Raw genomic sequence first — 233,531 nt, forward strand, 5'->3', positions numbered from 1 at the left:
AATACTCCCAGCATGCTCTTTCAAAAAGAGCACAGAGGCAAATGTACAGTAATAGGTGTTAGTGGGGCCAGCAGGGGGCACTCACCCTGCAGTCCATGTGGGTCCTAATGCCCCAGTATAGTGACGGGGACACTGTACTGTAAACAGGCGCCATCCTTCGGATGAGACGTAAAACCGAGGTCCTGACTCTCTGTGGTCATTAAAAATCCCAGGGCACTTCTCGAAAAGAATAGGGGTGTAACCCCGGTGTCCTGGCCAAATTTCCCATTGGCCCTTACCAATCATGGCCTCCTAATAATCTCCTTCTATGAATTGGCTACATTACTCTGCTCTCCTCCCCGCTGATAGCTGATGTGTGGTGAGCTTTCAGGTGGATGCTGCACATTGGTGGTGGTGGAGGGGAGTCCCCATTACCTGTAAAGTGCTTTGAGTGGAGTGTCCAGAAAAGCGCTATATAAGTAAGCAATTATTATTATTATTATTATTATTATTATTATTATTATTATTATTATTATTATTATTATTATTACAGTAATAGTACCCTGACCATAGAGGGCCCACAAAGTACAGTGGGGTCAAAGATGGAAAAAAACATTACATGAAATAAGAATTGTCATTAAAGTCTGTGTCAGTAAAGTACAGGAAGCTCTAGAAATTAATTTCAGCATCTATACATTTGATTACAAGCAAAGAAATGGGGTCCCCAGCCAGCGGGATGTTCCAGAACTCACAATTTTACGCCAGCTTAGGCACAGGCACACAACTTTGACTCTCTCTCTCTCTCTCGACTCCAGGTGTGTGAGTGGGGATGAGGTGGAGGCCTGTGCCTCAGGGTAATCTGGTTTCAACCCATCTGCCCTCCTCCCTCTTAGTCTCTCCCACAGTCACAATCACAGCACCCTGCAACAACAGGTTAGGTGGGTGGAGCGATCGGTACGCTGACCTACAAGTCTTGTCCAGTAGGTAAACATTTCAACTCATTCTGGCCAGCTTGAGTCTGCTCAGTTTTAGGTCCTGTTGTTGGACTGCATGAGTGCTTTAATTAATGAGGCAGAGAAGTTTTGCAAGAAGTCTGTTTCGTGTCAGGGTGATAGATGGACTTGTAGTTAAAAAGAAAGACAGAGAAAAAAAAAGAGCTAAATAGCATCTGGACAGCGTTAGAGGGCTTTATGGGAGAAGGATGATGCTGGTGAAGGTCCAGTGTATGGGAATCGGTGTAAAAGGAATTCCGATCAGAGGCAGGGGAAGCAGGTCTGCAAGACCTTGGCAGTGCCAACACACTGTGAGTGACATTCCTAGAAACAAACGTCATATGCTACAAATGAAATGTGGAAAAGTGAGCAAAGCTCACTTTGTCTGAGGCCTATAACTACGAGTAGTTTTCAAGGTTTGCTGTTGTGTGTGATTTCTACATCTCACTTAACTATTTTAGTCTTTAATACTGACACTAAATGAATATAATATCTAAAACACAATATATTGAATTACAACAAGAAATTTTGCCCATCAATTGGGGGTCCGCTTGTTTCGTGTGATCCTGTAAGTGTTGTTTCTCTCCTGCGTTGCTGATGAATGGAGGAACTCAATGTAAACTTTCTCTGCATTTATGTTGTCTTTCAAGGCACCAAAAGCAACATAGGTGGTCTGTGGATTATTTTGTTGTGGAAATGAAAGAATATCGCGAAGAACTAAATCTAACAGTAAAAATGTGCCTTGTAGACAGAGCTTCTGCACATGACTTAGATTATGAATCGTTATGTCCCAGCATTAAAGTTGAGTTCTTAGCACCACGCTGATCCAACTGAGAGACAAAGGTGTGAGCCGATCACTAATTTAAATGCAAGAAAAATTTTTTGTATATCTAATCTTTAAAGAAAAGGGTCACTTTTCTCATCAGAGAACACTGATAGGCCTCTCTGATGTTGACAACTGCAGTATTCCAGAAGTGTGTCAATGTTCTATATTCCAGACCAAGGGATGTGACACATCCCAGCTGAACAAATCCACATCCTCCTGAACCCTGGAAGTCCCTTCTATCACACAGATACACTATTAAGAGAATAGTTTACTATGTAGTGTAAATACAGACAGTTGAGGGAATAGTAAATTCTGAACTTCATTGCTCCATTCAGAACTTCATTGTCTTGTGCTGTGCTTTTTATGTGACATCTTTGAGCTTTTTCACTGTTAAGATCAATTACTGTTAGACTGGAGTCAAGCTTCATATACTAATTAGTCAAACTAAAACGAGATTGTGTGGGACACAACTCCATGTTCAACTGTCAGTACAAGTACTGAGAGTTTTCACACAGCACGGACTTCCTCCCGCCCCAACATTCCACGGAATGGGCAACTCTTGGAAAGTAATATCAATCAATTTTCCTGCAGCTTTAATTGAACATGGCAGGGACTCTATGCACTTGATGGCAAAACAAAATGATCTGCTTCACCCCCTTCGGCCCAGAACTGCTTCCTCACACATGCACATACTCACACATGCATGCAAACACACAAAAGCACACTCACAGACACGCACTCACATACAGTAGGTGCCTATAAATTGTTGTAGTGAACTTAATAAAAAGAAGTCATGAAGGGCTCCAGATGTCTAATTGGTGAGACAAAAATAGCCCAAAAATGTATAATTGAAACCCGCAGGCCTAGGGAAAATCAGATGAGTCTGCAAATAGCTGTCTGTCTAGATCAGCTAGGCAGCGGCCAGACGGCCAAGTGATCTGGGAGCAGGGAGGCAGGCTGGTGTCTCCTATTGGCTCTGACTTTCACCAAGACAGTGGGCCTGTGTGTCTCAGCCTGGACAGTTCTGCAGTCCATTCTGTCAGATATCTCCTTACCAGCAGGGCAGAGAGTCTCATTTCAGGACAGGCGACTGGGATCTGATACAGCTGACCACCATTTGTACACAGACCTAGAAAAAAGCCCAGTGTGGTGTTTTGATTTGTTGCTGCTTCCCACAGAACAAAAAGAATTGCTGACAGCTCGGAGATCCCCTCCCATGATCACAGACAAGATTTGTCAGTGTAATGCAATCACTTGGCCCGTAGTCTGCATGAAAATGTGCATACTGGCCTTGATCTGGCTGTGCCCTTATTGAACTGAAATTCTATACTGTAATTCATTTTTTAGTGGGTTGCACTCTGTGCTAACTTAAAGAGATTGCAGGCCTGTTTTTCTGAGGCTCTGGAGTCAACAATGAGTTCAAAACATTGTGTTTTATGTACCAGCTGGATCAGAGCCACATTCTGCCAACAGAAACACAAGATCCAGCCCACTTTTCAATGTGGTGAAGACACCTGTATGAACCCTCAGTTAAATGGGAGAACCTGGGCCCCTGGGTTTGATGTATCATGTAGCCCCTTGGTGCACACACAGCCCCTGCCTGCCTTACTCACAGGTGACTCCTGAAAGGGATCGAGTTTCCCACAACGAACCAAACCGCAACCCCCTTCCACTATACACATGCACAGCTGGGATTAACAGTGAAAACAGACACCTGGCTGCAGTCAGTTCAAGAGGGACTTTCACAAGCTTCAGTCTCTGGCTTTGTTTCTCTGATCTTTTCACGGCAGTTAACCGCATTAAGTCGACTTGTAAAAGTCAGTAAAAGTTGGACTACCAAATAGCCTGCACTTTACTGAATTTGAACAAATGACTTGAATTGAACCTGCAAATTTACATGACAAAATAAGAAATGCAAAGCTCTTGTTATTTGTTTTTATTATTATAGAACCTTTCATGTAAATCCAAAAGTACTTCTCAAAAAATATTCACAAATGAGAAGTGATAAATCATAATACCCTATAATCATTTACAAATATTAGACAACTTAGTTGCAAAAGCACAATGAGTGTCACTTGCTGTTGAAAAGTGCTCCCGAAAGGATCACCAAGTTTCTGGAACACAACAGAAGCCACTTTGTAGAAATTGAGGGCTGATTGGAGGTACAAATGGAAAAAGAAGATGGCAAAATACTGTGGTCCTAAACCAGTCAGAGCATTAGATTTAAAATGCTAACTTCAATTCTGTGCTCCAGAATCAGAGCCAATGCAGTGAGGCTAAGACTGGTCCAGGAGTATATCCAGGACATTTTGTGGTAGATATAAAATGTGCTACTAATGTGCTACTAATGTCTGAATGTATTGCAACTCCCTTTCCTTTCCTGTGAATGTGTACCACGCACCATGAACCTTTTGCATGGGCACCGATCAACAGAGAGCAGGGCTCTTCTCTTGTCTCCAGAATCACTGTTCCCAGAGCACTGTAACTGACAGGTCTGCTCCATTGACGCTGTTAATGGAAATGTGGAGACAATCGATCTTCTTTATCCTGTGTCTTCAATTTGAGATCATCTTCTAGCCTGTTCTAGGCATCGATGGCCTAGAAAACATTGCATGATGGAAGGAAACTCTATTTTGGCAGCAGTAATTTCAAAGGAGAAAGCGCACTCTGTTTCAACAGGCATGGGGTAATGTGAGCAGGTCTGCTTGATTATTGATGCTGGTTTGGAATATCCCTTCAAGTCTGCAGCCACTTGAGTCATAGCAGATGTTCATGGACACCTGTCACTTCTGAGACCTGTACAATAGCCAGTAGTACCACTGGGATCAGATAAGAAATAAAAGAAGGTCATGCTTAGTTTTAAAATTTATAAATTAAATTGCGTCACTATTACAACTTTAGTAATATTGCCGTGTCTAACTGTATACATAATGCAAATTGTGTTTTCATTAACTTCATATCCCTAAGGACGATGGTGCCGATGACAGCGTCACTGAGGAGACTCTAGACTGAACAGACAAGAGCTGCATGTCCCTTTTCAGAACTCACAGAAAACACTCTGTATGACAAAAAAAAAACTAAATCCGGTGCCCGCCTGAGTCTGACCTGGCTATGTCTAAAAGTGTGAATAAAGAGTGCTCCCTCTTCCTCTCTGCTTCCTCAGACCTCCCTTCCCTCCAGCAGGCTCTCAGGCTGGGCTCTTCCTGGCCTGCCAACCTCATTGTTAGCACGGCTTGTTCTCACCTCCCAACTGCTCTGCCCTTTCCTCGTCGGGCCTCAGAAGAGACGCCCCAGGGCAGCACCCCTGCTCTGAGGGGAAGGAAGCCCAGCCAGCCACTCTACAGAGGGACAGCCCAGATCTCTCCTCTCTCATTAACCCCTCACAGCCAACAACAGGCATCCCTGTTCAGGTCAATTCAGTCATTTCAATTCAACTCAATGGGCTTTGTTGGCAAGACTGATCCATTACACCGCAGCAGACACAATTCACCACCACTGTTACAGGTCCGTTCAGTTTATTTGTCATAAGCACAAGTGCAGTGCAAGAAGAGAAAAAAACACATCAGTGTGAGTAGTAATGTAGGTGTTGTAATGAATTTACTCAGTGGCAGGGGTAGAGGTCAGTAATCTGACAGCATGTGGGAAGAAACTGTCTCTCAATCTGGAGGTTCGTGCCTTTATGCTCCTGTAACACTTACCAGAGGGAAGAAGAGAGAAAAGTGAGAAACCAGGATGATTGTTGTCCTTAGTGATACTTCCAGCCTTCCTTAGACAGCGAGTTGTAAAAATGTAAAAAACAGAGGGTAACAGTACTCCAATGATGGCCTGGGCTGACCTGTTAACCCCTTGTAAAGACTGCCAAACCAAACTGTAATACCACACATGAACAGACTCTCAATGGTGCACCTGTAAAATGTGGTAAGGACAGTCAAAGAAAGACCAAATTTTTTCAACTGTGCTTTCTTTGTAGCTCCAGTTACATGCTGGGACCATGTTAAATCATTAGTAAGGTACTCAGGAACTTGAGGCTGCGAAGCATCTCTACAGCCACCCCATTGATGTGAATAGGGGTGTGGTCCCCACCCTGCTCTCAAAAATTGAAGACCTGCACGGTGCGGACCACACCCAAACCCCAGTTGTCATTAACAACTTCAGCATAAAATAAAAATATATGTTTTTAGAAATATATTCATCCTTCAATTGTCAAACAGTTTTATCAAAACAGTGTCATAGGGGAGCCGAAGCTTATCCCAGCCAGCAACAGGCACAAGGCAGGGTACACCCAGGACAAGATGCCAGTCCATCGCAGGACACATACAAACTCACAGATACTCACACCAGAGCAAAAAAAACACAGGAACACAGGGTAATCATACAATCTTCACACAGACAGCCCCCAGAAACTGAACCCAGGGCCTCATCACTGCAAAGCCACAATGCTAACCACATTAGCAGCAAAGCTATACATACTGTATTTGATTGGAATCAGCACTGAAAAAAAGAATAACAATGTGATGGTGGACCCTAAAGAAAAAGAAATAAAACAGCCATCAGCAAATATTCACCTTTTAAATTATTTATGTGTGGGTTTTATAAAGTTACCTTTTACTTGTTCAGCTTGTCCTGCCATTACAGGCTCACACTGATGTGTTTCTTTTGGGCTTTTTTTCTGTTTTATTTTCTAAGATATATGTTATTTAACTTCCTGTTGTTGCTGCTGCTGTTCTGTGTTTACGTTTTTGGTGTTTCCTTAACGTCTTTCTATTCTTTGCTTTTCATTGCACTTGTGCATATGACAATAAACTGGACTGAGCTGAAGATTGCAGCACTTGAATTTGATCCTCTGCTTTTTCCCCCGCACTTTCCAAAAAGAGAGAGATGCTACAGACACGGTGCTGCCCACCCTGCTAGACAGGGTTGTTTTCCCAGTGCAGGTTAAAAACATCGGGCAGGAAACAGTAGTGAGGCTGAGCTGTACTGCCCTGAGCATTAACAGCCTTGAAAGCCATTTAGTTTCATCAACCCCCTTTGGGCTATATGGCCTCAGACAGATTTGGCTCTATAAGAACCATTGGGAAATCCAGACATAGCCAACAATAAGACTGTCTGACATATACTTTCCACAAGTGGAGCCTCCTGGCTACTCACAGTGAGCATGCCTGCAGGCTCCAGCTATCTGGACTGAACTTCAACCCCCTCTCCCCCCCCCCCCCCAGAAATGTGATTTTGTAGAGTGGTGTTTTGGATTTTTTTACCATCCAAGAAAGAAATAGTAGCAAATTTTAGGCCAAGAGGACAGATCTCTGGGGGAAAGAGACTTGCAGATTCAGGCTAAAAAAAGCATCTGTCTGTCAGTTTAATTAAAAGCTATGAGCTGAAAAGCCGGGCTGAGGGCATGTGCTTTGTTTTGCTTCGTGTCGAGTGTCCGAGATCTCGCTCGACAGATTTAAGGAGGGGTTCATCTCCGTTTCCGGAAGCGGAGCAGCGCGCCTGCAGGAATGTTTCTCTCCTGGTCCCCCTCAGACTGTGAGAATCGCATCAACTGGCAGGTTATAAATGCTGGGAGAAGCCTCTCCAATAACAGCCTGATTCCTCTAGGCGCAGGGCAGCTTCATTAGTAAAACAAACACGAACGGGGCACCTCAGCTCTTCTCAGCTGTGAACACATCTCTCACAGCTCTCTGAAAATAAATGTCCTTGACCCTCAAAGTTCCCACAGTTCTGCACTTCCAGAGCGCAGTTTACAGGTCAGAGTGGAAGAAATGTGTCAGGACCTGAGCAGGAGACAGGCCATGACCAGAGCCGTCATACTCTAATAAAAAGTAGTACCACTAGACCGTTGTAACATCAAAGATACCAGAAGCCTCCTGGATGTCACCTGCCCTGCCCTTTGGGTCTGTGGCAACTTATTGATTGAAAGATCTCAGACAGGTTTTTACTGAAGGTTTCCAGAGACTCAGTTTCCACAAAAAGGCAAGACACTTTATTTCAGACACCTGCACACCATACTGCCTCCCAGGTACAGTCCTTAATACATCACTTCCCCTTTGAGCTTGAAGTACAGGAGTGATCTGGAGGTGTTGGTGCCTTTGAGGATAGTGAAAACTTGCACCTTCCATCCATAATCAGTGGATCTGATCTGACGACCTGTGTTCCAATGACCTCCTGTCACCCGAAGAGATGACCACTTGTTTCAAAGACAGAGCCTAACTGGACTGCTTTAACATCATCATTCGGTTTTACACATCACCTTTTCATAGTGGGCACTGAGCCATGTTATAATTACACACTTTCAGCACACACTTACAGATGTCACCACCACAAAGAATACAATTGCCTTTTAATGAACAACCAATTAAAACAAAACTATGTATCAAGTAACACAAAATTCATATTGACTAACCAGTTGCTCCAGTTGGTACCGGACAGTCTAGAATTGTAATAAACACACCTGTGACTGTGACTTTGACTTGACTTGGAGGAGATGACTCTGGAAGCCTTTCATTAACACATCATGTGAAGAAGTGAGAAAATGACTTTGTTCAATTGAACTGAGGAGGAACGTTTCTGAGAGAAGACCAGAATGAAATTTAAACAAGATACAAAGCTAAGACCCTTAATCTTGTGCACAGTTTTATTGGATCTTTGTAATGACCAGGAAGTTGGTCTCCCCACTCTAAATAACTGTCTCTCTCTCTCTCTCCTCTGCATTTGCTTTTCACTTCTGTGTCTGTCTCCGACCTCTCCATGTCTGTCTTGTTCCTGCTGGTGTCAATCTCTGCTGACTCTCTAAGTCCATCTCTTGTTCCAATGTGTCTCTTTTTCTTGGCCTGCTGTGTCTGTCTCCACTTCTGGCTGCACCTGGGATTTTTGAAGGAGAGTGAAGCAGCTGAGCTTTTCATAGTTCACAAATGCCCACAAGTCAAAACAGAAGCTTTCAATTAGGAGGAGCTGGAGTACATTAGCAAGCTATTAAAAGGGGTTTAGTCAGTGATGATAACCATAAATAGCCAGCCGGTCAGGGGGCTGCAGAGGGGAGCTCAGCCCCAGAATACACTCATCGTGAGGAGCCACAGGAAATCTTGTGGGGTTGTTTAGGGTCAGCATCAGCATGAGAGTGCATGTTATTAGGTGCTACCATACAGCATTCAGACATACTGTACATATACTGTAGGCACAATGCATCTTAAAATAGCGAAATCACTCTAATACGTAAGCTGACACTATCTGATATGCTTAAAAAATTGAGGAGGTACAGGATAATTGAAAAGCACAATTTAACAAAAAATATCACTCTGAATAAATACATGACAAAACCTGTCTTGGATTCAGGGTGCTGGTAATTATGTCTGAAGTTGTATCTGGACCACAAAAACTGCAGAACCCCAGCACCAACACAGAACAGTATCATCTTTATTTCATTAGATATAAGGACACACAGTGTAAGGTTCCCAAAAGATGCAACATAACCTAATTACACAAAAACATATTTCCCATAAGAATAAAGGGGTGTAATAAATAAGGGAGGGAGTTTTGGTTCCACTCTCATCCAGTGAACTGATCTCCCTATAGATGTCTCTGTAGTTGCAGTAAAAGCCTTTTTGAAGTGACAGTAAATGTTTGTTAATGTTTATCGATTTCATGGTACATACAGTATAGTATGTACTGTGCGTGTCAAACACTGTCAGGTTGCACGTTGCTGGCTACGCCAAAGCGTGTTAAAGTGAGAACTGATTTTTCCTAAATTAAATTAAATTCTTGAGGTGCATTAAACCAAACCTGAGCAATCTAAGAACAAGTAAATTGAGAAATGGAAGTGAAATGGAGTCTACAGTCCTTGTGCCACCGCATGTGACTCTCTATTTAATAAAATGCTGGACATGTGAGTCCAGCATTTTATTAAATAATTTCTAAAAAGATCCCAATGCAACAGGTCTCCCAGCAATGGCTAGCTAATTTTGGCTCATACATTTCAGTCGTGAGAAAGGGCTATCCATCCTGAATCTGTCCACCTTTATTTCCAGGCATGTTCTCTCATCCCAGGAACTACTGACCATGCACGCTGGGATGACACATTATATAAAAACAGAAAAATAAGCACAGTTAAGCAAAACTGAAGATTAATTGGGTGCTCTGTTTGGCATGAAAGCCAGTAGACACTGGGATTTGTTCTGAGGAATCACGTTAAGTTCTTTAGAACTATAAAATCTCATTACAGGGTATTTCCAACACATTACCCAGAATCTCACTTTGTCTCTCACCCGCAGCTTGAGGTCTTAAGCAAGACTGCTGATGTTTTGAGAACAGTCTGGGCAGAAAACTGCTAGGTTTTGGGTTTTTATTCAGCTAATAATTGAACAGTTACAGTGGACGTCAAAGGGTGAGGAGTACGCAGCTGGTGAACAAAACGTAACGCCACCTGAGAAAGTAAACACATGTGAGGCCTGGCAGTTGGCACAGCGGCACACAGCACACAGGGTGGTCAAGACTCTCTGCTTCTCAGCGTTGTTCGACCGTATTACTCTCTATGTGGGGCTGAGTCAGTTGGGATTTAGGCACAGGCCTCCAGCTGTTATCTAAGCAGCACCCCAACTTCTTTACTTTGTTTAGCCCTCTCGTTAACAAAACTCAGGATGAGTTTGATGAGGTTCTGATGTGCAGCAGTCAACCCACACAGCATGGCCCCTGGGTGAAAAGAGAGACACAACCCCGGGGAAACCAAAGCCCTTCAAAACACCAGAAAAAGGATGAGAGCTTCCTGAGACCACTGCCGAGCATGTTTCCTCAGGGTCAGCCGTGGGACGTCTGTCTCTTCCACGTTCTTTCCTCGACTGATGCATTTCTGCAGTGCGGTGACATCCCAGGAGCACTTCCACTTTTCTGGAGCAAGGAAGGTGGGGAGTCGATGCAAGAGATTTCCAGCAAAGCAATGATACTCTCTCCCTTGATGGAATCTCTTCTCGTCACATTCAGCTGTCGTAGGATTTAGGATTTGTTAGCGGGTAGCAGTGAAGACCTCTGCTCAACAGTAGCTTTCAGAGAGCAAAATCTCTGAAATATGTAACTGTGCTGGAGCTCTGAGTGTTTTTCATTGTTGCAGGAATCTGATCCTCTGTCCAGTACTTGTGGTAGACTCTTCACCTTTTACTTTTACTGTCCCTTTTATGACAGAGAATGCCTCACGGTGCACTTACTGTACTTCTGATTGCATTTGCTTTAGAGTAGCAAATTCCCAACCAAATGTTCTTTCTTCAGTGGGAAGAATAAACCTGTAGCATTGAAATTGTTTTTGCTTAAATCTTCTTTTAATTAGTATTAAACAGGCTATGGTTCCTTTCATTCTGAGAGAATACCTACTTACTTTACAGCACAAGACAGTGAGGTCTTTGTTTTGTCTTTTGTCAGACTGTGGGACAAATGGCTACTTCATGCTGTGTGAATCAAATGAGTTATCACTGGCTAGTTCTGCCATAAATTTCTACATCCATATTCTGCATCGAATGGGGTTGAATGGGGGTTATGGGGTTCTTGGGGTACAGAACTTTGCTATTCTAAATCAATGTTATCTGGAACTATAGTGGGGAAGAATCTTCCTTCTTCCAGTGCCTCTATTACTCTATTACTTATTGATGCTCAATTTGTCCATACTGCTGCTTTGAGAATAGTTGCAGCACTGGCCTCCTGTTATGAAGTGTCTTTCAGGACCCTATGCAGACAGCACAACCCAGAAGGGAGTGAACAGACATGGGGAAGAGACGAGGAACTGGGCTGGTCGACGAACAGGGGGGCATGACGAAGGTGCTCTGAGGGGCATGGTCCAGGCAAACAAGTCCGAATGGTGTTCGTAGGGAAATCCGTGGGGAGGCAAATGTCCTGAGCCATGTGATCCATCCATGGCAAAGACAAACTAAGTTAAAAGCCGGAGTGGAATCCGGCGAAGGGTCAGGGTAATAAAAAAGGGTAATGGGGCCAGGCTCTCCAAGCCCCAGACACAGAAGGTCAGGATGCCGAGGAAAAGGCTTGCCTTCGGACAACCCGGAAAATAAGGAAGCCTTGTGGCGTTCATCTTCCAATACTGAGCCCAGAACAGTGGGAGCGTCTGGCTTTTAAAGGGGAGACTGGAACAAGAGGCAGGTGCAATAGATCAGGTAAAATGCGAAAGAGCTGGAGCACCCTTAAGGGGAGGGATTACAATCGTGACACCTGCTTAGGGTCCTTAGACACTAGATCGTTACATCCCCTAGCTGGGAGCTGTGTTATGTGCTGACAACACGTAGAAGGGAGTGCGCCAAGACTGGACTGACAAGACCATAGATGTTAGATCTTCTTGAGAAGAAACACTGCTGTCCAATTGCTGGACAGATTGGATGAAAACAATCTCAAGGTGATTCCACCAGCTTCCTGCAGAGAATAGTGGTCCACGGGAACTGCATTCATTACTGCAGTGATAGACGTGGTGGAATGGCCGATTGGTCTCATGCAGTGCAGTGTATTGACAAAAGAGCGTTGTAGATGAAGAGATTTGCCAGAGTATGGTCAGAGAGCTTTACATAAAACAGATGGAAAAATGATGTGAGTGTGCAGTGATTTAGAGAGTGGCTTTATGTGCATATTTGAATGTAATCTGGTTGATATATTTCTGGGAAAATGAGGTGAAGACCTAATCCCACTTGATCCTACAGCTCTGTTGATATACAAAAGCTGGACCTAGTTTGCCGTTGTAGCTGCATCACAAAATGAAACAAAAAAGGGCAGATTAGAGAGCACCAGTCCTCTAAAATGAGCTGAGGTGATGTTATGTATTTCGCATTAAGAACATTCAACATGAGCGATCTGGCTACTTTGGAATATTTCCATATTATTAATATTTCTGGATATTTTGAAAGAGCAAAACATAATTTAAAGCTGTGGCGCTCAAGGCTTGTAAAGCAATCCCAAGCCTCTCATTAACATTACAGCATTGTACTCTTGTCTCATTGGATTTGGCTACATGACTTTTATTCTTTCCAGACATTCAAGGAAAACTCTTAGCCCTACCATAGATCTTGCAGCCCAGATAGGCATAGCTTCTCCTAGGGACATGAGCCCATTTGCTCCACCAGGATAGGCATCTCTGTGGAGTTTGAAGAACCACAGTTACTCTAGCTTGTATCATAAATTTCAGATGTTTCTGCCTTTTAACAAGAAATGTGGCCTGTGACTTAATTCTCAAGAAAGAGTTCTTATTCTTTACTTCATCTGTGATTGTTTCCTGGTTCCACATATTTAAGTAATGTAACCCTTTCTGGGATTTTTTTCCTGGACGGAATCATGTAAAAAAAGTTGCAACAGGGAAAGGTTGCAGAATTGAGTGAGTGTCCTTGGATGAGGAACTGTGGTTTGAGCAAAGAATTCAAAAGAGATCTAGGGAGTAGGTTGTTTAAAGTATATAACCTCTTTGAATTCCTGATAGGCAGACCAAGTGCAATCGGCTGTGAAAACAGGTGACAGTGCTCTCTCCACAAAGAAGCAATGCAGAACCTTGGTTAGGTCTGTGGATCGCTATCTGAAAGGTTGAGGGTTCAAGTCCCTTTTACAGATCCTATAGATGCACCCTTGAGCAAGATACTTTATCTTGCAATGGTGATGGACCTATTTCTCACTGGAGAGGGTCATGCACTCATAGGCCACTTAAAACTGTAGAGAATAAATTCAACACTGACCTTCAATACGTTTTGGGGCTTAGGTATTGGCCGGTAATGACTACGGATACCATCTTATCCCAGCTCTCACTGGAGTGGAAAGGCATATTTGTTACCGGTATGCTTGATAAAAAGAGCAATCTGTTCTCTTTTAATTTAGATCAACTTATCTCTCTCAGCCACCGAAGGAATCAGAGTTATCCATGCACAAAGTATACTTTAAGTTACGTCAGTGTAATCCATTTTAAATAACCTATGTATCAATTTTACATATTTGTAAAATTGTTATTTTGGTGTAACAATTTGTATTCTGTTTACTATTATCAATATCACCGTAAAAGGTAGCTTGAGGCCTTTTTTTAATTTATATGTCTTCCAGCTAGAAATTATTGTGTATTTCAAACTTAGCACTCAATTGCTGGGCATAATTTCACCATGCATGCTGATCATACCAGCTCAGTGCCCATTGGTGAGGTCACTCTGGTCAACGAGTTGAGGTATAAGAACTGTCTGATCTCCCTGACCTTTCCCCCTGAGTAACTAGGAGAGGGTTGCCATCTGCTAGTAACAGGACTGGGCCAAGTGCAGCCATGTCGCAACACCAGTGGCCAGGAGCCTCTGCACCTTCTGTAGTCTGGACCCCCTGATGTTCACTGTGCAAAAAATCTTATAACACAGATTCATGCTGACCTGCTCCACTGCACTTTACACCTACTTAAATAAACACAGGAGTGATCAGGACTGCTTGCTCGGTTATCAAAAAAATGCACAGCCAATTTGAGAAATTGCCTTCTGTACTCTTTTAGAAGTGACATTTACATAATAAGAAACTGTAACTTCCAAGGTAAAAATCAGATTCTCATGCCAAGTAGGCATGTTTTGCATCACATGGCTAGTAACAATCACTTGTGCACTCGTCAGCTACTGTCACCGCTCCAAGATCACAAGCAGATTAATAACAGGTGCTTTTTCCATTACTGAACAATTGCATATCATCAGCCCATGGTGGGAAAGAGCTTTCTAGTACAGACACATGCCACATGTGTTCAACACTGCTTAACACTGCTGGTACTTACTTTAGTTACTGAGCAACAGGTCCACTCTCAAACTAAATTTAAACCTGGGATTTTAAATTTGGGAAATTCAATCTAGGAATTTAAATCTGGGATAAATCTGGTCTGCTGCTTCATCTGAATATTTTGTGTGCCACAAGTGTTTAACAGGATGTGTTCAGGTATTATCATGCTGAGGAAAGAGACAGCAAATAACCGCATGACTATGGGTGACAGAACTCAATCAGTATACAGCTGGACTGTGAAAACTCTATCATGTCTTTGTCTTTCGCACTGATCACTCTAAAATGAATGAACTACACTACAAAGGCTTTCATGAGAAATGGCTCAACACAATATCACAGAAGGTCCTCCCAAGCAGTCTCTTTTTACTGCACTGCCATAAGTAATAAGTTCACTTTTGCCTCCTCAGTCTCTCACACAGAAATGTGCTTCATCACACTATCTTTGTGTCTGTGTAGAGGAGTGTTACCCCACACATTCAAACAACTTTGAATCTTTGAGTTAAATTTGGGCTAAGATAGGAAAAATGACATCATAATGAAGCCTAATGAAGTCACCATCAGCTTCCATACTATGAACTGGTTGTAAGGCGGTAGTAATGAGAATTTCCTTGCACAATCTTAAAGAAACACCCTTTGATTCTTGATGGGAATGTGCTAATCAATAAACTTTGAAATGCTGAATGTGTGCACACAATACATTTATGCCTTGTTTTATACTCCTTAATGTTCGTTGGCACTGAGCTGAGGCATCATATCATTCTCATAATTTAATGGCAGGGTATACATCATGTATACAGTAGGTACTTACATATCCCTGCCTCTCTATATGCTCACCTTGCTGGTTACTTGTTTGAATCATGCATTTACATCATCCATCCATTTTCTAACCACTTCATCCAATTCAGGCTCGCAGTCGACCCAGAGCCTATCCCAGGAAGCTACAGGTGCATGGAGGGGTACGCCCTGGATGTGATGCCTGTTCATTGCAGAGCAGACACAGAAACAAGGACACACACTCACTCGCACCAGGGCCAATTACACAAGAAGACAACGACAATCTACAAGTCAATGTCCTTGGACTGTGGGAGGAAACCAGAGCACTCAGAGAAACGCCATGTGAACATGGGGAGAACATACAAACTCCACACAGACAGCACCCCAGCTCTGGAACTGAACCCAGGGTCCCAAAACTGTGAGGCAGCAATGTTAACCACCGTGCCACCCATATCCGAATCATCTACCAGCTTAAATATTGGATGTGCTAAGCGACACACACATACACACAACATTAATCAGCGATGACTAAAGGCACACAACATGAGCAAGCATATGGTTTAGGCTCCTACTGATTGTTTCTGTTGACAGATAATTATAACTTGGATTCATACACTGCGGTCAGAGGCCAGTATTTCTTTTGGAATGCGACCGGCACGGTGGTTAGTACAGCATTGCAGCTCTCCTGTTCGCGTCTGGCCTTGGGCTCCTGTCTGTGTGAAGCCAAAAGCAAAGATGTGCTTCTCAGCCAGTCCTCTGTGCTTTAAATGAATGAGGAGGATCCGCCTATCCCTGCCCTGCCCTTGTGGCATCCTGCTTCTAAATCTGCTCCCAAAAGGACAAGCAAATCAGCTCCAGCTGAGATAGTCACTGACTCAGAGCCAATTGGCACAGTAGGCACAGTGCCTAGGTCCTACAAAAACTAAAGGGCCTGTGATAAAGATTGTAAAAAATATCAAAGAGCAAGGATAGGATCAATTGTATACACGATGAGGCAGAGTGATGTTCATATCAATCATATTTTCCTATTCTCCTCCGCACATGTCCGGATTGCGCCCGGGTTGGGCACCATCTGAGTTGGATGCTGCATCACTGCCATGGATCCAAGAGGGACATCGTGGATACTGCTATCGTTTAGGAGGACTTTGCTGGTCTACAGAGATCTGCATGGAGTACTGACATACAGAAGACATGATGGATGGATTAAAACCCTCATTCATTAATTCCTTTTTTTAATTGTATAATATTAGCATGCCCAAAGGGGTTGGGCAGCCAGTTGACCTTGGACCCTTAGAGGTTTTTTTTCTCCTTACTAAGGAGTTTTTGGTTCCTCTCCTCCGTTGTTTTCTGGTCTTGTCTGTTCTGTATTCACAACATGTATGGTCACTTGCTTTGTTAACAACCTTAGGACAACCTTGTTGTGAAAGGCGCTATATAAAAATAAATTAAATTGAAATTAAACCATAAAAATGCAGCCACCAAAAGACCTACAAAACAGAAGTGCCTAAGGCAAACAAGGACCTCCACCCAATACCGAAATGACCCATTTCCTAAACAAATTCTGGATGCTCCGCTGTCTGGGTATGTGAGCAGTAGTCTCAGCCTTGGGACACCAGACCCCCCCCCCAGTATGGCTGCATTCTGCGATCTGACACTCAGAACCCCTGTGCCATAATTGTGAGCACGTCATCTCTATCACGACAACTAACAGTGCATCTCCTGCCCCTGGTCTGGTGTTGAAATCACGATTAACTGCAGACATTTCACTTGAGGCAGGATTGCCCTTTGAAGGAGATACAGGTGGCATTCTTCGCAGCACATTAACAGAGCAGGTCCTTCAACAAGTGTAAGTGGGACTAGAAAACTGCGCTACGAAAGTGGACTCTTGTAAAGCTCTAGATACTGCTCAAGCACAATGATATCAGACGAGTGCAGATCTGTCTGAAGTCATGTCTATTTGAAAACAATCAAGTTCTAGTATGGTGATGAATTTTAATTATTTGCTATAGATTTTGAGACAAGGAGACATTCTTTGCTCAGTACCTCCACAGTTTTTCCAGAATTCTACTGTTTATACATAATTTTACCAAAATTCCTTTGCTTTGTCACTCTGTGGTTTGTAACACATTTTAGTTTATCTCAAACTTACAACAATTTTCCTGTACTTAAGCTGGCTCTTCCAACAGCACACGGTACACTTCTCAAAAAAGAAACCACAACTGCATTTTCCTCAGCTACCTTTTGCATCCACTGTCCTTAGACTTTGCAGCTTCTATCCGTTTTGTTAGGTACATTGTTTGCTGTGGGTTTTCATAGAATGTTATAGAATGTTATAGAACATTTCATAGAATGTTAAGGGCTGAGCCTTTCTAAAAATCCACAGCAGAATGCCGACATTCTTAGCCTAACCAAAATTGGCATCCAGCATGCAAGATCTCAACCCACTGAATGCAAGTACCCTTTAGAAAGGAAGAGTAAGGCACGACACAACGAGACTTATTTTGGGTTTTGTGAAGCTGAGCATCCTCTCTACTAAATGACAGTAGGTGGTTTGGCAAGACGCCTCATCTTATTCAGCAGAGCTCCAGTGCAACATAAACCCTGTAATTTGGTAAAGTGGACACCCTGTTGACCTTGGGGTCCTATGTAATTCACTGTAATGTTATCTGAGCTGCGGGCATTTTCTCAGCTTCCATGCTAACAACATGGGTGCATAATACAAGCCACAGAGCCATTTGCGCCTTGATCTGAGTCACACAACCTCAAAGTATGCTCTGCTGAAACTCTGGGATCGTTTTCAACAGGGTGAAGACCTGACTGTGGTTTATAATCACTCACTCATGGTCTAAAGTAGTGCTGATCAAGTAGTGGCTCTTCTGAAATCTTTTTTCTTTATGCAACATATAGCAGTAGCTAAACCATTAAATAATTAAGAAACTTGGGGTCATGCATTGTAGACAACTATAGGGGCAAGTTCTGAGGCCACTAAAGGAAATTAACTGCATTCCCTCATTTTGACCGTACTTCACAATCCTGTGGTATGCTGCTTGTCACTGTTTTGTATGTTTTAGAAATGCTTTGTCAGTGTCTCTCTTATCCTGCCTTTCAGAGTGCATTGGCTGTCAGTGTTCAATCAAAGTCCTGTGTTCAGGACAAGTGTTCTATTTTCTTAGAATCCATGGGGATGAACCAAATATATTGCTGGGAGGGCTGACAGCACGGTGTCACAGTGGTTTACATTATTTCCTTGCTGGAGGTCCTGGGCGTTCAATTTCTTGGTTTGTATGTTCTCCCCCCTCCCCTATGTTCATGTTGGTTTTCTCTGGGCGCTCCAGTGTCCTCCCACAGTCCTAAGACATGTTGGTAGGTTAATTGAGTTCTGGGAAAATTGGTCCTGGTGTGAGTGTGTGCATATTTGTGTCTGTCAGCACTGACAGACACAGAGTGTCTGTGTGTACACCTAAGATGGGACTTGCTTCCCATCCTAGGTGTACCCTGCCTTACACCCATTGCTTGCTGGGATAAGCTCCAGCTCCCTCATGACCCTGTACTGGATAAAGCAATTAGAAAATCGAGAGGAGCTCTTCAAATCACTCAAAGCCACCCTACAACAAACGTTTGTATCCTGAAAAAAATTGCCAGGGTGAAAGCTAAGTGTGCCGATTCTGTGTTTTATCGGATCTGTAATGAAAAGAGACGGAAATTCCAAGAGATAATTACCAGCCACAGTTCATGGACAAAAGGCGATTGAGGAGCCTTGTGAAGAGGCCAGCGGCAGAATGAAGTTGTATAAGAGTCCACACGCACCACTCCAGAGGGCTTGAATTCCTCTCCCTACACACAATGCATGCAGTGAAGAACGTGAAGAACGGTTCAGTGATGCCAGCTGCTGACTCACCCCTGCCCAGGCAGCTCAGACAAGCTACCCCTTGTTGGACAGCTTTGCCCCCTTTCACCCCAGGTCACCTCATCTGACACCTCCATCAGAAAGCCTGAAGACCACTGCTGCTTGAAGACCAGTGTAGCAGGAGGAGCTGGACAAAATTAAAAGAAACAACAGTTTTCTCAGAGAGAATGCAACTTACGCATGCTTGTAAATAGTGCATGATTCACCACTTCCCAGCTGAGCTTATTCAAGAGGCTTAAGTTAAAAAAAAGCCATCTTCCATATTTATTTTGTTTTGTACTGCGAGTAAAGGTCGCGGTTTGTCAGACAGTGCTGAGACGGCACTGCTGTGCTCCTAACTCGGAAATGAGATCAGTGACTGGGAATTGAACAGGGATCCTGGGATTCAAAGGGGATCGCAGTGTCATCATGGCCTGATGAGAACATACCAGCACAGGAAAGCTTAAGGACGAAAAGAGCCCATTCATCCAGCCCGCTTAATTTAAAGGAGATCATCACTCTGAGGAGCTCACCCACTCATTTCTTGAACGAACCATAGTTCTTGACAATTGGGCTGGGTAGCTCGTTCCAGATCCCCCACAACACTTCGCCTGTCTTGAACGCACTTTCCCTCCGTTTCCACTTATTTCACTGCTGATTCTCGGGAAGTGCAGTGGGTTGACTTTGGCAGCTGCAATGAGCCAGAGTCCTGATAAGCAGTGTCCATCATGATCTGAAGAGACTTTGGCAGCAATTGCATTTCTGTGCGTATTGTGTTACATTATATCTTATCACAGAGGAACCCCCAGCTCCCAGCTGCCTGGTATAGGGGCCTGAGCACCTACGGCCACAGTGCACAGATCTGGAAATCCCAGAGTAGGGAGAGCTCCATGACTGGACTCTAATCCATTGGTTAGACCTCCAGCTCTTTGGCTTTCTGGAGAGCCAGCAAGGCTACTTACCTGTGTGACCCACAGGGGCACAGAACCTCAACACGCTGCTGCTTCCTTCCCAGCTGGACAGCCAAGCACTTGTCTAAGGAGATTAACTGCAAGCATGTTTTGTGCCTGTAGGAAAAATACCACTGGAGATTCTGTCTAGGTAGGTCTCAGGGTGCACATCACAACAACTAGATGCCTTCTCTCTGGAGTGCAGCTGGATCTTCACTGTGGAAGTGGGATTATGCGCTGGACTATGTGCAGAGAGCCTGCTCTCCTTCTCAGAATTAGAGGGCTCTGTCTATTTAACGGAGTGCTTGCTGCAGTTGGCTAGGCACCACTCTTTTTTTTCCAGAGAACAGCATGACTTCCTCAGCCCAACAAAACTGGAAGAATGTTTTTCCGATGTCCCAGGCTGTGATAACGGCCCTGATGCCTTTCCGTTGAATCAACGTGCTTTTCAATAGCTACTAGACTAACAGGCATTGTGTTCCAAAGCAAAGGGTCATTGTCACTGTTACTGAATCAATTTTAAAAGTGTAAAGCTACAAATCTAGTAAGACCATACGCATGGGAGCCAATACTTCAAAGAATATTACAATAAGTAATAAGGAAGATTGCTATTGAGAGGAGGACAGTCTGTCTGATAGACACTAGGTCATCTAAGAGCTGAGAGAAACAAACAGACACTCTCATGCTAGGGTCAGTTTTCCCAGGAGTGAATTCACCTATCAGTATGGAAGGAAACCAGAGCACCCAGAGGAAATCCTTGCAAACACAGGGAGAATGAACTTCACACAGATAGCACCCAGGGAATTTAACTCTTTTTTAGTGCTGCAAGACAGCAATGTTAACTACTGTGCCACTGTGCCTCCCAATACACTGCCTGTCATAAGCAATTTAGACTTTAACAGTCATTGAGCACTGTGGAACCACATCTTTTTTTGAAGAGCTCAGCACCATAACAATGCTGCAACGAAGCTTCATGCAAGAATGTTTTCTTTAGGTTTTCAGATTCTCTCAAGGAAATAGAGTCATTTCTCAAAGGGTTTCTAAGAAAACACAAAAGAGAAATCTTAAATGGAACACACAGCATTTATCAACTAATTTAGGACATCCGTCTCCTATTTCCTTTTTAGTCTGTGTAGTTGGTTTGGCATTTTTCATTGAGCTGTGCAAAAAATAACAATTAAAAGTATCTTACTTTGCTAAAATGTCTTCTTAAATTGTAAACACATGTTGCTTAAAACAATCACATGAGCACACGCACAGCAGTGCTCATACTGACACTGGGTGTACGCGTTCTAATTTCCCAAATTCAAAAGTCAAGAACAAGAAAATGAAAAAGAGTTCTAACTACTTTCTGACTTGTTCTTAATTACGAAACATCCATTCAGAGGCGATAAATATCCCTACTGGTGATTAGGTGGAGATAGTGTGCAATCAGTTTCATTCACACTGAACAGTTCTACAACATTATTCAGCCAGAATATAAGTAACAAAAGTCAGCAGCTTATATTACAAGGACTGGCTCACAGAAAAAGAAAATGAAAGCTTTCAGAGCTGAAATAATTAATACAATCATCAGAGATGTAAACAAGCAGGGTAACATGAACTTCAAGGGAATTTGTAATAACAAATACAAGTTCCTTTCTTCGAACTCCAGCAGCATTCATATAAAGAAATCTGTAGCATTATAAAATATTTTTCTGTCGTGACCCTCTGTTAATTTCTCTCTCCTTCAATTCAATAGATACTTTTATGAAACACTTTATCCTATGATTGTATGTGAAGTAAATCTTTACGAGAAACCCTTCAGTAGGAATGACTTCAGTACAGTGATCCACTTATTGTGTAAGAAATGACAACTGATTCTGATACCAGATGTTACTGATCTGTTGAATATTATGCAAAGGAACAAGTAATAGGTTTATTCCATGCTGAAAAAAAGAAGAAAGAAAACACAACGTTTCGGCCATGGAGCCTTCTTCAGTTGTGAGGTTGAATATTATGTTGGATATTGTTGTATATTATGCTGTCACACCCCTCTAAAGGGTCACAAAAGGATCATTTGCGTGTCTATGCATTTCTCCAGATAATGTATATCCTATCAGGTACTGGCAATTTGTTTGAAATCTGCGTTAGCTTTCTGAAATTTATTGGAGCTCATTTGAATAAAACACACATGCATACTATGATTCTTAATCACACTCAGATGCTTGTGCATTCCACAAATCAACCCGTTAATGTCTGATACAACCAATATTTTTTTCACAGTAGTATGCGACATGCATGTTGCATCACATTGGCATATGTGTTATCCAGTGTTTTCTCCAATCCCTTGGGAAAGGGAAATCTGGATCTTACAGCACCTCAGGGCTATATACCCGGATATTAGTATGGTAGTTAAATTAATCTACATACTGTAAAGAACATCAAAGGGCATGTACAGTAGCACCACGGATTGCTATGAAACCTCTTGAAAACAATTCCTATGAGCTCAAAGAGTGGATGGCAAGCAGATTAAGCTCAATTCAAGAGAGGATTTTTAAGGTGCTGTTGATGCCAGACTTAACGTCACTACCTCTGCCATTATTAAGAATCCCTCTCTCAATCACAAGTTCTCGGGGCAATCGGCTGGTCTGACTTGACACAACTCTTCCTTTTCCTCAAAGACTCCCCCACTCCTCTCTACAAGACCTCTCTGACTGGCAAATGAGGACTCAGCCCTTCCTGTAAACCGTCCTGGTTTTTCTCTATGCACTGGATGGGCACAAATACACAGAATCCATGTGCAGACATTGTTACCAGCCTCAAGAATCCATTGAGGTATTTCCTGTGTATGAATGAACTGCAGTACGAAATGTAAGGAACCAGAGTGCAGGAGGGCCTACTCTTTGGGTGTACAGTAGCTCTAGTGTCAGTGGCTATATCTGGACAGACCTTCTTCAATAGCAGACAGAGTTTAGCATAAGTGTCCTTTACACAAAGTATACTTCATGAAGACCTGCTGAGCTGACCATAGGGTTTTAAGGTCCTGATGAAAGCACAGGAGAGGCAATTGGCTTAGACAAGCACACACAAGAGCCTGGCTCTGTTATCTGGTCAGATTAGGCTTCACTAGACACTCACATGTTTTCAAGATTTCTCTCTCTTTGGTTGTGCACACAAGCTCTGACTATTGTTATTTCCAAATAGAATACAGGCATAGCTCCACCATATTCCTGCATTGCCCTCTTCTAGCCTTGTTTGTTTGAGATATGACCATTCAAGCAGCTGTGTTTTGGTCTTACTACACATTTTACCAGTGAATACACTTAAGGCACATACAGTAGATGTGTAAAATACATGCTATAAAGTCCCCTGTACACAAACAGCTGTACAGTATGTCCAAAAAAAGAAATTAAGCTGGCTGGAGAAAGGCAGGGAGGAAAACAGAAATGATCTGATATAATTTCTACTTTTCCAAGATTAGGCTTCATAGGAGAAGATGGGGTTAGACAAGAAAGAGCTGTTATCAATTTCAAAACCAGGCCCTATTTCCAAGCCAAAGACAAACAGCGGTATGGGTCAGGGATGACCCCAAACTACTCCTGAAAGCAGTGAACCCTGGAGCCACTCTTCCCTGGTGAGTACAACAGACTGACAAAAGCAAGATGGCTGCCAAACGCTGGTGAGAAATTGCTAAAGTGAAGGGAAGGGCACACCCCACATGCATGCCACCTTATAAACATAGAAATAGTTTTTCCTGTCGCATGCAGTATACTTCACTGCATTAACATCTGTACCTGGTTAAAATTAAATAATGGATGGCCGCACCAGGAGTGGAAAACGCTAAATCAAGGTCAATTAGGAATGTTCTACATGAGAAATGTGATAATCCGGGAGAGGAGAGCTCTGTTGGGAAAATTGAAGGATATAAATTCCAACCTTGGATGTGAAACACATCTGTCAGAAGCAGGGGAGGTGTGAATTGTGGGAGTTTGATTCTCAGTACAGAGGAAGTACAGATTTTTGACAGCATACTACCTAAATAGAATCCTCTTTAAGGGGATGCTTCCTACACAGTCCGTACAGGGCCATCTGACTCATTGCTAAGTGAAGTTCAGAGCAGAGCTGAATTTCACAAACTGACAAAATCCATTAGCATTGATTTAATAGGCCTTAATGGAGGTTGTATAGCTATAGTGAACGCAGGAGTGCTGAAGACCAGTGATCACATTGTCATACATTCCTCTTCTAACCTCTAATTGATCTCATTTGCTCTGAACAGGGATCAGGTTGGCAAAAAAGGACTTGCATGTTTGATATGGTGGGGAAAACCAAAAAGTGTTCCCTATACATAGAGACCAGTTCTATGAACATCTGGACAACATCTGTCAAACGTCATTACCTTTATTCAACGGACCATATCAAACTTCAGCCAATTACCAGTGTTAAGCAGTCTGCACTTATGAGATAACCTTTAGTAATAATATGTTCTCCTCTTAGCGCTAATGTGTCTTCATCAGCATGAAACAGACGAATTCAGTCTTAATTCCTCTTCTCTGCAGAGACCAGAGCATGATTTTGGCCAACACAACCACTTCGTTTTTTTTCTCACATAACCGGTAAACATATTAGTTCAAACATCCGTTAAATTAGACAGGAATCAAGTCTTACTGTCAAAGCAATGAATGTGAAGAATTTGGAGAATGACTGAAGGGCATGCAGGCCCACTGAGCCATTCTCACATGAGGTTAAATTCAAGGAATTGAGGGAGTCAACTCCTGCAGAGGGGATGCCGAGATGGCCAATGGAGTTGACACATTCCTGATGGGAACAACCACAGATGTAATTTCAGGACTGCACTCTGATGTGCTTAATCTGTCTCTGGCTCATAAAGGCATCCTAGCGGACAGCAAGGGCAGTCATGTGGTTCTAATGTTCAACAAGAGCAAGGAAGACTGATGACCCAGACAACTACAAACCCATCATGTGTTTTCTGAGGTGCAAGTAGAATAAGGAGAGTCGCCACCTGGTCACACACTTGCCCTTACCATGGAGCAGAATTAGTGTTTGAAAGTAGTGCCTTCTTGGAAATAAATTAGTATTAGTGCAAATTAGAAATAAGTGCAAATCAAATTCAATTAAACTATTATTAAATGGTTGAATTTATACCATAAATTATAATTACTCGCTCGACAGCCTTTGTATTCCTGGGCAGTCACATTGACTCAATTTTACATTTCTGTTTGTGTAAAATTAATTGATTACATATTTATTTAGCTATTCTTCTTCTTATAAATCAAAAGAAGAAAAAGGCAACAGCACATAAATCTGTTTTTATTGGTGGATTTCCCTTAAAAACATGATCAATAGCTAAAGACATGGAAAATTGTAATAACGTGTACTTTATTCTGTTAAATGTAGGAAAAAGCTGTAACAAAAGTCTGAATGCCCTTCACCATTCAAGATTTGAGTTTCTTTCATTTCAAGACATCACATACTTAATTTGATCAACAGCTTAAGAAGTATACATAATAAATCTTTAGAAACAAGTGTTTCAAGCAGATATTAAAGACTATTTGGATTGGGTCTCTTCAGAACCAGAACTGGAGACTGCTGGCATACAATGATGTAACTGTTGTCAGTAATAAAACAAACAAGGTCAATTATAATCAATTGTAAAGGTCCAATGGTCGTTTTACACATTAACTTCTCTCAGCTCTTGGCAACTTTAAGAATGTGCCTTGACTAGGTTAATTAGTGTCTCCAAATCACGTGTATGTGTGCCGGAGATAAACACACATGGCAACCAGGGTGTAATTCCATCTTCTGCTTTGTTTCTGGAATGACATTCCAGTGATCCATCCTAGATGTCTGCTGTTTTCATTTAATGAGAGAGTGAATCGTTTGAGGATGATAGGAAATTATGAGACCAGGTTGGTTTTATGCCTGAGCAGCTGATTAGTAGTTAGACATCAGTCCATGATACTAAAAAGGGGACTTCAGGAAAACTTTGCCTGGATTGAGTCCTGATCCTAAATTGACACAAGGAAGGTGCCTGAGTTGAGACCATTTTGACAAAGGCCCCCTTCATGCACTTGCCTATTTACTGGCTCTTGATGGAAGAAAAGACGGGTTCTCTCACTCTTCTGTACTGTGATGGTCTGCCTCCCTGATCTGCTTTCAATCACGTTGAGTGGAAAAATGTGCCAGATAATAGGCTGCAATTCCTGGACATGTGGCTGTTATCCAGAATGTGTGCATAGCTTTGTTCTCAAGCTTCCTCTTTCCCTTGTCTTTCAATACATTCGCTCACACCATTGTGAGGCCAAGAGAGGCTATGAGCCTGGCTCCCAGTCATGTCTTTCTGAGAGCCATTGTTAACCCCCAGTGAGTCTACAAGGGCCCAAAGAAAGACCAGTCTCACAGACATAGACAGAAATTGCATTGCTCACCCTGAGCTGTGCAGCAAGAAGCCACACAAAGAATGGGAATATGCATTCATTTATTCAGCCTGTTAGAAATTTAAAGACAAGCAGAGAAAAACAACAATGATCTGTATTTTTATAATTACAGACATACAGTAGTTATTATGGGCGTAACACTGCTCATGACAGCACTATACATTTTATGCAGCTGCTTTCATTCCAAAAGATCCTTTATGTCCGCCACTAAAGTGCAGCCCCATCTGGGTGATGCACACATGCTGTTCTGTGCCAGCAGCCCTATTCCAAAGGATGCTCAGGTGGAGAATAAAGACTACACTTCACCAGATCAAGTAAAGGGGTAATTTAGGGAGCCAACATTGTGGAGTGGAGTTTAGTGGAGACACAGGTGTTTGGGCACAGTAACAGGGCTATGACATCTTTAATGACCAAGTAGGTAGGACCTCTTACAGCAGACTGACCCTGGTTACCTTACTGAGAAATGTGCTTGTGAGGTAAGAGGTAGCATCACCTACTGGCCCACAAACATCATTTACAACAGCCATCTGGTTTTCCTTAGAATTCTTTCATTCACCAGGCCCAGTCTAGTGTAGCTAGATTTTTACTGGTGTAGCAAGATGGCGAACCCTTATCAGTTCTAATATGATCAATTCTACCAGCAGGTTAGTAATATGATGCTAGCCTTCCCATAGAAAATTATTCATAAATTCAGATAATTGTTATAGATGGTATAATCCTCCATTAAAATTAACAGGTTCCCACAGTTTTTTAATACAGCCTTTACCATGGCAGCTTACCTTCAGAGATTCTCAGGTCAGCACGTCTTCTGTCTGACCTTCCTATTGATCCTGTAATTCCAGGGGAGGGTCCAGCCTTCAGGCTGTTCAGAAATGTTGTCTGTGCTAGTTAAGATGGTGGGAAACGCTGAATAGACTGGTGTTTATAGTTTAGTATAGCATAGCAAAATATATTACAGTAAAGTACAGCATAGTATAGGATAACATACAGTAGTAGAGTTTAGCATAGTATGTCAATACTTTACCCGAAAGGGAAGAGGTTAGATGAAGAAAATTTCCTCCAAATTTTACCTTACAGTACATCTTTCTAAAGGTGAAGTATAAGCTGACACAGGCAAGGTGTCCTACAAGACAACTAGGAGAAAAAGCCAGAGTGTGCAAGCTGTGCTGGCAGGAGCCCCTATACCACAGATCCAGGATCAACATTCCCTATATGACACGAAGTGAACAATTTCCTCCAAAGAAGCAAAAAAAGAAAGAGCTGGAAGTCACTTGTGGGCTGAACTTCCCCTGGACCTGGAAAACCCATCGGAGCTGGAGGCCGAGTTACAGGAGAGTGGGGAATACCGCTGTCGGCCTCCTGCTCTCCCTGCAGCTGTGTGCTCACAGCATCCCATCCCCCTACCCAGCAGTGTGGCTCCCAGCCTCCTGCAGACATCCAAAAAACCGCCCAGCTCCAGGCAAGCTTGGGGCACAATCTGTACTGCCTAGAGGCCTCAGCAGGAGCCCAGGACAGGAGCCAGACCTAACCGTGTTGTTGTTGAGCTGCACAGCTTGCAAGGAGTTAAGGACTAAGCCTAGAAATCCAAACATAAGCCATAGTGAAACATCTCAGCAGTTTTGACAGCGCCTACGGCCAGCCTCCTGCAGGACAACACAGGGGCTCCACCTCATTTCTGGATTGAATGTATTGCCCCAAGACCCACTCATGCAATTCTTTGAGTATTTGGAATAGAGCAAAAATGACATGTATATGTTGTTTGACCCATTACTCTGCTCTAGGCAAGGGAGTGATGAAGAGGATAATGGTGCATCTTTGGAAATTACAAGAGGCACCACCTGTAAAGATAAGATTATTGGAGCAAATTTCAACAGATCTGTTAAGAATATCTTATTTTCAGGACGTTTTTTTGAAGAGAATGTACGCAAGAACACCTTTTCAATACAGCTACTACATTCCACTAGGTTTCACATCACGGACCGACAGGCTTGGAAGGGGTAGCCTTGCTGAACGGGGCTCAGAGTCCTCTTTTACGGTGGTTTTTCCGTTCCTACATCAAAAGTACAGAGAGTTAGTTTATACCATTTTATTCTCTTTATACCTTGAATAAAGTCCTCACATTGTATTGTCTTTTTCCATGCAGAACTTTTTAATCAATAACAAGCTAAATAAAAGAATATCAGAGGTTCTTGGTGGCTTTTCAGATCTAGAAAGCCACAATTTTATGGACTTATCACTTCCTGGAGGAAGTGTTTTGAAACTTTTAATGAACTATCTGAGGCTTCCCCTGAGTCACAGTTTTGTTCTCAGGCCAGCTTCTGCTGCAGAGACAAATGCAGGAAGGATGAGTGTCAGAATAAGAGCAAAAGTCTTTAACTGTAACTGAAATACTAATCCAACGCTGTGAATGCAACCTGTGTTCATTTGGCATACCCTTATGTAATTCGTGAAAACAACTTATAACTTTCTTCATTGAAACTACTGCTTCAACAACTCATTACAGCGACTCTGGGGTGTGTGAAGTCATGAAAGCCACTCCAGAGGTCAAATTGCATCATGCATATTTCTGTGTTTAGTATATTGAAATCACTGAGCCAATGCATTTTAGTCTGTAATGAAACAAACATTTCTTCTGGCTGAATTGCACGGAAAGATCCAGCACATATCGTCTTTTCAAGGCTGATTTAAAGTCCAAATGCAGGAGCGTCAGGTGCTGTGTCTGCTCAGTTCGAGAAGATAGAATAGAAGAGGGAATCTCAGTTTTTGGTCCAGCTCAGCGCCTCTCTGTCTTTGCAGACACAGGACCTCAGGGGTGTGAAGTAGAGGTCTGCACGAGCATGAAATTGAAGCCCAAACCCGGCCCGTACCCGAGACCTTGAGACCCGACCCGACCAAGCCCAGACGGTACTGCCAAATTTGAAACCCAAACCCGAAACCTGTCCTCTCAGAGCGAGTAGACACACGTGCACACACGAAGACGGATTCTCACAGACGCGGTTTTACAATGCTTTGCTCGGCTGCTATGTGCTTGAGTTGATAGACAGAAAATGCCGTGCGCTGTGAAAAACTGGTGCTTAGGTAATAATGTTCCCATAACTAAGCCGTTATTTGGCATTTGGAGTAGTTCTCTCTTTGTGAGATTTCGTTTTATTTTATCCATTGTGAACGGTTAGCTAGCTAGCCTCTGTTACATACAGATGAAAGGACGAGCGAGTGCGCAAAGTGAGTTACGAATTTCTTTTAATAAATTTAAAACAAAAAATAATAATCATTCATTTTCACTTATTAGGAAACGAACCCCGAAAGCGGTACTTTCGATACTTTGTCAGGCCCCGTTGGGCTCGGCTCTTGTAGCAGACCTCTAATGTGAAGTCATTCCTCCTCTCAGACAGGAGGAAAGCACATTACACCTTCAGTTTAACACGTGATGTGGAACACTTTCTACATGATATAATACTGTACAAGTTATCCAATTGAAATTGAATGAAATCAAATGATTTCATTAAAACATGCAACCAAGGCATGACCTGCTTATGTAAGCAAGTAAGACACCATGGCAATCAGGCAACGCAGAGCCTGACTCTGAATAAGATGCCTGTTGTTCAGAAGTTGTTGATGTAACAGAGTGCATAAGAGAAGAAGTCCCTTCAGACACCAGAGTTTGTCTGTGGGTAGAAACAGACTGATGGCTGTGAGCAGGCTCAAGGACAAGAGGCACAACACTGTGTCTCTGCAACAGTGAGACTGTTGTTTTCACACACTGTGAGGCTTGAGGTTTCACTGCCTCTAGAGACAACAGGTATCTGTTTAAACCTGCCAAAGTACTGCCCAGCCAGTTGCTTGCTTGACGGCAAAGGTAACTGTTTGTTCTAGTCACGTTTTCCAACTGTATTTTTTTGTCTTCATCTTTGCTTCAGCAGAAGACATGTTTTCTTATTTTGTCTGATATTACAGATAGCAATTGTCCATCCCTTCACACTAGATAAGACAATGTCTTCTCTGTTCCCCATGGAACAACAGACAGTCAAATAAAGTTCCTGTGGTCGTTCCTGCGCTTTTTGTTTCAACAGACCATATATTAAGTCTGAAATATGTGCAGTAAATCCATGCTTTACCGCGTTCCACCTGTCTGTGTGCTGTTCCCCAGACATCACTGTAAATTTTCTCTCTGTCTGAGAAACATGGAACAAACAATTTTACTAAGAAACTACATGATCCTCTCACCTTCAACCTCCTCTCTCTCACTGGTGCACACACAAAAAACCTGATCTGAGTTCAACGTGCTTAATTTCTTGATGTTGTCTCAAAGGTCTTCCATAAATTAGACCTTTTTCAGCTTTCTTTGTCAGAAATGTAGGCATTAACCAGTCTAATGCCATTTGGAAGAGAGGGACTCAATGAGAAATATTAGTTGAGACTCTAGTCTCAGTGTACTCAATGGCCATATCTCTGCCAACACCAGAATCATAACATGACGAAAGTTTTTAAAGCACATTTGCTCAAAAATGTAGATAGAAATAAGTCAACAGTCATTTGCAAGCCCCTTGCAATAAAAAATGAAATAGGGAAGTAAAATTATTTATCGAATGATTACCTTAAATATGTGCAGTTAATCCATGTTGTACTGTATCCCCACTCCTTCCCAGCATACTATTTTTCATAAGAAACTAGCGCTAAGCTGAGTAAAGTGAAAAAATAAATTAAAGTACTAAGTGCACACCACACACACTGCTAGTAAACACAAACCCATAGTTGAACCCTAACTCTTTTCCCCATCTCCAATCCTTACCAAAACACTCCTAAATCCTAATTGGACATGGAATTACCTCAGGACGGGGTGGGTCACTTCGGGATGAACTATTTCCGAACTATTCCTGGGATTTCTAGCAATGCTGTTTTTCCAGCATTCTGGAAAGACACGGTGTGCTTCCCTCCAAACTGTGACCTCAGTGGAGCTGTTTTTCTTTTTTGCTCTCGTTGTTCTTGTTTGTTTACATCTGCAAAGTACACATTCCATCCTAACGGCTTGGGGAACTGTCACAGTTCAGGCTCTGTTTTGTGCCTTACATGGATATGGACAAATATAAGTGTTTTGTGCTCTGTTTCTCCTGCCAAACCGTTTTCCATTTTTAATGTCAGCGCACCAGTTGGCTGTCTGTGAAGCAATCTTTTTTTAACAGTAGTGAAATATGTACCAGATCATTTGGTGTCTGGTAAACACTATACACACAGCCTACATACACTTTGCCACTTTCTATAAAAATGGAGCATGCCTGGATAACACTTCTAGGATAATATTTAGCTGAACAGAAATTTGTAGGAGATAAGGGGTTTTAATTTGCTGTAACAATCAGAGTAAATTGCCAGAGGACTTGACAACTTTCAGGAACCAGTGAAACATAATGATCTACATTCTCACACACAGATTCTAAATGTGTAATATACAGTTTATTGATATAACCAAAACACGCATTACAATCCACAAACTTAATAGAATATGTCTGACAAACAATCTGCTGATACAAAAGCTAATTGTTCACTCGAGGATTACAAAGAACAAAGTTAATAACTTCATAGTTAAAAGATGTATAACTATAATACGTTTAGATCATAGGTTCTATCAGTCTCATAACTAAATCACATTTAAGCAGGTACAGTAGCTACGTCAAGGTTTATTCCATGCTGAAAAGAAGTGACACAACATTATGGCTGTGGAGCCTACTTCAGGCTTGAACCACATTTATATTCTCAGAAACATGCATTTACTATCATGAACTCAACACCAAATATGCATGTGCAATAATAGTTAAACTCTCGAGAATTATGTGAATAATGAATAATTCTGAATAATGAAATTTTATACTCAAAATTCCATTGCCCAAATGTCCTGAATGAGATAATCTCATGTTTGTAAACAGAGCCGAGCTGGGTTGTCCAAGGCAGCTTCTCTGTGCTGCAAAGGTCCTGGTGCAGATAGAGGATAGAGAGAGCTTATCCCTTACTTTGGGACTCTGCCAGCTCTGCTAAAGTAGTGTTTTGCTGACTTCTATCTTTAAAAACAGGCTGTGCACAATTTGTCTTCTTGAGGTCCAGCCACAAGGTAGAAAAGGGAGCTTAGTTCATTCCAGTCATTCTAGTTTTTGTTCAGAATATGCTCAAATATTCTGGATGTAGACAAAAAGAAAGAGTCCAACTATCTAATTTCTTTGATAAAGTGAAAAGAACAGTAAGTTCGCAAACAGAAGATTTCTTCTGTTTCAGGAATAATATCTCGGGCAGAGTTTTGCACTTTACTGACTCTCTCTCGACCTAGCGTCTAGGAGAAACGTCCTGGCATTTGTCTGCTTGCAGCCATGTGGTTGAAAAAGACAAATTGCCAGTTAGATGGAGAGGGATTGGAGAGCCAGTGGTTAACCGGAGAGAATGAACTGGGTTCCAGTTAATATGGAGTGACATCACAAATCGGTGAATGGCTGAGATACCAACAGACTTGGTTCAGTACTGACTCTACAGATCCCTAATTGGTGGATCTTCCTTTGAGTGATGGATAGTGACCTTTGACCTGTGGTTTTTGGGAAGAAACCAGCCTGGAGTCTTGCCCGAACCCATCTACACTATACTGTATATCATTAAATGTACCACATTGATAGAGCTTTATGGTGTCTCTTATCACCAATGGGGACTCTGGCACTCTATATCTCTTTAGCCACCAGGTTGCTTGGTCAAGGCACTCAAATTTCTAGATTACTATAAATCTTTAATAACACTTACTTCTAAGTGAAATAACAGGCCTTCTCACTACAAATCTATGTTGTATATACTGTAGATAGCTTCAGGAGTTTCTGCAGCTGATGTGTTTAAAAGTCTGATCAGAACAAAAATATTGTGCAACAGAATGAGTTACAGATCTAAAAATGAGAGACAAAAGAGAAATAAATATGAAGGTGGAATTTTAAAGAGACATGGAGAGAGTGGCTGTGTGTAGCGAAAGTAAGCTATATTTTGTCATCAGGAAAGAATTGTGAAAGACAACTTGCTGAGACTTTCTGATCTTCTGACCCAGTTCAATGGCCTCCATTTGTTCAGAATCTGTTCCCATAGTGCCTTGAGTCAATGGGCCCCTTTGTGTGAGCTGACCTAGTACTGTTTAATTCACCATGTCCGTTGTGTGTGATTGTTCAAAGGCAGGGCAGAGAGTGAGGAAGAGAATTCTCCATGAAGGCAAGGTTATAGACCCAGAAGCCAGGTCTAAAGGGGTTCACTAAGGCTAACCCTCAATCTTTTATTAGCTCAAGAGTTATCTCTGTCTTTTTTTCCTGCTGGTATGTCCCAGTTTATCAAGACTCTGATCGTTGAATTTCAGTATTATATAGGCTGCTATAGAAAATATGCACACATACACGCTTCTAAAACACTCAACAATTTATTTTATTGTGTAAGCTTTTATTTGCTTTGCTAGATCTGCAGAATAGTGAAGTGTTCAACTTGGCTTCCAGTTGTGGGAAAAGAACCAGACTCTCTGACATGCTCTTAGACACTGTATTTATTCCTTTGCTGCTGTCCAGAGTTAAACATTCTAAACATTGTTCATGGTAGGGTGTCTGGATCAAAGCTGACCTGTTTCATGGACAACAAAGTCCTGATGAGGTATGACAAGACCCTGAGTTTGAAATTCACTTCAGGACTGCCAGGATGTATGAATAAATCATTTAGAACCATTTAGAATAAAAATAAAAGTTTTATTAAAGATCTCTAATAATCTTTCTGTTATCTTGACCAGACAGCAGCCCTAGTAACTCAGGCCTCTATGTAAAACAACTGAATACAGCTGAACGGGTCCTCTTTGGTAAGAAGCACACAATGATCGCTCTGTAACACTCTCACCTCCCTTTTGAAGAATTGTTCATCATGAGCATCTCAGGTTGGTACACAACAAGGGAGACAATCTTGACTAACATCTTGGGTCAGAGGTCATGGTCAATCATCCAAAATATGTTGTGCACAGGCTGCTTTTAGACCCCAAATGTCAGCAGAACACTAACTTCCTTGGGGAGCCTACTTCAGCACCAGGCTAAGCAATGCCCATGAGCAAGGAGATTGGACAGCTGTAGCCCATCTACAGTGTGGTGAAAAAGTAAGTAAGATTTTTTACAGTAATTAGTTATATTTGACCTTTACCTAGTCCTCACCCAGTCCTAATAGTGGATAGAACTAACCTCATTTGACAGATAAGGCTTTTTCACTAGCCGGAGAGCTTAAGAAACTAACAGTTTCTGATTTAACATACTGTACAGGTGGAATAATTTCCTGATGACCAACTAATCATTTGCACATGTTTTGGCGCACCTGATTCTACAAACTCTCTACTAAGATGATAGAACTAATGGTGCACTTACTGTACTTTTTCAGAGGTATTGAATGCTGCCTGGTTTTTACATAATAATGACCAAATAGAATTTTTGCATGATATTTGTGAAATTAGATTAATTATATTTACTATTAGGCTCTGTTGAGGACTAGATAAAGGTCAAATGTTTGTAAATATGTTAACTATAAAATCTTAAGAGCATATACTTACTTTTCACCACACTGTATGTCTTCCATTGGAGATTTCAAACTGCTCTGTAAGAAGACCAGGCCAGTTCTTTGAGGAGTAAATCTTTGATATTCACATTATAATCTTGAGAGTTAAACTATTATTACAAACACATGTTTGATGAAGTTCAGTTCAGGACAGTAAATGAATGTTTACTTGTCTTTCTAAATATGAATGTGATTACATATATGAGACTAATGAAACGTATGAGGTAGATGATAAATGTTATGGTTGATGTATTTAAGAGTGATTTTAATTCCTGTCTTTGTAATTCCTGAGTGAACAATCAAACATTTGTATCAATGCGGACCATAATACTAATATACTGTACTATTTCTCTTGGTGGTTTTCTATGTATGTTCTGTTGTTGTATTAAGAAATTGTATATTTCAAATCTACAGTATGTGTAGTGACTGCTTGATATTCTGTTAAGATATTCCAGTGAATCTTGTTAATTTGGTAAAACTGCAAAATAAATTAAATCTTTAAAGTGAAACTTTAAATGAGACACATTTTCCTGTACATCAAAATAAACAACACTGACTCACCTGAAACAAATGACTAACATTGTAATTTTTGGGGTTTACTGGCATCATCTAAGAATCTGTGAAAAAAGAGCAGTTCATCTGAAAATTAAACAAAAATCCCACTGTTTCCAATATTGCTGCACAAAGTATTGTCCACAGACTCTTAACAAAAATCGTTCCATATAGCTTCCCCGAGGTTATGAGAACAGTTAAAAGTAATGGTACACATTACAACCATAATATAATTTCATAGTTTAATTAAAGGAGAATTATTTCCTGTGTGCACGTCTTGTCATGTGACATGGAATCTCCATGAGCCAGATTATTTTGAAATGACTCACACTATATAAAAATAATAATAATATTGCCATACAAAAGTATCTTGTTCTGTGAATTTATATGATTAAAAACAACCTTCTTGTTAAAACTGTTACAGTATTGTCATTTTTTGCACCAACAAAACAGTTGTTTTACAGTAGTTATTTTATCTCCGGTTGTGAATGAAGGTAGGTACTGTTATGAAATTGGGTTATCTCCCCTATGACAATGTATTGTAGCTCTTTTCTAGTACCAGCAAGAGAGGAAGACTGGTAACTCAGTGCGTGGCTCTGCCATGGCCCGAGCCAGATATGCTGTAAGGCAAGATTCTTGTGGTTGGGTTGTGGCTGGATTTGGTTTTTTCAAATCTAAAATTGAGCACACTGTGAAGACCCGTATTGGTGTGCTAGTGCAAAAGGACAGAGATCACTCCATGTGTGATAGAAGGGGTGTAACAACAGATGAACCATGTGTAAGAGGTTGACAACAGGAGGACCAGACCCTGAGAAACCACTTCATGTGTTTGAGATCAATAGCAAGAGGGCCAGACCCTGAGAGATCACTCCACATGTATGAGATCAATAGCAGGATGACCAGACCTTATGAGATCACCAATCTAGGACTCGCCTGAGGACTCCTCCTGCCAGGGGAGATGTGGGTGTGTCCTCACCTGCAGAGCTGGGGCTTTACAAAGTCATGCTGAAACTCCTTCTGAGGGCCTAAAAGAAGCTGTCGACTTTCCAAGGTTTCGATTCTTGCTCCTTTTGGCATCTTCTGGTGCCAGGAATTTAAGCTCCCCTAATTACCACGTCCCTGGAAAGGGATAAATAAATTTGCAGAGAAATGAAAAAGTAAAGTGCATAGCCAGGCCAGTGCTCCATCAACTCCTGTGATTTGGATGCCGCCAGTCAGGAACTGATTGGGGTTTGTTATAAAATGTACTGGCTAGAATTTTCCTGCCTAAAGGGTCTAGAGCCTTTTTTCCACTTTAAACACCTCCTTTTATTGAACATTTACTCTGGCCCAATAAATGAATGTCAGTCATTTCTGCTAGTACTTCCACCTACTTTCTATTACACCTTCCGACCATGTGTTATTAGAGAGCTGTTTATTTCTCTGCAATGGACTGGTGTCCAGTCCAGGGTGTGTCCTGCCTTGCACTCGCTGTTTGCCAGGATAGGCTGTGGTTCCCCCATCACCCTGAATTGGACGAAGCAGTTAGAAAATGGATGGATGTTATCATCAGTAAGGGTCTAGGCAGCCCACAGCCAATCGCAGAAGCACAGAGCACAAGGTCCTAACAGGGAACCCACACAAGTACACAATTAGCCAGCATGTCTTCAGAGAATGAACAAGAGAAATCTCACAAACACAGGGAACATGCAAGCTCCACACCGAAGGCACACTAATCCATAATCAAATCCTGGACCCAACAGCTGTGAGACAGCAGTGATATCTGTTACATCAGCATGCTATGCCCTTCTAACTTGTAATATTTAAAATCTTCTGTATTTACGTTTACAAAGGCCGTACCAATAACTGATATAAAAACTGCATGGGTGTGGCAGGGGTGTGAATGATTTTCAGGAGTCCGCTAGTTTTCAACTGTAGATAGTAAAGGAATAAGGCAAACAGACACAAACACACACACACACACTCACACTATGGCCAATTTTCCCAGAAGCCAATTAACTTCAATTTAATCCCTGAAACAGGCCTCTACTGTCTATACTTACAAAGTTATTTAAACATTTTTAAGGGAACATCACTCCAGGCAGAAATTGCTCTGGGGATCTGTGACGCATGGCAGTACTAACATGGCAGTACTGAGAGTACAGTATGTCTTTGGATTGCGACAGGAGACCAGAGCACGCAGAGGAAACCCACTGTCAGGGAAGGCGTTAGGAGCACCAGGTTGGACCCTGTGTGGCGCTGAGACTGAAGGTTATTGCAACCGATTGGCATCCAAATCCCAAAGGCAAAACGCAAAGTCGTAGTCGGAACAAAAGAACTAGGTTGGGCAGCCAAAAGAGTAAGGTCGAGTGTATCCAAAACAAGAAATGAGGTGAAGTCGAAGCAGGAGGAAACAAGGTTGGGGTAGCCAAAAATCAGGTCGAGGGTTGAAGCACGCACCAGAGAAAGTGCAAGGGTAATTCTCAATAGTGAGCGGGGACTGAGTGGAGTGAGAGGGTATAAACAGGGAAGAGCATGAGGAATGACAATTGATTAATTAGTGAGCAGGTGTTAGTGGTGAGAGGTGCTCGTAGGAATGTGGTTCATGACACCCACATTAACACAAGGGAGAAAATACAAACTACACACAGACAACACCCCAGGTCCAGAACTGAATGCATGGTCCTAGTGTTGCAAAGCAGCAACGCTAACCACAGCACCACCGTGCCACCTGTGAGTTGTACTGATTTATTTCATTAATCTATTTCGGCTGATTAGAAACAATTCAGTCTCTTTAAGACAATATCTATTCTTTTGATCCAGCTGTGCACATCACCTTGCAACAGCATGCTCTGTCTATCAGTACGAACAGTAATAGCTCCTTAACAGTTAATAAAACACACGGCCAATCTCTGCACAGAGGGAATATTATACCCCAGTGCAGCTGTATTGATCTCACCATTTAAAATGAACCATATGTGAGAAATGTTTCGAAAATGTCGAAACTCATCTGGAGCACTGTTGATACTTGATCCAGAGGACTGATTAACTTAAACCTGAAAATCCGAAACCTGTTGAATGTAACAGTTATGAAAGAGCATCTTGACCACGGTTTGACTGTGATTTTAAGAGCAGCTCAAGTGCTGCCTACTTGCCCATGTGCACGAAAGCAATGTGGCTGTATTAGTCCTGCAGTAATTGCTGAACTATACCTCAGGTACAAACCAAGCAGGAATGAGGACAGAGACAGCAACCCCCAGTCTGCCCCTCCGTAGTATTTGGAGCAGGGTGTGTGCATTATGTGTTGCCCCTCCTGGCTTAGGAATGATGACCTCATCCCTCTCCAACCAGAACAGTGGGTCTTCTTTGTCTTTTTTTCTTCATCACTGCTGAGGTCATCATTCAGACGTGCTGAAAAAAGGCAGCTGTCTCTCCCTCAACAGTGCGGGCCACTGGCTGAGATGTGACAAGTGTGCAGGCCCCGCCAGTAGCGTAACATGTTCTCTGCCCCATGAGAGAGAGGGATGCCTTTCTCCCTGCCTCATCACCCCTAGGCTGGAATGGCGTGGGCAGCCAGTGATCTCACCCTCAAGCTGCTGCTGCCCTGAGTGACCCTGGTGCACGTTCTTCAACCTCTCTGACTGGGAGTCCCTGGGGTTCCCTCACAATGCTAATTTTTAAAATCAACCCAGCACGCTTTGCTGCTGCTTCTGGGGTTATTCAGTGATTTATTGCTTACTGCCTTCACATATTGGCTCTTTTTTTTTTACAGATTAAGCACAGCTGTAAATAAAAATCATTTCTATAGTTTTCTGTTGCTGTAAAACATTATTATTGAATTTCTGGGTAACAAATATGGAGGTCTTGTCAGTCTACACTTCAAGGGTTCAAATCCATATTGAGGATCCTTTTGTGTGGAGTCTGCATGTACGGGAGTGGGGGGGGGGTGTACTGGTAGCCTCCCACCTTCCAGGGATTTGGTTGATAGGGTAATTAATGTCTCTAAATTGTTCCGGTGTGTGGGGGTGTGTCCTGTGATGTTCTAGGACTGTCCAGGATGTTATTCTATCATGCACGAGACAGAACACCGGTGCTTCAGTTATAGAGAGTACAGAGCTACACTCAGCCGGACCAAGTTCTGGGGAGGCCTGATCCTGGACACTTAATTCTTCTTCTGATGATGATGATGACAGTGGTGATAATGACAATCATAATAACGCTGATGCTGTAGTCTTGAATTACACCTCCTTCTTCCAGAATGACCGTGACATTCACCAGGAATAAGTAACTTCTGATTATGATTGGAAGGAAATCATGTTGGGATTTTTTTCATTTGAGAAAAAAAGACAGATAAAGAAAAGATTCAGCTCTGTGATATTTAACAAGGATCATGTCTTAATGAAGTTGGGGTTGATGAAGCCTATGAAACCAGACAGTATTCAGAAAACATATTCCTCAGTCTTGCAGAAGTCTTCACAATGCGGTGCTGTGATGGATTTCTAACATTTCCGCTGAAAATGAATTGTGTGTGGGAGAGATCTCCAAATTAAGATCTGTAAAGAGAAAACAATGCTGTCACAATAGAAAACCCCTGTCTTTGAACTCAGAATGACTTAATAAGAGAAATCTAGTGCTATATTAAAGCAAGGCTGAAGGTATTGCTGACAAGAGCAGTATTAAGCACAGAGCTCTCTAAATCCATCAACAGCTGCTCGAAACTTTTGTCTGCCCTCCAGCTTTCTAGTCTTTAATAGGATAATGTGTTAGTGTGCTGAAGCCCATTAAATCACACAGTATGTGATCCGTGTAGCCCAAACTAAGTCAGGGTGTGCGATTGCTCTCACTGTCTATCTCTTTCCTTCATCTCTCCCTTTTTATTAGTATAATGGGCTAATCATGTTTTGGGGGAGATGCATAGTATTACAGTAAATGCATGCAACATTTCCACATTTATTTTTCATACAACATCAGATCAGTGTTAACCTTCTCTATGTCAGCCCCTGGATCTAGTCGTGATATGGAAGTTCTCTTTAACTCTGGGATCCAACCTTGGTCCAGTGAGTCTTGTAGGAAGAGCTTTGCTTTTGCAAGACTTGGCTTCTGTATTTCTGCTATTACACTTGAGGTGTCCCTATTGCTTACCCAGCGAAGTTGTTCAACCAATAATTAAGGAATTAACACAGAAAGGGATTAATTAGAACAAAAGGGGTGTTTACAATGAGTACATAGGGCCATAAGATGATACATTTAAACAAATGCTTAAGACCTAAAAATGAGCATAAAAAAGTATTGCATTAAGAGCATATGCAATACAATCCACCTGGTGTACTGCATGTTAATGGACATAACAGATTTACAATCTGCGATTTGTCTTTGAACCACACTACAAAGGCAGCAAGAGACCTACATTCAACATCCCAAAAACACACAAAGCAAACTCTCAGACTGACAGCAGGAAGACAGAGTCCTCTGGTAAAAGAAAACATATACAATACAGGCATGATGTTATATATGATAACAAAAGTGATATACTGTCAGAGGCCAATGTCTGTAACAGTATCACCTTGGAAAAAAAAATGACTTCAAGCTACAGTATGAGCTTTTCTTGCCAGACTTGAAATAAATGGATGGATTTTCAGAAAAGAAAACTCGACAATGATCAAGACATCCAACAGTTTAGGCCATAGGACTAATCTAGCCACTTTCATGATTTATCCAAGGATCTCAATTCTCTGGTTATTGGATTACTGGACTCCCACTAGTTTTTGTGTAAGGAAGTGCAGTTCTCAGATTTAAATGCATTCCCAAGTAGTTTCCACTTGTACCCCCTGGTTCCTATATCACTGTTCATTCTGAAGATATCTGATAGTATGACTTTGTTAGTGCCTTTGGGGATTTTGGGCAGTTGTGTCAGGTCCCCTCATAAATTTCTCTGTTCTAGACTAAAAATCTTCAGTTTCTGCAACCTCTTCAAGAACCCCTTACAAGAATCTCTGAACTGAAATGTGTGCTCATGGACAATGATGCCTGAAAGAATTTTGAATGAAGTCATTAGAATAATATCCCAATTTGCTGTGACAGTCAGCTAGAGAGAGACAGGCACATGGAGTGATAAATACTTTAGTACATGTTTAGATTTGTTTCTCCTTTGCAGTATTGATTTTAAATCTCTTCCAAAAATTGATCAGGGTCCAGTGCTGAAAAGGAGAAATCACTGAAAGCATTAAAAAACTTTTCTGTTGACACCTTGTAAGCAGGTTCCTTTAAATTGATAATTCGAATCATTTCTTGACATGCTAATGAATCCAACATGCATTATTACTAATATTGGGATTGCTGATCAAGTAAAAGCCTTGTGCACTGCCCTGTTAATCTCCAATTTCCAGCAATTTATAGCAGTAGCATGACTAATTGAGATAACTAAAGTAACGAGATGGTACGATTGCTCCTGATTGCTCAGCTGGAGGCTTTAAGAGCAAGCTGTATCAGCTTCTTGGGGCTGGAGGACGGAAATACAAATTCCACATGCATAGCAATGAATCAGTGAAATGACTCGTTAAATTAGAGGATCGTAAATTGTTGAAACTTCAAATGATCTCCTAACGAATTAATTCAAGAAATCATCGGCTCTCAACATTTAGAAGCGGGTGATTTAATGGTGATTTATAAAGGCTCTCTAGGACCAGCGTTGAGACACCCTGGACCTGACAGAGCTTTGGGGGTCTCAGACGTAGAGAAAAGACTTAGCTAGTTTGGATAATCAGCTCCATAGTGAGGTGGAATCTGATTCTGCTTCTCTAAGACAAGGGAACTGATGGCAACAGGGAATACTGAGATGCGCTCATATCGACACAGAAGCTGCACTAAGCAGAGACTGACCGGTTAATGACTCATGGTAGGAAAAAACATTTCAAAGCAGGAGAGTCAGATTATTCTTTAATCTTACATGACAGAGAGGGCCCCTGTATCGCCACCTCTAATAGCCAAGACCACCCCCCACATGCCCAACCCCCTCAAGAGTCTCTGTCAGAGTCTCGGTTCATACACCCAAATCCCACTCTGCTGCCTTTGGCTTCAGCTTCAAACAAATTCCAGCGGTTCCTCTGAAACTGCCATGAAGTTTTGATGAAAGAGAAACAGGACCACTTCAGTCTCCCCGGGAGTCTGATAGGATCTGGCAATCCAGAGAAACGTGTGTCACGTGACTGCCACCTATCACTGCTCTGGGCAGCCATGTCAGTTGTAGGCAGACTTGACTGTGTTGTGCAGCTCTGCTATCTGCTATCTGACTCAGATACAGGACAGCTACAGCAGCGCACAGCAGTTTGAAAGTTGAAATGGCTGCCTCTATGTGAGAGACAGGCTGCGTGAGCAGGGCAATCCATTTCCAAACAGCAGGAGTCTCAACCTGTCGTGCAGATCTGTTTCTTGACAGGGATACAAGCAGACCAATTAGCGCCCCTGTAAGTGATCGAGGGGCGCAAATTACTGTCACATGTCACTTCCACTCAGAGTTCTTGCTCACATAAGGATCCAATCGGAGTGATCTGAAGGGTGACAAAGCAGGATAAATTTCATTATGTGGCGTCTGGGACTGGCAATGCTTTTGCCCTGTTTGGGGGCTTTTGAAAGAGGAAGAAAATGAGGTGTAGAGGCCTTGCAGGTACTGGCCTGCAATTTGTCATAGACAGGCAGGACAGCGGTGTCAAGACCACCATTGTACACTCTGCTGAAGTGCATCGTGTATTCAACCCCGACAGGGGTGTTAATTCTGTTATCGGAATTCCCACTCTATTGTATTTGCAGTACAGATGTGTCCACCTGAGCCAGCAGCTATATCACCCTGCAGCTCTCAACTGGCTACCCACTGAAGCTAAGAAGGATTGAGTCTGGTCGGTACCTGGATGGGAGACCTCCTTGGAAGCTATTGTTGCTGCTGGAATTGGTGTTAGTGGGACCAGCGGGGGGGGCACTCCCCCCTGCATTCTGTGTGGGTCCTAATGCCCCATTTTAGTGGCAGGGACACTATCCTGTAGTGATGGGACGTTAAACCGAGGTCCTGACTCTCAGTGGTCATTAAAGATCCCTGGGCATTTCTCGATAAGAGTAGGGAGTTATCCCGGTGTCTGGTCCAAATTTCCAATGTATGATTGGCTTGCACTTGCCCCGCGATGGACTGGCACCAGGGTGTACCCTGCCTTGCACTCATTGCTTGCCAAGTAGACTCCGGCTTCCCGTGACACTGTATGGTATAAAGCGGTTTGGCAAATGACATGACACGAAGTGTCCACCTGGTCCAGATACCTCTGAACATTCTACAGCATCATCACAACTCGCTGATTACAGTGCAGTCCTACAGATGGGCTCCATTGTAAGTGTCTTAATTTTGTGCATTTTTGCCATTGCATGGTTTTATCATTCTTACATGTTTGCCTAGCTTCCTCGTGGTTTACAATGGCTACTGTGCTTTAGCTCTCTCTTTGTACCAAACCTTATCTGCTTTATCACACTTTCTCTTCCTTTATCATTATAAACCACAATTTTTATAAGTGAAAATCCTAGAGGGTCACAGCATTTGCTGTTTTCTGTTCAACCTGAGCTCTTATTGACTCCACCCACCACCCCCCACCGCAAGACAAAAAAGTCAATCTTTCTATCTCAAGCTCAGAGCAGTTAAACTTTTCTGTGCCTTTATTGAAGCGTTTCTGTCAAATCATCAAATACTACAAAATATCTTGAATCTTAATTATTTCCAGCTGCAAAATAATTGGGAGAAAGCTATTTGTTCAGTACACACCAGTTATAGCTATGACAGTCCAGGGTGTCCAGGGAAGTAGGGTATTGGCAGGAACCTCTGCACAATGGAGAGGAACTGAGAAAGACACTCAATTGTTAAAGCTTCTGAAAGCACCAAGCCTGGTGTTGACAGGATCACCTTCTTGGGCTTTTCCAGACCCCTTGAGTGTGCAAGGCTTTCCCCCACAGGGGTGAGGAGGACAGCCAGGACAGCCTGGCTCCTGGCTATGGGTCAGTGAGGATGGGTGTTGGCGAGGGACAGGAGCTCCTCTCAACCAGAGGTACAACTTTGTGGAAGCTGTAAAGGGTGCCTGCTACCCCCACACATACATAGGGGACCTTTAAATGAAATATAGGAATGTTGTTAGTGGATGCGGAACCTCAGATGTGAGGTTGCATCTCCCTACCAAGAACTGTTTATGGTCTGAGTTTTGGAAGGAAAAAGGTAATGATTTTAATGAAGGGGTGACCTTCTCCCAGCCCTAAAGATGACTCAGTCTTGTGGGAGACAAGACGTCTTCCGGGGGGGGTGGGGGTAAACACATGATCTTTGCACCCCTCAATAAATAAATGAACTAATTCTATCCCCACAGGACCTTCTATGTGTTACGGTTGACATCCCTCCCCTAGAGGGCGCTCCATTTACTCCTGTCAATAGTCCCCTGTGATTGTTGATATGTGTTCTAGGTGTGCCCTGTTGTGTCTCCCCCTATTTAAGCCTCCAGAGCTCAGGGATCAGTATTTAGGTATGGATGTCACGAGGCCTGTCTAGCACCATTATACCCTACATCCGTCTCCTGAGGTCATAGGCCTCATCCCCAATACCTCCTGTGTTCTGAGCCCGGGGTCTGGAGGACCTCGCCCATGTTTTCCGTGTGTTTTACCCCTTCCCAGGGATTTTAACCTTGATGCGTCCCAGGATGAATCTACTGTTGATGGACTAATGGACTGTGCCCTGACCTGACTTTGGAGCTGCTCAGATTTGGATGCCTCTCTTTGTTTCCCCCTTCACCGCCTCACAAACTATCACTGTTACTTTACTGCACCATTAAACCCCTGTGTGTCTTCCCATACTCCGCTTTCTGTCTCCTTCAGCTCTTATCGCTTCGCATAGGGTTTAACATAACAACCAACACGGACTACAGAGCCTTTCGCAACACTATGTGCATCTTACCCTCACTGCACTGGAGTCCCGCTAGTGAGTTGTCCACCTGGACCAGACAGTGGAGTGAACTTTGGTTATGAAATCGCTGGGATTACATCTGGTCAATGAGATTCTTTGATTTTGAGAACATTATACACCTTGTGTGGTTTGCAGTCACCTTAATCCTGTTTAAAATCTCATGGTTCAATTATTTTTGGCTTTTATGTTGGATAGGAAGTGAGATTTGAGCTACCATGCATTCTGCTGTCCCTAGGTAAACTCGTCTTGCCTTGAATCACCCTCAGTCAAAAATTGTTTTCCTTCCTGACGTCAGATGGACGGTCCTCCCTGCTCCTGCTGCTGTTTGTAAGAAAACATCTGCTAAATCTGTGCCACTCTGCTCTGGCGATTGTGTAATGAGTCTCCTCAGAGGGTGGCCAAGAGCTCTGAAATTTGGTTAAAGAAAACTCCCTGTGATTTATTATCATCATTTGGCAAGCGGCTTGCTGAGGGTGTCGAGTGTAAAAGTGTGCCCGAGCTTGTTCAAGCCTCTGTCCCTGCACATGGAGCCAGGCAGGATAGCATCACTCAGTGATCTTTCGGTCACTACTACTGCACAGCCTTCCCAGATAAGAAAGCTCAGACATCCCAGGCCCAGGCTGAGAACATTTGACACTGAACAGCTGTAACATGTGTCAGCGGTTTCCCTGTTTTACTGTCAAGCCAGCACAGCCTGAGCCCAAAGCTTCAAAAATAAGCCAGGGATGGCAATCGGATTCCCACAGCTTTAGAGCCCTCAAATTTTACCTTTTGAAAGAAAAGATGGCAGCTTTAGAGGATATGTTATTCTTGATTCCTTGCGTAAATTAGCATGATGGCAAAGTTCACTACTAATATTAAAAATATGGCCTTGCTTTTCTGCTTCACCAGGATCAGTTTCACAGAAGCCTGCAGATGGTAATCGCTAAGGCCTGAGTGTCTTATTTCTGTTCCTCATAAACTGGCTAGTGGAATGAGAAGCTGAGGTTTCCCACGGAGGGCAGGGTACTGTTCAGGAGGCCTGGCCCATTTCTCTGTAAGATGGGCCTTTTCCCTTTCATGTAGGGCTTGGTTGAAGGGACATCACTCATTGGCGGTCAAGTGTGAAAGTTCAGAGACAAAGGGTGACTTGACTTAAGGGCGCGGAGCGAGTCGTGGCGACAGTGGATTATTTCGATGTGGTTTTTCAGCACATTCCTGCTTCCTACAATGCGACACACCCGTTTTGTCCGCGTGAACACCAGACGTAAAAATGTCAAACCGCCTGCCTCATGCTTGCTTCAGCTGCACTTGAGAAAAAGGACGGGTTCGAGCGTTTGGCTGGCTCCTGGAAGGGCTGGTGAAAGATCGATCCATCCTGCTGCCTGGTCCTGCTTGACTACTGCCAACAGCACTTATACAATGTTGATTCCCTCTTAACAGTATTTGTTCTGTAGGGAAACAAAGCATACAATATAGGTTCCTCTTACATTGTTATGACCTCCATTATCTCCAGGAGAGTCTGAAAGCACTTTCCTCCTAACTCGCAGCTATTGCACCTTTTTGAACAAGGGACAAAAACAGCTCTATGCCAGAACTGCAAAAACAAAACATTTAAACTGAGCACAAGGACTTTTCCAGTGGCACCCTGCAATACTGCTGTCATGTGCCTCAGCTTAATTGCACTATTTACTTAACAAGAACAGTCTCGTGAGAAGATACTGTGGTAAATTTACACTGTACTTGCAGTTTTTCTATGCCTGATTATGCTTCTACCACAGATTTCTATTTGAATAATCTTTTACCTGGCCTTTAAAATAATTTTACAATTGTGTTGCTGTCATTTTCCATTTTGCGTGACCATGAGCTTTTACAAGGAAAAACAGGAGATCAATGTCTCCTGAACACAGACTTAACTGTCTGGGCTCTGTGTTCTCTCCCACACAGACACACACACATATACACACCCCTCCCCCAGTCCCTGTGCCCGAGCCTCACCCTGTGCTCCATTGCACAGGCAAGGCAGGGCAGTCTGGAGCCAATTTACAGTACTTCATTCTCTGCATTCCAGATCTGATTGAAAACACAGCTCTACGGCAATTGCACTGTCCTGGGTTGCGCTCAGTCTCTAAAACTCGCTCGGACTCTATCTCTTCAAGAGTTTTACACCATGCAAAATAACACAAATACATACCCATGGATTCCCTCCACATGCATTCTCAAAGCGTTGAGCCATGTTCATCGCACACTCTGTGAATTATCTCCATGATTATCGAAATTACATTAGGGTCTGTGTGGATCTCCATCTAGATGTGCAGTGCTGAACCGAAGACAAGGCTCAACTAACGTGCTGTCCTCTGCTCAGAGAAAGGGTGTCATAATTAATGTGCTGCTGATAACTTACTTACTGATTGGGATTCTTTAAACAAAGTAATGCGGTGACTACTGTTCCTAACTGTCTAGAAGCAAATACTTAAATGACCTCTCCTAGGCGATTGTTCTGAAAAAGCTCATTAGATTTTTAGTTTAATCAGCACTTACTTCTTTGTCTTCAAAAGCCTGCAGAGTGGCTAGTGTTAAGATATGAAGAATAATGATATAGCGCTCAGTAGCTATTTTAGGAAGGAAATTTCATTCAGCCAAGCAGATCATTTTGGAATTAATACACCAGCATTTTACTGTTACTATCCAACCTCAGGACTGTCCACTCCCAGCAATTTCTGTGCTGAGGTCATGAATGTACATTAGAAGTATAGATGGCAGCCTTCTTTCCCAACTTATTTTCTCTCAGCCAGAATTTGACACACAGGGTTACCAGACATCACAGTCATGGTTAGATTGCCTCCACTTCTGGGCTGTGTTAAGGTTAGATAGCACTCTGACGGAGCCTTAAGGACACCACATGCACACACAAAAGAAGGTCTCCTTCTGGACTCATTTCTGTAGACCAGCTCTTCCATGTTTGTTTTAAAATCTGAAAACCCTTATTAAACTACTGACACCAGTCTAACCACCTTCTAGCCTGATCATGTCAGATCTCAGATGGCTGAACCTGGTCAGAACTAAGCAGATTGGGTGTGGTGCTTTTTCCTTTGGTCCCAAATTTCCAAAGCAATGCCCCATCATTACAGGGACAATATTCCTTGAAATTTCCTCTTGGATATGCATAATAATCTGGACATTTTACATTTCCCATTTAATTCAATTGGTGATCAACTCACTTCATTACCTTTTCAGCTGTCCATTCGCGTTGTTATGCGTCAGCCAGCTGGGGGCCACAATGCAGTTGTGGAGGAAAAGGGGTCCACTTTCTACAGTATATGTGATGCATTTTGGGATCCTGTGGGATGAAAAGCACTATGCTTATCAGCGGTTTTCTCCACTAGTGTGTTGCTGTGGAAACACTTCTTCTTAGTTCATTCTCTGGCCCAAATGGCAAGATTTACCTTCTTTAGTTTATAATCAAATGTCCCATGGGAGGCACTGTTATGAGCAACGGCACGGTGTTCTGGGAAGTTTATGGTGAGCCCTGATGATTGTCCAGCTGGGACAAGCAATGTGTTGCTCTTAACGTGCAAGGGACTCTTGGATAATATTGACCAGGACACCCCTCTCTTCCCCCTCCCCCACCCCTACCCCCCACCAGTGCTGTCCATACATGTCCACACTGCAAGCTATTGTGTAAACATAGAACAATACTAACACAGCAAGTGACAGGGCACAGAAAGGAGAAAACAAACAGAACCAGCTTCAGCCTGCGCACCAGCCACACTGTCGGAGCTCTGTTTGAACAGCAGCAGGAAAAAACAAGGTACAACTGTGCAAGCCTTCTTTGAAAAAAGCTACTTAAAAGCATTTATAAAAAAGCAGTATTTATACATCACACTGTGGACCTCAAGGCAATACGCACTCCCTGTACAAATGGGCCCAGAGGTCAAGACCATCTTTGCACTGCACAGTCTGGCCCTGGAGTTGGAGGACCCTGAGCTCAGCCTAGGGCACCCTTGCTGGGGGCCCAGAGCCAGGGAGCCTGACAGCAGGGGCTGTCCAGGTCATTGCCCGTGCTTTTGGTTTTTTTCTGTTTTCTGTTGTTTATCATCGGGCCCCGGGCTACCCCTGGTGAGCATGGCTCCTAGCCACTAAGAAACGTAATGGCAGGCCACAGAATGAAGGAAAGAACTGGTTCCAGCATACAGACCAAACCACACTCTCAGAGCTCTGTCTTTTGTCTTAATGATGTTACATAAAAAATAAAGTCTTGTTTAGGATATAACATCATTGAGGCATTTCAGGAGCCAAAAAAGGAAGGAAACATTTTAAACATAGGAAGTGGAAGCCTGTGCTGGTGTTCCCCTAGAAAAGCTCTAGTGTCTGACAGGAGAATGGGAAGGTGTCCTAGTCTGTACTTTACTCACCCCAAATAGAACCCCATTACTCTGCAGCAACTCCGCAGTTTATGACGATAAGCATGTGTGTGAAAGAGAAAACGAGAGGGAAAATTAAATAGAACATGGGAGAAGGGGTAGAGGGGGTGACCCCTTCAGACACACAAGCCAGAGGGTAACAGAGCATCCTGTGTGAAAATGCACCAGTGTGCAGTGATTTAATATCATTAATCCCTGCCTCCCTAGCCATGCATAGACTGAGACATCGTCTCGATCTAAAGCAAATTAAAAAATGCCACAGCTCTGGGCCACAGATAATCAGTCTTTCAGATATCATCTCCAGGACCATGGGCTGTGGGGACAGCTGCCAGCCCGCCCAGCTCCAAGAATGCTTTGTACCACTAACCACAGTGTCTGTCACAGAACCCAGTCAACAATAAACACCTTCAGTTCTCTTTTCACAACTATTCTGAACACTGAAGTGAAAAAGTCACAAAATGTGTGTGATTAGTGCTTCTTGTTGGCTTTTTGTATTCATTCATATTTATCTATAAATATTTTATGTCAAATAATTATTTCCCTGGGCTCCAAAAATGCTGTTCCAGTGAAGATATCTAGTTTTATACTGCATTGTGTTTGCCCTGCCGACATCACCCAGTCTCAATGTGATTGAAAGACAAACCTAAGACAGGTTAGAAATGAAAGGAGGACATTCATCCTCTTTGGTAATTTTTAGTGAACTGATCTCCTCCAGCCAGGGTACTGCCTGCAACAACATGCCTTAGTAACTTGTTTCCAACTCCCACAACCCTTTGAGTAGAAGAGTGCCTCCTGTTCTCAGTGTGAAATGCACTTGGCAAATGGCCTCTGGTTCATGATTCACTATTCTTTCTGAACTAACTTTTCGTGGATTTTGAATATTTTGATCAGTGACCCTCATAGACTCTATTCAAGACTGAGTTTAGAGCTCTAGATCTATAATATAGATTATCAATAAAGATTCTCAAAAACCGATAAGAAGTGCAAGGAGGTTAAAACAGGAAATATATGCTCAAGTATTTTAATTTTAGCTAAGATCCTTGTAACTGAGTCTTATTCCACAAAAGACATCAAAAACTTGGCTCACATCTTCTACCATATCTCAGTGATAAACTAATTTTTGACCTTCTCCATTACTTTCGTCATTTTTTCCCACCTCTCCCCATAGCTCCAGTCTTTCGGACACTCTCCTTGCCTGCTGTAATTATTCTCATATGTTAACTTTTGTTCTGATTTTCTTGATATTCCCGCAACGTCTCTGCCTCCCTCACTCCTGACGCCAGCTCAACAGCTAAAACTGTTTTCTTTTTCCTTCTATTTACTTGTTCCAAAGTAAATGTATGGTCTAAACCTAGAAAACTCCAAGCATGCCATGCAAATGTACCGTGATAAATGTTTCTAAAGGCAACCACTGCCCACTACGAACATCAACTCCCAGAGCGCATGAACATGTCTTCCATGAAAACCTGTGTCACTTCCTCGGTTTCAGCCTGCTCTCCAGCTGATAAATCACTGGAGAGACGTTGTCCTGGACTCCGCAGCCACAATTCAAGAAACATGGAACAAATGAAAGACACTCCTGTGATTTTGTGCATTAAATTCTAGCATGTCCATGACAGAAACATGTGACACATGAGCAAAACACTGATTCCATCAGTATCAAGGTACTAGAATGCATACATGCAGACTAGAATAGCATATTGATTCCATATGTGCAATTACATGATATAAAGAACAGTTAAGGAGCTCCAGCCTGGCAACTAAGCCATGTCCATGTTTCTCTGGGTTATTAAAGAGGGCTGATGTAATGCTTTATTAGCAGATGGGTTTTATTTGGAATCTCCTTAAGGACTCGGTGTAAGGCAGAGACAGCCAGGGCCCTTAGCAATGATATAATAGTTTTTCCTTTTTCCGTTTCTCCTTTTTATGTGGGATGCTTTAAACAAGACCCCGATGTCATATACTCGCGCTGTTCCTGGGACAGAACAGTAGCCTGGCATGTGTGGACAGACTGAGCACCGCAAAGGCAGCTGGAGCATTTGCACGGGTGAAGTGGGGGAGCAGGAGAAGGGGGCTGTGAGCAAGCTGTTCGTAGACCCACAGAGTGTCCTGTCAGGCACCAGGTCAGCCAAGAATCTCCGCCTGGGCTGGAATTTTACCTTTCAGCACAAGGCCAAAGCCAAACTCGAGCGATCTGACAAGAAGAAAGAGGATGTCCCCTTCAGAGACATGATTAGAAAGTGGAAAAGTGTTTTTCAGTCCCAGAACTAAGGCCCCGTGAGCAGTTACATTTTTTCTCTAAGCAGCCAGCATTTACTGGCATTTTTCAGCCATCCATCCACTGGCAAAAAATCCTGGTCTTATTCCTGGTCAGGGTTTGGATACCAATTAACCTAATTGTGAACATGGGGAGAACATGTTAGCTTCATACAGAAGGTGGCTCATTTTGTACTCAAACCCAGGGCCCAGGAGCAATAATAAAATAAAAAGAACAAAGCACAACAAAAGACACTTTTATCTCTGCATAATCCTTAAGGGGCAGTATTGCAGCACAGCATTTACCATTGCTGCCTCACAGGACTGGGGCCTTGGGTACAGTTCTGGGCCTGCACTGCTTTCTGAGTGAAGTTTGTATGTTTTTCCTGTGGGTTCACACAGGTTTCCTCCAGGTGCTCCAGTTTCCTCCCACAAACCACAGACATACTAGTAGGTTCTTCTGGGAAAAGTGGTGTAAGTGTGTCTCTGTTTGTCAATCTGCCCCACAATGGACTGGCGTCCTGTTCAGGGTGTATCCTGCCTTGTGTCTGTTGCTTGCCGGGTTAAGCTCTGGCTCTCCCCCAACTCTGAACTGGATGAAGTGGTTAGAAATTGAATGAAAATGAAAATAAAGATTGATAATCCTTAGGAATTTAGAAAAGGGTGTTTCTGTCCCCAGAACAGGGAAATTGGGTCCTCAGTTATCCAAGCTTGTGGTCACAAGGTTAGTGTCAGTGGTGTGGATCCTGTCTACCCCTCTGGGCCTTCATGTCAGCCCAATGAGTGCAGGCAGTCAGTCAGCACTGGTCAGCTCCTCTAGGGTCAGATCTCTCTCTCACCTCCCCTTGAGCTCCATCCATTCGCCTTCTCTCATTTCAAAGAGCCTCAGCTTTCCCCCGCCTCTATTGTTTTTGATCTGTGAATCTGCAGACGTGCTTTTTTTCTATGATGAACAAGAAACAGAACTTACAGAAGGATCTCAGAAGCACACTTTTTGTTTTCAGACTCTTTGGAATAACACACCCCTGGGCGACCGAACAGCATTCTTCACGTCTCTCACATTCCAGGTTCCCAGGCTCTCCGGTGGGCTGATCCTCCAGGAACAGTGTTGTTTTCATCTCTTTGTTGGACCCGCCTGAGGTCTCCAGACCTGGATTAGAGCTGAACAGATGTAACACAAGGGCTTGAGCACGTCCCAAGCTGCAGTTCTCACTGAGACAATCCTACCCAGCAGCAACCTTGAATAAAGATCATGGTCAGAAACCAACGAAGGGATCAGTTAAAGGGTTACGGACAAAAGGAGACCATTTGTCCCATCTAGAATGTTTGGTAGTTTGAAGCTAATTGATTCAAATATTTCATTCTTTTCTGAAAGAAGACAGAGTATCAACATCCACATCATAGCTGGGCAACATGTTCAATATTCCCACAGGCCTTTGGGTAAAGATAGGCGGTGCAGGGCAGGTGCCTTTCACTTCTCAGACTAAGAGTCTGGTGTTCCTGCCTCCCGGGAGTAGCTTCAGGGGTGAGTCTCTTTCTTTAGCCAGTTAGTGTCAGTAAAGCAAACCAGAATGAACCTCACGTGAAAATCAAACAGGTATAAAGAGCTGAGATGTGGAGTAATCTCTGCTGCCAGGATCTTTAAAGGGATTATATAGTTTGCCATTTGCACTGTAAAATCTCATAAAGAAAGCTCTTTTAGTGTATTTGAGAGCTTTGAATGTCCCAGTTTCTTATTATTTGTTTTAATTATACTTGACCGAATGTAGTACATGTCTATATCTGAGCGCAGAGAGTGATTTTAGAAACCCGGGCATCAGCAGAGCTCCATATCCACACCACTCTACTCCTCGTGTGCTACCTTACAAACTAGAAACCCAGAGTTCTGGAAATCTGTAGTTGGCAACTGAGGAGAGCCTATGTGGGAGGCAGGTTGTTGGGTGTGTTACCCAACTGGGGAGCCCAGGGGAGACAGGTTTGGTGTATTGAGCCCAGGGGAGAGAGGTTATGGGGTGATTAGGGCACAGGAGACAGGTTTGGTGTATTGAGCACAGGGGAGAGAGGTTATGGGGGGATTAGTCCAGGGGAGACAGGTTTGGTGTATTGAGCCCAGGGGAGAGAGGTTATGGGGTGTTAAGTCCAGGGGAGAGATGTTGTGAGGTGATTAGCCTAGGTGAGACAAGCTGGGGTGTATTGCGCCTAAGAAAGAGACGTTATAAGGTGATTACCCAGGAGAAACAGGTTGTGGGGTGAGGAGGCCCATGTTATATCTCCAGCTCTGCACTATCCTGGGGGACCATACAAAGATCCTCAGGTCAGGTATGCAAAGAAGCCAGCCAATCTTTTCTTCAATTAGCCAACCTGTGCTGCTAATGAGGAGGATGGACAAAGATTCTTCACCACACTAGAGTACGTGGCCGGGACAGACACGAACGACAGTCCAATTAATTTGTTGTTGTCCTCCGTAAATGCAGCCAATCAGGTATAAGTTCAGTGTTGGGTTATTGGCAGCACCAACAAAATTAAAATCTCGATGAGGTCAACAACATCTTTTCAGACTTCAGTTTTATTGGTGTAATATACAGCTGCTACAAAAGCAAAGGGCACTCAGTCTCTCATTAGGTCAGCGATCCAGTTTCAGAATGGACATCCTGTATTGAACCGCAGTTCTGGAAGTGACCCATCACTGCCTCTGCATCCAGCTTGGGAGCAGATTTGTCAGGGGTCCAAAAATGAAAAACTGCTCGGCTCCCTTTGCGCCGCTACACTTGGCAAGACAGCTGACACAAGCTGCTGCTGCCGTTCGAAAGTAAGAATTAAACTGCTGGCAGCCATGCACATTACTGGGATGCTCATTTCATCAGGTTTCCCATATCATTGTGCTCCAGTTATGCAGGCACAATGCATGTTGTGCTTTAAGCAGCAATGTGAGACCCTACATTTCTCCTGCTTATTATCAGAGGTACGTTAATGAGCACTCAATATACAGCACTGCAGGATTTGGGCTCAGTGGTGATCCAGTCTGTTCTGAGCCCCCCATTCCTCATGGTAGAAATGACTTTTCTTGGATGATTTTTAATCGGCTTCGACAACATGGCTGGGTTGTTGTTCCACATCCTCACCACACTTGGGGTACAGAAGTGCTGCCTTTTCTTTGTTTTAAATGCACCTCTGTGTGAATTGTTGCTTTTATAACACTGAAATCCCACAATAAAAAGAGATGGCCTGAAAAGTACGTTCTGGCAGACCAGACTGCTGTAACTAATGTGATTTCCATTCCTCTGGACATTTTTTTTTTCTTTAGCATAATAGCTGGAAGTGCAGTACAGTGCAGTACAGTTGTGCAGATGTTAGCATTGCTGCCTGACAACAATGTGGCCCAGGGTTCAATTCCTGCAATTCTGTTTCTCCCAGTCTTTGCATGGGTTTCCCCTGGTTTCCTCCAAATATCCAAAGCCATACTGGTAAGTTAAAAACCTTCAAGGAAAACTGGCCCTTATGTGAGTGTGTGCATGTCTGTGTCTGCGATCCTGTATTGTATCCTGTATAAAGCATTTCTAAAATTAATGGATAATGGTTGGCATAACAGTATTGCATGCAGTTCAATTCATTTTCAGCTGAATCACAGTTCCCAGGTCCTGGATTTGTTCATTAGTCTTACTATACCACCTGTTATTTAAGGATTAGGAACACCAGAATAAGCAACTAATCAAATAAAGATGTTGCATTTTAAAGAACATAGGTCTTTGACCTTATATACTTATATAATAGATCACAATTAAATTGGTACACGTCTTTTAAAAATGCTGATTTAAAGATTGGTGACCTATTAAACCTACTGGACTGGTGCTCTCCAAGAGCAGGCTTTGGAGACCCTCTGATTGATTGATTGATTGATTGATTGATTGATTGATTGATTTTATGTGGTGACTTGCAACTTGATTGCACTTATGTAACATTATTGAACTCTGATGTTACACGCATCTTGTGAATTAGGGTTTTTCACAATTTTTCAGAAACACACTTGGATGACTTGGTGTGACTTGGTGTGTATCTCCACATAACCTGGTAATCGGATGCATCTCAGTGAATAGGGCACCTACAAAATATAGTGATCTATGCTGGAAGAGGTGTTTGTGGGGCCAGTAGGGGGTGCTCACCCTGCGGTCTGTGTGGGTCCTAATGCCCCAGTGTAGTGACGGGGACACTATACTGTAAACAGGTCCTGACTCTCTGTGGTCATTAAAAAAACACAGGGCGTCTCTCGAAAAGAGCAGGAGTCTAACCCCGGCGTCCTGGTTAAATTTCCCATTGGCCTTTATCAATCATGGCCTCCTAATGATCCCCATCTTTGAATTGGCTTCATTTCTCTGCTCTCCTCCCCACTCATAGCTGATGTGTGGTGAGCGTTCTGGCGCACTATGGCTGCCGTCGCATCATCCAGGTGGGGCTGCACATTGGTGGTGGTGGAGGGGATCCCCATTACCTGTGAAGAGCTTTGAGTCGAGTGTCCAGAAAAGCACTATATAAGGGTAAGTAATTATTATTATTATTATTATTATTATTATTATTATTATTATTATTATTATTATTATTATTATTAGATGCTGTCCAAAGTGATCAACTGTCTAGTCAATTTTAATGCATTAAATTAATGTAGATATAACTTAAAATGTTAAAATGAACTTAAAATGTTATCTGAAAGGTCGTTTTATTGACTTGGGGTGTTTCCAGTTAGCAATTAATTAATTCATTTTGTTTCATTCTTCATAAAGGTCATTTGCTCTGCATTTCTCACTTGATTGAATGAAAGGTTTACAGGTGAAATGTGCTGGTTTTGAGTGTTTCAGTGTCTTTTTCCCTTTTAAAATATTAAGTCTACAACTCTCATTAGCGGCTTGAGTGCACCAACTGTGAAAGCTTTTCTGCTGAGAATGAATCCTTAGGTATTAATTATGGGTGCACTGAAATGTATAACAATGTAAGTGTGAAGTTTCATTTGTTTTGAATGAATGTGTAAGAGTTGCATGTTAAAGCATGGGCTCCATATTCCTCCCAGTCCACAAAGGAACCATATACAGTGTCAATAATCTTATAGTAAATGACCTTTACCAGTTAATTCGGTGCTTATAAATTAAAAGCAGATGTGTAATTTCAAAATGCTTTGTTGATGGCTATTTCAGTGTTAACAACATGGTTCTTGTGTGCTTCTGAAGTGTGATTTGCATCCTGTTTTGTTTTGAATGCTACAAGATGCTGGTGCTATTGTGATCGTCGCGGTTCCACGCAGGGTCATGCCCTCCGCCACCCATTCCGTCCCACACACCTGGGGAGCGAACCCGGGTCTCCGGCATAACACAACAGGGCACCAACCGCGTGAGCTGAAGGAGACCTCCCACAGCCCAGGCAGCTGAGGTCCCTGCTATGCACAGTGAGGGCGCTAACGTCACCACACTAGCTCCGCTACACTATACGTGTGTGTACAGGCCCAGTTCATCTGAAAATTCAAACAAGCAGAACAATGCATCACTCTGAAATGCTAGCTTACCCATGAAACTTCATCTGCAGTTTTAGATTAAAGGAGCTGGACTCCTAAGTATTTGCTTACAAATAATAAGTAGACTTTATCAGTCTGAGATCAATGAAGGCATGCTGACCTGACTCTTTTACAGGAGTGGGAATCTGGAACAAAGCTCTGTCTTCAGGATGCTCATATCCTCGGGCCTCTAGGGAAAATCGCGCAGCCTCCTCTGTGGAACATATCCGTGCTTTCAAAAGCAAGCGCAACATCACATGATTTTGACTGCTTTTCCCCTTTGCTTTCTAATACCTGGACATTAAATAGACCCTGGTCCACCAGAAACCTGTGGTTCTTTGGGGGCATGAAATAAAGTACTTTAACGAGCAGGTGATTAATATCTGGCAAGTATGAGATTTTTCTGATATTGATCTCTTTGAACAGAGAGAAAAAAAATCTACATGCTTGGGACACTGGGTTATTGAGATTCCCACAGCACACTCCTTCATGATTCACAGTATGAAAATAATAGGAACAGTTGCTAAATAAATTTAATAATTCCTGTATCTGGATATTCCTGCTGGCTTTGAAGACACAGGCTGTGAGGCTACAGTCATGTGCTCTGGTGAGACTGCGACCCTGAGCCTTAAAGAGACTGCAGCCTTGCGCCCTGGTGAGACAGTAGCTTGTGCCATGGTAGGATTACAGTTATTTGCCCTAGTGGGACAGCAGCCGTGTGCCCTGTTGTGTCTGTGGCCCTGAGTCCTGGTGCAACTGCAGTCCTGAGCTGTGGTGAGACTGCAGTCTTTCTCCTTGATAAGACTTCAGCTGTGTGCCATAGAGCCATAAAGCCCCGAACACAGAGGAGTCTTGCAGGCGGACTGGTAATTGAGGCATGACAGTTCTGCATGTTGAAACACAGCCCACATGTCCTGGTTCACTGAGTGCTGTTGAAAGATCTGCAACCCACTCAATTGTTGTGATTCCTCAGTCTGGCTCTTCAGTGGTTCTTGTCATCATCAGTGTTATCCAGACGCCTGCTCTGCACCTAATGCTGTGACCTCTGAGCTGCATTTTTCTGAATCCTGTTGAACTAGAAACCTCTCTTCCTCCAGTACTGATATTTTTGAATAATATATTGGTATATAATGCCTTTATTATAATATTGGACTGAGATCAGGAAAGACAAAAATCCATAGCTGTGACAGGAACTAGCTGAAAGTGAATGTGGCCTGACGAGATCGGGAAAGGCCTGACTAGACATACTTTTGTACGCCATTATTTCACTTTTTTGTTCTTGTTTTTGGAGCGTGACTACAGATGGGCTAAGAAAAACATGTGAAAAAAATTGTAAACTACAGCAGTTGATCCTGCACCATGAATTTTCTTCATTGATAAAAATTAGATCAAGACCAAGGTACAATTGGTTAATAATGTAATAATTTGGTAATAATGGGTAATACTGTTCTGTTTTTAAAATGACACTGATGTAATCAGAGTTGGACAATTGCTCTCACAATTTGCAGAGTGGATAGCCATCTCTCATCAGAACCCAACACTCCCATGTCCTCAGACCTGTGAAGATCTGATCATTAACCAAGCAAAATGGTTTTGACTCAAATACACTTTTTTCAATTCAGGGTCACAGGGGAGCCACAACCTATCCCAGTAAGCAGAAGGCAGGGTACACCCTGGACAGGACACCAGTCCACTGTAGGGCAGACAGACACTCACACCAGGACCAAATTTCCCAGAAGTCAATTAACCTACTAGTTTGTTTTTGGATTGTGGGAGGAAACCAGAGCACCTGGAGGAAACCTATGTGATTACAGTGAGAACATACAAACCCCACACGGACAGATTCCCAGGTCCTGAAATGAACCCAGGTCCTCAGCCCTGCAAGGCAGCAATGCCACATGCTGCCTCCTAAAATAATAATAATAATTGCTTACACTTATATAGTGCTTTTTCTGGACACTCCACTTAAAGTGCTTTACAGGTAATAGATAGATAATACTTTATTAATCCCGTTGGGAAATTGATGAAATGGGGACTCCCCTCCACCACCACCAATGTGCAGCATCCACCTGGATGATGCGACAGCTGCCATAGTGCGCAAGAACGCTCACCACACATCAGCTATCAGTGGGGAGGAGAGCAGTGTAATGAAGCCAATTCATAGAGGGGGATTATTAGGAGGCCATGACTGGTAAGGGCTAATGGGAAATTTGGCCAGGACGTGGGGGTTACACCCCTACTCTTTTCAAGAAACACCCTGGGATTTTTATTGACCACAGAGAGTCAGGACCTCGGTTTTACATCTCATCAAAAGGACAGCACCTGTTAACAGTATAGTGTCCACGTCACTATACTGGGGCATTAGGACCCACATGGACTGCAGGGTGAGCACCCCCTGCTGGCCCCACTAACACCTCTTCCAGCAGCAACCTTAGTTTTTCCCAGGAGGTCTTCCATCCAGGTATTGACCAGGCTCACACCTGCTGAGCTTTAGTGGGCTGCCAGTTGTGAGTTGCAGAGTGATATGGCTGCAAAGCCGCTTGGTTTTTGGTAAAATCCTACTGAAAAAAGCTGGTCCAGTGAAACTTTGAATGATAGGAAACAGTTCAAGATTGTTTGCAGAACAGATCACAGATGAAGACGTTTGTCTGCACTTTGGACATCTATGTGTTGCTTCTTGCTTGCATGCCCATTCCTGCAGTTTTTAATTAGATGGGCTGGTGATTTGCCATCCTCATTAAACCCCCTGCCCTGTGCACCACAATGGTGTTAGGCGTTGCAGCCCAGCAGTGGGGCGGGGGGGGAGGCACAGCCTCTGTTATCTTTTCCAGGAAACTCCAACATCAGCAGGAGCCAGACACCTCCATCCCGTCAGCCACACCACTGTGCCCACAGAGAGGGAGAGAGAGGCCATTGTTTTAATTCCCAGGCGGGGGGGTTGGGGCAGCTTTAACAGGCCAGGAAGGCTTGTTAGGAGTGAGTACCAGTTACAATAAATACAATATTAAAATACCTCCCTTAACTGCCCCGAGAGACCGCTTTATGAGGCCTGTGAGAGCATGCTGGGAGCGCTAAATTAATTTTTCCCCAAAGTGACTTTGACAACAGGCTAATAAAGATGGAGGGGGAGACCACAAGAATCCTGTCAGTTTGTTCTGATTGGTTTCTGAACAGGGCTGACCGCCCAGACTGACTGGGGTCAGTAAATGAGGGTGGCAAGCTGGGACATCCCTTTATGGTTTTAGGTTAATGGAGCGCTGGGATACATGCACTCTGATCAGGCAGGATATATCTCAATAATAACTGAGACTGTGCTTACGCCTGCGTTTTTAGAAGCATTGCACGTTACACCAAGGTTATTGCGGACAGCTACTTTCACAGACACAAAATGAAAATGTTGTGACTCAGATCTTTAACACGCGTGTCTCCAATCCACTTATGACCTGCTGATTTACTCGCAGAGATTCCTCGCATTTAATCAAATGCTGGTTTTCCAGAGGTCAGAAGGTGAAACAGAAACAATTCTCCTTGGCACTGTCATTAAAAACAAGCAAAAACAAAAAAAATCTCCTAAAGCTTTGTGAGGTTTTCTGAGTGGTTCAGTAAAAGAAACAAAATGTTGAAAAAAGGAAACTGTTGTGTCTGTGGAAGACCCTTCCCAGGTGTTCTGTCTAAACTCACAGTGCAGTCCTTTGCCCAGGAGCTGCAGAATTATAGCGTCACAGTTTACTGCCAGCACAGGAATAGGCAGCTGGTTGGCCATTATGCTCACTATTGAGTGCCCCTGAGTTCAACGAGGACCTTGAGGGATCATCAGCCTAACTGTCTGGTCATGCCAGACTCGTCTGGTTCCTTGTATGAGGAAGAGGTTCCTCCTGGACCTGGCTTGGGGAGCACTGAGCTCTTTTTAGTCTCCCCATTCGCAGGCAACTCAACTGAATTGCAGATCAGTAGTCTGGGGAAGTGGTAAAAATTCCATACTGTTATCAGGTGTTTTTTTGAAGTAGCTTCAGTAAAAATTATGACTTTCGTTTTGGGTGTGATTGCAAAAGGATGGATTTATTTTCATCTCTATTCAAGTAAAGTATATATTATTATTTTCATCAGACAACAAGAATCCAGCAAATACGGGGCTCTCTTCCAAGCCCCGTATTTCCCAGTGGGCTCAGTGGGTCGGGGAGCATTAACAGGCCTGTTCCCTCAGGCAACGGACGTGGGGCAACCTGGTACTAGGCGGGCCATCAAGCTACCGTACCAAAGCTGAGTCCTGAAAGCAGGAAGGAGTAAACTTAAATAGGGTGACTAAAAGAAGAAGAAGATAAGACTTTATTGATCCCATAGGGAAATCGATGAAACAAGGCACACCAGGAAATAATGCAGGTAATAATTAAAAGAACTAACATGAGGAGGTTGGAGCACCCTCTGGAGGAGAGGATAGTGACCAAAAGCCTTTGAATTAACAAGGTGAGTAGGGTGAGGTGTTGACCAGGGCAGTGGCAGTGTGAAACGGTCAATAGCTGCAGGTGGAGGGGTGGATCTATGAGTCAGGTGAGTTCTGAGGTACATACACACAAGTGCACTGGCAGTGCAGGGAGGTCAGTGAAGTAGCTGGTGTGCAAACAGGCCACTTGTCAGTCATGCTGAGTTCAGAGCTGCAGCTTTCAGACTTGACCATCTGCCAAGAAAGCAGGAGAGGGGAGATGTTCAAGCAGGTCAAGGCAGTGAGCTTTCATGTCCCTTTCTGGCTGGGCCAGTGAGGAAAGGACGATTGTAGACCAGGAGGAGGAAAATGTTTCTACAAGCTGTTCCCTTATGACCGTTTGCTGCTGAGTAAAAAACCCACTGGTGAAACCAGTGGTAAAATGAAGTCAATGGCAGTGTTACAGGACTCAGAGCAGTGAACATTTTGCAGAATTCACATTACCCTTCTTGGTACCTAGACAGCGTGAAATTCTACTGCCACAGAAACTCCAGTGTTTTAGCTGAAAGTAGTTCATCTCTTTCTTGCAGAAAGTTGCTAGGGCATCTCTGATCATGAACGAGGAGACACATATATCTAGGTTTAAGGATGTGCACCACATCCTCTCTGAGTCCCCAGGCAACTATGATCGAATCCCAGCAGGGGGCAGTGCAGAGCTGCATGTGTTAAGCAAATAGGTTACTACCATGGAAAAAGGGTGAAGCTGCATTGCACTTTTGCTACAGTACATTTCAGAAAGTACCAGGCCTTCATTACTACAGGCCGGAGTGCACCAGGTGACAGAATCCACTGGCAGATTCCCTTCCTGCTCTCTGCTTTTTCCTGTACAGCCGGCCAGGTAGGATGAAGTGGGATCAAATCATGTCCCCACTGCTGTTGCCACACTCCAGGTAGCTGAAGAAAACCAGGAAAGAGATCTGACTCCACAGGAGCACCATCTTCCGTTTCGATAAAGGAGTACATTTGATTTCACTTGACGGCTGCATTGGGGGCAAAGAAAAACAAACAGTTCCAAAGCAGGAAGCAGTTTAATGGGCCAGACAGAAGGGCTTATTAGGGTGAAAACGTAACTGCCTGAATGTTTACAGTTTCGTGCAGAAGTGGCTTACAAATTCCACTGTAAATACAATCCAGACACCCAAGCAGCTAGGCTCTCTCTTTCAGTACGACTTTACTGGTCTCAGGAGACCCATTTAAGGACTGTAATATCAGCTGACCTACCACTAGAGGCTGCTCAAGACCTCTGTCTTTTGTAAATAGGCACACCAGGTGATAATTAGTTAATGAATTAGCTCATTGCTTGTGGTTAATTCCACATTCTTACATGGGGTTAATTATTGGAATTTTTGGGTGCTTAACAGCAGTCTGGAGAGGTTGCTTTAGAGATTAGCTGGTGTACGCACTGTACAATTACTAAAAATAAAGTCTCCTGCACTGTCTAGTATCTCTGTTATGAGTTTTAATATGTTTGGTTCCCCGGAGCCACCTTGGTTAATGGTGGGGTCTGTCACAGTAAGTCTGTAAGAAAAACAGGATGCAATACCAGTTGCAGAGCACAGACAGAGAAAAGACTAAATATAGGGAGTGGAGTGCTGGTCTAATTTGAAGAGTCATGATTGATTACTGAGATTACAACACTGAAACAAGGATGGCAAGTCTGATGTCTAGACAGTTCAGTGAGGGATACAGACACTGTTTCAGCTTTTGTTAGAAATTAACACAGACAGGCTCAGGTCCTGTGTTTTCCTGCCAAGGAAAGTCTTTTTGTGCAACATCTCTGTTGCATGCAGAAATGTTGTGCTTGTGAGAGGCAGTAAAGCTAAGGAGTGTTTGAAAACTCACACAAGGATTTATAGGTGGCATGGGGTCATAGTGGTCAGCAATGCTGCCTCATAGCACTGAGGCCCTGGGTTCAAATCTTGACCTGGGGGTGCTATCTGCATGGGGTTTGTTTGTTCTCTTCATGTTCAAGTTGGTTTTCTCTGGTTTCCTCCCACAGTCCAAAGACATGCTGTGGGTGGGTTAATCGGGTTCTGGGAAAACTGGCCCTGGTGTGATTGTGACTGTGTGCCCTGTGAAGAGCTAGCGCCCCAGCTTTGGTGAACACTGCCTTGTGCCCGGTGCTTGTCAGGATAGTCTCCATCTCCCCCGCAGCCCTTTATAGATGAAGCAGTTATAAAAAGGTGGATGCATTCTTTACCCTAAAGATGTGCACTACAATCTTAAGAGCCATTCAGATCTTACTGATATTTTAGCAACTGATTAAGACCTACTTATAATCCCCATAATTGGTTCACATTCACATTGCTTCTGTTTCACAATTCATATCACTGAGTCTTAAAATATGCTGGACTGAGGAGCAACATTACCAGACATACTGAAATCAGTCGTTATTGATGTCCAGAACAACAGCCCATATTTGGGTGGAATGTCAGTAATTCACACACTCACAACAAGAGCATGCTTTGAAAAAAAAGCACAGCAACAGAGCAGAGAATTTACAGCACAGGATGCCTGGTGGGATACTAACTTAAAAAGCAGTTTTCACACCACATTTGACCTGTGTTTGACTTGGCCTTGTTAAACTGTTTTTCAGTTCAATTTATTGTTACATAGTGCTTTTCACAACAAGGTTGCCCCAAGGCACTTAACAAAGCAAGTGACCATACATTTTTGAATACAGAACAGAAGACCAGAAGACAACGGAGGAGAGGAACCAAAAACTCCTTAGTCAGCTGGCTGTCCAACCCCTTTGGGCATGCTAACATTATATAATTTTTAAAAAAGGAAATAAATGAATGGGGGTATTAATCCATCCATCATGTCTTCTGTATGTCAGTACTCCATGCAGATTTCTGTAGACCAGCAAAATCCTCCTAAACGATAGCTATATCCACGATGTCCTCTTGGATCCATGGCGGCAATACAGAACTAGACTCAGATGGTGCCCAGCCCGGAGACCATCCGGACATGTGGGGAGGAGAATAGGATGGTTCCTGTGTTCCTGTGTTTCTGCATATGAAAGTTGCAGGTCTCAAGTTACGTACAAATATGAACAGGTAGATTTACAATCTCTTACAACTGCAGAGGAGAAAACAATTACAAAATATTGTATTCGAAAATCAGTTATTTCTCAGATTCCATTAAATTACCACAAAGGAATTGGAATAAAACCCTGTACACACAGGGGTGGCAATGACCTGGACTTGAAAAAACCCGGTCTAATTCTTTGATAGGAACAATATTTCAACTAATTAATTCTGAAGAGATTCCAATCTCGTTGTATTCAATTATTCACTCATTCTCCAGTGTCATTATCATAGTTTGTGGCCACATTAAACCTAAATGATCAAAATACATGAGTCACCCAGTGACTTCTAACACAGGGTATGTTGTGATACTCTGTCATCCTCAGCCCTTCCAAAAACAGTCAGTGCTTCAGTGTCAAGAAGACCAGAGTGAACTGATCAACAGTAGACTGTGCCAAAACCTCCTGCATTTGATAGAAGATGTGTGAAGATAGTGTGGTAAATGCCAGTAATCAAATTCTGGAAACGTGTGTGCTAAATTCGTGATTTTACTTGGTCTCCAGTCACGCTGAACTGTGTCGCTGCTTGCCATCTGCCAAAAATGGTTCCTGATGGAGTCAGGAGTCTGATGGTATATTCCTGCTTCAAGCTAGTCTATTTTCTTAGCTGACAGGTGGGATAGGGGTTATGAGGGACAGATTCTCCTGTATTAGATGACGGCTCTGAGTGTTTGTCTAACTAAACCAAGAAACAGCAGTATGTCCCACTCAGAAAGTCCATCCTAGTATCCCAGTGTCCTAATGTCCCAGCATCCTGCATTCAGATTCAGGATAAAATAGTTGTGTGTGTGTAAGTGCTGTTTAAAACTTAAAATTTTAAAATTTTAACAATGCTTTATATCAAGTATATAAAGTATATAAAACAATGGCGCTGTAGAATACTGTTTTTACTTCATTCCCTAATCGGTCTGTGCTCTTCAGCCCAGGCAACCATTCAGAGCAGGATTGTCCAAATAAGGTCAATCTTCATTTCAGCTCTTAATATCCCAGTCAAACTAATTATTGTCTTAATTGGGGCATGATAATAGCTCTTTCTGTCTCTTTCAGTGGCAGGTCATTTAACGTGACTAAGAAACTTGCTGGAACCTCAAAGTTGCAGAACATCAAGTTCTGGACTTGTGTAACCCTGATTTAGAGTATAGGGGGCAGAAGAGATTGCCTCTAGTTGTTCCATCTATTCCTCTATTTTCTAATCACTTTGTCCAATTCAGGGTCAAGGGGGAGCCGCAGCCTATCCCAGCAAGAACAGGCGTTGTTACACCCTGTTCAGGACACCAGTGTCATGATTGTAATCTCTCCTCTTAAGGGCGCTCCAACCCTTTCATATTTTGTTGATTTAATTTTGTGCACCTGCCCCCTGTTCAGTCTGACACTACTTAAGCCTGGCGCTCTCACTATTTCTGGCTCAGCATTGGTAGATGGATGCCCGGAAGCCCACCTACCAGCGGGTACAAGAGAGACCCAACGGGACAGGAATCATCACGGTGTCCTAACCATCTATGTCCGGGGCTCGTAGCGGATTTTAACCTTGTTTGTCTCGTCTCGGATGGATCCCCCGGTTCTTGGACTTTGGACTGCGCCCCAGATTTCCCCCTTGGACTGTTTGGGCTTGTTCGCCTGCACCACGCCCCCCCGAGCACCAGATCACGGCCGTCAACCCCCCTGTCTGTCATCCTGTCCTGATCCTCATCGTGTTTTCCCTGTTGTCCTTCTCCACTTACTTACGGATTACACCGTCTGCATAGGGTCCTGAACTACGCTTCACGGGAGCCTGGACCAGCTCTCATTACAGCCAGTCCACCACAGGTCACACACAGACAAACACACACATTCACACCAGGGCCAATTTTCCCAAAAGCCAATTAACCTACTAGAATCTCTTTTGACTCTGGGAGGAAACCGGAACCCCCAGAGTTAACCCATGTTAATACAGAGGCAGAAATGCTAACCATGTGCCACCATGCTATCCTTGTGTGTTGTTATAACGGGAAAATAGGAGTGATTGCTGAATGGAGGAGGGCTGCAGCCACGTGTCCTTATCTCTCTACAGAGTGTCAGTGCACTTCTCAGGCTCTCTCTTGCGGTGTGAGCCAGACCAGGCAAAGAGAAAGGACCCTGTCTTCAGCTGCCCTGAGAGAACCGTGTCACACAGGTCCTGTAAACTGGAGCTCAGCACTTTTGAACAGAATATCTTCAACAAAAAGCTGCTGTGCCATATTTTAATAGCTTCACCTCCAGCGCCCAGGGTAAGAATTCTACTTTTTATAACGTCCTTCTTGCCAGTGTATAATGAGAGATCTGATTTCTGAGTCAGAAAAGACAGAAAAATGACACAGGATTTCATTAATTATTTTCCAAAGAGAAATACAATAGTAGTACTAATGGAAAGCTGCTTGTTAAGGCAGTCTGCTTTGTCCAACAGGTAGAGGATACCGGAATTCTTCCCGGTGCCTCTTCCAGCAGAAGAGATGAAAGAAGATTTCCAAGTTAAACTGTTTTCTCCTCAATTTCAAATCAGCAGACTTCTAAAGGTCCTACCCAGGGTATAGCCCTAATGGTGGGCATGTTGGTCTCCATGGTGGCAGTGTTAGTTTCTGTGATGGACATGTCAATTTCCATGGTGGGAGCGTCAAAGACATGTGACTGAAAACTCCCCTTTACGGCTACGAAATGCTTTCGATTGTTTCAATTCCAATTTTTTTCTAATCAAATGAGAAACACAGCTTCTGCAGCTGAAACAGCCAAAAAAAGCAAGGAGTAAGTGGGACCCTGGCACGGGTGTCTTTGTCCCCTCCGCCAATAAAATCTTCCCTTCCTTAGCATCAAAACCTGTCGACTCCCTCAGTATATACAGTATAACTTACCTTTCATCACTGGTCAAGTGGCTGTTGTTATAAATGTTTTCTGTCATTGGGAATGGTGTCAACCCCTGACACTGCCCTATGACAAATGTACACCTGGTACTTTGATGATGTCAAAGTCTCCATTTTGTTCTATAGAACTTACAGTAGTTATAAGGTGCTTTTCCAGTCCATCTCAGAGACCAAGAGTTCTGTGTGTATAGAACAGGCAGTTGAATCACATTATTGGGGAACTAATTTACTGGGAAGCTTCGGGAAACACTTTAAAAGACTACTTTGACCAATAAACTATAAGCCCCAAAACAAGCAAGGGATAATTCCTCCTGCACCAGAACTGGATTGTATTATGAAGACATGGCAGCCCCTGATGTTATTGGCAAGGGTTGGCGTACTTTCACAGGCCTTGTGTTGACTCTAGTGTACCTTACTATATACGGAATGTCTATTTTCCATGCTGTCACATCTGCAAAGATTTGCTCTGCATATTTGTGAACTTGGGCATGTAGTTTATGAAGGTGAAATATAAAAACTCTCCTTCTCTTTGGCCGACCAGGATGCAGCTGCAGCTGTTTGGCCTGTGGCTTGTCGAAACGCTCCTCGAGTCTGCCAGCAAGCCATCACCCAGGCATCGGCAGCGTATCCACAAAGCAGGCAGCGAGCTCATGTTCTCCCTGCAGGAACTCCAGCACACTTTCAAAACCGAAATAATTCAGTGTTCCCCATAAACACGAGAGACTTCTAACGAATTAAAAATAGCCTTCAAACATGGAAGTGAATTTCTTTCCCTTTGCTCACCTTGGGGGGCAACATTCTTGCCCTCTGAGAGCTTGTATTTTTACTAGCACGCCCAATTACTTCACGTCAGGTGTTTATGCTGTTGGATTTTATTTAGGTGTGATGTGTTTTTCCTCCCTGAAGGAACACTTTGTGTGTTTATCTTGGCTGACATGGGGAGCTCTTCCTCATGACTGGCCCCTCACTGATGTTATCCCCCTGTGGGGCTGAACTCTGTGGCCGTCGTGCTCCCTCTTCATAGCCCAGAGAGCAGGCCTCTCCGAAAATGGAGGAACATTCCATCTGCCGTTGAGTGAGTTATTTTTTTCCAGAGCCTTATGGAACAGAATCCTTGGACAGATGTATCATTCCTTCCAGATGTTCCAGCATTGCGCTGAATATTCCTGGCAGTGCCCTCCTGTGCCAGATTGAACTGGCTGAAACACACATTTCCACGACTACCAGAGGGTCTGGGGGCTTCCTTTGACCTTTATCCCCTTAACTTTGATTGCTATGAGAATCATGGAGACCCATGGCCGGTAAACAGATAAAAACAATGTAGAGATGAGGAGTCTATCTTCATCGTAAAAAAACACATTAGAGCGACTGTGTTTAGTCTATTTCAATTTTAAAACATGGCTGAAATAATGATATTATAAAATGCCAGTAGACCAAATATACTACGATTTGCTTTGCACGTAAAACCACAGTGAAAAAGTTGCCTTTCTTGGTTTTTCCTCCCTGATACTGCTTTATTGCTCAACTTCATGTAAACAGGCTCCTTTCCAAAATCATTATGCTGCATGATTGTGCTGTGGGGTGCACATGCACCTTATTGACACAGTGTATTTGCCTGTAACAACCTGATGGCCATCAAGGGTTTATGGACAGGAGGAAAAACAGACGTTACACAGTGCACACTCAGTTATGGGCGTTTCACTGCAAACAAAAATGAGATACAGATGATAACGATCAAACGCATTTTCAGTATTGTAATTCTCAAGAGATCTTCCACTTCATCACTTTATAATCAACATCCAAATCTGTTTGTCATTCTTAGTTAACACCAATCGCAGTTTCTTCCAAAGTCCCTCCCCTGTTCTGATAAAGCATTCAGAGTGCAATTTTCCAGAATTAACTGAATTTCTTATGCTAAAAAAACATGCAGCGTCACATGAGTTAGCTACCAGAACAAAGCTATTCTTGTATCAACAAAATGCCTATAGTATCAAGACAGAGGAAAACTCTATATCACAAATCTGTGCAATTGCAGCCAAGTTACAGAATCTGAATGCAAGAATATCCCTTAGAAAGAAATCAAAATCCTTAAAGGATATATTCTGAGAGTCATTAAATATACATCAAATGGCCCTAATGCTCATTCACTGTGTTTTAATGCATCTTGGTATATTTGTGGATCCTTAAAATCTAATTCCAAAAAAAATGAATTGCCCTAAAAATGTATTCATATCCTAGATGAAGTTTCTTCGGTATTCAAATCCAGGTGCACTTTCAGTATGTGATGCTGGAAACGCTTTTAAATTTAGAAATGGAAGATTGTTCAAAATCTGGTAAATATATCTAATTGTGTGATATGCAAATTCATTAATACCCTAGCAATTGATATTTTTGATACCTCCTTTGGGTCTGATACCCTTGAGAAGGTGCTACCTGGAGCTCTTTAAAAAGGTTCTTTAACTCTTCATTAGGGGCATATGACCAATTTTAAATAGAGAATCTCTTCAGCTCCTTTAAGTTCCACAGCTCTGAGAGGCTGTGCCGTCCAAGGAAGAACACTGATTTTCTGGTAACCTTTTGGTCTTTGAATTTGATGCCTAGTTTGTGTCATTATTTTAAAGTCCATTTGGAAACCAGCTTGAGCTTCATGGCATAGGACAGCAATTAATTCTGGTCAAATATCCAACTAAACCGCACGGCTGTGGGGCAGTGATAAGCAATGCTATCTTGCAGTGCTTGGACCTTGGGTTCAATTCCAGTGGTGCTATCTGTGTGGAGTTTGTATGGTTTCCCTGTGTTCACATGGGTTTCCTCTGGTTACTCTAGTTTCCTCCCACAATCCAAGGACATACTTTTCTTTTCACAAATAATTACAGATAATCACAATTAAGAAAGGAGGTCTTTCCCAGGAGGTCTCCCATCCAGGTACTGACCAGGCTCACACCTGCTGAGCTTCAGTGGGTTGCCAGTTGTGAGTGGCAGATTGATATGGCTGCTAGTCCTTTTGCTTACTAGCAGGTAATTGATCTGAGGATTTCAGCCTGAAATGCAACGACATGGCTGGGTAACCACAACCTTTTGTGAAAGAAAATGCCTTCTGTTCTCAGTATTAAAGGCCCTTTCATGTGGTTTCCACTTGTAGAATCATTGAGAGTCTGAAGAAGTCCAGTGAGTTGTCTTCGTCAATGCCTTAAAGGACTTTAAAAATATTGAAAGCAATATTTAGAGCAGCAGTATGTTTAGTTTTTTTCTGGTGCAATGCCCAGAATTGTAAACAATTATCTAAGGTTTTATTTGCACATTGTACAAATTTGACATCATGTTTCTTCGTTCAAATGCTATGCTTCTTACTGTCTATCCTAACATTGGTTCCCTTTTTCACTGCTTCCCAGACCTCTAAAAGATACTGTATAAGGATGTGTCAACATTTACAAATTAAATCTGTAACATGTACAGTACTTTCAACATATTCGTAGTGTATGAATGTAAACAATGTACACATTCGTATCTCCATGTATCAATTTTTTAACTGCTCTATCCAGTAAAAGGTCGCAGGGGGAACTGGTGGCAGGGTACACCCTGGACGGGACGCCAGTCCGTCATGGGGCACAGACACAAACACAGACAAAGCCAATTTTAAAGCCAATTAACTAGCCAAGAAACTGGAGCCCTTAGAGGTAACTCACATGAACATGGGGAGAACATACAAAATCCACACAGACAGCAAATTGAACCCAAGGCCTCAGCACTGTGAGGCAGCAATAATAACCACTGCACCTCTGAACTGCCCAATTTAGATATATATGATAAAATTATTACTTTAATTTATTCATATTTTAATGCATTTTGATTCATAAAAGCTGACAAACCTGGATTGTACACTTGTATTTTCTATGTTAAATCACATTTTTATGAGACTACTGTACTTATCAATTAGACAAGCATTAACTCTTCATTGTTTCTCATAGATGTGTCTAAACATAAGAACGATTACAAGCGATAAGAGGCCATTCAGCTCATCTAGTCTGTTTGCTAGTAGTAGTTAATGAAGGAATCTGAGGAATCTCACCCAGCTGTTTCTTGAAAGGTATCAGCTTCAGCTACAATGTCTGAGCAGCTTGTTCCATACTCCCACACTCCTTTTGGTAAAGAAAGCCCCCATATTTAATTTCAAAACATAAGCTTCCACATAGTTTCCTCTTGTGTCATCTGGTCCATGTTTCACTGTTCATTCTGAAGAAAACTGCTGGGTTGACTTTATCAGTGCCTTTGAGGATTTTGGCTACTTGTGTCAGGTGCCCTCAAAGTTCGCTCTGTGAAAAGTTCAGTTCTGTCAGCTTTTCAGTGTAGGACCTTCCCTTAAGTCCAGGTTCCTCTTCACTGGACTGATTCCAGAGTAGCAATATCTTTTCTATAGCGTGGTGATGATAATTGTACTTACTACTGCATTATACAATTTTAACAAAACCTTCCTTGAATTAAATTATACGTTTTTAACTAGATATCCTATCATTACATGACGTGTCAACACAAACACCTAAGGCTTTTTCATAAGTGGTGTAAAGTGTTTGAGTTCTTTCAGGATTGTTTCTGAGATTTCTTAAGAGTTTAAGTCATTATAATTGCACTTTCGTTTGCATTCGTGGAAACTTCCAAAATAACAACAGCTTAGGCACTGCCTTTTAGCCGCAGCCCAGAAGGCCTGATCTGGGCTGCTTCCCATCATGAGCAGGCAAGGGAAGCATTTATCATATCAAAGCTGACTGTAACTGTCCCGTGCCTCTGCCTGGAACCGGGCCAGTCTCGCTAATCCACTATCGTTCGGGCCACTCACTGAGCCGAGTCCCAGCCCAGTCTGTGGTGCTTCCCGCTGGCCCGTTGGAAAAATCAAGGGACGCCTTAACACAGCCTGCAATTAAGCAGTAAGCTGTGGCTAAGAAGTGGAGCCAAAACACAGGGGAAACCAAGTCAGTGGAAAAATACGAACCAACCACTGTTTTATTGTGTGAAACTCATCCAGCGCAAGGAGGAAGAGGAGAAGAAGGGGGAATTACCACAGACACTTCCCAAACCCAAAGATCATGACGCATGAGAGCATGGAAGGCTTGCAGTGAATCGGAACTGTGCCTCGGTTTGGTCGGATCAATCCTGGAATGCTGGGTGCAGTTATGATCACTCTGCCACAAAAGCCTTGAAGAAGACCTTACGGAGAGCGTTTAGACTTAAGCCCAGGACACAGAAGCACATTGCTTTTCTTGTTCAGACACATTTTAATTGTCAATGCATCAATGCATCCGAAGCCAAGAGGGAACTCCATTTCCTGGGGAAAACTCCCATGCAAGATGTTCTTTTCTGCTGGGAACAAAAGGCTGCCCCTACCTAACCTTGCTCTTTAATAAAGGGGAGATTAAACTGTATCTCTGCAAGGAACCTCAACAGAGAAGGAAATAATTATTTTATGATGGGATATTAATGTGAAAAACAAAGTGTAGAGTGGTCTGAAAGTCAGAGGAAAAGAGCAGAGTGAGTTTCTTGCTGTAATACACGTTCGTCTCTAGGAGGGAATGACTGAAGTTTCAAAATGGCTGAAAATCAAGAAGAGGTCCCGCCAGAGTAGGCAAGAGAAAAGCTGACGTTGGACTTCACACTGAACTTCGCTGCCGTGGGTCAAGTGCACAGACGTTTGTAACGTAGACCCTTCGAAATGTCATCTGGACAGGACTCTCCTACGTGAGATGTGAGAAGCCCGTGTGTCACTGTGTCTCATTGAACAATTTAAAAAATGCTATTTCGCAATCAAGAGTGTTCATCTCTGGCTGGAGCACCCAAGGAACAGTGAAGAACTGGAGAGAAACAGGAGAGGAAATGAAAGTCGAAGACATCTGAATGACTCAGCACTGTTATCTAGAGAGCTTTCACAGGACAGCCTCATCCTCTTATTGCACCCTCAATCATGGGATTCAGGGATCAAACTGAAAATAGCGCCACAGCTCATTATTGGTTTATTTACAGTGCAGTGTCTCCTTGACACCATCTGTATCAACTGCAATGCCAGGTGGACTTAAAGCAGCCCACTTGATTCGACAACAGTGCTGCTACCTTGTAGCTTGATTTTGCCCGATGTCAGAAGTTAAGGAAAGTGGAGCCTCATCAGTAATGGGATGGGAGACCTCTAAGGAAAACCAGTTTGCTGCTGCAACTGGTGTTGGTGGACCAGTGGGTGACACTCCTCCTTCTCTCAATGACTTTGGAAGTCAGTGAAGTATGATGACAGGGATCATTTCTTTGTATGAGGTGCTAATTTTTGGATGAGTTATTAAACTGAGGTCCTGTACTTTATTAAAAATATCATGGCACTGTTTGTGAGAGTAGGGCTTTCAAACCCAGTGTCCTGGGTTTATTCCACGCAGGGCTTGCACAATCTGTCCTCCCTAAATCTCCCTTTAATTCAACTAGTGAAGTATAGTCTGACAGCTGCACCTGAATCACTAGGAGGTCTGCATTTCAGTAATGGCTCCTTCCTCTGTTTGATGCTATTTGAGCTATATAAGCTACATAAATGCAAGCAATAAATCCATCCCATCCATTTTCTAACTGCTCTATCCAATACAGGTTCATAGTGGACCAGAGATTATCCCTGCAAGCAGGACGCCAATCCATCACAGGGCACAATTAACCTGGCAGTATATCTTTGGACTTTGGAAGGAAACTCACATGAACACAGGGAGAACATACAAACTCAATACTGATAAAACCCCAGGAACTGAATCTCACCCCAGCACTGCAACAATGCTAATCACTGTAGTGTTTGTAGGGTATCAGTGAGCCGTACAGCAAGGAAGTCCTAGGGCCAACTGCAGTTGTATCTTTCTAATCCACACTTCAGGAAAGCAGAAGTCACTTATTGAGTTATTGGCTAACCTTTTGACTGACAGTTTGGAGAGACTTCCAGTCTGTGCCCCCTCTTGTCTCAGAAAAGAAGGATGAATCAAAACGTTAAAAAACATCAGTTTCTTAAGGAACAGATCTGCAGGAAACAAAAGCATCTATTTACTGATTTGCTCTTTAAGCCTGGAATTTTTTTTCAACTGCTTTGGAAAGCTGTCTCCTTTAAACATTTTGCTGGTTATGCACAGCATGAGCTATTCCTGAGCAATGCTGGTCTACTTGGCACTGTGCTAATTGAGTTCCTTCCAGTTCAAACGAGAGCTCTGCCTCCACATGAGCAAAAACGAGGGGGCTTGTTTGATCCTGATGTGCTGTAAACTTTCCAGCTGGCAGCAGGGCGGAATGTGACAGAGATGGGGTGGGCAGGGCTCACTGCACGCTGTAGACACCGAGGACAGCAGCACTTCAGAGATCCTCCTTTCTCTGATCATGGAGGCAGATATTGCTGAATGCACCCTGAGGTCAGAGACAGCACTCATCTGCTTTAAACGTTTTTCTTTAAACTCCATAAAGGCAAACCCTGGATGATTCCTAGCGATCCATACAGTTCTCAGTGGTCTATATGAACTGAATAGCTATTCTAGTTCTCCTCTTCCCCCACCTGTTCCAAAGATATCCCTCCTTTTTCCACCCTGCCCTCCATATCTGGACATGACACCTTGACTAAGCTCTTCCTGGCAAGTTCCGTCCAGGACCCACACTATTAATACTGCTGTTCCCCTCCAGGTAGCCTATTGAGGCACAGTTGAGCTTGATAGGAGCGGTGGTTTCTTATATCGACAGGAGACTAGAGAAGCAGTCCGGATATGCAGGTCCCAATCTTTGCTGTTAATAAAACATTGCAATGTTATTACCTAATTCAGGCATGAGGGTAATATTTTACCATTCAACCACTTTCAAGTAGGTCTATTGACATTTGCCAGCTAAGTCACCCCCATTAAGCATAATACTGTCATTGTTTACAACTGACTCTATAAACAGTCCTCTTTTGTAACAGTGGTCAGGCACAATGAAATCACAATAAAGATGTCATAAAGCACAGAGACGCGTGGTAAAAGATTGTGCAAACCATGGCTAAACTGGCAAGATTGTGAAATAACCAGGAAACTCCAAAGCTGCTATGCCAATTTATGAACCTTTTAGAAGGGTAATTGCTTGTGGTTTTGTATGAAGAACAAAGTTTAGTGTCACACTTCTTGTTTTTTCAAGAATAAAAATGAATCAGTGATGTCTTAAAGGAGTCAGACATCATAGAGAGGCCCATTCCTGAAAACCCTCACTTTGTCAAGATTTCCAATGGTTAATTCCAGGTTGCAGGTGCATGGCTCCTTAAAAACAGGAAACAAGCTGCAGGTGTTCATGGCCTCACTTCCTCCCATCACTTTAGAAGCAAACAAGCTGAAGCACTCTTGTGCCGGACAGGCAGTGGAGAGCTGTGTCTTTCAGAGTTAGACCTCTCCCTTCTCACTGAGCACTCTCAGCGCCCGGCCAGATGCTGATGTTCTGATGTAACGAGTTTCCACTACTTCATGATCCTTTTTTTAATCATCCTTTAAATTCTTTCATTCACCTCTTGCTTAAGTGAAACGAGCATAAGTGACACTGAGCTTCATGCACTTGAACAGCTTGCATGAGAGATTTGTATCAAAGTCGCCAGCAGCACAAAGTTTCAATTCACTCACTGTCACTTTGGATATGTTTTTGAGACTCAAAGCACAGGCAGGGGGTTAGTGTTCTTTTAGGCCCTGCTAAGCATTGCTGCAGGAGGGTGGTGGATGGTCTTCAAGTGGTTGAAGATGGAGATGTGTGGGTGCAAAGACGTGTGTTGCCTTCCATCACCTCTATAGACCTCTGCAGAGGACAGTCAGAGACAGGGACCCCACCTCCGTGAGCACACCTCACCTGAACTAACAAATTACAGAGTAGCCCCTTAGAAATGCAGTCACAAGTTGGAAGAGCAAGCTGCCATTGTCTGTCCATATTTTTGCTACTGCGCCTTTCACCCTGTTACACGGGCAGTGAAGCTGCTTTTGCTGCAGTGCTCCCAGGTCGTCAGGACTTCAGCACACATGCCAAAGGAACTGAATCACTTGGAAAGGCTTTAGTTATGTGACGTTCAGTAAGTGGCATTCATTACAACATCCACAGTCAGTAATAGTGCCTTCCTCTAATTCAAGCTCACCATCAGGTGTATGGCAAAGGTTACCTCTTGAAAAGCTTTACTGTGGCAGGCCACGGTCCCAAGCAGAGTAGAGTGTAGTAAAGCATTTTGGAAGTATGGTGGAGGTGTGGAGAAGGACAGTGGGACTACACACTCAATGGGACAAAGCACAAGACAAACACATGATGTAATCATAGTAAAACCTAATGCAAAATGTGAAAATACAATGTGGCTTCTTGCACCAGAGAATCATGGGCAACTTGAGGTACGGTTGAATGTTGGGCAAAGGTGTTTTCTCAAAAAGAAGGAAAAGCCAGCTGCCTGGAGCTCAGGCAGTACCTAGGCTTGGACACACATGGCACCACCTACAGTACAATGCACAATTCCCTTACCATGTCTTCTGTTTCCTCCAGCTCTTACCGCATCACATAGGATCTACTACAAGACCCGACACGGACATCTGTCCGTGGTCGTAACACCCATGAAACAGCAATCCTGGATCCTCTGGTACTCCACTACAAAACTCCTGTATATACTCATAAGCTCAGGGCTCACAGGCTGCCGTCTCCACTCTGGCTCTTGTCTTTTGCATTTATCTCTGACACATCAGCTTCCTTTCCAGAGGAAAACTCCCGAGCCGCCATTCCTTTGAGCCCTTCAACTCATTCCTCTCCAATCCACTCCACTGCTGTACTTTGATGTAAGCAGGCTCCTTTATAGTTATAGTGATCCATCTAATCTTCAAATATATAATTAAGAAGCTGGTTTCAGCAAAATTGTGTAATGGTGTGGATTGAGGGGAGGTACAGGCTGAGTAGCCTTGAAGTAGCTTATATTCACAACTGAAGGGATGTTGTTAAAATTATCAAGAAATGAAAGAACGTATAAGATAAGGAGCAGGGATAGTATAATGCCTTGAATCAGGAATAAATGTCTGATGAGAAATTTGTATTTTGAGACAACAAAAAAATAGCATAGAGGTGCTGTTGGAGAGAATTTGACAGTGGGCATCACATGAGGTTTTACTGCTACTAGCTCAGAGTACAGAGCTTCAGATATTTCTCCAGGTGCAGCTCCTGGACTCAAAACCTGGCATTACTCCAGCATATCAAGAGTCTGGGGAACCAAAGACTTGATTGGAGAACCAGAGAAAACTGTCAGTAGGTCAGGGGTGTGCTAGCCTGGTGCTGGAGAGTTAGTGTGTTTGTAGGTTTCCATTCCAGCCCAGCTCTTAACCTTAATCAGCTCATGCGTGGCTTAATGGGAGCAGCTTAAAATTACATCCAGCTCTTCGGGAGCTTTAACTTGAAAGAGACCTTAGAAAACCTGAAGATGCAGCAGCAGCACCTGAGCACCATATTACCATTCCTGTAGCAGGTGAAACAAAACAAACTGTGACACCCTTCATGTCCCAAGTCCTTGCAACCAAAAGCTAGCACCTTTGCGCAGAAGCAGTTCCAGCGGGGTGTGATGTCATCCCTGTTGCACAGTCAGGGAAACCCCTCGGCTACGTGACTCTTCCCTGCAGACTCTGATCCCACTGCTGCCCCCAAGAGACCCCAGCACCACTCGTGCTTCAGCTGTGCTTTTTTACTTTACCCCCTTTGATTTCACTCCTGTTGTTTCTTCTTTTTAAGTGTCAGGCATAATTACGCTCTCAGCCATGAAAGGGTCTTTTAAATGTGAAGTTATTTTTTCGAGTTAACCCTGTTTTCCTCTGCCCCTTAACTGCTTCCATATGGCCAATATCAAATCAAATTAGCTTTGCTAGTTTGCATTGAAAATGCAGGGTGGAAAGAGCCCATGTAGACAATACTCTGGAGGAGTAGTTAAGAGTTGGAAGGTTGTGGGCTCAAATCCTAGGTGAGACACTCAGGTTTACTCAATTGCTTCCATAAAAAGTCTACATAAAAACCTCACCTAAATTTATAACAGAATTATGTTAGTTACAAACTCAGGCAGGACACCTGACCTATCTTGATGTTTTAGTACTTGATATAAAATGTATCCCCTCAAAATACAAAAGCAGATCAAAAACCAAACCAACAGGACTGTTCTGTTCAGGCTCTTGGGTATCGTTATCCCATAACATACAAAAAAGAAGGTGCTGGTCTAGATTTGGGTCATACACCAGCAGGTTACAAGATCCCAGGATCTTAAAATCCAAGATCAAGAGATTACAAGAAAACTTGATACAATTCTGAAAGGAAGTGACTGGGCTAATCCAACAGACATAGTTAACACAAGATATGAGAGACACAGTGGAAATTAAGAGGTGATGTATACAAATACATTAACTTCATAAAACAATCAAACTTCAGCAGAGGATATGGAAGGAAAACAGGGTTAAAGGTGTTGACTTTAATTGCTCCTACCCTTCCACACTTCCTGAGACTTTTCTGAAAGCATCACAGCAGTGGCATGCTCAGACAAATTAGGCAGAAGATAGAGAGGGCCCAGACCTGTCAGTAAGGAGCTTCTTCAGAAATGCAACGAACAATAATAATTTCTTACACTTATATAGCTCTTTACTGGCCATTCCACTCAAAGCACTTTACAGGAATTGGGGACTCCCCTCCACCCCGACCTGGATAATGAGACAGCAGCCAAAGTGTGCCAGAATGCTCACCACACATCAGCTATTAGTGGGGAGGAGAATAGAGTCATGAATGAGGATTATTAGGAGGCCATGACTGGTAAAGGCCAATGGGAAATTTGGCCAGGATTCCAGGGTAACACTCCTACTCTTTTTGAGAATCACCCCGGGATTTTTAAAGTCCACAGAGAGTAAGGACGTCGGTTTTATGTCTCATCTGAAGGACGGTGCCTTTTTACAGTATAGTGTACCCATCACTATACTGGGGTATTAGGACCCACACAAGCTGCAGGGTAAGCACCCTCTACTGGCCCCACCAACACTCTTCCAGCAGCAACCTTAGTTTTTCCCAGGAGGTCTCCCATCCGGGTACTGGCCAGGCTCACAGCTGCTGAGCTGTAGTGAGTTAGCGGTTATGAGTTGCAGGGTGATATAGCTGTTAGCAATAACTGCTGACTTGGTATTCCAGGCTTACCCTACTGTGTGCTTGCAGGGTGCTTATTGTGTGAGTGATAGTGGCCACATCATTTCTCACCCTAAGCCTGGTTCCTCTGGGAGTATACCTCCCCCTGTCCTGACCCTTGTGCTGGAGTCCAGCCAGGGGGAACAGCTACTGCCCCAGGGAGAGAAGAGAGGGACTACCTGAACAACAGAGGCTATTGAGCCAGCAACGACACATTCCTGCTGACTAGAACCAAAAAGATCATAAGAACACAAGAAAGGTTACAAACGAGAGGAGGTCTTTCAGACCGTCTCTCTTGTTTGGTAGTTAGTAGTTAATTGACCTGTGGATCTTATCTAGCCTTTTACTGAAATAAAAAGGCTATTACACACTGAAAATTACACACTGTTGCTAAAGTAATTAAATCCATTCCTCGATTTCTGGACAGCTCCCAATAATCTGCTTGTGGTGTTTTTTCTTCAAAACTGCATGAAGGCACTTTGTCCTAACAAAGTACAATAAGAGCTGACTTTCCCCTCCCAGAGCACTCAGGTTATATGGCCCTAAGATAAGGGCTGATCAGAATCCTATACTGAGCTGTTGATTGTAGGACCCAGAGCCTGGAGGTCTTATTGTTTAGGCTGAGTCTCTTGTCCTGTGGCAAATCACTCAGAATCCTGCTATTTCAGCTCTCTGTTTGTGTTCATTGAAGATTGTTCTTACTGCTTCGGTGCTGAACTGGGGAGAACTTTAAATCTGGCCAGTGACTCGGTTGTTCTGGCCGGTGTGTTGTTTGAGCCACCCAGAGTGAAACATTTATGTAATTACAGGCTTACCTGGACCAATTTCACACCTTCCCTCAGTTTTTTGGATGCTGAAAATAGAAACACACCTATAAAATCTGCTGGACTACAGCCCTAGATTAAAACATCACCATCTCAAGGCATAACTTCCATCCTCTCCTTCCTTTTGAAGGGTTTTACAACAAGGGATAATTTGAGAGAGCAGCACACACTAAATCTGCACTTTACGCTTGATCCAAGACCACAAAACTGCCTTTCTGCGACTAAGCATTTGTACTCTGTGGTGTACTCTGAGTACTGGGAGCTGGAGGAGAGTATGTGTAGAGTGACAGCAGTGTTGGCATACAATGAGAGTAGAGTTGGTGTAAAGTGGGAGTAGTATTGGTGTGCAATTAGAGTAGCATTGGTGTAAAGTCCAAGTAGGGTTGGTGTACAATGAGAGTACAGCAAGAGCAGAGGTGGTGCATAGTAAGAACAGAGAACTAGGCTTGGACCTAGGATGGGAGAGATCTCCATCTCTCCCGTCCTCTCCAGCTCCTTGTCAGAAACTCTCTCTCCTGTTAGGTGCTAAGCAGTACTGGGGCATCACCCTGCCCTGACATGAGTGAGTGCTCCCTCCTGCACCACACTGTGCCTGCCTCACCCCCTCCCTCTTCCTCTTTGAAGGTTTGGCCTCTAGTTGCTTCTCTGTCCTGGAATTTACTGGCTCATCGTTCCCTCTCTTCCTCCACAGAAGGGAGCATTGAGTTCCACAATGCACTTGACACACCAGCGTGCGTGGCACCAGAGCTGCTGAGCATACAGCGACAGGAGAAAAAGAGTGGAGTTGGTGCAGAGTGAGAGTACAGTCTGTGTGGAATGAGAGTGGAGTTGGTGTAGAGTGAGAGTAAAAGTCTGTGTGGAATGAGAGTGGAGTTGGTGTAGAGTGAGAGTAAAAGTCTGTGTGGAATGAGAATGGAGTTGGTGTAGAGTGAGAGTAGAGTCTGTGTGGAATGAGAGTGGAGTTGGTATAGAGTGAGAGTAGAGTCATTGTGGAATAAGAGTGGAGTTGGTGTACAGTGAGAGTAGAGTCTGTGTGGAATGAGAGTGGAGTTGGTGTACAGTGAGAGTAGAGTCTGTGTGTGGAATGAGAGTGGAGTTGGTGTTGAGTGAGAGAAGAGTCTGTGAAATGAGAGTGGAGTTGGTGTGGAGTGAGAGTAGAGTCTGTGTGGAATGAGAGTGGAGTTGGTGTAGAGTGAGAGTAGTGTCTATAGGGAATGAGGCTGGAAATGGTGTAGAGTAAGAGTACAGCTGGTGTAGAATGAGAGTACAGTCGCTGTAGAGTAACAGTAGCATTGGTGTACAATAAGAGTAGGGTTGCTGTAAAGTGAGAGTAAAGAAGGTGTGAATTTAGTATATCAGATTAGATAAAACTAATAGTATTTTTTTAAGTTACAAAAATTATCCTATCAAAAACCTTTAGCTGTAGTTGTAGTTGTGACCACAGTAAATTGTAAGAGGATTTCTCTGTCGTCCCAGACCTCTCTCTGTAGCCACTGTAAGTATCTGGAACCTTGTCCACCAATTTAATGTTTTTTTCTTATTTATTTGTCTCAAATTATATACAAGGATATGTAACATATTCATATTCGCACTATTTTGTTAGAATATGTCAAATTTTCATAGCTCGACTGGCTGATCTATAAAAGAAGAGAACTAAAAAAGGTTATTTTTGCTGAAGCCAAGGTAAAAAGCACTATAGAACTGTAACACTGTGTTGTATCTATGTTTTATCCAGTGATGAACGATCCACATGTGTAATCTTCAGTAGAGAATGAGGGTGTCTGGTGTTTAATAAAATCAGAGAATGACAGAAGGCAGTCATTATCTTCTGGCTATGTGTAGTTTTGGATTTTTCCAGCCTACAGTATGCACATCTCAGTATTCTCTGCCTGCTGTCCAATATCTCCAGCCACTAGCTATCAGCCTGCCTCTGACCTGGAAACAGAAGAAAAACTACAACTTACCTACCCAGACATGTTTTTGTGCCCTCACTGTCCCAACAAAGGCTTCCCAGCATCCCCACAGACCATACCAGCAACTTCCTATCCAAACTTTTGGAGCGCAAAAGGACACATTTCATTCACAAACTTTCTTCTGGATGTCTGGTGCCATCGCTGGCACAGGGGCACCACACACCTTTTATTAGAGGGCTCTTTGCTTGCAGGACAGGAAGGCGAAGTTTCCTCCTGGAACAGAAAGCTCTACTCTGATTGGAGGCTGGAGGACTGAAGACCTATCCATCTGATCGATCATTCCTTTTGGGAAAAAAAATGTCAGAAAAGAGTATTTGTATTAAAACCACGCAATACTTAGTTCCTAAAATAAATAAATATAAGCACAGAGAGAGAGAGCAGCTTTTCGTGATGTCTCTAAAGAGAGGAAAGGAGACTGGCATGATCATCAGACTGCGCGACAGAGCTTCAGCCTAGGGCCCAGGGCCACCAGACAGGATAGAGCACAGACTGCTGTCCCATCAGGAGAATCACAGATTTGGCAGAGAGAATTCAACCTTGTAAGGCCACTGACTTGTGATCAGACTGAAACAGCTGTTAGCAGCAGAATGTTTTGCTAAGCTGTTCTTTATTACTACCAGTACATCCATGTTGTATATGCTCCTGGTGGCCAGGGACATGTGAATTCTATGATGAGTTTTTGTTGAGCGATCCTTAATATGCCTCTACAGTGAAGCCCCTGTGATGGCCAGGCCCAGTGAGAGGGGGCGTTGGTGTTGTTGTTGACTTAGTACATTGCTATTTTGTGATGTCTGCTTCCCTTCCTATGGGCTGCGAGGGGCTGCGGAGCAGGCAGAGGGGTTTGTAAACAACACAAACGCTCTGTGACAAGGGGCGCCGTGCGGCGAGTGAGAGAGAGAGAGAGATGCTGAGTGCATTCAGGCTCCCTGTTATATAAACTCCCCAGCCCCCGTCTCGATTAGCTGTAATTATCACATGGGCAGAGGTCCAGAGGGGGGCTGATCCCCGAATTACATTTCGGTAGTTGGAGCTCGGGAAGAGAGCTCGGGGCAGGGGGGTGGGAGGCAGGTGCCGGCCAGGAAGATTCAAAGAGCGAGTCAGTGTGCCCAGGCTGGTGAGGTGGTAAAAAAGATGGCCAGTACCTGCCCCCTCCACTCCCATCACTCTGCCAGGCCCCTGAGCCCTCTGGATCAAATGCTGGGGATTATATCCCATCTCTCCCTGCCTGAATGTCCCTGTAGCTGCATGAGTGAGTGTTTGTGCCAGCACACGTGCCAGGGCTGAGCATCTCCCTGTGCCAGCCTGCCTGAGCACATGCCCGTGCCCTATCTATAAGGACAGCTTTGAAATCCCATAGCTGAGATCAGGCACTGCCAGCGAGGTCTGATCCTGCAATGTTTTCATTTACTGGCCCGAGAAAACCGTTACTTCAGCGTGTGCACGATTTCCTTCTCTGCGCTGCTTCTGCATTTTGTTTTAGTTTATCTTGCAGGATTGGTATTTTCCCTGTCGTGTGTGCCCTCAGTCCCACCCAGACCAGGCACTGCAGTCTCATCGGAAGCCATCAGCTGCTTTCAGAGGGCTGAGCTCCAAGGCAACTAGTTCCCCACAGCAGCCTCATTAATGAGAGCACCAGCTAATCCTTTGCAGCCTTAAAGCCCACACTTGCGTAGGGTGACACCGAGGGAGTGCCGCTGAGCAGCCAATATGAAGCTGTAGTAGCTAATCCATCACTTTGACCAATCCAGCCTAATTGACTCATTAGCGGTTGCGCCTCTTCATTAAAACCATTTGTCCTACAGCGCTTTTTGTACTGCAACCCACAAATCTGTCAACATCAACACCTACCTTAACACACACCACGGCTACAAATTCGGCAGGAGATCACTACAGTTTGTTTCTGCAGGACGAAGGAGAAAAAAAAAACAGAGAGTGAAGAGCAGAACAAAGTTGAAGACTTTGCACAGGAGAAGAATACGTATAACTTTTATGGAGCCTGCAAAAGGAGATCGCGCTGTTGATCAAAGCCGTTAACATGTGGCTTCACTAAACTGAACACAGTCCCCAGCGCTGACGCTGTCTCGCCGGGGAAAACTCTTTTGTAAACTCTGACAAGGAGCAGTCTCTGCTATGGAACTTTGCCGGCAGGAGCCTGTCTGTACCCAGGAGCATCTGGATCACCGGAACCGTTGGAAAGGGCTGATCTCTTTGTTTGTTTTTCCCTGTCGTCACTCCTGACTCCAGGCCTGCGTCCTGCTGTGTCTGCGTTGCGCTGTGCTGTGTCTGCTTACAAGGCTTAACAACATGCGCACCAGCTAACACTCATGGGACATGTCCCCAAGGGCAGTCTGAGCATAAACATAGTTATTTTGAGGCTTAAGTCTTGGCTTGGAGCTCTTAAATTGACTCATATAGTCAAAGGTATCTAGAAGTGTTGCCAAACGGGACTCCATGAACCTAACTTACTGGCTAAAAAAACTGCTTCTGAAAAAACGTGTTTCAGCTGATTTGGAGGAAGTGCAGGAGGGGTGGGGGTAATTGGGGCTACACAATACTCTGAAGCCCACAGCTGTGTCATAGAGCCTGCCTGCCATACTTCTCCCATGGTCAGCCTTTAGCAAGCTCTTCCACAGTTATTTTTGCTAGAAACACTAAATTGCTTAGCGATGGGCTTTCTAAATAAGAGGCCCTGGACAATGAGCAATCCTGAAATGGACAGTCTTATGGCGTGAAGGTTTTTTCGTCAGTGAAGAGGGGTTTCCCTAAAATATTCTTCAGTCTACTGCAGAGGAAGGTGGGTAGGACAAGGGAGAATACTCTCTGCCATTCAAAACACCAAAACTAGTTAGCCTCTCTGGTATTTTTGAAGCAGGGAGGGGGACCTCAGAGATGCTGTGGGCGATCGACAGATCTTCAGAAGAACATGGCCTGATGGGTTCTGCCCATGCAATGATCTAAGCAGAAGCAGCAGTGATCCAGTGGGAATGATCAAAGGGAGATTTCCCATTTCGATAGCAGTTCTATTAGCCAGTTCCCTTGTTTCTTCCTCCTGTTGTATGTCTTTGTTAAGAATTTATCACATGTTTCAAAAGCTCACAACCCTCCCTCAGACACTATAGGATCCAGGAATAGGTCTCAGCCTAAAGAACTCAGTCCATTGCAGGGCAGACACAAATGTTAGACTCCTTTGGTTAAACATAGTTCCCCTCATTAGACTACCGCTCCCTGTAAGAACATAAAAATAATTACAAGTAACAGAAGGTAATGGGCCCATCTAGCCCATTTGGTAGTTACTGTAGTAGCAAATTGACCTAAGAGTCTCATCCAAACATTGCTTGAGAGAAGACGATATCTCTCTTGTGCAGTTTATTCAGTCTCTTTATTTCTCTTTGAAATGCAACACTGATGCGGCTGTTAGAGTAGAGAGCTCTGCTGGAGTGAGAGCTGGGAATTAGAGGTGTATTGACTGGGCCCTGGGTGGGAGCTGTCTGTGGTTCAGGTCTCTACCACATCTGTCCGCTGACAACATCCTCTGAAGACATCATCCCACTGTGAGAATGCATGTCTCTGTGATGTCATCATTCTGCTGTCAGAATGTGTGTCTCCATGATGTCATCATTCTGCTCTCAGAATGGCCATCCCTCTGATGACATCATTCTGCAGTCAGAATGCACATCTCTCTGATGACATCATCATGCTGTCAAAATTATTTTCTCTCTGAGAACATTCTGCTGTCAGAATCCACATCTCTTTGATTATTTAAATTCTCCTGTCAGAATGCATGTCCCTGTAATGTCTTCATTCCAAGTCTCTCTGATGTCATGATTCTGCTGTCAAAATGCACATTTCTCTGATGACATCATCCTGCTATCAGAATACACATCTGACTGATGAGGATCACCTCAATAAGGATTCTGGCTTGGCTGTGACTATACAGAGTGTCAGACATGATGTGGATGAACATTGCTTTGATGACTTCCCCCATCAGTAACAGACAAGAGATGAGAAAAATCATCTAACATTCTCACCTTCCTGCACTGTGCAAATATCCATGAAGCAGGAAGGTCAAATATCGCAGGCACAAGGATGTTGTCCAGTATGAGGCATTGCGAAACCAAATAGTATCATCTAAGTGAGAAAACTGTGCAAAAACATAATATCACCTCTTTCATTTCATAGGGTCTGGCATCGTGTCAGTATGGGAGTGCTCAAATTTGAAAAACACTGATCTCTGAAGAAGTTGACTATGAAAAGACTAGGCTGTTTATGTTGATAATCTTTTTAATCTTCTGGACAATGTGGGAAAACAGTACACAAAGATGAACAGAGGGTAAGGTTATACAGCATATTGTTAAAATGTAAAAAAATAAATAAAGACAATACTACAATGTTACAATTATGCAATACATTTTTATTTTGATTATTTTGCATAGTTTTTTGTCAACATATTTTAAACAATACGGTATATTTGATTTAGCCTGCAGGCTAACCTTTACTCGCACACCCCAAGTTGTCAGTGTTGAAATAGATATTTATATTAGATATTTTCACGACAGATTAAATTGGTAACCCAATGTGCAATGAAACCTCCAAAGTGGAAAATCAAGATCACCACTACACACAATCATGAATTATTCTGCCAGACTCTATACAGTTATTATTTGAAATCTGCATGCAAGGTAGGAGCTCATATAAACATTAACAGCACAATTAGTCATATATGAATATCCCAACCACAAAGGTTCAAAGATACATATCTGTTGATGTATAAATAGATGTATTTTAGACATTTTTTTAGTTTGATTTGGCAAATACTCTTAAAGGGGAACTGCAGTTCCAATTTCTCAGACCTGTTATTAAATCTTGGCAACAAAATAAATTCACTGACATTATAATTAAGCACAATATTGTGAACTTTGTGAAAGTACTGTAAGTAGCCATATTGTTGCAAACTCGCATTCGAGTTCTCACAAATTGTGATGTGATACGGCCCTTCCTGCTCACTAGTCACTGTAATGTCTAATGTAATGTGATGTACAAGCGAATAAATACAGGCTGTACAGCAGACATTTCACTGCAGAAATGTTCCAACATGATCTGCTTGCAGAGTTAACACATAAATAGTATTTATCAGAGTTTGATAGACAAATACTATTTACAAGAGATAGTTTGATGTGAAAGAGTTTGATAACTGAGCAAATACATGTTTCTGTTTCTTCATTTCCCCTGCCTCTGAGTTTGCCATGGTACACAATGGTAATCTTTCATAAAGTTAGCGAAGAGCCCTCACTGCCTCTCTACCTCTTTCTCAGGCCCTCAGCCCCTACTAATACCTCACAGGCTTCTAACCGGGACCTTACTGGTCACACTACTGTAGCTCTCCAGATTCCATGCATTCTGAAATAAAAAAACCAAATCACGTTCCATCCCAGTCTGTCAGATCTCACCACTAGACAGCCTCGTCTCAGATTTCACTGGCACAAAGGGCACATACACAGGCACTGGTGAGTGTGTCCTTCACAGCAAGCAGGAAAATCGAAGTTGCTATGATATTGCAGAGGGGAGACAGACAGACTGGACATGGGTCAGACATTCTCCAGCGCTGGAATAGGATACTGTTTGTAGCCTTCCAGCTTCAGGGCACCAGCGCTCAGCCCTGTGCCCTGTGCCTTTACCAGAGGAAGAGGCAGCCCAGTGTGGAAATTAGAGGTAGTGTCTGCAGGGCTGAGGTGTTTCGATGGGGTCTGCTGGTGCATGCAATCTGTCGGCACTACAGCTAGAGGCTGAAGCAAACCCTCTCGGAAATCGAACCAGACTGTTTGGTCTTCTGGGGGGAAAGGGGCACTGGCTGCTTGTTTGTGTGTTTGAGTGAAGTGCATGAGCTTTGAAACTTTAACAGCTCATGCGTCTGGAATTAAGACATTCTTTACAATGACACTGAGACACTCCATTCCCAGCTCCTAATAGTGACAATGAAACACTCCATTTTCAGCTCTTAATACTGACATAAATATACTCCCTTCTCAGCTTATTAATGTTAATGTTGTTCTTATGGCGACACAGTGGCACAGTTGTTCAAACTGCTTCATTTCACACTACAAACTCACACCAGTTTTTCCAGAAGCAAATTAACCTACCAGCATCTCTTTGGGCCTGGAGGAAACTCAAAGAACACAGGGAGAACATAAACACTCCACACAGACAGCACCCCAGGTCCAGAATTGAAATCGGTGCCCCAGAACTGCGAGGCAGCAATGCTAATCACAGTGGCACTGTACCACCCACTTTGAATATTAATATTATTTGTTAATTCTGGGTGTAGAATAGTTATTTGGGGGAAGAATCATTCTCTACACCTTTATTATTTTTACAGTACAGCAGAAACTGCCGCTCTGTCACTGTTTCTCCCTGCTGACACTGGGAGCACAGCCTGTCCACTCTAGACAGCCAAGACTGCCTGTGTCACACAGTTTCTATGTTCTGGCAGTGCTCACTGAACCTGTCCAGTGTGGACAGCTAGTTCTGCCTGTGCCACATAGTTTCTATGTCCAGGCTGTGGTCACTGAGCCTGTCCTCTCTGGGTAGCCAGGTCTGCCTGTGTCACACAGTTTCTATGTCCGGGCTGTGGACACTAAGCCTGTCCTCTCTGGGCAGCCAGGTCTGCCTGTGTCACACAGTATCTATGTCCAGGCTGTGGACACTAAGCCTGTCCTCTCTGGGCAGCCAGGTCTGCCTGTGTCACACAGTATCTATGTCCAGGCTGTGGACACTGAGTCTGTCCTCTCCGAAATGCCAGGTCTGCCTGTGAAGAACAGTATATATGTCTAGGCTGTGGTCACTGGACCTGTATATCAACAGGATCTGCTTCTCTTTATTGTTTCTCACGCTGATATTTTGCCAGTTTGTACTGTTTTTTTATGACCCGGAACCATTCCAGTTTATGTTGAGTTTTAGTGAGTATGTCCGAGTGGGTGAGGCAGTGTTGTTTATTGCACAGTGTCATTTTGTTGACTTTGATATGTGATGTTTTTGTTTTATTCCAGAAAACCCAACAGACTATCAGTGCCCATGTCTGATAGTACCACTCCAGCAGTGCCAGGCTCTGCTGTATCCGCTGTTCTGTGGGTGACAACAGAACCAGGTCACCGGCATACAGTGTCTTACAAAGATATCTCTGTCTCTTAATACTAACACAAGAATCAATTTTCACTTTAATGCAGAGACACCTGACTCAACTCTTAATACTGCCACAGAGAAGATGAGTTCTAACTTCTTAATGCTTTTTCTAAAACACTCTATTGTCTTATGCTAGAACTCACTGTTCTCAAGCTAATGCTGAGGCAAAAACCTCTTTCTCAGCTCAACATTCTGAGATGGACAGGTTAGAGTTGCAGAAAAAAAGTATATATATAGTGGGAAAGGAATATCTAAATTTGAAATATAACAATGACAACCAAAATACTTTATATCCTGGACGGTACAAGAATTATTTATAAGGAGAAGCAAATGGGGAATCTCAAACAAACTTGCGCTTGTCCCAACACTGACACCCGGTCACAGCTTCGCGGACGGCAAAATCAACTCGGCGAGTAGCGACGATGACCACGACGAATTGACTGTTTATGCCAGGTCCTTCCTCTTTAAAAGCAAAGAAGGTAAAACTGTTTTGCGTATCTCCAACCAAAACATTCGTGTGTTTTTCTCTCTGACTGAACGAGACGGCAAATTGTAGGAGTGGTTGTCTGTTTGGAATTTCTCCTTCCTCCCTCCCTCTCTCTCTCTCTCTCACTGCCTTGGCCAATTGCTGAAATAGCCGAGACAGGAATGACATTCCGCTATAAAGGCATTGTTCAGCCTTTCCTCATCTCCAGATTACAACTCTCCTCTCTCCGAGCGGCGGCGGGGACGCCGGGAATGGGAGCAGATTCCGGGTGTCGCTGAGCGCGGCGTATTCGGCGCTGAATCCCTCGGAGCCTCAGCGACACTTGACTCCGCACTTTGATTCTTACAGACCAGACCGCAGCGCCCAGAGAGAGAAGAGGGAGGCGGGAGAAAAAGACAGAAACAGCGATGGGCAGGACTTTTCGTTTTCTCCAGCGCTTTTAAGAGGGAACTTTGTGTTTTGTCTTAAAAGTTCAGCGCAGTCCCCGCGAGTTCTCCCTTTCCTCCTGCTTGCCTTTTCTCCCCCTGCCCCAATGCCTTTGCTTACTCGTCTTTTCATGAGTTCTGTGGGTATGTCCGAGTATCAAGGGGCAATGTGCAAAAATCCAACACCTTCAGGTCTTTTCCCAAGTTTTTTGCGCAAACTGTTGTTATGATTTTAATCGAGGTTAGGTGGTAGAGTGCACATAAACACGCCGTTCTGAGATAGGAGATGACAGCTCTCTGTTGCATTTTCTCCGCTCGAGGAAACATGCTGCTCTTTAAGCTCGCGTTGTTGTGCGTTATGGAGCTCCGCGCCAGCGTCACAGCTTCGGGTTCCAGCCCGACTGTGCGCACTGCCGCGCCACCTGTCGCCGCCTCACCTGGAGGGAGACATGGACCGCGGAGGAAGCACGGCATCGTTCACAGCATCGACCAGATCTACCACGGCGACGGCAAGATTGGCTATATAGTATACGCGGACGGCAAGAAATTCCTCTTGGACTTGGAGAGGGACGAGTCCGTCTTGTCCCCGCATTTCAGCACACAGTATGTGGATGCGCTGCAGGGTAGCAAACACGGGCGGCCACCGCACAAGGAGTGCGTTTACCGTGGCACGGTGGACTCCCGCCCGGAGTCACTGGCACTGTTCAACTTGTGTGGCGGGCTGGAGGGCTTCTTTGCGGTGAGGCACGGCCGGTACACCCTCAGACCCCTCTTCAGGGCGAAGGGACACGAGAACGGGGTGTACAGGGAGGAATCGGACCGAGCTCTGCACCTCTACACTCGGGACAGCTTCCGCTTCGAGGCCGTGTCCACGGGGGAGAGCTGTGGGACCCGGGGCGGAACGGGCAAAGCGGAACAACATCACAGGGCTCTGGGGAACGGCGGCCACAGGGGTCGAGGTCGCGACGGACACGACGCGCACGGCGAGGAGGCATGGTGGTTTGCCCAGCCACTAGCTCACACCCCTCCGGGGAGGCCGCGCACGCGTCGCTCGGTGTCCCGCGCCCGGCACGTGGAGCTGCTCCTGGTGGCGGACGGGTCCATGACCCAGAAGTACGGCGATGACCTCGAGCACTACCTGCTCACGCTGGCCTCCATCGCCTCTAAGCTGTACGGCCACGCCAGCATCGAGAATCCCATCCGGCTGTCGGTGGTGAAGGTGGTGGTGGTGACCGATAAAGAGAAGGGGCTGGAGATCAGCAAGAACGCCGCGGCCACGCTGAAGAGCTTCTGCAAGTGGCAGAACCAGCAGAACCCGCTGGACGACGACCACCAGGAGCACCATGACGCGGCCATTCTCTTCACCAGGCAGGTAAGGCGCGCCGAGCTCGGCATCTCACCTGGGTGCATTTAACGCATCTCCGCGCTCTTAGCGGGGTTTATAAATGTTGTTCTTGCTCTGCAGTGTTCTTGATTGTGTTTTTGTTTTCAATTCCCTACACCACATCAACGTTTCTGAAGGTATTTAGGGCATTCCACTGAAGTGGAAGCAGAAGTCGTGTTTCCACCACACTTTTTTTTAACCAGCTTTAAAGGCACAGCTTTTTGCCGAGTAAAATGACATCCCCGAAGCACTGACTGTGGGAGATTCTTGTTTCCGTTGTCTCGTTTTTATTTAGAACCTGCAGGAGTTGGTGGCGGACCAATGTGTGTAGATAAATCTACTATTAACCGAGAAAGCAGGTGGCACGCCTGTTGTTGTTAGGCAAGTATAATCATCCCAATTGCAGCGCGGACAGGTGGTTAAAGCGATACACTAAAATTCGGGCCAAAATAGCGAAGCGCTGATCCTCAAAAGTTTCTAGTCAACAATTTCTCTCGCTCACCCCTCCTCTCTCCTCCGTTACTCCTTTGACAGCCCTGTTACTGCTTCCTACACGTGTTATTCTGGGCAGCGATCCCTGCCTTTGGAGTGCGCAAGGCAATACCTCCTCCCAGTCCCGGGATAGCTCCGTCTCGTTCCTCGGACATGCCTGTGGCCGTTCTTGTCGTCAGCTCAGCTGTTGGGTAGCTGTTCGTGCTTAATCTGAAACCACATCGCTCAGCTCTTTTGTTTTTCTCCGTCTCTCTCCCTAGCGTCCGCACGGTTGCTTGAGGGTAAGCTAGCTCTGAGAATGGAGAGGCGCGGAAAAACTTGGGGCACGCAACGCTATTACAACGGTGTGAGTTAGAAGTGAAGTGTGTAACAGCAGAGGTGGATATGGGCAGTGGGAGACACGGCCATCATGTTGCGTTTGCTTTGCATTTCAGAATCTGGGGGCTTGATTTGAAGTGGATTCCGCTCATTACGATTTGGCAGGTCTCGGCTGCCCGGCTGGGATGGGCTGGCACGGTGTCAGTGCGCCCACCTTGTCGTGTTGACACACCGCGGCTCTGAACACCTGCTCTGCAGTTGAAAGTGGGGAGGGGGTAATTTGGAGATGGTGGGCGGGGGGGAAGACCTGACGTTCGGCGCTGTTCTCAAAGGCAGCCAGCAGAGCCAGCAAGAGTTACGACCCCTGTTTTTTTTTTATTTGTTTGTTTAACATCAGAGGGCCTTTGCTGTGTGTGTGTGTGTGTGTTTTGCGGCCATTCAGAACTCCAGACGCCGTGTCTGCGTTGCTGGCGCAGTTTTTTTCCCAATCGCAGACAGTCTATGGTCTCGAATCGATAAGGTCACGCTGATTCCGCAGCCCGGCGCTCTGTTACCCTTGAAGCGGCGGCGCGCATCCCCGAGGCCACGTGCCTGTGTTTCCCACCGCCTGTTTGCTGTTTGTGATTCCTGAGCCGGACAAGCGGGCTATTGAGCGTCTTGTGATTGCAAGATAGCTGGTATATCCTAGATGATCAGATGCGAGACCGGTTTCCGTTTTGCCTGTCGTTAACGCACACAGAACAGAGCCGTGCCTGTTCAGGAGTGAATGGGGATCAGTAAAATTCACAGCCGAGTGGAGTGGAATGCAGTCTGGTACGCTAGGTATGGAGGGCACGAAACAACAGCTCTGTGCACGTCTCTTTACATATGTATATATTGGGTGTGTGTGGTGTTCAGCTACAAACCTATATTACAGAAAGCCTGAGATATATGATATTTCATACAAAGGCATTCATACACTCCTGGCACTTCTGCATCCACCTGCTGCAGAACATCTACAGAACACCACAGCTGAAAGGCAGTTTTTGCCTCTGGGGCAGTGTGAAAGTGTCCCAGCAGTATTTTGTTGCAGCAACAGAAGCTGTCTGCTCATCAATCTTTGATTTTTGTACGCCAATGTAAAATCACCATGTGAAGCCAGAGTCTGGGCCAGGGAGCAAAATAACCTCACGTTCTTATCTGCACAGCTGTGCTTGAAACTACTGTTTGTGCGTGCGCTTGGGGGAGTGTTAGTTTGCTTTTTGCCTTGTGTTGACTGTGTGCTGGCGGGTGTAACTGAAGTGGGGGTTCCGCGGAGCGTGGTCCTGGAGTCAGCTGTGAGGAGCTCTAGGGTTGGCACGGTGACAGTACCCCACGTCACACCTCTCCCTGCTGCCAGCTGCTTCGGACAGAGGGAGGGCGAGCTCCGATTGGTCCGAATCTCGGAGCCGCGGGCGTGTCCGCATGCCGGAGTTCCCCCTGTCATCGCACAGGCTCCGCTTGACAGTGTGGCTGGCCGAGGAGTCCTGGAGCACGAGCCATAGAGCAGCTCCTGTGCTGCTCTCCACGAAAACCCGCTGGCTCGCTGGGAACCGAGATTAGTACTGAGAGCTACGTAAGTCAGTACCTATGTGGCCTCATAGCTACGTAGGTTTCAATCATGGCTTTAGCCTGCGGCTGTCCCCCTCCTAAGGCGCTCAGCCTGGAGTCACGTGGGCTGCTTCCTGCAGGGGATGCCTGCTCAGCGTCAGCCCCTGCCTGGGTCTCTTGATCTCCACCGCTGTCTGCATCTCCCGGATCACACAAGGTGTCACCCCTCCCCACCAACAGCCAGCCCCCTGTCCGTCCACATTGCAGGGCTGAGCTCCGGCCTAACGTTACCGCTTCTCTGCTCCTCACAAAAATGCATCTGCGTCCCATCCACGCAGTCCTCACTGTGTGCCGAGTCCTACAGCTCATCCCATCGTGGCCCTCAAACACAACCGCAGGCAACCTGATTCGCCGGTTTAATAACAAGACGTCAGTTACTCAAAGACCTCATTCAACCCCTCTAGAGAATGTTTTTTCAGTGGCTAATTGATATCGAAGGATTTCGTCCAGCTGTTTTCCTTGAAAGAAGCCAGAGAGGCAGGTTCAACAACACAGCTGAGCAGCCTGTTCAGGATTCCCACAACTCTCTGTGTTAAGAAGTGCCTCCTTTTCCTCCGTTTAAATGCACTTGCCCAGATAAACTGCAGCCTTTATTCCCGTGGAAAATGAAGCATTTTGCCTTCCGTAGGGGCTGTAAAATCTCCAAAGAGCTGTGCTGCCAATGTAAAAAGTAAGGCGTTAACAGACACGATCGTTTTCCCCATAAATTCAATTTTCAAAAAATCCTTAATAACTGTCTTATGTTTCACGGCCGTTTTGATTACTTCAACAGCTGTGCAAGCAGATGAGAACACAAAATTAAGTTTCACAGGGCTGGGTTAAAACAGAAGGGATAGGCCGTGTCTCCTCCACAATCCTGTATGGGCAGTGAGAAAGCAGTAAGAAAATGGATGGATGGGTTAAAGCAGATTGTATTTGGTTACAATCAATTTGTTTTTCTGTCTAGTCAGTTAAACAAACCAGGTCCCAGTGGCAAAGCAGCTTCTGTACATCCGTTTTGGACTACAATAGCTATAACTGTTTTACTGAAAGGTGATATGCTAAATAAGATTTTAAGCTTCTGATAACACAGTTGTTTTTAATGGCATGCTGAGGAGAGAGTGCATGAGTGACATCTTGCAGTGTTCTCTAGAGCCCAGGATGGCGTCATCATAATACAGAAAGCGCAGCAGAAGTCCATCGTATGGTCTACAAAACTGAAAAAATCCAACGGCAGGCCAACTCCAAGTGTGCCTAACACACACTGACACGTGTGTGTGCACACGGGACGTGCCAGAAGGAGAGGGAGACATGTGCTGTCAGCAGTCCGGATCTGGCTCTGGACCAGTGAAACTGAGCCTGCACAGGAATGGGTGAGAGTGCTTCCCACCACAGCCCAGCAACCACACACCACACCGTCTGGACCAGCCTGTGTGGCCGCCTTCTGGGTCCCGCAGCATTATGGGAAATCTTTGTGAGATTTAGTGCTGCGTGTGGGCTTGTGCGTGGCCTTATTTGACTATAGTGCAAATGTGTCCCTGGATAACCAGGCAGACTTGCGTTTAATTAATTTAAATTGTTAGAACATAAATACATAGTTACAAATGAGAGAAGGTCATTCAAACTATCTAGCCTGTTTAGCAGTAGCTTATTGATCCAAGGATCTTCTCCAGCCATTTCTTGACCGAAGCCAGGCTCTCAGCTTCAACCACATGGCAGGGTTGCTTGTTCCATGCTCCCACAACCCTTTGTCTAAAGAAGAGCTTCCCGTTCTCTGCTTTAACAGCACTTCCACGTACTTCCCACCTGTGTTTGCTGATTTGTGGGTGTATTTCCTCACAGAAATCTTATATGTCAACATTGTCAGTGCTTTTGAGGATTTAAAATACCCCATCTTCTCTGTTAGGAAGATGTTTTCGGGCTATATATCACGTGTGCCCAGAAACAAAAAATGCAAAATGGAAAAACAGTACTTTAATTACTTTGTCTTCTTTGTTAGGAAGATGTTTTCTGGCTATATGCTGTATCACATCTTCCCAGAAAAAATGTAAAATGGAAAAACAGGGAAAAGGAGGCACACACAAACATGTTTTTAAAAGGTATTTTCCCTTTTAAGCAAACCTTACCATCTTTAAGTACTAACCCTTTAGTGGATTGTCACTTCATACAGAGGCAGGATCATGCTGCAAACCCTAATCAGTTCCTCTTTACTGTTTACAGATCCTACAGATCCACATCATGCACAGTATGCAAAAGACATAGAGATCAGCCACATCTGGGGAGAGATTAGGCCATCAGCCAGTGCTGCTATAATTACAGGTCCCACATATGACCTCATACAATATACGAGCATTCCAGCATTTCCTCTTTTGAAGCAGTGAGGGAGAAAGGCGTTAAAAAAAAATACCAAAAATATATATTCTTTGCAAGTCCAAAAGAACTTTGTGATGTACCTCTTGTAATAATTGAAAAGTGTAAAGGGGACGTTTGGGGTTGGTGGCCAGGCTGAGAAGCAGGGCACTCCTATGTCAGTGATACAATGGGGTGCACTGTGCTTCCTGTCTGGGAAGGGGGCTCCACGTCACAAGACCCCTTCAGATCACTTTTCTGGTAAATTTGCACAGTGATCGGGCAATTGTACTGTTTATAGAATGTGTTACCTTTGTGTTGGTTTCAGCTGTGATTTACCACACTTGATCCAGCTTTACCACACTTTGCTGTGCTGTTGTCCTGGAACTGAATGCTGGGCAGGCAGGCGATCTTTTTCACGACTCAGAGTTGCACACGGACAGGGGCACTGACTCTGCCCACAGATGAATATCAGTCTCGCCCACTCCATGCCATCACTGACTGCACATCTAATTGCTCTCAACTACTCTCAGGATTAGAGGCAGCTGCCTGGGCCTCAAATCTATCACACATGGCTTGATAAGCGGGGTTTTTCACACCTGCTTAATCAAAATTGAGTGATTGATGTTGTGAATCCTGACAGGCGTGTGCAGAGCCCTGAGTGTTCATTATCATGTCCAGTTTTCACAAACATGGCTGACCAAATACACATCAGTGCCCAGTTATATTAAATGTCTTAAATTTCTCCTTATTTTTCTGCTTAAGTGTTCCTTGAATGGAAGGATGTTAATGCAAAGCAGCTTAAAGGAGGTACGTCATGACTCCTACTTCAGGGAAAAGGATTTTCATTTTAAGTTAAGTCATTTTATACTTAGGATTATTGTATTTTATATTTCCAAAGTCATCTGGGAAATCAGAGCCCTGACAGGATTTTCTCAGTGTGCCTCCTCTGAAGTTTTCAGTGACTTCCTAATAAAGTGGCCACACCCTGCCGTCTGTGTAATCTGAGTCCGGAGGGGTCTGCGGGGAGTCTGGCGAAAGAGTCGTGGCGAAGCCAGGGCTGGGCCTCACCCCTATGCCAGATTCTCTGAGCCCATCTGAGTGCGATCCCCTCCCCACCAACATCCTGAACTTTAATCCGCTTCCCAAAGGCATGAGCCCACTGTCCTGCGGGGTTAGAGGCATCTCGCATTGCTACACAGAAATATGCCTGGCAGACGCACATATTTTCACAGGGAAATGTTGGTGTTTTCATTTGAAGAATAGTATCCCTGCTGATTGAATTTAGGGGGTGCTGTATAGTGGTTAGAACTGAGGTTAGGGGGGCTCGGTTCCTCAGTGCAGGTACTGCTGTCGAATCCCTGGACAAGGCATTAAGCACGGGATATAAACCAGATCCATCTTTCAGGGATCATACATATTCAAATGTACAGTATTTATAAGAATAATAATGTGCCTATTATCCATATTAGATTGATATTATATTCTATAAGTATTATTTTGTCAAATTCTCACTCACGCAGGGTAGGTTTTGGGCCTCGTGGTGTAAAAGTTCTAATAGCCTTGATCGGTATGTGGTAAATCCCCAATAAAAGGCTTCAATACAAGAAAAAGTAACATTCTCTCCAGACACTTCATATTTCCACATCTTTAACTATCTGAATGAACCATAAGAATAAGAAATAGCTTTAAGTGGTGATGGTGGTTAGAATTGCTGCCTCTCAGCTTCCCATGCTAAATTCATGGGGTGCTGTCTGCTGTCTGTATGTTCTTCCCGTATTCCCAAAAAATGGGTGGATGGATGCATCTATAAGGAAATGGGGACTTTCGAAATTCACACTTCATTCAGCAAGCAACCTCTAAGCTGAATAACAGGAGGTGCAGTTGGATATGTGGATAATCACTCACATTTGATAACAATAACATAGAATCAGAGCACAGTAAAGTAATTGCTTTTAGGAGATTAACATCACCTTGTAATGATCATAAAAAAAGAAGACATCAACAATAAACAAAATACAAAATAGCTTACACCTGAAGAAGACTCCACGGCCGAAACGTTGAGTTTTCTTTCTTCTTGTTTCAGCATGGAATAAACTTATTACTTGTTCCTTTACAAAATAGTAAGACTGGAATTATTTGCATAGTTTGGCAATCAGAAACTTTGGCAACAATGAAATGGGAACAAGAGGCCAGCTGAACTTTACTATGAGACAATAACTGGGGCCTATGAAGCATTTGAACTGTAATTCATGAGGGACAACCACATCCAAGAATTGGATGCATGTGAATGTTTGAATTATTATGTTAGGATGGGTTTGGCTCAGTGGTACAGTGGTTAGCATTGCTGCCTCACCCCCAGTTCTGGGGCCATGGGTTCAATACTGGAGCTGTGGTACTATCTTTGTGGAGTTTGAGTGTTCTCCCTGGTTTTGCATTGGTTTCCTACAGACATTCCAGTTCCCCACCTGCCCAAACACATGCTGGTGGGTTACTTGGCTTCTAGGAAAACTGGCCCTGGTGTGAGTGTGTGTGTATTTGTGTCTGTGTGTGCTCCACGATGGACTGGCGTCCCATCCAGGGTGTACCCTGCCTCACACCCTTTGCTTGCTGGGATAGGCTCCAGCTCCCTCCCAACCCTGAATTGGAAGAAGCAGTTAGAAAATGACTAATGTAAGGTTTTGCTAAGCCCACTTGGTTAATGGGCAGCCTCCTAGCCAGAGGACGAGAGGGCTCGAACCCCATTCAGACTGAGTGGACCAATGGGGAGCTACAAGGTGCAGACGGGGTGGAGGAGGGATGCTTGAGACAAAAGCGCAAGGAAGTGTAGCTCATTTTTGTAATGACTGTGATGAGGACAGCTGGGTGAGATTGTTTTGTCATTGTTATCCCTCCCAATTTTCATTTAATAACTTCCATTCCACAACCTCAGAGTTGAAATGATTGTCTCTTTCTGTATTTTGCTGTGTAAGTGGGTGAAACAGTCACGTGTCTGACGTTCCACTTTTTCTTGTGGTCTCCTGGCCTCCATCTTTGCCCACCTGCTCAGCCTCTGTCTTGGCCTCTCCCTCACTCTCCCAGGTGCCTGTAAGGAGAGAGAAATCTGTGCACAGTCTCTGTCAGATCTTCCCCACCCAGAGTAAGCATGTTTGTCTTTGGCTCCGGAAGTAGGTGTCTGCGGTGCTTCCACCCAGCACCTGCGGTTCATTTAGACCTTGACTTTCTCCTGTCTCGCACCCAGCCCCAGGTTCTTGTAGAAATGAATGGTATACCATGGTAAAAGAGAAAATTAGTTAGCAATGTATCACAATTAAATCATAGTAAAGCAGAATTTGAATCACTGAAACAACAACATAATAAAACCCTATTGTAGGTAAACTGAGGTAATGTCGTACAAATTCACCATGGTGATTTTCACAAGAATTATTTGAAGAAACAAATGAACTGCCTGTCAGAGGCCAAAGAGTCAGCTTGTGTTCTTCCTCGGTTGCTGGCCATGACAAGCTTGTCGATGTGATACTCTGCATTGTCACGATGTGAGCAAAGCAATAGCATTACATTCCCACAACCTGTTCTGGTCAGATCTCAGTGGCTGAGCAACGCTGATCCTGGTCAGTACTGGGATGAAAGAACTCTGCGCAAAATCAGGTTGCTGCTGGAATTGGTGTTCATGGACCAAGTAGGTGGGTCTCTTCCTTCTGGACCAGCATTTCCAAACTAACACCCCCATATGGTGAGAGGATATTGTGCTGTAGAAGAAATGACACAGAATGAGGTTCTGACTCCTTCAAGTTCCGATGACACTTGTTGGTTCTGTGCCTCAGTAGTGGATGAAGTAGGTACCCTCCTATAAGTCAAGAGCTCCTTGATCCTAAGGGTTGAAAAGTGTTTTATATCCATCCATTTCACAACCACTTTATCCAGTTGAGGGTCACAGGGGAGCTGGAACCTATCCCAGCAGGCAAAGGGAGAAAGGCAGGGTACACCCTGGACAGGACACCTATCCATCAAACAGACAGACACACACATACTCTCACCAGGGTCAATTTTTCACAGAATCCTATTAATCTACCAGTAGGTCTTTGGACTGTGGGAGGAAACTAGAGCACCCAGAGGAATCCCACACAAACATGGGGAGAACATACAACCTTACACATAGACATCACCCCCAGGAATTGAACCCAGGGACCCAGTGCTGTAAGGCAGCCATGCTAACCACTGCGCAATCCAAGTATTTTATGTATGAGTTAGGCCAGATTGCTTTGACTCAATACATTAACAAGGCTCGAACCTTGACACACAGGTACTCCTGAACAACAGATATAGAGCTCCTGCCTGCTACCTGCAGAGGGTGCTGGTACAGAAATGCAAACTGAGTTTCATTTCACTTTCCTGGGCAAAGTTTCAAATGCTCCCCTTGGCTAACCAGCCCTTCTTCTTTCGTGGGTAAATAAATGAAATCCCTCAGGTCTGGGTTTGAGCCTTGTTTAATTTTGTGCAGCTGGCCATCTGGAGTGAGGGTGATAGAAAAAGCTGTCCTGCCACTTAAGGCCAATAAAAACCTCTATAGCCTGCATATAGGTTGACATGAGGTTAATGAGTTAATTGGTGGAGGGCTTAAGAGCCATATTCTCACATGAGGCTAATTAGGAATGGTTGGGATTTTTAGGGATTTAGCAGTGCTTGGTTACTTGGTTGTTTTAGAGCAGGTCTTTGTTGGTATGTACTGGAGATTGTGCTGAATTAAAACTCAGTTGCATTATATTTTGCTGTCCATCGTGAGTTTCATGTGCTCAGACCTCACGAGCTACCTATTTAGAGGGTGGTCTGACACAATATGCTTTTATGCTGTGCTTGTTCTGTGCAAAGAACCTAGAGATATAATTCGATTTATATTAATATTTATTGGTACGCAGTCTACAACTGACAATAATGCAGCATACATGCTTTGTTTTTGATTGACGTTTGTGTTAAATGTGAAGAATGGTGGTGCAGTGTTTTGTATCATCACAAAGGTGCGCACAAGTTAGGACAGTGCTAGTTGTATTGTAAGTCGCCAATAGAGTAGGAAAGCATTGTGGTGTTGTATTAAATAGAATATGTGTGCTGCAAAATATGTTCCACACTGTACATAAACACTGGTGGAGCAAAGATATAATGTAAATCTGGACTGGGGTAATACTTTCCACTCTTAAAAGCATCAGCTGCACTCTGGTGTAGTGGCCAGCATTGTTGCCTTGCAGTGCTAGGGCCCTGGGCTCAATTCCTGAGGTGCTGTCTGTGTGGAGTTTGTATGTTCTCCCCATGTTTCCATGGGTTTCGCATGGGTTTTCTCCCACTGTCCAAAGATATGCTGGTAGGTTAGTTGGGAAATTTGCCCTGGCGTGAGTGTGCAAGTCTGTGATGGACTGGTGTCCATGGTATATCCTAACCATATCTTGCCAGGACAGTCACGGGCTCCCCCACAACCTCGAACTGGATAAAGTGGTTAGAAAATGGAAGGATGTTAAAATCATCCAATGGTGTGAAATGGAAGCCAGGGCTCAAGGCTGCATAAGCTGAAGATTGTGGATATGGGGCACCCCGATGCTACACCTAAATGTGTAAGGTACTTTCCTAAACTCCCTAAACTGTATACATGTGTATAAAACATGTGTTTGAGACCGAAACTAGGTGACTGCAACCCCCATTAAGTGGATTTGGATCAAATTAACAGTAGCAATAAAGAGTCCTGTGAGCTGTGCAGTGCGCCGTCAGCAGAAACAGGCAGGCACCTGGCATCCCAGCCACCCTCCTTCACTGCCTGGGTGCCCCCGGGGCTTCTGAGTGGGTGTGGAGACAGCAAGAGGGTTCGTCTCCGGGGGGTTCTGCTCTGTGGGGGCTGCAAGAACGGGACATCCCTGCCTCCTCCCCCCCGAGTGGAGAGGATTATCGATCAGTTGTTTTCCACCCACAGTGCAGAGTGAGAAGACAGCGCAGGCCCTGGGGCCCTCTACTAATTGACTGTGCTTGTGTGGGTGTGGGGGTGGGGGAAGGTTGTGCACCAGTTCCATAGACGTTACTTGTTTTCTGTGTCCTGGTCTATAAGAAAAGGTGACTGTGGGATAGCAAGTCTTGGCCATACCATTGCAGATCAGGCCTGAGAGAAAAACAGGGTTTGTGCCTCACTGAAAAGAGAAACAACAGCATAAGGGCATCCTGATTCTCATTTAAAACATATAATGAGTTAAGATCAGGAAGAATCAATGAAAAAAAAACTACTTTTCTTGCCTTCAAATTTATCTTCCATCTATTCTGCACACAATTCATAACTGACCATTGAAAGCTGCAAAAACACTTTCTGACACATTGACGTAGAAGAAATTCTTGAATGCTGTTGATAGCTGGTCAGTGCCAGAGGAGACATTACATTTCTGGTAAAATGAAATTTGGCCTTTGTGAGCATGCAGTAAACTCTCTTAGTATGTCCGCAGGTCCCTGGGTATAGATATACTGCTGCATGACTAATCTCCATTATTATATAATGAGAACACACAGTTTACTCCCAGTGGCCTTTCATGTTGGGTGAGCTGGCACATGTAAACTGTCGACAGAGGTTAGCCTATTACATTGATGAGGAAGCTCTGTGCTGGTGTTTTCACTAATGCTCAGGGAAAGTCACGTGGCAGATGCTGCAGTGATGGTTGTACAGGGCTTCAGTGCTGCAAAGGAGAGAGTTCCTGCACACGGATTTCAAGATGTGCACATCTCGAGATGTGGGGTTTTAAAAATCCAGGAGCTCAAAGGCATCAAGAGTGTTGCCCATACAGTCTCCCCAGCTCTCCCTAGCAGGGGTTGTAAATGAGGATATCTTCCTGTCACATGATCTCAGGGCACCCCGCTGGCTGTGTATGGGAGGTGAGCTGTGTGGAATGTGAGTGCTGTCTGCCAGCCATTCTCAGCCCTGTTCCTACAGAGCTCCTCCTTCTGGAGATCAAGCCAACTGAGTGCTCAGTAACCCAGGGTAATTGGCTCCTGTAATTGAACTTCTTGCTTGGCTAGACCTCTTTAACTTGCCTCTGAACTCTGTCTCTGGTTCCAAAGAATTTGCAACTGCCTGCGCAGAAATTCAGCCAACAGATCTCCACCCACGCTCTCCCCAGCTTCCTTAAGAAGTACTTGCTCCCTCGTTTCTGTCTCAACAGCTCCAAATAGGTGGCACTTAATTGACATGGAGAGGAAGGTGCTGTATCAAACATTTCCACCAAGTCCAGTTAGCGAGAGACCACACCCATCCAAATTCTTAAGCATATTGAATAGTAATTGATCAACTGGAGATCACTGAGCCTAACTGATTGAGAGCTCAGCTGGAATAAAAAACAGTTGGAGGTAAAGCCTTTAGTTACAGGGCCCCAAGTTTATGGAACAGTCTCCCACCCCATATTCGGGATGCTGAGTCAATCTCTGTATTCAAATCCAGACTGAAGACCTATTACTTCAGCCTAGCTTACTCACACCTTACATTATAGCCTGCTGCAACCATGGCTGCTGGTGCTGCTGTACATGCCATTGTGTGTCTCTGTGTTGGCCCACCAGGTAGATATATCTGTGCTGACCAAACTATCCTATTCTCCTCCCCACATGTCTGGATGGTGCCCGGGCTGGGCACCACCTGAGTTGGATGCTGCATCACTGCCATGGATTCAAGAGGGACATTGTGGATATAGCTATCGTTTAGGAGGATTTTGCTGGTCTACAAAGATCTGCATGGAGTACTGACATACAGAAGACATGATGGATGGCTTAATGCCTTCATTCCTTTATTTCTTTCTAATTGTATAATGTTAGCATGCCTAAAGGGGTTGGGCAGCCAGTTGACCTTGGACCCCTAGACGTTTTTTTTCTCCTTACTAAGTCGTTTTTGGTTCCTGTCCTCTGTTGTCCTCTGGTCTTTTCTGTTCTGTATTCACAGCATGTATGGTCACTTGCATTATTAAGTGCCTTGGGGCAACCTTGTTGTGAAAGGGGCTATATACAAATAAATTGAATTGAATGAACAGAAGACATTGGGAGTCCTGGATGATGAGACATAAGAGCCACTGGTGTACGGTATTGGACTGGAATATGTGCTGACGTTGCTGTATTATGGGCCAGCTTTGCCATAGTGTACGCCATTAGATGTGGGTTGCCTGACCCTGCCCCAGTATTGACCCCAACCCTGTGCTGTGTCTCCCTGCAGGACCTGTGTGGGCACCACTCCTGCGACACGCTGGGCATGGCCGACGTGGGCACCATCTGCACGCCCGAGAGGAGCTGTGCTGTGATTGAGGACGATGGGCTGCATGCCGCCTTCACCGTGGCGCATGAGATCGGTAGGCACACACCCCTCAACGAAACGTCGGATCCAGCAGCATCATAATCACACACCTGGCTCACAATCACCCCCCAGTGGAGATCAGATGATGTGAGCACTGTTGGCGAAAATAAGGAGTTAGGCCATATCTCCACAGCAGATTTTGTAAAACCATGTTCTTAGTAAGTTTTTTTAAAACTTTTAAAACTTTACTGGGGAGCTGGAAACAGTTAAAGTTAATAAAAAACAGGGGAAAGACAGGCAAAGTATTAGAAGGGTGTAGCAGTTTCTGTCACAGCATGATGGTGCTGTATGTATAGGTAAAGAAGCTGTAGGCCACATGATCAGAGCACGAGACACGACCTCTCAGTTCCCTGCAGTGTGCAGAGTGCGCCTGCTGATCCCTCCCTAAAGACAAGACAGGGCTGAGGCTCTGAATCAGAGGGTATATCTGAGAGATGTTCACTGTGAACCCCGTCAGGCCAGCTAACTCATACATCCTGTTTGCTTGGTATCAGATTTGCTTTCCCAGAGTACTGTGGCACAGTTGCGCTTTGCCCATGTGTGATCCCTGCAGTCACGTCGTGAGATAAGGAGATAAGGACATGTACGCTGCTCAGCCAGAACTTCAGAAAATACCCATAACGGTGGGTCAGCCCACCCTCGGCTGCAATTACAGCCGCAACATGGCATTGTTCTGGATTCCCTGGATAGTCGCAGATGTCCATAGAGATATGGGACCACTCAGTGCTCTTCACGCACAATGCAAAATCTGCTGGCTGCCCTTCTGATTCTGTAGTTTTTTGTGTTCTGAGTTGTCCTTTCAAGTTGTTTTTTTTTACAAACCACTGCCAGTCAACCCCGGAGGCCTTCTGAGTTAGCCAGGTCTGATGGGGGTTTTTTTTGTGACGATGCACAAGAGGCACGTGCACCCGCAGACATGCTTCTTGTGAGGTCATTTACCTCAGCCTACATTCCCATGTCACAGCAGAGGAAAATGCCTGACCCGCTACTTCCTTACAGTCCTCCAAATACAACCTTCTGGGATAATTTCTGGTACCAGTCCTTTTAGCAAGACGGACCACACCTAGCTAATGTTATTATTAAATAATTCTCATCTTGAGACACTGCTGTTTCGAAACCCAAGCCTGGGCAGTGCAGGGCTAGACTGTGCTGAAGATCACAGGAGGTGTGGTGAAGAAAAGTGAAAGTCAATGTCAAGCTCAGCTTGCCAGGAGTAAGAAATACAGAAACACACTGTACATATCAGTGAACTAGTGACACTTGTGTAAACAATCACTGAAAGACTTGGCCATCCTGTGAGCCTTTGCAGAGGATATATTGGACTGTTGGGGGTGGGGTGTTGTGTGTGTCTCAGTACGCTTTAAAAGGATTCCTAAAGGCAGCCAAAAACATTACTGCAATCCCTGCGCTGGTGGATAGAGTGAGATTGGAGCTTTCTTCTTCTGTTGCTAGGTGGATACGGATTGCCCTGTGGCGCAGAGAATCTCTGAGAGTTACCTTGATATAAGACTCCGGGCAGCTGGATATGCTGTAGATCACGCAGATCACCCCCAGACTGAACTGCGCTTTGTGATCTCGGGGGCAGGGGAAGCAGCAGGCTCTCTTTCTCTTTCCTCTCCCCCTTCCCCTCTCCACCCCCACAGCAGAAGAGCTGCCCCGAGCGAGCGGAGAATCGGGGTCATACGGGCCTGTTTGAAGTGGGCCTGTGTAGAGAGAGATCAGAGACTGGTGCAGCCCACCTCTGAGTCAGGGCCGGCCAGGCAAGATGGCCACACACACTGGGGAAGAAGAGAGAGAAAGTGTGAGGGGAGGAGAGACATGGAGCAGTATGGGGTGGGCACACAGAGATAGTGTGGGGGGCTGACTAAACGGAGATGGGTGATGGCATGGAATTGTTATTAGTGTTTGAGATTGCCTACTGTTTTCTCAAGTAGGGGCTCTGTTGACCTAGCATTTTTGGTTTTGCGTTCAAAGGTGTTCTATAAATTTAAACTCTTTTACAGAGTCTCTTTCTTTAACACGAAATAGGGAGCATGCAGGGTTAAAATGCTTGTCCTGTGTTTGTTTTGAGCTGTTTGTTATGAGCTCATTGCAATAATCCACCAACAGTTTCTACTGTATATGGCTGCACAGTCATGTACACCAACTATTATTTTGCTGGTAATCTCAGAATAGTCATACTTAGTCCATGGGTTCAGACTATGTGGAGTGGACTATGTTGGGGGCCAGTTATTGAGCACATGATTAGTCTGTGGAATTACACGTCAAGTAGAAATATTGTTTTGTGGGAATAATTGCCTTGGGGTTGAGATTATGATGTGATTATGACAACACAGCTTGAAATATCTTCCAGTCGCCTTTAACAAATAGCATATCAGTCAGTTAACCAAATGCATACCTTTTTCATCCAACTTGAGCATTTGCCTCAGCAGATGTTAACTACAAAGCATAAATGCATTTGGCATGTTATCTCCAAAGGTCATCCAGAAGAGAGCTATCCCATGCTTCTCCTTGACCCGTGTGCCCTTCCTCCACTAAAGCTGGAGAGCGAAGTTGATTGATCTTTGTCTAGTCATGGGTGGTCACCCGTGGGGGACTGACCTGTGGCTGGGCACTTCACTACAGCCTCCCCACACTCTGTATTTGACCAAATGGAAGAAACAGACACCTGCATAGGAAATTCCAGTGATTTCCCTTCCCGCTGGGTACTGTTAGGTGTTGATGTCAGCTTCTGACATTTTGTGAGATAAGAAGAAAAGCAAGGTTTCGAGAAGTGGGAGTTTAATTTTACCTGCTTGGCTGTTAGTAGTTTGTCAGTGATAAGTGAACACAATGAGGTAAGGGCCTCATTAATTTTATTTAATTCTGCTGTGGCCTACCTCAGACTGCTGCAGGGAGACGTCTAGCTATAGCACGTAATGCTCTGGGTTAGTAAAGGGAAGCCTGACGCAGCTCCAGGACACAAGGCTACCAACTGTCAGTCACATTGCAGTGAATCTAAACCTTGTCTTCCTCTCATTGTATAAGTGGACAGAGCTCTCTTCCCAAATGAGAAAGACTTGTACACCTGGGAGCTGTTATACAAAGCATGACAGATGACCTACCCAAGGTGGAGGTCCAGAATCTGGCCTTGATCGATGTTTGTCCTACTATTCCCTAATGCTTCTCAACCAAACTATTTTCAATTCTGTAAAGCATGTATTGTGGGGAGTATCAAGCAGAAGCCATTTTCATTTTTAACCCCCAACTCAGGACATTATTCGACCCCTACTACTCAACACTCAGCCTCCATGGGAGGCTGAGTGTTCTATATCATTGAGCTCAGAATCCTACATGCCCCTCAACCCCCTTCCATGCCTCATTTTGAGTTTCCACTCACAGCTCTCTACGTGTGTCACTACATCACCAGGTACAGCTGGTGCTGGGCTGTCCAACACAGCCCATGCAAACCTGAAGATTTCGGGCTGAAATTATGATGTACGCAGTGCGGTCCATCAAAGTCAGATTTGAAAAGCCAATATGTGCATAGCAGCTTACTAGAGGGAGGGATACCCTCCAGGTGTAAAAAAGCTCAAATGACTAAGTGCATCAGAGGCACCTGTTGAATAATTTAAGGTATGATGTCTTATGTTAATATACCAGAGAGATTAGGTTGTGGCCTTTCATTTGAGGGGTCAAGCACACTTTCATACCATATAAATCAGATGTTCTAATCATGAAAATTAAAATTAAGGAGTTCTCACTTGTGTCATTAGGTTACACACTCTGCTGCACTACCTAATGACAACCATGTTCCCATCTACACAGAGAGGTTGTGTAGGGGTCACTGAGGACTGAGGAGCCCATGGAGAGAAATCTGTGGAATGTTCTCCAATGCATCATGTATGCTGAAGGGCCCCTCCTAATCCATTTTCTCTTTGCTTTTTGTTCTTTTCTCGAATTCACACTTTTCAAAGGCACCAGTTCTTCATTTTAACCCAGTCAAAAAAAGAAAAAAGCACAGATCTCATTAACCGCTGTTTCTTGAACATGTAACAATATTAATTTTGCTACAGAGTAATACAAACTTGTGGGTGCTCTGTGGGGATCAGGGGCTCCCAACTCTTGTTAATGTCAAAGGACTCTTTTGGCACTGAAACCTTTGCAAAAGATGACATCATCCTCCTGGAGCCTGGATAGCACTGACTGCCCCCGTGACAGGAGGCCTGGCCCTTTGGCATAGATGAATTCTGCACTGTGTGGGGAATGGTGCTGTGTGACTCTTAAGACAGAGTGTGCCTGTGAGTGGCCATGATCGAGTCCCAGTGGAGGGGAGAGCTGAAGTCACCACCTTATCACTGTGGTCTGCTTGGTGTTTAGAACAATACTGTCCTGTTCTGTTCAAAAGCACTCTAAAGTGCTGTGCTGATCTATTGGAAACACATGCTGTGTGTGTCTGAGAGCAACCTTCTAGATGTACTTTAAATTATATTTTTAAAATATTTTTGCTTGTCTTAGTAGTTTTGGAAATGTACAGTATTCAGATGACTGAGGTAGGTTTTATGGATTTCAGAGTTTAATAAACAAACTGTATTTAATATTATTAAGCAATTTGAGATGTTCTGTCATGAGGACATTTCTTTCAAATCATACTTAAGTCTATCCTGCAAATGTTTGAATGGCTTCCTTCTTCCTTTTCTTTTTCTCCTGTGTATTGACCTACAGATCATATTTTGCCAACGTTACCTGGTTCTCCCGGGTGAGCTGTATCTGAGTGTTTAATATGTGTTTGTTTTCTGGGCAGGGCACCTCCTGGGACTCTCCCATGACGACTCCAAGTTCTGTGAGGAACGGTTCGGCTCCAGCGAGGAGAAGAGGCTCATGTCCTCCATCCTGACCAGCATTGACGCCTCGAAGCCCTGGAGCCGCTGCACCTCCAGCACCATCACGGATTTCTTTGACGACGGACACGGTGAGCGGGGGGGGGCTTAGAGAGATAGAGAGGAACAAGTGGCCACAGTGTAGTTCATTGGTCATGCCAATAAAGCTCTTTGAATTTGAATTGGAGAGGAGGGGGAGGAAGATGGACAGGGAGAAGATGAGAAAAGATAGGGAGGAGAGAGGAGAGGGATGGAGGAAGATGGAGAAGGGGGAGAGGGTTATGAGAGAGAGGCAGATGGACAGGGAGAAAAGGGAAAAGATTGAGTGGAGACTGAGGAGTGAAAAGTAGGGAAAGATGGAGATGAAAGGTTGAGGGAATGAGAGAAAATGAGATGGAAGAAACAGTTGGCGATGGAGAAGAAAGGGAGGCAGCGAGAGAAAGGAAAGGAGGAAAAGAGAGGGAAGACAGGGAAGAAAGGGAGAAAATGGAGTGAGAGGGATAGTAAAGGAAGTGGAAAATCAAGGAGGTGGGGGACTGGCAGCAGGAGCAAAAGAGAGGACAGACCCAGACAAGTATACAGTAGGAGAGGTTTCAGAGAAGTATTAAGTTTGGCAGGGCCAGGGGATTGTATGGATACACCCAAGGGTCACACACAGAGTGAATATTTGATCAGGCCCGTCTCTGGAGCTATTTCAGTGTAGGGCAGCTGTGCGGTGTGCGATAATGCAGAAATAGTATGACAACTGGCCAGAGCCATAGCAAAGCTAAGGTCACACCCCTCAAAAAGTCATATTCTTCAAATAGCCTGAACAAGGAAGTGTTTATTACAATTTGCAAGATTCTGAGATACTGTTTGAAGGTTCTCTGACAAAGGAGTGCCGGATAATCCGCTAAGGGACCAGTGAACTAGTGTTTAAAATTCCTTGTGATGGTGACGCTGTTATCTTCCTCTTCCTTTCTGCTTCTCAATTTCTCTCTCTCTCGCCCCCTGTCTGATGCTCCCTCTCCCACTTTCCTCTCTCTTGCTTCCTCCATTTCCTTTTATCCCAATCTCGGCTGCTTCCATAGCCGAGTGTCTCCTGGACCCCCCTCGGCAGCCCCTGTTGAGCCCGGAGGAGCTGCCCGGACAGAGTTACGATGCCATCCGGCAGTGCAAGCTGGCCTTCGGGATGGAGTACACCGTGTGTCCAGGCATGGATGTGTGCGCCCGACTCTGGTGCGCGGTGATCCGCGATGGCCAGATGGTCTGCCTCACCAAGAAGCTGCCTGCCGTAGAGGGCACACCCTGCGGGAAGGGTCGCATCTGCCTGCACGGGAAGTGTGTGGACAAGACACGCAAGAGATACTACTCGGTGAGTCCAGAGGAGGAGCAAGGAAGGGATAGGAAGATGTGGGCAATTAAAAAGTTGGGTATTGGGTAGAAGGGCAGAAAAGGTACGCAGAGGAGACGTAAGAGAGGACCGAAGAGGGTGTGAAAGAGTAATAAACATTAGGAGAGGACAGGAGAGGCATATGAGGAGTTATTAAAGATCAGGAGAGGACTAGAATGGGTTTGTAAGGATAATAAAGATCAGGAGTGGACAAGAGAAGGTAATGAAAGGATCATAAAACTCGGGAAAGGATCGAAAAGGGGTATGAGGGGATGATAAAGATCAGGAAAGGAACGGAGAGGATGGGAGATATTTAAGATCAAGAAAAGGACCGGAGAGGGTTTGTAAGGATAATAAAGAGCAGACAGCACTGACTATGGAAAAGAGTGTGGTAGGCTAATAAAGATCAGGAGTGGACTAGAGAGAGTAAGAAAGGATAATAAAGGTCAGGACAGGACTAGTGAGAGTATGAAATGGTAGTAGAAGGCAGGAGATAGTAGAAGGTGGACAAAAAAGGCAAGCTTAGAACGCCTTCACTTTAAGTGTGAGTGTCATGGCAGTATAGTGCAGGAGTCTGGCTGAGTCCATGGCTCAGAGTATTTTTTCCGGAGCAGACATTGGATATTGTGCCCTAGCCAACAATGCAAGTGAGTGTGGCTTTTTGGAAAGTATTGGATTAGCTGAGCTGAAGCAAGACAGAACAGTGATGCCGCTCTGATGATATTGACAACCTGCCAGTACCCTGTCCTCTCTGTGCCTGTTACATAACTGAGCCGCTATTCCTGTGCCACTGAAAGCCTGGGGAGAGAGCCTGTGGTGGATTACAAGGACAGCCCTGTTTCTCATTAGCATCCCCAGAGCTGATATCTGTTGGCACATTGGAGTTTTGGCTACTTATTAGCGAGACGGAGGAGATTGTTTTTGTGGGCAAACTACTGTTCATTGTCCTGATTTGTCTGCTAAAAAGAACTTCCTCGAATTCTGGAGTATACACACACCATTCCATCCTTAATCTCTGCCCCTAGACCTATGCCAAGTCTTACTGCCTGCTTTAACTCTAATCTCTCAACTTTCTGTATGCTAACCTCTAAAACAAGCACAATGCCACTGTTAACAAAACATCAGGATTGTTTCTGAAGACCTGTGGCGTTACCTGTAGCCTTTGCGTTACAAGCCCTTGTGCACTCAGTCATCCTCACAGTGTCCCCTGGTGGACTGTGACTGAATGACAGAGAATGTTCTGTGGTTAATATCATGATTCCACAACTTCAGTCCTAGAGGTCACCAGCATCTACAAGTTTTAATCCACCTCAGCTTTTTAACAGCTGCACTGAGGAGGTTATTAACTCAACTCTACAATTTATCAATGTTTTTGGAAAGCCCTTCAGCTGCTGTCAATGTAAAGTGATTCTGAAATCTTGTTGGATGACAGTGGCTCTTGTGGGCAATCACAACATTATAAAACATCTTATAAAGTTCATGTCTCCCTCCACCCTTTCTTCGGTCCCGCTCTCCCCCAGCTTCTCCATTCAGACTCCGGTTGGCGTTACTGATATCTCCCCCTCTCTCGTACTGCCAGGCCTCTAACCATGGAGGCTGGAGCTCCTGGGGGCCCTGGGGCCAGTGTTCCCAGACGTGTGGGGGCGGCGTTCAGTTCGCTCACCGCCAGTGCAACAACCCCTCGCCGCGCAACAACGGCCGCTACTGCACGGGGAAGAGAGCCGTCTACCGCTCCTGCAACGTCAGCCCTTGCCCCCCGAACAGTGAGTACCACGCACCAGGGCCCACCGACAAGAATCTGGCTCCAAATATTTGAAAGTGGAATCCATCCCACTGCCCTATACGGATTACACTCAATGGGACAAACACCCCATAGAAACATCCTCCACGTGCAGAGAAAACATCCTAACAGCGCATGCAGGACCGAATTAGGCCAATACTCACTATTGATAAACATACAGAAGAGATTAATAAAGTGTTGGCTACATCAGAAAAGCAGCAACCAAAACTACCACCACAAGGCCCTGCTGAGCCAAGAGCTGAGCCCAATAAAGAGCCCTCTGAGCCAGCTGGTCCTGAGGCTCACTGGCCCGAGCCACACATCGACACCAGCCAGCCTCAGGACAGCACTGCTAGAGCACCACAATCAGACTCAACCACATCACAGCACAGATCAAACAGCAATATCTCACACACTGGGACACACACACACAAACACAACATAAACTAGAAATCTACAGAACCCTAAACAGACAATATACACTAGCCAAATATTTAACCAAGATAAGAAACAGCTAAAATAAAAAGACCCTGACAAAGTACAGGCTCAGTGACCACAGCCTGGCCATAGAAACTGGGCGACACAGACAGACCTGGCTGCCCAGAGAGGACAGGCTGTGCTCCCATAGCCAGCAGGGAGAAATAGAGACAGAGATGCACTTCCTACTGCACTGTAACAAATATTCTGGGATTAGACAAACATTCTTCCCCTAATTTACAAATCTAATCCCAGAATTCCCGCACCTGCCAGAATCACAACAACTCCCAATCCTACTGGGAGAGGGAGGAAGGAAGCCAGTTGAACTGGCAGCCCAGTATGTGATCTCCTGTCACAGCCTGAGGAACAGTGCCTGTCTCCCAATAATGCTCCATATTTGTATGTAAATGTCTTATGATGTGTCTATATTGTAAATGTCTGTAGATTTAATGTAAATTTTATTTGTATTGCTTTGGCAACACTGATTTATTCATTGGTAATGCCAATAATGCATTTTGCATTGAATGGAGAGTGAGGTCACAGACACTTCCTGCAGCCAGTCCAGAGCTCTGTGCCTGAGTGACACAGGGCCGCGGAGGGCAGAGGGGGCACTGTCTCTTTCTCACTGTTTCTGTCCTCTCTACGCTCTGCGCCCAGGCAAGAGTTTCCGGCACGAGCAGTGTGAGGCCCGCAACGGCTACCAATCCGACCCCAAAGGCGTGAAGACGTTCGTGGAGTGGGTGCCCAAGTTCGCGGGCGTGCTGCCGGGCGATGTGTGCAAGCTGACCTGCCGCGCCAAGGGAACGGGCTACTATGTGGTGTTCTCCCAGAAGGTGAGCCGCCGTCCACGCCGGCTAGACCCCGGGGGTTCAGAGGTGACAGTGATCAAGAGGGCTAGTACTCCTGATCAACCCCAGCAGACTTTCTAAAGATATCTTAGTGAGGCAAAAACAGTGAGAAGGAGCTGTCTTTTTCTGCTTCTATCCCTGTACAGGCAGTACACAGCCCTGCAGTAACTCTGCCTCTTTGTGTGTAGGTGATTGATGGTAAAGAATGCCAGCCCTACAGTAACTCAGTCTGTCTGTGCGTGTAGGTGATTGATGGTACAGAATGCCGGCCCTACAGTAACTTAGTCTCTGTGCGTGTAGGTGATTGATGGTACAGAATGCTGGCAATACAGTAACTCAGTCTCTGTACGTGTAGGTGATTGATGGTACAGAATGCTGGCCCTACAGTAACTCAGTCTCTGTACGTGTAGGTGATTGATGGTACAGAATGCTGGCCCTACAGTAACTCAGTCTCTGTCTGTGCGTGTAGGTGATTGATGGTACAGAATGCCGGCCCTACAGTAACTCAGTCTCTGTCTGTGCGTGTAGGTGATTGATGGTACAGAATGCCGGCCCTACAGTAACTCAGTCTCTGTCTGTGCGTGTAGGTGATTGATGGTACAGAATGCCGGCCCTACAGTAACTCAGTCTCTGTCTGTGCGTGTAGGTGATTGATGGTACAGAATGCCGGCCCTACAGTAACTCAGTCTCTGTCTGTGCGTGTAGGTGATTGATGGTACAGAATGCCGGCCCTACAGTAACTCAGTCTCTGTCTGTGCGTGTAGGTGATTGATGGTACAGAATGCCGGCCCTACAGTAACTCCGTGTGTGTGAGGGGGAAATGTATCCGGACTGGGTGTGACGGGATCATCGGCTCTAAACTTCAGTTTGACAAGTGCGGAGTGTGTGGGGGAGACAGCTCGGGCTGCATCAAGGTGGTCGGCAACTTCACCAAGAAAAGGTACAGTGGTGGGATACAGCTAGGGGGGCATATACCACCATGTGGGCTGGCGACCCCTTCACCTCTCTTCACCCAATTCAAATGTGCCTACAGCAAGCAAAGTCTCTTGTTTTAGGGCACAATGCTTTTGTTAAAAAACTAAAGTATGCTGTTTCTATAAAGTATTTCTCATTTTCAAAGTGTCTGGATTCTCTATTTTCTGTCATACGCTTAGCTACGTCAGAGTCTGCGCTGATTGAAGGAGTGACATATCTCAATCTGCCCCTAGCTATAAAGTCCTGAGAAATTTGAATGATTACAATCGAGAGGAAGTCACCTAACTCATTTGTCTGGTACCTAGTAGATCCAAGAAACCCAGGCAATCAGGTTCAAAAACATTGCCAAATAGCGTATTCCCACAACGCTATAGATCTGTTCTTTCTTTCACTGTTGATTCCGAACAACTCCATGGGATTGACTTTGCCAATGCTTTGGACTCTGACCAAGCAATGCCCACTTTTGTCTGGGCTTCTCCTGGCTACAGTGGGATGTAACCCTAGAAAGGAACCCTCCACATCACAATCAGATATCACAATGCATAGGTACGGGGCTTCGACCAGTTCTTCTAATCAAGACTGGGACTTTTAATCAAGAGTGAGTCTCAGCCAGATCTTCTCATTAAGACTGGGACTCAACCAGTTCTTTGAATCAAGAGTGGGACTCAACCATCACTTTTACTCAAGAGTGAGTCTCAGACAGATCTTCTCATTAAGACTGGGACTCAACCAGATCTTTCATTAAGAGTGGGACTCAACCAGTTCTTTCTAATCAAGATTGGGACTTGACCATCACTTTTAATCAAGATTATTTAATTAAGAGTGGGACTCAAACTTTGTGAGCAACTGTGGGGCTCAGTCTTTACTTTGACTGTGGGTTTCATCAATCATTGGGTCTACCTGTGCTTTGAGCAAGAGTGGGTCTCATCCTATGGTTTGAGCTCACATTAAGCTCAACCTGTTGTTTTGAGCAAACTCAGGGTTCAGTCCATGTTTTTAAACTAGTATGTAGAACAACCTGAAAATTTCAGCAACTGCCTTTTCTGGAAGGCCTGTATAGGAGTCCTGTTTTTATATAGATTTTTAAATACAACATACGTTTTAAGAGGGGAAGTGCTTGTTAAGTCCAGCATTAGAGCTTTAGTGTGCAGAATTTAACACTCTGGTGTAAGTTTGCTCTGTACACTGCAAAGCTCCATTCATTGCACACATAGACCAGGGTAAATGTTTTGCAGGGATTCCTTTATTGGAAGAAGGGAGAATTCCCAGAGGAGACCTGCAGTATGCTCATGTGAATCTGTTAAGACTCTTCTTCACTGCAGGATTGTGTATGTTTGACATGGCACTGTCTCAGTACCCTTGATGTCGGTAGGAGCTTCAGCAGGGACAGTACTTAGAAAAGGCAGCTGACTGCAGTGTGTGATGGAAGAAGTTAATTGCAGTACTTTTAGAAAAAAAAACTCTTGCAGCCTATAGGGTAGCCAGGGGCTGTCGGGGGCTTCGACAATCTCTGTCTCTCCACAGATTCCAGCTCCAGAGACAGATAAAACAGATTTAATATTCCCGCTGTGCAGCTCAGTTTTTGTGCTCTGAACTCTCACATGCTCTCGGTGCACACTGGGCCAGGGAATGTTTTCTCACAGTTCACAGCCCAGCCTGGCTGGCACGCGCCCAACTCCTGGCACCAACACTCTGACTCTGTCCATCCCTCCCTCTCTGCCTCTGTCTCCACACCCTGTTGATCTGAACTAGCTCGGGTCCCAGTGCACACCGTCTCTCACCCCGTCTTCTCGCTGTCTCCCCCTCAGCAAGGGCTACACGGACGTGGTGAAGATCCCAGAGGGCGCAACGCACATCAAGATCCGGCAGCATAAGCTGAAAGACCAGCCCCGCTACACCGCCTACCTGGCCCTACGCCGGCTGGGGGGCGAGTACCTGCTCAACGGCAAGTTCATGATCTCCACCTCCGAGACCATCATCCCTCTCAACGGCACGGTGCTCAACTACAGCGGCTGGAGCCAGCGCGACGACTACCTGCACAGCATGGGCCCCGGGGCATTGAGAGAGAGCCTCTCCGTGCAGATCCTGGCCACCGACATGCGCCACCCCCTGGACGTGCGCTATAGCTTCTTTGTGCCGAAGAAGTCCCCGCCCCCGTCCTCCCCCGCCCCTGCCCCAAACCCCGCCCCCGCTCATATCCCTGCCCACAAGCCCCCACAGTGGGTGACTGGGCCTTGGCTGGCCTGCTCTCGGACCTGTGACGCGGGCTGGCAGACGCGCACCGTGCACTGCAAGGACTCTCACGGCAAGCTGGCCAAGGGCTGCTCCATGCAGACCAGACCCTCTGCATTCAAACACTGCCTGCTGAAGAAGTGCTGAGGACTGCACACATGCACAAGCACGCACACACGCGTGATCACCTCCTGGACAGATTGGTTTCCTGCCACCATTATTGTTTTTACTATCGTTAGAATTATGTTTTTTGCTATTATGATCGGCGTTATTAGAACTGTCATTTGTGTTTCGACTTGCTCTGTCATGTTTGTCGCCATCTTGTCTGTGTGTTGTTTTAACTCCACGACAAGGGCTGTGAACAGGGTGGGGGGGTTCGGGGGGTCACCCTGCACCCCACATCCCCTTCACTGGGCCCACGGTTTCACTCCCCCTCCGTCACTCCCCCCCCACACACAGGGAGCAGTCGCTCTGCAGCTCACCAGGATGGGTGGACATTTTCGCTCCAGAGTCAGCAACTCTGTCAGAGTCAGAGTCGGAGTCGGCGGTCAGCTTTGGAGAACCAGCAGGTGATGTCCCAGCAGGAGGCAGTGCCCTGCGTGGCGGACATGGCCTGGAGCGCGGACACTGACAGAGTGCCCTCAACAGACAGGAGGACAGAGACCGAGAGGCGCAGCAACACGGAGGTCCCGCGTTCCGAGCCCTAAGGCAACATCCTGGAAAAGCAGGTTCTTGGCTTGTCAGGATACTACACTCAAGTCTGGTCACAGTGAAGTCCTGGAACAGTAACCAGTGATGCCAACTGATGAGCCTCCCTGATTCCCAACGCCCCCAGCTACAAGAAGGGGCCCGGAACATTTCTTTTGCGACGGCGATTCATTGGGTTTCTCGTGTCTGTGTGTTCTGTGTGTTTAGGAAATATCCACATGTTCAAGTACGACAATGTGTTTCTCCTGGATGCCTGCAGAGAGAGGTATCTGGGAGGATCAGTTCAGCGATGAATTAACGCACTTACCCCCCCCCCCTTCCCCCATTCAGTCCCGCCCTCGTCTCAGCCACGCTGTCCTGTCCTCACGGACCCCTGAGCAGTACTGTCCAGCAGACCCCTCTGAGGGCAGGGGGCCAGAGTAGGGAACGACGGAAACACAGCACTGAAATAATAATTTATTGTTTGTACAACTGGTATGTGAAAAACGATGTGACAAATTTATTTATTACTATGACTATTTTTATTATAATTATTTAACAAAGGAATACCAATTGTGCAGAATCGTTCTTTCTCTTTATCCTCCCAACTCCTCCCCTCCCCCACCACCATGAAAATATATTTCTTCTGTGAACTATGCATATAAAATGAAATGAAATATAAAATGAGCAGTAAAGAAATAAACAAAAAACACATTTGTGTGTGTAACAAATTGTGGATTTTTGTTTATATCTGCACCTGGCCAGCGTTGCAGTGTAAGGTATCTGCTCTTTGCGTACGAGGAATACTCAATATGTCCACATTGGCCAGTGACTTCTCTCAGCCTCTCTTTTCCAAGCTCTCCCTTCCATTACTCTTTCATATCGTTCATCCTCTTACACCTCCTGTGCATCTCTCTCCCCTTCTCTTGTGCCTGCTACTCCTTTTTTTTTCCATGTACCTCTCTATCTGAGTCACCTCCTCATCCTCTATCTCCCTTTGTCTACCTTTGATGTCACACCCTGGCTGCCTCTGCAGTTTCAGCCTTTTTCAAGGCTCCAGATTCAAGTACAGACAATGAAAGATCTTTTGCCTTGACCCTCGACCCTTGACCCTTGACCTCTGGGAGGTCCTGTGCCAAACACGGTCTGTTTCACCACTACCTTGCACCTCTCACCTTTCTGAACTGTCACTGTGCCACTCAGTAGCTCCCATTCAAAGCTATGGTAAAGTAAATTTTATGACGTTTAAGACAATCTTTCATCTTTCAAGGGAGAGACACTCCCTTGCTAGGCTTAATTGCTAGTCCAGTGAAGACGTGTCCTTGACAAAACAGCCTTGTTTATCGAACAAAGCTTATTTAACTTTTTGAAAGAATCTCCAATTTTTTATATAGGGGGCAATTCATGACTCCACATCTAAATAAGTGGCACTCTTAAGGGCAGTGGCCCTTGAGCAGTACAACATAGGGACTTTTGATTTGTGAAGCACAGGGGCAGATTACTGTACTGGACTCCCAGACAGCAGCAGCAATGGCTACGAACAAAGAGGAGCTATTCTACCTACAGGGAAGAACAGGTGTCAACTCACTGGTAGTGCCAGCATCTGGACACCAGTGGCCGATACTGAGCACACCCAGAGCTCACCTGATTGACCAGCAAGACTCACCAGATCTAACTTCTGCCTCGCCTGCAAGTGGCACAGGAAGAGATCTTCATTCTGAATGTATTCTGAATTCTGAATAATGCGATTCTGTATAATGTGAATTTAGAGTGTTTGGGAACCATTTTCAATCAAAGGGGAACAGCTGATAGTGTTGGGACAGGTGAGCTACAGTAGAACTCGCAACTAACCCTATGAGCACGGTAAGTTTTGCAGTAAGGAGACGCTGATGTGTGGCTTGAAGATATTGAAAATTAGATTGCAGGATTTGGTGCTGTAAACAAAATCAATAATAAAAATACCTTACACTTACATAGCGCTTTTCTTGACACTCCACTCAAAGCGCTTTACAGATAACGAGGACTCCCCTCCACCACCACCAGTATACAGCCCCACCTGGATGATGTGACAGCAGCCATAGTGCAGAGGTACACTCACACCACACCAGCTATTAGTGGGGAGGAGAACAGAGTGATAAAGTCAATTCATAGATTGGGATTATTAGGAGGTTTTAAATGCCAATGGGAGATTTGGCCAGGACACCAGGGTAACACCCCTATACTTTATGGGAAATGCCCTGGGATTTGTAATAACCACAGAGACTCAGGACCTCGGTTTCACATCTCATCTAAAGGATGGTGCCTGTTTACAGTATAGTGTCCCCGTCACTATACTGGGGCATTAAGATCCATATGGACTGCAGGGGGAGCACCCCCTGCTAGCCACACTAATACCTCTTCCAGCAGCAACCTTAGTTTTTCCCAGGAGGTCTCCCATCCAAGTACTGACCAGACTCACACCAGCTGAGCTTCACTAGGTTACTAGTTGTGAGTTGTGAGTTGCCAGGTGATATAGCTGCTGGGAAATGTGTGGGCAAGACCTAGTTCCCCTTCTCTTTTGTTTGAATTCAAAAGATTGCGGTTCTCCTTCTGGAAAAAAAAACAATCTGAAGAAAACAATAACTTATTTTCCTCACTTTTAACTCTAACCACTATTCCATTCAACAAGCTTATAGGCATGACCAATTAATTACATTTCTGCCAAATCAGACACAATCACTCTAACATTTGCTGACATTTACAATACAATACAAACAGATTTTTGGACATTTACATACATAAAACAGAACATTATTGAGAGATAAGCTCACCGTATGGTCCTCAGACTTTGACAGGAGATCACATTATTATTATTATTATTATTATTATTATTATTATTATTATTATTATTATTATTATGCCTCCTGCTTCAATCTCCTACCTGCGGAAGCTGTCCTACTTACAGTAATTTCCAAAACACACATCTCGCGCACTCAAAGACTGCCAGGAACAGAAGATAAAATCTTGGTATATATACAATACATACAATATTGTTCCTTATAGTATGTTTAAGTTGGACTGAGTTACTATCCTTTTTATTAACCTCAAACTCCAGAGATTAGGATCAGACGTTTGAAAACATCTGGTCTGATCTGCATCTCTGCTGAGGCCCCACCTGCTCGTCAGTGTAGCCATGATGTGGAAGTGTGATGCTGTAGCCCCACCTCCTGGAGGTCATGAGAACAGTCCTGTCTGACACAGTTCCCCAGCATTTCTTCAAGTCCTAACTGAAAGCACTTCTTGGTGCTGCCTATCACCTCATCAACTCTTTGGGCTGAGCTGTTCTGCTTTCTCTCTGCTTCTGCAAAGCCCTGTATCAGTAATCACAGAAATAATCCCTTGCTTTATTATAGTATTATTCATCCCCTATTATTCCTAAACTATACATGGGAGGGGACCAATTTTATCCTTTTCGAAGTACAGCACCTTCCATACTGTAGATCTCAGCGCACACTGCCTCCCTCCCTCAGCCTTAGATCTCAGCTCACACTGCCTCCTGCCCTCTTCCTCAGCTCTAAATCCTGATCACACTGCCTCCCTCCCTCAGCCTTAGATCTCAGCTCACACTGCCTCCTGCCCTCATCCTCAGCTCTAAATCCTGATCACACTGCCTCCCTCCCTCAGCCTTAGATCTCAGCTCACACTGCCTCCTGCCCTCATCCTCAGCTCTAAATCCTGATCACACTGCCTCCCTCCCTCAGCCTTAGATCTCAGCTCACACTGCCTCCTGCCCTCATCCTCAGCTCTAAATCCTGATCACACTGCCTCCCTCCCTCAGCCTTAGATCTCAGCGCACACTGCCTCCCTCAGCCTTAGATCTCAGCACACACTGATTGCCTCTATATCGCTCAGCCCCTGACTCTATATCCCTGTAACACCATGCCTGTATGCTCAATCAGGTGAACATGTCAACTCCAGAGCTCTTTCCTTAAAATCATGAGTTCACTGTTTTGGCTCGTAGGTCAGTTGTCAGCAGTTGGAGACTGTGGCTGTTCTGTGTCTCTGACGTCGTGGGCTGTGACTAGAAGGAATGATAATTCATGGAGTGGGGCTCAGAGCTTGAATTCCCAGAGCCATCACTGTCCATGAAGTCCATTCCCTTATTCTCTTATAGACGGATTCCTTACAAATCTGCTTGGAAAATTATTGAATCGATAAGGATTAGTAGGGCTTTGAAACGTAAGGTGTCGTGCTGTGGTTTTCACATAAAGTGCAATAATATTTCACGTTATTGTGCCATGTTTTGACAGACCATTCACCTCAGAAATACAACAGCCCTGCTTTGAGAACCGTCTTTTAATCCAGTAATCAGTGGTACAGCACTATAACTGGCAGAAGCGTGGTTGTGCTGTTAACAGCAGCGGTTTGGAGAGAACCTGTGGAATATAATAGCCTCAGAAAATCTGAGAGAAACGCTGTCACACGCCAGGTTTTTCGTTATTCACTCAGCCAGTCTCGTTCAAGCCGTCCATCTTGTCTATATATTCGTCTTTCGAACTCAGTAATGCTGAAATTATCCGTAGGTTGGTTTCTGTGTTAATTTCTCATTTGCGCATAAACTGGTTTCCATGACCTCCTCACCTCAAGTGAACCGACAATGCTCCTAGCAGCTCAACTTTATTGTCAAGACCAGTAGGTTTCGTGATATCCGAGTTCTTGCACTGTTGCGCCGCCACAACTTCTGTATTTATTCGTGGAACACAGATGACCCCTGGCGGTCACAAATAGCATTGCTTATACTCAATTTTGGGGCTAAAGCTGTTTTAAGGTGGTCTGCACCGAAGCTTTCAATCTATAATCATTAAATATGCAGGTACACGCGAGATATAAAGTTAGAAAATCACTCAAATTGTGAATTGATTAGTGATTGGATCTGAGGGACTATGAGAGGGGAGAAGGAGGCAGAGAAAGATTTACTCTTTAGTTACATTGCATGAAACGAGGAGGGAATTTTTTTTTGCTTCCCTAATAACTTTATGTTATGTATATGTATATGTAGTAGTTCAGGTGGGTAGGTGCCACAGCATGCGTAGGCTGCAAAGGAACAAGTAATAGGTTTATTCGATGCTGAAAAAAAGAAGAAAAAAAAGCACACCTCACACCTGAAGAAAGCTCCACGGTGTATATGTATATGTATATGTATATGTACATAACTAATAACTATATATAACTAATTGCAGAATAACGTAATGCATATAACTTATAACTATATATATCTAATCGCGGGATTCACATTATTATTAATAATAATGGTTTGTTCTTGTAAATGTGTCCCTAATTTGTAATGCTTTTGCAACACTGTAATTCTTCGGTCATACAATCACAGCGGTTTGAATTCCTGGGCTGGTGTGGGCTGGTGGTTAGAGCTGAGGGGGGGAGACAGAGGCGGTCAGACCGGGGGGTCATCCTACTCACACCCTGGCGGAACAGCCACGTCAAGCCGGAACACCTGGGAACACGCGACCGCACCGCGACACCGGTGACACGGCTTGCGATTGGGGACGCCTGGGACAGTCCATTACCCTGCTCTTTTCACTCAGAGTCTACCTTCTTTGTCCAAAAAGCACAAATCTAGCGAGATATAGGGTGAACTTAAACCGTTTTGTTTTAAGAGAACAGTTAATCCTCATAAAGTCGCTTTTATGTTTTATGGATGTGCTGAAAGGAATAAGTGACGTTAATGGCGAGCTTCACCTGGCAAGGAGTCAGTTAGATTGGATGAGTAGATGTGATGAATTAGCTGCTACAACTCTTCACATCGGCTGCCCGTGCAATTTACCCAGGGCTGCCGCGATGAGATTCTGAAAGGGTTCTGATTAATGTGAAAGATTGCGAACTGACTACATTTGTTTCTCCTCGAGCAATCTAAACCGTAATCAGAGCAGTCTAAGGTGTATGAATCGTACACAACACTAAAGGGGGCTTTGAAGAAATCGCCGATCCTCAAAAAATACAGAGATCGAGAATCTGGGTCACGTCTAAGACAGTTGTACGGCCTTGCACATCGCAGTATTTTATGAACTGAAAAATTACAAACGTGAAAATGCCCTACATTTCATTAATACGCGGTTATTGCAGTTAAAGCGCTGTGATTCCCAAGGGTGATTACAACGCACGTCGTTTCCTATGGGTGTATGCGCACGGAGCTCAGCTCCGAGTAGTCGCACACGTTTGCAGTTCCGCCGCGCTAAACGGTGGATCGGGCAGAGTCGGGCTGTATCGTATCAGCAGACGAAGTATAAAAGGAGCCGAAAGAAATGCAGAGCAGTAGCGCAGTCCAGAGAGTTTCTGTTCTTTAGCCAGTGACAGAGACTACAATACCGCGCCACCTTAAGTTAAGGGCGCGCTCTCAGCCCGTCCCCTGTCCCTCAGCCCCTCTCCCTCCGAGCGCGGAGAGAAGTGCCACGGCGGACAGCGCTTAAGAGTGACCCCAGGCTGCACGGCTCGCCGCGCTCCGCTCCACAGCCCTGTCCCGCCTGAAAATCCCGTGTCCGGGGTCGCCTTGTCACACGCACACGGCCGGAGTGACCTTGAGCGCGGTCTCTTCAACGGGGGGGGACTGGGGGAGGGTAAAAATATGCGGTGTCACAGGGCTAAATGGGTTTTTAAAAGAAGGAACAAAATACTGACTAAAAGTTTAAAACGATAGTAAATCCATCTGGCAGCCGAGAGTGAAAGAAACGAGAGGGAAAAACCCGCCTACAAGCTGGACATTAAAAAATGAACTTTTTTTCCAGGCGAGAGCGTCCCCTCATGATTGATTATTGTGGCACTGATCCAGTGTTATATATATATATTTTAAAACTGCGTTTTCTTTGCGCACGAAATTTCGCTTCTCTTGAGATCAAAGGGGCTGCAGGAAAGGGGTGGTCCCGCAGTGAGGATATAAAGTCAGCCCGGGACACGGGGAGCTCAGAGAGAACAGGAGGGAGAGTGTGAAAGATATAGACGCAGTGGAGAGCTGCGCTTTACAAAACTCTCCGACAGATACGGGATTCGCTAGAAGAGCGCTTTTCTAACTACACCCTGTTAATACCGGCAACAACACTGAGCCTCTGTCCTCCACAGCAGAATTTACACGGGTATCTCTTTGGACTTCTTTGCTTTTTTTAACTCATACATACTTTACCGACGGGCTGTAGACTTTATTTTTCAGAGGTGCAGGTCGCACGTTGACTTTTTTTTCTTTTCTGTCCTCCGTCATTCATTTGCATCCGTCTCTTAACGTTTTTTTTGAGGACTGCGCGGGGATATGAGGTCCTTCCTGTGTTTTTCGCTTGGTTTCGTGGCCGCTCTGTGCGCGTATGCGGCGCAGAATGTCTGGGAGGAAGGTACCGTGGTACCGGTCCTGCTCGACCCGGCGGTGCTGAGAGAGGCCGGGGACGACCGCCCTCTCAGTCCGGAGGAGAGCGAGAAAGAGGCGCAGAAACGGGTTTACCAGTTGGAAGTGTTTGGCCAACGGATGGTTTTGGACTTGGAGCCGGACCAGACCTTTTTGGCTCCTGGCTTCACGTACCAGGTGGTCGGTACCCCGGGGACCCCAGTGTCCGGGGAGCGGACCGATTCCGACAGTGCGGCGGCGACTGGGTGCTTCTACTCCGGCACTGTCAACGGGGACCCCGGCTCCGGCGCGGCGCTCAACCTCTGCAGCGGGCTGCGGGGCGGCTTCTACCTCCAGGGGTACGAGTACTTCATCCAGCCCCGCAGCAGCGCGGAAGGGGAAGGAGAGCTCCACCTCATCCGCCGCAGGAACACGGGGTCATTGGCCGGGGAAGGCGCTTCCAAATGCGGGGTGAACGAGGAGGAGGAGCGGATAGCTAAGAGCCCCGAGCCGCCGCAGGAGCAAGGACAGCGGAATCCTACCGATCAGACAGGTGAGACGCGCTGAGTGGCTTCTCTCTGTTTTGACTGGTGAGCTGAACTGGAGCCCAGTCGCTAAAGAAGTTGCCTATTTCCCGTGTTTCTACTCTTCAACGAGCAATTGGGGGTTTCTAAAGGCTGCGAACGGGACCGTCCTGTTCTGCTTGTCTGGCTGTCTGCGTGTGCCTTGAGCCGCTGTCCTTCAACGCCGGGTCGAGGTCGGAGCGCACTGCGCCTGGCATCTCTCCGAGAAGAGTGAGCCGACGCAAAAAGGAAATACCTGCCCTTAGGTGTTAAGTGTGTCAGCTGTCATTCGTTTTAACACAGGCTTTTCATTTAGAGTGATGGGAGAGGGATTGCTGACAAATAAACTGAATAAGGAGCTCGGAAGTACTAGAGGGCAGCATAAGTGACAGTGTCGCGGTCTCGTAATGACGGCTTGGTGGTTTCTGGTCAACCCGCTGAAATTTCACAAGGCTTGGAAAGTTGTATTTACTCGCTCAATCGTCCTTGGGCACGAGGTGAAGCTGTGAAGCGCTTTTTAAATATTTCCAAACTCAGTGCAGTCGCAGTCCTTCAAGGGATACGCGTCAACTGCACGCTCGCTGAGAAGTAAAACGTGAAAACGAAATCGCACGGTTCGGCCCTCTTCAATTGTGAGCTAATTAATAATTATCCAAGATTAAAGGAAGGAAGATGAAATTGTGTCCACTGGGAGTCTGAAACGCGGGGCCTCGGTATGCTGTCCGTGCGGTTTGGTTAGAAGGAGGAGCGCTCCTTGACAGACAGAGGACAGGGAGAGCGCGGGGATGGGTCAGCGGGCTCGGGTGGGTGTGCGGTTCGGAATCCGCTCCACCCTTACCACCCCTTACGTCTCCTCCACCTCTCACGGCCTCCGCGCGTTACCACACGCAGAGCGCTGTCCGGCTGGCACCACCACGTCCGGCAGCCGCTCTCCCCGCCTTCCTTCACCGGGAGAAAGGGACGAAGTTTCCTCACGTTTTTGGTGGATGGAGGCGGGAGGTCTGGTACAGACCGCGCGGTGACCAACAGGGGCAGGGGGCGAGGCGGGGCGTGGCGACAGAGCCGCCCTCTGAGAGGCTCACGGCCGCAGCGAAAAGAGGATCTCTCGCCACAGGTTGTACGATATATGACCTTTAGCGGTGTACCTCAGGTCCTTGCTTCTGTTTTTAGAAAGTTAGGACGTTTTCAAAAATCGTTGGCTTTGCCGTTCCTTGTAGATCAAGCGATAACTGTCACGTCAGGCGGCAAGCAGTTAACACCCCACAGCCTCTTTCCTCAAATTGATTGATTTTCTTTGTTTGATTACTGCTGGACAAATAGCTGGTCTCAGGTTCAAGATCTAGCCAGATCTGCTGTCTGATGGCCAGCCTGTGATTGACTCCTGTGAGACTGATCTGCTGTCTAGTGGCCAGCCTGCGATTAGCTCTTGTTTGACTGATCTGCTGTCTGGAGACTAACTGGCTCCTCCCCCTTTCCCCCAGCCCATCACAGATCCCGGCGCTTTGTGTCGACGCCGCGCTATGTGGAGATGTTGCTGGTGGCGGATCGGTCCATGGCAGAATTCCACGGCGCTGGGCTGAAGTCGTACCTCCTGACACTGGTGGCCGTGGCAGCGCGGCTGTACCGCCACCCTACCATCCACAATCCCATCAGCCTGGCCGTGGTGAAGCTCCTGGTGGCACAAGATGAAGGCAGTGGCCCTGAGGTCTCCACCAACGCTGCCCTCACCCTCCGCAACTTCTGCCAGTGGCAGCGCCAGCACAACCCCGCCAGCGACCGGCATCCTGAGCACTATGACACCGCGGTGCTCTTCACCAGGAAGGTATGGCATGGCACAGTCCACAACGCATACAGACAGGACACACGGGTACATGGGTCAACACGCCACACAAACAGGACACACGGGTACATGGGTCAACATGCCACACAAACAGGACACACAAGTACATGGGTCAACATGGCACACAAACAGGGTACACTGGTACACAGGTCAGCATGGCACAGACAGGTACAGAGGGCACACAGGTGGTAAAATCAGAGTACAGGGTCAAAATCGAATGGTAAAAGCTTACCTGGGTACAGTAAAGCCAGATATAAGCCCACAGCAAACCATTTTAACATACAAAAAATATGTGGAGAAACCATGGCAACCTGACTCTGTCAACCTGAAAACACTTTCCAAAGGCTTTTTGGTGCTCCAGAAGCATGGTCAGGGTGCCCCGCTGTCTGTGTGTGAAGAGGTTTGCTCCTGGTACAGGCCACAGCTGACCCCTAACCCCCTCCCTGTGCCCTTCCCCCTGCAGGACCTGTGCGGCGCCCACACCTGCGACACGCTGGGCATGGCCGACGTGGGCACGGTGTGCGACCCCGAGAGGAGCTGCTCCATCATCGAGGACGACGGGCTGCAGGCCGCCTTCACCGTGGCGCACGAGCTGGGTAAGACAGCGGCGAGATGCCAGGGGAGGGGCTCAGCCCCTACTGGGTCACGAGACTGGTCAAGACCCATACTCAGAGGAAGAAAGGCACTATATAGAGGAAACAGACTTCCAAGCAGCTAACAGAGATATAGGGAACAGGTAAAGGTTAATACCTGTGGAGCCTGTGGAGCCTTCTTCAAGTGTGTACACACACCTTCTTCAGTCATATACAGCCAAAACTTTGTGTCTCTTTTCTTTTCCTTTCAGCATAGAATAAACATTTACCTGTTCCTTTTGCATCTCCCTACTCGAACGTCTTTAACAGACATACACATATATAGGGCTCATACTAGTGCTGTATAACTCTGCAGCAGCAAAGAAGGCACACAGCCCCCAGTCACCATAATTACAGCTTGGCTTCATATATTGAGGCAGAAATGGCCACTGTTGTGAATGAACAGTTTTCATTGGTGTTCACCAAGAAATAACAATGGATAATGGACATTGGACACCTCTCAGGAAAGAGTAAGATGCTGATTGTCAGTGAGTTACAGAGACTAGGTGGGCCTGATGATGGGATGTTTCTCAGTTCGATTTCCCCAGCCAGCGAGACGCGTTGCTGGCAGAGGGCGGAGTGCGTCTTCCCTTCCTTGTGGTTTGAGCCCGTGTGTGTGTTGCCCTGCAGGTCACGTGTTCAACATGCCGCACGACGATGCCAAGCAGTGTGCCAGCGTGAACGGTGCCCACTGGGGCTCGCACATGATGGCCTCCACGCTGTCCAACCTCAACCCGCTCAAGCCCTGGTCCCCCTGCAGTGCCCTCATGGTCACGTCCTTCCTGGACAACGGCCACGGTGAGCAGCCGTTACAACAGCGTCAAGCCGTCGAGCGCGTTGGAGGCTTGGGGTAAAGGGAAGGGCTTTTAGAGGGAACAAAGGCTGGAGGAAACTTTCTCTTTTCTCAGAGTGGTGTAAAAGAAAAGGCTTCTCTGAAAAGCATTTATACGAACAGATAGCATCATGTAACTTACATTGAAAAGCAAAAATTCCTTAATGGCATAACCCTATACCCTGTTTTAAATCTTCTTGTTAGTTGCTAAGCCACCACCTCAAGGTGACCTTTCATAAATGTTAGTTTCTTTGTGGTCATAAAGCACCAGCTTTCTTCCTCAGAAGAAAGTCTGACACCTTAGCTTTCTTTAGCATACGTGTGAAGACAAGACAGAGTTTTGCAAAAAAACACTATGATTACTTCTGCTATTGCATATATGATTTATATCAGAGCGAATGCATTGATAAATATCCATTCCTTCAGGGTTTATAGATGGCCTTTCACACAGAATGTGCACATTGTGCTGTGCCCGGCCTTGCACTTCAATGTGTTGGTAATTGCCGGGCTGAGCTGCCCTGGTCCTTTGTGCGTGACACAAGAACCCTGACCCCTGACCCCTGACCTCTACCTGTTCTCCCACAGGTCAGTGCCTGCTGGACAAACCTCAGAAGCCCCAGCCCCTGCCCAAGGCCCTGCCCGGCACGGTGTACGACGCCAACCGGCAGTGCCAGCTGACCTTCGGCGAGGAATCCCGCCACTGCCCCGACGTCAGCAGCACCTGCTCGGCGCTCTGGTGCACGGTGACGGCAGCAGAGGGCATGCTGGTCTGCCAGACCAAGAACTTCCCCTGGGCGGATGGCACGCCCTGCGGCGCCAACAGTTTCTGCCTGGCAGGGCAGTGCCTGACCCAGGCAGAGGCCGCTCATTTCCAGGTGAGTAGCAGCTGAAGACTTCCAGGGGTGGAGAAATTATAGTAGGTTTTTGCACAAACACAATACAACACAAGCGAGACAGCTCAGCTTTATGGAAAGATCCGTCATCTCCAAATCAGAGCAGAAAACACTGTGATTGGTCAAACTGAGCCCCGATTGTGGGCTCTCTGGGTAGGGAGTTGGCAGTGTTTGGATGTGCTCCTGCCAGGGGTCTAACAGTGGCATCTTCTGCATTTCAGACCCCAGTGAACGGCGGCTGGGGAGCGTGGGGTCCCTGGGGCGACTGCTCACGCACCTGTGGCGGCGGGGTTCAGTACTCCTTCCGGGACTGTGACAACCCCCAGCCCAAGAACGGTGGCAAGTACTGCGAGGGCAAGAGGATCCAGTACCGATCTTGCAACACCCAGGACTGCCCCGACAACAATGGTAAGAGTGCCCCGTGCTGGACAGAGCAAAATTTGCAAAATTTGTGGTCAAGCTGTTTTGCTGTTATTTTAGTGATCTTCAGCAGCCAGGTCAATGAAGTCATTAAGAATCAATGAATGTAAGGAGAGTCTCTCAATAGCCCCTTGATGGAAGGTCAGAACAAAGTTTAACCAGCATCTGTTCTCTGATGTGTGCAGCACTATCATGAATTATTGAAAAGTGACTCGTGAAAGAATTAAAGATTGCTTTAGCAGTTCATGAACTTCCCAAACCTGTAGTCTGTTCAGTCTTGCCTGCTTAAGGCCTGGTCTGCCGCCTCCCTGCCTGGACGTACAGGCTCCAGATGTGCTGCAGTGGTTCCTCTGTGGTTTCGCTAACAGGCTGCTCTAAAGGCTCTTCTCTCGCCACACTTCCACCCGTGGGTTTGGATGGTCGGAGGACTCTGCGGAAGATGGATCGGTGTGGTTGTTGAGGTGGGCCTGTGACCACACTCTCTCTCTCTCGTCCTCCCCAGGGCTGTCGTTCCGAGAGGAGCAGTGCCTGGCCCACAATGAAATCTCCTCCCAGCTGTCCTTTGGCTCCGGCCCGGCTGTGGAGTGGGTCCCCAAGTATGCAGGGGTGTCGCCCAAGGACCGCTGCAAGCTGGTGTGCCGGGCCAAGGGTACCGGGTACTTCTTCATCTTGAAGCCCAAGGTGAGGTTCGGAGAAGAGGCTCTTCAGAACATTAAATAATGTCTGTCTGAGAAGAGCAGAGAATTAGATCCATCTGAGCTGACCACTGAGTGACACTCTTTCTTACAGAGCTGACCTCTCTATCACGGACACTCTCACACTCTCACACTCCTCTCAACTGACACTCTCACACAGAGCTGAGCACACTCCTCTCCACTGACACTCACACACAGAGCTGAGCACACTCCACTGACACTCTCACACACAGAGCTGAGCACACTCCTCTCCACTGACACTCACACACAGAGCTGAGCACACTCCTCTCCACTGACACTCTCACACACAGAGCTGAGCACACTCCTCTCCACTGACACTCTCACACACAGAGCTGAGCACACTCCTCGCCACTGACACTCTCACACACATAGCTGAGCACACTCCTCTCCACTGACACTCTCACACACAGAGCTTAGCACACTCCTCGCCACTGACACTCTCACATACAGAGCTGAGCACACTCCTCTCCACTGACACTCACACACAGAGCTGAGCACACTCCACTGACACTCACACAGAGCTGAGCACACTCCTCTCCACTGACACTCACACACAGAGCTGAGCACACTCCTCTCCACTGACACTCACACACAGAGCTGAGCACACTCCTCTCCACTGACACTCACACACAGAGCTGAGCACACTCCACTGACACTCACACAGAGCTGAGCACACTCCTCTCCACTGACACTCACACACAGAGCTGAGCACACTCCTCTCCACTGACACTCTCACACACAGAGCTGAGCACACTCCTCTCCACTGACACTCTCACACACAGAGCTGAGCACACTCCTCTCCACTGACACTCACACACAGAGCTGAGCACACTCCTCTCCACTGAGACTCTCACACACAGAGCTGAGCACACTCCTCTCCACTGACACTCTCACACACAGAGCTGAGCACACTCCTCGCCACTGACACACTCTCACAGAGCTGAGCACACTCCTCGCCACTGACACTCTCACACACAGAGCTGAGCACACTCCTCGCCACTGACACTCTCACACACAGAGCTGAGCACACTCCTCGCCACTGACACACTCTCACAGAGCTGAGCACACTCCTTTCCACTGACACTCTCACACAGAGCTGAGCACACTCCTCTCCACCAACACACTCACACACAGATCTGAGCACACTCCTCTCCACTGACACTCTCTCACACAGAGCTGAGCACACTCCTCTCCACCAACACACTCACACACAGATCTGAGCACACTCCTCTCCACTGACACTCACACACAGAGCTGAGCACACTCCTCTCCACTGACACACTCTCACAGAGCTGAGCACACTCCTCTCCACTGACACTCTCTCACACAGAGCTGAGCACACTCCTCTCCACCAACACACTCACACACAGATCTGAGCACACTCCTCTCCACTGACACTCTCACACACAGAGCTGAGCACACTCCTCTCCACTGACACTCAAACACAGAGCTGAGCACACTCCTCTCCACTGACACTCTCACACACAGATCTGAGCACACTCCTCTCCACTGACACTCTCACACAGAGCTGAGCACACTCCTCTCCACTGACACTCTCACACAGAGCTGAGCACACTCCTCTCCACTGACACTCTCACACAGAGCTGAGCACACTCCTCTCCACCGACACTGTCACACAGAGCTGAGCACACTCCTCTCCACTGACACTCTCACACAGAGCTGAGCACACTCCTCTCCACTGACACTCTCACACAGAGCTGAGCACACTCCTCTCCACCGACACTCTCTCGCAGACACTCTGTTGCCAGTCTGCAGTGCCCTTGCAGTTCCTGCCTTGCTGACACATCTGCTGTTGCTCTCTGCTGCCCCAGGTGGCTGACGGCACACCCTGCAGCCCGGACTCCACCTCGGTGTGCGTGCAGGGTCAGTGCGTGAAGGCCGGCTGCGACCGCGTCATCGGCTCCAGCAAGCGGTTCGACAAGTGCGGCGTCTGCGGGGGAGACGGCTCCTCCTGCAAGAAGGTCACGGGGTCACTGGACCGTGCAAAGTGAGTTCCCTCTGCCCAGAGCCCGCTACCCACATACCCCGGTTCTAGCGCAGGTCCTTCGGCACATCCGGCTCGTTAATCGAATAAGTGAATGGGTGATCCAATAATTAACCAACTAAGCTGCCTGCACCAAAATTATTCCACCATCCACTTGCAGATTTCCTGCAGGTTCCTGATGGAGATGGTAGAAAAATAGAGATATATTTTATTGTTAGAGAAAGATTAGCCCCTAGGTGCCGGGAATCTAGCTCAGATGTTTCATGTGGCAGTCGGGAATTCTACCAATGAACCACCGGCGCGTCGTCAGCGCCCGATGGAGATGGTACAATCCCAGACACGGCAGACACACACATGACATGATACATGGGTCATCTGCGTGTGTGTGTAACTCAGCCATCCGACGCCCCCTTCTCTCTGTCTCTCAGGCCGGGCTATCAGGACGTGGTGACCATCCCCGCCGGGGCCACCCACATCGACGTCAAGCAGCGCGGGGCAGGGGGCGGGCGGCACGACAGCAGCTACCTGGCCATCCGCCGGCAGGACGGCTCGTACGCACTGAACGGCGAGTACACGCTGACCACGCTGGAGACGGACATCTCCCTGCGGGGCTCCCTGCTGCGCTACAGCGGCTCGTCGGCCGTGCTGGAGCGCATCCGCAGCTTCGGCCCGCTAGCCGAGCCCATCACCATCCAGGTGCTGTCAGTGGGCGAGGCCCCCCGGCCCCGCGTCAAGTACAGCTACTTCGCCCCCCGCCCGGCGCCGCGCCGCCCCGCCTCCTCCTTCAACGCCATCCAGGAAACGGCTGCGGCCGAGTGGGCCCTGCGCGAGTGGGGCGCCTGCTCCCGGAGCTGCGGGGGGGGCGTGCAGCGCCGCGCCGTTGAGTGCCTGGACCCCCGGGGCCGCCCCTCTTCCGACTGCCCCCCCGAGCTGCGCCCCCCGAGCACGCGCAGCTGCGCCCCCGCCCCCTGCCCCCACTGGCTGCTGGGAGACTGGTCAGCCTGCTCCAAGACCTGCGGGCGTGGCTTCCGCAAGCGGCTGCTAAGGTGCGTGGGGCAGGATGGCCGCGCCCTCCCACAGGACAGCTGCGACCCCAAGGACCGGCCGCGACCCTTGCTTGACCTCTGCAGCCCTGGCGCCTGCCCCTAGAGAGCAGTAGAGAGCGGTGGAGACTGGCGGCCGTCAGGCCATCTTGACGTCTTGGTCGTCTCGCCACGCAGGAGAGCGAATCATCTCCCTCTTCCTCGGCAGAGACGTTTTAACCTCCGCCTTGTTAACCCCCCTCTTCTCGTTTTCGGCTGGACTGCGTTGTGACCGAAAACATACAAGTATATGAGTATTTAGCGCAACTGAACTCCATACATTCCCAAACTTCACAAAGAGCAAAAAGAAGCAAGGTTTTTTTTTTCCCTGCGTGTGCCTGTTTGGAACATGTTTACAGTTTTTTTCAAGACAATTGCTTCGGTCCTGAACTGAAGCTGGAGCTGAGCTGCAAGGCCGTGCAGGGCTATTTTTGTTGGGAGTAGAGAAGAAGAAAATCGAGTTTTTTGGCCGAGTAGTGCCCACGGCGCCAGCGCTGCCGGAGAGAGGACTGTTGATGTGGCACCACAGGCTCGCCTGCCACGCTCTGAAACCCGCAGGACTGGCCAGGGCTGAGCACCGGCTCTTCTGCCCACTGTGGATCTGGCTACAGTTGGCACCCTGTGGGTACAGTAGCGTTTCAGTTTAAGAAACGGAGCAGATGGGGAGTCGGGCACACTTCTGTGTTTAGAATGCTGCTTTGAATGCCGGTTTTGTGTTAGAGGGACAGCTTGCGTGTGTGTGTTCTGTCTGTCGGAGAAACACTGAGACACACAGGAGTTCATTTTTAGACTCTGCGGAGTGTATATCCTCAGCTCCTGTCTGGACTGGAGTTCCCTGCGACAGCCTTTGCCGGCTCTGGTGTGGTGTGGGAAGAGAAGGTGTGTGTAAGTGTGTGTGGGAGGGCTTGTTCGTGATAGATAGCCTTGGCAGCCCTAAAGCACTCCCAACCTACCTCAGCACTGAAGGGCACAGCTCGAGTCCTCCTTCCCAGCATCCTCCAGTCTCCCTCCAGACGGGCTATACAAGCTGCTATTGGTCCAAGTGTGCGCACCGTTACCCAGTGTCTTTCGGAATGGGAGGACTGTCCCAGCAGACACTCCTGGTCTCCGCAGGGCTGAAGATTGTGCACTGGACTGCTGAGCAGTGCTGTTTCTACTCCCGCACAAAGGGCACAACATGACATGAACAAACAGTGGACTGTCTTTTCTTTTAAAAATGCTAAACAGCTGTCTCAGTGACCTCTGTACAGCCTGTGAATGTTGGGCACAATCTCTGGTTACGCAGTTTTGAGTGGTGTGTGTGTTCAGTGTGTCAGGGAGGCGTTCTGAGTGGTGAGTGTGTTTAGTGCATTTGGTGAGCCTGCTCAGTGTGCAGTGTGTTCGGTGCTGAGAGTGTATTCTCACTATGTTGAATGGTGAGTGTGTTCTGTGCTCAGAGTGTCTTCTGGCTTGTTGGATGGTGGGGTGTGTGCAGCGTGTTGAGTGATGAGTGTTAAGGTGGAGAGTATGTTCAGTGTGTCTTCTGGTATGTTGACTGGCGAGTTTGTTCAGTGCGTCAGTGATGTTGTGTTCAGGTGGAGAGGGGGTGTCACAATCAGCCCTGAGCTCCCCCCTGGAGAGGGAGTCTCCACGCTGTGTGTCTGTCTTCTACTTCATAAGTACGTCTCTCCTGCCTTCTGAGAAGGAATGTTATTAGATATGTTTTTGTACAGATACTGCAGACATTATTTATTTTTGTACAGCCTGTTTAATATAATCTTTATAATAAGTTATCGCTTTTTTATGATATTATTGTTATTGAAAAGATCAGAAGGGAGTAGAGTGTACAGAGTATTTATACAGTATTATATATTAGGTTTATGAAAAAAAATTAAACAGAGACCTTTGAACTTCCTGCGTCCCGTTTTTTTTTACTTTGGGCTGGGGAAGACTCTGGTGGGCTGAGGGGGTGACTCATCGGGGGATTGGGGTGTTGTTGATGCATTTCTGGATGATATCCTTAAATAACAATAGAAACCGCACATGAAGATCCAGCCATGAGCTCATGGCAAGCTGGGAGATAAACCAGCCTCTCAGATCCCAGTATTCAGAAGCAGGACATGGTCCCAAGCTGTGAATTAGCACTGGAAAGTCATATTGGGGTAACACTTCAGTTTCGGGGTATCAAATGACACTTGACAAAAAGGTATGTATGAGTAAAGAATGCTTCAGATGTAATAACATTTAGCACTTTTTTAATTTAACACACAGTTAATCATTGACAAGAAATGGTAATTAACAGCTTATTAACCCTGTTGAGGCTCCTGTCGAGTCTATCTTTGCCCCCTGCCTGCATTAGATCATAGCTTCACACAGGGCCACCCCCGCTTCAGTCTCAGTCCTTTGCCAACAAGTCTTCGCACCAAGAGCAGTGTTCCCACCAAGGGGAAGCTAGGAGCAGGGGCCGACTTGGTCTTCCATGACCAACCCAGTGCCACCTTGCTCTGTTCCGGATATTTCTCAAAATTCTTGAGAATTTCTATTGCATTTCTCAAAGAAATTTGCTTTAGAAGTCTTACTTCTAAAGCGTTCCCCACCCCCGCCACTCTTCTGCTACAGGGGAAATTCCCTGAGAGTGAGCTAGCAATGAGCTTGTTCTAAATTTAGTGAGTAAATACACGTGTGCCACACACAACTCCAGTTCGATGGTCCCAGGAAGCACAGTGCTGTGTTTGTCTCAGGCAGCAGAGAACCGCCGGAGGGGTGTGGGGGGGGGGGGGGTGGTCTCTGCTCCAAACCCTCCCCCCATTTCAGACTTGGTCGATTAACTGGCTGTCATGGTACATGTGGGAGCCATTATACCTGCATTCGTCTGTGATGCAGAAATTCAGGCCTAACTGCTGGGTCATGCAAGGAAGTCTGAATGAGACAGGCAGGGGGTCACGGAGCTCACCGAGGAAAAGTCCTTTTGATTTTAATGGGGAAAACTGCTGGAGACCGAGGCAATTCCAGACTGTGTGAGGTCTCTCTCTCTCTCTCACTCTCCTCAACAAAGTTGAAAGGGCTTGCATTGCCCCGTGATAAAACAATCAAAAGACATGCCTACACCAGGAGGCATTCTAAACATTTGTCCAGCGGACGGCCTGCGCTTTCACACAGAAATGGCAGAGTGACCCAACCACGCACAGAAAGTTAAACAAACCCGGGAGGGATATCGCCGTTCCGACACATGGAGAACATTGTTTTTTTTTGCCAAACAATTATTTTTTGTCCAAATCCAGAGCAGCATGTGTGTAGGAGTCGCGTGAACTGTGCCCAGGGTAACTCGGGAGCACAAAAGCACGATTCATGGCTATTGTAGGAGTCGGCTTTTCTTTTTTTTTTTGCGCCCATCAGACATTCCTGCACTGCTGAATCGGCTCACTGTGCGAGTGATGCTCATGGCGGGTGCCGTGATTAAACCTCGAACTGTTTCCTGCCGCAGGAAGGGGGGGCTCTCTGGCCAGGAGGCGAGAGGGGGCTGATGGGATGTGGGGTGTGGGTTGGAGGGTCCTCTCTGTGGTTTCTGGAATGTGTGTCTTATCTCTGAACGGGGGAAGGGTGGGGGGGCTGCAGGAATCTGGAATATTTCACTGTGAAGTGTGCCTGCTGCAATGTGGAGGAGCTTCCTGATTCCTTTGGATCGGTCAGCTGTGTGCCTGAGAGCTGGGGATGAATTGGACTGGCTGGACAGGACTGGACTGGGTGTACACAGCTGGTGTCCACTGTTTCTGTCTTCAGAGATTTTAAATAGCTTTCAAACGACAGCACATCCATCCACGTACTAACTACTTCGTCTTATTCAGGATGAAATTCTTCTATTCAGGGTCACCGAGAAGCCGGAGCCAATCCCAGAAAGCAAATGGAGCAAGGCAGGATTCACCACCATGGGCAGGACACCAGTCCATCACAGGGCACACACAGACACAAACACACACCAGGGCCGGTTTTTACCAGAAGCCAATTAACCAGCAAGCTTGTATTTGAACAGTGGGAGGAAACCCACGCCAACATGGGGAGAGCATGCAAACTCCACACAGACAGCACCCGGGGAACTGGACCCAGGGTCTAGCTCTGCAAGGAACAAGGAAGCGATCCTAACCACTGCGCCACCCTGCCGTTCTACCAAACACAAAGTTGTAATTATGTGTATAATTACAGGGCCATAAAGCAATCCACAGTGTCTAGTATAAATTAAATCTTGAAGTCCAGATGAAGAGACCAGGCTTCTTTCAAGTGGAGGTCATTTTTTGTCTTTATTTATTCACTCTAAAATGATCTGTGGAAATAAGGGGTTTTAAGCTACTGTAAATGTCTAGTTTTAGATTCTCAGTAACAAATTGCCAGTTTTGTGTGGCAGTGTATAATGTATGCGTGTCCTGAGGAACTGTAATGTTTTTCTCCAGTGGTGGGAAAGACAAGCTGACTACTGCCGACAAAGCAGATAAAGTTAGAATAAAGCAAATCTTTTACCTGGTCTCAAACCATTATTGCCTCAATCTGTGCCGTGCATTGGTTTTTCAGTGAGCACATGCAGAAACCCCATTTCCAAAAAAGCCTGTATCAGATTTGTAAATGATAAAATGTGGGTAAACGTCCCATTTTTTGCACTTTTACCATGTTCTATTTTAGTTTAAGTACAGATGTCTATGGTTCTATCATGCCTTTACTTGTGTTTTCCCTTCGGGATCAATTAAGTCTTATCTATCTTGACTATATCGGATAACAAGAATACTGCAGTCTAGGAGTGGGAATATTTACCACACAGTATAAAACGTTACCCATTATCCAAACTAGTAAAATCGAGGCTTTTTGAAACCACAGCAACATTATAGCAAAACCACAGTAATAATGCAAAACTATGGCCGTCCTTCCATCGGGAAGGGCCTAATTAATCCTGGTTCCAAGTACTTGCAGGGCTCCAGGAAAAATCATCTGGTCATGGTGAGTTATTGCCTCGTAGGCTGGGCAGCGACCCAGCGCAATAAGCAGACTGGTAGGATCTGTGATCCTGATGGCCGTCTATACGGCGGCAGCCCACACACTGCGACAGGCTGGATATTCGCCACAGCGTCACCTTTATTTTAAAGAGGATGCTATACCATTTCTATCCGCTAGGTGGCAGAGTGCTCTAAAACTCGAATTTTCAACCCTGTAATTGTTCAGGAATTTACGAGATACAGCTCCTCAACTCCTACTCCTGAGGAGAGAACAGCTTATCAACAACTGCGGTTTTTATCAAGTGGCTGTGTGTGTCTCTCACATTTTCTTTTACTGGAATGTGCACACATACGTGTGCATTTAGACTGTAGATACATCATTCTTAAACAGAGGAAGGAGATACAATGTGGTTTAAAGCTTTCCTTCTCTTTGTTACAGTGAGTAAGAGCTAAGGCAAGAGTTACCCTTTGCAATGTCTATCCAATAACTCAGACCCCAACTCTAACTCTAACACTTAATTCAGATCCAACCCTCACAAAATCCCAACCTGTTGATTCAATCTCCAATGTTTACCACTATCCTAAACCTGAGCCAACCCCTTAATCTCAAGACCTTAAAAAGAACAGCACTAATTTTACATACAGGACATACTGGAAGTTAGACTTAATCACAGCATTCTGTAGTTTCTGCTATAGAATGTACAGTGTGTAAAGTTGTATACATGGAATAAATGAGCATCAGAACCAGACAAGCAGAGCACACGTAACACCAGACGCAAGAGGGAGGCACAAACACTACAAGTAGCACATTTACTACAACACAATCTGTTCTCACTCAGGATAAGAGTAATGACATGAGAATAAGGAAGACAAGAAGAGAGAGAATGGACCAATAGACTCACAGCAATAAGGTTTCTGTGTTGTTAGTACTTGAAACACTTTACACAAAAATCTCTGTGGCTAAGGATCTGCGCCTGTGGCCGGAAGGCTGCTAGTTCAAATCCTACAGCCAGCAGAGGAATCCTCTTCTGTCAGGCCCCTGAGCAAGGCCCTTAACCCCCACTGCTCCAGGGGTGTTGTATAAATGGCTGACCCTGCCCTCTGACCCCAAGCTTCTCTCTCCCTGTCTGTGTGTCTTGTGGAGAGCAAGCTGAGGTATGCAAAAAGACAAATTCCTAAAACAAGGAATTGTATATGGCCAAAAAAGTGATGCAATTAACAGACAACTTTTATAGACAGATCTGAGAAACATGAGATGATCTGCGCAGCTTCCCTTGTCTGGGAGCCCTAGTTTTTTTACAGAGCAGTCAAGGGATACAATCCACAAGTCCAGATTTAGTATGCTAGGGAAAGAGTAATTCCAGCTGGGAACGCAATAAAATCAACAATGCAATGACAAATCTAGACTCGCATTTGCTTGGCAAACACAGTCATTCCTCTCTGGAATTGAAAGGTCGGTTGAAAAATGATTCAGATTTCGAAACAGAAGGCGACCACAGGAGAATCCATGGCCTTCTGTCCTGTCAGGAAACGTTCTGTTCCCCATTTAAAAAGGAGTTTAAACTTCGACCTCACCTTCCAAACCCTGGCCCCTCGCTGTAGATCTCATCAATAGGTTCGAAACTGTCAGTCTGCGAGTGAAGCACATGTGCCCTCTGGTTGGGACGAGCCCAGGTGAACACAATCTCTGCCCCCTTCACAGCAGGACAGCTAAGCCCTGTGAAGGGGAGGGGAGGTCTTCTTGTTTCAGCTCCACCTGAGATCTGACAGCTCATCCTGAGCCTGTTGTCTCGTTAGTTTGGCCGATCTCCCAATATCCTCAAGGAGCAGGTGGATGCTGCTGCTCAGAAGCCTGCGATTTGCAGACGGGTGGCAACATTATGGACTGGTGGTGGGGGGCCTGAGGGATACCAGACAGGTGTGCGGAAGTCTGTGTGGAGTTTGCATGTTCTCCCCAGGCCTGAACCTCCACCTTCCTCCTCCTGCCCAAAGAACTGGGTCTCGGGGTTCTGAACTGGGTTTACATTGGTGGGGGTTGGAAAGCATTCTGAACCAGACCCACGTCCACAATAAACGAACCCTGTGCAGCACTGTGTCCCCAAATACCACACAGACCTGGTTTGTTTTCCTCCGGGAGAGGCATGGCATGCTATGGATTCTGTGGGAGCATTCCCTTATGTCGGGGAGGAAGGTGGCTCACTGGTTAGCATTGCTGCCTCACCACACTGGGAACCTGAAGTTTGCTTTCCCGACCTGGGCGCTATCTGTGGGGAGCTTGTATGTTCTCCCAGTGTTCATGTGGGTCTCTTCCAGGTTGCTCCGATTTTCACCACAATTCAGAAAACTGGTAGATGAGTTGGCTTCCATGGCAAACTGGCCCTGGTTTCTGTGTGTGTGCTGTGACGGATGGCACCCCATCTGGGCTGTACTCTGTTTTTTTGCCTGTTTCTTGCAGGCTCCGACTCCCCCATGACTCTGATATGGATAAAGCGGTTAGAAAATGGACAGATGGATTCTCTTATGTCTTCAAGGTGGATCATGGACTGGGAGTTATGGTTGTGTTTTCAGAGCGGCTTAGCCACGAGATAGGACAACTACAGCAAGTGGGTTGAGTGTGGCTAGTTAGATAAGTGACATGGAGATCAGCACTGTGTCTCACAGCGCTAAGGTCCTACATTAATGTCCTTCTTGGGATCCTTCTGTGTGGAGTTTGCACGATCTCTATGTGTTCATGTAGATTTTTGCTAGTTTCTACCATCTCCTCGTGCAGATTAGGTTTATTTGGCTGCTCTAAAAGTGTCCCATTCCAGGTGAGTTCAACAGCATTGAATACCTGGGGGTGTTAGTTCCCAAGAGAACTACTATTTATGCGATGTTCATATAAATACTCATTATGACCCAGCCTGGGTTTCGAAAACAGTACGTGATTCACGAACTCTGTTCATCAGAGCAGACAAAGAAACTTTCAAGGACATAATTGTAATAAAAAGCTAAATGGTTTGTATAGAAAGAAAGAAAAAACGACGAAGCTAAAAAAAGAAAGTTGTAAACAACATTTTTCTGGCGGATTGTTGGTTCGTGATGGAGAGAGGACAGTCGAGCCGTGTGTGTGATTTCAGTCCTGGGGCCGCACGGCCGACAATCAACAGGCGCCGTTTTTTCTCGAGTCGTGACGATGGAGGCGGTGTCTCCAGCCGGAGAGCACAGGACCCTGCCTCCCACAGCAGAGTAATTGGAGAAAATGAGCGGCAGGGAGGAGGGAGGAACGGGGAGCAGGATGAATAGAGAGGGCTGGAGAAAAACAGAGAAAGGAAGAGTCGAAAACAAAGAGGAAGGAGTCAGGAGTTTAAAGCTGGAGGCTGCGGTCTTGGCGCAGGAACACGTGGAGCGGAGCAGCAGCGAAACAGGGGGATGCTAGGAGCCGTGATCCGACGTTCGTGCTCAATTCCTGAAAACTTTAGTTCGCTGAGTTATCTTATGATTAGGTGTATTTATTTTTAGCTTTCCGAAGATTAGTTTCACTAGTTTCACTGAGCCTGGAACAGATTGCCTGTCTGCTGGAGATGCGCGGTGGTTTCTGGTGAAACCCGAGCGAACTGCGGAAAGTTGAGAAATCGCAGGAGCTGAGAAGTTCCGAGTGTCTGTATGGAGAGAGCCGCCGGGACCAGGGGCGCACGGCCCGGGGCGCAGTTTCTGCGGGAATCGCTACTGGTTTGCGTCTTCGCTGGTAAGAGTGGTAATATGCTTGTAAACTGCACTTACGTGTTACAGTTGTTACAGTAACACTTACAATAAACTGGAAATTCTGTTTTAACTAGATTAATGCACGTAACAGTAATACTTGATCCATTATTCACTGGAAGCAGTGCCCCCGCTGTAATCTGGTAGGTCTATACTGGATGTGTCTGTTAACTCTCCTTTCCCAAAAAGGAGATAAGTAAACTGCTTTAGGACAGATTAAATACAGTTTAGTCAAATATTTCTTCCTGATTCAATTTGTGTAAAATAGCATAACCGGGACACAGACACGTACGTTTCTGAAATGCACATCATATTCTATTAATTATGAGATGATTAATAAAAAATAGCGTTTTTATTTATAATGGGCTGATGCACACCTTGACTGTTATTAAATTTATGCATTAATAAATATACATGATTGTGTGTAATATTGCTGCAGTAATTTAAAGGGCTGTGTTTAAAACTGGGATCTTGCTAATTTGACATCTGTTTTTCCCCTTAAATAACACATTACCTTAATTATTTTTGTGCTTGATTATCCCACTCTTTCTGAAGCCCAAGCACCCATTCATGAGGTATGGTGGCCCGAGGCTCGTTTTCATACACCTAGAGTTGCGGGAGTATGGAACACGCGTCTCAGGCATGTCGTTTTTCAAGAAGCAGCTGGAGGACTTCCTGAGATTAATTAGCTGCTGGCACCCAGGTGCACTAGAAGAGGCCAAATGTCCTGTCGTTTGTAACTGTCCTTAGGTTGTGATTTCCTCCAGAGTGTCTTGGGAAGGGAGTAGCCTGCACAGCCCTCCCACCGTGTGAGGGCAAAAGTGGGGCAGGCTTACCTCCCGCTGTCTGTTCAAGCTTTAAAAATCAACACCCCCCCCATACACACACCTCCCCCCTCCAGGACAGCCTGCAGATCCACTTACCACACGCATACTTACACCCGCAAACACCCATTGGCCCATTGGCCCTGAGTGGCTGTGCTAATCCAGAGGAACACAAGCTCGACTTGACAGGTGTGCTCTCAGCCTGCCCAGTTTGTCAGTTACCATAGGCCCTGCTGATAAAGGGGTCTCCTCCTCCAGTGTGTAAGCGCGGGGCAGAGCTGCCCAGGTCTGGGGGCAGGGAGGCAGACGTGAGCCCAGAAGGCAGGCATCAGTGGAGCGTGTGTGTGGACGCTGTGTCTGGGGTCTGGCTGTCCTCGCTGCTGCAGCCATGGCTACAGGGACCAGGAGCAGAGGAAGTGTGCAAATAACCTTTCTGACACAGACCACCCAAGGAGATGGGGGAGGGGTCTGTGCCACAAACACATACACCACACATACTCCACTCACAGACACACCACACATACTCCACTCACAGACACACCACACATACTCCACACAAACACACACAAACTCCACTCATAGACACACCGCACATACTCCACTCACAGACACACCACACACAAACACACACCACACACAAACACACATCGCACACCGTACGTACTCCACACAAACACACACCATACCTACTCCACACACATACTGCACACCATACGTACTCCACACAGACACAAACTGCACACGCCACATACTCCACACACACACCACACATACTCCACACAAACGCACAGGCCACAAATACTCCACACGTACACACATGCACCACACATACTCCACACGTACACACATGCACCACACATACTCCACATGTACACACACATCACAAAAACTCAACACATAAACATACCGCAAATAGTCCACACGTACACAACCACTCCACTCATACTTTACATGTACACACATAACAAAAACTCCACATTTACACGCACAACACTAATACTGCTCATGCACACACACCACACACAAACACACACCCCACAAATACTCTATACGTATACATACCAAGTATGAACATACACAACAGATACACCATGTGGCGTACACACGCATCACACGTACGCCACACTAACTTACTTTATTGGCACTTTACTTTATTTGCTTTGCAGCCAAGTAAAAAACAATACGCAGTACATTTAACACAACATGAACCCTTTAACAAATAAGAGGCATACGTGTATGAAGAGAAAGGAAAAAAATAAGTAAAGTAAAATACACAACCAGTTACTGTGGGAATAACAGGTAACATGTACACACACACACACTGCAACCTGTGTTGACTCCTGCTCAGGTAAACTACAGAGGCAGAAAAGTGTCAGACAGCTCTCTGCACTCCACCCTCCAGTGAGTGCCTGTACTTACTGAGTAGCACTTTGTTAGCAGCAGAGACCTGCTCTTGTTAGTGCAGTTGTCTTTTAGAGACTCTGAAAGTGAGAGGCAGGCAGACTCGTTCACTCGAGCCTGGGGAGCCCAGAAGCCCTTGTAGCCTGGGGCTTGCCAGGCTCTCTGATCTCCTCCGACGCCTCTCTCTCACTTGCGTTCCACGCCTGTGCAAGGAGTGTGTGGTTTAAGCAGCGAGCAAGATCTTCGCTGGATTCCTGCCTAAAGTGCACTGTGCAGGAGGAGAGAGATTCCTTTCATAGTGTGTGAAAAGGATGGAAGTAGCCGATGCAGGAAACAGATCAAAGTGACAGCAGTCACGATGAGGTGTGTTATGAACAATTAAGAGGCTGTAGACAGGATGCTGGACAGGGGTGGCCCGCTGATGGCTGGGTGTCTACAGACCATGTGCTGCATCAGTGTGCTGTGTGGAGGAGGAGGCGGGCAGGTTTGGAGAGCCTGGAGCCCCCCAGTGTGGTCCAAAGAGACCACCCAGCGAGCTGCAATCGCCACACACATAAACCTACAGCGAATGAATGGGCACAGCACAGCTCTCTCAGCTGGTCTCCCGGAAGGTGTTTCTTGAAGGAGGAGGAGTCTTTTCAACAAGTCCTCTTCGCCTGCAGTGCTGAGGGCTCTTCCTCTGCATCCGTGATCCTCTGTCAGTTTTCTTCTGCTCATCCCGAACCCGGTGTGGCTGAAACCCTGCAGGATGGTGTTTAGCCAGGCTGCAAGGCCAGGGCCTGGATCATGGCTTCGGAGCCAGGTGTGGGCGCGCTATATTTGTAATCCTCCTTGTGTCTCTCAGGCCACAGTGTGGCGCAGTGTGCGGACTGCGTGGAGTACTGCTGTGACGGCTCGCCGCCCTTCTGCTGCTCCTACTACGCCTACGTGGGGGACGTGCTTTCGTAAGTATCTCCCCTGAACATCGCATTGTACTGCCACCCCCCCTAACTCCCTACTCTGATAGCTACACTTCTACTCCACCACCAGCTAACTACCACTTTGCCACCAGCTATCCTTCTACCCGAACACCCTGGCAATTGTCTCTCTTTGCCACCACTTCACCAACTTCATCACCTGGCTGTCCAGAAATCAGTTATTAAGATGTTTGATGGACAGATGATATCTGTAAGTTATCCAGGTGTTAGGTGGATGGATGATGACTAGTGATATCTGTAAGTTATCCAGATGTTAGGTGGGTGAATGTTATCTGATGATATCTGTAAGTTATCCAGATGTTAGGTGGATGGATGTTATCTGATATCTATACGTTATCCAGATGTTAGGTGGGTGGATGTTATCTGATGATATCTAAGTTATCCAGATGTTAGGTGGATGGATGTTGTCTAGTGATATCTGTAAGTTATCCAGATGTTAGGTGGGTGGATGTTATCTGATGATATCTGTAAGTTATCCAGATGTTAGGTGGATGGATGTTATCTGATATCTATACGTTATCCAGATGTTAGGTGGGTGGATGTTATCTGATGATATCTAAGTTATCCAGATGTTAGGTGGATGGATGTTATCTGATGATATCCAAGTTATCCAGATGTTTGGTGGATGGGTGTTATCTGACATCTACAGCATATCCAGATGTTAGGTGGGTGGATGTTATCTGATGATATCTAAGTTATCCAGATGTTAAGTGGGTGTATGTTATCTGATATCTATACATTATCCAGATGTTAGGTGGATGGATGTCATCTGATGGTATCCATAAGGTATCCAGATACTAGGTGGATGTGTGTTATCAAATATCTATAAGTTATCCAGATGTTAGGTGGTTAGATGTTATCTGATGATTTTAGATGTTGCCCAGCTATAAAAACAGCTGATGTGTCTGAAAAGAATGATGTCCCACAATCCTGCCACATGACCTCCCATGACACACGCTGCTCCCCTCTTTGTGTGGCTCTGAGGACTGTGTCTGGGATATGCATGCAGTCTGTTCAGTTCGCTTTTCTCCTCTACAGATCACGGGTGCACTGCTTCGTCCACAGGGCTGGAATAGCAAATATTTGGTAGATTCTACCATAATTAAACATTTTCTTTTTAAAAGGGTGTGTTTGGTCAGGTGTGCTAGGCCCTTTTTTAATTATCCCAGCCTGAGAAGTGAATGGCAAAGCACGTACAGAACTGTAAGTTAAACAGCACGCTGGAGCTTCTCAGCTGATCCAGGCAGTGTGCCTGCAAACCTGCCTTATTGACTCAGCATAACAGGAAGAGAGAGTCTGTGGATTTAATCCTGAGAGACATTAAGATTGTTGTGTGCTGGCCTGAAAAGAAAAAAACTCAGCAATGTAGCCCACAGTCTGGAATAAGAGTGTGATCACAAGGACTATGAGTGAATGTTGAAGGTGTGTCCCTGTGTGTTCCTCAGTAGCCTGGATCTAACAGTAACAGGTCATTCCTAATTGGGGGGGTTCACTCGGGTTGCATCCTGTTGAAAAGGCAGACTGTGATGGGCACCAGGAGTCAGCCCCAGTCTGCCTGACACCCGTTTCTGTGTGCTGCAGGGGCACGGCGATTGCAGGAATCGTGTTCGGCGTGGTGTTCCTGATGGGGGCAGTGGCTGGCGTCTTCTTGTGCGTGTGCATGTGCGTGAAGAGTGGGCGTGGCTCCCGGGTGGGCGTGTTCAGAGCTGCGCACATAAACACTGTGACGCAGGGATACCCAGGTAAGACTCCACCCCCAAGCCCTGAGTCTAATAGTTTCCTGCTCCTTGACCTCCAGTCCTACCAACATGTTAGAATGATGTCCCACAATCCTTAGGGAGCAGCATCAATGCCACTAGTCCAAAACCCAGAATCTTTATAACAACTATGTTTCTGCTTAGCTCCCCAGTGTCTTTGGCTTCACAAAGGACAGCACAGTTTTACGGTTATTAAATCTGAAAGTAATTAAAATGAATTAATTTCATGTTCTTCAGTGGAGGAATGTGGTTAGTGTACTTGAGCTTCAATCTAAATTGAAAAACCTTGGTGTTATATTCGATTCTGGCTTAACATTCGACCCACATGTGCAGCATACCATCAAAACATCTTTTTTTCGCCTCAGAAATATGGCTAGACTACGCCCTATGCTATCACTAACTGTGGCTGAAAAGCTGATCAACACATTTGTGTTCTCTCAAATTGACTACTGTAATACTCTACTCGCTGGGGTATCTAAATCTACTTTGAACAAACTGCAGTATGTCCAAAATTCAGCAGCCAGAATCCTGACCAGGTCTAGTGCAAATGATCACATTACTCCTATCCTACTCCTATTCCACTGGCTTCCAGTCAAATTCAATGTAGACTTTAAAATCCTCATGCTCTCCATGGCTTGGCACCTCAGTACCTGTCTGAACTATTATCACCCTTGTCCCCACCTCGCAACCTTCGCTCTTCTAATTCTGCTCTCCTTACTGTCCCCCAAGCCCATCTACATTGTATGGATGACAGGGCCTTCTCCTGTTATGCCCCCAAGCTCTGGAACTCTCTCCCCAAGGATATCAGAGAGTCACCTTCTCTAAACACCTTCAAATCCAGACTCAAAACCCTCTTCTTTAGAAAAGCTTTACTTAACTGGTTCCATTTTTCACCCCTCTGCTTTTCTTAGTACCACCATCCACGGTCTCCTCTTTATATTGTAATTGTGTTTTATCTTGTGTATTCTTTTTATTTATTGTTGTTGTCATTCTGTAAAGCGCTTTGAGAAACCACCTTTAAAGGCGTTATATAAAATAAAGTTTATTGTTATTATTATTATTAGTGGTGATGGGAGTTCCCGTGTCCTGCTTAGTGTGCTGTTTCTACAGGAGGTTGAAAGTAACCACTGGGTGTCGCTATTTTCTTCATTGAACTACAGTTCAATAGACCATGAAACACAATATAAGATAATTGCTTTGTGACTGAGTATCTTAGTCATTGTTCTGCTATTAATGCCCACAGCTCATGAGTGATTAATTTCTGTCACTGCTCCATTAAGTGAGTTGGTGCCTGACACCTATTTGAAAAATGTTGTTTTTTTCCAGCAAGATTTAAATAGAAAACCCATTTAAAACCACAGATTAAGCAAAAGCATTTTAGATCACTGTTTCACCACCTCTCAGTGGTGCATTGGGGAGCAAAAAAGAGATAGATGAAAAGGCTTTTTATATCCAAAATCACTGTGTGGAGGGGCTTTTGTGGCTTTTTGTAAGATTTGCTTTTGTACTGTGTCCTTCACCGACTCTAGTTGTGTCCCAATAATGGCTCCTCCCCTCTAAATAATCTGCTAAATTGGACAGAGTATGTTACCAAAGTATGCAGAAAAGACCATACTACCTACCACACTGTTTGAACATAGCCAGCATCTTACTACAGGCATTAAAAGAATAAAACTTCCTCAGGAAAGAAAAAAGCTTTGAGTGGCCCTTCTTACACAGAAAGTTATACCTCACTCCAGGTTTGTATCCAGTTGTACACCAAGAACTTGTAGGACTCCACGATATCTACATTGGTACCCTTGAAGTTAATGGGAAACTTTCTTCTGCAGCCCATGGCCTCCTAATAATCCCTACCTATGAACTGGCTTTATTACTCTGCTCTCCTCCCCACTAATAGCTGATGTGTGGTGAATGTTCTGGCGCACTATGGCTGCTGTCGCATCATTCAGGTAGATGCTGCACATTGGTGGTGGTGGAGGGGAGTCCCCAATACCTGTAAAGCGCTTTGAGTAGAGTGTCCAGAAAAGCACTATATAAGTGAAAGGAATTATTATTATTAAAATCCACTTAGAAGGAAACTAAGTTGCTTAGTTTTGCAGATTTTAATTTGTAAAAGTGTCCATATTCCAAGCCACAAATCTGAATCTGCTTTCCGTTCTCAGTATCATTGTTTTTGGCAATCAGGCCAACTGTTGAAGAATCAACAGAAACGTTTCGAAGATGATAGGAAGGGTTGTTGTGCTGGAGATCATACTGTATGTATATAAGGTGAAGAGGAAAGGGGTTAGGACAATGAACTCCTAAATTACACTGACGTGGTCTTGCCTGCGGGTTATCCAGTATCGATCTGATAAGAGCAGAGGGGACATGCAGTTCTTAAAGTTTCCTTCCGCATAGATGGAGCTGAATGGTATTGAATGTGTTTTAAATATGCTAGGATAATCTGCTCAAATAACTTCATAACATGGAAGGTGGGGGCCACTGGTCTAAAATCATTCGGAGCTGGGGGGCAGGATTTCTGGATGTTTTCCAGGGTACTGGTACTTTGTGAAGTGTAAGTAATGAAGTGAATAAAAACTGCAGAATAGAATGCAGTTGATTTGCACAAGTTCCCAGTACTTTGGAACTAATGACATAAGACCCACCTGCCTTATTTGGCTTTAGTGCACCTCAGCTCCTTCCTCACCTGTGCAGAGTGAACCAGAAAAGCAGACCCTGAAACTTCCTCTCAGCTATAAAAGTCATGTTGGTAGGAACAACATCCCGTGAGTTGAATCTGTTCAAATGTGACAGTATAGTGCAGCAGGTGAACTCTAGGGTATAACTTAGAGAAATCTTGAAGGTAGGGGTAACGCAGAGTTTAATGGACACGGAGGCCTAAAATACACATTTACACTCCACCCCAAGTATTTCTGGAAATGAGTGTCTTGTGATTGGGGTGTCCCACAGAAATATATCCCCGTCACCCCAGGAGTGAGTAACCAGAGGAGGAAACACACCTGGAGTGCTTTTGTACAATAGCGCCCCCTGGTAAAAGAGACTTTTGGCGCTGCAGTGTGTGGCTGTGGTACCTCGTATCTGGCGCACTGGTGTCTGACCCTCTTCTTCTCCCCTCTCCAGGCGCCCCTCCTCCATACAGCTATGACTATGAGATGAACTTCCACGATGACCTCCCACCTCCCTACACACCCACCCCTCCCCGGACTCTGCACTACCCCCCGCCGCCCCCCTACCCTGGCTACATCCCCAAATAGCCTGCCCCTGTGAAGAGTGACTGGACGTGGAGTGAGAGCGACCGCCGACTGAAGATGGCCGCCGTGTCTGCCCCACCTCCCCCTGCTGCAGCCAGACCATCAGCCCCAAAACAGCCTGCGACTGTGAGGATGAACTCAAACCATGACACCCTCTTAAGTGAGGGGCCCCAGGACACTCTGAAATCCACAGTGTGGTCAGACAGACCAGGACCTTGGTTCACCAGCTGGTCCCAGCACTGACACCGCCTACAGCACAGCGCCCCCTGGTGTCCTGCTGGGGCATTGCTTCGAACCCTCCGATCCCGAGGGAAGAGTGAGAGAACACTCCCTACTTTTCCAGCACCACTTCACACGCTGGAGCGGGCTGATCATCCTGATCGCCACCATCCCAGTTCTGATCTGACCCTACTGACCCTGATCCGGCGGTGTAGGGGGTGGAGCTGCTGTCTGAGCCCCTTCACTGGGGGTGGGGGGTGCGGGGCGGCGTTGAACTGAGACTCTCATTGCGGAGCTGTTCAATCCGTTTCAGGATTTACAAGCTTCTGTCCCACATCAGAGACCTGGGATTTTACCTCTGGTGGGCTGTCTGTGAAGACATACCAGCGGTGGGGTAGCAAGCATGAAACATCCAGCACCTGGTTTGGAGTTATGTAGTAAAAACTTGCAGCTCTTAGTGGCTGAAACTGGCTCCGCTGCGAGTCTGCTCGCTGTCCCCGTGCAAGTGCAAAAAAACTGGCTCTTGTAGGAAGGGGGAAGAGCAGTATGAGCTTGTGGGTGCATCCCCAGTGTTGAAGAACAGAGACTTGGGGAGCCAGCCAGCTGCTGGAGCCCAGATGATCTGGCTGAGGACGTCAGAACAGGAGGCCTCATCTACTCACACAGGAAACTTTCGATTCCAGCAGGCTTCTCCCTACATAATCCTGGGATAAGGACAGCGTTCCCATTCCCACTGGCTCCAAAAGAAACAAAAGAGCATTTTGCAGTATTTTTGTCCATGGATGTGCTTTGCCTGTACCTGTCCCATCTCTCTGCAGTTATGTGTGTATGCCTACAGCTATATTTGTGAGGACCCAGTTTGTTCTTACAAAGGCAGTAACCCTGTACAGATAGCCAAAAAATGTTTGTTTTTTTAATAAACCAAACGGCTTCATATTCTCCCTTAGATCAGAGAGGGGAGACTGGCCTCACTGTGCTAAAGCAGAGCCTTCTGTACACGAAGACTGAGACCGCCTGGGTTGAACCCCTGCTCCTTAACACTCACGGGGTTCGGCGGGCGCACCAAGGAGCAAACTCTGTTGAGCCTGCACCGTGAACACAATCAGGAGATAAACTGTGAAGTTTGTTTTTCAAGTTCAAGTTTATTTTTGCACCTGCTGTCTTATTTGTATTTTATATCGAAGACTGAGATGCCTTGAGCTGGAGATTTTAATATAAATATATCTGTGTATTTGTGTGTTTTTAAATATCCCTATCTTTGTCAACAGCCAAAATAAAGTGTTCTGCCAGTGTGCGCAGCAGTCCTAAGGCTGAGTGGCTGGCTGGTGTCTTCGTCTTCTTACAGAAATCTCCTTGGGGATTTTGCCATGCTGTGTTTGATACATACCTGTGTAATTGCTTACCACATTAAGTCTTTCACAGCCTGACAGCGTACTTCTTACAGATTTGTAATCCTGGGCTCAGTGTTAATCCGACCACCTGTGGGAGGGATTTACAGAACGTTCTTCAAAAGGCAGCCAGTGATTTTTTTTTACCTAATGGGATACGTGGTGGTGGGTGGCACGGTGACTCAGTAGTTAGTATCACTACTCAGTAGCGTCTCACAGCGCTGGGGCCTTTGGTTCATTTCTAAACCTGGGACATGGGGTGCTATCTGTGTGGAGTTTGTATGTTCTCCTCGTGTTTGCGTGGGTCCTCCTGTTTCCTCCCACAGTCCAAAGACATGCTGAGGAGCTATATCAGTCCAATACAGAATCTGATGAGTAAACTTCTTAATTTTGAGCTCAGGGAGTCAAGGTTGGGCCTTATTAGGAGTACTGGTTATTGTCCCTCCATGTGTTCTCGCGATCTTAAGGGTCAATTAAGCAATTAAAGTGTGTGACATTTCCTCAAAGGCTTTGTCAAACACAACGCTGCAGATTTCTTCAGAATGAATGGTGAAACACAAAACCAAACGGACATGTGGAAAGTGCTGTTCTCCTGACAACAGGAGGCACTCCTTTACCCAAAGGATGGTAGGAGTGTGGAACAAACTTCCCAGTAATGTGGTTGAAGCCGATATCCTGGTTTAGCTAGCTACTAACTACCAAACAAGCTGAATGGATCAAGTGTCATTGTGTCATTTGTAACACTACGTATGTTGCTGTAATGTCCATGTGACACAGTAAATTTGAGCTCTATATTACCTCTCGGGACTGCTTACTCACTGGATGACAATCTATAATTGCACTTTATATCCCTTATGTTTTCCCATAACAGACTGATCTGCAAAACTAACACCAGATTGATGATCTGTGTTTATACAGTATATAATATCCAAGCGTTTTCTCAGAACCTCTCCAATTACACATTTCTGCTTTTCACACCTCTTCCCCAGATCCCCATTCGTTTGAACTCTGTTTCTCACCTGCTCTGTCCTTTGTTCTCCTGCTACTTTTCTCTTCTCCCAAAAAGAAGGCTTAAGAGGTTGTTTTTCTCTCATTCGACTTTTCTGCATGGAATTAGCCTTGTATTTTTGGAAATGACTGCTATATTCAATTTGGCCACAAGATGGTAGCACAAAGACTCATTTTTTTCCCCAGAGAGCCGCAGCTCCAGTCTGGTCGCTGAGTTTTAGGCAAATGAGCAATTACCGACTCTTGTTTCCTAATCCCGAGAAAGAATTTGCGTAATCTTCTTTTTTCTCGCTTTTGTATGCGTTGGTATCTGTAAAAATGACAAACGGATGTTACCTGACCTTCGTTTTTCCTGAAGAATAGATGATAACATCCTGGACTGTCCGTCAGATTTTGAAATAAATAAATAATAATAATAATTATTATTATAAATAAGTCGCTAAATTTGTTACATTTAAAGCGCCATTTGAAAGCTCGGAAGACACAGGCAATGTGCAGGTGGCCTGAGGGAGCGACAGTGCTCTCCTTTTAAAACGTCAGCACATTAAACACGCCTAGACTTAATTTGTCAAGGGGAATATTCAATCTCCCATATTCAATCCAGGAATGAGATTGCCCGTTCACATCGATATTTGCCGTACGTTCTGAATAAGGATTCACATTTAATTCAGAGGTGTAAAGATTAATAATTCAGATTCTAACCGTAACGGAATGAGTAATGCTATACCCGACCCCCCCTTCTCTGGCGTTGTTTATTGTTAGGTGATGCGATGCGTTATTAGTCTCCTACACCTGCGGGTTCGAGCTCCCAGAAATCTGTCTCTTTGTTAGGAAACAAAGCTTTTTCGGAGGACGTGACCACAAATATCCAAGTACAGTAAGCTCAATGACTACAGGCCAGTGGCTCCGTCTCTTTTCTCTGGAGGGAAGCGTTAGGCGACGCATTACGAAAGGATACACCTTTATTGACGTTCTGTGGTTTGCGTGTGGAAAAAGCAGGTGAAAAAAGATGACGCAATGCTCGTATTGTATATACTGTACATGGCACCCTGGGCCACTCACTCAAAATCACCCAGAGAATGTCATGTGTATTGAGTAACTTTATTTACTGCATCTCTTGTAGCAAATGCCCTGACATTTACATCCGTGAGACAGGAAGAAGACCGATTAACCGCTTCAGGGAACATGTCAGTGCAGTGCGGATTAAAGATCCATTTCGACGCTTCACTCACCTTTCTGTTTGCATCCTTTCACGGGGATTTCAGGACTCCTGTTTTAGAAAGATCAATCGCTAAAATAATCCCTAAACGTGGATCACACCTTCTTTCTAAAGGTTTTCTAAACCACTCCATTCATTTACAGAGCTGAGCTTTTCGCACCTCTCCCCCACATCCTGCCTCCCGTGGACTCTCCTTTCTTTTGTGTGCCCATTTACACCTGCTCTCTCCACAGTTCCCCTGTGCTTTAGAAACCTGCCACCTTCCTCTCTCTCACATATCTGAAGAAGCTTAATTTTATCTGGACTTTTCAGCATAGAGCTATCCTATGCGCACACTTGCATAGCTCAGGTCAAGCTGTATGTTGGCACAGTGGTTAGTATTCCTGCTTCACTGCACGGAGGCCCAGAGTTCAATTCCTTACCCGTGGTGCTATCTGCGTGGAGATTGCATGTTCTCCCCCTGTTTGCATGGGGTTTCCTCTGGGAGCTCCCACAGTTCAAAGACATCCTGGTAGGCAAAAGGGCTTCTGGGAAAACTGACCCTGGTGTGAGTGTGTCCGTGTCTGTGTTTGCCCTGCGATGGACTGGTGTCCTGCCCAGGGTGTACCCCTCTTTCCGCCCACTGTTTGCTGGGAGGGTCTTCGGCTCCCCTGTGACCCTGAATTGAATAAAGCAGTTAGTATATGGATGGACAGCGCTGGCTTATTAGAAAATGCAGTTGGACATCATAGGCCTGTCTAAATGATGTTACTGAACGGTGCACTGAGCTCTCTTTGTAGTTAATTTTTTTTAAAACTAATCATTTAGTTTAGGAAAAATGCAGCCCCTCTCCTACCCACTGTAATTAATTATCAGATCGTACAGACTGTCGATGGGTACACGTATCCGGGACTGGTCATATGTAATACCTAAGATAGGAGTAATGTTGTGAGACCATTTATAAAAACTCCAACAAAATCTGCTTCTATAAGGCAAAAAAAAAAGAAATATTCAACTTTTCTACAAATCTTTTATATCAAGTGTTTTAAAATACCCATTGATGTGGCAACAGCAGTACCCTACAATAAGGTAAATAAGTTGGGAAAATTAGTGAAGTAGCAACATAACGGGAACAAATCAAATCAACTAAAATATTGTAACGCATACGGCCATCAGGGTGTGTAAGAACCGGCTTACCAGAGCGGTGACGTCGCCGCCCTTCCCTGTGATAGCAGATCTCTCTTCGGCTCACCGGGCTGGGTCCCTGTTGAGTGACGTGGGAGTCCCGGGTTCGAGCCCCTAACGGTGGGGGGTCGACCGAATGCGGCAATAGCGCTCGCCAGAGCCAATTTGCGTTACAATATTCCCTGCAGAGAGCTGTAAAGAAGAACATTACCAAGTGTGTGGCTCACCCCCTCTACTGTGAATTAACATTACTCCCTTCTGGAAAACTAATACATAAGAAATAATTTCTACCCTCTGCCGTCTCGGTCGTAAATAATGGAAAGTAGCCCTCTTAGCTCCTGAAAGTCTCTTCTTGTCCTTAACCGTTTGTAGGTGATGTTTGACCCTAGGGTGTAATAAAGCGTCAATCGAATTGATCCAGGGTGGGGGCGGTTACACAATTTGGGGGAGGGTAGCTTTTTGTTATGTTAGTAACAATATGGGCACCACAGGGGAGTCGAGTTTAAATGCTGATGTTGCGGCCAGGGAACAAAGAATTTTTCACTTCAGTGTAACACCAATTTGACACGAACTGTCTGGTCTGACCTGGCGTTCCGTTCACAGCCTGAAAATTCAACGAAATACTCCCAAGACTGACCTGAGGTCAATTAAAAAAAAATCTGAATGTGCACAACGCGTTATCAGGATATCCAGGCAGCAACCATCGCTTAACAGTTTTCAGAAATTTTAGAGGCTTTGTATCTGGAGTTTAGGTAAAACTCCCCCAGAGTGCAAGATCGGTTCCTGACCAAACTCGCAGAGTATCGGTGACGCCAGACCACCCCGACCTAACCCGATGACGGCTGGATAAAATAAGAACACGCAGCTAACAGTCCGTCGTTCCTGCACGTTTCTAGACCGCTCATACCGCAGTGTCACGGTGTGGATAAGTTAATCTACAGGAAGAGGAAGGGGGACGCTGGCGTTGAGATTTTGGCGTTTCTGAAAAAAAGAGTGCAAAACAATTCTGAACTGGAAACTTCTGTAATTTCCAGTTGGTAATTCCGTCATGGCCTAGCAGGGGGCGCTCGCTTCCAAAATATAGTGTCTACACGCCCCCCTTCCCCTGCTTTCTCTCTCTCCAATCCGACTGGCTCTCCCCCTTTCCCATTCTCTCGCCGGCCGGTCAGGTGACTGTGGAGCCGGAGCAGCTGTGCAGCTTCGCTCCTTCTCCATCACAGTGCTCGAGACTCAGAGCAAGACGCGCAGCGACACGATACGCAGCTCCGGACTGACTCTCGGAGAGTCGAGCGACGCCAGAGGCGCAGCGAAAACCCACCCTTGTAGCCTAGGGACGCATCCGCGACGGAAGCGCACGATATGTGGGACTTTCCGGCTTTCCTGCTGCTCATCGCGGCTTCCTTGGCTTGGACAGCGGAGGTAGGAAAAAGGGGGTGGATGTTTCCCGATGGTCGGAGGGGGGCTGTCTCCTAGCTGTGGCTCCCGGTTCCCAAACGGGCTCTGTTGTTGCGTCTCCGGCTGCGATCCCACCCCGGCGCGGCTACAGCGCACGGATCCAGACAGTCCTCGACATGGCGAGTGCGGCTAGTCTGGCTGGGCGGCGGACGAGGCAGAAACGCAGCGAGCGATCTGCTGACGTTTCGGGTTTTTTACAGCCGTTTTATTTATGGTTGAGGTTGAGCCCGTTTGGCTTTCGGGGGTGTTCCTTTCCGCGGCTGTTCGGGATCGAGTCTTTTATGTAAAGCACTGACCTAAAAAATCCCGTTCAGCCGGGAGCACGGCTGTGCTGCGTGGACTGACCTGCATTATTGATGGCTGCAATACCTGCAGTTATTGTTTCTAAGAGCCTGATAATAACACGCATTCGTGGATGGAGGGGAGTGTTTCTTTAGTGCTGAGGGGTCCAGGCAGGCTGATTATTTGCCCTTTATCCATTTCTTTTTTTTATAGAGAGGTAGTTAGAAAAACAAGGCGGAATCTGGCTAACCAGGCAGCGATGCGCCCTGCGTTTAGCAGGAGGGTTTATGTTGGTTTGTGGTGAAATGCTGATCGCGGTTTTCCTGGGTCTTGCGTTTTCCAGAACATTGCCCGGCATTACCAGGACATGTTGGATACGGACAGCTGCCTGGCCAAAAATAAAAGAAGGAAAAAACATAATCATTTTCTTTTACGGCGTTAAAAACGTTGTCTTTAGCATCTGGAGGCTAACAGCAACGCGTGAGTGCATATGGGATTGCTATGCAAATCTGCGTGATTTCTGGTAGGCGCAAACCAGATTGATTCGCAGATTAGCCCAGTCTAAACCTTCTTTTGAGAAGGAAGAAATTACCCATACTTTTAGTTGTTTTAAGGTAAATAATGTAGTCTTCTCCCTAAGATTGTCCATTCTGTGAAATGGTAATGTCGTGGAGACAGATGCAATGGTGTTTTGATCTCGTTATTGTGGGCGGGTTGGGATTATTTTTCCCCGTTTGCGGTGGCGTTCGAGCTAAATGCGCTTCTCGGTGGCCGAGATTTTCGGTAGGAAAAGAGAGATTTAATGTTTGTTGTAGTATCGCTAGCCTCGCCGGTCCGAAGTAAAAACAAAGACAGAATATGACACCCAGAGGCGTGCAGAAATAGACGCCCAGACGGCGGGGGGAGGGGGGCGATGTCGGGGGCCGTGTTGCGTGTGTGAGGTGGTGGATGTCTTTACCGAGGAGAGGAGGTGGATGCGAGAGAGGAAGGAAGGGCTGTAGAGACACAGAGGTAAGATGGCGGCGGTGCTCTGCCGCAGTAGCAGCGCTCCCCCGCACTGCCAGAGGGGAGGGCAGGCGCTTTGCCGAGACCGAGGAGGACAGACGGGCGCACGCACGCAAAACGCAACGTTTTTGTGTTCAAAACAAGGGGGCAAATTAAAAATAAGTGCCCTTCGCAATGGAGCGAAAGCAGGGAGCCGCACGATCCTATTTGCTCCGGCAAAAAAAAACACAACGAAACACTGATCTTTTTAATGGCATACGTGAAATGAAGGGCAAATTGATGAAAAATAATATTCTTAAAATATTTTAAATGAATTCCCTATTCACTTCTAAGCGAGATTGGGGATTGTAGTGCGCTGTGAAAAGAGCCAATGTGGAATCTGGGTTGTAATTTTCTGAAACCGCTCAGGTGACTCGTTTCATTACCTGACTCGGGACAGATGGCGCTCTGTGGAAGATGTCATTCCCTCCGTGATGGGTGGCCATGTGGAAACGCCTTAATATCGTAGCTGAATGATTTAGAGCAGCGCAGTCATGGACAGGGCAGAGTATAGACAGGCCTTCAATTTAATTGAATCTCTGTGGTAAAACACCCAACAGGGATTAAACATTTAGCACCAAAGGAGTCCTTAATCTCGTTTTTATTACTCGACGTTTGTCTGTGCTCGTGCGGTCTTGCAAATGCTTGAGGATACATGTTTGTTTTTTCTCCAAACGTGAAGTTCTGTGAGGATGTCGGGTAAGCATTTAAACCCACTTTAATTAAACAATCCTGAACAGAAGAAAAAATGTGAAGAAACAATACTATATAATTTTATCACTTTCATTAGGTAAACCAACGCCACTAGTTGGGTCCCCTGCAGATGAGCAGTGTGTACCCCACTGCTGATTCGCCAGTGAAGTCAGGAGAACCTTTTTGGTGTAAAGGTTTTGTTTGACATTAAACAAGCAGAGGATATGTACACTTCTTGTGGGTTCACAGCTATTTTGTCTAACAGTACACCCCCCCCCCCTAACACAAATGCAGTGCTTTGTCTAACAAAGGTCAGGATGCCTTTAGCAGAGCAGCAGGAATTTATAGCTGGTGTCTGTAGAAACCAGCTATATTTTGCCGTGGCTTAGTGCTGAAGATGTAACAAGCTGCTGTTCTCCCTCTCTCACTTCTCAGCCTGTGCCTGACCCATCTCACCCCCCCACCCTCCGGCTCACAGCATCCCCGCTGCTGTCATGGCAACCCCACTGAAGATCCCTATGGTGCTCTTCCGGGGAGTTTTTATTTTAAGTAGTACCAGGGATGGTCAATTGCAGTCCTGATGTGCCAGAGATTTACACTTTTTGCGGGCAAGTGAATTGCTAGACAGAAGGTGGTTTGACTTCATATCAGAATAATGGGTGTACCAGTGCGAAGTTGGAGCACCCAGGTGCTCATGAGCACTAGAGATGCCCATCCCTTATATAGGCGATGCAGTGGCTCTGTGGCTAAGGATCTGCGTCTGTGGGTGGAAGGTTGCTGGTTCAAATCCCGCAGTCGGCAGAGGAATCCTAATCTGTTGGGCCCTTAACAAGGCCCTTAACCCCGACTGCTCCATGGGTGCTGTATAAATGGCTTACCCCGCACTCTGACCTCAAGCTTCTCTCTCCCCATCTGCATGCCTGTGTGTCTCATGGAGAGCAAGTTGGGTTATGCAAAAAGACAAATTCCTAATGCAAGATATTGTATATGGCCAATAAAGTGATCTTCTCTTATATACTGTCTTAAGATGACGCACGGTAGTTATCTGCCAAAACGAGAATGTTGGGGTGAGGGGTGTCCTGTCGCAGGGTGAGGACACTGCTATGGTACTGTACTGTGTGCGTGAGGCTTACCCAGATCCCTCCAGCTATACGTCTCCATCCATTTTCTAACCGCCTAATCCAATTGCGGGTCACGGGGAGCCAGAGCCTGCAAACAACAGGTGCAAAGCTGGACACCATGGATGGGCTGTCCATCACAGGGCAGACAGACACACACACCAGGGTCAATTAACCTACCAGTACGTCTCTGGACTACGAGAGGAAACCGGAGTACCCAGAGGAAGCTATACATAACCCAAATTTGTGACCACAGTTGTGATGATCATCTAGAATTCAATGCAAGACATCAAGCATCAAGCATCACAATCAACACATCCTTTATGGTTTGAGATAATCCCCCCCCCCCAAAAAAAAAAGTTTTTTGTAGATGGTATCTCTTCTTAAGCAGACGTGTACGATACAATCCTTAGGCCAGGTAAGATGTGTCACCCAAAGGGGTGCTGAGGGGTTACTGATGCTGTAATGTACAGGGCAGATCCCCCCCTGCCACAGCTGTAGAGTTTGAACAAGCATGTGCCAGCTTTGTGCTTTGTCCCAGCCCGTCTCAAGGGGCTCAAGTCAGCAGGTAGGTTATCTGTAAGATCACCATCATCTTCTTCCCTCACAAGAAAATCATTGTTTCATGAGCTGCGTGGTTAATCTAATGGAGATGAGCCCATAACAAGAGCAGCGAGTAAGGCTGAGGGTTTGATCAGTCAGTGCTGTGTGGTTACACTAGGTTGCTATCAATCACTATGTACTTTCTTAAAGTACCAATCTACCCAGACCCAACAGAGCTGGACCTCCCCGTCAGTTTGTTTTATATAATAATAATAATTGGTTACACTTATATAGAGCTTTTCTGGACACTCCACTCAAAGAGCTTTACAGGTAATGGGGACTCCCCTCCACCACCACTAATGTGCAGCATCCACCTGGATGATGCGACGGCAGCCATAGTGCGCCAGAACGCTCACCTCACATCAGCTATTACTGGGGAGGAGAGCAGAGTAATGAACCCAATTCATAGATGGGGATTATTAGAAGACCATGATTGGTAAGGGCCAATGGGAAATTTGGCCAGGGCGCCATGGTTACACCCCTACTCTTTTCGAGAAACGCCCTGGGATTTTTAATGATCACAGAGAGTCAGGACCTCGGTTTTACATCTCATCCCCGTCACTATACTGGGGCATTAGAACCCACACAGACCGCAGGGTGAGCGCCCCCTGCTGGCCACACTAAGACCTCTTCCAGCAGCAACCTTAGTTTTTCCCAGGAGGTCTCCCATCCAATTTGCTAGTCATTCTGCACATTTACGTCAATCAGAGTAATCTGCACTTAACCTGGCTTCATTGTTAAAGGGGGCACAACTGAACGGTGAGTTGATGGTGTGCTGATTTAGGGCCGTTTCCAGCGTCCTGTTTTCTTTGTGTTCCTGTCCTCCTGGCAGTGTGGAGCACATTGGTCCCCATGTGGTTTTCCCGTTCTCGATTTGCACAAAGCTTGACATTGAACAAGTTAAATCGCCTCGTCACCCTGTCGGCTTTCTTGTTATAGAGGTGCTAGTGTTAACGCAACAGAGTCACTTCTGTGTCGCAAAACAAAAAAAGTTGAAATCAATGAAAACCGCGTTGAAAGCATTTAAGCAAAATTTAAAACCAGATCCAGAATTTTCTGAAAAGCATGCATACATATGCAATTTCCTTCTAATGCTCAGTTTATATGCTATGGGAATATATGTATCCTATATACAATACTTTAAAATTCACTCTAATTTTAAGGTAGCTACAGTAGGATTGTTGCTGCGAGCTGGAAAATTGAATATTGATCCGAAATATCTTGCTGTACAGTCCTTACTGTCTACCCCCTTGCAACACTTAAATGGCTAGATTGAGCCTGTTCAATAACAGATGAGTGAGTAAGGTCCTGATCAGAACACAATTCTGTTAGAATTGTTTGGAGAGGTTACAAGGGTATTTTCTTGGGGTTAAGGCATGACATTTTAGCTACAGGCAAGGTATGCGGTTATATTATTTACAATTAAATGGATGTTTGAGCAGCGGTCCAGTTGTGCGCAGCTGTCGGAGGCAGCGAAATGGGGGGCTTGAGCAGCGGTCCAGCTGTGCGCGGCTGTCGGAGGCAGCGAAATGGGGGGCTTGAGCAGCGGTCCAGCTGTGCACAGCTGTCGGAGGCAGCGAAATGGGGGGCTTGAGCAGCGGTCCAGCTGTGCGCACCCTGGCCTTGTGGTTTATTTCTATAATGACATTGCAAGGTACTCCTTTCAAGTTTATTTTTTCAATTCTTTATCTTTTGTTTTCTATCAGGAGTCATGTCACACCAGTATCTGCATTCCAGCAGAGAGATTGTGCGGTTCTATACTCATCAGTGTACACTCCCTGGTTCAGGTTCATGCATGATCTCCAGTCTTATGGTTTTTTTTATAATTCAGGCATGGCTTGGAGGAACTGCTCTTTGTCCTGTTCAAACAAGTGTCTGAGTATTGCCATTTTTGAAGTTATCCTTTAAAACTCTTGACAGCAGGTTTTGCTTTAAAAATCACATTTAAAATGTTAATTGCAGGATCTGTTGCTTAATTTTTGGACAGTTTCTATTTGTGTGCTTGTTTTTTTTTAGTATTGATAATTATTTGTTTATGATGTTTATTGCATAAAGTAATATTGTATGTGTGGCGTGCACCCCATTTCCCATATGTGGTCCACACCATTTTCTGTTCTCATCAAACAAGTTTCCAAGATGAAAATCTGGCTCCGATCTATAAGGATCTTATAGGTCTTTAAGGATCTTTTAGGATTCTGTAAGATCTTGCAGTGTCCCATCCACAATCACATTGTAGGTCGCTACAGAATGTCATACAGGAGCCCCTGTAGGATTCCTGTCCGTCTTGAGTAAAAAATAAATACTTCTCACTAAATGGCATACTTTTCAAGAATATTTACCTTTTGAATTAAAAAACTATGGTTCACGGGGGTGATATCAGCTTATGTGGTATCCCAGCAGTCTTGATTTATAGTACACTGATTAAGCAGATCTTTTATGCATAATTACACCACCTGTAGTATGCACAGGTTTAATCTTGTTTCAATGTCCAGTACATGACATAAAGCAGTGTTAAGCAGAGCCTTGACTTGAGTTCAGATTGTCATTACATGGTTTGCTGCTAGTGTATGTGGGTTGTCTTATTAATAAAGCTTTCTGTTTTATGTGAGCATTAATGCAGTTTGATATCTTTGTCCATTTTATGTGAACCCTCTGTCCTGTGTTTTAGAGAAGGTGTGTGGACCTGACGGGTCACGATGCCAAGAACCTTTTTGAAAGGATAATGGCTGGGAGACTGCTGTTCATCCCCTGTGATTAAGCCAGCAAGGAGTGCAGTTGAGAGAAACGATAGAAGGCAGTGGGAGAGCCCTGTATGCGTCTTGTCATAAAACCCCAGATAACTCCTGCAGCAGCGTCATTGCAGCTGGACCTGATCCAGTGCCTGGTACTAATCTCCCAGCCTGTTCAGACTTTCTTCAGTCCATTCTTTGCTACAGCTTGCAGTCTCTTTTCAGCTTGCAAATTAAGGAATTCATCCTTTATTTGTGGCTAAACAGCTCTCGGTATGTGACCTGGTCCGTTCATGACAAAGCGATGTGTCGATGGGACTGGTTCAGGCATCGTCACACAGCGTTTTCCTTCCGTTTCAGTAATTGGTCACACCTCATGCCGACAAATCGGGGATACAGGGGTCTCTGAGGACCGGGACTGAGAGCCTCGGTTCTGTAGAAATCGCCTTACCACAGGGCCTCCCTCCACACACCCGGAAAGCCTGTTAGTTCCAGCTTTTTCCACATGCAGCCGGTCCAGCGGAGTCATGCAGAGCTCTGCAGAGCCGGTGTGTGACTGAGCCATGCAGCTCCATAGGTTTCTTGTAACGCAGGTCATTTCCAGTGTAGCCTGCGTCCTTCTACTACCGTATCTCAGGCACACAGCAGCAGAGGCTACAGAGAAATGTTCTACTTTGAGCTCTGAATTCTGGGCGTCTGAATTCCATTCTGGTGAGGGCTGTGCTCAGAGGCTGGGGTGTGATTTTTCGGCCATCGCTCTGCCCTCCCTCTCACCCCTCGCTCATTAGCCCCGGCTTGCCGGGGACTGCCCGCACTGCGTTGTGGAGTTCTTGGGGCTATAATTAGCCGTCCGTCCCTGAAAAAGGGTGTCGGGCACGGTGGTGTTGATGAGGGAGTTCACATTCCTGTCCGGGCGTCGGGGTCTGTTTTTATTCTGCGAGTGACGCGGCAGTTACAAAAAAGCACTACCCTGTGGCCCGACTGGGGCTTTGAGAATCGTGTGCGCTCTGCGTGGCCACGTTAAAAACTGCCAAGTGGTCACCTCAGGCCCCTGAGATTAAAACACAGAGACCCGGAGAATGTGAGGTGGCTGTAATTTAGGGATTTGTGAGGGAAGTACATTTTCATTAGCTCCCAAGTGCACAGATTTTCATCTTTGTCAACATCCTTTTAATTAAGGTGGAGTGTGGCGGCTTAAAAGTCCATGTAATTTTTTTAAAGTCTTTAAACCTCCAGCCACAGGCGCAGCTCCTTAGCCACAGAGCTACCGCACCGCCAAACTCATGTAGCATAAGGTTAGAGGCAGGTTAGAGTTGTGCCTGATCAGCGCTGTGCCTCTCCTCTCTCCTTGCCTGACCACGCGGAGGCCCTGCTGGATGGAGGTGGGGTCCCAGGACTTAGGCCTGGCCCAGCTGCTCCTTTCCCCAAAATCCTCATCCGCACGAGGTGAAAGAAGCACGTCGGCGCAGCCCCCCCACCCCCCCCCCCCCCCCCACTCGCCTCAACTTGGGAGGATGGGCATGAGACCAAAGCTTGCGCAGACCAATGCTGGGCACGCCCTGTCGAGACGGGCTTAGCTTCACCGCCGGCTGATTCTTATCGCTTTCCTGCCAGCGGACATCTGAGACTTCCACCCTCTGGGTGTGCCCCCCCCTCGGTCGGCGACTGGCAGAACAGTCTCTTTTCATTCTGGATGTCACTCCAGGAGTAGTGGCCGAGGCCAGCGGTCAGTGGTGTGCTACCCCCCGCCCCCTCGGTAGGGAGAGGTAGCCCAAATGAAAAATCATGCCAGCAGGTGCGTGGACAGTGTGGGACGGCGTGGAGGTAAGCTGTTGCCCCTTCAGTCGCTACTTTTCCCTCAAATCTGTCCTCTGCCACCTCTGAACGCCCATCTTGCTCTTCATTGAAGAAGATCTCAAGACGTCCAACGTGGAGGATTTCAGAGCTCACTCTGTGATTGGCGAGAGCAAGAACCGAAGAAATGTCAGCGTTGTGTTTGTTTTTTGTCCTCTTGGCCGCTTTTCATGTGAAGCGTGAAGCCGAGGGGAGCCGAGGCACGCGCTCTGCCTCCCAGGCTGCAGGTGGGTCACGTGGGCCAGGAAACGGGGAGGAGGAGAAGGTGGAAGAGGGCCGTGCGCTCAGGGGGCTAGGTTGCTCAGCAATAGCCGGAGCCTAAGGATGTGCCAGTCGAGGAAAGACCAGGGTGGGGTCGTAGAAGTCTGCGGTTATATTCCAGGGGTACACTGTGGGCTGCTTTTGTGAAATCGAGAGGCGTCTGCAGGTGTATTTACTGGTGTAGTGCGTGTGCACGCAGATGTTAAGAGCACAGTGTGTTCAGCTCCTGCCTTGGTTGTTCAGTTGATTAATCCCAGAATTGGTGGTTGTCCCAGTCTGGGATCGGCTTCCGCCGTGTAGCTGAGCTGGCGCGTTCCTGACTCCCATGAATCCAAGGTGCCATCAGCCCCTAGTGACAGTGTGCGGTGCGGAGCCTAGATGTTCTCTGGGTTCCTCCAAGCATCCAGAAGCGCTCTCCTCTCCCCAGCAGCTGTGTAAATGTCGCAGGCTGGCAGCTGGGAGTGTGTCTTTGTTCAGTGTTTGCCCTCCTGCTGCTGTATTGTTCCACGAGTGTGCTGTAAGGCTCGAGTAGACGTGCTGCTTTGTGTCCCATTCCACTCCCAGCAGGGTGTGGAAAACTTGTTTTTGGTGCTGATGTGCAGTCCAGGGTGGGGGAGACTCCGAGACTAGGAGTGCCGTTTTGTTTTCAGAGTGGAACGGCAGATCTCGTCCGAGAGTTTACCAGGAAATTCTTGCCGGCTCTTGTAAACGGAACAGTACAGTTTTCATGAATTGTGCCCTTGTTATACAAGAAGAAGAGCCCATAACTCCTGAAAAGTTCCGCACAGATATTTTCCAAGCGTTGGCTTTTCCTGGGAAGAGGTGTTCCCCTGCCCCAGACAGCTGTGTCGGCTGGAGACAGTGACTAGTTTCTTTTTTTTTTTATCGGGATGCTAAATAGATGGCTATGAACAGATGTTGAGCTCCCACGGTTTCTTTATTAATTAAAAAGCTGTTAACTGTTGTCAGTTTATCTCCCATTAATAGGCCTTCAGTAAGACTCTACAGAAAAAGCATTTTGTTGAGGCATTGGATGGTGTAGCGCTGATGAAATACTGGGATTCTCCACAGGAATTTTTGTGTCCTTGTAAACGGGCACTGTAGTGGTGGAACGCATCCATCCACCCATTTTCTTGCCAATTCTTCCAATTCAGGGTTGAGGGGGAGGCAGAGGCTATCCTGGCAAGCAAAGAGGGTAAGGCAGGATAAGCCCTGTACAGGATGCCAGTCCATCACAGGGCAGACAGAACCAGACACACCAGGGCCGGTTTTCCCAGAAGCTGAAAAAACTACAGTCATGTTTTTGGCTTGTGGGAGGAAACTAGAGCGCCCACAGGAAACCCACATGAACATGGGGAGGGCATGCAAACTCCACACAGATAGCAACCTTGATCCAGACTTGTACCTAGGGCCCCAGTGCTGCAAGGCTGCAATGCTAACCACTGCACCACAGTGCCACCCTGGGGTGAATCCATCTTGTTTACACCATGTGGGAAACATGCCTTTTGCTAGTAAGTCACTGAATTTGTTGTTTCAACCCCACAGCACGTGTAATGATTGGGGCAGTCAATAATTATATTCAGAGGACTTGTCGCAGGTCTTCTCTTTGTCGTCTTTTTCTGATAAAAGAGGCTTTTTTTTTAGCCTGTCAGCATAGCACGTCTCTTAAAGCCCAAGAACGCATGTGGTTGCTTTCCTCCGGACTTTTTCTGGAGCAGTGTGGCGTTATTTTTTTTTCTGTAGAGTGGTGATAAATTGTGCGCAGCCTTAGCTTGGCATTTCAGAACTGCGGTCAGTCACTGGCAGTGGGTTCAACACTGTGTATATCATTGGGTGAAGATCTGGACCTGGGACTGAGCATTTCCTGGCAGTGAGCCTGTGTACCTTTCTTTCTGAACCCCATTGTCCTTATTAAAGTGGTGAAGAATAAGGAATGCAGTGGCCTAGAGGAAGCAAGAAATAGCACAGCACCAGCCCAGGCCCTACAGAGCCTCTGACCTATGGCATCAGTTAGCATCTTTGAGTCTTCAGCGGTGCAGGTGGGGAGCTGCAAATATGGGGGAGTTTTACCAGTTGAGGATCTACTTGATTGAGTGAAGAGCAGAACGAGCACCATGTACCCCTTCTGCTTTCAACGACCAGTGGTACTGAAGAGCGTACTCACAGGCTAGAGCCGAGTGGTGCCAAGTGGCCCCTTGTTGCATGGTGAAGATGCACACGGTGAATAGTTTGGATGTTCGTTGATGGTGACTGCAAGTTGGTCTGGGGGGAGGTTGGGCAGTAAGAGCCTCTGGCAAGGCCATTCGAGTGTACCCACACTTCTCTTGAGCCAGCTGGGCGCAGAACCAAGCTCTGATGTCAGACTGAAGCTGTAGTGCGTGTGTGCTGTGGTTTCCTCTTGTTTTATCTTAATGCCCACAACCTCCTTTAGTCCATACCCTGAACCTGGGCTCCATATGTTCTGGCAGGCTGTAGCAGAGGACCCTCCTTGGCAGCTGTGAAGCCCCTTTCCCCCTCCCCGCTGAGGGTCAGAGGGTCACTGGGTCAGGAGGAGAGTGGTTACTTGCTGCCAGACGACGACTCTGATGCAACTTGTCGTAGTACAGAAGCACTATACAAGGGGTCTTAATACCGGCGTCGCACTACAGACTTTTCCTATGATTTTCTGTCGTAGCCTTCATTCACGTAATCGTTAGAAAATCACAGCGAGTTGTAGAGAGTGGCAGCGCGCCCGTTACCGTCAGTTATGTAGTGCCATACCCCGGCGACTCAGTCACAGCGCTCTTAAACAGCCCGTACGGCTCTCTGCGACTCGCTACGACAAAGTCAAAACGGGTCTGGTTTTCTCGTAGCGAGTCGCCAGTCATAGGGGTGGGCTCTTGTGTCTGTGACAGTCAGCAGCCGATGGGCGCTCAACTGGAAGCGCACTGCGTACAATGCAGCTGCAAGGAAAGAAGGAAAGCGAGTGTTGTGGACTGTGCAAATGGAGGAGAGGGCTCGTCGAACTGTGGAGCCGGCACAGATGTCGTTTCGTGTTTGTTGTGTACTTTCGTGCGGTGCTCCTCCTCTTATTTTTGGTGCGCTCCACGTTGATTGGCTGCCAAAACGAGGCAACCTCACGGTACTTTTCGCGGTGCACTGCGAGATTTGGAACGGTGATGAAAAGTCGTGAGAGAATCGCGTGATTAGTCACCCCCCTGTGATTCCTAGTCGTATAATTTGACACCCTCTAGGACAGAAAAGGCAGCGAGAGTTGTTGAATTTGACATGTTCTCCGGATAGAGGTCGTGTCGAATCCTGCAGTGAGGCCCAGGATCTGAGGATGTAGAAGCATGCTCTTTAAAATGTGTTTGGAGAACTGCTGCATTCTGGTTTCTGCCTCTCAGTGTCTTGAGAGAAGCTTGTCTTTCTCTCAATGCTGTAGCAGTGCATTAGGTCAGTAGGTCATCCAGGTGGATGCTGCACATTGGTGGTGGTGGAGGAGAGTCCCCGTTACCTGTAAAGTGCTTTGAGTGGAGTGTCCAGAGTGCTACATAAGTGTAAGCAATTCTTATTATTATTATTATTAGAAGCAGAAGATGGACTCTGCAGAACTGGCACGGGGTGAGAGGGCTGTCTAAACCTCAGATTGCGCCTGTGCTGTCAGGTGAGCTTGCTCGCTTGCTCGCTCTGTAGAGTTGCTGCATAGGCCAGCCAGAAGGATAACATACAGCAAAGCTGCTCCCCTGATGTGTATTTTCAGAAGCTGCTGGGGGATGTTGTTCTTTATTCTTGTCTAGTTCCTGTAATCTGCACAGCTCTCTTAGCTCGTCATACCCGGATTAATTTAGGGAAGTGAGACGGAGAGAGCGGGACTGAAAGGAAAAGTAACTGAGTCACAAAGCTGTCTGCCAAGCTGCTACTTATCTCATCGAAGCCCAGATTCAGGGGAATGTGCCTCTTGCTTTGGGAGGGTCCGTGGTTGGACTGGCGTTCCTCGTTATCGCAGCTCTTGATGGGAAGCACGGTCCTGACGAACACAGGAAGTCTCAGTGCGCCTCCCCTGCTTCTTGTGGACTGAGGGGCAGGAGGGGCAGGTGGGAAGAGTTTTGTGTTGGGTTGGCGGCTGCCAACCTCCTCAGCCCCCTTCCATCGTGTGGAAAAACATTTCTGTATATACAATTTCTGTTTTAATTTTTTAACTTTAACTGAGTGCGGCCCGTGCCGCACTGAAGAACTTGGGGAGGACTGGGGCAACACTAACTGCACCAGGAGGGGAAATTAATTTTTGTGGGTGTGTTTTTTGTTGGACAGCATGGTTCTGGAGACTGCCACTGTAGCTGTGCTATGAACACATTCCTTACCTGTTAGGAGGTGAACTGGTTGACGTTCAACGTGAAGTCCTTTGTTGTGGGGGTCTGTGTGAACTTTGTACACACTTTTCCTTCAGGAGATGCAATATTTTCTAAGGTGAACATTCAGAATTGGTTTGAACTGGATGGGAAGAATGCTGGACAAAAGGGCTGCTATGTAATTCTATACTGTTATAAAGGAATGCATGTTACGAACCTAAGTGACCAATTGTATTAGAAGAAGGGCTCTTTAGCAAAAAGGGAGGTAGGAGAATGTCTGTGATTTTGGAACACTGCCAATCTTGTGAGCTTAGGAAAGCGTGACAGATAACAGAAAAATATTTAAGGACTGTTTTAGTTAACTGTCCTAGAGAAAAGTACACCGAGCACCTCTGTGTGTTTCGCTCCCATGGTCATGAAATAAAAACTTTTAACTTCTGAGATGGACTTCTGAGAGGCAACCAGGGAAAAATGTCTCCCAGCACCTTCCTAGTGCAGCAGGAAAGACTTTGTCAGCTCCCCATGAAGCTGAGTGTTAAACGATCTGGGCAGCTCTCCTTGCGCCCTTTCTCCCCCTTCCCCTCTGTGTCCCCGGCACGCCACTGAGCCTGTGATGTATTCCGGCCTGCGCTGTGGTTTTGGCTCACTGGACTGGACAAGACCGATCAGTAGAACCATCCTGACACCCCCCCTACGAGCTCTCAGCCCTAGAGCATCACCTCATGCCTGGGGCCCTCTGTTCTGTGCTAATTCCTGCAATTAGACTTGGTGTTAACATGCACACGGTGAGAGGCAACAGGAGCCCTCACGCCCCTGTACTTCTTGAGACCAGCTGTTGGACATTAGTGTGCGAGTAATCAACGTTGTGTTTAATTAATTTAGACAGGGCACAGGGGGGCTGCCGGGCATCTGGGGTGACATCTGGGGCGAAGTCGGCCTTCCTGAGCCCGTTTTGTCTTCGGAGTGACTGGCGGCGTCGCCAGGCGTCCCCGGAGGGGAGCTGTGCTCTATGTTGTGATTAGGCTCCACCTGTGACCACTCCATTTCTGCTGGGCTGAAATTTGCTCAGGCTGGATACTGCTCTCTCTACATGTGATCAGCAGTGAGCCGGTCTGCACCCCACGCCCCGGCCTTGGACTGGACCTTACTGGGCCCCTCTTGCTGGGCGGTGTCCAGTGGAGTGGGGGGGGGGGGGGGGGTGCTGTCAGATTAGTGCTCCTCGTCACCCAACTGCCCACCAACTGAGAGCTCGTGTGCTGCTCGTGGCTTTCAGAGCTAGAATAAAGCAGTGACGAAATAAGCGAGTTAATAATTGCGTTACAGTTCAGCCAAGGATTTGGCTGATGTGAATGAGAGCAACAGGACACCAGGGCAGAGACCTGAACTTCTCAGTAACATGGAGCTTTGTTATACTATATGTAGATGCGGTATTTCCAGGAAAAAATAGAAACCTAGTTTGTAGGCCAACAAATGCATTATCCATCGTCCATGCCAATAAATCTGTTTGAAATTGGAATGTAGTTCAGGGGGAAGCCAGCAGGTCTGTAGGCCGATATCGATGTCCTGACAACCTGTTTGGTCTCCTAGCCGCTGTGACCTGCCACTGTGGAGAAGGGAGCAGAGGACAGGATCGCACCCCTTCTCCAGCACAGTTCAAATCTACTTTAGCAAGCGTTTCTGTCATGGCTAGATGCGGCTAAGGGTGTGGACGCCTCTACCTCTCTCTCTCAATTCAATTCAAGGTGCTTTATTAGCATGACCGACAGGTACAATCAGTGTTGCCAAAGCAAATAAAAATAATAAAATTAACATGGAACAAAACAAAAAGTAAAAGGAAAAAAAAATCAACAGACATATTACAGACATTTACAATAAAGACACAATCATAAGATATTTACATATAAACATATTGAGGATTATTGGGAGACAGACTCACTGTTCCTAAGGCTGTGACAGGCGATCACATACTGGGCTGCCAGATCAACTGAGTTCCCTCCTCCCTCTCCCAGTAGGACTGGGAAGTGTTGTGATCCTGGCAGGTGTGGGAACTCTGGGACTAGATTTCTGAATTTCAGGAAGAATGTTTCTCTAATCCCAGAGTATCTGTCACAGTGCAGTAGGAAGTGCACCTCTGTCTCTATTTCTCCCTGCTGGCAGTGGGAGCACAGCCTGTCCTCTCTGGGCAGCCAGGTCTGCCGAGTCGCCCAGTTTCTATGGCCAGGCTGTGGTCACTGAGCCTGTACTTCTTCAGGGTCTGTTTCTTTTTGCTGTTTCTTATCTTGGTCAAATATTTGGCTCGTGTGTATTGTCTGTTTAGGGTTCTGTAGCCTTCCAGTTTATGTTGTGTTTGTGTGTGTGTGTCCCAGTGTGTGAGATATAGCTGGAGGATGATGGTTAGCCCAGGCCAGCTCACGGATCTTCTGTGGCAGTCCGCCTGGCTCGCTCGCTTTCTCTGCGCAGCGTTCACCCCCTCCTGGCGCGGCTCCCGCTATGCGAGCAGCCGGATCTCCTGATTTCCTCCTCGGGGGCGGGGGGATCAGGTGTCCCGGCTCGCTCCGGTGGTAAGTGGGGAGTCGGGTGTCGGAGCTGGGCGTGTTCGTGTTTCTCACATCCTTGAGCCTCGGGACAGCGCCAGCCAGTCGCTGCGACCAGCTTTGCCTGTTGGGGTGTCCCTTGTCCCTGCTGCTCGGTGTGGAAACGGGTCGTTTCTAAAGCATCCCTCTGCCTTTTTCCCCGTGTACACAGTTGTGATGGCAGCAATTTACAAAGGAGGCCAGTTATAAAGCACTGGAGCTGAAGAATTATTGTGATTGTTCTTCCTCAAACTCTTATGTAATGTTTTGTAGGTGTGGCGACCACAGCTAATATTCTGAAGGCGGTCTTATTAGCGGCTCGTGTTCACACTCCTTTTCACAATTCCCATCTCTTGGGCTGTGCTGGTTACACAAGCACTTTGTCTGAATGCTCGCATCCTAGAGGTCCAGCCAAGATCCTCCCCACCGTGCCCAGTGTTGCCTGACAGCGGACAGGGAACAGTTTATGCTGTACTCTGGTCAGAGGTTTTTGTCTTCACTCTGAATATTTGTGGATGTTTATGATGCAGTCCAAAGAACACCTTTCATGCATAGGCTGGTTTAAGAGCAGGAAGTTACGATCAATGATAGTAATCAGTATTAACTAGCTTGTGCCATCTCGCAGTACTGTGAATGGCAGAATCATGAAATGACTCAATCCGCTTCACGTGTATAAGATAAGTTAGCAGCCATGGACAGCTGTTTCATCCTTATTAGGGCTTGACCAGTGACAACACTCAGAATGTTGTGGGTTGGAATGCCCATTATCAACAATGCTGTTACCCCATTAACTTTACCCCCGAATGCTTGATTTACCCCTCAGTCAGCCTAGATTTTTACGTGGCTGCCAGCATCGCCAGGAGATAACCCTAAGTGCGATTAAACCGGGGTAAGTTCAGGCCTCGTGAGCCTCTGTGCTGAAGTAAAAACATTGTAGCAGTAGGTCATTATTCCTAATATACAGCGCCCACCTGGATGATGAGTTGTCTCCTCCACATCAGCTATCAGTAGGGAGAACAGAGTGATGAAGCCAGTTCATAAATGGGGATTATAAGGAGGCCGTGATTGGTAAAGGCTAGGAGGAAATTTGGCCAGGATGCCAGGGTTACAGCCCTACTCCTTGAGAAATGCTTTGGGATTTTTAATAATCGTGCGAGTCAGGACCTCGGTTTTACGTTTCATCTGAAGGACAGCGCCTTTTTACAGTATCGTGTCCACGTCACTATACTGGGGCAATAGGACCCACATGTTACCCCCTCCCAACCCCGAAATGATGAACAGTACCTGCCCCCACCCCTCCTCGCGCTGTGTGTCTCGATCTGCTGCTTTCTCAGCTCTTGCCCACCTTGAATTCCCCTGGTGCCCTCTCTGCCCCACCCTGTCTCTCCCTCTTGCCCCTGGCTTTGTCCTCCCCTGATCTCCAGCACAATGCGGTCTTTGTGCCGGACTCCTCCCCACCTCTCGGCTATGACGTGGTGCTGGATAAAAGAGCTGCTTACACACGTGCGCAGGGAGGGAGGCACTGTGGGCTAGTGCTTAAGAGCTGGAGAGAGAGAGAGCGCCGCCATCGGCTTTTCTGCCCTCTCTGGCTGATCCGCTATCACTGGGACAGCGGGACTTCTGGGAGCCAGTGTAGCCGAGCGCTGCCACCTGGTGCGCAGTGAGGGTATGACAGTGCGCATCTCCGAATGGCAAAAAGGTCGCCTTCCCATTCCCTCAGATCCCCGAGATAATAAGCAGCTGTTAAAATGGAAACCTACTTCACGTTCTGTGTCAAAGTAATTGGGCAGATAATGAGATATTGGCCCCCTGGGCCCCTACCAGCTCCCTCTTTTAACCCCTTCAGCGCTACTCATGGCACACAGACTGCATTCAGCCTCACAGGCACTCCTTAAGAAGCCTGTGTGCCCTCTGATGTCTTTTAATTGCCAGTAATTTAGCACACGACACCCACGCCACTGCTATCCGCGGCCGTGAGTGGAGTTTTTTTTTTAGCTCGGTGGTGTCCCAGATGAAGTGGAATTAGTTTTCTGGACCGATCCCCCTGAGGCGCGGAGGTGCTGGGATGTGAGCAGGGGAGGCGTTTCTCCAGAGGGTGTCGAATCTGGAGCAGCTGCGTTCCTGCTTGCTGTGATCAGCAGTTCTGCACACTGACAGTACTGAATGTGCTGAACTCTGATGGTACCCCCCCCATCATAGCTAGAATGATAAGGAAAGGTCACTGACAAGGGGGTGTCATCTAGCTCGTTAAATTGCTGGTTGGTCTGAGGCACTCATTTAACCACTTCCTGAAAGAAGCCAGGGTATCGACTTGAATATCGTGGCCCGACGGCTTATTCCATACTCCTGCCACTCTTTGTGTAAAGTGCCACCTTCTCAGTCTTGATTGAATGTACTTTCCTTCTCTGTTCGCGACTACAAAGGTTCCCTTTTATAGCCTGTCCGTGGAGGCCGTTCCTTTGAGCTGTGGAATGTGCTTAGTTGTTCCTGTCTGGAGCCCGTCCAGAGGAATTTGAATGCTTTTTGAAACATCATCAGATTGTACACTGCCCTTAATGAGGTGTGTTGTACAGTTTTAACATCCGAGTATTACATTAAAACTTTGTGTTATTAACTGTCTCAATGTTTTATGTGCCTTTGTATTAATAACACTGATAAATTGATGACACATGGTCTAGGTTGAGCCTTTTTGACTATCCTAAGCATCTGTTACAGTGTTTTGTACTCCTCCTGTTTAACTCTTGACCACTTACTATATCAGAATCCTGATTGCTGTAAATAAGAGCAGTCGGCTTGATACAGATTGATGTACTCCAACATTCATACAACTCCAGTCAAAGCTTTCATCCGCTCTGTACTGTTTTTTTTTTATATTTAATGAGGAATTGTAGCAAAAGTCTGCCAAAAATTAAAATTAATTACTCTTTTGTACCATTCCCATTTTTTGCTTTTGTTTGTCCAGAACCCTCTAGAACGGCCAACCTTTTCTAAATCCATTCTGACTATCCCCTAGCACGTTAATGCCATACCAGTGATTCCCTCATGTCACATAATACAGTATAGACGTATTGGTCTGTGGTATTGTGGTTCACGGTTGTTACCTTCTTAATGATGGGCACTACATGAGATTTTTCCACAGGGTATTATCCGTGCCTTAAGTGACTGTTGGAAGAGTTCTAATATTTGTATGAGTAAGTTTACTTAAGTACAGGCTGAAACCCATCAGGCCCTGGCGTTTTCTTTGTCCTAAGCAGTCGTGTTATCTGTAAGACGTCTGCCTGTCCGTGTTAGTATTAACACGGGCTCTCCTTTCCTCAGCCACCACTGAATCTGTCCTAACAAACACCTCCAATATTATTTTATCCTCTGAAAAGTTGACCATCTTCACTTCCAAAGCATTTTTCTTTTGTCCATTTACTGTTCTTTTGCTGTTGGGGGGGGGGGGGCAAAACAAGCCTCTTTTGTGGTTTTATTTTCAGTCTCTTAGTATTTGCAATATCCATTTTAACCTGTGCGTTTCCAATCATTTTGGCAAGTGCTTCCTTTCTTTGTATCTGTTCCTTAGTTGATCCTTTATTAAGCTGTTTGGGCCTCTGCTTTCTAGCCTTGGATTGACTGGTGACATGAGCTGCGCATCAAGCAGGATATTTTAAACTGATTCCATCCATTTTCTCCTTATTCCATATTCACCCAATCCCACTCTTGTTCTCTTAAATAGTCTCGGGGATTGTAAAACTTTAATGAAAAAAAAAGTTTACCATATTAATCCACACATTTAATATTTTAATTTGACATGTATATCCACTACTCCCAGTACACACGTGTAGGACTGAAGCTCTTCCAGAAGGAAGTTTCCAAAGCACGTGAATGGAGTGATTTTATTCGAATCTGTCCTATAAACTGTCGGATCGATCACGATGTACTGGAGAAAACCCACTAAGGTCTGGCACGGTTTCAGAATGAAAGGGGAGAAATCTGTTCACAGCACTGCTTAGAATCTGTAGGGTCAGCGTTTTCAGCTCCACAGATGAGTGACCCAGGAAAAATGCCACTTATGGGGTTTTCAGGCACTTCAGTCTTGGGTTACGTGCTGCCAAATGTCAGCTCTGCAAAGCTATGAAGAAACACCAGGCTGCAGAATTGCAGAATCAGGACACTCTGATAAATGGGGCTGTATCGACAGCATCGATTGTGGCAAACCTTTTGCACTTGCAAGCCATTGCTTGATACATGAAATAATATAATTTAAGTTTATTGCATTTTTTGTGTTTGGATCAGGCGTTGTTTTCACATGCAAGTTTGAAAACACGGCAGGGAGTATAATGGACCGTTACACCGTTTACCGCATCAATTTGCTCCCGGCCCGCTCTGGAATAATGCATGAAGGTCTTGGTAAATACCCCCTCTGCATTTTCAACCCGATCAATGAAACATAAAACCAAAGATGACAAAGCCCACCCTCAATCAGTATGTCAACCTGGCGCTCTGCCGCTCTGCGGATTTTAAACACGCTACAGAAACTGTAGCGGCCTGGTTTGGTCACCTGAATACCTGCGATACAAACAGACAGCGAAGCCTGCTGCAGCTATCACCTTCATAGCTATCTGTGCACAACGGCTACAGCTGGCAGACATCCATAGCAAAGGAAGTGTGGAAGTCCAGCGTCATCGATTCTCACGACCACGTCTCGCACAGGGAAGTTGAGCTCCTTCCATCAGGAGTTATTTTTGCCGTTTTGTCTGAGGCACGTATTTTTCTTATTTGTTAAAGGGTTTGTTTTGTGTTCAATGTACTGTCTCGTCTGCCTGCGAATTTCCCACCTAGAACAATAATGATAGTAAGAAAACTACTTCCTAACATGACTCACGTTAACTTGTACAGGTGAAATACAACAGAAAACTATTCAAAGCAATTTGCCTATTGACATAATAGGCCTAAATCACGCCTTTAGTAAACCGTATGTACTCTTCTTGTCTGAATTGAAACATATGGTGAGGCCCACACATTAACAGCAATAAATCCACCATATTTAGCAGAATTTAAACTGATCTGTGTGCACTTTATCGTCATCAGACTGGTTACACTCCTATAAAGCCCTCCCCGCTTAGAGAAAAAAAATGGTGTAGTAAGTTGCAGAGAGCCGCACGTCTTTAAATTGGAACGTCGCTTCAAAGTCAGGTCGTCTCTCCCTCCTCCGTCGCACGGCTACAGATCTGTGCGGAGGTGACCGTGGAAATGTCTCCAGTGGCCAAGAAAGCTGACGCCCTCCTCCCTACATGTCCTCCTGTGTGTGCCGTGCTGTAGCTGGTTAGATTGGATTGATTGGATTAGACTGTGGTCTTTAATGGGTTGTACATGGGAGTCGAGCTCAGGGTATGGCTCGGGGCTGCTCAGCATACCACCTAGACGATCATTTCAGGCATTTAAAGCTCCCGTTCCTGAAGAATTTAACGACCCGTGCTGACTTCAATCTAGGAGACACAGTAGGGGGCCCCTGGGTCAGCCAGCTCGTTCCACTCTGCCACTTCCCAGCTTCTAGTCCTTCTTGGCCCTGGTACGGCGTTTCCAGGCTGAACTGTGGAATTTCTCCAGCTTTTCTGTTCACCTCCCACAGACACGGATCAGGGTTTGCGGGCTGCTTTTTACATCGTCTCTTTGTGCCAAGGTCAGCGTGCTCTTGGCACACTTTTGAAGCTGCGTCGCACCCTGTGCCATTGTAAACAGCAGACGCAGAGCCGCTGTAGCGAAGTGTGTTTGTCTAAATGGCACGGATCACGATGACCCTGTTAATAGTTTTCTGAAGCACCTAATATTAATATTTTCACTATTCAGCACTTGGAATAGTAATCACTGTAGTTTGTTTATGCACATGAGAGTACTAACACATAACAGCAGTGTCTGCGAAAGAATGCTTATCTCTCGTGAAGCTCGGTGCAGGTTAGGGGAGGGAGTGACGCACAAACTACGAACAAGATCACAGGGCAAATAAAGGCTTGGAAATTAAAAAAATAAAACAACGGACAATTTACAGTAGCAAAGCTCACGGCGTTTCAACTGTTGTTGTGTGTCTGTGCTGCGGCACCGTGCTGCCTCTTGTAAATCATAGCAGAAGAGGACGGGGGGGAGTCGCGGGGTCAGGTTCGAGCCTGCTGTGGCACCGTGCCATTTGCTGACAGCCGCAGAACGGGCCGATGAGTCGTTTCACGAATAAGAGCGGTGATCTTCACCCCTGTACCTGGAGTGGCGCAGTCCGGCAGGTCTTAGACGAGATGCGGACCTGCTGAGTGCACTACTTGGAAGCTGCTGTGATTAAGACCAATCAATAAGACCACGAGTGGACTAAAAACTGGCAGCTCAGTGGTGGATAGCGTCTGTCTTGCAGAACTGGGGCCCTGGGTTCAGTTCCTGAGGTGCTGTCTGTGTGGAGTTTACATGTTCTCTCTGTATTCACTAGAGTGTCCGCCACATTTCCTCCCACAGTCCAAAGGCATACTTGTAGGTTAATTGGCTTCTGGTAATACTGGCCCAGGTATGAGTGGTCTTGCAATAGACTGGTGTCCTGTTCAGGGTGCACCCTGCCTTGTGCCCATTGTTTGCCCAGGTAGGCTTCAGCTCCCCTGAGACCCTGAATTGGATAAAGTGCTTAGAACATGGATGGAGGGACTATCAACAAGAGAGCCCTGTGGTTCTCCAGAATCAGGATACTCTCCATGACAAGATCTTCACTGAGAAATGGCGTACACCTCAGTAGCACGTCTAATGGGACTTTTTCTCTCTCTCTCTCCCTCCCAGGTGCCCACGGATGGCTCAGTGGGCCTCCTGGCCGAGCCCCAGGTGGCCATGTTCTGTGGGAAACTCAACATGCACATCAACGTCCAGACAGGCAAGTGGGAGCCAGACCCCAGTGGCACCAAGAGCTGCATTGGCACCAAGGAGGGCATCCTGCAGTACTGCCAGGAGGTAAGGAATCCCGAGAGTGGAGAGCATCCCACAATACTGGCAGAAAGAGAGCACGAGAGGCGCGCACACACACACACGTCCTCCACCTCCCTTCCTGACCTCACTGTCTGCCCCTCTCTCCAGGTGTACCCAGAGCTCCAGATCACCAACGTAGTGGAAGCCAACCAGCCCGTCAGCATCCAGAACTGGTGCAAGAAAGGCCGCAAGCAGTGCCGCAGCCACCTGCACATCGTGGTGCCCTACCGCTGCCTGGGTATGGGTCAGGGTCGGGGACACAGGTTCAGCCTGTCTGTGTGGATCAGGTTGGGCTGGATTGTCATTGCCACCCAGCCTGCAGATGTCACAGCAGACACCTCAGCAGGGCAGAGGTCTTGCCACAAATCTGGAAGCTTGTCGATCCAGTCCCAGATGGGGACTGTGCTGTTGTAGCCTTGAGCCAGGAGCTCCAGTTGGATTGCTCCACTTTAAACACAAATGCTAATTTGCCCCATGATAATAGTCATTCTGATTGTTGTGCGTCCAAGTTTAGCAGTCGGTCTGTCAGAGATCTTTTGTGTTTATGAAGATCTAAAAAACATGCTCAGCTGGGTCATCAGTTGGGAACCTAGCAAGAGAGCTGACGGAGGGGTTTTAGGGAATTGTAAAACCTCTAACTTGCCTGATTGTGTGAGCAGTCAAAGCTCATCACTGTAGGTGTAGTTTGAACCTATTTGTCTTTGTATACTCTTAACCTGTACGTTTGTATCTGTCTGAAATTGTGTGCACAGTATTAACCCGTCTTCTTTGTTATTTTTCGGTGCGAGTTGTTTTGTGCTGTTAATCTGTCTCAGTAGTACCAGCCTCTATTGTCTGGTAGCCGGCATTGTTAATGTCTGCGTTTGCAGTATCAGCCTTTTTGATTGTGTATTCGCTGTTTTCTTTTGTCTGGCTCTGCATTCACAGCGTGCCCGCGTCTGACTCTGTGTTTTGATTCTGCAGTGGGGGAGTTTGTGAGCGATGCTTTACTGGTCCCAGACAAGTGTAAGTTCCTGCACCAGGAGCGTATGGACATGTGTGAGAGCCACCTGCACTGGCACACAGTGGCCAAGGAGGTGAGGACACCGAGCCGTGCAGTACCGCAGTCAGTAGACGCGCAGTTCAGTGGCCTACGTCGTACCGACTCTCTATCAGATCGTTCACCTCTTCTCTATCTTCCCCCTCCTCTTCCTCTCTCTCTGCAGTCCTGTGGCGATCGCTCCATGAACCTCCATGACTACGGGATGCTGTTGCCGTGCGGCATAGACCGTTTCCGCGGCGTCGAGTTTGTGTGCTGCCCCTCGGAGGCGGAGCGGGACGACAGCGCCCAGTTGGAGGAGGACGACTCTGACGTGTGGTGGGGCGGCGCCGACGCGGACTACACCGACAACAGGTACTGTCGCGCCCCCGATCCTGTCGGCCGCTGCTACACCAGCCCCGTCCCGGCTGCTAATTTCCCTCTCCCGCCTCGTTCTCTCTCTCTCAATTCAATTCAATTCAGGGTGCTTTATTAGCATGACCAATGGGTACAATCAGTGTTGCCAAAGCAAATAAAAATAATACAATTAACATGGAACAAAACAAAAAATAAAATCTACATATATATTACAGACATTTACAACAAAGACGTATCATAAAATATTTAGATATACCATAAACATATGGAGCATTATTGGGAGACAGACTCACTGTTCCTCAGGCTGTGACAGGAGATCACATACTGGGCTGCCAGTTCAACTGAGTTCCCTCCTCCCTCTCCCAGTAGGATTGAGACCCGTTGTGATTCTGGCAGGTGTGGGAACTCTGGGATTAGATTTCTGAATTTAGGGAAGAATGTTTCTCTAATCCCAGAGTATCTGTCACAGTGCAGTAGGAAGTGCACCTCTGTCTCTATTTCTCCCCGCTGGCAGTGGGAGCACAGCCTGTCCTCTCCGGGCAACCATGTCTGTCTGTGTCGTCCAGTTTCTATGGCCAGGCTGTGGTCACTGAGCCTGTACTTCTTCAGGGTCTGTTTCTTTTTGCTGTTTCTTATCTTGGTCAAATATTCGGCTATTGTGTATTGTCTGTTTAGGGTTCTGTAGCATTCTCTCTCTCTCTCTCTCTGTCAGTGAGCCCCAGGAGGCAGGGCCAGGGGATAGGGAGGACGCGGAGACCGCCCTAGGGGAGGATGACGAGGACGTCAACGATGAAGAGAACGTAGACGACGATGAAGATGACATCGAGGAGCCTGAGGCCAGCGAACGCACCACCAATGTCGCCATGACCACCACCACCACCACAACCACCGAGTCAGTAGAGGAAGTAGTCCGAGGTAAGCTGAAAATGAAAAACAGGAAGTAAACCAAATGAGATTGTGCAGGAGAGATTCCTATTGGTTAATTGTGGGGGAGGTGTGGGGTGACAGGTCTGCTGTCAGTGTGAGTACGACACCCTCAGCAGACTCAGCACCAGTCCAGGCGGATGGTAGTAACAGGCCTGGAAAAGTAAGTCCGGCTGAGCTGCCTGCCTGATGACATTCCCAAAGTGCAATGTGGGAAAAGAGATGAAGAGGAAGGACGAGTGAGTATTTCCAGATCCTGGTCTTCTCGTTCTCCAGTTCACAGTGGATTTGTTGTCATGTGAGGGAGAAGTCCTAATATAGATGGAAATTGAAAGGTAGACCTTGATGAGCAGCACAGGGGGCCGTACAGACAAAAGCGTGTTTTCACATCACAACCCCCGGTGTCTCTTGGCGCACAGAGCGCCCTTGCGCTGCCCCGGGTGGCACAGTGGCAATGCGGTACTTAGCGGAAGAGGGGTGACAGACGCCCCCCCAACGAGGAGAGCCGAAGGTCTCCAGGAGCAGCCGGGAGAATTTCCCGTCCTGTCCCACGGCCTGCGCAGGGAGTCTCAGCCTGTCTGTCCCCCTCCTCCCCCCCTGGCAGAGGTGTGCTCGGAGGAGGCGGAGACGGGCCCGTGCCGCGCCATGCTGCCGCGCTGGTACTTCGACAGCAGCGAGGGCCGCTGCGCGCAGTTCATCTACGGGGGCTGCGGCGGCAACCGCAACAACTTCGAGTCGGAGGACTACTGCCTGTCCGTGTGCGGCAGCGTGCGTAAGTTCGCTGAGCCGGGGGCATCGGAGCGCTGCCCTCTCTCTGCCCCCCCCTCTCCCTGGGGTGTGGGGGTGGGGGCGGTGCGGCCCCTGTCACCTGGCGCTCTGCTGTGTCACTAACCGGCTGCGGGCCCCTCAGTCCTGTCCGTGTGCCGGGCTCCGCGTGTGAATTAACTGGCCATGGGCGCCCTGCATGTGCGCGCGCGTGTGCGTGTGTGTGTCCTGACCTGCTGCGCTCAGTCCTCTCTCGCCCTGCTGTCTGTAGTGTGTAGCCGCGTCGTGTCTCTGGGTCGCTGGGCTGGGGGTTGGGTCATCGCACACCACTGCAAATTCTCCAAAACAAGCAAACAAACAAGGCGAGACTTAGTCGGCATTTTTTTTTCTTTCTCTGGAACCCGTATGGAAAAGTGCCACGATGCGTGGGGAGACGTGGCTGTGGGTCCCTGTCCCACTTTCTGATAAGATCGCTTTACTGGCCATATGCAATTTCTTGTTTTAGGAGTTTCTTTTTCACTTACCCCAACTTGCTCTCCATGTGACGCACAGACAGGGAGAGAAGCCTGGGGTCAGAGCGCAGGGTCTGCTGTTTATATAGCACCCCTGTAGCAGTTGGAGTTAAGGGCCTTTCTTAGGGGCCCAATGGAGTAGGATTCCTCTGCCAGCCGTGGAACACGAACCAGCAACCTTTTAGCCACACGCGGAGATCCTTAACCACAGAGCCACTACACTGCCCCTAGTTTGATGACTCTCCACAGTATGGGATCTGGCCTGAGCTGGGCTGGAGAGGCGGAAGGCTGTAGCTGCTCAGATCGCTCCCTCTGGCCCTTGAAGGCAACATAGAGACAGGACAGGTTCAGTCATCCTCATCTTCACTGGCATTGTGCACCAGTCACTCTCCCATGAAGGAAATAAATGTCAGTCCAGCATCAGCACCTGTTATATCTGACATATATGAAATACTCCGGGGTGACTAGTCATGTGGGCTTATCGTTGTGCTCATATGCTACACTTCTGTACCACCAGCAGCTGGTAATTAGTCCTCCTCGTTCTCAATTAAAGCTGTCGCAGAGGCGACAGAAGCCTGATGAATTTTGAACACGGGTGGTGCAGAAATAAGGTACATTATACACTTGGGATGCCTGCTGTGAAGGCCATGTTTCCAAGTATGGGAAATGTATTTTTTTTAGTTCCCCAGTATCATTTCCAATGTGCAGTGTGTAATAGTGTGGGATCAATTGTTATCTGCAGTTGCATCAGGCGTGCAGTGAGGTGACTCAGTATTGCATTGAAACTCTTCAGTTTTTTGTGAACTAGTACCGCAGAAGTGGCTTCTCTATAAAGTGAGCTGTTCTGGACACTGTCAGCTAGACATGAATATACATGCACGTTGCTGTAGTGGCCCAGTCAACAGGGGATATCGGAGGGCAGTTACCCTTCTTCACTGCCTTCAGTATTCAGCCAGAGTTACACCACTTCACCAACCTCTCAAAACACACAGGCCCCCAACCCAGAAAGTTTAACCAGTCTGCTGCACTAACAATCTGTTGCATGATTCTGAAGCCACCTGTCTGTTTCCAATCTCCGAGAGGCAGCCTACTAATAGTTGAGCTGTGATCCTCTGACTGTCTGTGGTTAGAGCTGAGAAACTGGGGGAGAGAGAGAGGGGGAGGCAGTGTGGGCCAGTGGTTAGAGCTATGGAACTGGGGGGGAGAGAGAGAGGGAGGCAGTGTGGGCCAGTGGTTAGAGCTGAGGAACTGGGGGGGGGAGAGGGAGGCAGTGTGGGCCAGTGGTTAGAGCTGAGGAACTGGGGGGGAGAGAGAGGGGGAGGCAGTGTGGGCCAGTGGTTAGAGCTGAGGCACTGGGGGGGAGAGAGAGGGGGAGGCAGTGTGGGCCAGTGGTTAGAGCTGAGGAACTGGGGGGAGAGAGAGAGGGGGAGGCAGTGTGGGCCAGTGGTTAGAGCTGAGGAACTGGGGGGGAGAGAGGGAGGCAGTGTGGGCTAGTGGTTAGAGCTGAGGAACTGGGGGGGAGAGAGGGAGGCAGTGTGGGCCAGTGGTTAGAGCTGAGGAACTGGGGGGGAGAGAGGGAGGCAGTGTGGGCCAGTGGTTAGAGCTGATGAACTGGGGGGGAGAGAGAGGGGGAGGCAGTGTGGGCCAGTGGTTAGAGCTGAGGAACTGGGGGAGAGAGAGGGAGGCAGTGTGGGCCAGTGGTTAGAGCTGAGGAACTGAGGGAGAGAGAGAGGGAGGCAGTGTGGGCCAGTGGTTAGAGCTGAGGAACTGGGGGAGAGAGAGGGAGGCAGTGTGGGCCAGTGGTTAGAGCTGAGGAACTGGGGGGGAGAGAGAGGGGGAGGCAGTGTGGGCCAGTGGTTAGAGCTGAGGAACTGGGGGAGAGAGAGGGAGGCAGTGTGGGCCAGTGGTTAGAGCTGAGGCACTGGGGGGGAGAGAGAGGGGGAGGCAGTGTGGGCCAGTGGTTAGAGCTGAGGAACTGGGGGAGAGAGAGGGAGGCAGTGTGGGCCAGTGGTTAGAGCTGAGGCACTGGGGGGGAGAGAGAGGGGGAGGCAGTGTGGGCCAGTGGTTAGAGCTGAGGCACTGGGAGAGAGAGGGAGGCAGTGTGGGCCAGTGGTTAGAGCTGAGGAACTGGGGGAGAGAGAGGGAGGCAGTGTGGGCCAGTGGTTAGAGCTGAGGAACTGGGGGAGAGAGAGGGAGGCAGTGTGGGCTAGTGGTTAGAGCTGAGGCACTGGGGGGGAGAGAGAGAGGGAGGCAGTGTGGGCTAGTGGTTAGAGCTGAGGAACTGGGGGAGAGAGGGGGAGGCAGTGTGGGCCAGTGGTTAGAGCTGAGGGAGACCTTATTGGAAACCTTAATTTAATTAACTCATCTGTTCCTCTTCCTTCTTGCCCACTCACAGTTCCCACTACTGCCCCCAGCCCACCAGATGCAGTGGACCGTTACCTGGAGACCCCTGGTGATGAGAACGAACACGCCCACTTCCAGAAGGCCAAGGAGAGCCTTGAGGCCAAACACAGGGAGAGGATGTCACAGGTCCGAGAGGGGGGATATTTGTGTGTGGGGGGGGGGGTTGTGGTGAGTGTTACAATTTGTGTCCCCCCCCCCACTGTGCTTGCTATAGCTCTCGTCCTCTCTGTGCCCTCCAGGTGATGCGGGAGTGGGAGGAGGCTGAGCGACAGGCCAAGAATCTGCCCAGGGCCGACAAGAAAGCGGTCATCCAGGTGAGACTCGCTCTGTGTTGGCTCTCTCTCTCTCTCTCTCTCTCTCTCTCTCTCTCTCTCTCTCTCTCTCTCTCTCTCTCTCTCTCTCTCTCTCTCTCTCTCTCTCTCTCTCTCTCTCTCTCTCTCTCTCTCTCTCTCCCCGCCTGCTGGGTGGAGCACTGAGTCCTGGTTGCTCAGTACTGCCACTGCCCGTGTCCCCTTCAGCAAAATTTATCCCCCGGCTGATCCAGTCCCCCCAGCCTTACAAACGGGTAGAGCATTGCTGAGGCGTACCCCTGCGTGGGGTGTAGCATCCCATCTCAAGGGGCTCATCTGCCCACTGACGGCTTGTTGCTACGGAATCATGTCTGATGCTGTTGTGAAGCCTGGACTTGACTACAGCTGCGCTAAACAGACCGCACCTGAGCTGTACTCACACTGTAAAGGAACAAGTAATAGGTTTATTCCATGCTGAAAAGAGAAGAAAGAAAACACAACGTTTCGGCCATGGAGCCTTCTTCAGGTCTGAAGGCCTTCAGGCTCACAGCTGAAGAAGGCTCCATGGCCAAAATGTTGTTTTCTTTCTTCTCTTTTCAGCATGGGATAAACCTATTAATTGTTCCTTTGCAGCCTACACATGCTGACGCAGCTACCCACCTGAACTCACTATAAATACTGCCCGTCCCACTGCTGTACTCAGACTGCACTCTGTGCTTCCAATATACTCATTCTTGACTCACATTTTACTGTACTCACATGACTTGCACACTGTTCTCACTTGTGCTGCTCACACCTTACTCTATACCCAGACTTTCCTCATACCGTACATGAGAGCTTCTCGAGACTCCTGTGCTTGCCGGTGTTTTCTTTAACTGAGCTTCGTAAAGGATTTGGAAGCTTTGATCCCAAGAACGTTGTGATGTGGTGGTCTTCTTCACCGCCCCTCTCTTCCCACGTCTCGCCCCCTCAGCATTTCCAGGAGAAGGTGGAGTCCCTGGAGCAGGAGGCGGCTAGCGAGCGCCAGCAGCTGGTGGAGACGCACATGGCCCGGGTGGAGGCCCTGCTGAACGACCGGCGCCGGCTGGCCCTGGAGAACTACCTCACCGCCCTGCAGGCCGACCCGCCCAAGGTAGCCGCGCTGTCGCTGGGCCAGCCCTCTGAGGGGCGCCCGGAGGTCTGTCCCGCCCCCCCCCGCGTGCTCTCACCACGCTCTCTCCTCCCTCCCTCCCCTCCAGCCACGCCACGTGTTCAGCCTGTTGAAGAAGTACGTGCGGGCCGAGCAGAAGGACAGACAGCACACTCTGAAGCACTTCGAGCACGTCCGCATGGTGGATCCCAAGAAGGCTGCACAGATCAGACCCCAGGTACTTGGCCCTCTCCCTGCCAGTTTCTCCCTCGGGTCGTTTTCATGGCTGTGCAGTAGCACTCTGTCTTCCAGTCACACCCCCCTCCATTCATATAGGCTTGAGCTGGGTCTGACACATTTAACACAAACATCTTCCCCCACTTGTTGACCTGTAGGAAAGGAAAGTTATGCCCCTCTTCACAGAGCTAATCTAAAAGAGACAAGAGAGACGGAAAAGTGATAAGATCAGATCTTTTATTAGCCCTATACAATTTCTTGTATTAGGAATTTGTCTTTTCGCATACCCCAGCTTATTCTCCATGAGACACACAGGCAGGGAGAGAGAAGCTTGGGGTCAGGTCAGAGTGCAGGGTCAGCCATTTATACGGCGCCCCTGTAGCAGCTGGGGTTAAGGGGCCCAACAGAGTAGGGTTCCTCTGCTGGCCGCGGGATTTGAACCAGCAACCTTCTAGCCATGGGCGCAGATCCTTAGCCACAGAGCCACCGCTCCGCCCAATAGGAAGTTGTGGTCAACGAGGGTGGGATTCGAACCCATGCGGGCAGAGCGCTATGGATTAGCAGTCCCATCATCTTAACCCCTCGACCACCTCGTCAATGACAACGGGAGACCCACCCCTGTGCCTCTCCTGTTGTGATGTCCTCAGCTACAGTCTTGGCCAGGCTTTCGTGCCGAGTCGAGGGGACTCGGGTTCCCTCTGCCTGACAGTCTGTCTCTCCCCCCCCCGGGCTGGGTGCAGGTGCTGACTCACCTGCGGGTGATCGAGGAGAGGATGAACCAGAGCCTGGGGCTGCTGTACAAGGTGCCGGGCATTGCAGAGGACATCCAGGAGCAAGTGGGTGAGTCTGCGCACTCTTGTCCTCTGCCTTCAGCTCTCTTCGGCCAGATTTCGCACTCTTCTTATCTAGATCTCTTCCCGTCCTCATCTCTTCCTCTCGCCCTCTCCCTGTCTGGGCCTTTCCCTCCATCTGACTAGATCTCTCTCTCTCTCGTGTATTCCTGTCGTACACGCATGATTGCAATGCCAAACCTGCTGCAAAATGGATCTCTAGCAGAAAATAGCAGCTTTACCTGCTATAGCCTCAGCTTGTCGGATCTCAGATGCCAGGCAAGGCTGCACCTGGTCAGTACTAGGATGGGAGACCGTTAAGGAAAAGTAGATTGCTGCTGTAAGTGATATTGGTGGACCAGTAGGTGGCGATCTCCCCTCTGGACCAGGATTTCCAAACCTGTACCCTGTATGGTGATGTGTGCTGTGCTTCAGATGACACATTAAATCAGACTCTTAGTGTTAAATTTAGTGACGTTGGTCTCCTAAATTTAAAGCACCCTGCAGTGAAAATTGCTGTATAGAGGCATCCAATTGATTACCGTCCTTCTTTCATTTCCCATGGAATCGCCCCTTCCTTCCGTTTTCGGCACCGGCGCGTGACCTCCCCTCTTCCTGTCGCTGCCCCGGCCCTCTCCCCGGTCTCTCCTCCCTGCCCCGCTCTCAGACGACCTGGTCCAGAAGGAGCAGGTGGAGGTGGCGGAGCAGCTGTCCTCCCTGCAGAGCGAGGGCCGGGTGAGCTACGGGAACGACGCCCTGATGCCCTCGCTGTCCATCAGCACCTCCCCCCTGGACCTGCTGCCCCCCGAGGAAGGGGGCATCGGGCGCGAGGGCCTGGGCTACATCCACCCTGCTGGCTTTGGACCTGCCAACACCCAGAACCAGGGTAAGTACCCCGCAGGCTGGTGAGCGATTGGACCACTAGGGTCCAGGTCTGTGTGAGTGCGGGTTGAACTCACCGTTTTTGAACCCTCATCTGGCATGCTGCCCTTATCTCTCGGTGTGTCCCGTGACAATGTGACAGTCCAGGTTTCATTGTGAGCAGCGCTGTGTTTTCTGAGCCCATTGTACAACGCTTTCAGCTCTTTGCATAAATACTCGCTGCCTTCCCTGCTGCTCTTCAGCACGCTTAACTAACCTGTCTGATCCCCCTCCCCCCCTCTCTCTCAGTCGAGCCTGTTGATGTCCGTCCTGCCCCCGCTGACAGAGGACTTCCCACACGGCCAGGTACAGCCTGCTCCCGTTTCGCCCCCCCTGCTTATCAGTTTCCTGTCACGCTCTCTTGGGCTCAGGGGACACCTGTCCTGTCTCTCTCTCCTGGGATTAGTGGGCATCGCTCCTCTCTCTCTTCCTTTTCTCTTAGACTCAGTGGGTGTCTCTTCTCTCTCTCTCGGGCTCAGTGGGAACCCCTCTCTTTCTCCTCTTTCCTGTCTCGAGCTCAGTGGGAACCCCTCTCTCCCCTCTCTCCTGTCTTGGGCTCAGTGGGAACCCCTCTCTCCTGTCTTGGGCTCAGTGGGAACCCCTCTCTCTCCTCCCTCTTCCCCAGGGTCAGGGCTGCCAGGAGTGAAGATCGGGGAGGTGCCGGAGATGCGGATAGAAACAGAAGAGAGACACAGCACCGGATACGAAGTGCGTCACCAGAAGCTGGTGAGTGCAATACAGATGCACACACTGCCGTTACCCATCAGCACCTAGGCTGCATGATGAGGCCAGATTGCAGGGGTGCAGCCAGGCATGGAGAACAGGCCAGGAGAGTCTGACTGCTGTGTGTGAAGAGCCGGACCCCCCTTCACCTCTCTTGCCTCCAAAGGCATCCTAACATCCTTTGATTACAGACACACCCAGTCTGTGTGCGAGAGTAGCCCAGTATTACTGGAGCTAGACAGTCTGCTTCCTGATTGGTTCCTGAGGCAAGGGGAGTTCTACAGCCCTGGTTGCTAGGGAGAGTTGTCACGGCAACTGTGGCCCACTAAGACACCCTCATCCCACTGTGTGCTCTTCCTTGCTCGGCGCAGTCGTAACATACTCTGCTGTGCTCTTTCAGCGGTGCCTCCACGGGCTATCTGTGTGCATTCATGTCCGATTTCTCGCTCTGCCTCTCCCAGGTGTTCTTCGCTGAGGATGTGGGCTCCAACAAGGGTGCGATCATTGGCCTGATGGTGGGAGGCGTTGTCATCGCGACTGTGATAGTCATCACTCTGGTGATGCTGAGGAAGAAGCAGTACACCTCCATCCACCACGGCGTCGTAGAGGTGAGGGAGTGAGCTCTAGCCTGTACCTGGTGTTGCCACGTGATCATGCCTTTGCGATGTTGACCTCAGAGACCGCCAGGTGCCGTCTGAGTCAAGCTCTGCTTTTCCTGTCCTCCTCCTGTCTCAGGTGGATGCTGCAGTAACCCCCGAGGAGCGCCACCTCTCCAAGATGCAGCAGAACGGCTACGAGAATCCCACCTACAAGTTCTTTGAGCAGATGCAGAACTGAGGCCATCTCTCGAGCCCTCCTCTCGCCTCTATGTGACCCCCTGATGCCCTGCACTGGGCAGAGGGGGACCTCTTCCCCTTTCCCGATGCCCTAATCCCCCTTCCCGCTTGAATCTCCTAATTATACTCCTCTCCCTCTAGCCCCAGCCTTCCTCTTCCCCCCGCCCCCCAGACTGACCTCTGTGTTCAGGGCAGCGTGGGCAGCTCTGGCTCACAGCACACTCACTGTGGCCGAACTGTCCTGGAGTCCGCCAGCGTCAGCCAGCCGCACCGTTAGTCAATCGGTCAGTATCGGCCACCCGTGAGCTGGCTGACCTTGCAGTGTGTCAGTCGGATTGTTCCCCCTCTCTCCTCTGACAGAGGCTCGACTACCCCGTTGTCCGGGGGGCATGGCTTCCGAGCTGCACGTCTGTGGTGATTGGATGGGTTCTGAGAGGCTCTCCCGATAGGCTCCTCCTCTCCTCCACAGCAGCTGACCACTCCTCTATCCTCCTTGTCTCTATGGAGATGTGACAGAAACGTCCCTGACAACTTCTCAGGCCTGTCCAATCGCAGCAGCCTCGCGGTTCTAAAGCCACGCCCATCCGCCCACCCCCCTCCCCCCTCCTCCACCACCCACAGGGGTGCGCCAGTTCTGTGGCAGTGAGTGCGTCTCTGCGTCAGGGCTTGTGTAGTCCACACTGGCCTGTCCAGCCTGGCCTGGCACTCTGGGGGGAAAGATCAGGGGTTGGTCAGAAACACTCTGTAGCACTACAGCCTCTCTACCTGTTCCCTCTCCTGCCCCATCTCTCTCTCCCTCCCTCTCTTGTCCTTCTCTTGGTGACAGCTGTGCTGTATTCGACCATGCAAGGTTCTCAATGGAAAAAAAAAGTAATGTACTCTTCAACGAGCTTTTTATTTTGTTAATGTTGGTTTGTTTTTCCAAAAAAATAAAAATGAAAAAAACAAACAGGAAAAAAAAACACTGAAAGTAAAAAAGAGAATCCAAACTGAATGTTTTTTATTTGTGTGTAAACGTATTAAATTAATGACCGAGGCTAGCTGTAACTATTTAGTGCATGTCAGAAAAAAAAATACTGATAAAAACGGTTTTTGTTCTGCTCTCTGGACTCGTACTTTCTCCTGTATAGACTGTGTACTTTTAGCAGGATCGTAAAGCTAGTTATCTTCTTGTGATCACGTGATTTCAACCAATTCTGAATCCAGTCCGCTGTTGTTTCCATGGAGACGTGCTTTAAGAAATCAGCGCATCGTGATTTTGTTTTTTCTATGCAGGAGCCCCCCCTGCTGGCCAGAGCTGGTATCATACAGGAGGCGGGGCCGTGGGGGGGGTAAACCTAGACTAGCTGTGTCTCATTATCTGAATGATTTTGTTGGCTTACTATGCATTCTCTGAGAGATTATCATTTAGGGGATCTTTTATTTTCAGTTTGTTTTGGCAAAGGGGTGGGATCTGTGAGTGTGGGGGTGGGGGAATTGTCCAGTTTACATTCTCCATCCTAGTTGTCTCTGTCTTTGTGGATTTCACACTAATGTAAAGAGGAAGATGTTCTTCTGATTTTCCTCCCTTTGTCTTTTCTTCCTCTCCGTGTCCGTGATATCGACAAGTATTCTGGGTGGGAGGAGTGAGGGAGTCCTGATGGGAAAGAGGCCCTGCTTCCCCCTCCTCCTCCTGTCTCACTCTCTCTTCTGCTGCCCCCCCTCTCTACCCGTATTCTTCACCCCGACCCAGAGGTCAGTCTGGCCTAGCCCCTGCCCCACAACCTGGGACCCCCATGTCCAGGACTGGAGTACTGGGGCCACCTTGTGTCTCCCTCCCCCCCCCCCCCCCCCCCCCATATGCACTCATGCTATCGGAGGGTGTCGACAAGCCCTGTCTTGATCTTTCTGCTGTTGCTCCACACCCCACACCCCTGTAGGCAGCAAGGTGTCTGTTGGAGACCCCTCCTTCAGGAGTCTAGGTGCGAAAGTGGCTCTCCCTCTGGCGTGCGTGGGTGGGTGGTGGGGGGTGCTTGTCTCGAACGACCTCAACCCTCAGTACAGCGCCTTTGTGGCTGGACGGTGCATTGTGGGCCTGTTGAAAAAACTGGGGGTGGGAGGCCCTGCGTGCGATAGTGTGGCAGTTCTGTGAAGTGAGGACTTTACAGGTAGTCTTAAGGTGTGTGCAGGGCAACGACATGACCGTCGGGCTATGAAGGAGTTGGCTGCAGTGGTCTGCCCCAGGCGTCAGTGGAGAGCTGTGTTGTTACTGTGGGGATGAGGTGGGTTCACGTTTGGTGTGGCTCAGACAAGTGCTGGGGTGTAAGGCAAGTGAGGCAGCAAGTTCAAGTGCTCCCTGAACAATAGTTGGATGGGAGGCCTGTGTCCACCCCTCTGCTCCCTAACCTTCCCTCTCCCTCTGCCCTTCATGGGGTTAATTGGACTGCTTATCAGGATGTAACTCGGAACAACTGAAAAACTTGTCCAGGCTCGAGAACCTTTTGTAATAGCTACTTCCATTGGGAATGGAGCATGTTATGTTTTTTCATCATCAGTGCTAAAACAAAATGTCGGAAGGAAGATATGGCTTCGGCTCGGTGGAGCCGCCAACTGGAGCGAGTTCAAGCTCGAGTAGAGTTTTAAGCTGGAATTATAAAGGCCAGAAGACCCTGCCGTCCTCCTCAGATGGAACTTATCAACCGTCTGCTCGGGTTGTAGGTGCCTTGGAGTGGGCGTGTCCCCTTCCCGTCTGGGATCCAATCGGAAGCCGGAGCCCCACCCTCATGTGTGATTTGACCCTCAGCAGTGGGTGGGGTTTTCTTTGGCACAGCCTTTCAGGCCTGTCCCAAGCGCAGGGGGGGCATTGCAGAAAGTGGTAATATACTCACAGGACTCACCTGCACTGTGTGGATTGCAGAGGCTTGTGTTTTGATGCTTCAGTCATTCTTGATGAATTGTGGTGACTTAATCCCCTCTCCTGTGGTGTGAGACATCCATGGGTGGGGAAGAGGGTGCAGGGAGCAGAAGGGAGTGGAGACAGTAGGGTCTTCTCTGTATCTCTGTGTGATTGTACAAACATTGCTTTGACTGGGAAAGCTTTCTACACTGTATTACATAAATAAACTTCAAAAATACACTGTCCTGTGCTCTGGGTCTTCTGTGGATGTCTGTGGTACACGTGTGTGCTGTTGTGGTGTGTGTTACAGCATGTCTGTGTTTTTTTTTTGCATTCTTGTGTGTGTTTGGCAGTGGAAGTTAGATAAAATTGGGTGATTAATAATAATAATTGCTTTTTTTCAAAGTAATGGGGACTCCCCTCCACCACCACCAATGTGCAGCATCCACCTGGATGATGCAACAGCAGCCATAGTGCGCCAGAACGCTCACCTCACATCAGCTATCAGTGGGGAGGAGGGCAGAGTGCTTATCTCGGCCAATACTTTTGGCAGAGTATTGAAGCCAATTCATAGATGGGGATTATTGGCCATGAATTGGTATGGGCCAATGGGAAATTTGGCCAGGACGCCAGGGTTACACCCCTACTCTTTTCGAGAAACACCCTGGGATATTTAATGACCACAGAGACTCAGGACCTCGGTTTTACGTCTCATCCGAAGGACGGCGCCTGTTTACAGTATAGTGTCCCTGTCACTATACGGGGGCATTAGGACACACATGGACCACAGGGTAAGCGCCCCCTGCTGGCCCCACTAACACCTCTTCCAGCAGCAACCTTAGCTTTTCCCAGGAGGTCTCCCATCCAGGTACTGACCAGGCTCACACCTGCTGAGCTTCAGTGGCTTGCCAGTTGTGAGTTGCAGGGTGATATGGCTGCTGGCTGACACTCCACCACAATCACTTGAAAGGGTAAAGGAAAAGCTGCCAGAAACAAAATGCAGGATTTTAATTTCTGCAGTATGGGGGAGGGGTGAGTGGTTAAGTATGTTCTCCCCTCCCTGGGAGGGAAGTGCACATGGGTGCTGTACTCTTGAAATAATGTAGTTAAAGCTGGCTCTAAACAATAGGGTGCTAACTTTTTGCCAACAGAAGCACTGTAAATAATAAAAGCATCAGTAGTGAGGCATTGCTGTGCAAACTGGGGTTGGGCAGCCGGGCTCCCCATCTCTGGCTGGCGTGCAGACCTGGTATGGACAGCATTGACCATTCTTGGTGAACGAGAGCCAGGACCCTGTTTTGTGCTGCTAAATAAATGTGACCAGAGGTGTCAAGGCTCCGGCTCAAAAGCGCAGCGGTAGTTCAGGCAAAGCGACAGCGTGTGTTGGAGCAGCGTAATCGACCCCCCTGTACTGAATCTGAACGAGGAGAAGAGATGGGCTGCGAAAAAGGACCAACAGCGTGAGGCTGCCAAAGTGAAGAGGAAAAAAAAGGACAAAAATGCTCCTCTTTAAGATAAAAAATATTCTGCTTTATTGCTTGTAAAGGGAACCGACACCGGCGGAAAAAATTGGTAGAGCTTTACAAACAGCAGAGGATACGCTGCCATGGTGGCTATCAAAAACGGAAGCTATATACAGTGGAAATGCTGGCTGGTACAGAGGTGAGTCTACACGGACCCCTATACGAGCCTCACTCAGGAACGGCGTGCTGCCATCCCAGTGCGTGGAGCTGAGCCCTGCATACTGGAGTTCAGACCAGCCCAGTCCACCGTCCATTCAGCTGTCAAGCCAGACCCTGCCTGGGACTCGGCCTGACCAGGATACAGGATCAGTATCCTGTAGCGGCCTGACCAGGATACAGGATCAGCCGAGTCCGATTAAGACGATGGGCTCTGTGCTCCACAGAAAGATGGCTGTACACACACTTAAACCCATTCATACTCGCACGCTCACCGTCCCTCACCTGCCCCACCTCCCCAATGCCCCCTAAGCAAGAACCTTTATTTACAGGCTGTCCTGGCCACTATGGCCCCCAGTCCTCGCTCGTATTTCCCTAAATATAATCCCAGGGTCTCCCTACAGGGCAGCACTAACAAGTGTGTCCTTCATATTTTTACAGACAAGCCCTGTTGCCCTCATTCATTTGCCCCAACCAATCTTCTTATCCCTAAATTTCCTACTCTCCCAATTCTCAGGCTTCGCAGTCCCTCCAGTTTCATCAGTCTCTCTATCCCCAAGTCCCCCTGTCTCTCACCCCTCCAGTCACACACGTTAACTGCCCTCCCAATCGCTCCTAGTCCCACAGTCCTCCAGTCTCCCTGTCCCAGAATCCCCCAGTCTCTCCCTGTCCCGCAGTCCCCCAGTCACCCCCCCCCCAGTCTCTCCCTGTCCCGCAGTCCCCCAGTCACCCCCCCCCCCAAGTCTCCCCAGTGCCCCCTCAGCTGCTATCCTTATCCCCGTGCAGGGCTGCGGTTGCCAGGGTGACAGTGGTGAGTGGCTGGCCCAGCCCGTGCAGCTGCATCCTGGCCAGCTTCTTCTGCTCGCACTCCGTCACCAGGTGGTTGAGCTCGGCCGCACTGTACCCGATCAGCGTCTTGAGGTCACACACAAACTTGTACACAAAGCGCTTCCCCTGCACCTTGCAGATCATGTCCCCGTCGTAGTAATACCTGCAGGGGGGAGACGCGCAAGACTGAGGCGGGTTCTCACGGAGTCCTGGCTTCCTGCCGCAGACGCCCAGTCCCCGGGCTGAACGGAGAGAGACGGAGAGGCCATCTTACCGCAGCGCCCGGCTGAGCTTCTCGTAGTTCATGGTGGGCTTGTTCTTGCGCTGCCCCCACTTGTGCGCCACCAGCTCGGGCTGGTTCAGCTTGAACTCGCCGTCGTCGCCCACCCAGGAGATGCAGTCACGCGCGTCCTTGTCCGTCAGCAGCTCCAGCAGGAACTGCCAGAGCTGGATCTGGCCGTTGTTGCCTGGGAGGGAGAGGGAAAGAGTGAGGCCCGACCCCAAGCGCACGGACACACTCCAGTGATCTCTCTGTCCCACCCCCTTACCGGTGCGGTTGCCGGGGGAGCTGCGGTCCTCGCCCCCGGAGATGCGCGGCGCCCGCTGCACCTTGTTCTGCTTGGCGCTGCTGCTCAGGACCTTGATGGCAGTCGGAGCGGTTTGCTGCACCGAGGCTGGGATGATCTGCACCGCTGGTGGGGGGAGGGGATAGGCAGAGACACCGATTTACTATGCGCGTGATGAGACGCAACTGCTCGGTCAGCTCTGCAGAGGTTCGGCAAGCGAACACAGCCAACCGGATGGATTGCGATTTTGAGAGGCAGGGTCGGGAAGGTGAAGAGAAAGACAGACAGGCCAACAGCTGAGCTCAGGTTCAGGGTAGGCTAGGTTGAGGTAGAGACCAGGCTCAAGAAAATTAAATAACTGCAGAATGTTCAACTCCAGGAGGACAGAGCAGCGCGGGAAGCTGCTCTCCCCAGATACGGCTAACCCAGTCTCGTGCGTCGTCGGGCCAGGCTATTGCGCACTCACGCTGATCAATGGTGACGGTAGCAATCTGTCCGGACTGCTCCTGGCTGGCCAGCACGTCTGTGGACAGGAGCAGGGCAGTGTTAACACCGGGAAGGAACGAGGGATCTCTCCGTCGCCCCCTTCCCCCCCCCCTCCAGTGCCTCCCCCTCCTCTCACATTTGCGCAGCAGCTCCAGGTGGCTCCACAGGATCTCCCCGTGCGGGACGCGCTGCAGGAAGTCCTCCTGCGTCAGGCTGCAGAGCTCCCGGCCCGCGATGTGGATGCCCGACACGTCCACGTCCAGCATGCCGAACTCCTTCATCACCCACATCGCCCAGTGGATCACCTGGTCCGCTGTCCACTGCACCGGATCTGGGGGGGGGATTGGAGTGTGGCGTCAGTCCTTGGCACCCGTCACAGCTCGGGGGTAGGGGTACACTTCCTAGAGAGCCCCTCTGAGGTGAAAGCGAACAGAGACCACAACCGCCAGCAGTGGGAGAGTGGAAGGGGGAGAGATCCCGTTCGGGGAAGCCTATCCCGGGATGCGCACTCACCGTAGGGGATGCCCAGGCGCACCTGCTCCTTGCGGTAGCCCTCGAGGGCAGCAGCCCAGCGGGTCACCTGCTCCGAGGTCTCGTCCGCCACCAAGGCGCCGCCCACCGTCTGCGAGCCGTCCAGCGTGATCACCTGCCCGTCCTCCACCAGCTGCGTCTCCTCAGCCATCCCCGCCGGCGCGTCCGGATCGATCACCACCTCCACCGTCTCCACCGGCTTCACGATCTCCAGGATGTTCAGCCGGGGCTCCACTCCTGGGGGAGAGCGACAAGGGGGGGAGGAGGCGGTGAGCGAGGACGAGGCAGAGAATGGAGGTCCACGGAGATGGGGTACATACAGAGCAGGACCGCATGGGGGTTACCTTGCCTGGAGATGACCTGCACACTGAGCTGGACCGTACCATCGGTCTTCACCCCCTGGTCAAACAGGCTGAAGTTGGGGTCCAGCTGGACAGAGAGAAGGTCGGTTAGCAACGACAGACCCACGCGCACACGCGGTAACGCCCGCACTGAGAGACACCGGCGTGCAAGAAGAGGAAGCGCTGGTGACAGTACCTGGATGTCCTGCAGACAGATCTCATGGTCATCTAATGAGCACTGGAGGCGGGGCTCCAGCAGCTTTTTGAGGTTTCCGATTGGCTCGTTGATGTCTATGGCCTGCGTGACAAACTCTGCCGTGGTGATGGTCTGCTCCACAATCCTGCAGGGCAGACAGACCGGGGAGCCGTTAAATGACAGAATCTGGAGAGGGGTGTTAAAAGCTGGCAAGGTAATTAAACAATAAAGCTAAACGAGATGACTTCAACAGAAAGCTCTAAGACCCTCCACCAGTTTGGTGCAATCCTTACCCTGACTCTCCAGGGCTCGGGTACGAGTCCCAATGGTAACTAAACTCCATAGGCAGCAATCAGAGACTCTACTATCAGTGCTCAGGGGTGACGGAAAAACACTAAATAACAAGTGTGTATCTGATCACCCGATATGTGATCATGTTAGACCCCAGGGGCTTTTCTGTGACAGATCACAATGGGCAGCAAAGATGAAGTGCCAGGAGACCAAGTTCATCTGAAGTCTTATGGTCACATTATACAAATAATTGCTCCAAACTAACCCTACACCAACTACCACTATGAGTCCCTTTATGTACCAAACTAGTATAAATTAACCTAATCTGAAAATATCTCAGCCCTTTGACAGTTTGCCAATTAATCAATTAATACACCACAAGCAAAACTGTTTACAGACAATAGGCCTTAATGCCCCCTAGTGGCGGGTCTGGTGAATCTACTATCCTCATTGCTGCTGGTCTGACACAATGACGTCAAGCAATTAATCCTGTTTGCGTCAGTCTGCATACCCTTGTAATATTATTTGCATTTGGTGCAGGATAGAGTGAGTAGGTGACTTGTTTAACCTACACAAAGAGTGACAGAGTCAGTAGTGGAGTCAGGGAGAATAAAAGTTTGCTTGAAAAATAAAATGCTTTTTTAAGCTTGTTTAGATACAGAACATAATACACCTAGAGAGCCTGGTGACATTCGATAGGGCTCAACTCGACAAGAGAAACTGAGATTTTACCCCTCTTCCATGCACTCCTGTTTCTCCTGGCCATCGATCTCGATTTCAATTAGCTCCTCCGTCTCTCCCTTCGACATCCCGAATGGCGTTCTGAACAAATCTGAGACAGACTGGGAAGAGGGAGAGTAGCAGTGAGAAAGAGAGGTGGACAGGAAACTGGAGTGTGGAAGCCGATTCCCAGCGATCCATCTGGGAAAAGAGCTGGATTGGGAACTTTCTGATGATCCCACAGGTCCGATGGGAAGGGAGAGAGGTATAGGGAGGTATCACATGAATAGGGAAGGGAAGAGGTCAGGCACAATCCTCAACACCCTCACAAGCCCATGCATTTCAGGATTCCATATTTAGATCCCAGGATCCCATGCTATGATGTGCTTTTAACAATTATCTGCTGGTATAGAGGAACAGATAAATGTTTATTCCATGCTGAAAAGAAAAAAAAAACACTGATACTGAAAAGCGGCATCACAGTAGCTCAAGAGTTGCTCAAAATCTTCAACTTCATCCTGAGAGCTGGATATTATTCCTGAGGCCTGGGATCAAGGACTGATCACGCCCCTCTATAAGAGTGGAGACAGCCTTGACCCGAACTACTGGGGCATCTGTGTGAACAGTAACTTGGTGAATCTCAGGGAAACAAGTACCACTTTACACTCAACAACAACACATCGCAGTATCATGAACACCCGACTGCTGGCCTTCCTTACCTAGCACAATGTCCTGAGTAAGAGTCAAACTGGCTTCCTACCAAACTGCCACACAACCGATCACATTTACACCCTACACACATTCAAACAAACGTGTCCACTAAAAAAAAAAAAATCAAGGGAAAAATATTTGCCTGCTTTATCGATTTCAAAAAAGCATCAGACTCAATTTGGCATGAAGGATTGTTTTACAAACTCCTTCAAAGTGGTGTAGGAGTTAAACGCTACGATGTCACAACGACAGTAAGCAGTACTGTCAGACCTGGGTGCTGACAGTCAATCTGGATAAGACCCGAGTCATGGCTTACCAGAAGAAAACCAGATCTCAGGGAACAAGTGCAACGTCGCACTGAAGCACACAACCAACTGTACATACCTCAGACTGACAATCAGTTCATCTGGGAGTTTTAACCTGCCAGTGAAGGCACTGAAGGAGAAGGCATGCATAGTTTCAATGCCATTAGAAGGAGGCTCGGCTCTACAACATCAAAAATTTGAAAGTGGAATCCAACCCATTGCCCTATATGGCAGTGGAGTGTGGGGTCCCCTCATAGACCAGGATTACACTCAATGGGACAAAGAAACCATAGAAACCCTGCACACAATTCTGTTAAAACATCCTGCATGTGCAGAGAAAAACTCCTAACAATGCATGCAGTGCCAAAGCCTATTACTAGTTCATGTAGGTAGCTGCGTCAGCATGCGTAGGCTGCAAACGAACAAGTAAAGGTTTATTCCATGCTGAAAAGAGAAGAAACAACATTTTTTGCTTTGGATCCTTCTTCAGGTGTGACATCTGAAGAAGGCTCCACAGCCAAAATGTTGCGTTTCTTAACCTTTATTGTTCCTTTGCAATACCTATTACTTATCAGCATACAGAAGAGAACAATCAAATATTGGTTACAACTCCGAGACGGTGAGCAGAATTCATACCACCACAAGGCCCTGCTGAGCCAAGGGCTGAACCCAGAGAAGAGGTCCTTCAGCCAACTGGTCCTAAAGCTCACTGACACCAACCAGCCTCAGGACAGCACAGCTAAAACAACACAAATCAAAATCAACCAAATCACAACACAAACCAAACAACACTACCTTACCCACTGGGGCACAAACTAGAACCTGTAAACATACACACTAGCTGAATATCTGACCAGGGTAAGAAACAGAAAGGAGAAATAGATCCTGACAGCAGTACAGGCTCAGTGACCACAATCAGGCCATAGAAACTGGTCAGCACAGACACACCAGGCTGCCCAGAGAGGACAGGTTGTGTTCTCACTGGCAGTGGGGAAGAAACAGAGACAGAGGTGCACTTTCTACTGCACTGGGAGACATAATCTGGGATTAAACAAACACTCCCCCCCCAAAAAAAAAAAATATAATCCCAGAATTCCCACACCTGCCAGAATCAGAACAGCTCCCAAAACTGGGAGAGGGGGGAGGGAATTCAACTGACACAGCCCGAGGAACAGTGAGCCTGTCTCTCAATAATAATTTAATTTGAATAATTCTAATTTCTAATATAACTTTTCAGTGCTGTACTTGTCTTATACATGTATGTAGATGTCGTATTGATTGTATATCCTTTGGCAAAACTGTAATATACCAGTCATGCCACTTAAACTGTTTGAATTTAAATTTACTGGTATAGAGGCACAATGTGAAGCACACACACACATCCTGGTAGTCACTGACCAAACAGACACGGGCTGAATGTAACAGCGCCTGTTGCACCACCACACCCAACGCTGCACAGCTGACCTGAGAGATATCCCTGCAAGCATCTCTCCGACACCCAGCCAGCACAGGCACAGCGACTCCGGCGGAGCCACAGCATCCCCTGGCCCTCCTTCTCTGAGGAAAAGAGTGGCTAGACCTCCGAGACAGGCAGGACGAGGGCTGTCAAATGGAATCGCTAAAAAAAGGTGGTGGGGAGGCCAATGCAGCATCAAGAGATCCTGCTGCACCACAAAAATCAGAAACACTACACTTAAACCAGCTAAACTATACATTTAATCAGAGAGGGCCTGGGCATCTGCATTGTCAGCCCTAAGGTCTATTCTGGGTCTGTTTCAATAGAAGACCTTTTCAGTTTATATCCACACTGTTTTGCAAATATCAATGACAAATTATCTATGAGTTGTTCTAATGCTGGTAAAAGATTATTATTAATAATAATTCCTTACACTTCTCTGGACACTCCACTCAAAGCGCTTTACAGGTAATGGGGACTCCCCTCCACCACCACCAATGTGCAGCATCCACCTGGATGATGCGACAGCAGCCATAGTGCACCGGTACACTCACCACACACCACCCAGTTCACAGATGGGGATTATTAGGAGGCCATGATTGGTAAAGGCCAGGGGGGAATTTGGTCAGGATACCAAATTCTTCTCAAGAAACACCCTAAGATTTTTATGAGCACAGAAAGTCAGGACCTCAGTTTTACATCTCATCCGAAGGACAGTGCCCTTTTTACAGTATAGTGTCCCCGTCACTATACTGGGGCATTAGGACCCACACAGACCACAGGGTGGGCACCCCTTACTGGTCCCTTGTAAGTTGCAGGTTAATACAGATGTGTCGTCTAGCTCGACTGGGTAGCCAACTGATTCGAGGATCTGATTGGAGGATCCAAAGGTTCCTGGAAAAATGTGGCAGAATCAGCTTCAGCATCACTGCTGGCTCTCCTGCCACTCTTTGTGTAAAAAAGTTCCTTCCATTCTCAGTTTTAAATACACTTCCTCGAGTTGTTCGAAGATTCTGTTGGATTCCTTCAATTTAAGAGACACCATCAGACACGCATTCTTCACATCATAATAATTTAATGACCTTATTTTAATTCCAACTGCCTTTCTTGTTCTGAATACAGGGTAGTTCACTTTGTTTACTCAGATTCTTGAGAGACATTCTCCAGACAGACCATGTGCACATCTCTAGGGAGCATTGCAACAGAACAGGAATTGACAGCATTAGCCTTAGTATACATTAAATATTTTAAAGGTATGTGCAGACCTTGAGGTTTATTTACATCATTCATAAATAAGTGTATCTAATAAATTTATATTAATCAAATCTTAGATCCTTGAATGTGGCTATCCACGACCAAGGTTACCCACCCAAAATTACTGTATTAACCGTTTTAGCTGACGTTGCTATGCATTAGATTTTTTTACAGTATTTTATTTCTGCATTTCAGTTAAAATGTTAATTTTGAATTTCCATAGAGGCAAAGTAAAATAAACCAATGTGGATAACTTTTTTAGTTCAAGAAAACTAAAAGTGTCAATGTAGAACATTTTTCAAGTCACTTGGTCGTAAATATAAAAGCAATTAAAGTTGACATATTTCTGAAGAAAACGTTTCAAGCATAAACTTTAAGAGTTTGAGTTTGTGATTCTGCAATCATGGAATGAAAGGGTATAACAAATCTCGGGAGACTTTGAGAGATGGAAGGATCGAGTGCGCAGGATGTTAGTATTTCAGGTCATGGGACCCGGAAAGCTCATCACGCAACGCCGAGGCCTTAGCGCTCCGTACTAGGCCTCGGTTGTCTCACTGGTTTTTCTATCGTTCTTCCCAAAGCTAGTCAATAAATGTCTTTTAATCGTAGAAAAACCTTTATTTCAAACCCCATTATCGGCTGTCTTTCTTGGAGCTTACCAGCTTTAAAGTGTAACACTAATGTTAGAAAAAATAATAAACCGCACCCAGAGATCGAAAGTGTACCGAGAGCGAAATGAAGTTATTATGTGATCGGTTATAAAAAATACAGTAAAAAATATCCTCTGCCGCCGGAATAAAAACGTGGTCCGCCGTTTACCGGACTTTTCTTTCAAATGTGGAAAACTTCGAACGGAAATGGGGAGAAACGGAAACAAAACAAAAGACGGGTAATGTAAAACAGGCCGGAAATCCTGGCGAAGGTGGTATAGAGAGATTTATTAGCGAAGATCGGTGGAGAGAGGCAGACGCCAACATACTGCATTAATATACATAAACCCCCGATAGAGGGAAAAAACGAGGTCGGAAATCAGAAAGGTGTAGAAGCTTGCTGTATACTGAACAATAACACACACGGCTCTCCGGGCCGGACTGACTGCAGCACCCAGGTAAAATCACGCAAACTGGGGAACTTTCCCGGGCCACAGGCAGGAGGAGGTCGCTTCCCTGGGTTACCATTTTTTGTGTTACCGTCCATCGACAGCTTTGGTATTGTAACTGAGCAGACGGTGGATTTTAAACACTACCCGCTCGGTTTGTCAGCGGGTTTACAAGCAACGAGCGGTATCTGGGTGGGGAAGCGCAGACGGTGCCTGGGGAGCCTCTTTTAGCGCGAGGATGGCGAGCCAGTGCTTCAGCACAACGATGGGCATCACTATCATGCTAACCACTTTCTCACCATCTGAAAAGTTATGCATGCGAAAACTACATACCGTCACTCGAAGCAGTTGGATACGTATCGAAAGCAGCGCGATCTGTTTACCGTTTTTGTCCACAACGAACCAGGGACTTCGAATAAACCAAGCGAGTGCTTTTCTAAGGGATACTGGTTCATATTCAATACTTAACCAAATGGGTATCACGGTAGTCTGTGGTCGGTATGTGCCTGACAAACTCAAAACAGATTAGGCAAGCCTGTGCATTACAGCGCGGCACATCCCTGTGCTGGGATACCAAGAACTTGTGGGAACCCCCTAGGTTTTTTTAAGCACTGCATTGAGTCTCTTAACTGCGCTTAAGCCACACATTTAGTAAACTCCAGCATCGAATCAAGGTCTAGAAAACCACAAAATTACCGTTTAACAGTATCGGGCACCTAGTGTACCTACCTTCAGAACGAGCCTCTAGCTGGTTGCGTTATTCAGACACCACAGTGCCGCTCGTCAGTCTCCGAAAGCTGTGCTTAAACTGGTCGGCCTGAATTGGGGAAGGGACGGGGGGGAGGGGGTTGAGAGAACCGTGTCCATTAAAATATACCGTAATAATAAAAATCTAAATTTCTTTTGAAATATTGAATGAGCACCGGGGGTCTATTAATCTTTCGAGATTCAGATAAATGTGGATTACCATTACTCGTACCTTAGAAAGGTATATTGAGACGATACAGTAGAATTGGACTACATCTCCCGAAGGTCTTTGCGTTGTCTCGTGTTTGTCAAATTAGTAGTGTTCCACTTCCACGATGGCGCCTGTAGTCCTTTAAAAATACGAGATACAAATATTAATTAGGTCCTGAACATTACGAAAATTATAATCAATAAAGAAGCGCTCGTAAAAATGTAAACGCAATGCAATTGTATGTGTTTTTAAGCAACTTAAAAATGTTGTGCATAGGAGCAAATAAAATGTCTTTCCGGTGTTTTTTTTTTACTACCCAGAGTGCTCTGCACCTTGAAGTCCGCCATTGCTCGGAGTGCGCAGAGGAGTGTCAAGTACAAGGTGACTGAGTTTTTATTTCTTTATTCGCCTGCTCTGGCCGCTGTCAGGGCTGATGCACACAGCGGAGCGAGTACACACAGCGCGTTGGTGTTCATTTATTGAAGAGCTGGGGAAGAACTGATTGCCGGGGTTGGTTCTCTCGGGGAAGGCAAGGTGACTGAAGGGAGTCCGGACTGGGCTGCTCCGCATTCCCAACCAGAGAAGCAGGGGTTTGCGGGAGTTACTGTAATGCTGGTTATAACATTGCATGTGCTTATCTAATGCCCTAGTCCAGGCCGGATAACGGTTTCCTGCTGTCAATAAGTGGGTAACGTAATCAAGTACAAGAAATCGCAGCTCCTTAAATGTCACATATGCGGTTGCCCGTAATTGTGGCGATTCATATGCAGGAATAGAGCCAGGGCATAGTTCAGCATAACACTGTACTACAGTTCGTCGATCTGTAACGAGACATTTCTTGTGTTCAGGACGACTGAGGCGGTAGAAACGGTCACCATGACTGGCCACGCAGTTTCCCGAGCTAGTATGCGAGCTGGACGTACTGCATTTTGGGGATCCCTGTTGTGCGTGACTGATTTGTCCTGCCAGGACGTTTAATGTTAATCCTTAATACTGAGGGAGGTCCGGCTCTGTGCGAGGCTGCATGCTGAAAGGTTTCCATACGCAAGAGTTTGCTAGTATTAGCTGGGTAAAATATGTAATTTGGTGTGTTTGACTACGTTTAACCCAATTTTAAAATTAAACCTGGTCTTTACTTCAGGTTTATGCACTCATCCTTTACTACTCTTGCAGCTCGCTTGTTCCGCTGCTGAAATGACCTTCGCCTGCATGATAACGCTCTTTCGAAAGGGGATTTTAAATTCGGGCGTGTAATGGTGCCCGTTTCAATTATTTCCAACGTATTACACATAAGACACATTCGCTGGATTGTGCCAGTCTATGCGAATCTATGTTCAGCTGTTTAGCAAGACAACACCTTTTCAGCATGAGAGAAGGCATGCCGATTCCAATTTTAAGAGACAGCCTTTACAATTGCGTGCTCCTGAAAGTCCTTAATTATTAAAGGATCAATTTAATGAATCAATTAGGGATCATTTCACTGAACCTATAGATCCTTCTCCTGTCGTGGTTTGCACTGCAAAGAGTTAGGACTGCCTGTCTTTCTGCTCAGTCAGCCAATGACTTTGAGCTTTAACCAATCCTGACTTCCCTGGAAAAGCCTGCATTGATTGAAGATCACTTGTTCTTAGTCTTCATAAATTGACCTAAACTAGCTGCTGTCCTGTGGCTCTCCAGGACCAGGTATCTGTTTCGGACACTCAAGAAAGTGATTTGAGCTCCGCAGTGGATCTCCCAGATAATCTGAATTTCTAGTTCTTTGAGATACCCAAGTAGGTCAAAAGGAAGCTCAGAGTTCACGGTGATTCTCACTTTCCTTATACGTTAATTATAAAAACAGTCATTGCCATGAAATTAGCACTGTAACAATGGTGGTATTTTCACTAATGGTGCATCGGTTTTTCTTAATGCCTTTGATTTTCACATAATGCAAAAGAAATCCTTGAAAGGTAAACACTTTTAGCCGCATTGTAAATAGTAACATAAATTTATCTTGGCCATCTCTGTCTTGAAAGCAAAATTGCACATTACTGTTTGTAATGATCGGTGTCATACTGTCAGCTTAGTTCCTCATGAAAGATTAAATGCATATTGCTATATTTTTTCCTTAAAGGCGTCTTACTTGACAGTGATCGCATTGCGTTCTCTGGGTATATCAGTCAAATGTGTGTTCCTATGCCACCTCATTGGTGTTCACAAGCCAAGACAGACCCTCGATGCTGATCAGCGCTACTGTCGATATGCATTGAGGATGACGAACTGGTAGGATTTCTCCTGCCAGTTCTGTGTGTTTGTGACCTACCCAGTTATGTGGCCCTACCATTTCGTATAAATATATTATGGAGCTTATGACTTTGTGGTAGCACTAGTTTTCTGTTGTACCTATTGAAATACAAGAATTTCATTGTGTGAGTATTTTAGTTTCCTACTTGGAGATTTCACTGAAATTCACTGTTCAATTTCAATTGAATTAAACCAATTTTCAGCATTCAGATGCAGATTTTTGCATCGATATGTTGCGGCTCACGATTGTTTGCAGGGCAGGATGGTCTGATTCTGACCTAAGGTATCCAAACGTGAACGCTTGTGATTGTGCAATTTAAAACCAAAATGCCAAAGGAAAAATGCTGCTCACTTCTTAGTCCACAGTGCCACTGTGAGTGACAAGGAACATACTGCAATCTCATTGGTCAGGAAGAGCTCTGTGCTCATTCTGGTGGTCGACGGAGACGGAGACGGAGACGACTTTATTGGACATATGCATTTTCTTGTATTATGAATGTGTCTTTTCACATACCCAACTTGCTCTCCATGAGACACACAGACGGGGAGAGAAGCTTGGGGTCAGAGTGCAGGGTCAGACATTTCTACGGTGCCCCTGGAGCAGCTGGGGTTAAGGGCCTTGCTCAGTGGCCCAATGGAGTAGGATTCCTCTGCTGGTCGTGGGATTTCAACCGGCAACCTTCCAGCCAAAGGCACAGCTCCTTAGCCACAGAGCCACCGCACCGCCTGTGAGCCACTGTGATGGACAGACTAGAACTAATGACCTTTTTTTGCTCAGACCCAGATAATTTTAACCATTGCTGTGTATTCAAATGGTTCGATACATTAGTGGTTTGATGCGGCTCTATAGCTGTTGTCATCCTAAAGGGACTTGTTTTTTTTTGTTATCTGGGCCCTTTACAAGACTTCATCCTTAATTTATTAAACAGCCATTAATACTGTCTGTGCTTGACTCTCGGAACGTTTTTTGGAAGCCTGGGTTCTTCTAATAGAGACTTGAAAGAGATTTTATTCCTTATTCTTACCTTCAAGAGGTAGCATGTACTGCAGCCCAGTAGAGTAGTGGATTATACGGCGTCCAGATCAGTCTTAAATTTTTGGAAGAAGACACCCTCGTGGATGGGAAGCAGAGTCAGACAGTTAGCAGTTTACAACAGCGTTTCAATCTGCTGTGTGCATGAGTTGGGCAGGATTAAAAAGGGGACAAAATGCCAGTATGAGAATCTTTACAGATTTTCACATTCACAGTGTTGAGTGAAACCTTGACTGAAATTTCATTTTTAACAAGTTGCCTTTCCTTGAAGTGGCCATGAAGTTGATTGGTAACAGTGCCGCCCGGCAGCTAAGCTAGAAATGTTTGGCTGGAGACAGATCTGTACTTTATAGATGCCCATTAAATCAGACTTTCAGCGATTTAGTTGTGATCAGTTAAGCAGGTAGCTGGTTACACCCCGCAAGTTAGGGATCGCTGGGAACGGAGATTGGAATAGCCTTCAGCTCTCAGGGACCACAGTTACCTTCATTGATGGAATTGCTTGCTTAATTGAGTGAGAAATGTGTGATTAAAGGTGACCTGTGAGACTCACTGGGATGAGACTGCCCAGTACCAGAAAACAAAGTCCACATGTCTCCAGGGTCCCAGTATTTTCTTGAGGTTAAAAAAATGGTTCTTGCTTTGGGTATTCTTCAAATTTAATCTGGTTTTCATTCCAACCTGACGAGTTAGTTTACCTAGTTTTCCTAGACATATGCAGGATTTTTCTAAGTCTATTTTCACTCCAAAGATTCTTAGTGGTGAAGATACAGTAGCATGTAAAAGCAGCATATCACCCTGCAACTCGCAACTGGCAACCCACTGAAGCTAAGCAGCTGTGATCCTGGTCAGTACCTGGATGGGAGACCTCCTGGGAAAAACTAAGGTTGCTGCTGGAAGAGGTGTTAGTGGGGCCAGCAGGGGGCGCTCACCCTGCAGTCCATGTGGGTCCTAATGCCCAGTATAGTGACGGGGACACTATACTGTAAATAGGTGCCGTACTTCGGATGAGACGTAAAACCAAGGTCCTGAGTCTCTGTGGTCATTAAAAATCCCAGGGCGTTTCTCGAAAAGATTTAGGGGTGTAATCTGGCCAAATCTCCCATTGGCTCTTACCAATCATGGCCTCCTAATAATCCCCATCTATGAATTGGCTTCATTACTCTGCTCTCCTCCCCGTGGTGTGTGGTGAGCATTCTGGCGCACTATGGCTGCCGTCGCATAATCCAGGTGGATGCTGCACATTGGTAGTGGAGGGGTTACCTGTAAAGTGCTTTGAGTGGAGTGTCTAGAAAAGTGCTATATAAGTGTAAGCAGTTATTATAATTATTATTAAAACCCACAGCCTGACTGCGAGTATTCTAGTGATGAGGTTCAATATATCGGCAAGAGCTCAGCAAGCCACCAGATCCTCCAGAACCGGAGTTGGTCTAATCTCTGTCCCTGGAGCCCCACTAGCTCATGACTTTTCTCTCCTCCTTCTTCCCAGCCTCAGAATGACCGTGCAGCGCTTATTCCGGCTCTCCTCGCTCCTGCGGTCCGCCCTTTCCCAGCAGGCGCGGCGCAACGTCGGGCTGTCGGCCGTGGCGATGAACCGGGCCAAAGATCTGGACCCCGTGCAGAAGCTCTTCCTGGACAAGATCCGCGAGTACAACACCAAGAGCAAGTGAGTGCGGACCTGACCTCCACCCCCGTTCTCTTCCTGTCCTGCCCCCAGATCTAACGATCTGCCTTCCCCCTCCAGGGCAGCAGGGGGTGTGGTGGGTGCCGGTCCGGAATATCAAAAGAACATGGCAGATGAGCTGGCCAAACTGCAGCGGCTGTACGGAGGCGGGGACCTCACCAAATTCCCCGACTTCAAGTTCCCCGGTGAGTCAGCCCCCCGGCTACGCCAGCATCCGCTCTGTTAAGGCTCTATGTGTACGCTGTGGGGGTACTGCATATCTAACTAAACAATCAGAATTTTGTAATTCATACATGCAGTAACCAGCAGCCTATGATGGCCCTGTAGAGTCTACAGCTTTTACACTGATGAATTTCAGTGCGAGACAGGACACTCGGACCTTTCCCATAGTGAGGTAGCGCGTGTCAGACTTGCCCTGTGATGCCCCACCAGTGTCCCACCATATTGGAACACTTCGCACATCCAGTTACAGGAAAATGGTGATCATCTTCTCTGTTAAACTCATCTCACTGTCTTTCTCTCTCTTTTTCAGAGCCCAAGTTTGAAGAAGTGTCACCCAAGTGAAAACCCCCTCTCTTCATTCTCTCTGTTCCTGTGTCCACACGCTGTGTAGATATTTAATAAATGATGTTGGATAAAATGGTTCCTGCAGTCCCTTGTCGAGAGAGTGCCAGCCCTGACATGTCTACCATATGGTCTCGCAGTACTGTGTCCCAGTCGATAGTGCTGCATGACAGACACAGCAGCATATGCGTAGCCTATGCAAAGCTCCTCCTATAGCTTCAACACGCCTGCTTTATGAACAAAGTGACAGCATCAACACTCACGCCGTGCAAGAGGAGAAAAGTTTTAACTTTTGTTTTATATTGGTTCCACAACATACCATCTGTGCAAGAAAATAAAATCATACAATTCCAGGTCATACATTCAGAGCCAAATAGCAAGAGAATAGATACTTCAGTTTAAAAAAAAATGCAAATCCTCATTAATCATCATGTAACAAAAAAATACAAAAAGCAACTCTATGAGTAAAAAAAAAATCCCTTTTGTACAACACTCATCTGAATATTTTGCCTGCTCTTTGATCCTTCTTGGCAGGCAGCTGTGCTGATCGGCAGGAGTGTGTGGTGCTGGAGGGGCCTGTCTGAGCAGTCTGCACTGCTCCCTACTGGGGATAAACTAGGCACGTCCCTCTCTTTGCAGTGAACATTGGTACAGCAGAAACCAGAGGAGTGTGTTGCGCTCCAGCAGGGCAGAGGCCTTCACCCTCAGACCTGGAGGGCCACGGGGTCTCTCTGCTTTTCATCCTGTACAGGGCTCTGCGTGACTGAACCGAAATCAATTCGGGACTTCAGCCTGACCTTCTCACCATTGGCCAGAGCTTTGGGACTCGAGGTACTTACAAAGCCTGTAGCAGTGCGACTCTCCCAACTGCAGGAGTGAGGGGGAACGCAGCTTCTCGGTTAACTGATCCTGAGTGACTGCTTGTGGAGTCCAGACTGGGGTCCACTCTGTCTTATAGCCTGCAACTTAGGTGACATCTGTCGGCCTCCTCACCTAGTTTGACTTGAGAACTTTTAAACCTACTCATACTATACAGGGAGCTGTCCACTCTGGTACCAGTCTTACTTCAGACTTACAAGCTAGGGCCAGAATCCAGGGTCAAAGGCATCGTGACCCCACTCTCAGCTGGCTTTAGTTGAGCTCTTGATTATTTGATTGATTCCCTCACCAGATTTAACCAATACTGTACTAATGAAACCTTTTTGTAATTGTTTTGAGTTCTGCAGTTAAGATTTTACCCATCCATCTAAATCCTTGTCATTAAAAACTAAAACATTAGGAACAGAAGACAAAAATCCAGCTAGATTGAAAGCCAGAGATAGGATTTGCTTAGTTGTATGAACTCCTGCATCAGACTGGGCTGCCTAACACTGTGCTCTGGTGTACATTTAATTAAATGTTTAATGTTTTCTGAATTGTCTGCAGCTCTGTCCTGTTGGTTATTTTGATGCCTTGAGCACTGAACCTGTTTTCCCACCTCTGTGCTAAAGCAGCAGAGCTGGAGCAAGGGGGCATTTAGGTGTTCGGACGTACACTGGAAAACAGGTATGCGTGGCAGTGTGTCTGCGCAGTCTGGTCTAAATATGAGCTGGAAACTGGTAGCATGTACAATTGTCTGATTTGAAAACTAATCAAGTATAAGTTCAACGAAGACATCAAGAATTCAGGTGTAATAGTAGACATGAAGCAAAGTGCTGTATAATGATGGTGGGTGTCTTCTCTCTTACTTCTCTGGAGAACTAAACCCACCCACAGAGCAAAGAGTAGTGAAGGGCCTGGCCTGACAGCAGGGTTTTGAGTGCAATGTCCATGTGAACCCAGTAGCCCGAAATGTAAATTCAGCCATCTAGTCTTGTCCTGTCCAGTCAAGCGGTGCTCTATATTCACTCGGCTCAAATCCAGTCTAAGTCCTATGACCAATGCACTCTCATCTAGTCTAATCCAGTTTAGCCAATAACATTAGTGGTACGAATGCAGTGTCCAGTCCAGTTCGAAGGTTATCTGACTGAAGTATTCTGTTCAGACCATCTCTAGTCTGAAGCATATATTGCAGTTAAGTCCAGTCGTTAAGTGTTCTTCTTGCAGTGTCTAGTCCCATCCAGTGGCACTGTAGTTTGAAGGCAGTGTCTACTCAAGTCTTCCTTGTCCAGTGGCTCTATTGCACTGTCCAGTCTGCTCCTGCGTGTCTCAGAGCATGAAGGACTGGGCATGTTTGAAATCCTAGTAAAAGAAAGATCGCTGACAATTAGATATCTAGCCTAACAGACTGATCAATAACTTAACATCTGAACAGACTGAACTAATTAGTATCTGCGGTTAGCCCTCCTTCACACATTGAGACTTTCAATAGATAAAAGATTAGAAGTTAACCGGGGTGCTGAAGTCCAGAAGACTTTCCAGACTGCAGTGGCAAGTATTCCTGTTCACAAAATTATATTCCTAACACTACGGATTTTTTTAATGGGAGAGAACAAACAGAACTGTTTTCTCTTACTTACTTCCTGTGGAGGGATGCCGTAACCCGCTCCATTCCTGCAAGGAGAAGGAAGAGAGGAAACTGAGAAATTCCGGTCCACTCTGTAAATAATTTGCAGCTCCAAACCTACTTGCTGAGGACCTTGTGGTCCCGCAAGCCTACCAGTTTAACATTTATAAACTGCAAACTTTCTTAAAGACTTTTAAGATAGTAAGGGTATTTGGCTAAAGATCACTCAACTTAAGTTACTAACCAATGAAATGGTAGACCTATAAATACTGTCATTCTGTAACTGCTCTGCTATTGAGTAAATAAAAGATGGCAGAATGTTTGCTGCCCACAAAAATTGGAATTGTAAGCTTGATAGCCAGAATGGGGGAGGGGGGGAGACATAACTGTACATACTAGGAACTGAGGAGGAGGGCACGTGCTTTGCTTTTAAAGGCTCTGCCAATATAGAAGCACTCCTGTCAAACACATTAAACCTGCTGGAGCTGGCAACAGAATTCACCGTCCTCTCACAACACAGCAGAGTGGGCATGTTGGTTTGAGACCATTGTCGGGTGTCACAACCACCATCTGTCCTCTTCGGGAGAAGCTAAATTCACAAGGTGGCCTCCGGCTCTTCTCTTTTCTCTCTCCTGCATCGCTGCACCCCTCCCTTGACTGCGTCCGTCTCCACTCCTCCATGTTCCCCCTCTCTCTCTGTATTTTGCTCTCCCCACCACTTCTCTCTTCCTGCCTCTCTGTCCCTCCCTCACTCACATATCGTCAGTCCTGTGGAGGTTCTGGCTGCTGATATGGGTGACGCCATGGCACTGTGGGATCCAGAAGGACCTGTGGAGGGAGGTGAGGGTTCACAGAGTTTCAGCCCAATGGGTGGACACACACACAGAGCATGGCCAAGGCCACTGGACACCATGCTGAGGGTTATCCTTTCACAGACCTCTCTTCTCTGGCTGTTAGCCAATCACAATCCAGGCTTTAGTAGCAGTTAGTAAGTTAAGGACGAGAGTGTAGAACTGATTTAGCCAATCAGAACACATACTTTTCTGCTTGTTAGCCAATAATGTTGCAGGTGATCTTTCTCAGATTGTTCCTTTATTTTAACCAGAATTTGAGTTTTGACCTTGGCTTCAAGAGCATGCAGAGAGTCTGGGACCTGCCAAGAGTGAGGAGGAGGAGAGGTGGCTCCACTGAAACATACAAACTCTGCAGGTAGCCCATATTTTAGCTGAACATTAGGCACATTGGAGACATGATGTACAAGACATCAGGGCTTCAGTGAGTGGCTCCCCAGTGTGGGTTTAATGTCCTCTGTGTCCAGGGTGATGGATATAGGCCAGCGTTGATGCCTCACACTCTGATGCTCCACTTCAAGACTGCCTCCTCCATGGTCACGATCTACATGCTGTTACTCATGGTTAGCAAACCAGATGCCTCACACAGAGTGCTGTTAGTGCAGATACAAAGGAAGAAAACACTCCGCTACTGTTTGGTGATCTGCCTTGCTCCCCCCCTTCTTTGGGGTACACATCTTCATTTTAGCCTCTCTCTCCCCATCTCTCGATCACTCTCTCTTAGCACTTTACTCCATCCCTCTCGACGTCCTAAAATATCTCTCCATCTCCCCGAGTCCTTCGTCCGTCTGTGCTGCTCACGCTATGTGCCTCGGTCCTGGCTCAGCGTCCATGGCAATGTCACGGCCAGTCTCCCACTCTCTTCTGGTCACTCACACAGAGTGGGAGCAGAGAACTCAGGGGGCTCATACTTCAACCACTCCCAATGGACACACACATGCAGCAAACAGAAACCCTCGGTCGTTAACCGGTACTTCCGGAGCCTCCCGGTATTTACCATAGCATGTCCGAAACAGGCCGGGAAAGGTTAGTTACAGACACACTGATCTGGTCTCATTCCACGGCACTGAGACCCTTACTCATAAACAAGTGACCCCAGGAGACTGGGAGGTTGGTAAATAAAAGACACTCACCTTCCCCGGTGGCCCTCTGGAATAAGAGAGAGAGAGAGAAAGAGTTAGTCGAGGAGTCAGTTAGGGGGGCTCAGTTCTGAGCACACAGCGACACAGACTACGGGGGCATGTGGCAAGTGGGTGTAACAGAGACCCTGACAAACAAGATGGTCAGGCAGATGGACAGACGAACAGGCGATCACGTTCAAATTTCTTTTGAACCCCCTTCCTAATAGCCCCCCCCCCTCTGTTATGCTCCTGCCTTCTCTGCTGTCTGTGTCCTGGCTTCCTCCTTGGTCTCTTCTAGAACGAGCTGCAGTTTCTCCTGCCAGCTCTGGACCAGGGCTCCCCCTGTCCTGTGAGCACGTCCAAAGGTCTACTGCCCTCTCAGCCTCAGGTTTTCCCCACAGTGGAGGGAGTCTGTTAAAAGAGAGGGTCTGGCCTAGGTCTCCTCTGCACTCTTTTGTCACCCATTTCTGAGCCCAAGCTGTGGTCACTCACTCTGGTATTGTGGCATGTAGTAAGTGTAGTAATTGCTGTAGTATTCTGAAGTGTCAAGTCTCCTAAAATTATAAGAAATCCATGACCTTTAGTGCTTGGACAGACATAACTTGCTTCTGTAACCCTTTTTACTCCATGTGTTGCTCCTTTTGCTTCGATTTTCTCCGTTTCTGTCATCCACCTTTGACACTGTGGTATTTTTCGGATCTGAACGAAAGCTTGGTTGGCCACCCTGCAGCCCTGATCTCATCACATTTCCGAATGTCAACAAGGCTGAAAAGCCCACGTTCCCAATAGGTTTTCCAGAGGGCGTCTCCCCAGTCCCAGCCCATGACCCTTTGCCCCCTTGTCTACCACTTGTTCTCCCCCCTTGGAGGTTGGCAACACATGTTTGGATCATCGCAACTTATTCTGTCAAGGCCTATTCCTGGGGTGGACAGCCACAACCCGCAGGAGGTACAGGACGCCTTTCTTAACCCTTAAAGAACAGGTGCTCTGTTCAATGAGGCAGTTCAGAGATCATCTAAAGCTACTGAAATCACTTCAGATTACATAAACCCACTAGCTTGGCTCTCCAGGACCCAAACTAGAGCAGACTCAGCCTTGTCAGCTGCACCGTACAGCTGATCAGGCCGAGTTAGGAATTTCGGCTGCTCCCATCAGCATGGCAATACAATTGCAGTATGTGCCAAGGCAGATCCTGGGGCTCTTCTCAATGCCCTCTGCCTGGTGACTCTGTGCCAGTCCTGGAGGAGAGAATAGCCAAGGAGGACAGCAGAGATGCCCACAGGAATACCAGGACTGGGCAGGGGATGAGAGGGGGTGGCGGCGGCTGTGGTTTAGGTGGAGTCAGAGCCGAGTTGCTCTCATTCTCAGGCAGGCAGTTGGACAAGCAGAAAAGAAAGGCAGATGGTCGCACAGGCTGGCAGCAGACAGCTGGACGGGCAAGCAAGGAGGACAGGCGAGTGGACAAAGCAGCAGCAGGCAGGACAGATGGGCAGCCTGTAAGGCACAAGCAGACTCACTGTTGAAGTAGCCCTGCCGGTGGGCATAGCAGACCCCGAGCCCACACAGGGACACCACCAAGAACACCACCACTACAGCAGCCACGATCCCCGACACGTTCAGGTCGTCTGGGAGAGAGGGAGAGAGGAGAGAGCTCATCATCTGCACAGCAAGCCCTGAGCAAAACGCATTGTCGCAGGGCTCTCACACACTTCAACACTTGAAACAGCCACACACACGTGTACAGTACTTCCACACTTGTCCGTCTTTCTGTTTTTAGTGGACGCTCTTTACAGGGTGAAAACCAACTGTTTTGGCATGTCTAGATTTTAAAGACGACGCCTTCTGGAATATAAAATCTGGTCCTCACTGTCCTCGCAATGCCTCTTTTGCAGGAGGTACTACCTTCCTGAGGACTCTTGCTCAGATAGATACCTTATTGGAACAAGTAATAGGTTTATTCCATGCTGAAAAAAAGAAGAAAGAGAACACAACGTTTCGGCCGTGGAGCCTTCTTCAGGTGTACTCGACTGCAAAGGTTGCCCACTACCTGTTCTAACACTGAAAAGGAGATCGGGTCCTCAAACACGACTACACAAACACACACCGAAGACGGGGGCTCACCGATCTGCATGTGTTTCCCAATGCAGCTTTTGGGATCCCCCACGCCGTTGTTGGCCACACAGTGGTACTTCCCTGTGTCCGTCCGGGAGACGGGGTTGAACTGCTGCTCCAGGGAGAGATAGCAGGAGAACATGTGAGAAGTGATGGGAGACCCAACACCACCCTGCACTGACTGCCCCTTTCAACCCATCCAAGAAGAGACACGTTGTTTCAGCCCTAGAGTTGTGTCACAGGCTGCTGCTCACTGACTCTCCACAAGGGGGTGCCCTTCTCAGCATCTACACTAGGTGTGCAGCACTGAGAGAGGTGGAGCGTCTCACCAGCGTGCCGGTCCGGGGGTTCTGCGTGAAGGTGGCGTTGGCAGGGCGGGGATCCTGCAGAGAGAACTGAGGCAGGGGCTTGCCATCCTTGTACCACGAGTATGTTGCGGGGGGAACACTGTGTACATCCTCACAGCGCAGCTCCTCCACTGTGCCCGTCAGAGCAGATCTGGGGATTTCACACATGGGCACGTTGGGGGGCACTGGGGGTGAGAACAGGACAGAGAGGAAATGGTTAACCCAGACACACTGGGCATGCTGCACTGAACTAGTAAGAAGATGTCTCAGATGGATGGCAAAAATGCAAAAACAGAAGACATTTGAATACTACATATACACTGTATAAAGACATAATCATAAGGAAAACTGCAATGATTTTTGGGTATGAATATTAATTAATCAATCATCCAATCACAATGCTAAATGAGACAGAACTGCTAACCTTGGGTTTATAGGTGCACACTGACAGCATGAAAAGTTGCAAGACAATTCCATCTCCTGTAGCGCCATAAGTGGATAAAATGATAACATTCATACCCATGTCATGGTCTGTATGCTCATGCGCATGTTATTAAAAGCACATCTGCCATGACGCACTTCTATTTTGCATATGATTTGTACAAAATCCAATTTATTTGGGTCACTCAGTATAAATCTGTTAGCACTTGGCATACTACACTGGCAATATTGTACTTAAAAACCATCAGTAGAGCAGCTTTTAATCTGACACTGAGACAGAAAGACCGACAGGCTCACCGAGCACATTCAGCGTGATGTTGGTCTCCCCCAGATTCTTTGTGTCCAGTAGGGCGCTGACCTCACAGCGATAGTCCCCAGTGTCTTGCACGGTCACCTGGTGCAGGGTGACTGTGGCCCCAGTGATATTCGCGCGGCCCTTGAAGTCTCCTGAGGGGACAGTGAGCAGCCAGGTCACACACTTACATACACACACATCCTGAGTCACTGCACCTTCGCCAGATCTCTGGTTATCAAAATGTATTCATGGACATCCGGACTACGGGAAGCTGGGATGGATGGATACATCAAGAACATTTTCTAACCGCTTCTTCCAAATCAGGGTCGAGGGGAGCTGGAGCCTATTACTACAAGCAACGGGCACAAGGCAGGCTACACCCTGGATGGGACACCAGTCCATCGCAGGACACACACACTCACACCAAGGTTCAGTTTCCCTGAAGCCAATTAGCCTACCAGTGTAGGGAGAAAACCCACATGAACTTCAGAAAGATATTTCCAAGATAGCTTCTTCCCCAGAGCTGTCAAGTTGTTGACGCCCCCACTCCCTCCCATCATATTATGATCTCTCCTAACGTCTTCCTGTACCCACAATGACTGTACTCCTACACCACCACACACACATGTAAGCCTAAAATGTACTGTCCCCTCGATAGCCCAGTAAAACTGTACCAGTCATAATAATATTTAATATTTATTAATTAACCATACTATTTATAACCATACTATTTTTGCACTGTTCCACTTCTGTCCTATGTATATACTGCACCTGAGTGACTAATGAGAAACACTTTTCATTATACTATGCACCTGTGTAAGTTTAATGACAATAAAGTTGAATTGAATTGAATTGAATATTTCTGAAAGGAGAAGACAGCACCCCAGGTCTGGAATTAAACCCAGGGCCCCAGTATCGTGAGGAAGTGATGCTAACCACTGCCCCACCACGCCCCACCTAATTCTAACCATTTAATACTTCATCGTTATTGTGCGCTACCTTCGTCTGTGTCCCGTGTTCAAAAGCATACTATCGTAATCTCTCATTGAAAAACCAGGTAGCATATGCACAGCGAGTCAGAGTGATCACGGTGAAGTGTGATTGAGGGATTGGTGAATCAGATCGCTCAGAGGCCACAATGTAATTAAATATTATTCAAAGCAGAACTGCGGGTCAACCAATCCCACAACAGGCATTCTCAGAACAGATCCATCTGGAGCTGTGGACTTTGGGAAGAGTTAGATGCCTTTAAAACCGTTTCCTACCTCTACAGTCCTGCCGTTTTCAACTTATTTGGAATTACAAATCCCCTATCCTCACAGGGTGGAAGACTGTATCTTAATTGATAAATGAATTAATTCATCCTGAGGATCAGTTGTATAATTAACCATTCCGCGGGAACAAAGCCAGTAGACGGGAGTTAGTACAGCCCTTATTTCTGGGCCGAGGCATCTGGAAGACAAGAAGGGCCCAGCGAATGGCTCCCCACCCGCCCGATTCTCACCTACAAACTCGCCGTTGTAGTACACGAAGGACACGTCTTTCCTCTGCACCTTCTTCCACTCGATCCGCGGGGAGTGGTCCCTTTCTGTGTGAAACAGGCAGGACAGCACAGCGTCTGCCCGGGGGAGGAGAGGAAGAGTTAAAGGGGATTTTTTTTAATGACAAATTTCGAATTGAGCACAAAATCGGGAAAGTACCGTTAGTCGCCATGCTCTTGCTAACTGGCATTTCGAGTTTCCACTAATTGCGATGTGGAGCAGCCCTTCCTGCTCACTAGTCACTGTGATGAGTAATGGACTGTGATGTACGAGCAAATAAGTACAGCTTGTGCAGCAGACATTTCACCGCAGAAATGTTCCAACGTGATCTGCATGCAGAGTTCACTGTAAGTATTATTTGTAGGCAAACCGTCTCAAAATCAAGAGCAATATTTCTATTGGATTGAAAGAGATGTATTCCCAAGCCTGCTTGTTTACAATGTCATAGGGCTGAGACACTTCACCAGAAATTCTGTTGCCTCATTCTGAATCGCAGAACATAGTGCTGCACAAACCAAGACATTTCATCTATTTTGCAATGTGAATTGGAGGTTTTACAAGTTTACAGTGTACATTTGACTTTTACTGTGGTTTGAAATACGCCCATTAATGCTGATTCTTTCTCACCCCAGAATGGGAAAATAGTGTTGCAGTTCCCCTTTAAATGGGGAGAAATGGAGGGCAAACATAGCTGCCCTCAGTCACTTTCACCCCCCCCCCAAAAAAAAACCTTCACATTTCCACTCTGTCTGCCTCTCTCTCACCCCTGTACCCAATTTCAGATCCCCCTACCCCTGTCTGCCTCTCATTCCTCTCTCCTGTGTCCTTCGCCCTCACACATGTACTCCCTGTCCCCTCCTCCCTCGTCCCCCTCTAACCTTTGTGCTCCTGGACCTCCACGACAGGCCTGTCGGTGGACACGGTGACGGGGACAATCCACGGGCCTGCGGAGACAGAGCCTGGTTACAGAAGTGCCCAGGACGGACAGCAGGCAGCCTCACCCCCATGGTCCCAAAGCAGAAAGTCACTGGCGCTTTTAAGTCGTGTCTCGCGCAACCTTAACTGCACTGTGATCACATCTCTGAAGCAAGTGTGAGTCTCTCTCCTGTGGCTGGAAGATGCAGAGCTGATGGTTTCTGTTGTCCAGATCAATCCTGCAAGCTTTATCAGAAATGTTACAAGACACAGTTGGGGGAACAAATCATTTGACTCTGAGTTTTAGTATTTAAGGTCACGAAAAAGGAAGGAGGACCAGAGCTCTCTGTGGCCCGTGGCTTGTGTCTTGAAGCACCCTCACGTCTACTCTGCGACAGGGATGAGGGGTCATATGCATTTGCAAACGCTGTTCAAATCATTTTAGCAGCGGGTCACCCCTGTTCATCCAGGGGAGACCTGCTCATCTCCACCGGTTCGGCTCGACCAGCCTCCCCCCGTTGAAGTTCTTCTCGCCCACCTGAGAACCGTCAGCCGCAGAAGCTGAGCTCTCGAGTGAGACCGAGCTGACTGAAACGAATGCGAGGCGTGAGCGGTGAAGAGGGAACTCTGCAGTTCCACCAACAGTGTCTGCAAACTTCTATGATCCTGCCCGATTTCACCTGGAGCCTGGAGATCGATGGGGTCTGGCAATGCAACCTGCTGAAACCCAAAGCACAGCAAATTCAAACTGCACCACAGATGCTTTCGTATAGGTAGACCCTGCCTGACATGCTTATCTTCACACGTTCTCTGTGTCTCTGTGACGCCTGGGTGCAGCTGTATGTAGATAATGCTGGCCCCCTCCCAGACAAACAACAGACCAAGTGATGCAAGCTGAAGGGGCTTGCAGTGTGCCAGGAAGGAGCTCCTGCTTCAGGGGGTCGATCTTCAATGTTTTGTGTGAAGTTGGTCAACAACACAGTAGTGGTTGTCTCCTTCAGCTGGTTGGCCATGGTGCACGAATTTCTAAAGGGTGGATAGACGATGTCCTTTTGTGGCTCTGCCCTAGTCCTGTGCTGACCGACTGCTGCTGCCGGCTGGCTCTGTTCACTTTCTCTACCGAACGTTGAGGATCATGGGCATAGCAGGGGACTCATGGAAATGAGAGCCAACTTGCCTCCTAAAAACTGTGCCTCATTCCTGCAATAAACCTGCGCCCCATAAACTCCAGCCCTGCACAAGACCACCCACGGTTTGCGTCTCTGTCTGTTACCATCACCTGAGCCAAAGAAAACTCACTGCACTGTGGCAGGGCTGTGTCCAGATTATGACGTTTGGTATTTCTCCTTCAATTTTCAAGAATGGTGACTGGCAGGGATTGACATCTAACTCTAGGTTTTGAGTTCCCATGTCTTTGTCTGCATGAGGAACTTCCATTGGGTGAAGTCTCAGTCTTGCTGGACAGTCCATCTCTGAGCCTGTCGCCCGGTTACCCTGGCAGAAACAGCACCGGGCGCCGTGAGGGCTGCAGAGGTCCGGAACGACTCCCCTGCTCTTCTGCAACAACACATGACTCTTCGGGCAGGAAGAGGAAACAGGAGCTGCCCTTCCTGCCGCTGGGATCCCTATTCTGCTGTTTTCTGTTAAGAGGAGCCAGTAATAAGCACTGAGCCTCTAATTTCTGGAAAGAGGGATACAGTGACAAGCTCACCATTTCATATTAGCACAACACAGGTCTGGACTGGACTGGACAAGGAGGAGCTGGCCTGACCCTGAGTGGACTGGACTGGACTGGACTGGACTGGACAGGAAGGGATTGGCCCGAGCATGGATGGACTGGACACTGCTTCCCATCCTAATAGTCCACAGCATTTCAGTCTGGTCATCCTGCCCAAAATTGGATGACTACAAATGAACTTTTCAAAAATTCCCTCTAGCATAAACAGTGAGGATGCCATCGGCTGTGATCTAAGGAACTCTGCCAGTGGCCACATTTTCCCTCAACAGAAAAAACAAGTTCTGTGAGGTCAAAACAAAGCTCATTCCAATTAGAACATCTTGATTACTGTTTTTGAAAAAAACAGGATGCAAGACAATCAGACAGCTATAAAAGCAATTCTTTCAAATTCCACAGGCACTAAAGTGTTTCAGCAGTTTGAGTTACCCCAATCTGTCAAATATGTTTATAGGTATTAGCAACATAACCTGCCTTATGTTTCTGATAGTTTTTACAAAGCCAGTGGCCTGTACTGAAAGGAAAGACACCTTCAGTTCCAAACAGTGAAGAATCTAGACACTGAAGTCCCCTGAACTCCCCTGAGCACAAAGTTGTTTCCTGTTCCACGCTCCCCTGTTCAGAAGATAAGATAGCGTGTACATCCATCTATTTTCTAACCACTTTACCCAATTCAGGGTCGCAAAAGAGCCAGAGCCTATTATGGCAAGAAATGGGCACAAGACACCCTGGACAGCATGCCAGTCCATCACAGGACATACACACACCCACAACAAGGGCCAGTTTTCCCAGAAGCCAATTAACCTATAAGTACGTCATTGGACAGTGGGAGAAAGCTGGTGCACCTGGAGGAAACCCATATGAACATGAGGAGCACATACAAACTCCACACAGATAGTACTCCAATCGAACCCAGGGCTCCAGAACTGCGAGATAATGCTAACCACTGTGCCACTGTGCCGAAAATGGCATGTACAGTGATGTATAGCACACACACACACCCCAGAGACATTCTCACACTGCTGTACAGTACACACACCCCCTTCAGCGAGAGGCAGATACTACTGTACAATGGACAGACACACCTAAGGGAATTAAACAGACAATACTATTCAACAGACACCCTCCAGAGAGGCCTACTGTACAACACGTACACACCCTCCAGATGGACAGTCTTCTGTACAAAGGACCTAGAGAGAGACAAACTACTGAACAATAGTCACTCTGCCCAGAGCTATGTACCCTACTGTACACACTCCAAAGAGAGAGCCGCACAGGGACATTCAGAAAAAATAGATTGCTAGCCTGAAAACAGGAAGTCCACAAAAAGACAAACAGGGGTTTGGAGACAGAGGAAGGAACAGGAGGGAGTTCTATTGACAGGGGAGGGGTGCCTGTTAGTTGACATTTCATGATCGAGCCCTTTGAAAAAACTGGTCATTCTGTTCCCCCTCCTCAATTCCAGTGCGATGTCTCGGTTTGAAGGGAGAGGGAACCGTGGGAGGAGGGAGAGAGTCGTGTTTTTGCAGTGCTCGGTGTTGTCGACAGGCCCATTCCTCAATATTGGAATGCAGGGGCTCTGGGATCTTTCACCAACCAGCTGGCTGGAGCTCTCTGGAAGCCATTACAGAGACAAGTCAAGGCATTCTGGGTCAAACGCACACACGCGCAAAGACGCTGCTCGGCACCACAGCTGCAGTCTGAAGAAAAGCTTCTTACCTTAACCCTTCCCGGCCCGAATTTTCGAAAAATTACTCAAAAAAAGCTTTACAGAAAGTGGGACTCAGAAGCCACAGCAGGTCTCTCTGGAACTGTGCTGCATTTTCTGATGTTATAAGGTTGTCAGACGATTTTTTTTATACTAGGTGTGTGTTATTGGTTTATTATATTTGCAGTGGTTAGCATTGATGTCTGGCAGCGCTGTTTATAATAATAATAATTGTTTACACTTATATAGCGCTTTTCTAGACACTCCACTCAAAGCGCTTTACAGGTAATGGGGACTCTCCTCCACCACCCCCAATGTGCAGCATCCACCTGGATGATGTGACGGCAGCCATAGTGCGCCAGAACGCTCACCTCACATCAGCTATCAGTGGGGAGGAGAGCAGAGTAATGTAGCCAATTCATAGATGGGGATTATTAGGAGGCCATGATTGGTAAGGGCCAATGGGAAATTTGGCCAGGACGCCGGGGTTACATCCCTACTCTTTTCGAGAAACACCCTGGGATTTTTAATGACCACAGAGACACAGGACCTCGCTTTTACGTCTCATCTGAAGGACGGCACCTGTTTACAGTATAGTGTCCCTGTCACTATACTGGGGCATTAGGACCCACATGGACCACAGGGTGAGCACCCCCTGCTGGCCCCACTAACACCTCTTCCAGCAGCAACCTTAGTTTTTCCCAGGAGGTCTCCAATCCAGGTACTGACCAGGCTCATACCTGCTTAGCTTCAGTGGGTTGCCAGTTGTGAGTTGCAGGGTGATATGGCTGCTGGAGTTTGCATGGAGTTTGTAAGTTCTCCCCCGTGTTTGTATGGATTTTAGTCCGGTTTCCACTCACTGTCCAAAGTCTCAATTGACTTCTGGGAAAACTGGCCCTGGTGTGAGTGTGTGCATGACTCTGTTGGTTGTGTGCCCTGCATGGACTGGCGTCCTGTCCAGGGTGTATCCCTCCTTGTTACTTGCTGAGATAGGCTCCGGCTTCCCTGCTATCAAGCACTGGATAAAGCATTTAGAAAATGGATGAATGGGTGTTGCCTTACATATTGTTTTATTAGACAGGCCTACAGAAAATTGTCAGTTTTACACCTTTTTCACGGGTGATGGGGGAGACACGTTCATAGGATAATGATTCTGCTACAATGAGTCTAGAATTCAAAGGGAAAATAATTATGTGTGGTGAAACTGCACAGCGTGTGCCTTGAATGTAGCCGAGATTCAGTTGTTTTGTTTTCTGACGAGTCGTTCACAAAAGGCTCTTCAGGAGACGAGCTCTGGCCAGTGTCCACCTCAATTCTGCAGTCTAACGGCATCGGACACAACTTTGCAGCCTCACCAGGCCAGAAGCCCAGATGCAGAGCACATAGTCTCGCAGGTCCCGCGAGACCTTAAAGGGTAAGGAAAAATATTTCACTTCCACCCACAACGGATATGTGACTTGTAACAGACAAGTACAAGACCAATGTGACATCAGTCAAAAAGGCCACATTCAGCAGACGGGTCAGGCCTATAAAGATGTGACAAGTGACTCAAACTTCCTTCCCATTTCAGTTCTGAATTCCAACTTGGCAGCTCCAAATCCACAAAACTGTGGTCACTCCTCAGACTTTCCACAAACGTGCAGCCCTACCACACAGAACAGACACACAGGACTCCTTCCAGACATGTCCTGGGGGACACATGGCAGAAACCCAATTCTGAACAGGATTCAGCAGCCTACAGTTCTAACACATTCCTGCTGATATGGCAGGGGTCTCCTGCTGTAAGACAAATCTTCGAGGGCTTTTTTTTTTTTTGGGGGGGGGGGGGGGTCAGAATGCAAACAGCTTTCCCCTTGTCTTGTTTTGTTGCTCTCTGCCCGAATGCGACTCCAAACTGTCCTGGAGTCACTAGCCTGATGGCCCAGCTGGGACGTGTCAGGTGGTCCACTCCCCCACCCCCCTGTCCAGGCAGAACAAAGCCAGCCTGTGTCCGTAAGGTAATCCACACCACACTCCTCTCACCCCGGGCCTGAGGGGAGCCGCAGCAGCTGGCAGGGAACTGCACCAATTCGGCATGCATTCACCGAGTGTCGCCCCGGGTCCTGGTCTCCTCGGTCACCAGGGGAATTTCCATAGTGACCGCTGCTGCAGTCTGCCTCAGCGCTGTTGGGTCTGGAAGTGTGTCCTTCCCCGACAGCCACTACACACGCTGGAACCTTGACCTGACTCTCTCGAACGTCAGTCACTCTGGATTTAACATTTGTATCTTCTCTGGAACACACAGCTACACTGACCTTGAAAACATAAGAACGCGTTTGTGGGAACTACCTAGCTAAAACAGGGACTTGACTTGGACCGAGCCTGAACTAGCACCTCTGACTTCTCCCAGTGTGGCGAGCTCTGAGGGACACTTCAGTGGGCAGAGATTAAGACTGGGCCAAAACTGACAAACCGAAGAGGCGCGACAAACAGGTTGAGACCACCGGCCCACCTTGCCTGTTTGATTGTGAGGAGCTCCGATCTCATCCAGTTGTTTCTTGAAGGAAACCAGGGCACCTTGTGTCAGACCCTTTAAATACAGTAGGTGATCGTTCTTTGCCAGCGTGCAAAGAACAGCTACATATTATATAGATATCGCTCGCCATGCAACACATGACCTCTTTCGGCATCCAGACTGACACTTTTGAACAACGTGCCTCAGCAGCTTTTCACAAGTAAGTTTTGATGGCGGACTGACTAAAATGCAGCAGATGCAGAGTACATCACTAACACACCAGGGAGCCGGAGTCCCAGGAAAGTTACATACCTGTGCACACGACACACGGACAAACACCATGCTGTCAACTGTGCTACACAACACCACTGTGCAGTCATACAGTCTGGATAACACACACAGAGTAATTTACTACAACTAATAAATGACACAGTGGACCAGTAGGTGGAGCTCTTCCCCTCTCGACTACAAACCCCAGAACGATGCCCAGGAATCTCATGCTATAAGAGCCGACATCCTTTGGTGGAGACAATTAAACGGTGGTCCTGCCAGCTTGAGTATTAATGATCCTGCTCGTAAGAGAAGGTATGTTCACCCTATAGTCCTGGGTTAAATTCCACTCTGGCCTCCCCAAATCTTTCCTTAGTGGTGACGCGATTTCTCCACCTGATCTGCAGTGCGACTCCCCATCCACTATGTAAAGCACTTATGGGAGAATGCATAATACGGCTCTCTCTTTGAGGCAGCCCTGTGTCAACTGGACTTCATGAACAAAGACGGAACGCTGTTTTTTGTTCTCAGAGGACCACAATACAATCTCAGAAGAGAGAAACTACGTAGACAAACTGCAGATCTGGAGTTGAGAGAACTTCACGGGAAAGTTCGCCTTTGTTTGGAAAGTGACGCCGAAGATACGGATACGCAACATCTCCTGGGCACGAGCTCCGAATAACGGGGTAGAAGGAGCGGCACGCTTTGGAATCAAGATTTATGTAAAAGAGTGAATTCGAATAAGAAAAAAGAGAATAATTAGTAATCATTGTTACTCACAGTGCTGCAAGAGTAGAAAAGCTGAGAGATAAACCAGTTTCAAACTCGCCATCTTCACAGAGTTCGTTTAAAACAGAGTTCTCCCGTAGTTTAGCTAAATGTGCTGAAAGTAAATAAATATGCAGAACTCTTTGGTGGGAAAAGAAACAATGAAAACGAACTAATCTTCCTCCTATAGCTGACCGAGCCTGAAATCCCGGCTTCTTTATCCCACAAGTTTATTTTCGGGTTCCCTCCGGAGTAAGGTTCGCCGCGTTTGCGAGTGACCCGAGCAGTTCTGCGGGCGCACTCTCCCTTTCTCCGGCGTCCGTCTGTCAGCGGTGGGGTGTTACTGTGGAGTAGACCCTGCCCGCAGCTCTCTCAACTGTTTCTCCCGGGTTGGGGGCGGGGGGCGTAGGAGGGCTTCACAGGGTCCTAGTGATCGTAAAACTTAACCCCATCAAAGCAATCCTGTGGATCACGTAGTTTTTTTTTCCCGAGATGATCTTCTACGGCAATTTCCTGATTTCCAGGAGTATCAACACTTGGACCCAGAGCCGGGCAGGTTTGTAGTGTAAGTTGTAGTGTTGACATCAAACAGGTGTGTTTCGCTGTCGGTGGTTATTGTGGGGTGACATCACGACTTTGGGAGTATTGTACAGTATACGGTGCTCTATATGTATGATGTATGTACAGTATGGTGATACTGTAAAATGAAGAACGATTCGCCTGTGCCAAAAAACAAACAAACATGGCCCTGGAATAGCTAAACAGTTTTTGTACTATATCTAACCCGTCTTTTTTCTCCAAAAAATGTACCCTCTTTGAACCCTTCCAATCTGGTTTCAGACAATTACACAGCATAGAAACTGCTCTGGTTAAAGTCATTAACGATCTTCTTATGGCTACTGATTCCGTTTCTCTATTTGTATTCTCCTAAACCTCACTGCTGCTATCGCCACTATTATCCATGGCTTCTACTTTCTAGTCTTGAGACTGTTTTGGAGTTTCTGACATTGCTCTCAAATGGTTCCACTCTTACCTTTTGATCGCTGACATTCTTTTCTCTCTCTTGGGGGTTTCAGTTGTGAAGTCGGGTTCGTTAAGTTTGTCTGCTATTCAGCATCTACATGTTCCCACTAGGTCAGATACTAAGATCACATGGTCCTAAATATCAATTCGTAATTCATGATAAATTACTAAAATCTATGTCCATAGTAAACCTGACAGTGAAGTAGCTGTTTCTTCCCTCTCTAATTTCATCTCTGATATACAGTAAGAACATGGATGACTCAAAATTCTCCTCTCTTAAACTCATACAAGACTGAGGTCATGGTATTCAGCATCACCTATTACCTACATAAACCAATGTAGTAACCCTATCTATGGATGGGACTGTGCTTGAATTTCAATCTAAATTTAAGAATATAGCAGTGACTTTTGATCCTCATGTGCAGAATATTCATCCATCTCAGAAATAGTGCCAGATTATGTCCTGTTATCTTTGACTATTGCAGAAAAGCTCATTAACACATTTCTTTCCTAGAAGTTATTACTGTAACGCCCTACTTGCTGGGGTATCTAGTGATATATTCACTTCTGGAGTCCTTGCTTTCTATCACATTTCGAGCTGATGTAAAAATCCTCATGCTCACCTTTAAGGCTGTCTCTAAATGGTTTGGCACCTCAGTACCTATCTGAATTATTATCTGTCTACTACCCACCTCACAACCTTCATTCATCTGACTTTGGTCTTCTATATGTCCCCAATCACATTTACATTCTATGGGGGACAGGGCCTTCTCCTGCTATGTCCCAAGGCTCTGGAATTCTATCCCCAAGGAAATCCGAGAATCACCTTCCCTGAGCACTTTCAAATCCAGACACAGGACCTTCTTTTTAAGGAAGGTTTTTATTTAAATTAGTGTCTGTGTCTGCTCCATAATGTAATGATTAAGTATATTCTGCTGAACTGTTGAGCACTTGTCTTTCTTATAAGGATTTTTTTTTAAATTTGTATCCTTAATTAACTGTTTTCTTTTGCTGTAACTGTTTTAAAACCTACTGTAAGTGCTTTGAGATGCTACCTTCAAAGGCATTATATAAATAAAATTTATTATTAGTAGTATACAGTGTAATGAAAATAGTATGTAGTATATTATGCTTGCTTAGGACTGTGCTGCACTATGATAGTATTACACAGCACATGATATATGACGTAGAACAGTGCAGAACGGCGCAATACATATACAAGTACAATATAGTATAGTACTATTACTATAGTACTATGTAATATAGAAATATTGTTACAAATGAGGGGGTTATGAAAATGGTGAAAATCAGGAATCGACCAAGTGAATTAGTCAATAAGTAAAATAAATAATCATAACCCCCGACATGTAAGTGATTTTCCAGAATATATGTGAGTGGCTGGTATAATTAGAGGCACGTGAACTCTTTGTAATTTTGGCACAGCTTTGGTGAAAAGAGCAATAATCCAGGCACACTTTGTTAAACTAATATTTATTAACAATTACAAGACAAACACTAGAGGCACAACAAACATGCAACATACAAGCTCCTATATGTACAGTATTTACAGACAAGGTGTTTCAGAGGCCTAAAATCCTAATCACCCAGAAAACCCTAGACTGCTACAAAGTATTGAACTCTTAAATAAAGCCCACAGAGAGGCACAGTAAGAGATCTGGTGCCTTCTAAATAAATGCAATACCACCTGCAGTTACAGTAAATCTTCCTCTCTGCAAATCTGGATGCCACAAAATAAATGGGAGCCCTTCTCCCTATTCTACAAATGCACCCACAGCAGGGAATACGTCTTTAACCAAGGTATCTTTTACTCAGGAAACCCAAGTTCCCGAAAAACACAGAACAGCACGCTCTCTCTAGCAAGGGTCAAATACTGAGCTCCAGTCAGGTTTGGTTTGGATGATCATCAATGCTCACAAGCTTCAAGTTCCAACTCCTCTCTTGTGGTCTTACCTTCTTTTTCTCCTCATCCTCTATTATCTCTGTTCTTGTCCTTTCTTCTGTGGTCTTTAATGTGATCTTATATGGTGTGTTTCTGGACTGCTCCTTGACAATCATTAACCCACGACGTACACCAAGGTAAACTTTACCATTGTTTTTGATCAGGGGACTCCCCATATCTCAGTAAACATCCCCTCTCCTTTGAAGCTGGAAGTATTTACACTGCCAGGTGTCACACACTTTATCTAAACTCTCACAGAGATGTAGACATGTAGTCAGCTCTAGCTGTAACAATATAATAGTACAATATAGTATAGTACAATACTGGCACATGAAGGCTTGGGTACAGGAAAATGTCCCTTTTAGAGGAGTAGAAATAATCAGGCCAACAACAAGGTAAAAATGCAGTAAAACGAATATATTACAGCGCTGGATAAAACCCTTTTCTTGACAGAACAGTCAAAAAGGCTTCTTGAAAGACAGGCAGGTTTCAGTGCATAACATATACAGTATACAGTATAGACAAATGACATAATGCCCTTATATGACATAAACGTTTTCTGGATCTTGATTTCATGCATGGAAGTACATTTTAAACTTATAACAGAAGATACTTCTTTACACCAAGGGTGGTGGGAGTGTGGAACAAGATACACAGCCATGTTTTGTAACCTTATACGTTGGTGTCTTTCAAGAAATGTCTGAATGAGAATCCTCAGATCAATTAGTTACTAACCAATAACTATATTCTTTTAATCAGAGTTCCTAATGCTTTGTGAGCTCCTTGTTCTATCCATCCAAGTCATTGAAAGGGTAAACCAAAGTGAAAAATGAGTTGAAACAGAAATTGCCATACGTATCGTGCTTATTTCTGACCATTATTACCATTTAAGAACAGGAATGGTTTATAAAAACAAAAAAGTGTTCGATTTCATAGCATTTTGAGCCAAGCTGACAAATTGTACTTGCAAGAAAATCCTGAGGACACAGAGAGATCCCAGGACCAGGACTATGAGGAAGCAATAAAAAAGGCAAAGGATATAGGATATAGAATTAAAAGCACAGAGTTTAAGAGATGTTATGTTATATATATGTATATGTTACAACAAAGATAATGTTGCTCTGAAATTTCATTACCAGATACATTACCAGGGATAACAGAATACCTTATTCTGACAGTCTGAAAGAATTTTATCTTTTTAGTTTTGAACAGTGAAGACTGTGAGGAGTTTAATATGAAATCCTCAAAGTCAATATTCAGTAGGCTTCTTCAGAAGCAACAGTGAAATGGGAACCGGGGGCACACTTAACACTACAGGGCTGTATTGGGAACCAGTACCCAGGCTT

The 233,531-nt window shown here is 46.5% G+C and overlaps 7 protein-coding genes and 4 long non-coding RNA genes across 18 annotated transcripts; 5 read left to right on the forward strand and 6 right to left on the reverse strand.

Moving 5' to 3' along the window:
* Positions 1 to 7,504: 7,504 nt before the first annotated feature.
* Positions 7,505 to 31,420, reverse strand: LOC148676503 (uncharacterized). The gene is made up of 3 exons (XR_015926853.1): positions 31,201 to 31,420; positions 19,229 to 19,364; positions 7,505 to 8,658 (listed from the first exon to the last, which is right to left on the reverse strand). It is a non-coding gene; the product is annotated as an uncharacterized LOC148676503 (long non-coding RNA).
* Positions 31,421 to 64,891: 33,471 nt separating this feature from the next.
* Positions 64,892 to 85,551, reverse strand: LOC148676504 (uncharacterized). Its single transcript, XR_015940909.1, has 3 exons — positions 85,149 to 85,551; positions 83,464 to 83,582; positions 64,892 to 65,386 (listed from the first exon to the last, which is right to left on the reverse strand). It is a non-coding gene; the product is annotated as an uncharacterized LOC148676504 (long non-coding RNA).
* Positions 85,552 to 90,967: 5,416 nt separating this feature from the next.
* Positions 90,968 to 119,692, forward strand: adamts5 (ADAM metallopeptidase with thrombospondin type 1 motif, 5 (aggrecanase-2)). The gene is made up of 8 exons (XM_088608482.1): positions 90,968 to 92,760; positions 105,758 to 105,890; positions 110,679 to 110,846; positions 111,825 to 112,108; positions 113,706 to 113,889; positions 115,041 to 115,216; positions 115,996 to 116,171; positions 118,015 to 119,692. The coding sequence occupies exons 1-8, from the start codon at positions 91,675 to 91,677 to the stop codon at positions 118,583 to 118,585; spliced, it is 2,778 nt and encodes a 925-aa protein (XP_088464608.1). The 5' UTR covers positions 90,968 to 91,674; the 3' UTR covers positions 118,586 to 119,692.
* LOC148676506 (uncharacterized) lies at positions 105,885 to 110,700 on the reverse strand. The gene is made up of 3 exons (XR_015927014.1): positions 110,621 to 110,700; positions 107,393 to 107,673; positions 105,885 to 105,989 (listed from the first exon to the last, which is right to left on the reverse strand). It is a non-coding gene; the product is annotated as an uncharacterized LOC148676506 (long non-coding RNA).
* LOC148676507 (uncharacterized) lies at positions 119,645 to 197,505 on the reverse strand. The gene is made up of 2 exons (XR_015927006.1): positions 195,920 to 197,505; positions 119,645 to 121,482 (listed from the first exon to the last, which is right to left on the reverse strand). It is a non-coding gene; the product is annotated as an uncharacterized LOC148676507 (long non-coding RNA).
* adamts1 (ADAM metallopeptidase with thrombospondin type 1 motif, 1) lies at positions 125,773 to 137,357 on the forward strand. The gene is made up of 9 exons (XM_088608477.1): positions 125,773 to 127,038; positions 128,530 to 128,870; positions 129,352 to 129,484; positions 130,151 to 130,318; positions 130,938 to 131,227; positions 131,467 to 131,653; positions 132,168 to 132,346; positions 134,214 to 134,389; positions 134,815 to 137,357. The coding sequence occupies exons 1-9, from the start codon at positions 126,417 to 126,419 to the stop codon at positions 135,533 to 135,535; spliced, it is 2,817 nt and encodes a 938-aa protein (XP_088464603.1). The 5' UTR covers positions 125,773 to 126,416; the 3' UTR covers positions 135,536 to 137,357.
* cyyr1 (cysteine/tyrosine-rich 1) lies at positions 143,511 to 153,890 on the forward strand. The gene is made up of 4 exons (XM_088608478.1): positions 143,511 to 144,153; positions 147,237 to 147,336; positions 148,951 to 149,111; positions 152,247 to 153,890. The coding sequence occupies exons 1-4, from the start codon at positions 144,072 to 144,074 to the stop codon at positions 152,378 to 152,380; spliced, it is 477 nt and encodes a 158-aa protein (XP_088464604.1). The 5' UTR covers positions 143,511 to 144,071; the 3' UTR covers positions 152,381 to 153,890.
* Positions 158,531 to 195,374, forward strand: LOC148676510 (amyloid-beta precursor protein-like). 3 transcript variants are annotated; one of them, XM_088608479.1, is made up of 17 exons: positions 158,531 to 158,794; positions 181,111 to 181,278; positions 181,402 to 181,531; positions 182,257 to 182,369; positions 182,499 to 182,686; positions 183,402 to 183,604; positions 184,218 to 184,385; positions 187,286 to 187,419; positions 187,533 to 187,607; positions 188,557 to 188,715; positions 188,822 to 188,950; positions 189,690 to 189,789; positions 190,447 to 190,665; positions 190,950 to 191,006; positions 191,326 to 191,426; positions 191,885 to 192,031; positions 192,159 to 195,374. In XM_088608479.1, the coding sequence occupies exons 1-17, from the start codon at positions 158,735 to 158,737 to the stop codon at positions 192,258 to 192,260; spliced, it is 2,253 nt and encodes a 750-aa protein (XP_088464605.1). In that variant the 5' UTR covers positions 158,531 to 158,734; the 3' UTR covers positions 192,261 to 195,374. The 3 variants fall into 3 exon arrangements, with proteins under 3 accessions (XP_088464605.1, XP_088464606.1, XP_088464607.1); XM_088608480.1 differs by lacking the exon at positions 190,950 to 191,006; XM_088608481.1 differs by lacking the exon at positions 184,218 to 184,385 and having other exon boundaries at positions 158,532 to 158,794.
* Positions 197,506 to 197,534: 29 nt separating the features above from the next.
* gabpa (GA binding protein transcription factor subunit alpha) lies at positions 197,535 to 206,595 on the reverse strand. Of its 4 annotated transcripts, XM_088608485.1 has the most exons (11): positions 206,577 to 206,595; positions 206,327 to 206,414; positions 200,785 to 200,894; positions 199,762 to 199,906; positions 199,569 to 199,653; positions 199,207 to 199,461; positions 198,830 to 199,024; positions 198,674 to 198,730; positions 198,190 to 198,333; positions 197,916 to 198,108; positions 197,536 to 197,804 (listed from the first exon to the last, which is right to left on the reverse strand). In XM_088608485.1, exons 3-11 carry the CDS (start codon positions 200,859 to 200,861, stop codon positions 197,573 to 197,575), a joined length of 1,383 nt encoding a protein of 460 aa, XP_088464611.1. In that variant the 5' UTR covers positions 200,862 to 200,894; positions 206,327 to 206,414; positions 206,577 to 206,595; the 3' UTR covers positions 197,536 to 197,572. The 4 variants fall into 4 exon arrangements, with proteins under 4 accessions (XP_088464612.1, XP_088464613.1, XP_088464611.1 ...); XM_088608486.1 differs by lacking the exons at positions 206,327 to 206,414; positions 206,577 to 206,595 and adding an exon at positions 205,931 to 206,273 and having other exon boundaries at positions 197,535 to 197,804; XM_088608487.1 differs by lacking the exons at positions 206,327 to 206,414; positions 206,577 to 206,595 and adding an exon at positions 205,158 to 205,310 and having other exon boundaries at positions 197,535 to 197,804.
* Positions 205,459 to 212,195, forward strand: atp5pf (ATP synthase peripheral stalk subunit F6). Of its 2 annotated transcripts, XM_088608490.1 has the most exons (5): positions 205,459 to 205,606; positions 206,876 to 206,936; positions 211,361 to 211,537; positions 211,616 to 211,740; positions 212,088 to 212,195. In XM_088608490.1, the coding sequence occupies exons 3-5, from the start codon at positions 211,368 to 211,370 to the stop codon at positions 212,117 to 212,119; spliced, it is 327 nt and encodes a 108-aa protein (XP_088464616.1). In that variant the 5' UTR covers positions 205,459 to 205,606; positions 206,876 to 206,936; positions 211,361 to 211,367; the 3' UTR covers positions 212,120 to 212,195. The 2 variants fall into 2 exon arrangements, with proteins under 2 accessions (XP_088464616.1, XP_088464617.1); XM_088608491.1 differs by lacking the exons at positions 205,459 to 205,606; positions 206,876 to 206,936 and adding an exon at positions 206,943 to 207,089.
* A 203-nt stretch (positions 212,196 to 212,398) lies between these two features.
* jam2a (junctional adhesion molecule 2a) lies at positions 212,399 to 229,569 on the reverse strand. 2 transcript variants are annotated; one of them, XM_088608488.1, is made up of 11 exons: positions 229,215 to 229,569; positions 222,191 to 222,256; positions 221,276 to 221,389; positions 219,774 to 219,923; positions 219,018 to 219,220; positions 218,698 to 218,800; positions 218,094 to 218,201; positions 216,589 to 216,604; positions 215,361 to 215,432; positions 214,618 to 214,651; positions 212,399 to 214,339 (listed from the first exon to the last, which is right to left on the reverse strand). In XM_088608488.1, the coding sequence occupies exons 1-11, from the start codon at positions 229,264 to 229,266 to the stop codon at positions 214,307 to 214,309; spliced, it is 951 nt and encodes a 316-aa protein (XP_088464614.1). In that variant the 5' UTR covers positions 229,267 to 229,569; the 3' UTR covers positions 212,399 to 214,306. The 2 variants fall into 2 exon arrangements, with proteins under 2 accessions (XP_088464614.1, XP_088464615.1); XM_088608489.1 differs by lacking the exon at positions 215,361 to 215,432 and having other exon boundaries at positions 229,215 to 229,568.
* Positions 229,570 to 233,531: the final 3,962 nt, after the last annotated feature.

This window comes from Lepisosteus platostomus, chromosome 2, assembly GCF_059453375.1.
Source record: "Lepisosteus platostomus isolate fLepPlt1 chromosome 2, fLepPlt1.hap1, whole genome shotgun sequence".
Classification (NCBI taxonomy): domain Eukaryota; kingdom Metazoa; phylum Chordata; class Actinopteri; order Semionotiformes; family Lepisosteidae; genus Lepisosteus; species Lepisosteus platostomus.

Bases quoted from the DNA above. Each gene is read 5' to 3' on its own strand.
- cyyr1 (XM_088608478.1), top strand. From the start codon at position 144,072: ATGGAGAGAGCCGCCGGGACCAGGGGCGCACGGCCCGGGGCGCAGTTT. The intron at 144,154-147,236 runs GTAAGAGTGGTA...TGTGTCTCTCAG, and splicing joins ACTGGTTTGCGTCTTCGCTG to GCCACAGTGTGGCGCAGTGT. The intron at 147,337-148,950 runs GTAAGTATCTCC...TGTGTGCTGCAG, and splicing joins TACGTGGGGGACGTGCTTTC to GGGCACGGCGATTGCAGGAA.
- adamts5 (XM_088608482.1), top strand. From the start codon at position 91,675: ATGACAGCTCTCTGTTGCATTTTCTCCGCTCGAGGAAACATGCTGCTC. The intron at 105,891-110,678 runs GTAGGCACACAC...TTTTCTGGGCAG, and splicing joins CACCGTGGCGCATGAGATCG to GGCACCTCCTGGGACTCTCC. The intron at 115,217-115,995 runs GTGAGCCGCCGT...CTGTGCGTGTAG, and splicing joins ATGTGGTGTTCTCCCAGAAG to GTGATTGATGGTACAGAATG.
- jam2a (XM_088608488.1), bottom strand. From the start codon at position 229,266: ATGGCGAGTTTGAAACTGGTTTATCTCTCAGCTTTTCTACTCTTGCAG. The intron at 219,924-221,275 runs GTGAGAATCGGG...CTGTCCCCTCAG, and splicing joins CTACAACGGCGAGTTTGTAG to GAGACTTCAAGGGCCGCGCG. The intron at 219,221-219,773 runs GTGAGCCTGTCG...TCTCACCCCCAG, and splicing joins CATCACGCTGAATGTGCTCG to TGCCCCCCAACGTGCCCATG.
- gabpa (XM_088608486.1), bottom strand. From the start codon at position 200,861: ATGTCGAAGGGAGAGACGGAGGAGCTAATTGAAATCGAGATCGATGGC. The intron at 198,109-198,189 runs GTAAGGGGGTGG...TCTCCCTCCCAG, and splicing joins CTCCCCCGGCAACCGCACCG to GCAACAACGGCCAGATCCAG. The intron at 197,805-197,915 runs GTAAGATGGCCT...TCCCCCCTGCAG, and splicing joins AAGCTCAGCCGGGCGCTGCG to GTATTACTACGACGGGGACA.
- LOC148676510 (XM_088608479.1), top strand. From the start codon at position 158,735: ATGTGGGACTTTCCGGCTTTCCTGCTGCTCATCGCGGCTTCCTTGGCT. The intron at 191,007-191,325 runs GTACAGCCTGCT...CCTCTTCCCCAG, and splicing joins AGGACTTCCCACACGGCCAG to GGTCAGGGCTGCCAGGAGTG. The intron at 191,427-191,884 runs GTGAGTGCAATA...TGCCTCTCCCAG, and splicing joins AAGTGCGTCACCAGAAGCTG to GTGTTCTTCGCTGAGGATGT.
- adamts1 (XM_088608477.1), top strand. From the start codon at position 126,417: ATGAGGTCCTTCCTGTGTTTTTCGCTTGGTTTCGTGGCCGCTCTGTGC. The intron at 127,039-128,529 runs GTGAGACGCGCT...CCTTTCCCCCAG, and splicing joins GAATCCTACCGATCAGACAG to CCCATCACAGATCCCGGCGC. The intron at 128,871-129,351 runs GTATGGCATGGC...TTCCCCCTGCAG, and splicing joins CGGTGCTCTTCACCAGGAAG to GACCTGTGCGGCGCCCACAC.
- atp5pf (XM_088608490.1), top strand. From the start codon at position 211,368: ATGACCGTGCAGCGCTTATTCCGGCTCTCCTCGCTCCTGCGGTCCGCC. The intron at 211,538-211,615 runs GTGAGTGCGGAC...TTCCCCCTCCAG, and splicing joins GAGTACAACACCAAGAGCAA to GGCAGCAGGGGGTGTGGTGG. The intron at 211,741-212,087 runs GTGAGTCAGCCC...TCTCTTTTTCAG, and splicing joins CCCCGACTTCAAGTTCCCCG to AGCCCAAGTTTGAAGAAGTG.